The sequence below is a fragment of the Lissotriton helveticus genome, chromosome 8, assembly GCF_964261635.1.
Source record: "Lissotriton helveticus chromosome 8, aLisHel1.1, whole genome shotgun sequence".
In the NCBI taxonomy this organism is placed as follows: domain Eukaryota; kingdom Metazoa; phylum Chordata; class Amphibia; order Caudata; family Salamandridae; genus Lissotriton; species Lissotriton helveticus.
The window spans coordinates 42348125-42636482 of NC_136069.1; the positions used below are offsets into that span (position 1 = coordinate 42348125).

The 288358-nt window shown below is 49.6% G+C and overlaps 1 protein-coding gene across 1 annotated transcript; it reads right to left on the bottom strand.

The window, feature by feature from the left end:
• Positions 1-3133: 3133 nt before the first annotated feature.
• Positions 3134-203192, bottom strand: LOC144773701 (uncharacterized). The gene is given in 9 exon segments (XM_078658846.1): positions 3134-5735; positions 14038-14213; positions 50573-50658; positions 52182-52255; positions 127192-127372; positions 128590-129365; positions 161478-164294; positions 200153-200225; positions 203012-203192. Coding segments are annotated over 7 exon segments (4626 nt in total). The 5' UTR covers positions 163171-164294; positions 200153-200225; positions 203012-203192; the 3' UTR covers positions 3134-4095.
• Between the last annotated feature and the right edge of the window lie 85166 nt (positions 203193-288358).

A 288358-nucleotide genomic window follows, 5' to 3' on the forward strand; every position in this document is an offset into this window, starting at 1 on the left:
CCACGCCATTATGACGGTGAATGTGTTAGTCTGAGTTAATATTCTACAGCCCTGATTACGAGTGTAGGTGCTATTTAGCACGCCTGATAAATAAAGATACCACAAGGTACGTTATCTATTGAGTGCAATAAATACACATATTAAGAGTTTGTGGAGAATAACATGCAGCTTTTGGTGTTTAAAACACCAAAATCTACATAGTGCGGTAAATAACATGTATATTTCCACTGTTAAATTTCAGCAGGTGTGACCTGCTGAAATTTAATGAAGCTTGAGGTATTCAACACATCTGATAATTATCGGATATGTTAAATTACAACTAGTTCTTAATCAAGGCTTTATAAATGGGTTGGACTTAATCAACCCACCCATAACCCGGGTTTGAGTATCCTGGTTGATATTGGCGCTAAACCCAACACCCAAGAGTGTGGCAACATCAAGTTCAGCAGTTCGATTTGGCTTTCTCCTAGGCTCGATATAATCCCTGCAGCCCACAGCTGGCCCTTCTATTCGAGCCCCAGCGCTGTGGACACAGGCCCAACAATGCGCTATTACGCTGTCAGGTAAAGCAGGTAAATATACTCATTAGCACGTGCAGGGGGAGGACAGATGCAAATCTGCTGAGTTCAGAATCTGGTTTTGTGATATGCAGCATGAATTGGGGCTCTCAATGAGCATGCTGGAATTGTTACACCACACCTTACTTGGACACAGTAGGCCTGAGTGATAACGTGGTCCTCCCTCGTCTTTTTATAGCTGTGTTCTTGTGCGTTTTGCCTCCCATCATCAACTGGACACATCAATGTAGGCCAGCTGATGGTGGTGGGCCATGCCACTGCCCAAGAGGCCAGTGCAGTCCATCCATGAGCTCTTACAGTGCCAATTTGGCTATCACCAGCGCAGTTATCTTCTGCCGGGCCACTCGATAATGGCCCCTCCTCTGCTGAACCCACATGGAGGTGTATTGCTGCCGAATGGAGTTAGTGAAAGGTCTTCTTCACACCTTTAGACCTCACAGGTGGAATGAGCGACCGCAGCAGGACTGGCTACAAGCATCACATATTCTGCTCAGCTCTACGTCACGTCAAGTACCCTCCCTGGCCTCACGCTATTTAGGTATGCCATGGTTTGGCATTTTTCAGCGTATCAGCTATAGGATCGAGGTGGATTTAAGACACTAGCCTTAGAAGCTTAGTGCAGAGTGGGCAGCAGCTCCCTGCAACCCCCAGGCCAACCCCTTGTGCTTTGGCTATGGCTAAATAGTTTTGCCAATAACTAATCGACAAGAACACAGCATGACAAATCATATAATGCAAAGCTGCCGAGTGTTAATTGCTGCTTATGAACTTTGCTAATGGATGACTAACTGAAGATTTCCCAACTCGAATTTCACACCCCCTTCCAACATACACAAGTTACAGTCTGTGCATCAACATACATTCTGTTTTATTAATTACAAGATAAGAACTATTTAACATTTAGCTTTAGTCAAAAGCCATAATTTAGTAAATAAAAAGCCTCCTCACCATGTAATATTAGCCATATAATCCTCTTTTTAGTCAAACAAATTCAATGAAACAAAAAGAAAGTATTTGTACATTATTTTGGGCCTTCCACAGAGCCACCTTCCGGAGAGAATAAAGCTCTCCTCTGTGGCAGACAGCAAGATCTCCATACTGGACCATCATTTAGGGCATACAAATCAATGTCAACTGAGAGTAGACTGTATCAAGTTAGCATGGAAGTTCATGGTGTGAATGATGCATGCTTCATATTTATCTCAGCGTTTTTCAAACAAAGGAGAATGCTTAGGAAGTGGTATCATTTATCGACACCTTTCTGTAGTATGTTCCGCTTTTCTAAAAATAAGCTTCATGTGGGTTTGCTACAGTCTAATCTTTTGAACCTGGGATGCGCACACTGCTTCTCCTGATATTTATCAGAAATAGAAGAAATGCATGTATGTCCCGGAGACCATTCCTGTGCCCAAGTGTGCACTATAGACCGAGTGCCATGAAAGTAAACATTGCTGTTTAATAAGGGAGACATTTATTAAAATGTAATCCTTTAAGCAATATTCCCAACAAAGCAGAATGACAATATCTATGCTAAAGTGTAATCTGTACACAAAGTAGAGAAACATGTTTGAAACTGGATTATTATTTATAGATATGACAAGATTACCAACAGTAAGTGAAATCAAACATTTAAAAAAAGAAAAAATGCATTCTGAATTTTTCCCCCCATTAAATATAAATAGCAGGACACCATAAAGATGTCCAGATGAATCAATGTCATGTGGATGCTGTGTGATAGGATTTAATTGAATACACATTAGTACATGGCAGGTATTAAAATCATGGTTCTTTTTCAATAGAAACTGACAGACCTCATTATCATGACTGTTAAAAGAAAATTCAAGACTTGAAAGGTTTCTGTAAAATGGTGTCATCGGACCACTCTACGCGTCATAATGACTATAAAAAAAAGAAAAAAATACCTATAAATATACTTTTCCATTTACAAGCACGCAAATTTGCCAGATCTGAACAAAGACATAAGATCATACTTTAATAGAGGAAAATCACATAGTGGTTAATCCAGTAATATGAATGGGGTTCTGGAGGCATTTCATGGGTCTCTATGAAACATGGATTTCATCAGCAAGTGAATAGCCTCAAACCAGTCTGCAGAGCTTTACTATTGCGTTTTGTTGATTCAATATTCCAATGATAAAAATTCACCTTTATACAGACTTCACTTGCAGTTTTTAATAAACAATTGCATTTGAAAAACAATAAAACTATTCAACCCAACTGCCATAAAATGATCATGTAATATAAATATAAAAGATATAATATAAAAAATACAAGCTGAATAACATTTATGACATGACCCTACATTCCAATCTAAGGGATCTGCTCATATATACGAACCACATGGCCTTTGGCGTTGTTATTTATAACATCATCAGTACCTGGACCTTAATGTTTACATAATTCATTAAGGCCTCCACCATCCCCAGGTACATGAATGGAATAGAAAAATGTGCCCCATGGTAACAAAGTTTAAGGTTCCCAACATACCGAGTAATCATATTAAAGAGCCATCTCTTCTTACAGCATGCACAAGGCAACTTCCACAGGGGAGGGTAGTTTCAACATATTATTGTGTTTTTTCCAAAGCTAGAAAGCACAATAATTGAATCTTACCTGACAGTCACAATGTCTAGACATGGTTTCTTCATAAACCTTGTAACTCTGCAAGGTGAAAGAAGCCCTCCCATGTTTACTGTAGCCAAAATGATTTTCTTGGATGTGTTGCTGAAATGACTTTTAATTTCATAATAGCCTCCCTCTTTGGGGAGAGGATGTGGCCTAACGGCTAGGGCAGTCGACTCAATTCTGGGGAACCGGGTTTGAGTCTCGGCAACGACGCTCAACATCCTGTGATTCTGGGCAAATCACTTAACCTCTTGGGTGCCCATGACGAGCTGAGCTCGTCAGGCAGCACGGTGGCGCTGTGCTGATGACGAGCTGAGCTCATCATGACCGTTACGGAACGCCCACACAGGGATAATTCCCCTACATTTCTAGGCGTTCCATTGGAACGGGCGTGGTCATGACATCATCAGCACAGCGCCACCGTGCTGCATGACGAGCCGAGCTCGTCACGAGCACCGCAGCGATGAGCGCGGCCCCCCTCCCCCCTGCGCCGCAGGGGAATTATCCCCTTGGCGAAGAGGTTAATCCCCTCGTCCCTAACAAAAATTAATGTGTCCTCATGTAACTCAACTGGTGCTCATGGAAAGCACTGTGAAAAATTCAGGTCAAGTTCACTCTATATAAAACTCCGGGAAAAATAAACCCACATTGTATTTGATCCTTATGAATGAGTTTTCCTGTGTATATTTACCCAAGCACACATGGCTGCAAAAAAGCATGGAAGCCCTTTTTACATCCCTCCAGATGTTATTTACTCTTTCTGTGTTCACTAATTAACCACTATGCATATTAAATCATAAAAGCCATTCCCTTATTTACATCTGCAGGAGATGTCTTACGGTTTATGAACGACTGAAACAGCCTAGATATTTTAAGTTGTTTCTCCTATGTGTGATTGTTGGTGGCATTTTAGGTATGTTGAGCAAGCAAAGCCCATTCCACCTTCACTGCATTTGTATGATTTGTCTTCTGAATGCCATTGCAGAAGGATGGTTAGACCTGAAGCTCTGATTAAAGTTTCCCCCCTGTGTGTTAGATGGTGGCTCTTTGGATGCGTGGATTTACTAAAGCTTTTTCCACATTCACTGCAAGTGTATGGTTTTTCTGCTACATGCATTGTAAGATGGATGCTTAGGATTGATGCTTAAGTGAAGAAATGTCCACATTCATCCACGTGTATGGTTTTTCCTGTATGCATGCGCTGGTGGATCTTTAAAGTTGATAAATGAGCAAAGCTCATTCCACATTCACTGCATGTGTATGGTTTTTCCCCTGTGTGTGTTCGCTGGTGGCTCTTTAGAAATGTAGAGCTACTAAAGCTCTTTCCACATTCACTGCATTTGTATGGCTTTTCTCCTGTGTGCTTTCGCACATGGATGGTTAGGTGTCCAGCTTGAGTAAAGCGCTTTCCACATTCAGTGCAAATATATGGTTTTTCTCCTGTATGCCATCGCAGATGCATGGTTAGGTATGATGCTTGAGTAAAGCCCTTTCCACATTCACTGCATGTGTATGCTTTTTCTCCTGTATGCCATTGCAGATGGGTTGCTAGGTATGATGCTTGAGTAAAGCCCTTTCCACATTCAACGCATGTGTGTGGTTTTTCCCCCATGTGTGTCAGATGGTGTCTCTTTAGACTCGCAAATGTACTAAAGCTCTTTCCACATTCACTGCATGTGTATGGTTTTTCTCCTGTATGCCTGCGCAGATGGATGGTTAGGTCTGATGAGCTACTAAAGCTCTTTCCACATTCACTGCACTTGTATGGTTTTTCCCCCGTGTGTGTCAGATGGTGTTGCTTTAGTTGCTTAGCTTCCCTAAAGCTCTTTCCACATTCCCTGCATGTGTATGGTTTTTCCCCCGTGTGTGTCAGATGGTGTTGCTTTAGTTGCTTAGCTTCCCTAAAGCTCTTTCCACATTCACTACAAGTGTAAGGTGTTTCCCCTGTATGCATACGCTGGTGACTCTTTACAGTTGACAAACGAGTAAAGCTCTTTCCACATTCACTGCAAGTATAAGGTTTTTCCCCGGTGTGTGTTAGGTGGTGGCTCTTTAAATTTGCAGATTTACTAAAACTCTTTCCACATTCGCTGCAAGTGTAAGGTTTTTCTCCAATATGTGTTAGGTGGTGGCTCTTTAAATTAGCAGATGTACTAAAACTCTTTCCACATTCTTGGCATGTGTATGGCTTTTCTCCTGTATGCTGTCGCAGATGAATGGTTAGATCCAATGCTTTAGTAAAGCTCTTACCACATTCACCGCAGGTGTAAGGTTTTTCTGTGTGCATTTGTTGATGGATCTTTAGGTTTGCTGAGAGAGTAAAGCTCTTTCCATTTTCACTGCCTGTGTCTGTGTGTTCTGCTGTATGTGTTTGATATTTGCCCCACAGAGCCGATGACTCATTAAAAGCCATTTCACATTCATTAAACCTAAATAAGCTTTCTGTTTGGCTGTTAGTGGTGGCAGTGTGGGGATTAGAAGTTATTAAAACTCTTCTCTCACACACAGAACCTTTATGTTATTTCTTTCCTTTTTGTTTGTTAATGAACTCTTAGTTGTGATGGCCGATGAACCCTATTGCCATATTCAATATAACCTCATGCATTTTCCCCTGTGCATGGTTGGTGATGCTACTTCAGTAATGAGGAGAAGCCCAAGCTCGTCTTACGTTGTGTGTATGTTTTTTTCTTTGGGGTTTAGAGTCTAAGCGTCGGTTATATTTTGGCATAAATCATGTTAATGTGTTTGCTGACTGAACATTGTGGTTCCTGAATCACTAACTATATTTTAATCTTCACTAGGTTTTTGCAGTAGATATGTTCTTGCAGGACTGATAACATATGTATGATATTTCTTTCAGGAGCTGTGTTTTCAACCTGTGTTAAGAACTTTCTAAGATGTGTGCAAAGAATAAACCTCACAGCTTATCTAAATAGTCTGTTTCTTGGACAATATTTATGAAATGCACACAAAGAACAAAACTCAATACCAAGTCGTTATGCTCTAGAATAATGTTCTGCATTGCAAGTAGCCAAACACTTCTTTCTTTTAACTTTCAGATGTGTGCTTCCTGATTCACGTTTTGTATACCTATGTTTTGTATACCTCTTTCTAGGGATTGTAAGGTCCAGCCAAAACAGCGTTTATGATGGAGTAACACCATAGTATTCATATTGTCATATTAGAGAGGGGAGCACTTTTTATAACTACCTGATCCTTATCAAAGATAAAGGGTGGTATCTAGCATGTTTATATTTTGGATGTGTTCTGGCAGTGTAATTTTTGTGATTTTACTTTATTTGGATGTTTTGGGACCAGCAGCATAGATGCCCTCAGCCTCTTGAAGCCGCCGGATTGCACTTGATGTTCCTGCAGGATACGTCTGTTCATGTACGAGATTCTCTGTCTCCTACTGAGTTGTTCTATTTTGAATTACTGTTCGGCATCATTTCTGGTTCTTCTCGAGTATCAGATAGCTTTCCAGTATTGTCATGTTTTCTTCAATACTCTTCATCTTATTATAAGTTCAGGAATCTCCTCTCTGTGGATACAAAAATACCTGTAATGTCATAAACTATAAGCAGCAAAGTGTCTGAAGAAATGAAAAAAAAAATCTAACACTTGAATACATTTTAGCCACCGGTAATTACTCTAGGTTGCAATGCAGTACATCTTTTTAGCTCACTGTGCCACTATACACAATAATCATTCTTATGGAAATTGGCATTTATTGATCATGCTGCAAGAAAATAAGAACAGCCCAATTTGGGGAGAGGATGTAGCCTTACGGCTAGAGAGGTCAACCTCGAAGCTGGGGAACCATGTTCGAGTCTCGGCAACAACGCTCAACATCCTGTGATTCTGGGCAAATCACTTAATCTCCCCGTGCCTAACAAAAATTAACACGTCCATCTGTAAAGAAACTGGTGCTCATGTAAAGCGCTCGGATACCTGATATCTTCGGTATAGTTTGTGCTATATAACACTCTAAAAAACATTTTAAACAAATATGTACCAGAGTCCACATTCATTTGAATAGTAACATATGCAACACCACATAACGGTGTTGACCTCGCCCTTGGTCAGTGAGTTGTGGCTTAAGTCCTATGCCACAGGAAGACAATTGATTAATACATTTCACTTTATCAGGTTCGTAGCTTAGGAAATAAAAATGTTACAATGAAAATAAAAACACAACAGAATCATTTTCAGGACAAAAAACTAATCCTAGAGGGAAAATGAGAATAGGGTAGCATGTCAAAGTGTATGAGGTCTGTACGTTCACTGACAGAAAGAGCGGCCAAGCAATGTCTATATGATCCCATAGCGCGATTAGAGGGGCTGCCACATTTCAGTGTATTACTGCTTCTTGCTGCATGCACAGAGATTGGTCATGTGTTCAATAATGGCGGGTTAAATTAGGTTCAACACAAACAGTTTAGAGGGAGGGCAGTTCTTAGCGTTTGCAACCTTACCATAAGTAATGAAGTTCTTTTAACACTGTCCACAATCTCAAACAAACTGCTGTCAACCATATGGGGTGCCATTAGATTTCAATGCGATACATATGGTGCACAGATCAATCAGGAAGAAACCAATTCTGCTAATCAGTTCCAAGTAAGATGTGTAAGACTAACCGAGGCTGACTTGAACAAGACTTATGCACAAGTTAAAACAAATTCTGGAAGTGCCAGATTTAAAATGACACAGAGTATACTCGGCTCCCAAGTAGCTACATGAGATAGGTTTGTACCAGGTATGAAAATCCCAGAGCAGATTTGTATCCACATATTGCAGTCCAGCTCAGTGCTAGCACTCTACTGTGAGATAACAGTAAACTCATTGAAAGGTGTTTAAAGAGACAACAATTTCTGTATTTACCCTGCTAACAGGTAGGAGAAGAATAGCCAAGCACTGGTTAGACTGATCAGGCTCAGCAAGTGGCTTAAAGCTGCTGGTCACTGGAGTGTTGCTGAACAAATTCACATGCAGCACACGGGAAATGACCCTAAACTTAATGAGCACCTGGGAAGATGATACAAAATACTGTCTTAGGGGATGAATGTCTAAGAAATGTTGCCTTCCTGAAACACAACACAGCCTAATTTTATACCCGACAGTCTTTCTTTAGAGTACCCTTTTAAACAATTAGTGTAACTGATTTAGAACGAATACACTTTTTAGGCTGTAATTGATGACTTGTTGGTTTGGTTGATCACCCATACTATATTTGATGCTTGTATTTAAAAATTATGAAAACCCAATACAAAAAACAAATCTGTCAATGCACCAGAAAACGGGAGCTCGGAAATCATCAAACAATACTCAAAATACTTACAGAAATGTCTAGTACTTTAAGAGAACCGAGCACCTTCTAACTGGTGCATTCAGTGCAACTAAAACTATCAACTAGAAAATGTATTGCTAACTACAGACTTCTCTCAACCCAACCTACAACTACTCACAAAAACAGCAGCAGATAGTGAGAGAAGGAATGAATCTACAACAATGACACCACAGACACTGAGCACCATACAAGGCCAAAGGGAAGCATACTACAGTGGAATGGCAACCTGCAGACCCAGCAGCACAGACACAACCATCTCCAACCACAAACAAAACATATCCTAAAATGTATGGCCTCATGTGAGGTTCAAGATGCAAGCCTCCAAGACGTGTGGAGAGGGTGTAGCCTTACGGCTAGAGCGGTGGACCTCGAAGCTGGGGAACCGGCCTAGTGTCTCGGCAACGACGCTCAACATCCTGCGATTCTGGGCAGATCACTTAATCTCACCGTGCCTAACAAAGAAAGGAATGTGTCCATCTGTAACTAAACTGGTGCTCATGTAAAGCGCTGTGATACGCGATGTGTCGGGTCTAGCCGCGCTATATATAACTATTAAAAAAAATAAAAATAAAAAATGTGTGTGATAAATTGCAACAGCTCAGGTGGTAAGAGACAGTGCTTTAGGGTCACAATAACTTTGACCCAGAAACATAAAAATTAGAAGCAAAAATAGCAGTTTTGTAATGAGCATCGAGTGCCAGACGCTGTTTTAAGGTTAGAATGCAAGATCGCTCAACTGGGAAATAATGCAACGGCGCATTCATTATACTCTGGATTAAAATAAATTTTAATTGTTTTATGTCACACGATACAAACACTTTAAAAAACGTATTATACCCATCATGTGCTAGTCTTTGTTATGATATGCCCAGAATTTCCTGATCCTGGTCATACGGCAGTAATTATTAAGATGTGTTGTGGTTCTGAAATTCTGGACCCTACCGTTGTCCCGGTATCGAGGTCCGATACCCGTGTCCCGAAACATCAACGTACCATGACGAATTTGGTGTCGACGAACCGATAATGATTAGGACATCATTCCTATGCATTTGCGTCATGATCGAGACATGCTAACACCCCTGAACCGTAGTTTCCGTCCCGACCCCTCAGACTCCATTTTGTAAACGGTATCCATTTTGTGTCTTGCCCTCATGATAAGTCAATTAAAGATCGAGCTTGATCTCAAAGGACACGTCCACCTTCCCTGACTCCCCCCTGACCTGTCCCAACTGACTCCCTTGCCTCCAGCCAAAACCTGTTCGGGCAGCTCCTCGCCCAGTGGCCAAACACGATAGCATCAATGCACAACATACCACAAACCATTCATCGCGTACAGATCGTGTTTTCTACACACATACATACCTATCCACGCTCCCTGTTTATGGCCAGTTTTATGACTAGGAGGTGCCTTCTTTTATTGGGGTTTCACCGATATCTGATGAGAGTTCCGGGCTTGGCTGGGTAATCTATCACGAATCGGACATCTAAAATACGGGCTTGCCTACATGACTTCGCTCTTTTGTATTATTGTAGAAATATGTGTATAGCCATATCATAAACTCAAGAATTCTTGCTTGCAGCTATTATTTCTGTATATAAGGAGAAGGCTGGTTCTGTAAAAACGAACAGTCTCCTGAGAACACATGACCCGTGTTTGTCGTGCTTCTAGGACTTCTGTTACTTTGTAGCTGCCAATAAAACTTGATCTCTGACTACGACTAGAAGACTCCGTGTTTCTGTGGTCCGGAACAGGGAGAACTCAGAGGTCTTCGGGTGTTATCCCCTGGCACCAAACGGGTTCCTAAAAACCCATTACCTCAGTGTCCAAACACTGCATCAAACTGCTGGAGTGTGGAGTTATTTACACAAAAAACCCACCAAAAGGGCAAAATGCTAGTGAAATCTACCTGGCCAATAAAGAATTTCACTTTTCAAATCTACTTCCTAAATTATTTTATGTTTGAGCAAAAAAAGCATTAATAGATTTCTATTTTGTTTTACTAAAACTAGCACAAATTAAATGCTTTGCAACAATGCTCATCTGAAATATTTTGCAATAGAAAGTGGTATTATTCTTGTTTGCACAAAACATACTAACACAATATAAATGCTGTGTAATAGGTAATTTCAGGTAGCTTGGTAATCACTGTACACCAAGCAAGATGAGGCCCATTTAATGGGACAAGCTGCTCTGAAAATTATGTAATTTACAGCTCCTGTATAAACAGAGAGGGGCACTCCTTGACCATATGTGCACAGCAACCATTGTCCTTATACCCAAGGTTGGGAAGCCTGCAGACAGGTGGGACTCCTACAGGCTGATATATCTGCTTAATTCGGACAACAAATTACTGACAAACCGATTGAGAGGGGTAATCTTGGATTTGAAACACCCAGACCAGAATCAGTTTATGCCACATAGATCGATCATATTGAACATTGCCACAGCAGAAGGAATTAGGGCTCCGTTGGCAGTAGCCTCACTGGACACCAATAAGGGTTCGATTCAGTGAAATGGCCCTTCTTATTCGGCATTATGAGCAAGATGGGCTTTGGTTCCAGCTTCTTGAAATGGGGGAGGTTGCTCTATACCACTCGTACTCATAGTACGGCCCGCGACGCCTTCACTGGCGGTCCGCGGACCTTGCCTTGCAGTTTCCACTGCCGGCAGCAAACACAGAAGAAGACTGCAGGAGCATACGTAGTGAATACCTATTAATTAGTTATTCACTATGTATGCTCATGCGGCCATCTTCTGTCTTTACTGCTGGTCTCTGTGACGTCAGGGCACCTTCAGAAATTTTCCCAAAAGGCCCTTTAAAAGTCAGATGTAAGCGCTTTCCCAGCTCACTTTTAAGAGGGCGTTTTGGGAAGCTTCCTGTTTGGACAGAGACAGATACAGAGACACAGAGACAGAGACAGATAGAGACACAGAGACAGATAGAGACACAGAGACAGATAGAGATAGAGATAGAGACACAGAGACAGATAGAGATAGAGACAAAAAGACAGATAGAGATAGAGATAGAGACAAAGAGACAGATAGAGATAGAGATAGAGACACAGAGACAGATAGAGATAGAGACACAGAGACAGATAGAGATAGAGACACAGAGACAGATAGAGACACAGAGACAGCTAGAGACACAGAGACATATAGAGATAGAGACACAGAGACAGACACAGAGACAGATAGAGACACAGAGACACAGAGACAGATAGAGATAGAGATAGAGACACAGAGACAGATAGAGATAGATACACAGAGACAGGTAGAGATAGAGACACAGAGACAGATAGATATAGAGACACAGAGACCAATAGAGATAGAGACACAGAGACAGATAGAGATAGAGATAGAGACACAGAGACAGATAGAGATAGAGATAGAGACACCGAGACCGATAGAGACACAGAGACCGATAGAGGTGACAGATAGAGGCACAGAGACAGATAGAGGCGACAGATAGAGACACAGAGTCAGATAGAGACACAGAGACAGATAAAGGCGACAGTAGAGGCAGAGAGACAGGGACAGACAGAGATAGAGACAGAAAGAAACAGACAGGGACAGACAGAGATAGAGACAGAAAGAAACAGACAGGGACAGAAAGAAACAGACAGGGACAGACAGAGACAGACAGAGACAGAAAGAAACAGAGAGACAGAGAGAGGCAGAGACAGAGAGAGGCAGGGATAGAGGCAAGGACAGATAGAGGCAGGGACAGATAGAGGCAGGGACAGATAGAGGCAGACAGACAGAGAGGGAGACAGAGACGGAGAGGTAGGCAGAGAGGGAGAGGGAGACAGAGACGGAGAGGGAGACAGAGAAGGAGAGGGAGACAGAGACAGACAGAGAGGGAGACAGACAGAGAGGGAGAGGGTCAGTGTGACGCTGAGGAAGTCACAATAAAGTTTTTTGAATCCTCCATTTTTTTAATACCTGTTTTGCCGCAATGGCATCTTGTGATGACGTCATACACCGCACACCGAGCCACGGGATTAAAGGATTACCTTGACGCAGTTGAGAGAACATCCCCTTGAAGAGGAGAGTGTCGAATGGCGGGAGCTGCGATAAAACTAAGATAATAAACTCTCCCTTTGTGTCGGGAGGTTTTATAAGGATTGTGGAGTAAACTATGGAGATATAAACTTTAAATGTCTTGTTCACCGATGTGTTTGCAGATATTGCGGTGCCAGGTGGTTGGCGGCAAAATGTCACCTTAGTTCATAAGCTTGCTTGAGAAGGTATGCACGCAAATACTTTTATAACTCTTCACCAGTCAACTTGCTTTAGACAAACTTTGTAAAAATGAATATCTTTGCTGTTTTAGTGCTAATTCAAAAACAACTTCCGTTTGGACATGTGGCGCAGAGGATTTGTATTCTTGCTGTAAGCCGCCTTTTTGAAATTACAAGTGAGTGCACATGGCCTTCAACATTCTGTTGCTATTTTGTGTCTGGCCCTTTTAAAGGTTACCATTAGGTATGGTGTACATTGTGTTACTTTCGATAGAACTACAAGGTTGAAGGACACTGTCTGGTCAACATTTGTGTGTGTCGGGCACACAAGGAAACATTTAAGGTACTTTTTACTCTGAAGATAGCTGAGGTGGCAGAGTATGATTGAAATCGACATGTATATAATACAAGCACTTTGGTTTTATTTTCACAGCTCTTTTCCCCTGCTCCTGAGGAGAACCCCTTTAATTATCTGTAGGGTTTGAAACACGTAGACCTGTTTGTGTTTGGCAAATTCAAGTATTATTAATAAAGAAGGTGTCATGTTTATTTAAAAGAATAAATAATCAAAAGGATTTTAGTGCATAAACCTGAAGCTTATACTATTTTGCCATCATTTGCTGGTATTCTATCTATCCCCCTTCTATTTTTCTTTTTTATAAAATCTTTTCATCTCTTCTTTTGATTTTTTTCTACTATAACCTGTTTCTGATTTATTGTGGAAAAGTGGGCTTTTCTGTTATATTGAATCTGTGTTATATTGAATTTTGATTGATTTGGATAAATGGTTATGGATGTAATTATGTGTATAATGTAAATATTATTGTTAGGTCCTTTTGAAAATTGTTCTATTGTGTATCTAAAAATAAAAATATTCCAAGAGTAGATTTAAAATATAAAATAAAAATAGAAATCCATTTAAAATAATTTGAAAAATTATTTTCAAATCACTAGGAGTGGCACGAGTGATTGGTAGATTTGGTTGTACTAGTGATATCAGCATTGGCTCATTTGTGTTTGGATTAGCCAGAACCTTGGCCTCTACATTAAGATGAAATATATGGCGGTACGACGCATGCTGATCTGGAAGGCTACCAGGCTTGTGGAACACAACAATCTCTGCGACTCTCCAATCGCAAGGCAGACGACCCTGCTCCCTGGCTTCCTCTACTAGTCTACAAAAGCGCGGCCGCAGCTGCAGAAAATATGGTTTAAAAAATTCACCTGGGAAGCCATTCGGTCCCGGGGCCTTTCCAGGCTGCATCTCATCCAGCGACGCGCCCAGTTCCTCTTCCGAGAGCGTAAGCGGGAGATCCAGCTCTTCACTCACTGCATCAGAAAGGGCCTTAGGTGGCAGGTCATCGAGGAAGCGACCAACTACAGCTGCGGGGAGGCATTTCCTGGGGGCATAAAGGTCTGCATAGTACATGGCAAAGCTTTCAGCAATAGTGGAGGGGTCTGCCCAAAATGCCCGGCAGGGCCTGGGAGTATATAACGATTTCTGGCATAACCTAGTCAGTAAATTGCTGGACTTATCTCCCCACTGGTAAATCCTACTGTGGGTCACCAGCGACGCATACCGGGCTTCGTCTAGAAGAAGATGGGCATATTCCTGCTGCGTTAACAGGAGTTGGCGGCGACCTTGCTGATCTGCACTATCTCTACAGCGAGATTCCAATTCAAATTGCTTCGCCTCTGCCTGGACGAGGGACTCCCTATGCAATCTGTGAGGTGCTGCACAAAAAGAAATGTCTACCCCCGGTACATGGGCTTCATCGCCTCCCAAAGGCAGTCAGCCCCCTCTACTTCCCTACGTTAGATGTCAAATATTGGTCAATGGCACCTTCCAGATGATCTCTATAGTCTTCTTTCAGGAGGTTCTATGCACCGAGATGCCACCAAAACGGCTGCTGTGCCCGGCCCATACATAACGTGAGAGTGATCGACGAGTGGTCCGAGAGTCCACACGGAAGAATATCGGCGGCAATCACTCTGTTATCTATTGCCCGGGGGACAAAGATATAATCAAGGTGGGAGAAGGAGTCTTGGACGGCCGACAGGTATGTATAGCCCTGCGCCGTCCCATGTAGGCGTCGCCAAGGGTCCACCCAATCCAGACCTGCCACCAGTGAATGTAAGGACCCCAGGTCGCCAACGATCCCAGACCAGGTCTAGCACGTCACTTCAATCCCCCCACAACAGCCAGCCTATCAGGCATGTCTGTCCACAGGGTCATGAGTTTTTCCCCCCATGCCCAAAGAAAGGGGTGGGGGGGACATATACATATCCCAGTACTATGGATTCAGTCCCTACCGTCCCCTTAAGAAATAAATATCTACCCTGTGCGTCCCTCCATGTCTTCCTGTGTGTGTATGGAACCCGCCTATGGATCAGAATCGCAACTTCCCGGGACACCCTCGCAAACCCAGAGTGAAATACATGAATGAAACCAAAGCGTTGAAAGCATAGCGCCTTAGTGCCCATACGATGTGTTTCTTTCAGCATGAGGACGTCTGTATGCATTCGCTTCGCCTGTTTGAGTATAGCGCCTCACTTGATTTTGTCTAGCTCCCCCCTGACATTCCAACTCATTATTTGAAGGGTCCCAGAGGGATCCCACTTATCACCAGAAGACACCGCCATGTGAAGGTTCGAAGTACAAATGTGGTCTAGACAAGAATATGTGGTCTGGATAAGGCGACTCTGAAGCAATGTAGGCCAGTGTGATCAAACAACAAAACCCCCTTCCCCCCAAACATCCAAACAGCACCCCCCCACCCTATACCTCAAAAACAATGAAGTATCGTGAGTGGCAGACCCCAACGGGAGGTCGCCCCCCCACCCGTCAATGGATCCCTAACTTACAGCCCATTCTCAGCTAGCCCTTTCCCTGCCAACTGATGTGTTGCAGGGATATCGGCCCTCAATTGTGCTTTCCCGGTCAAGGCAAACATATCAGGGAACTATTGGAATAAAGCGCCCCCCCAAGATTATTCTGATGAGGTAGGCAATCGCTGGGCTGATGCAGCTCGGGATGAGGTGCCACACGACTGAGACTTTCACCTGGACCTGGAGCATCTGTTTCCCTTCCCCCTCTGCGTAGGTTGTTTCCGCACCATCTTTCTCGACGAGGAATCAGAGTCCCTCCGGCGCGGTGAGTGTGGGCGAAGATGCACTGTCTCAGCTGTCCATTGGAAGACCTCTTCTGGCGAGTCGAAAAAATGGGTGCGGGATCGATAGACCACCCGCAGTCTGGCTGGGTAGCGCAGGACATAGGAAAGTTTGAGCTCCCGGAGACGGGCCTTTGCTGCCATAAAAGACTGCAATCGTTGCTGGACCAGTTTAATATAGTTGGGGCAAAGTATGATACGTGCATTGTCAAACAGCAGTGGTTCCTTGGCCCTAGCCTGTTTCAGGACAGTGACCCCGGAGGTAGCCTACTCCCAAGCCACTAGGTGAGGAACCACTCCATGCCACCCTCCTCGCACCCCTCCAGGAATCCAACGATGCGAAGGTTGTTGCGCGGGCCCTCCCTTCAGCGTCTTCTACCCGGGATGCCAGCCCTCGTTGGATTGTCTCCAGGGAGGCTACTTGCTTCTGCAGGGTATCGACCACGTCTTCCACCCCAGAGACCCTCGTATCCATAATCTGTGCCACCACGTGGCGTAAATCTTGGTGTAGCAACATGGCGGCGGATCCAACCGCCCCAATCTTGGCATCCAGGGCATCTCTCGACTGGGTGATGGCGGCCATAAGGGCGGCATTGTCAGGCACGTCACTAGGCGCCCCCCCGATGCCACTGCAGAGGCCCCAGGGCCCGTGAACTTGTCTCTTGTACTTTGCTTGTACGATCCCCCACCCGGCCGGTCCCTCGTCATGGCAAGTTCGACACGTCCCTGTGGCAAAAAGTTTTGTGCCCGCCCCTTGCACAGCGTAGTCTGGATATTGTGGGACCCCAAAATGCCACTAGGGGATAGGTTGCTGCATAGCTCTGTTACGTGGATTCACCCCAATTCAAGAGGCTGGTATCCATCAGGGGGGTCCTCTCCAGTCAGTCTGGCCTGGCTGCCAATCACAGGGTTGGCAATAGGATGAGGAGAAGGGGACCTCAGGAACCCCACACAACCAAGGGCCACATATAAGGACACCACTCACTGGATCCACTCACAATCCAACAGTCCACTACAAGCGCGTTTCCCAGCCAAGAGCGCGGGGGTCCCACTATAATCCCTCAAGAGCCTCCACACAGTGTATAGATGGTGTCACTGCAGCCTTGACCGTGTACTCGGGGACCTTGTGGTGAGCTTGTGTGGCCCGACCGACCACCAAGATGAGCCGGCCGCTCCTCAAAGGAGGTATGTGTGTTGGCCAGTCCCTCGCCTGGGGCCCCAAGACAGCACAGGAGGCGTCCGGCCCAAACTCCACAGGCAGGGTTCCAAATACGACCCCACAATGCAGCTGGCCCCCAACACAGGACCTCGGGTGGCAGAGGGGAGATATGCCTGAGAGACCCCGCACCAGGCACCGGCAGGACCACAGATTCGCACCCGTATAATGGCCACCGCTCTCTCAAGTAGGTGGCAGATGACACCTCCCCCGCGGCTCGACACAGCCGCTGATCGTTGGCACATAGTTCCCAAGGGGAGGGGGTCAGCCGGAGGGCACATTCTGGTCACCAGGGAAAGCCACCCAGGGGGGCCACCACTCCTGTGATCTTCCACTGGGGCCCACGTGTGAGCCCATCTCGCCACAGGGGGAAGGGAGCGCACAGCAGGTCCTCAGACCCGGGGAAGCCACTATCACTGGCTCTTGATCAATCCCAGTGCGGAGATGTTCAGCCCCCGGCCCAGCTGCGCACACCCAAGGCGCATCCCCTCGTGACGCGATATGGCCACCGACCAACTACACTCACCGCACTTCAACGGGCGAGGGGGAGGGCAGCAATCCATGCCCGGCGGGCCCAAGGCAGGTCAGGGAGCATCCACCATGTCCCAGATGGCTCTAGGGCAATCCGCAGCACACCAGCTTTCGGCTCCGGCAAGGCCCAGCACAGTCTGGCGCTCTGGCCTCCACGTTAATTAGGCCCCCGGAGGGAACTTGTGTGGTGTCCTGTATTTCGCCCTGCGCCGCCGTAATCCACTGCTCTTGGGGGCTCAACCTCCGGTGGGCATCGCGGTCCCTTTCCGGTCAGCTCAGGTTGCCGCTCGTGCCTCTCCGGGGCCTCGGTTCATCCTCACACCGGGCCCCAGCGCTTGCCTCCGGTGATTCAGGGAGAGGGAGGCTGCCAGACCATGACTGCGCCGCTTGGTGTGCGCCGCGATCCCCCGCAAAAGGCCGGGCCTTGCTCCACTCTGCCCCGACTCGGTCGCAAAGCTGGGGGCTTGCCTGATGGAAAAGGCCGCCCGCATCACACCCTCGTTCCGGTCCAGCACCTGGTCTCCAGAGGATGGGGCCGCCGCGCAGCCACAGAGAGAGGCAGTGAGACCGGAGTTGGGTCACTGGATGCAGCTTGCTCATGCCGATTTGGCACTGCCACTGGAGTGCAGGGTTTGCCGGATTTATGCCGGATTCAGCAGGGGTGAAGGCTCGGTGGCACGGAGCCCTCGGGTCAGGCGGCCATCTTAGCCGGCGCCTAGCCATGCCGTCCCAGTATGACACCATTTAAACTGGAATGTTTCCTCTACAAAGACCAGATTACTAAATGTTCTATTATGGGCACATCTGCAGTAGACACTATGACCGTATGAACATTGAAGACTGCTACACCCCAAGTGTCAACTCAGATTAACCAAATAAGAGTGGTTGGCACTGGCTAGTAATATTTCTATCAAAAGAGAATTCTGTCCGAATTCTATATGTCAATCTTAAAAATGAAATATCAGACAGAATATTATTTCACAATAAAAGGTCTGATTAATGGGGTGCAAACACTTTCGCCATTTGAGCTCCTCACTTTTGGGGAGATTATAGTGGGTTGGGTAAATGTATGAGATGCCTCTGACAGCAAGTAGTTCAAAGTAATATTATGATTTTTTTGGGAAACTATTTTGGATTCCAGAACGAAGCAGCCTGCTGAACATTCCAAGCACAGCATCCACATAGAGACAAATGACCCCCATCTGACCATCCACTGCCTAAGTATCTGCCTGATGATCATATTGAGCACAGCATCCACAGAGACAAATGACCCCATCTGACAATCCACTGCCTAAGTATCTGCCTGATGAAAATTCCAAGCACAGCATCCACATAGAGACAAATGACCCTCAGCTGACAATCCACTGCCTAAGTATCTGCCTGATGAACATTCCGTGGTACAAAAGGAGGTGGTGATGGACGGAGCATCTGAACCAATCAAACCCTCGGAAGCTTGTTTCCGGTCCAGGGAAGACATGGCTTGGCAGTTCGGGCTGGACTGTTCCCATGAGGCACAGGGTCAGACTGATTTTCATATAGCCATGTCTGAACTGGGGTGGCAGAGTGGGCTAAAGAACGGTGATGGATTAAACCCAGATCTTTTGACTGGGTGTGAGTGTTTGATTGATTCAGATGCTCCGTCCATCACCACCCCCTTTTGTACCGCTTTTAGCCACCATAAGTGTGGCAGGGTATGCTCAGACGTGAGTCCCTTGCTCACTTTGCCACTGGATTCAAGCAAGCCGGGCTGAAGACGTCTGGAATGCCAGAAATCGGTCCTCGGAAGCTTGTTTCCGGTTCTGGGAAGACATGGCTTGGCAGTTCGGGATGGACTGTTCCCATGAGGCACAGGGTCAGACTGATTTGCATATAGCCATGTCTGAACTGGGGTGGCAGAGTGGGCTAAAGAACGGTGATTGATTAAACCCAGAACTTTTGACTGGGTGTGAGTGTCTTATTGATTCAGATGCTCCGTCCATCACCACCCCCTTTTGTACCGCTGATGAACATTCCGAGCACAGCATCCACATAGAGACAAATTACCCCAGCTGACAATCCACTGCCTAAGTATCTGCCTGATGAACATTCCAAGCTCAGCATCCACATAGAGACAAATGACCCCAGCTGACAATCCACTGCCTAAGTATCTGCCTGATGAACATTCCAAGCTCAGCATCCACATAGAGACAAATGACCCCAGCTGACAATTCACTGCCTAAGTATCTGCCTGATGAACATTCCAAGCTCAGCATCCACATAGAGACAAATGACCCCCAGCTGACAATCCACTGCCCAAGTATCTGCCTGATGAACATTCCGAGCACAGCATCCACATAGAGACAAATGACCCCAGCTGACAATCCATGCCTAAGTATCTGCCTGATGAACATTCCAAGCACAGCACCCACATAGAGACAAATGACCCTCAGCTGACATTCCACTGCCTAAGTATCTGCCTGATGAACATTCCGTGGTACAAAAGGAGGTGGTGATGGACGGAGCATCTGAACCAATCAAACACTCTGAAGCTTATTTCCGGTCCAGGGAAGACGTGGCTTGGCAGTTCGGGCTGGACTGTTCCCATGAGGCACAGGGTCAGACTGATTTTCATATAGCCATGTCTGAACTGGGGTGGCAGAGTGGGCTAAAGAACGGTGATGGATTAAACCCAGATCTTTTGACTGGGTGTGAGTGTTTGATTGATTCAGATGCTCTGTCCATCACCACCCCCTTTTGTACCGCTTTTGGCCGCCATAAGTGTGGCATGGTATGCTCACACGTGAGTCCCTTGCTCACTTTGCCACTGGATTCAAGCAAGCTGGGCTGAAGACGGCTGGAATGCCAGAAACCGGTCCTCGGAAGCTTGTTTCCGGTCCAGGAAAGACATGGCTTGGCAGTTCGGGCTGGGCTGTTCCCATGAGGCACAGGGTCAGACTGATTTGCATATAGCCATGTCTGAACTGGGGTGGCAGAGTGGGCTAAAGAACGGTGATGGATTAAACCCAGATCTTTTGACAGGGTGTGAGTGTTTGATTGATTCAGATGCTCCGTCCATCACCACCCCCTTTTGTACCGCTTTTGGCCGCCATAAGTGTGGCAGGGTATGCTCAGACGTGAGTCCCTTGCTCACTTTGCCACTGGATTCAAGCTAACGGTGGGCGGCCAGCTATGCTCCGTGCACGGAGTGCACGTAGTGCCGTCTCCTACGCATTTTGCGTAGCGGGCGTAGCCAGGCGGCACTACGCACGCTCCGCAGACGGTGCGTAGCTGGCCGCCACTCGCCTCCCTCCCGCCCTCCCTAAATACTGAAATAAAAGGATAGAAAGCTTTTAAAAACACTTACCTTGTCCGCCGCGTCCCCGGGGCTCCCTCTCGCCGTCCCTGGATTCGCGCCGCCATTTCGGATACTAATGCGCATGCGCGGGCGGCCGCGCATGCGCATTTCTCATGAGGAATGCGCATGCGCGGGCGCCCGCGCATGCGCATTAGTATCCGAATCGGAGCCCCGGGGACGCGGCAGACAAGGTAAGTGTTTTTTAACGCTTTCTATCCTTTTATTTCAGTATTTAGGGAGGGCGGGAGGGAGGCGGGCAGCGCGGAGTGGGGCTACGCGGAGTGCGCGGGTGGGCGTAGTTTTGCGCCCACTTCGCGTAGCTCCACGGAGCCCCACTCCGCACACTACGCCCAGGGTTAATTCAAGCAAGCCGGGCTGAAGACGGCTGGAATGCCAGAAACCGGTCCTCGGAAGCTTGTTCCCGGTTCTGGGAAGACATGGCTTGGCAGTTCGGGCTAGACTGTTCCCATGAGGCACAGGGTCAGACTGATTTGCATATAGCCATATCTGAACTGGGGTGGCAGAGTGGGCTAAAGAACGGTGATGGATTAAACCCAGATCTTTTGACTGGGTGTGAGTGTTTGATTGATTCAGATGCTCCGTCCATCACCACCCCCTTTTGTACAGCTGATGAACATTCCGAGCACAGCATACACATAGAGACAAATTACCCCAGCTGACAATCCACTGCCTAAGTATCTGCCTGATGAACATTCCAAGCTCAGCATCCACATAGAGACAAATGACCCCAGCTGACAATCCACTGCCTAAGTATCTGCCTGATGAACATTCCAAGCTCAGCATCCACATAGAGACAAATGACCCCAGCTGACAATCCACTGCCTAAGTATCTGCCTGATGAAAATTCCAAGCACAGCATCCACATTGAGTCAAATGACCCTCAGCTGACAATCCACTGCCTACGTATCTGCCTGATAAACATTCCAAGCACAGCACACACATAGAGACAAATGACCCTCAGCTGACAATCCACTGCCTAAGTATCTGCCTGATGAACATTCTGTGGTACAAAAGGAGGTGGTGATGGACGGAGCATCTTAACCAATCAAACACTCGGAAGCTTGTTTCCGGTCCAGGGAAGACATGGCTTGGCAGTTCGGGCTGGAATGTTCCCATGAGGCACAGGGTCAGACTGATTTTCATATAGCCATGTCTGAACTGGGGTGGCAGAGTGGGCTAAAGAACGGTGATGGATTAAACCCAGATCTTTTGACAGGGTGTGAGTGTTTGATTGACTCAGATGCTCCGTCCATCACCACCCCCTTTTGTACCGCTTTTGGCCGCCATAAGTGTGGCAGGGTATGCTCAGACGTGAGTCCCTTACTCACTTTGCCACTGGATTAAAGCAAGCCGGGCTGAAGACGTCTGGAATGCCAGAAACCGGTCTTCGGAAGCTTGTTTCCGGTTCAGGGAAGACATGGCTTGGCAGTTCGGGCTGGACTGTTCCCTTGAGGCACAGGATCAGACTGATTTGCATATAGCCATGTTTGAACTGGGGTGGCAGAGTGGGCTAAAGAACGGTGATGGATTAAACCCAGATCTTTTGACTGGGTGTGAGTGTTTGATTGATTCAGATGCTCCGTCCATCACCACCCCCTTTTGTACCGCTTTTGGCTGCCATAAGTGTGGCAGGGTATGCTCAGACGTGAGTTTCTTGCTCACTTTGCCACTGGATTCAAGCAAGCCGGGCTAAAGACGGCTGGAATGTCAGAAACCGGTCCTCGGAAGCTTGTTTCCGGTCCAGGGAAGACATGGCTTGGCAGTTCGGGCTGGACTGTTCCCATGAGGCACAGGGTCAGACTGATTTGCATATAGCCATGTCTGAACTGGGGTGGCAGAGTGGGCTAAAGAACGGTGATTGATTAAACCCAGATCTTTTGACTGGGTGTGAGTGTTTGATTGATTCAGATGATCCGTCCATCACCACCCCCTTTTGTACCGCTGATGAACATTCCGAGCACAGCATTCACATAGAGACAAATGACCCCAGCTGACAATCCACTGCCTAAGTATCTGCCTGATGAACATTCCAAGCTCAGCATCCACATAGAGACAAATGACACCAGCTGACAATCCACTGCCTAAGTATCTGCCTGATGAACATTCCAAGCTGAGCATCCACATAGAGACAAATGACCCCAGCTGACAATCCACTGCCTAAGTATCTGCCTGATGAAAATTCCAAACACAGCATCCACATAGAGTCAAAGGACCCTCAGCTGACAATCCACTGCCTAAGTATCTGCCTGATGAACATTCCAAGCTCAGCATCCACATAGAGACAAATGACCCCAGCTGATAATCCACTGCCTAAGTATCTGCCTGATGAAAATTCCAAGCACAGCACCCACATAGAGTCAAATGACCCTCAGCTGACAATCCACTGCCTAAGTATCTGCCTGATGAACATTCCAAGCTCAGCATCCACATAGAGACAAATGACCCCCAGCCGACAATCCACTGCCTAAGTATCTATCTGATGAACATTCTGAGCACAGCATCTGCATAGAGACAAATGACTCCCAGCCGACCATCCACTGCCTAAGTGTCTGCCTGATGAACATTCCAAGCTCAGCATCCACATAGAGACAAATGACCCCCAGCCGACAATCCATTGCCTAAGTATCTATCTGATGAACATTGCGAGCACAGCATCTTCATAGAGACAAATGAGCACCAGCCGACCATCCACTGCCTAAGTATCTGCCTGATGATCATATTGAGTACAGCATCCACACAGAGGCAGTGGATTGTTAGATGGGGTCATTTGTCTAAGTATCTGCCTGATGAGCATTCCGAGCACAGCATCCACAGAGACAAATGACCCCAGCTGACAATCCACTGCCTAAGTATCTGCCTGATGAACCTTCCAAGCTCAGCATCCACATAGAGACAAATGACCCCCAGCCGACAATCCACTGCCCAAGTATCTGCCTGATGAACATTCCGAGCACAGCATCCACAGAGACAAATGACCCCAGCTGACAATCCATGCCTAAGTATCTGCCCGATGAACATTCCAAGCTCAGCATCCACATAGAGACAAATGACCCCCGCTGACGATCCACTGTCTAAGTATCTGCCTGATGAAAATTCCAAGCACAGCACCCACATAGAGACAAATGACCCTCAGCTGACAATCCACTGCCTTAGTATCTGAATGATGAACATTCCAAGCACAGCACCCACATAGAGACAAATGACCCTCTACTGACAATCCACTGCCTAAGTATCTGCCTGATGAACATTCCGTGGTACAAAAGGAGGTGGTGATGGACGGAGCATCTGAACCAATCAAACACTCGGAAGCTTATTTCCGGTCCAGGGAAGACGTGGCTTGGCAGTTCGGGCTGGACTGTTCCCATGAGGCACAGGGTCAGACTGATTTGCATATAGCCATGTCTGAACTGGGGTGGCAGAGTGGGCTAAAGAACGGTGATGGATTAAACCCAGATCTTTTGACTGGGTCTGAGTGTTTGATTGATTCAGATGCTCTGTCCATCACCACCCCCTTTTGTACCGCTTTTGGCTGCCATAAGTGTGGCAGGGTATGCTCAGACGTGAGTCCCTTGCTCACTTTGCCACTGGATTCAAGCAAGCCGGGCTGAAGACGGCTGGAATGCCAGAAACCGGTCCTCGGAAGCTTGTTTCCGGTCCAGGGAAGACATGGCTTGGCAGTTCGGGTTGGACTGTTCCCATGAGGCACAGGGTCTGAATGATTTGCATATAGCCATGTCTGAACTGGGGTGGCAGAGTGGGCTAAAGAATGGTGATTGATTAAACCCAGATCTTTTGACTGGGCGTGAGTGTTTGATTGATTCAGATGCTCCGTCCATCACCACCCCCTTTTGTTCTGCTTTTGGCCGCAATGAGTGTGGCAGGGTATGCTCAGACGTGAGTCCCTTGCTCACTTTGCCTCTGGATTCAAGCAAGCTGGGCTGAAGACGGCTGGAATGCCAGAAACCGGTCCTCGGAAGCTTGTTTCCGGTCCAGGAAAGACATGGCTTGGCAGTTCGGGCTGGACTGTTCCCATGAGGCACAGGGTCAGACTGATTTGCATATAGCCATGTCTGAACTGGGGTGGCAGAGTGGGCTAAAGAACGGTGATGGATTAAACCCAGATCTTTTGACTGGGTGTGAGTGTTTGATTGATTCAGATGCTCCGTCCATCACCACCCCTTTTGTACCTCTTTTGGCCGCCATAAGTGTGGCAGGGTATGCTCAGACGTGAGTCCCATGCTCACTTTGCCACTGGTTTCAAGCAAGCAGGGCTGAAGACGGCTGGAATGCCAGAAACCGGTCCTCGGAAGCTTGTTTCCGGTCCAGGGAAGACATGGCTTGGCAGTTCGGGCTGGGCTGTTCCCATGAGGCACAGGGTCAGACTGATTTGCATATAGCCATGTCTGAACTGGGGTGGCAGAGTGCGCTAAAGAACGCTGATGGATTAAACCCAGATTTTTGACTGGGTGTGAGTGTTTGATTGATTCAGATGCTCCGTCCATCACCACCCCCTTTTGTACAGCTGATGAACATTCCGAGCACAGCATCCACATAGAGACAAATTACCCCAGCTGACAATCCACTGCCTAAGTATCTGCCTGATGAACATTCCAAGCTCAGCATCCACATAGAGACAAATGACCCCAGCTGACAATCCACTGCCTAAGTATCTGCCTGATGAACATTCCAAGTTCAGCATCCACATAGAGACAAAAGACCCCAGCTGACAATCCACTGCCTAAGTATCTGCCTGATGAAAATTCCAAGCACAGCATCCACATAGAGTCAAATGACCCTCAGCTGACAATCCACTGCCTATGTATCTGCCTGATAAACATTCCAAGCACAGCAGCCACATAGAGACAAATGACCCTCAGCTGACAATCCACTGCCTAAGTATCTGCCTGATGAACATTCTGTGGTACAAAAGGAGGTGGTGATGGACGGAGCATCTTAACCAATCAAACACTCGGAAGCTTGTTTCCGGTCCAGGGAAGACATGGCTTGGCAGTTCGGGCTGGACTGTTCCCATGAGGCACAGGGTCAGACTGATTTTCATATAGCCATGTCTGAACTGGGTTGGCAGAGTGGGCTAAAGAACGGTGATGGATTAAACCCAGATCTTTTGACAGGGTGTGAGTGTTTTATTGATTCAGATGCTCCGTCCATCACCACCCCCTTTTGTACCGCTTTTGGCCGCCATAAGTGTGGCAGGGTATGCTCAGACGTGAGTCCCATGCTCACTTTGCCACTGGATTCAAGCAAGCAGGGCTGAAGACGGCTGGAATGCCAGAAACCGGTCCTCGGAAGCTTGTTTCCAGTCCAGGGAAGACATGGCTTGGCAGTTCGGGCTGGGCTGTTCCCATGAGGCACAGGGTCAGACTGATTTGCATATAGCCATGTCTGAACTGGGGTGGCAGAGTGCGCTAAAGAACGCTGATGGATTAAACCCAGATCTTTTGACTGGATGTGAGTGTTTGATTGATTCAGATGCTCCGTCCATCACCACCCCCTTTTGTACCGCTGATGAACATTTCGAGCACAGCATCCACATAGAGACAAATGACCCCAGCTGACAATCCACTGCCTAAGTATCTGAATGATGAACATTCCAAGCTCAGCATCCACATAGAGACAAATGACCCCAGCTGACAATCCACTGCCTAAGTATCTGCCTGATGAACATTCCAAGCTCAGCATCCACATAGAGACAAATGACCCCAGCTGACAATCCACTGCCTAAGTATCTGCCTGATGAAAATTCCAAGCACAGCATCCACATAGAGTCAAAGAACCCTCAGCTGACAATCCACTGCCTAAGTATCTGCCTGATGAACATTCCAAGCTCAGCATCCACATAGAGACAAATGACCCCAGCTGACAATCCACTGCCTAAGTATCTGCCTGATGAAAATTCCAAGCACCGCACCCACATAGAGTCAAATGACCCTAAGCTGACAATCCACTGCCTAAGTATCTGCCTGATGAACATTCCAAGCTCAGCATCCACATAGAGACAAATGACCCCCAGCCGACAATCCACTGCCTAAGTATCTATCTGATGAACATTCTGAGCACAGCATCTGCATAGAGACAAATGACTCCCAGCCGACCATCCACTGCCTAAGTGTCTGCCTGATGAACATTCCAAGCTCAGCATCCACATAGAGACAAATGACCCCCAGCCGACAATCCATTGCCTAAGTATCTATCTGATGAACATTGCGAGCACAGCATCTTCATAGAGACAAATGAGCACCAGCCGCCCATCCACTGCCTAAGTATCTGCCTGATGATCATATTGAGTACAGCATCCACACAGAGGCAGTGGATTGTTAGATGGGGTCATTTGTCTAAGTATCTGCCTGATGAGCATTCCGAGCACAGCATCCACAGAGACAAATGACCCCAGCTGACAATCCACTGCCTAAGTATCTGCCTGATGAACATTCCAAGCTCAGCATCCACATAGAGACAAATGACCCCCAGCCGACAATCCACTGCCCAAGTATCTGCCTGATGAACATTCCGAGCACAGCATCCACATAGAGACAAATGACCCCAGCTGACAATCCATGCCTAAGTATCTGCCCGATGAACATTCCAAGCTCAGCATCCACATAGAGACAAATGACCCCCGCTGACGATCCACTGTCTAAGTATCTGCCTGATGAAAATTCCAAGCACAGCACCCACATAGAGACAAATGACCCTCAGCTGACAATCCACTGCCTTAGTATCTGAATGATGAACATTCCAAGCACAGCACCCACATAGAGACAAATGACCCTCAGCTGACAATCCACTGCCTAAGTATCTGCCTGATGAACATTCCGTGGTACAAAAGGAGGTGGTGATGGACGGAGCATCTGAATCAATCAAACACTCGGAAGCTTATTTCCGGTCCAGGGAAGACGTGGCTTGGCAGTTCGGGCTGGACTGTTCCCATGAGGCACAGGGTCAGACTGATTTGCATATGGCCATGTCTGAACTGGGGTGGCAGAGTGGGCTAAAGAACGATGATGGATTAAACCCAGATCTTTTGACTGGGTGTGAGTGTTTGATTGATTCAGATGCTCTGTCCATCACCACCCCCTTTTGTACCGCTTTTGGCTGCCATAAGTGTGGCAGGGTATGCTCAGACGTGAGTCCCTTGCTCACTTTGCCACTGGATTCAAGCAAGCCGGGCTGAAGACGGCTGGAATGCCAGAAACCGGTCCTCGGAAGCTTGTTTCCGGTCCAGGGAAGACATGGCTTGGCAGTTCGGGCTGGACTGTTCCCATGAGGCACAGGGTCTGAATGATTTGCATATAGCCATGTCTGAACTGGGGTGGCAGAGTGGGCTAAAGAATGGTGATTGATTAAACCCAGATCTTTTGACAGGGTGTGAGTGTTTGATTGATTCAGATGCTCCGTCCATCACCACCCCCTTTTGTACTGCTTTTGGCCGCAATGAGTGTGGCAGGGTATGCTCAGACGTGAGTCCCTTGCTCACTTTGCCTCTGGATTCAAGCAAGCTGGGCTGAAGATGGCTGGAATGCCAGAAACCGGTCCTCGGAAGCTTGTTTCCGGTCCAGGAAAGACATGGCTTGGCAGTTCGGGCTGGACTGTTCCCATGAGGCACAGGGTCAGACTGATTTGCATATAGCCATGTCTGAACTGGGGTGGCAGAGTGGGCTAAAGAACGGTGATGGATTAAACCCAGATCTTTTGACTGGGTGTGAGTGTTTGATTGATTCAGATGCTCCGTCCATCACCACCCCTTTTGTACCGCTTTTGGCCGCCATAAGTGTGGCAGGGTATGCTCAGACGTGAGTCCCATGCTCACTTTGCCACTGGATTCAAGCAAGCAGGGCTGAAGACGGCTGGAATGCCAGAAACCGGTCCTCGGAAGCTTGTTTCCGGTCCAGGGAAGACATGGCTTGGCAGTTCGGGCTGGGCTGTTCCCATGAGGCACAGGGTCAGACTGATTTGCATATAGCCATGTCTGAACTGGGGTGGCAGAGTGCGCTAAAGAACGCTGATGGATTAAACCCAGATTTTTGACTGGGTGTGAGTGTTTGATTGATTCAGATGCTCCGTCCATCACCACCCCCTTTTGTACAGCTGATGAACATTCCGAGCACAGCATCCACATAGAGACAAATTACCCCAGCTGACAATCCACTGCCTAAGTATCTGCCTGATGAACATTCCAAGCTCAGCATCCACATAGAGACAAATGACCCCAGCTGACAATCCACTGCCTAAGTATCTGCCTGATGAACATTCCAAGCTCAGCATCCACATAGAGACAAATGACCCCAGCTGACAATCCACTGCCTAAGTATCTGCCGGCCTTTGTCTCACCATAGCCAAATGGTTGAGGAAGATCCTGTGGATGTTGCCAGTGTCAACGCAAAAGACCGTAGTCAATGCCCTTATCACATCAAGGCTTGACTACGGCAACATCCTCTATCTGGGCGCAAACAAATCTGTGATCGGACGACTACAGGTAGCGCAAAACGCTGCGGTCAGACTCCTTTGCAATATTCCGAAGAACTCTGGAGTCTCGAACCATCGTCGGAATCTTCATTGGCTCAGGATAGAGAGCAGAATCCGCTTTAAGACCCTGAACTACATGTTCAGAATAAAAGCAGGAATAGCACCAAAATATCTCCAATCTCTTGCCTGCCTCTATACGCCCAAGAGAAACCTCCGGTCACAGACAGCAGCCTGTTTCTGCATACCTAGGTTTAAACGTGCAAGAACAGGTGGCAGATCTTTTGCCTATCTGGGACCCTCCCTGTGGAACTCGCTTCCCCCCGGTATCCGGAAGGAGGAAAACTACTGTAGGTTCAGAAAGCTTGTAAAGACCTGGCTGTATGAACAATAACCACTTAACAGTCACCTCCTTCTCTGTCCTCAATCTAGCTGTGTCTAGGCGCCGGGAAACCCTTTTTGGGTAGCTGTTGCGCCCTATAAATTGATAAAATAAATAAATAAAATAAATGAACATTCTGTGGTACAAAAGGAGGTGGTGATGGACGGAGCATCTTAACCAATCAAACACTCGGAAGCTTGTTTCCGGTCCAGGGAAGACATGGCTTGGCAGTTCGGGCTGGACTGTTCCCATGAGGCACAGGGTCAGACTGATTTTCATATAGCCATGTCTGAACTGGGTTGGCAGAGTGGGCTAAAGAACGGTGATGGATTAAACCCAGATCTTTTGACAGGGTGTGAGTGTTTGATTGATTCAGATGCTCCGTCCATCACCACCCCCTTTTGTACCGCTTTTGGCTGCCATAAGTGTGGCAGGGTATGCTCAGACGTGAGTCCCTTACTCACTTTGCCACTGGATTCAAGCAAGCCGGGCTGAAGACTTCTGGAATGCCAGAAACCGGTCTTCGGAAGCTTGTTTCCGGTTCAGGGAAGACATGACTTGGCAGTTCGGGCTGGACTGTTCCCATGAGGCACAGGATCAGACTGATTTGCATATAGCCATGTTTGAACTGGGGTGGCAGAGTGGGCTAAAGAACAATGATGGATTAAACCCAGATCTTTTGACTGGGTGTGAGTGTTTGATTGATTCAGATGCTCCGTCCATCACCACCCCCTTTTGTACCGCTGATGAACATTTCGAGCACAGCATCCACATAGAGACAAATGACCCCAGCTGACAATCCACTGCCTAAGTATCTGAATGATGAACATTCCAAGCTCAGCATCCACATAGAGACAAATGACCCCAGCTGACAATCCACTGCCTAAGTATCTGCCTGATGAACATTCCAAGCTCAGCATCCACATAGAGACAAATGACCCCAGCTGACAATCCACTGCCTGAGTATCTGCCTGATGAAAATTCCAAGCACAGCATCCACATAGAGTCAAAGAACCCTCAGCTGACAATCCACTGCCTAAGTATCTGCCTGATGAACATTCCAAGCTCAGCATCCACATAGAGACAAATGACCCCAGCTGACAATCCACTGCCTAAGTATCTGCCTGATGAAAATTCCAAGCACCGCACCCACATAGAGTCAAATGACCCTAAGCTGACAATCCACTGCCTAAGTATCTGCCTGATGAACATTCCAAGCTCAGCATCCACATAGAGACAAATGACCCCCAGCCGACAATCCACTGCCTAAGTATCTATCTGATGAACATTCTGAGCACAGCATCTGCATAGAGACAAATGACTCCCAGCCGACCATCCACTGCCTAAGTGTCTGCCTGATGAACATTCCAAGCTCAGCATCCACATAGAGACAAATGACCCCCAGCCGACAATCCACTGCCTAAGTATCTATCTGATGAACATTGCGAGCACAGCATCTTCATAGAGACAAATGAGCACCAGCCGACCATCCACTGCCTAAGTATCTGCCTGATGATCATATTGAGTACAGCATCCACACAGAGGCAGTGGATTGTTAGATGGGGTCATTTGTCTAAGTATCTGCCTGATGAGCATTCCGAGCACAGCATCCACAGAGACAAATGACCCCAGCTGACAATCCACTGCCTAAGTATCTGCCTGATGAACATTCCAAGCTCAGCATCCACATAGAGACAAATGACCCCCAGCCGACAATCCACTGCCCAAGTATCTGCCTGATGAACATTCCGAGCACAGCATCCACATAGAGACAAATGACCCCAGCTGACAATCCATGCCTAAGTATCTGCCCGATGAACATTCCAAGCTCAGCATCCACATAGAGACAAATGACCCCCGCTGACGATCCACTGTCTAAGTATCTGCCTGATGAAAATTCCAAGCACAGCACCCACATAGAGACAAATGACCCTCAGCTGACAATCCACTGCCTTAGTATCTGAATGATGAACATTCCAAGCACAGCACCCACATAGAGACAAATGACCCTCAGCTGACAATCCACTGCCTAAGTATCTGCCTGATGAACATTCCGTGGTACAAAAGGAGGTGGTGATGGACGGAGCATCTGAACCAATCAAACACTCGGAAGCTTATTTCCGGTCCAGGGAAGACGTGGCTTGGCAGTTCGGGCTGGACTGTTCCCATGAGGCACAGGGTCAGACTGATTTGCATATAGCCATGTCTGAACTGGGGTGGCAGAGTGGGCTAAAGAACGGTGATGGATTAAACCCAGATCTTTTGACTGGGTGTGAGTGTTTGATTGATTCAGATGCTCTGTCCATCACCACCCCCTTTTGTACCGCTTTTGGCTGCCATAAGTGTGGCAGGGTATGCTCAGACGTGAGTCCCTTGCTCACTTTGCCACTGGATTCAAGCAAGCCGGGCTGAAGACGGCTGGAATGCCAGAAACCGGTCCTCGGAAGCTTGTTTCCGGTCCAGGGAAGACATGGCTTGGCAGTTCGGGCTGGACTGTTCCCATGAGGCACAGGGTCTGACTGATTTGCATATAGCCATGTCTGAACTGGGGTGGCAGAGTGGGCTAAAGAACGGTGATGGATTAAACCCAGATCTTTTGACTGGGTGTGAGTGTTTGATTGATTCAGATGCTCCGTCCATCACCACCCCTTTTGTACCGCTTTTGGCCGCCATAAGTGTGGCAGGGTATGCTCAGACGTGAGTCCCATGCTCACTTTGCCACTGGATTCAAGCAAGCAGGGCTGAAGACGGCTGGAATGCCAGAAACCGGTCCTCGGAAGCTTGTTTCCGGTCCAGGGAAGACATGGCTTGGCAGTTCGGGCTGGGCTGTTCCCATGAGGCACAGGGTCAGACTGATTTGCATATAGCCATGTCTGAACTGGGGTGGCAGAGTGCGCTAAAGAACGCTGATGGATTAAACCCAGATTTTTGACTGGGTGTGAGTGTTTGATTGATTCAGATGCTCCGTCCATCACCACCCCCTTTTGTACAGCTGATGAACATTCCGAGCACAGCATCCACATAGAGACAAATTACCCCAGCTGACAATCCACTGCCTAAGTATCTGCCTGATGAACATTCCAAGCTCAGCATCCACATAGAGACAAATGACCCCAGCTGACAATCCACTGCCTAAGTATCTGCCTGATGAACATTCCAAGCTCAGCATCCACATAGAGACAAATGACCCCAGCTGACAATCCACTGCCTAAGTATCTGCCTGATGAAAATTCCAAGCACAGCATCCACATAGAGTCAAATGACCCTCAGCTGACAATCCACTGCCTATGTATCTGCCTGATAAACATTCCAAGCACAGCAGCCACATAGAGACAAATGACCCTCAGCTGACAATCCACTGCCTAAGTATCTGCCTGATGAACATTCTGTGGTACAAAAGGAGGTGGTGATGGACGGAGCATCTTAACCAATCAAACACTCGGAAGCTTGTTTCCGGTCCAGGGAAGACATGGCTTGGCAGTTCGGGCTGGACTGTTCCCATGAGGCACAGGGTCAGACTGATTTTCATATAGCCATGTCTGAACTGGGTTGGCAGAGTGGGCTAAAGAACGGTGATGGATTAAACCCAGATCTTTTGACAGGGTGTGAGTGTTTGATTGATTCAGATGCTCCGTCCATCACCACCCCCTTTTGTACCGCTTTTGGCCGCCATAAGTGTCGCAGGGTATGCTCAGACGTGAGTCCCTTACTCACTTTGCCACTGGATTCAAGCAAGCCGGGCTGAAGACGTCTGGAATGCCAGAAACCGGTCTTCGGAAGCTTGTTTCCGGTTCAGGGAAGACATGACTTGGCAGTTCGGGCTGGACTGTTCCCATGAGGCACAGGATCAGACTGATTTGCATATAGCCATGTTTGAACTGGGGTGGCAGAGTGGGCTAAAGAACGGTGATGGATTAAACCCAGATCTTTTGACTGGGTGTGAGTGTTTGATTGATTCAGATGCTCCGTCCATCACCACCCCCTTTTGTACCGCTTTTGGCCGCCATAAGTGTGGCAGGGTATGCTCAGACGTGAGTTTCTTGCTCACTTTGCCACTGGATTAAGCAAGCCGGGCTAAAGACGGCCGGAATGCCACAAACCGGTCCTCGGAAGCTTGTTTCCGGTCCAGGGAAGACATGGCTTGGCAGTTCGGGCAGGACTGTTCCCATGAGGCACAGGGTCAGACTGATTTGCATATAGCCATGTCTGAACTGGGGTGGCAGAGTGGGCTAAAGAACGGTGATTGATTAAACCCAGATCTTTTGACTAGGTGTGAGTGTTTGATTGATTCAGATGCTCCGTCCATCACCACCCCCTTTTGTACCGCTGATGAACATTCCGAGCACAGCATCCACATAGAGACAAATGACCCCAGCTGACAATCCACTGCCTAAGTATCTGCCTGATAAACATTTCAAGCTCAGCATCCACATAGAGACAAATGACCCCAGCTGACAATCCACTGCCTAAGTATCTGCCTGATGAAAATTCCAAGCACAGCATCCACATAGAGTCAAAGGACCCTCAGCTGACAATCCACTGCCTAAGTATGTGCCTGATGAACATTCCAAGCTCAGCATCCATATAGAGACAAATTACCCCAGCTGACAATCCACTGCCTAAGTATCTACCTGATGAAAATTCCAAGCACAGCACCCACATAGAGTCAAATGACCCTCAGCTGACAATCCACTGCCTAAGTATCTGCCTGATGAACATTCCAAGCTCAACATCCACCTAGAGACAAATGACCCCCAGCCGACAATCCACTGCCTAAGTATCTATCTGATGAACATTCCGAGCACAGCATCTGCATAGAGACAAATGACTCCCAGCCGGCCATCCACTGCCTAAGTGTCTGCCTGATGAACATTCCAAGCTCAGCATCCACATAGAGACAAATGACCCCCAGCCGACAATCCACTGCCTAAGTATCTATCTGATGAACATTCTGAGCATAGCATCTGCATAGAGACAAATGACCCCCAGCCGACCATCCACTGCCTAAGTATCTGCCTGATGATCATATTGAGTACAGCATCCACACAGAGGCAGTGGATTGTTAGATGGGGTCATTTGTCTAAGTATCTGCCTGATGAACATTCCGAGCACAGCATCCACAGAGACAAATGACCCCAGCTGACAATCCACTGTCTAAGTATCTGCCTGATGAACATTCCAAGCTCAGCATCCACATAGAGACAAATGACCCCCAGCCGACAATTCACTGCCCAAGTATCTGCCTGATGAACATTCCTAGCACAGCATCCACATAGAGACAAATGACCCCAGCTGACAATCCATGCCTAAGTATCTGTCTGATGAACATTCCAAGCTCAGAATCCACATAGAGACAAATGACCCCCGCTGACAATCCACTGTCTAAGTATCTGCCTGATGAAAATTCCAAGCACTGCACCCACATAGAGACAAATGACCCTCAGCTGACAATCCACTGCCTAAGTATCTGCCTGATGAACATTCCTTGGTACAAAAGGAGGTGGTGATGGACGGAGCATTTGAACCAATCAAACACTCGGAAGCTTGTTTCCAGTCCAGGGAAGACATGGCTTGGCAGTTCGGGCTGGACTGTTCCCATGAGGCACAGGGTCAGACTGATTTTTATATAGCCATGTCTGAACTGGGGTGGCAGAGTGGGCTAAAGAACGGTGATGGATTAAACCCACATCTTTTGACTGGGTGTGAGTGTTTGATTGATTCAGATGCTCCGTCCATCACCACCCCCTTTTGTACCGCTTTTGGCCGCCATAAGTGTGGCAGGGTATGCTCATACGTGAGTCCCTTGCTCACTTTGCCACTGGATTCAAGCAAGCTGGGCTGAAGACGGCTGGAATGCCAGAAACCGGTCCTCGGAAGCTTGTTTCCGGTCCAGGAAAGACATGGCTTGGCAGTTCGGGCTGGACTGTTCCCATGAGGCACAGGGTCACACTGATTTGCATATATACATGTCTGAACTGGGGTGGCAGAGTGGGCTAAAGAACGGTGATGGATTAAACCCAGATCTTTTGACAGGGTGTGAGTGTTTGATTGATTCAGATGCTCCGTCCATCACCACCCCCTTTTGTACCGCTTTTGGCCGCTATAAGTGTGGCAGGGTATGCTCAGACGTGAGCCCCTTGTTCACTTTGCCACTGGATTCAAGCAAGCCGGGCTGAAGACGTCTGGAATGCCAGAAACCGGTCCTCGGAAGCTTGTTTCCGGTTCAGGGAAGACATTGCTTGGCAGTTTGGGCTGGACTGTTCCCATGAGGCATAGGGTCAGACTGATTTGCATATAGCCATGTCTGAACTGGGTTGGCAGAGTGGGCTAAAGAACGGTGATGGATTAAACCCAGATCTTTTGACTGGGTGTGAGTGTTTGATTGATTCAGATGCTCCGTCCATCACCACCCCCTTTTGTACCTCTTTTGGCCGCCATAAGTGTGGCAGGGTATGCTCAGACATGAGTCCCTTGCTCACTTTTCCACTGGATTCAAGCAAGCCGGGCTAAAGACGGTTGGAATGCCAGAAACTGGTCCTCGGAAGCTTGTTTCTGGTCCAGGGAAGACATGGCTTGGCAGTTCGGGCTGGACTGTTCCCATGAGGTACAGGGTCAGACTGATTTGCATATAGCCATGTCTGAACTGGGGTGGCAGAGTGGGCTAAAGAACGGTGATTGATTAAACCCAGATCTTTTGACTGGGTGTGAGTGTTTGATTGATTCAGATGCTCCGTCCATAACCACCCCCTTTTGTATCGCTGATGAACATTCCGAGCACAGCATCCACATAGAGACAAATGACCCCAGCTGACAATCCACTGCCTAAGTATCTGCCAGATGAACATTCCAAGCTCAACATCCACATAGAGACAAATGACCCCAGCTGACAATCCACTGCCTAAGTATCTGCCTGATGAACATTCCAAGTTCAGCATCCACATAGAGACAAAAGACCCCAGCTGACAATCCACTGCCTAAGTATCTGCCTGATGAAAATTCCAAGCACAGCATCCACATAGAATCAAAGGACCCTCAGCTGACAATCCACTGCCTAAGTATCTGCCTGATGAACATTCCAAGCTCAGCATCCACATAGAGACAAATGACCCCAGCTGACAATCCACTGCCTAAGTATCTGCCTGATGAAAATTCCAAGCACAGCACCCACATAGAGTCAAATGACCCTCAGCTGACAATCCACTGCCTAAGTATCTGCCTGATGAACATTCCAAGCTCAGCATCCACATAGAGACAAATGACCCCCAGCTGACAATCCACTGCCTAAGTATCCATCTGATGAACATTCCGAGCACAGCATCTGCATAGAGACAAATGACTCCTAGCCGACCATCCACTGCCTAAGTGTCTGCCTGATGACCATTCCAAGCTAAGCATCCACATAGAGACAAATGACCCCCAGACGACAATCCACTGCCTAAGTATCTATCTGATGAACATTCCGAGCACAGCATCTGCATAGAAACAAATGACCCCCAGCCGACCATCCACTGCCTAAGTATCTGCCTGATGATCATATTGAGTACAGCATCCACACAGAGGCAGTGGATTGTTAGATGGGGTCATTTGAATAAGTATCTGCCTGATGAACATTCCGAGCACAGCATCCACAGAGACAAATGACCCCAGCTGACAATCCACTGCCTAAGTATCTGCCTGATGAACATTCCAAGCTCAGCATCCACATAGAGACAAATGACCCCCAGCCGACAATCCACTGCCCAAGTATCGGCCTGATGATCATATTGAGTACAGCATCCACACAAAGGCAGTGGATTGTTAGATGGGGTCATTTGAATAAGTATCTGCCTGATGAACATTCTGAGCACAGCATCCACAGAGACAAATGACCCCAGCTGACAATCCACTGTCTAAGTATCTGCCTGATGAAAATTCCAAGCACAGTACCCGCATAGAGACAAATGACCCTCAGCTGACAATCCACTGCCTAAGTATCTGCCTGATGAACATTCCGTGGTACAAAAGGAGGTGGTGATGGACGGAGCATCTGAACCAATCAAACATTCGGAAGCTTGTTTCCGGTCCAGGGAAAACATGGCTTGGCAGTTCGGGCTGGACTGTTCCCATGAGGCACAGGGTCAGACTGATTTGCATATAGCCATGTCTGAACTGGGGTGGCAGAGTGGGCTAAAGAACGGTGATGGATTAAACCCAGATCTTTTGACTGGGTGTGAGTGTTTGATTGATTCCGCTGTTCCGTCCATCACCACCCCCTTTTGTACCGCTTTTGGCCGCCATAAGTGTGGCAGGGTATGCTCAGACGTGAGTCCCTTGCTCACTTTGCCACTGGATTCAAGCAAGCAGGGCTGAAGACGGCTGGAATGCCAGAAACCGGTCCTCGGAAGCTTGTTTCCGGTCCAGGAAAGACATGGCTTGGCAGTTCGGGCTGGACTGTTCCCATGAGGCACAGGGTCAAAATGATTTGCATATAGCCATGTCTGAACTGGGGTGGCAGAGTGGGCTAAAGAACGGTGATGGATTAAACCCAGTTTTTTTGACTGGGTGTGAGTGTTTGATTGATTCAGATGCTCCGTCCATCACCACCCCCTTTTGTACCGCTTTTGGCCGCCATAAGTGTGGCAGGGTATGCTCAGACGTGAGTCCCTTGCTCACTTTGCCACTGGATTCAAGCAAGCCGGGCTGAAGACGGCTGGAATGCCAGAAACCAGTCCTCGGAAGCTTGTTTCCGGTCCAGGGAAGACATGGCTTGGCAGTTCGGGCTGGACTGTTCCCATGAGGCACAGGGTCAGACTGATTTGCATATAGCCATGTCTGAACTGGGATGGCAGAGTGGGCTAAAGAACGTGATTGATTATACCCAGATCTTTTGACTGGGTGTGAGTGTTTGATTGATTCAGATGCTCCGTCCATCACCACCCCCTTTTGTACCGCTTTTGGCCGCCATAAGTGTGGCAGGGTATGCTCAGACGTGAGTCCCTTGCTCACTTTGCCACTGGAGTCAAGCAAGCTGGGCTGAAGACGGTTGGAATGCCAGAAACCGGTCCTCGGAAGCTTGTTTCCGGTCCAGGAAAGACATGGCTTGGCAGTTCGGGCTGGACTGTTCCCATGAGGCACAGGGTCAGACTGATTTGCATATAGCCATGTCTGAACTGGGGTGGCAGAGTGGGCCAAAGAACGGTGATGGATTAAACCCAGATCGTTTGACAGGGTGTGAGTGTTTGATTGATTCAGATGCTCCGTCCATCACCACCCCCTTTTGTACCGCTTTTGGCCGCCATAAGTGTGACAGGGTATGCTCAGATGTGAGTCCCTTGCTCACTTTGCCACTGGATTCAAGCAAGCTGGGCTGAAGACGTCTGGAATGCCAGAAACCGGTCCTCGGAAGCTTGTTTCCGGTCCAGGGAAGACATGGCTTGGCAGTTCGGGCTGGACTGTTCCCATGAGGCACAGGGTCAGACTGATTTGCATATAGCCATGTCTGAACTGGGATGGCAGAGTGGGCTAAAGAACGTGATTGATTAAACCCAGATCTTTTGACTGGGTGTGAGTGTTTGATTGATTCAGATGCTCTGTCCATCACCACCCCCTTTTGTACCGCTTTTGGCCGCCATAAGTGTGGCAGGGTATGCTCAGACATGAGTCCCTTGCTCACTTTGCCACTGGAGTCAAGCAAGCTGGGCTGAAGACGTCTGGAATGCCAGAAACCGGTCCTCGGAAGCTTGTTTCCGGTCCAGGGAAGACATGGCTTGGCAGTTCGGGCTGGACTGTTCCCATGAGGCACAGGGTCAGACTGATTTGCATATAGCCATGTCTGAACTGGGATGGCAGAGTGGGCTAAAGAACGTGATTGATTAAACCCAGATCTTTTGACTGGGTGTGAGTGTTTGATTGATTCAGATGCTCCGTCCATCACCACCCCCTTTTGTACCGCTTTTGGCCGCCATAAGTGTGGCAGGGTATGCTCAGACGTGAGTCCCTTGCTCACTTTGCCACTGGAGTCAAGCAAGCTGGGCTGAAGACGGTTGGAATGCCAGAAACCGGTCCTCGGAAGCTTGTTTCCGGTCCAGGAAAGACATGGCTTGGCAGTTCGGGCTGGACTGTTCCCATGAGGCACAGGGTCAGACTGATTTGCATATAGCCATGTCTGAACTGGGGTGGCAGAGTGGGCCAAAGAACGGTGATGGATTAAACCCAGATCGTTTGACAGGGTGTGAGTGTTTGATTGATTCAGATGCTCCGTCCATCACCACCCCCTTTTGTACCGCTTTTGGCCGCCATAAGTGTGGCAGGGTATGCTCAGACGTGAGTCCCTTGCTCACTTTGCCACTGGATTCAAGCAAGCTGGGCTGAAGACGGCTGGAATGCCAGAAACCGGTCCTCGGAAGCTTGTTTCCGGTCCAGGAAAGACATGGCTTGGCAGTTCGGGCTGGACTGTTCCCATGAGGCACAGGGTCAAACTGATTTGCATTAAGCCATGTCTGAACTGGGGTGGCAGAGTGGGCTAAAGAACAGTGATGGATTAAACTCAGATCTTTTGACTGGGTGTGAGTGTTTGATTGATTCAGATGCTCCGTCCATCAACACCCCATTTTGTACCGCTTTTGGCCGCCATAAGTGTGGCAGGGTATGCTCAGACGTGAGTCCAATGCTCACTTTGCCACTGGATTCAAGCAAGCCGGGCTGAAGACGGCTGGAATGCCAGAAACCGGTCCTCGGAAGCTTGTTTCCGGTCCAGGGAAGACATGGCTTGGCAGTTCAGGCTGGACTGTTCCCATGAGGCACAGGATCAGACTGATTTGCATATAGCCATGTCTGAACTGGGGTGGCAGAGTGGGCTAAAGAACAGTGATGGATTAAACCCAGATCTTTTAACTGGGTGTGAGTGTTTGATTGATTCAGATGCTCTGTCCATCACCACCCCCTTTTGTACAGCTGATGAACATTCCGAGCACAGCATCCACATAGAGACAAATTACCCCAGCTGACAATCGACTGCCTAAGTATGTGCCTGATGAACATTCCAAGCTCAGCATCCACATACAGACAAATGACCCCAGCTGACAATCCACTGCCTAAGTATCTGCCTGATGAACATTCCAAGCTCAGCATCCACATAGAGACAAATGACCCCAGCTGACAATCCACTGCCTAAGTATCTGCCTGATGAAAATTCCAAGCACAGCATCCACATAGAGTCAAAAGACCCTCAGCTGACAATCCACTGCCTAAGTATCTGTCTGATGAACATTCCAAGTTCAGCATCCATATAGAGACAAATTACCCCAGCTGACAATCCACTGCCTAAGTATCTGCCTGATGAAAATTCCAAGCACAGCACCCATATAGAGTCAAATGACCCTCAGCTGACAATCCACTGCCTAAGTATCTGCCTGATGAACATTCCAAGCTCAGCATCCACATAGAGACAAATGACCCCCAGCCGACAATCCACTGCCTAAGTATCTATCTGATGAACATTCCGAGCACAGCATCTGCATAGAGACAAATGACCCCCGCTGACAATCCACTGTCTAAGTATCTGCCTGATGATCATATTGAGTACAGCATCCACACAGAGGTAGTGGTTTGTTAGATGGGGTCATTTGAATAAGTATCTGCCTGATGAACATTCCGAGCACAGCATCCACAGAGACAAATGATCCCAGCTGACAATCCACTGTCTAAGTATCTGCCTGATGAAAATTCCAAGCACAGCACCCACATAGAGACAAATGACCCTCAGCTGACAATCCACTGCCTAAGTATCTGCCTGATGAACATTCCGTGGTACAAAAGGAGGTGGTGATGGACGGAGCATCAGAACCAATCAAACACTCGGAAGCTTGTTTCCGGTCCAGGGAAGACATAGCTTGGCAGTTCGGGCTGGACTGTTCCCATGAGGCACAGGGTCAGACTGATTTGCATATAGCCATGTCTGAACTGGGATGGCAGAGTGGGCTAAAGAACGTGATTGATTAAACCCAGATCTTTTGACTGGGTGTGAGTGTTTGATTGATTCAGATGCTCCGTCCATCACCACCCCCTTTTGTACCGCTTTTGGCCGCCATAAGTGTGGCAGGGTATGCTCAGACGTGAGTCCCTTGCTCACTTTGCCACTGGAGTCAAGCAAGCTGGGCTGAAGACGGTTGGAATGCCAGAAACCGGTCCTCGGAAGCTTGTTTCCGGTCCAGGAAAGACATGGCTTGGCAGTTCGGGCTGGACTGTTCCCATGAGGCACAGGGTCAGACTGATTTGCATATAGCCATGTCTGAACTGGGGTGGCAGAGTGGGCCAAAGAACGGTGATGGATTAAACCCAGATCGTTTGACAGGGTGTGAGTGTTTGATTGATTCAGATGCTCCGTCCATCACCACCCCCTTTTGTACCGCTTTTGGCCGCCATAAGTGTGGCAGGGTATGCTCAGACGTGAGTCCCTTGCTCACTTTGCCACTGGATTCAAGCAAGCTGGGCTGAAGACGGCTGGAATGCCAGAAACCGGTCCTCGGAAGCTTGTTTCCGGTCCAGGAAAGACATGGCTTGGCGGTTCGGGCTGGACTGTTCCCATGAGGTACAGGGTCAGACTGATTTGCATTAAGCCATGTCTGAACTGGGGTGGCAGAGTGGGCTAAAGAACAGTGATGGATTAAACTCAGATCTTTTGACTGGGTGTGAGTGTTTGATTGATTCAGATGCTCCGTCCATCACCACCCCCTTTTGTACCGCTTTTGGCCGCCATAAGTGTGGCAGGGTATGCTCAGACGTGAGTCCAATGCTCACTTTGCCACTGGATTCAAGCAAGCCGGGCTGAAGACGGCTGGAATGCCAGAAACCGGTCCTCGGAAGCTTGTTTCCGGTCCAGGGAAGACATGGCTTGGCAGTTCAGGCTGGACTGTTCCCATGAGGCACAGGGTCAGACTGATTTGCATATAGCCATGTCTGAACTGGGGTGGCAGAGTGGGCTAAAGAACAGTGATGGATTAAACCCAGATCTTTTGACTGGGTGTGAGTGTTTGATTGATTCAGATGCTCCGTCCATCACCACCCCCTTTTGTACAGCTGATGAACATTCCGAGCACAGCATCCACATAGAGACAAATTACCCCAGCTGACAATCGACTGCCTAAGTATGTGCCTGATGAACATTCCAAGCTCAGCATCCACATACAGACAAATGACCCCAGCTGACAATCCACTGCCTAAGTATCTGCCTGATGAACATTCGAAGCTCAGCATCCACATAGAGACAAATGACCCCAGCTGACAATCCACTGCCTAAGTATCTGCCTGATGAAAATTCCAAGCACAGCATCCACATAGAGTCAAAAGACCCTCAGCTGACAATCCACTGCCTAAGTATCTGTCTGATGAACATTCCAAGCTCAGCATCCATATAGAGACAAATTACCCCAGCTGACAATCCACTGCCTAAGTATCTGCCTGATGAAAATTCCAAGCACAGCACCCATATAGACTCAAATGACCCTCAGCTGACAATCCACTGCCTAAGTATCTGCCTGATGAACATTCCAAGCTCAGCATCCACATAGAGACAAATGACCCCCAGCCGACAATCCACTGCCTAAGTATCTATCTGATGAACATTCCGAGCACAGCATCTACATAGAGACAAATGACCCCCGCTGACAATCCACTGTCTAAGTATCTGCCTGATGAACATATTGAGTACAGCATCCACACAGAGGTAGTGGATTGTTAGATGGGGTCATTTGAATAAGTATCTGCCTGATGAACATTCCGAGCACAGCATCCACAGAGACAAATGATCCCAGCTGACAATCCACTGTCTAAGTATCTGCCTGATGAAAATTCCAAGCACAGCACCCACATAGATACAAATGACCCTCAGCTGACAATCCACTGCCTAAGTATCTGCCTGATGAACATTCCGTGGTACAAAAGGAGGTGGTGATGGACGGAGCATCTGAACCAATCAAACACTCGGAAGCTTGTTTCCGGTCCAGGGAAGACATGGCTTGGCAGTTCGGGCTGGACTGTTCCCATGAGGCACAGGGTCAGACTGATTTGCATATAGCCATGTCTGAACTGGGGTGGCAGAGTGGGCTAAAGAACGGTGATGGATTAAACCCAGTTTTTTTGACTGGGTGTGAGTGTTTGATTGATTCAGATGCTCCGTCCATCACCACCCCCTTTTGTACCGCTTTTGGCCGCCATAAGTGTGGCAGGGTATGCTCAGACGTGAGTCCCTTGCTCACTTGCCACTGGATTCAAGCAAGCCGGGCTGAAGACGGCTGGAATGCCAGAAACCGGTCCTCGGAAGCTTGTTTCCGGTCCAGGGAGGACATGGCTTGGCAGTTCGGGCTGGACTGTTCCCATGAGGCACAGGGTCAGACTGATTTGCATATAGCCATGTCTGAACTGGGGTGGCAGAGTGGGCTAAAGAACGTGATTGATTAAACCCAGATCTTTTGACTGGGTGTGAGTGTTTGATTGATTCAGATGCTCCGTCCATCACCACCCCCTTTTGTACCGCTTTTGGCCGCCATAAGTGTGGCAGGGTATGCTCAGACGTGAGTCCCTTGCTCACTTTGCCACTGGATTCAAGCAAGCTGGGCTGAAGACGGCTGGAATGCCAGAAACCGGTCCTCGGAAGCTTGTTTCCGGTCCAGGAAAGACATGGCTTGGCAGTTCGGGCTGGACTGTTCCCATGAGGCACAGGGTCAGACTGATTTGCATATAGCCATGTCTGAACTGGGGTGGCAGAGTGGGCCAAAGAACGGTGATGGATTAAACCCAGATCGTTTGACAGGGTTTGAGTGTTTGATTGATTCAGATGCTCCGTCCATCACCACCCCCTTTTGTACCGCTTTTGGCCGCCATAAGTGTGACAGGGTATGCTCAGATGTGAGTCCCTTGCTCACTTTGCCACTGGATTCAAGCAAGCTGGGCTGAAGACGTCTGGAATGCCAGAAACCGGTCCTCGGAAGCTTGTTTCCGGTCCAGGGAAGACATGGCTTGGCAGTTCGGGCTGGACTGTTCCCATGAGGCACAGGGTCAGACTGATTTGCATATAGCCATGTCTGAACTGGGATGGCAGAGTGGGCTAAAGAACGTGATTGATTAAACCCAGATCTTTTGACTGGGTGTGAGTGTTTGATTGATTCAGATGCTCTGTCCATCACCACCCCCTTTTGTACCGCTTTTGGCCGCCATAAGTGTGGCAGGGTATGCTCAGACATGAGTCCCTTGCTCACTTTGCCACTGGAGTCAAGCAAGCTGGGCTGAAGACGTCTGGAATGCCAGAAACCGGTCCTCGGAAGCTTGTTTCCGGTCCAGGGAAGACATGGCTTGGCAGTTCGGGCTGGACTGTTCCCATGAGGCACAGGGTCAGACTGATTTGCATATAGCCATGTCTGAACTGGGATGGCAGAGTGGGCTAAAGAACGTGATTGATTAAACCCAGATCTTTTGACTGGGTGTGAGTGTTTGATTGATTCAGATGCTCCGTCCATCACCACCCCCTTTTGTACCGCTTTTGGCCGCCATAAGTGTGGCAGGGTATGCTCAGACGTGAGTCCCTTGCTCACTTTGCCACTGGAGTCAAGCAAGCTGGGCTGAAGACGGTTGGAATGCCAGAAACCGGTCCTCGGAAGCTTGTTTCCGGTCCAGGAAAGACATGGCTTGGCAGTTCGGGCTGGACTGTTCCCATGAGGCACAGGGTCAGACTGATTTGCATATAGCCATGTCTGAACTGGGGTGGCAGAGTGGGCCAAAGAACGGTGATGGATTAAACCCAGATCGTTTGACAGGGTGTGAGTGTTTGATTGATTCAGATGCTCCGTCCATCACCACCCCCTTTTGTACCGCTTTTGGCCGCCATAAGTGTGGCAGGGTATGCTCAGACGTGAGTCCCTTGCTCACTTTGCCACTGGATTCAAGCAAGCTGGGCTGAAGACGGCTGGAATGCCAGAAACCGGTCCTCGGAAGCTTGTTTCCGGTCCAGGAAAGACATGGCTTGGCAGTTCGGGCTGGACTGTTCCCATGAGGCACAGGGTCAAACTGATTTGCATTAAGCCATGTCTGAACTGGGGTGGCAGAGTGGGCTAAAGAACAGTGATGGATTAAACTCAGATCTTTTGACTGGGTGTGAGTGTTTGATTGATTCAGATGCTCCGTCCATCACCACCCCATTTTGTACCGCTTTAAGCCGCCATAAGTGTGGCAGGGTATGCTCAGACGTGAGTCCAATGCTCACTTTGCCACTGGATTCAAGCAAGCCGGGCTGAAGACGGCTGGAATGCCAGAAACCGGTCCTCGGAAGCTTGTTTCCGGTCCAGGGAAGACATGGCTTGGCAGTTCAGGCTGGACTGTTCCCATGAGGCACAGGATCAGACTGATTTGCATATAGCCATGTCTGAACTGGGGTGGCAGAGTGGGCTAAAGAACAGTGATGGATTAAACCCAGATCTTTTAACTGGGTGTGAGTGTTTGATTGATTCAGATGCTCTGTCCATCACCACCCCCTTTTGTACAGCTGATGAACATTCCGAGCACAGCATCCACATAGAGACAAATTACCCCAGCTGACAATCGACTGCCTAAGTATGTGCCTGATGAACATTCCAAGCTCAGCATCCACATACAGACAAATGACCCCAGCTGACAATCCACTGCCTAAGTATCTGCCTGATGAACATTCCAAGCTCAGCATCCACATAGAGACAAATGACCCCAGCTGACAATCCACTGCCTAAGTATCTGCCTGATGAAAATTCCAAGCACAGCATCCACATAGAGTCAAAAGACCCTCAGCTGACAATCCACTGCCTAAGTATCTGTCTGATGAACATTCCAAGTTCAGCATCCATATAGAGACAAATTACCCCAGCTGACAATCCACTGCCTAAGTATCTGCCTGATGAAAATTCCAAGCACAGCACCCATATAGAGTCAAATGACCCTCAGCTGACAATCCACTGCCTAAGTATCTGCCTGATGAACATTCCAAGCTCAGCATCCACATAGAGACAAATGACCCCCAGCCGACAATCCACTGCCTAAGTATCTATCTGATGAACATTCCGAGCACAGCATCTGCATAGAGACAAATGACCCCCGCTGACAATCCACTGTCTAAGTATCTGCCTGATGATCATATTGAGTACAGCATCCACACAGAGGTAGTGGTTTGTTAGATGGGGTCATTTGAATAAGTATCTGCCTGATGAACATTCCGAGCAAAGCATCCACAGAGACAAATGATCCCAGCTGACAATCCACTGTCTAAGTATCTGCCTGATGAAAATTCCAAGCACAGCACCCACATAGAGACAAATGACCCTCAGCTGACAATCCACTGCCTAAGTATCTGCCTGATGAACATTCCGTGGTACAAAAGGAGGTGGTGATGGACGGAGCATCAGAACCAATCAAACACTCGGAAGCTTGTTTCCGGTCCAGGGAAGACATAGCTTGGCAGTTCGGGCTGGACTGTTCCCATGAGGCACAGGGTCAGACTGATTTGCATATAGCCATGTCTGAACTGGGGTGGCAGAGTGGGCTAAAGAACGGTGATGGATTAAACCCAGATCTTTTGACTGGGTGTCAGTGTTTGATTGGTTCCGCTGCTCCGTCCATCACCACCCCCTTTTGTACCGCTTTTGGCCGCCATAAGTGTGGCAGGGTATGCTCCGACGTGAGTCCCTTGCTCACTTTGCCACTGGATTCAAGCAAGCCGGGCTGAAGACGTCTGGAATGCCAGAAACCGGTCCTCGAAAGCTTGTTTCCGGTTCAGGGAAGACATAGCTTGGCAGTTCGGGCTGGACTGTTCCCATGAGGCACAGGGTCAGACTGATTTGCATATAGCCATGTCTGTACTGGGGTGGCAGAGTGGCCTAAAGAACGGTGATGGATTAAACCCAGTTTTTTTGACTGGGTGTGAGTGTTTGATTGATTCAGATGCTCCGTCCATCACCACCCCCTTTTGTACCGCTTTTGGCCGCCATAAGTGTGGCAGGGTATGCTCAGACGTGAGTCCCTTGCTCACTTGCCACTGGATTCAAGCAAGCCGGGCTGAAGACGGCTGGAATGCCAGAAACCGGTCCTCGGAAGCTTGTTTCCGGTCCAGGGAAGACATGGCTTGGCAGTTCGGGCTGGACTGTTCCCATGAGGCACAGGGTCAGACTGATTTGCATATAGCCATGTCTGAACTGGGGTGGCAGAGTGGGCTAAAGAACGTGATTGATTAAACCCAGATCTTTTGACTGGGTGTGAGTGTTTGATTGATTCAGATGCTCCGTCCATCACCACCCCCTTTTGTACCGCTTTTGGCCGCCATAAGTGTGGCAGGGTATGCTCAGACGTGAGTCCCTTGCTCACTTTGCCACTGGATTCAAGCAAGCTGGGCTGAAGACGGCTGGAATGCCAGAAACCCGTCCTCGGAAGCTTGTTTCCGGTCCAGGAAAGACATGGCTTGGCAGTTCGGGCTGGACTGTTCCCATGAGGCACAGGGTCAGACTGATTTGCATACAGCCATGTCTGAACTGGGGTGGCAGAGTGGGCCAAAGAACGGTGATGGATTAAACCCAGATCGTTTGACAGGGTGTGAGTGTTTGATTGATTCAGATGCTCCGTCCATCACCACCCCCTTTTGTACCGCTTTTGGCCGCCATAAGTGTGGCAGGGTATGCTCAGACGTGAGTCCCTTGCTCACTTTGCCACTGGATTCAAGCAAGCCGGGCTGAAGACGTCTGGCATGCCAGAAACCGGTCCTCGGAAGCTTGTTTCCGGTTCAGGGAAGACATGGATAGGCAGTTCGGGCTGGACTGTTCCAATGAGGCACTGGGTCAGACTGATTTGCATATAGCCATGTCTGAACTGGGGTAGCAGAGTGGGCTAAAGAACGGTGATGGATTAAACCCAGATCTTTTGACTGGGTGTGAGTGTTTGATTGATTCAGATGCTCCGTCCATCACCACCCCCTTTTGTACCGCTGATGAACATTCCGAGCACAGCATCCACATAGAGACAAATGACCCCAGCTGAAAATCCACTGCCTAAGTATCTGCCTGATGAACATTCCAAGCTCAGCATCCACATAGAGACAAATGGCCCCAGCTGACAATCTACTGCCTAAGTATCTGCCTGATGAAAATTCCAAGCACAGCATCCACATAGAGTCAAAAGACCCTCAGCTGACAATCCACTGCCTAAGTATCTGTCTGATGAACATTCCAAGCTCAGCATCCATATAGAGACAAATTACCCCAGCTGACAATCCACTGTCTAAGTATCTGCCTGATGAAAATTCCAAGCACAGCACCCACATAGAGTCAAATGACCCTCAGCTGACAATCCACTGCCTAAGTATCTGCCTGATGAACATTCCAAGCTCAGCATCCACATAGAGACAAATGACCCCAGCCGACAATCCACTGCCTAAGTATCTATCTGATGAACATTCCGAGCACAGCATCTGCATAGAGACAAATGACTCCCAGCCGACCATCCACTGCCTAATTGTCTGCCTGATGAACATTCCAAGCTCAGTATCCACATAGAGACAAATGACCCCCAGCCGACAATCCACTGCCTAAGTATATATCTGATGAACATTCCGAGCACAGCATCTGCATAGAGACAAATGACCCCCAGCCGACCATCCACTGCCTAAGTATCTGCCTGATGATCATATTGAGTACAGCATCCACACAGAGGCAGTGGATTGTCAGATGGGGTCATTTGTCTTAGTATCTGCCTGATGAACATTCCGAGCTCAGCATCCACATAGAGACAAATGACCCCCAGCCGACAATCCATTGCCCAAGTATCTGCCTGATGAACTTTCCGAGCACAGCATCCACATAGGGACAAATGACCCCTCAGCTGACAATCCACTGCCTAAGTATCTGTCTGTTTCCTTGCAGACTTGGCATTGCCAGAGTGAAAGCAAAGTCCAGCACCAAACATTCTGTGGCCTGGCTGATGGAGTGTATGTGTTGTTTAAGAGACCAGACCTGGTGGTATGAAATGACTGTTGCATTAAAAAAGATGTATAGGTGCACCTCGGGTTAGGCTTTTGACATTAGGCCTCTTCTTGATTTAAGTGTGGGTTCAATATGATTTTTGGGTTTCAATATGCCTGGATAGTGAAGGAGAGCATCATATTTTTTGAGTATGGGGAGCTTATAGAGTAAAGTATGGCAATTTAGAAAATAAATAGCTTTTGTGTCCCCCAGAGGGCTTCTGAGCTGTGGAGTCATTTGTTGGCAACTAACTCTTCGACTAGCCTTGTAGAAAGAAAAGTACTCGCATGTCCAGGCAATGTAAACCATTTGTAGTGTGCTCAGGGTCTGAAATATGTAGTCATTAATCCCAATGTTAATGAAAATGTCTATATATTGGTTTCATGGTTTTTGCGTGTCAAGAGTAAAACAAACCCAAAACTAGCCTCCAGCTTGTGGATTGAACATTTGCTAGTTTTTCAACATAAGGTTTTAATTACGTCTTGCTGATAGGCTTGAGAGTGAACTATAGTGTTGTAAGTTTGGTTACAGAGAGCTAACAGACTAATGTATGATTTAGCAGTTTTAGACATTACGAAAAAATAAGCTATCGTCATCCCCAACGTGGATGGGAGTACTTACCTAAGGAGGAGGAGTCTCAACAATGCTGAAAGTAGACGAAGACTTGCATAGGAAGAAGAGAGGAAAATGTAGAACCAGCATAAAGACTGACAAACAGGGAAAGAAGGAAAAATTAGAAGACACAAAAAACAATACAGAGGGATGACACGGAGAGGAAAAACCAACAAAGGACTATAAGGTTCTCTCATTCTGGCAATCTTTGACTCCCAGACCTGGGAAGCGGAGGACAACCAACGAGGAGTGGACTCACGGAGGAGGATACCGTGCTGCACAGTGAACACGATGAGGAGCTCCGGCACATATGTCAGCCAGGAGGAATCAAAGCTGAGGAGCTCTGTTGGAGGGAAGAGCACCTACGAGGAGTCGACTCACAGAGGAGGATACCGTGCTGCACAAGGAACACAGAGGAGCTCCAGCACGGAGGACAGTCAGGAAGAATCGAAACCAAGGAGCTGCTGTTGGAGGGAGGAGGACCTTGGAGCCAAGGGGCAGACCTAGAAATACAGGTAAATGACAGAGATGGAAGCCTGCACTCCACCTGGAAACACTGTGGCCCCACCATGGTTCTGATGAGGACCAGGTGCGTGACAGAGGTAGTTCGGGGAAGGAACTGGTAGGCAAGAGTACAAGCATAGAGGCTGGTGCAGAGTCCAAGGAGAACAACCGGGGTCAAAACCATGACAATCGTGCATTTATGACCCTCAAATCTCCTGGGTTTCTTTTCTTTTAGAAGCAAGTCTTGATGGCCAAACTAAGTGCCTTATTCTTGTGATGGATAAGAAAGTGTGAAGGGCTAAGAAACATAGCAGAAGAAAGGATAAAACAGGAGAAACAAAGAGGAAGAAATTCAGGCAGACCATAGAAAGCAGAACAGGCTGGAAAAGATATAGGGCTATATGTAGGTAAATCAGATTTACCGATTCATAAATACTGAATTTTACCGATTCGGTATTCATGAATCGGTAAATCTGATGTAGGTAATTATTCGGTAACACATACCGAATCAGTAGGATTCGATATTTACCGATTCGATAATTACCGAATCGGTATTTGCCATATGGCAAATACCGATTCGGTAATTACCGAAACGGTAAAAATACCGAATTGCCAAGGGGAACAGGGTGTCACTTTGACACCCTGTTGCACCCCTGTTTCTGGCTTGTGTGCCATGTGACACACATACATGCCCTTAGGGCAGGTATGTGTACCACATGGCACAGGTGTACATGCACAGATGTGCATGTACACAGGAATTCGTTATTTACCACCCAATAGTATTGGGTGGTAAATAACGCATTTTTAAGGGCCTGTGGCACTGTTTACTGTGCCACCTACATATTGATTTACAGAATCGGTAAATTTACCGATTCGGTATTTTACCGATTCTGTAAATTTACCGAATCGGTAAATTTACCGATTCTGTAAATCAAAGGCCCCCTACATTACAAAACCCAAATACCTTTCGATAACGGCCGAAATCGGCCGTTACCGACCGGTATTTGGTCTCCTACATCTGGCCCATAGTTGGGAAGAACAGCAATAGATCCATTGGATCTCCAATAATCGAGATTTTTATTTTTTATTTGACCTGTGTTAAAATGGCACTTACCTTTAATCTGGGGACATTGGAGGTGGCGCCTCCGCCGCTCTCTGGAGCTAAGAAGGAGTCTGCAGGGCCAAATCCTAGGGAGAGTAGAAGAAAGAATCCTATTAGATCTTTACTGACTTTTCAAAGAATTTGAGCCTGTATGATGAATGGAGAACAATAAAACAGTTACTCAGAAAGCCGTGTAATTGACCTGGGTTACTGTATTTAAACAAACAAAACAGAGACCGAGAAATTTATATGCAGAGTCCCTCAGCCTCACCCTTTTCAACATGTACAAGACTCTACTCGCCAACATCACTGTCTTTTCCAACAGCGATCACACACAAGTCATCTTTTCCCTGACAGACAAAACAACCACAGCCAGAACTAACTTCTCAAACTGCATGACCATGAAAGCAGACTGGATGCAAACCAACTGCCTGCAGCTCAACTCTGACAAGACAGAAGTACTGGTCTTTGACATCAAGACCTCCCCAATGGACTCCACCTGGTGGCCATCGAAGATAGGACCAAACCCTGCACCCACAGGCCACGCAAGTAATCTAGGATCACCCTATTCAGCATGGCGGCTCAAGTCAGCGCAGTGTGCACCTAATGCTTCCACTGCCTACTCATGTTGCGAAAAAATCCTCAAATGGATGCCTCAGAACACATGGGGCAGTATTACAATAAGTGCCCTGGGGGCGCAACGGGCGTTTGCGCCCCCTTTGCGCGACCCTGGGGCAATTTGGTATCATAGAAGGTGGTGCAGACGCTTGTGTGTTCCCTTCTATAATACCGATAGAGCTGGCACACATAAAGCGTCAGCGCTACCTTCAGAGGGTGTTTCCTCATTTGCATAGTAGCTTGCCCTATGCAAATGAGAGAATTCCTTTGACTCTGCGCTTGCGGCGTATTACAGAAGCACGCGCAGAGTCAAAGGAGCCCTCAGGAGGTGCACTGAGAGTGCGCCATTTTAAAGGTGGCCACTGTCAGTGCGCCTCTTGACAGCAGCCCTCTGCAGTGGCTAGAGGGGGTCCCATTGACCCCCCAGACATCCCCCTGCAGGCGGGTGCTGTCACTGACTGCACCCGCCTGCAAGGGGAGCTCTATTCCTGTGTAAAAGTGCAGGCGGGTGCCACCTGCACTGTGAAAACATGGAGCAGCTGCTCCGTGTTCACACATGAATGCGCTGTCACAGGAGAGGAGTGAAGGGGAGAGGCTGCACAGGAGAGGAGGGAAGGGTCGAGTCTGAACGGGAGAGGTGGGAGGGGAGAGGAGGGAGGGGAGAGGCCGCACAGGAGAGGAGGGAGGGGAGAGGCTGCACAGGAGAGGTGGGAAGGGAGAGGCTGCACGGGAGAGGTGGGAGGGGAGAGGAGGGAGGGGAGAGGCCGCACAGGAGAGGAGGGAGGGGAGAGGCTGCACAGGAGAGGTGGGAGGGGAGAGGAGGGAGGGGAGAGGCCGCACAGGAGAGGAGGGAGGGGAGAGGCTGCACAGGAGAGGTGGGAAGGGAGAGGCTGCACGGGAGAGGTGGGAGGGGAGAGGCTGCACAGGAGAGGAGGGAGGGGAGAGGCCGTACAGGAGAGGTGGGAAGGGGAGAGGCTGCACGGGAGAGGTGGGAAGGGTCGAGGCTGCACAGGAGAGGTGGGAGGGGAGAGGCTGCACGGGAGGTAGAGGCTGCACAGGAGAGGTGGGAAGGGGAGAGGCTGCACAGGAGAGGTGGGAAGGGTCGAGGCTGCACAGGAGAGGGGGGAGGGGAGAGGCTGCACAGGAGAGGAGGGAGGGGAGAGGCTGCACAGGAGAGGTGGGAGGGGAGAGGCTGCACAGGAGAGGAGGGAGGGGAGAGGCTGCACAGGAGAGGTGGGAGGGGAGAGGCTGCACAGGAGAGGTGGGAGGGGAGAGGCTGCACAGGAGAGGAGGGAGGGGAGAGGCTGCACAGGAGAGGTGGGAGGGGAGAGGCCGTACAGGAGAGGTGGGAAGAGGAGAGGCTGCACAGGAGAGGTGGGAAGAGGAGAGGCTGCACAGGAGAGGTGGGAGGGGAGATGCCGCACAGGAGAGGTGGGTGGGGAGAGGCCGCACAGGAGAGGTGGGAAGAGGAGAGGCTGCACAGGAGAGGTGGGAAGAGGAGAGGCTGCACAGGAGAGGTGGGAGGGGAGAGGCCACACAGGAGAGGTGGGAGGGGAGAGGCCGCACAGGAGAGGTTAGAGGGGGAGAGGCCGCACAGGAGAGGTGGGAGGGGAGATGCCGCACAGGAGAGGTGGGAGGGGAGAGGTGGGAGATGAGATGTGAAGGGGCTGCAGGCGGGGTTGGGTCATGGCTTGAAGTGGGGAGTTGAGGTTGTCAAGAAGCGGGGAGCGGAGGGTGGACGGGAAGACTCCTACCTGCAAAGACACCTGCTCAGAGCCCTCTCTCCTTCAGCCTGGGACGGTGAAGATGACAATCTGAGGCGGGGGTGATGTTCGAGGTCAGAGGGTGAAGGTCACCGCACAGACAGAGGATCCTTCCACCCCTAAAGCTGCGTGAGCCGAGGAAGAGGCCGGAATCGACTGCATTCACTGCTGGTGCTGTCTCTGCCCTCGCTGACCTGGAAGAGAAAATCACAGGCCTGAGTGTAACTAAAAGAGAAAATAGACTAAACGTAGTCCACTAATGCCATTAACATCAGCGTGAGCGCAGAAGTGTTTCTCAGTTCCTGTTTAAAACTCTTACTTTTTAATACATACTTCTGAATGCAAAGATATGATCTGACATATGAAGTTGAAACTCTTCTACGTGTTAAAGAAATACACTTATTTGGATTTTGAAGATACTATATTCTTAGAAGCTTCAGAATCATTACACAGATGCAGTAGGGTAAGTAGACTTTATTTCCAAAGTTACAACCTGCGGAGGTCACAACACCTCATCCCCGGCCTGCTGTAAAGCCTGCCTGTTCTGGAACTTTGGACTCACGAGTGGAACATGCAACGCACTAAGCACAGTGCTCCATAATCCAGACATGAGACCAAAGCTCATTACAACACATATCATATTCTAACACGTTATTTGTTGCATGGTTTTGATGGAGCAAGGTTTCACATATATCCAAACTTGCTTGCTTGTACTCAGCTCTCTCTAAATAACCTGTAATATATTAACCAACAATATTTGCACAACAACATTTCTAGTATTTAGGGGAAATTTGCATATGTGCTTTTACTAACAGTAACTCAATTGCATTAAAATGGCCGCCGCAACAGGGGAAACCTTCTGCGCATGCGCCTGTCACATCTACGTGGCATGACATACTTCTATGCTTGGTGGGAATTCTTTGCTTCTGCGCACTAGTGACAAAATGGCCGCTTTAAATTTCACATGCTAACGCTATGCTGCTGCTTGTACTAAAACTTGTTTGTTCTGCCTAATCAATAATGCACAAGTTAAAATAAAGTAATGGGGTTAGAGTAGAGATAGGGGGTATACAGTGTAATCATTTCTTTTTGTATTCTAATGTGTCTCTTTGACTTTGCTACTAGCTCGTATTTGGGCCTGAATATCCAGAGTGTGCCCATCTTTGTCAGCCCTGCGCAAGCGCATTACGTCTCCGAAAGTGCTGACGCATTGGCACTGTACTACAGCAAAGACTCTGCTTACCCACGATGTGCCTGGGATCCTGCTCTGCTGACCTCCAGAAAGGGAGCAAGAAGACTCAAATAAATACAATGTATATAAATTGTATGACAATATTGTTGGGCGGAATAAAATCATGGGAAAATAATATTGTGGGTGGAGATTCAATCAATATGAATCAAATTGAAATGACCTCATCTTAGTATGGTGGGATGACCTCTCCTCGTCTTTCCAACCAATCACTGAAGGGGAACACATAGATTTGCAACATTTAGGGGTGGTATATTGTCCTCGAAATGGTATATCTAAGGTAGGTTTAGAAGGAGAATTTGTCCGACTTGTCCGAATAGCTTACCTGTCACTGACCCAACGACGGCTATAGGAGATCGAGAACAGAGGTGCTGGCAAAGCACTCTGTCTGAAAATTTGAGGTTATCGATTACCCAATCGAGGTACTAAATTGACTTATCCAGAGCGAGAGGGGGGTGTGAAGCTGGCGTTGCAATTTAGTAGAGGTCACCTGTCCTTAACTGCACCTGTCTGGCCCCGTGGGTGCCTGATTTGTCGGGTGCCTGGTCCTGATATTTGCCCAGCCCATGACCAGGATTGGTCATCGCATCATTCTAGGTAAATATAATCCGTGTGGGATGTCTTTGTGCTATTTCCCTTTCTCACCCTACCCAGGTACCAATCTCTTAAGGTGTTACTGTGATTTCTTGCAAACTTTACCTTTTAATAATCATATTCTTGCTCATTAAATTCATGATTTCTGTAATTTGGTCAAAGACCCACTTAAAACTTGCATAGATAAACTTTTAAACCCCCCCCACCCGAGTCTGTGGTTATTTTAGGATATGATAAATGTTTAAGTAAATACCTGTTTTATTCTAACTCCTTTTGATCCACAGGACTTAGAGCCAAGGTGGCAAGGATTGGTTAGTCATGGTTTACAGGTATAGGTCCTCAAAGGACCTCAATTTACTGACAGGAGAATAAAAGAAATTAGTTAAGCAGGATTACTAGTTCAAAGGTGTGAATGTCCATGGGCCCAGGTGAGTATGTTAAAATTGAGCTAGTGATCCCGCGCGCTCTCTATCAGTTTACATGCTAAATATTTTCAAGGCTCGGCTCGTGCGCAGGGTCAAAGAGTCAGCGCCAACCCTTGCTTGGCACGACCTGTTGATTGGTTAGCTTGCGCACCTTTAATGAATGACTACTAGTGAAATTAGTCAATGACAACTCTGCCGTAGTCCGTTCACTTGTGTTTGGAGAGATGCCTGCCCGGGTGCACAGTGTCTGTGGTCACAACAGCAGTGGCCGACTATCCAGCCTTTGCCATGTCGATGGGCCTGAGTCTGAGAGACACAGAGAGTGAAGTATGCCTGCCATTCAACGCAACAAAGCCACCACCGGCTAACAGCCAGGAAGAGATGGCCTTACGGTGAAGCAGTTTTGTGACCCTGGACTGTGCCAGACCAGAACTCAGGCTGCCTGCAATCCGCACAGTGGAAACTGTAGAAGAAAATGGTGGCGAGAGGAAAACTGATATGATTGTGACACTTCAAATACAATTACTCGTTTCACAAGTCTAGAATCGTTAATTTCACGGTCTAATGATTTCAGAATTGAAACATTTCAATTCACAAGAAAATCATTCTTATTCATTTTTTTTACTTCAAAGAGTTTATTGGGGTTTGTAAACAGAACAAAAGAGACAATGATGTGATTGTTTAGCAAGGTAAATAATAAACAGATTACATACGCTGGATTAGGTGATAGTCAATGGGCTCTACAGAAACTGAAAAGTAACTCCTACAGAATGGAAAAGCAATATCCAGAGCACAACATCTAGGACACAAGGAAGGTAAAGTAAAGAAATTAAAGAGAGGTTCGTAGAGGGGATCACGGCAGGGGATATGACCCATTGCAGTTCAGAAACAGTAGACTAACCCACAACTTCTTCAGGGCTAAGAGGGCTGAAGGGCTGGGAGGGGATAATAGCTCTCCACCGGTTGTAATACTCGGACCTGAAGGTAGAAACCGGAAGTCACTTCAGGTTTCTACCTTCAGGTCCGAGGATTCTGTCGGCGTACTCGCTGCATCCATCTGACGTTCTACCAGTTCATTCATTGATGGTACTGACCACTACACTCTCTGATGCTCTTTTCTTTGGAGTCACTCACCCTCAGCCGGGACGGATGTACAACCGGTGGAGAGATATTATCCCCTCCCAGCCCACCTGCCCTCTTAGCCCTGAAGAAGTCGTGGGTCCATTACCCTGACGAAACACGTGTTGGCTGAGTATCTGATCGACATTAAACCAAGAACAAAACGCAGCTTTGGACTACTGTGATTGTTGTGTTTTTTACATATCTGTATTCCGGATTTTCAGTATTTGTTCTGCCTCTATTTTTCACGTGTGCACAGGCACCATGTATATGTCCACTTATAGTAGTGTACAAAGAAGAACACCACTATAGAGACATAAGCTTGCACTTATATGTCCTCACTTTTAATATAATGCACCTGGGCTCAGGAGTCCTTTCTTAGGGGGTGACTGGTGTATATTAGAAATAGTGCATGGGGCATGGCCAACCGCTGAGGATAATGGCCACCGAGCGCACCCGCTCCACCATAAATCTGGCCAGTAATCCGGCTTTTTTCTGGGCAATGATCCATAGATACGTAGCCCGGGTCATCATGGGTATCGATTGAGCCATGACACCGCCGATTCCTGCTGGCGGTGCCGGGGATCGGCTTGGTGTCGCATTTAGCCCTGCAGCGGAGGAGTTCGTGGTGGCGGAGGGGCGTGAGGGCCTCGAGTGCTGACTGCGCTGAAATAGCTGATTGTGGACCTCCTTGGTGGCCTGAATATTAGAGCCTGCCCGCCGTGTCCCGGGGTTGATGGGCGCCGGCTGGGGGCTCCTGGGTGCACTTGGAGTTGGTGGCTGTGCTTCTGTTGGGGCAGCGGTGCATTGCATAGCCCAGTGGCCGATCGGGCATAAGCCCCATCCGAAACTCTTGTTGTGCAGGTGCCCGCCCGGGGACCCCGTACTTGGATGGGGAGCTGGTTCAGAGCCCCCAGGGACACATCCGGGGCGGTTTGCTGCCTGAACAGGCGGGGCAGAGGGACCGCGAGGCCCTGCGGCCGATTGGGTCTCGGCCTCTCCCGTGTTGGTGGATTATTTTATTGTTTTCTTGGTGCATCCTGGGGCCAGGGAGGGTTGGGGGGGGGGTGGCCAGTGGCTCCTCGGCACCCCAGGGCACCTGTTTGATTACTGGGATGTGGCGTCACACAACTGCGGGCCGGGCCTCTTGTGTCGCATGTGCTGGCACCCACCCCATATATCCTTGGACCAGACTGCTGGAGCTGCACCTCCCTGTGATGCTGGAGATGTGGTTGGCCGCAGCGAGGACCCGCTGTACTTCCCGCGAGTGTTTGGATCAAGCGGTGGATTAATAATTGAGGCTGGCAGTGCCACCCCCTCTCTCCTCCCCCCCGACACCTGAGGATTGGCCCCCTGAGATCCCAGACATTATTCGGCCCGGCCCTGCAGCTGTCATGGCTGGTTCTCCCCCTGGAATTGGGTGGTGGGGGGGCTCGGCATCATAATCTGCCCCCCCTCCTTTTGACTCCTCACCACTTACTCCTGCCACAAATAAATGTAAGCTCAGTGTCATACCTTTGCATAGACTACCAGCTGCACAGGAGCCCGCCGGACAAGTGCTGCTTTAACTACGTGTTTACCTGATTGGCAAAGTGGAAGTGACTGGTCCTTCCTATCTGGGTCTGGGCTCGTGTCCCTTGGCCATTCATTGAATGAACTGGGCCTGTCGGGCTGTTTAGACCTTGTGTGGTGCATGTTTAATTTCTGTGAGATCTGGCCCGTGTCCTGCGTGCTGGGGGTCACCTCTGGCATTGTCCCCTCTAGCCGTGAGTAGTTCTCCCCCTATGGTGCTGCCTGCATTGTCCCAGCCAGGAGGTGCTGTTCATTGGGGACATTGGTGAGTTGATCTGCTCCCACACTCTCCATCCTAAGTGATACCTGCGCTCACCTGTGGGCTCCCTGTTTGTCCTTGCATTTGTCTGGTGGTCACCGCCATGGTTGGATGTAATTCCAAGGCCGCGCAGGCAAAGTTGGTGAAATATGCCTGGGACAAGGGCTCTGGCGAGGTCGAGAAGGGGGGCGACGCTCCGTCTGATAGGCAACAACTTGAGGAGGGGGGCAAAGGAAACGACGCTACAGGATATCCTAACTGCCATTACCACGGTTCGCACTTCCTTGGAGTCACAGATCGACTATCTTCGGAGGTGTCCCTTATACGCACGGACATGTGCTCCATGAACACTAGACTACAGGACATGGAAGACAAGTCAAGCTCGCTGGTCACTGACACTTCTGACTTACAGCGGAGGGTGGTAGATCTTCAGACTCTCACTACGAAGTTGGAGGCGCGGCTGGACGAATATGAAGGGCGCTCCCGGTGCAATAATGTTCGCATACTGGGGGTCCCAGAGAAAGTGGAGGAGCCAGCAGCAGACTTTTTAGTCGATGACCTGGTGAGCAATCACCTGAAACCAACAAGTCTGTCCAACCTTTTTTCCTTGGAGCGGGCGCACCATGTGCCAGGTGGCAGACCGAGACTGGGGGTCCCAACCTCGGCCCATCATTACTAGGATTTTTACCTACAGGGGCAGGGACTTTATCCTCCAGGCTGCCCGAGTCTCATCCCCACTGGCATTCCAGAATAGTATGATAACTTTTTTCCGGTGTTTACCCTCAAGGTACAGCAACAACTGCAGTTCCTGGGATGTTAAATGTTCTCTCCGAGACAAAAACGTGAAATAGGCCATGTTATTCCCAGCCGAGTTAAGGGGGAATCGGAGGGGAGGGCCTGGTTTTTCACTACCCCTGAGAGGCTTAGGACTGGCTGGTGCTCAGTGGGGTGGGTGAACACTAATCGCATTCAAAAGCCAATAAGGAGGGTGCCCAGAGTGGCACTGATGGCGTGCCCCATCGAGCAGTGCTGGATAATTTGGTCTGTACTCAAACCCCTTTTTGCGTGCTGGCTCCTCCTCGGTGGCCTGTTTGTCCGGGGTGGCTGCGTCCTCCCACTTGAAGTGGCTTAAGCTGCAAGAAAAGGGGTGTGCGACTGTTTGGTATACTGGACTTCCGTCAATCAATCCTTTACATGATGCAACTGGGCCCACAGCTTCTTTACATACTATTGTTTTATCGTTGTCTTTCATACGTGGGGCGGGTGCCATGTAGGAACTGGGGTCACCAGTTCCCCGGGGGTAGCCTGGCACGAGCAGGTAGGCACCTGAAAGCTTAGGTGTTAAGTGACTACACAGCACACGCATCCACTGAGACAATAAATGCACGCACAATGAGTGAGTCCACACCAGTGTGTTTTGATTAAAACGATAAACTTTTATCTAAGATCAAGGTTCAGGAGTGGAAAATCACAGAATCAATTCTCATCAAAGCATTTCATTAGAGGGGAGTAAAGGGAGCAATTCAAGAATCAGAATAACATATCTCAACGATCATTGCATTAGGGGAAGAAAGAGAGCCTTTCATTAAAAGATTAAACATTTCATCATGTCAGGAATCAGCATGTTAATAACCAGGAGTAAAACATTTCCTGAGGTAAAGATAAACATTACATCCAGTAGGAATAAAACCTTTCATCTGGCAAGAGTCAACATTTCCTCACATAAGAATAAACATTCCTGCCATCAGAATATTATTAAGCCCGAGCATAACCTTTCATGGGGCTGGGGTAAACCATTCAATCGTTAGAAGTCATAGGGCTCCACACTTCCTCAGACCAGGGTAATGAGCTCCTTAGTCAAGAGGAGCATTTCATCAAGACTAACCACTTCATTACAGAACTGTAGGCATTTCAATCCCCAGGTCAGTAGGTCAGAATCAACATTTCGGTACCTAAATGTAAATGTATGTGTCCTGTAAAGCGCACTGCTGCCCTGAGGCATTGTGGCGCTGTAGACCGCTGGGGAACCCGTCCTGCTATCCCTGTGAGATGGTCCCTACTGGGTATCTCCAAGGTGAAACCAGGCATCCCCGGCGCTGAAGGGGCCGTTGTAGAGATAAGGCAAGCTAATGCCCAGAGTTGCCGAGTGTGATCCCTGGTTAGAGTAGGCACCGAGGCGAGAATTATCGAGTCCGCTGACCCTGGTCCACGACCCTGCCGCGTCGGGAATTGAACCCTGGTCGCGGGCCGTTCTCTGCTTCCGGGTCTGCTGCCTCTAACCAGTGAGTCACACCACTCCACCTACACTACACTAAGCAGGCGCAACATTTCTGCGCCCAAGAGTAACCCTGCTGGTAGGTAGAAGTTAGAACACTGGGGCAGGAAGAACAGTCAGTTCAGCATCGGCAGACCATCCCATAAGCATGGGGAAAATACTAACTGGGCTATATTAGCCAGGCATCTCATAAGAGCCCCTAATCAGGGTAGAATAAGAACCTCATTATTCTAGAATAAGCCATGTATCGGGGATAAACACTACATGGCGTAACTGAAGGCATTCAGGAAATGCAGCATCAACATTTCATTGACCAAGAGTAAACCGCTTATTAGACCAGCATAAAACTTCCTTAGTCCGGAAACAAACATTTCATCAGGCAAGAATGACCACCATTCCTGGGGCAAGAACAACTTTTTCCTAATCAGGGCCTGGCATTAGCCTGTAAGGAACTATCCCCCATCCAGGGGTCAACTTTTTATGAAGGCGGAAATAAACAGTGCCTGCAGTAACATGGGCATCTCATTAATACATGTGGCCTGTCACAATACCCAGTTCATTAGATAGTTGAACGCTGCATTGCTTAGCAATAAACATTTCGGGGAGGGGCTAAGGCCCTCGGGAACACTGCGTTAGGCAAGAACATATAACACTTCCTAGCTGCAGGGATCAGTAGGTCATTAAATGAGGATAATCAGTTCATTTCTCCGCCCTCAACATGCATTAGGCACTAATAAACGAGGCATCAAGCAAAGATGAGCACCTCAGTGGGCAGGGATAACCCACGCACCTGGCTAAAATGAGCATTTCATTTAATCCAAAACAACCCATGCATCAGGCTAAGGGTGAAACATCTCAACAGGCCACATCTCATTAGGCGGGAGGAAACATTTCACTAGAAATCAGGCACATTTCTCGAGGCAATAACTCACTAACTCCTTAGGTCAGGAGTAAACATTTCAGCAAGCACGGGTACCCACGTCCTTAATCAGTGCCTGGCAGTAGCTGGTATCAAACTGTTCCCCAGCTGGGGGTTAACTCCTCCAAGTCCAGGCCCCCGAATGCTCTGACAGGGCTCTGGCCTAGCTCAAGATTCCCTCTTTGGTGTACTAGGGCCAACGGGGCCTGACAACAATCTCCAGCAGGGGGGGTGGGCGGCCTCGGGCCTATTGCTGCCCCCCTCCTCCCCTCCCTCAGGTTACCTTCAGGCTTCGGCTCCTCGGGGAGCCCTTGCGGCGCTGTCCGAGAAGGGGGGTAGCTCTCACTCTCCCCTGAGCCCCTCCACTATGTCCCGCGCTGCAATGGAACCGGTCCCGGCTCCTCCGGCCTCGGGACCGGTCGGGGACACAGCGCGGGCAGCAGCAGAAGCCGGATGGGCCCGGCCTCTCTCTAGGCCTTGGTCGGCCCAAGAAGCAATCACTGGAGGATGAGGGGAGGCGCGCCCGCCTATGGCAGCGCGGCCAGAGGGGGCGTCACGGCCTCTCCTCCAATCGCTGGGCAAGGTAGGCAGGGCGCGCCCGATGACGCGGCGCCCCCGTCACGTGGTGCCGGAGCTCGTGGTCTCAGGCCTAGTGCGGCCTGACAGGATTTCGTGGCGGCCTCCTCAGGCTCCGGGGGCCGCCGCAGGGATTCGTCACTCTGGGGCTGGGCCGCGGCGGTGATTTCGCACTCACTGAGGAAGCGCCGGTGAGTCGACCAGGCTGCAGTGCTCGCCGGGGCACACACGTGGCGACAAGCGGCGCTTAGCACTTCTAGCCCCTCGGGGGTCACAGCGCTCAACGGGGCAAAAGTGCTTCAGGCAGTCCAGCGCTAGCAGGGCAGGAATAGCGCCCAGGAGCTTCATGGTGCTTCAAGGGCAGCTACAGCAGTTCTGGCCAGTCTAGCGCTCAGAGAACAGGTACAGCACTTTCAAGGGCACCACTATTCTGGCAGTTCAGATGATGCAGGTCAGGCCACACGACAGTGGCAGATCAGCAAAGGGGACCCAGGTGGCGTCAGGAAGCGCAGGGGGTGACACAGCGCCAATACCTGGTTGATCCCCAAGTAGTCTGGTGGTCTCTAGGTTTCTTCTTGGAGCTAGATAGGTTTGACGCCCTTGTGGATAGCAGTTTCTTGTTTCTTGTTTCTTGAAGGGGGGTTGAGTTGGGGGCTGCTGACAGGCTTCCTCAGCAGGTCACTGTAGATGGTCCCTGGGTTCCCCTCCCGCCGGGCCAGATCAGTGGGCTAGTCCAGGGTTCCTCACTCAACTTAGAAGGCAGCACCTAAGCCCTGTCACTCCCAGTGGCATAGGTCCCTGACTAGGCCCTACCGCCTAAATCTCCTGCGTGGGTCCCCCAGGTCAGTGATGCCCCAACTGACTGGAAAGTTTCCCTCCCTTTCTTTTTATAGGCCCAGGTCAGGTGACCACCCTCTAAGGCGGCAAAACTAGGCTCCGCCCCTATTCTAGAAGGTGCCAGGAGCTTCCCTACTCTAACTGTGGGCAGACAAGGCAGACTGGAATGGCAACAATGTTTGGAGTCCCTGCCAGCTCCTGGCAACTAGAATGCGCCCAACGAATGGGCTCAACTTGCTATCCTGGAATGTGAACGGGTTGGGGGATAAAATCAAGCGGGGCATTGTGCTCCAATTCCTGAAGCTATTATTTAAAACAACAGTGGTCCCTAAGAGAGAATGAGCAGAAAGCAATGAATACAGACCCAATCAGTGATGTATTGGTTGGACTTGTCCAGCCGGACAGTGGTTCAATGTTTAATTAGTCAACAATTCTTTAGGTAATGTGCAGACAAGGATACTGAAAGTGGGACACAAGCCTGCGTCCTACTATAGAAACATAGAGACATACAGTTGGGGAAACATTAAGGGGAGGCTCAGGCTATGCTCACGGCTTGTTTCCAAGACAAATCATCAATAGACAAACAAATCGCAAGGAACAACTCTACATAGGAGATAATAACATCACAGTGTATGTATGAGACGTTTTGTGGTGTTTCCCCAACTGTATGGCTCTATGTTTCTATAGTAGGACGCAGGCTTGTGTCCCACTTTCAGTATCCTTGTCCGCACATTACCTAAAGAATTGTTGGCTAATTAAACATTGAACCACTGTCAGGCTGGACAAGTTCAACCAATACAGCACTGATTGGGTCTGTATTCATTGATTTCTGCTCATTCTCTCTTAGGGACCACTGTTGTGTTAAATAATTGATTCCCAAGGTCCCTAGTTGACTTTAATTGGGTCACCATTGTTGTTTAAAAGAAACCTATTCCTGAAGCATCACTCCCCTGATGTTGTCTTGTTGCAGGAAACTCACCTGTTAGGAAACGCCTGCAAAGCTATGTCCAGATGGGGATTCAAATTGGTGGCGCATCCTGCTTTTGGGTCTGGCTCCGGGGCCTGGGAATACTGCTACGGAAATCATTCCCCATGATGATGGACCTTGTCCGCACAGATAGCTTGGGTAGATTTGGGCCCATTTCTGGGACCTGGAAGGGGGCTATCCTAAATCTTCTTTCAGTCTACGTACCGCTGGGCCTACGCGCCCAGGCTTTTGTGGACCTGGGAAGTCTTCTCCTGGGGCTGCCGGAGGGTCGAGTATTAATTGGTGGAGATTTTAACTCAATTGTCTCCAGCTCCCTTGTTCGCTGGCCCCAGAGGGCTTTGCCCCCCTCCTGAACGCAGATTCACGTTTTTTGGGGAGCACTGCACCTTTGAAGGAAACTGCAGCCTGTTGAACAACAGTATACATTTTATTTTGATTGCATTATGTCCTGGATAAATAATGTCCTGTCCTTACCCCACCAAATAGACAGTGTCAAGGAAATCCAACACTTGGCTAGGGGCATTTCAAACCACTATCCAATTTTGTGTCGCCTTGAGGTGGGGGAACCAACTATTGGCCGCAGAGCACCAATTGACCCCTGGTACCTTAAGAATCCTCAGGTTAGTGATAAGATCCTTGGTGACTGTTCTTTATTTTCGGGAGATTGAGGGGTCAGTTGATTCATCAGCGACATTGTGGGAGGCTTACAAGACAGTTATTCGGGGTGTGGCTCTGTCTCAAATTGCGGAACTGCGGAAGAAAATAAGTGCGGATATGACCTGCTTGGAGGGTGATATTCTTACATTGGAGGGGGCACTTAGTGGGCAGGACTCGGAGGAGTTGTGGCACGAATTGCAAATTAAAACCAAGGCATATACGGCTTTAGCTACTGAGGCTGCCTGGGCAAACCGTAGAGCGACACTCAGCAGGATTTATGACGTGGGAGACAAGGCTGTTAAATTACTGGCCTGGTTTGACCGTAGGGAAAAGGCCCACCGGGTAGGGGTTGAAATAGAAGCGGATAGTGGCCTCCGCCTCACTGCCCCGCAGGATATAGCAGACTCCTTTGGCCAGTACTACCAGACCCTCTATACATCTCAATCCTTGCAATCCAAGGAGGAGGAGGCATCCTACTTCCTGCACAACATCTCGCTACCGCTGCTTACGGAGGAGGAGCGCCTCGATTTGGATCTTGACCTTACGGAGGGGAAGGTGGAAAAAGCTATACATGACTTACGAGGAGGGAATGCCTCGATTACTAACGGCTTGCCTATTGAGTTGTTCAAACTTACGGCGGGTAAGATCGCTCCATATCTTACTAGAATGTTTCTCAAGAGCAGGGAGGCGGGAATACTGCTGGTTGACCAGAGGCGTATGACTGTTGTAGTCATTCACAAGGAGGGCAAGCCACGTAATAAATGCTCCTCCAATAGGCCAATATCCCTACTCAGTGGCGAGGCTAAGATCCTGGCGAAGGTTCTCGCCTGCTGAGTTTTATTGCCTGTTTGGTCCATCCGGACAAATTGGGATTCATGCCCGCTAGGAAAACCTCCCTCCACCTGCGCCGACTCCATGGTGTTTTGAGCCGAACCTCCACCATTTGCGAGGATGCAGTAGTGATTTGCCTCGATGCAGCTGCAGCGTTTGACCCCATCGAGTGACCCTATCTGAGTGCAGTACTCCAAAAATTAGGCCTGGGTCCTGAATGCATCCAATGGGTTTGTCTCCTGTATCAGCAGCCACTAGCCCAAATAGTGCTTAACAACAGAAATTCCTCCACTTTTGTACTCAGCAGGGGCACCAGGCAGGGTCGCCCCTTGTCCCCACTGCTTTTTGCCCTCACTCTTGAGCCTCTGGCAATGTGGGTTCGAAGGGACCGTATTGTCAGGGGGCTCAGATGGACCTCTGGTTGGGAGGACGGCATATCGGTCTATGCGGATGACATTTGAATCAATCTTGCGTCACCGACAACGTCCCTCCACAGGGTTCTGAACATCTTCAGGGCGTTCAGCAGCATTGCTGGTTATAAAATCAATTGGACCAAGTCAGTGCTGTATGTCCATAGTGGTGTGGCACCTCGACTCGCCTGGGGGCTCCAGCTTGAGGAGGCCACTGAGGGTTTTAAGTACCTTGGGATCTGGGTCTCTAGGGACCCTTCCAGGGTCCACAAACGCAATCTCTGTCCGCCCTTGCAGTGTCTCCCATCTGATGTCCAACACTGGAAATCACTCCCTCTCTCTCTCTCGGGTAGAGCGGCCCTTTTTAGGTCTCGCCTACGCAGCGCGCATGCGCTGCATGGGAAAAGGCCTATTGATTCCATTGGCTGGCAGTCACATTTCTTCCTTCCCTTGTGATGGAATTTGGTGATTATTGCTTGTTAGACGGACCGGGAGGGTCGGCCGAGGATACGGGGAGAGGTCTCCGGGGAGAGCCGTCTCCAGTGAATCGTACAGACAAGTAACTTCCCCCCCACAGACGGACACCACACGATGATAAAGTTCAACGATACTTTATAGACAATTCTTCAAGTACGGTAGAATGGTACAAGGAGGTCTGGACTCAGGGGTCCCCTCTATTCTGGTCTCTGTTTGGGAAAAGGGTAGCGGGACAGTCTTGTTACCAAAAAGATGGAAAATAGCTCTCAATCCTCGAGCTCGGTGGTGTAGATGAACGGGCCGCGGCGGAGCCAGCAGGTCCCGAGATGGATGAAGGAAGACGACGGTCCGCGGCAGAGCCAGCAGGTCCCGATGAAGGTGGTGGTTACAAACGGTCCGCGGCCACGCCAGCAGGTCCCGACGATGATGAAGGATAGGGTGGTTCCCAAAGCCGCGGCAGCGCCAGCAGGCAAGACGAGGGTGCACAAGACAGAGCTACGGCAGCGCCAGTAGTCCGTCAAGGATGAGTTCTTCTTTGCGTCTCTCGACTCCAAGATACAACTACCGTCCTGCTCTGGAGCTGCCCCAGTTATAGGGCTGGGGTGCTTTGATGTCCGGACCCTCGCACTTGGAGGTCGGGAGGTCCGGGATGAGGGGGTTCAGACACCCAGCAGGGGGGTGGAGCCAGCGCCCGGGGAGGCGATGGGCGAGCGGCACTTGGCGGGGGAGAGCCATCGACACCTCTTGCTCCTATTGACTGACCAAGTAGCCCGCTCACCTCCTGGGTGGATGTTGGTGCCGGAATGTCTGAGGCCTGGCCAGGCCCAGGGTTGAGGTCGATCGGGGGCCAGGCGGCCTCGTGGTGGAGTGTCCAAGATGGCGCCCAGGATGGGCGCGCAGGCCGGTAGTGGGTCGGCCTACGCGGTCAACAGGTTCGAGTGTAGGGGTCCCTGCGGGGACGGTGGGCGTGCAATGGTGGTGTGTGGTACTTGCGTGGCTGGTTCGGGCCTGGTTGGGCCGGGGGAGAGCGGCCCTTCATGTGGCCTGTCCAACATGCGTCCCCCCCAGCTGAAGGCGGGGAGAGTTACCCATTCTCTTGGGGACTTTTCTCGTCGAGGCGGAAGAACCGGGACAGGCCATCTGCGTTGGCGTGATCTGGCCCAGGCCGATGTTCAACTGTGAAGTCCATCCCTTGTAGGGAGATGGACCAGCGTAGTAACTTCGGGTTTTCCCCCCGCATCTGCATCAGCCACTGCAGGGGTCGGTGGTCGGTCTGTACCCGAAAGGGTGTGCCAAAAAGGTAGGGCCGGAGCTTCTTGAGGGCCCATACCACCGCGAAGGCCTCCCTCTCTATGGTGCTCCAGCGTTGTTCCCGTGGTAGGAGTCGCCGGCTGATGAAGGCCACCGGCTGATCACGGCCCTCGGTGTTCACTTGAGACAGGACTGCCCCAATGCCATGGTCGGAGGCATCCGTTTGGACGATGAACTCCCGGCTGTAGTCGGGGGCCTGGAGCACAGGGGCGGAGCACATGGCGGCTTTCAATTGTTCAAATGCAGCTTGACACTCTGGGGTCCAGTTGACTTTCTGGGGCTGATTTTTTGACGTGAGCTCTGTGAGGGGCCTCACAATAGTACCATAGTCTTTCACGAACCTTCGGTAATAGCCCGTGAGGCCCAGGAAGGCTCGTACCTCGGTCTGGGTAATGGGGGGCTGCCAGGACTGGATGGCGGCAATTTTTAGCTGCAGAGGGGCCACCAGGCCGCTTCCCACCTGGTGCCCGAGGTAGGTTACAGACCCTTGCCCAATTTGACATTTGCTGGCCTTGATCGTGAGGCCAGCTTGCTGAAGGGCGTGCAGCACTGCTCGGAGGTGGTGGAGGTGCTCGGACCACTGGTTGCTGTATACAGCGATGTCGTCTAAGTAGGCGGCGCTGAATCCTTCGAGCCCCGCCAGGACCTGATTGACGAGCCGTTGGAATGTTGCTGGGGCATTCTTCATGCCGAAGGGCATGACTGTGAAATGGTAATGGCCATCGGGAGTGGAAAAGGCAGAACGTTCTTGTGCCCGGGGTGTGAGGCCGATTTGCCAGTAGCCCGCCGTCAGGTCGAAGATACTGAGGTAGCGGGCAGCTCCCATGCGGTCGATTAGTTCATCTGCCCGGGGGATGGGATGTGCGTCTGTCCTGGTGACCGCATTCAAGCCCCGGTAGTCGACGCAGAACCGGAGTTCTGGTGTGGTGCCGGGGGCAGCTGCTTTGGGGACCAGTACTACCGGGCTGGCCCAGGGGCTGTCTGAGGGCTCGATGACCCCGAGCGTGAGCATTTTGGCTACTTCCTCCTGGATGCAGGCCCGTACCCGATCTGGCACGCGGTAGGCCCGGTGGCGGATAGGGGGGCTGTCCCCAGTGTCCACATCGTGCGTACACCAGGAAGTGACACCTGGGGTGAGGGAGAACAGGCTGGCGAATTGTGACAGGAGCACTTGGCACTCCTGGTGTTGCTCTCGGGTGAGGGCCTCTGAGAGTCGGACCCCATCTACGGAACCGTCTTTCTCCCGCGTCCGTAGGAGGTCCGGGAGGGGCTCGGAGTCCTCTTCAGCCCCATTGTCTGTGGCCATCAGGAGGCTGAGTTCTGTCCGTACAAAGTGCGGTTTCAGTCTGTTAGCGTGGAGGACCCGGAGGGGGTTCCGGGAAGATTCCAAGTCGATGAGATAGGTAGCCGGACCCTTGCGCTCGACCACTTTGAAGGGCCCTGTCCACTTGTCTTGTAGGGCGCAGGGTTCGGTGGGGGACATCACCCATACCTGTTGCCCAGGTTCAAATTCAATGGAGGAGGCATTCCGGTCATACCACCTTTTCATGTCCTCCTGACTGGCCTCTAGGTTGGCTTTTGCTAGTTCTCGGAATCGCCGGGTCTGGTTGCGGAGTGTTAGGAGGTAGCGGAAAACATCTGGTGGGTTCTTTAGAGGGGGCATCTCCCAGCCTTCCTTAACTAGGCTGAGCGGCCCGCGTACGGGGTGTCCATATAGCAGTTCAAATGGGCTGAAGCCCAGGGACTTCTGGGGAACCTCTCGATATGCGAAGAGGAGGCACGGCAGCAGCACATCCCACTGGCGACGGAGGGGCTCTTCCAACCCCCCGATCATCCCTTTGAGCGTGCGGTTGAACCGCTCAACGAGTCCGTTTCCTTGAGGGTGATAGGGGGTCGTGAACCGGTAGGTAACCCCGCACTGTTGCCAGAGAGATTTCATATATTTCGAAATAAAGTTCGTGCCTCTGTCACTGACGACCTCCCGGGGGAAGCCCACCCGGGAGAAGATCCCCATCAGAGCCCGGCCGACTACCGGGGCTGTCACAGTCCGCAGGGGAACAGCCTCCGGGTAGCGGGTGGCGTGGTCCACTAGCACCAGGATGAATCGATGGCCTTGTTTTGTGCGCGGGTCCAGGGGCCCTACGATATCGATTCCGACCCTCTCGAACGGGGTGGTGACCACGGGAAAAGGTTGCAGGGGGGCTTTCAGTTTGCGGCCGCTCTTCCCACTGGCTTGGCACGTGGGGCAAGATCGGCAATGCTGGTGTACATTGTCCCTCATTTTGGGCCAGAAGAAGTGGGTCACCAGGCGGCTATAGGTTTTGTCTTGACCCAAGTGTCCTGCCAGGGGGACATCGTGGGCCAGGTTTAGCAGAAAGTCTCTAAAACGGAGGGGTACCACCAGGACTCGACTGGCCCCCAGCTCCGCGATTCTTTGCTCACTGTACAGCAGATCATTGTCCCAGTAGACCCAGTGAGTTCCGGAGGTATCCCCTGCGCTTTGGGCTAGCGCTTGCTGGCGGAGTCCCTCGAGGGAGGGACAGGTCTTTTGTTCTTGGCGAAATTGTTCTTGCGTGGGCCCCCCCTCTTGAGGCCACTGGTCGAGGTTAGCGAGGTCTGGAGGTTGAGCTGGTTCGGGGGGGACGTCACGGTCGGTGGTTTCGGCGGGGGCGACCGGAGGCGGTGGCGCCGGCCATTCGAGTTCCTCTGGGCGGGTGTTGGCACGGGCGGTCATGGACCGGGTGGTGACGCACGCCCAGTCCGGGACGCCCAGCATCCCCAGGTGCTCTTTTCGTTCGACTGCTGCCCATGGAGAGCTTTCCAGGTCATTACCCAGGAGGCAGTCTACGGGGGCATCATCTCGGACCGTCACCTTCAACATGCCGGAGACCCCTCCCCATTCGAAGGGGACGCAGGCCATCCGACACAGACTTTCTGAGTTATCGGCTGAACGTACAGGGCAGAGAATGTTTGGTAAGTATTGTTCGGGGGTCACCAGGTGACAGCGGACGGCTGTTACACTGGCCCCAGTGTCACGAAGGGCTTCAGCCCGGCGTCCATTGATGCCCACCCATTGGCTGTACTTCTGGGTATTAGCGGGTAGGGGGACCCGCGGGACCATGTCTCTCCCCCCTAGGCAGGCGAGAGCCATGGCGGCCGGCTCCCATTCTTGGTGTTCCTGTTCATATTCTTCTTGTTCCTCTGAGATCTGTTCCTCCCCCAGAGCAGCAGCGGCTACTTGGCGGGGTCTTGGGCTCTGGTACTGGGGGCAGTTTGGGTCGTTTGCATAGTGTCCGACTCGTTGGCATCGATGGCAGGTAACATTGGCTCGATGTCCCGGTCACGCTGGGGTGCTGCCCCGGTTGGCCGGGGGGGTGGTGCTGGTAGTGGGGGTGACCGGAGCGTTGCTCCTTCCGCGTCCTTGGCCTCCACCTCCTCGGGGACGGTGCTGACCATTGTTGTTCCTGTTCTGTTCGGAGGACCCATTTCGACTCACTCTGGTGATCTCCCACCGGTCTGCTTCGGCTGCGAGCTGCCGGGGATCCGTTAACTTGCTGTCGAGGAGGTGCTGGCGAAGTTCAATGAAGCAATTGTTCGACAGATGCTCCCATACCATAAGGTTGAACAGTTGTTCGTAGGTTGTGACCTTGCTTCCTTTGATCCAGCCCTCGAAGGCTCGGCTAAAGTAATTGACATAGTCCACCCAAGTTGTACCCGGGATGCGGGTGCAGTCTCGGAACCTCTGACGGTACATTTCGGGTGTGAGGCCATAGCGGGTGAGGAGTGCAGCTTTCATATGGTCATAGGAGGTCATCTGCTGGTCCGGGAGTTGCAGCAGGGCGTCGCGGCCCTCATTGAGGAATCTCCCCCACAGACCGGCCCCCCAATCGCTTCTATCGATCCGGTGTGCAGTCATAGCGATTTCATAGGCCTTAAACCATTGCTGGATGTCGTCTTCTCGGAAGTATTCTCGAACGACATCCTTGGGGATGTGTACCTTCTTCTCTGTTGCCCCTGGAGTGTGGGGTTGCTCGGGCACCCCTGTTTCTTTATTCTGTTTGCGTAGGTCGATTTCAGCTAATTTCCGCTCATGTTCATATGCCAGTTTCTTTTCCTCGAGCTCCCTTTGTCTCTGTTTCTCCTCTCTTTCTTCTCGGAGACGCAGGTGCTCTAAGTTGATTTTCTGTTCGGCCAACTTCAGTTCAACGTCCATTTTGAGCCGGGCCATTTCCAGCTCGTGTAGTCGGGTTCTTTCTCGTTCCTGGATCTCGTCTGGCGAGAGACCCGTTCTTCGTTCTTCAGGGGCCATGGGGGTTTGTGCTGCGATGTCTTGATCGGGGGTTCCGGCAGCCCCGGTTTCTGCCCAAGATTCTAGGGCCTGCTTAAAGTCATCTTTGGTATTTAGTCCGGTGGTAGCGATACCTAATTCGATACAGAACTGTTTAAGTTCACGATGGCTGTATTCGTCCAATTTCTTCATCTGGAATTTCTCCGTTGATCCGCTGTCTTTAGTTGACATCGTGATTCGCCGTGGGGTGAGCTACTCTCTGTACGGTTTATGCGGTGATTCGGATCCCGTCGCTGGCCACCAATGTTAGACGGACCGGGAGGGTCGGCCGAGGATACGGGGAGAGGTCTCCGGGGAGAGCCGTCTCCAGTGAATCGTACAGACAAGTAACTTCCCCCCCACAGACGGACACCACACGATGATAAAGTTCAACGATACTTTATAGACAATTCTTCAAGTACGGTAGAATGGTACAAGGAGGTCTGGACTCAGGGGTCCCCTCTATTCTGGTCTCTGTTTGGGAAAAGGGTAGCGGGACAGTCTTGTTACCAAAAAGATGGAAAATAGCTCTCAATCCTCGAGCTCGGTGGTGTAGATGAACGGGCCGCGGCGGAGCCAGCAGGTCCCGAGATGGATGAAGGAAGACGACGGTCCGCGGCAGAGCCAGCAGGTCCCGATGAAGGTGGTGGTTACAAACGGTCCGCGGCCACGCCAGCAGGTCCCGACGATGATGAAGGATAGGGTGGTTCCCAAAGCCGCGGCAGCGCCAGCAGGCAAGACGAGGGTGCACAAGACAGAGCTACGGCAGCGCCAGTAGTCCGTCAAGGATGAGTTCTTCTTTGCGTCTCTCGACTCCAAGATACAACTACCGTCCTGCTCTGGAGCTGCCCCAGTTATAGGGCTGGGGTGCTTTGATGTCCGGACCCTCGCACTTGGAGGTCGGGAGGTCCGGGATGAGGGGGTTCAGACACCCAGCAGGGGGGTGGAGCCAGCGCCCGGGGAGGCGATGGGCGAGCGGCACTTGGCGGGGGAGAGCCATCGACACCTCTTGCTCCTATTGACTGACCAAGTAGCCCGCTCACCTCCTGGGTGGATGTTGGTGCCGGAATGTCTGAGGCCTGGCCAGGCCCAGGGTTGAGGTCGATCGGGGGCCAGGCGGCCTCGTGGTGGAGTGTCCAAGATGGCGCCCAGGATGGGCGCGCAGGCCGGTAGTGGGTCGGCCTACGCGGTCAACAGGTTCGAGTGTAGGGGTCCCTGCGGGGACGGTGGGCGTGCAATGGTGGTGTGTGGTACTTGCGTGGCTGGTTCGGGCCTGGTTGGGCCGGGGGAGAGCGGCCCTTCATGTGGCCTGTCCAACATTGCTATATTTACTATGCGAGACTTGGGGAGAGGAGTTGGCCTAACGCTCGACCTCGGACCTGGGGATCCGGGTTATTGTCTCGGTAATGACGAAAAAACCTCCTGTGATTCTGGGCAAATCACTTAATCTCCCCGTGCCTAAAATGAATGTGTGTCCTCATGTAACATAACTGGTGCTATATAAAGCGCTCTGATACCCGATTCGTGTCTAGTTCGCGCTATATAAAACTCTGCCCAAAAAAAAAATTGATTCGGCTTTTCAGCCAAAAACGTGCCCGCATTGAATTGCTTTCAATGGCAATGCGGGCAAGTTTGGCGATTCCCTTGCGGGAGCGAGCAGCGGCACCATATGTTAGCAAATATCGTGCTTTGCTGCTCGCTCCCGCAAGGGAAACCTGCGCAGGCCCCCTCCTCTCTCCCCTCCCCCTGCTGCCGCGCGAGTGCTTGTTTTTTTTTGCAGAAGCAGCGAGGATGGCTTTTAGGAGGATTCAGAGGCCAACATTTGGTTAGTTGGGGGGGGTGGAGGGAGAGGGGGACCCCCTGGAGATATCATGGAACATTTGTAGCCAAAATAGATTCTCATGTGAAACAAAGCAGCCAGGAGCCCACCGTTCGAGTGTAGACGTCACTGCAAGAGCTGAGCCTTCTGTGCAGTGTCACAGATGCTCAGACGAGGACACCTACATTTGGGACAATAGGGGGCACGTATGTGGCAATGCCCAACACATACCAGGAGGAGGAAAAACAGGAACCCACTAAGTGGGGGAAAAAAGCTGCTTGTCCTTGAAGAAACTGCTCCGGCAAGCACCGCCACCCACATCTTCGCTCCCTTTTCCTAGTTGCAAATACGCCCCCCCACCCCTCCACGCTGCACCTCCATCTCAAGTCTTGCATAGTAAATATAACAATAATCACCAAATTCCATCACAAGGGAAGGAAGAAATGCAACTGCCAGCCAATGGAATCTATGAACGTCACAAAGGAATGCCGCAACACCAGAGCCACATTCCTACCAGTGTGCGGAAAGCCAACCCCGAGACCATAACAGCACCCAGGGCGTGGACCCGAAGTGGGAGAGCATACCCCACGGCCCCTGCAGCATTCAACTCGGTAGAGACGGAAGTAGTTCGCTCTACACTTCACCTACCCACATGGCGAAAAGGAGGAGTGCTGAGGGCGCCTCATAGTAATGCGCTCATTTTAGTATGCGAGGCCCCTTCATGTTTCTGGCACTCCACCCAGTATGTGGAGAGACATACCCTTTGCTGGAGCGTCCACACAGAGCGGATACAGCAACAAATGCCACACAGACAACCCGCCCCGCCCCGGAACAAGAGTGCACCCAAGTGCTGGTTACTGCAGCCGCTCGACACCCTACAAGAGTTCCATCAGCAGCCCTTAGCAAATGCCCCAGGCCTCACACAGTGCGCTCACCTGGATGGTGACTACAGCTTTAACGCAGTCAGACCAAATTAGATACTACACTGCAAACATAAGTGGTATTAAAATGCGTGACAATGCATTTCAGTGCAGGGATGCGGAACACCACACTGAAATGTGTTAATGTCACGCCTGATGCGTGATACTTGGCAGGCGTGCCGGCCCGGACATCACGTGCGCTAGGCTAAAGCCTATCTTTTATTTTTATTTAATGCGATTTTATATAGCGCGAACATTACCCGAAGGTGTCAGAGCGCTTTACAAAAGAACCAGTTGCGTTACATAAGTACTTTGGATTACATGAGTTACATAAGAGATACAAACAGAAACAACTGCAACTGTACAAGTTGAAAGTCACTCAAGGAAGAGATACAAACAGATAAACTCTAAAATCACATAGGAATGGTAGTAAGTACAAAAGTCTACTACATATACTAGTGGTTAGAGTTCTATATATACAAATAGTAAATTCACACAGGATTACATTTTAACAGCAATTAGACTTGGACAATTATATAATACATATTTACATATATATTTAAGGCCGTCCAGCAAAAAGAGAAAAACGATCAGGATGAATCCTGAGGGAGAAATAGAGGTGAGACGTCGGCTTCGCTCATATTACTGAGCTAAATCCTGTGCCCCAAACACACAAAGCGGCAAATGTGGATTAGACAGGACTCTTAGAGCCGGTGTACTATCGATAGAGCCACCCCATCTGTCTATACACCCCCCGCGTTTCCACGCATGCGCATAATTATGCGCATGCGTGGAAAGCCCATGTCCTGGCTGCCTGTATTTTGAAGCTCCCCACTCTGATGGCCGTTTAGTGCGCATGCGTCTTTTTGCACGCACGCGCTTTCAAGATCCGGCGGCGAACACTCCTCCTGCTCGAGCAGCGTTAACCCCATCGCTGCCAGCCAAGGCAGAGCAGAAGGAGCCAGGCAGCGGCTGCACAGCTCTCAGACACAGGAAACTAAAGGCAGCTCAGAACGAATGAAGCATCCATTGTATTTATTAATGGCAGCCACAGCAGGTCAGCTGCACCGGGCTCAGGGAGGTGCACTGGGCTCAGGGAGAGCTCTGCCAATATCATACTATCCTGCTGACTTTCAAAGGGGCTGCTTCCATTAGGACCGGAGGATCACGGGTCAACTGGTGGCAATGGAATATTGATATAGCTTCTATGGCTGCCATCCGAGCACTCAGGATGGTTTGCAGTGGCTGCTAGGAGTCAGTGAGCTTACAGAGAGCCCCCTTTTCGGTCACAGGCTGCTCTGAAGACAGGCAGTAGCAGTAAAACACACCACTGTGTGTGTCACTACACTGTCCGAACACCGTTATCTTACTGGGACATGAGGTATGGTAACAGTTATGTATTACGCTGGTGGCCCAAGGAGCTAATGTGCCTACTCCAAGGATCTGTGTTTGCTCTCCTATACTCACATGTTCACTTGTTTGATTCCACATGAGTTTACATAGCTTTTCATCCTTCTAAGGTCGATAAAATGAGTACCATTGAACAGAGGATCTTTGACCATTCAATAGCACAACTAAACTTTTCAGTGAGCTTACAGAGAGCCCCCTTTTCGGTCACAGGCTGCTCTGAAGACAGGCACGACAACAGACAAAACGACGGGGGTGGAAATTTAGTTAGAACACCGGCTGGCCTCCCAGTCCAGCGCAGGCAGGGCAGCTCACCGGGTTCAGACCGGGGAGACGGGTGGCAGAGGGCAGCAGGGAAGCCAGGGCGACAGGGGGCAGCAGAGGGCAAGCCAGGGCGACATGGGGCAGCGGGGCAAGCCAGGGCGACAGGGGGCAGCAGGGCAAGCCAGGGCGACAGGGGGCAGCAGGGCAAGCCAGGGCGACAGGGGGCAGCAGAGGGCAAGCAAGGGCGACATGGGGCAGCAGGGAAGCCAGGGCGACAGGGGGCAGCAGGGCAAGCCAGGGCGACAGGGGGCAGCAGGGCAAGCCAGGGCGACAGGGGGCAGCAGGGCAAGCCAGGGCGACAGGGGGCAGCAGGGCAAGCCAGGGCGACAGGGGGCAGCGGAGCAAGCCACGGCGACAGGGGGCAGCAGGGAAGCCAGGGCGACAGGGGGCAGCAGGGAAGCCAGGGCGACAGGGGGCAGCAGGGCAAGCCAGGGGTCAGCAGGGAAGCCAGGGCGACAGGGGGCAGCAGGGAAGCCAGGGCGACAGGGGGCAGCATGGAAGCCAGGGCGACAGGGGGCAGCAGGGAAGCCAGGGCTACAGGGGGCAGCAGGGAAGCCAGGGCTACAGGGGGCAGCAGGGAAGCCAGGGAGACAGGGGGCAGCAGGGAAGCCAGGGCGACAGGGGGCAGCAGGGAAGCCAGGGCGACAGGGGGCAGCAGGGAAGCCAGGGCGACAGGGGGCAGCAGGGCAAGCCAGGGCGACAGGGGGCAGCAGAGGGCAAGCAGGGGCGACATGGGGCAGCAGGGAAGCCAGGGCGACAGGGGGCAGCAGGGCAAGCCAGGGCGACAGGGGGCAGCAGGGCAAGCCAGGGCGACAGGGGGCAGCAGGGCAAGCCAGGGCGACAGGGGGCAGCAGGGCAAGCCAGGGCGACAGGGGGCAGCGGAGCAAGCCACGGCGACAGGGGGCAGCAGGGAAGCCAGGGCGACAGGGGGCAGCAGGGAAGCCAGGGCGACAGGGGGCAGCAGGGAAGCCAGGGCGACAGGGGGCAGCAGGGCAAGCCAGGGGTCAGCAGGGAAGCCAGGGCGACAGGGGGCAGCAGGGAAGCCAGGGCGACAGGGGGCAGCATGGAAGCCAGGGCGACAGGGGGCAGCAGGGAAGCCAGGGCTACAGGGGGCAGCAGGGAAGCCAGGGCTACAGGGGGCAGCAGGGCGACAGGGGGCAGCAGGGCAAGCCAGGGGTCAGCAGGGAAGCCAGGGCGACAGGGGGCAGCAGGGAAGCCAGGGCGACAGGGGGCAGCAGAGGGCAAGCAGGGGCGACATGGGGCAGCAGGGAAGCCAGGGCGACAGGGGGCAGCAGGGCAAGCCAGGGCGACAGGGGGCAGCAGGGCAAGCCAGGGCGACAGGGGGCAGCAGAGGGCAAGCAGGGGCGACATGGGGCAGCAGGGAAGCCAGGGCGACAGGGGGCAGCAGGGCAAGCCAGGGCGACAGGGGGCAGCAGGGCAAGCCAGGGCGACAGGGGGCAGCAGGGCAAGCCAGGGCGACAGGGGGCAGCAGGGCAAGCCAGGGCGACAGGGGGCAGCAGGGCAAGCCAGGGCGACAGGGGGCAGCGGAGCAAGCCACGGCGACAGGGGGCAGCAGGGAAGCCAGGGCGACAGGGGGCAGCAGGGAAGCCAGGGCGACAGGGGGCAGCAGGGAAGCCAGGGCGACAGGGGGCAGCAGGGCAAGCCAGGGGTCAGCAGGGAAGCCAGGGCGACAGGGGGCAGCAGGGAAGCCAGGGCGACAGGGGGCAGCATGGAAGCCAGGGCGACAGGGGGCAGCAGGGAAGCCAGGGCTACAGGGGGCAGCAGGGAAGCCAGGGCTACAGGGGGCAGCAGGGCGACAGGGGGCAGCAGGGCAAGCCAGGGGTCAGCAGGGAAGCCAGGGCGACAGGGGGCAGCAGGGAAGCCAGGGCGACAGGGGGCAGCAGGGAAGCCAGGGCGACAGGGGGCAGCAGGGAAGCCAGGGCTACAGGGGGCAGCAGGGCAAGCCAGGGTGACAGGGGGCAGCAGGGAAGCCAGGGAGACAGGGGTCAGCAGGGAAGCCAGGGCGACAGGGGGCAGCAGGGCAAACCAGGGCGACAGGGGGCAGCAGGGAAGCCAGGGTGACAGGGGGCAGCAGGGAAGCCAGGGCGACAGTGGGCAGCAGGGCGACAGGGGGCAGCAGAGGGCAAGCCAGGGCGACAGGGGGCAGCAGGGAAGCCAGGGTGACATGCCCACCCGCCCTGCGAGGTTCTCCTCACAGAGGGCCCCACAGTGCTGGCAGGATACTCCCGCTGGGCCCCTTATGGCTCCGCATTCATCAAGGGCGCTTGGCTAGGGTGACCAGGCGTCCCGGAGTTGCCAGGACGGTCCCGGTTTTTCACCAGCTGTCCGGGCAGATTTCGAGAAATTTAGCTCATGTCCCGGTTTTTGGAGAGGGTCGACTAGAAACGGGGTTGGGGGGGTTTATGTATTACAAAGCGGGGATTGTTAGCAGTTGTTCCAAGAAACAATTTAATTCACAGGCAAGCTTCTGGGTTTAAAAACCAGCATCTTATGTATGTTCTTACTGCGAGTTTTGTCATTTTCTACCGAGGAGCGCTGTCATGCTGTGCGCTCGCTTGATGTAAAATTATACTCCTATTTTGGTGAAATGTCCTGTTTTTTTTTAATTTAAAATTCTGGTCACCCTCGGCTTGACGCGGCATACGGATGCCACAGAAAACAGGTACAAGGAGGGGGGTGGGGTGGGGGTCCGGGCCGATATATGCAGCCAGGGAAGGTATTTTTTTTTGCAGATTAATATAGCGCGAATTCTGCCCGAAGGTATCGGAGCGCTTTACACGAGCACCAGTGACGTCACACAAGGACACACTCATTATTTGGTAGGCGCGGGGAGATGAAGTGAAACGTGATTTGCCCAGAATCACACGATGCAGCTCAGCCAACGCTCCGGGGTGGGCAGCTCTGGGCGTTAGACTACATCTTCGACCCTGCCGTCCGAGGCACAGAATGCAAACGTGGTGTAGATGCCATTAGAGCCTGAATAGCGCCCCGCCCTGGCTCTCAGGCGTGCCAAGTACAAGGCACCAGAAAGGGGGAGGGGTATTGCGCCCAGGGTCAGGGCTCCCAGGAGCGCAGCCGGCTGAACATGGCAGTGTGCCGCTGAGCATGGCAGTGTGCCGCTGAGCATGGCAGTGTAACGCTGAACATGGCAGTGTGCCGCTGAGCATGGCAGTGTGCCGCTGAGCATGGCAGTGTAACGCTGAACATGGCAGTGTGCCGCTGAGCATGGCAGTGTAACGCTGAACATGGCAGTGTGCCGCTGAGCATGGCAGTGTGCCGCTGAGCATGGCAGTGTAACGCTGAACATGGCAGTGTGCCGCTGAGCATGGCAGTGTAACGCTGAACATGGCAGTGTGCTGCTGAGCATGGCAGTGTGCCGCTGAGCATGGCAGTGTAACGCTGAACATGGCAGTGTGCCGCTGAGCATGGCAGTGTGCCGCTGAGCATGGCAGTGTAACGCTGAACATGGCAGTGTGCCGCTGAGCATGGCAGTGTAACGCTGAACATGGCAGTGTGCCGCTGAGCATGGCAGTGTGCCGCTGAGCATGGCAGTGTAACGCTGAACATGGCAGTGTGCCGCTGAGCATGGCAGTGTGCTACTGACCATGGCAGTGTAACGCTGAACATGGCAGTGTGCCGCTGAGCATGGCAGTGTAATGCTGAACATGGCAGTGTGCCGCTGAGCATGGCAGTGTGCCGCTGAGCATGGCAGTGTAACGCTGAACATGGCAGTGTGCCGCTGAGCATGGCAGTGTAACGCTGAACATGGCAGTGTGCCGCTGAGCATGGCAGTGTGCCGCTGAGCATGGCAGTGTAACGCTGAACATGGCAGTGTGCCGCTGAGCATGGCAGTGTGCTGCTGACCATGGCAGTGTAACGCTGAACATGGCAGTGTGCCGCTGAGCATGGCAGTGTAACGCTGAACATGGCAGTGTGCCGCTGAGCATGGTAGTGTAACGCTGAACATGGCAGTGTGCCGCTGAACATGGCAGTGTTCCGCTGAACATGGCAGTGTGCCGCTGAGCGTGGCAGTGTGCCGCTGAACATGGCAGTGTGCTGCTGAGCATGGCAGTGTAACGCTGAGCATGGCAGTGTGCTGCTGAACATGGCAGTGTGCTGCTGCCCCACCAGCAGTGGGGGGGGGGTGACATTATTTTTTTTTGCTTGCACGAAGGTCCGTGGCTCCCACTGATTTCACCTGGTCTCGCGCACCTGCCCTGGAGGTTCCCAGCCAAGGGGTTCAGGTGCTGGGAACTTACGAACTCCTTTGCCCGAGCTTCACCTGCAGACACGGGGGAGGGGGAGGAAGGTCAATTCAGTAAAATACTTTTGGGCAGATTTACAAGCCCCTTGCGCCACTTTTGCGTTTTTTTAACAAGCGAAAAGTGGCGCCAGGGGCTTGTGAATCTGCCCCATGATTGCGAGGGGGGAAGAAAAATACAGCCCCCACCAAGTTGTTTTAGATTCACCCGTTCAAACTCGGGCTCAAGGGGGACGCAGCCTCAGCGCCTAAAACCAAGACTTACTGTGGGGGAGCGCAATGAGCCGGAAAACCTGCACATCGACACTAGAATCCCCTCAAGGAGCCCCGGGAGGGGGCCGTGGAGAACACCCCCGCCCCGTCCGTACAAACGCCACACCCAGGGCGCCCTACAGATCAGGCATGAAAAGAAACCACAGGCCACCGCCAGCCCGAGAGGCGCGATAAGAAAACGGAAAAAGAAAGCAATGCAGCCGTTTCTCTGGTTTGTAGCGCCCTGAGGCACTCATCGGCGCTATCACCCGGAGCTAGAGACGCCCAAAGCATGGAAATGACCCCAAACCGCAAAACAGCCCCAGCAGCAAAGCCCAGCGCGAGGCTCCAGCAATGGCTTCAAAAAACAAGGACCGCAACCACGTTACAGCCCACCTTTAACATAGAACAAGGCCTCTAGCGCCTCTAACACAGAACAAGGCCTCTAGCGCCTCTAACACAGAACAAGGCCTCTAGCGCCTCTAACACAGAACAAGGCCTCTAGCGCCTCTAACTCTAGCGCCTCTAACATAGAACAAGGCCTCTAGCGCCTCTAACACAGAACAAGGCCTCTAGCGCCTCTAACTCTGGCGCCTCTAACACAGAACAAGGCCTCTAGCGCCTCTAACTCTAGCGCCTCTAACATAGAACAAGGCCTCTAGCGCCTCTAACACAGAACAAGGCCTCTAGCGCCTCTAACTCTAGCGCCTCTAACACAGAACAAGGCCTCTAGCGCCTCTAACTCTAGCGCCTCTAACATAGAACAAGGCCTCTAGCGCCTCTAACACAGAACAAGGCCTCTAGCGCCTCTAACTCTAGCGCCTCTAACATAGAACAAGGCCTCTAGCGCAAACAGATCTTACAGATCCCGCGTCCAGTCTTCACAGTAACAGCTGCTCGCGGGGGGGGGGGGGGGAACAGAGGGCGGACTGGGGGGGGGGGGGTGCGCGGGGCAGGGGGCGGAGAGGACAAGTGCTGCATCGCCCGAGTTTGCTCAAATACAAAGATGGGCGGGGTCCCCAAAACGCGGGCATTGGGGCCCCGCACGAGCCGCACGAGCAGCCCCCCTCAAGGAATACGAAGTAGTTTGAGAACCCCCCACAAGGAATGTTTTAATGACCCAAAACCCACAGAAACCAAAACCGATTAATGAAACAGTTAATCAAAGGCCAACGCGAAAAGTATAAGCTGCCCCTCAGCTAGTGGCAAGTACACACCTGAACCATCACAGCTCACTGCGGCCCTAAAGCGCCCCCACTCACCTGTGGCCCCCACACACCTGTGGCCCCCACACACCCCTCAGCTCGCCCTGGACTGATCCACTCACCTGCTCCCCAGGCCCTTTAAACTCTTTAAAGCTCCCGCGCTGGGATTGGTGGGAGAGAGTCACGTGACCCCAGACCTGCTGAACCAGTTCCCCTGTGTGTTCAGGGCGGGGTCACGACGACTGCCCTTCATGTGCCCTCCTTATGCAGGAATGTGTCTCTGATGGCAGCTCCTCTGAGTGCACAGGGAGGAGACAGACACCACAGTCAGGGGAGTCACTGAGCACAGGGAGGAGACAGACACCACAGTCAGGGGAGTCACTGAGCACAGGGTGGAGACAGACATCACAGTCAGGGGAGTCACTGAGCACAGGGATGAGACAGACACCACAGTCAGGGGAGTCACTGAGAGGGTGGAGACAGACACCACAGTCAGGTGAGTCACTGAGCACAGGGTGGAGACAGACACCACAGTCAGGGGAGTCACTGAGAGGGTGGAGACAGACACCACAGTCAGGAGAGTCACTGAGCACAGGGATGAGACAGACACCACAGTCAGGGGAGTCACTGAGAGGGTGGAGACAGACACCACAGTCAGGTGAGTCACTGAGCACAGGGTGGAGACAGACACCACAGTCAGGTGAGTCACTGAGCACAGGGATGAGACAGACACCACAGTCAGGGGAGTCACTGAGAGGGTGGAGACAGACACCACAGTCAGGGGAGTCACTGAGCACAGGGTGGAGACAGACACCACAGTCAGGGGTGTCACTGAGCACAGGGATGAGACAGACACCACAGTCAGGAGAGTCACTGAGCACAGGGTGGAGACAGACACCACAGTCAGGGGTGTCACTGAGCACAGGGATGAGACAGACACCACAGTCAGGCGAGTCACTGAGCACAGGGAGGAGACAGACACCACAGTCAGGGGAGTCACTGAGCGCAGGGATGAGACAGACACCACAGTCAGGGGAGTCACTGAGCGCAGGGATGAGACAGACACCACAGTCAGGGGAGTCACTGAGCACAGGGTTGGAGACAGACACCACAGTCAGGGGAGTCACTGAGCGCAGGGTGGAGACAGACACCACAGTCAGGAGAGTCACTGAGCGCAGGGTGGAGACAGACACCACAGTCAGGGGAGTCACTGAGCACGGGATGAGACAGACACCACAGTCAGGAGAGTCACTGAGCACAGGGATGAGACAGACACCACAGTCAGGGGAGTCACTGAGCGCAGGGATGAGACAGACACCACAGTCAGGTGAGTCACTGAGCGCAGGGTGGAGACAGACACCACAGTCAGGGGAGTCACTGAGCACAGGGATGAGACAGACACCACAGTCAGGGGAGTCACTGAGCACAGGGATGAGACAGACACCACAGTCAGGGGAGTCACTGAGCACAGGGATGAGACAGACACCACAGTCAGGTGAGTCACTGAGCGCAGGGTGGAGACAGACACCACAGTCAGGGGAGTCACTGAGCACAGGGATGAGACAGACACCACAGTCAGGGGAGTCACTGAGCACAGGGATGAGACAGACACCACAGTCAGGGGAGTCACTCAGCACAGGGTTGGAGACAGACACCACAGTCAGGTGAGTCACTGAGCACAGGGTGGAGACAGACACCACAGTCGGGAGTCACTGAGCACAGGGTAGAGACAGACACCACAGTCAGGTGAGTCACTGAGCACAGGGTGGAGACAGACACCACAGTCAGGGGAGTCACTGAGCACAGGGAGGAGACAGACACCACAGTCAGGGGAGTCACTGAGCACAGGGATGAGACAGACACCACAGTCAGGGGAGTCACTGAGCGCAGGGTGGAGACAGACACCACAGTCAGGGGAGTCACTGAGCGCAGGGTGGAGACAGACACCACAGTCGGGAGTCACTGAGCACAGGGATGAGACAGACACCACAGTCAGGTGAGTCACTGAGCGCAGGGTGGAGACAGACACCACAGTCAGGGGAGTCACTCAGCACAGGGATGAGACAGACACCACAGTCGGGAGTCACTGAGCACAGGGTGGAGACAGACACCACAGTCAGGGGAGTCACTGAGCACAGGGATGAGACAGACACCACAGTCAGGGGAGTCACTCAGCACAGGGATGAGACAGACACCACAGTCGGGAGTCACTGAGCACAGGGATGAGACAGACACCACAGTCAGGTGAGTCACTGAGCACAGGGTGGAGACAGACACCACAGTCAGGGGAGTCACTGAGCACAGGGTGGAGACAGATACCACAGTCAGGGGAGTCACTGAGCACAGGGTTGGAGACAGACACCACAGTCAGGGGAGTCACTGAGCGTAGGGTTGGAGACAGACACCACAGTCAGGGGAGTCACTGAGCACAGGGTGGAGACAGACACCACAGTCAGGTGAGTCTCTGAGCACAGGGTGGAGACAGACACCACAGTCAGGAGAGTCACTGAGCCCAGGGTGGAGACAGACACCACAGTCAGGAGAGTCTTAAAGATGGGTTTGGGTTATGGGGTGCACAGTGTATTTTTCGAGTATGGTATTTTTAAATTATAGGGTTGGTTTTGAGGTGCTAGGGTATTTTTCGGGTTAATGGGGTAGGTTTAGGTTTTGGGGTGTAGGGGGTTTTATTAGGGTTCAGGGTGGGTTTTGGGTTATGGCGTTCAGGGGTATTTTTAGGGTTCAGGGACAGGTTTGGGTTTTGGGGTACAGGGGTATTTTTAGGGTTCAGGGCTAGGTTTGGGTTTTGGGATACAGGGGTATTTTTAGGGTTCAGGGCTAGGTATGGGTTTTGGGGTACAGGGGTATTTTTAGGGTTCAGGGCTAGGTTTGGGTTTTGGGGTACAGGGTATTTTTAGGGTTCAGGGCTAGGTTTGGGTTTTGGGGTACAGGGGTATTTTTAGGGTTCAGGGCTTGGTTTGGGGTTTGGGGTACAAGGGTATTTTTAGGGTTCTGGGCAAGGTTTAGGTTTTTGGGTACATGGGTATTTTTAGGGTTCAGGGCAAGGTTTGGGTTTTGGGGTACAGGGGTATTTTTAGGGTTCAGGGCAAAGTTTGGGTTTTGCGGTACAGGGGTATTTTTAGGGTTCAGGGCTAGGTATGGGTTTTGGGGTACAGGGGTATTTTTAGGGTTCAGGGCTAGGCTTGGGTTTTGGGGTACAGGGGTATTTTTAGGGTTCAGGGCTAGGATGGGTTTTGGGGTAAACAGGTATTTTTAGGGTTCAGGGCTAGGTTTGAGTTTTCGGGTAAAGGGGTATTTTAGGGTTCAGGGGGTAGGTTTGGGTTTTGGGTACAGGGGTATTTTAGGGTTCAGGGGTAGGTTTGGGTTTTGGGGTACAGGGGTATTTTTAGGTTTCAGGGGTAAGTTAGGGTTTTGTGGTACAGGGGTATTTTTAGGGTTCAGGGGTAGGTTTGGGGTTAGGGGTACAGAGGTAATTTAGGGTTCAGGGATAGGTTTGGGTTTTGGGGTACAGGGGTATTTTTAGGTTTTAGAGCTAGGTTTGGGTTTTGGGGTACAGGGGTATTTTTAGGGTTCAAGGCTAGGTTTGAGTTTTGGGGTACAGGGATATTTTTAGGGTTCAGGGCTAAGTTTTGGTTTTGGGGTACAGGGGTATTTCTAGGGTCAGGATGGGTTAGTGTTTAAGGGTGCTGGGGTATTTTAAGGAGTAAGGGTGGGTTAGGATTTTGGTGTGCTGGGGTATTTTAAGGGAGCAGGGTGGAATTCGTTTTTAGGGTGAAAAGAGTAATTTAAAACATATTATATATATATGTGTAAAACATACCTGTAAAAAATATAAATGTAAACTATATATATATTTATATACATATGCATTATTAAGTATATATATATATACACATATGTATATATATATATACATATATATATATATATATATATATATATATATATATATATATATATATATATATATATATATATATATATATATATATATGTGGTAAGTACATTTACTAAGTTTATAATTTCACCACACATGCCTTTGCGTTGTAAAGGCATGCATGGGAAAGTTATATGTGGGGTAAAAGATTGAGGAGTGATGGTACTGCGGAGTAATGGCTCATGCGTTGTAATAAATTCGCAGTCATGGTATGCGGGAATAAAATTTGCGGAATAACGTCATATATTCGGAGACAGACACCACAGTCAGGGTAGTCACTGAGCACAGGATGGAGACAGACACCACAGTCAGATGAGTCTCTGAGCACAGGGTGGAGACAGACACCACAGTCAGGAGAGTCACTGGGCACAGGGTGGAGACAGACACCACAGTCAGGGGAGTCACTGAGCACAGGGTGGAGACAGACACCACAGTCAGGGGAGTCACTGAGCACAGGGTGGAGACAGACACCACAGTCAGGTGAGTCACTGAGCGCAGGGTGGAGACAGACACCACAGTCAGGGGAGTCACTGAGCGCAGGGTGGAGACAGACACCACAGTCAGGTGAGTCACTGGGCACAGGGATTGAGACAGACACCACAGTCAGGGGAGTCACTGAGCACAGGGTGGACACAGACACCACAGTCAGGTGAGTCACTGAGCACAGGGTGGAGACAGACACCACAGTCAGGTGAGTCTCTGCGCCAACAGGGAGGGGCCTCTCGAACCACTGTCCAGGTGACACACATATGCAGATTCGGATCCATTCTAGGCTGTGCTATAAGTGATAGTAGCTCCTGTTTTTCATATCTATTCTGGTACTTGTATTTCTTATATTCCCCATTATACCAGGAGCGCCTCTGTGCACACACCAGCCTCCATGACATTTCAGGATCCTTCCTCCGAATTCTGGAGAGTATTCGACATATTTTGTGTAATGTAGCTGACTAAAAGTACCAGAATGCAACGGGAAAGGCAGGCTACAATGAACCATTCTTGCCTCCATAGGGCAACCTGTGCACTTATGAAGTTAGGATGTTTAACAGGGGGCTGTATGAAAAAAGCATTGGCATAGCCAATAGGTCCCGCTTTTGGGACCTTCTAAGTATTTAGTTATGCAGCACAATATCCTTGGTGCAACAACATTAACTGTTGCGTGGCTAAACACTTTTAAGGACGCAAAGGCGAGACCTATTGGCTATGCCAATGCTTGTTATGATGATGTTCCTTCCTTGGTTCCTTTACGTCTTGCAGAACACTCCCCATGATGTAAATTCTGCGTACTTTACAGAAGTAGACAGTCTTTTACGGGACCTTCTCTGGGAAGGTAAGCCCCTCGGATAGCCACACATAGGCTTGTGCTGGGGTGGTACGAGGGTGGTACCGCTCTGCCCAATATTAAGAGGTACTATTGGGCATCCCATCTCGCTGCAATAAACCAGTGCACGTACCGAGCGCCGGGCGATCCCGCCTTCCAGATTGACAGGTGGCTTCTTCCGGGAGGGAGCTTTGAGGGGGCATTGTATGTCCGATCGCTGAAGCCGCCTTGTCCGGGCCCACTGGCCATGGGGTACAAGTGTGGAAAGCTGCCACTAGGAGTCTGGGATGGGAGGGCCGGATCACACAGGCCACACCTCTGTGGCACAGCAAGCAATTGGGACGGTTGATCCTCTTGAAGGGTTTTGATCGCTGGGACCTCATTGGCATAACAAGAGTGGGAGACATGTGGAAGTCCGGTGACATTATTCCTTTCAGCCAGCAGCAGCAGGAATATGAGTTGGTTGATTCGGAATATAAATTTAAAAAAAATTCTCCTCGAGAGGTTGCCATTTCCTCTAGGCTTCGCTTGATTCAACTTAAGACCCTTCATTGGTCCTACTTGTCAGGTCCACTATTGATGCGGATGGGGTACAGTAGGGGCGGAGGGAGCTCCAGACGGTGGGGCAGGAAGGCACCTTTGTTCATACACTTTGGGAATGCGCCACAATTCAAAGGTACCGGGCGGCAGTGGTGGGACTCGTTGAAGAGGTGCTAGGGCAGGAGATTGATTGTAATTTTAAGCTTTTTATCCTAAATGCTTGGGGCCCTACTGACCTCAACTCCAAAGAGCGACTACGGGTAACCCTGGGATTGATGGTGGCAAATCGCTATATTGCGAGACTGTGGAGGGCCTCAACTTCGCCAACCATTGGGGATTAGAGTACGGATATGGACTGGTATAGGGTCACAGAAAGAACCATATATGTAGCAAGGGATGCCCTGCTAAGTGAACTCAGATTTGGGACAATTGGAATACCCCGTGAGCGAGGGATGAAATGGTAATACAAGATCTTAATACTCGCGGACTGTGACTTTTAGGCTGCTGTTTCCTTGCTTCTTTTCCATGTATAACCCTCCTATCCTAAGAAGCCATCGCAACTAAATGCTCTACAACTTCTTATTACCACACCTCACTATACACATATGGTGTCAAAATTGTACATACAACTAGAGGGAGACATTGATGGCACTATGCACAAAGCGCTAGAGCGCTGGAACAACAAGCTTGATACTCATCTCACAGACGAGGTATGGGCGACCCGTGGCACCATAAGCTCATATGCTCACTCCGAATGGCAACTTGCGACTGCTACACTATAATTACTTGCATCAAACATATCATACGCCTGATCGACTATATAAATGTGGGCTCAGATCGTATGCACGATGTCAACGTTGTGGAACAGATAATGCTAACTTTATACATCTTGCTGGCACTGTAATCCAATTAGCGCATATTGGGTAGAGGTTGTGCAGACGTTAAGTGAAATGGTGGGAGTTGTTATTGAACATGTTTACTGGGACTTATCACTAATGTACGAGCTGCCAAACGTACATTGTGTCTGATAGCTCTGCTACTGGCTAAGCGGAGAATTTCACTGTGCTGGGGCAGTAGGGGAGCCCCTGGGCCCAAACAGTGGCTTCAAGATATGGCCCATTGTAAAGATACCCTAAAGACTTATGAGGAAGAACTGCCGGCTGATTCCAAACCACAAGACTACTCGATGTATTTGGTTGATTATCTACAAGTAAAACAAATTGTGTAACTGTACATTGCGAAATAGAACAAATGGTATAATTGAGGGTACTGTTGTTTCCTGCAAAGTCTGGAATTACCAATATATCCGTACTGGAGTCTGTATGTTGGTTGTTAAAATGTCGGACATTGTAGGTCACTGTTAAAATGCTTATAAATAAAAAATAAAAATTAATGTTGTAGTGTCACCTTTAAAAAAGGCTAGTATAAAAAGTGGCAGGCCTTCGGACCCTTGGTATACTTCCTTCTTAAAAGAGTTCAAGTGTGGCTGCAAGAAATTGGAAAGAGTCTGGCGTTTGTACCATTCCCCTTCCATGAAATTGGAGCCTAAAAAGGCCATGAAACACTATAAATAGTCTGAGCCTTGTTTGTCCCAAAGTGTGCATTATCTGCTGCTCAGCAATCACAGGGACTAGCAGTTAAGATTTCACATTTATATGAGGAAACATTATTATATGTAACCCACAGGGATGTCCCACACTGAATATGCAGAGGCGGCTGCTTGTTTTCAAAAGTGATTGGGTGGCCAGGCAGATATTATCTATCAACTTTCAGGCACTCCAGAAATTACCTTTAGCACAACCCCAAAGCTCTCAATCATTTCTGTTATAAACAGTGTTTATAACCAGCCATGATTACGAGGTCTAGAGTTGAAGATGAAGGCAGTGCGAGCTTTCACATTGCATGGTGGTGTGTACAAATAAATGAAACAATATAAATATTTTAATAAACATACTTACTGTTAGGATCTCACTCTCTCCACGCATTCCATACAGAATGTTCCCTGCGTGGAACATATAGTTGATTCTTTTCTTGGCAGTTGCTGCCGGAGAGTTGCTGTAGCTGGACGCAGAATAAAGCTGTGGTTCAACTTACCCGTCGTGTGGACCATTCTTCTTTTCAGTGGCGACGATCGGGTCCAACTTCCAGCCTCTCCAATCCTGATGAGGATCTCTGCACCCGAACGAAGATTTCTTCGTCGAAAGTTGAAGCCGACACACCTTACTCTTCGTCAAAGGTCGAGATCGACGTCTCCTTGTAGGAGCCTTCTTCTACGCAGTCCTGCGGTATCCAATTTTCCTGTGGTACCCTCAATTCTCCCCAACTTTATAATTCAGGTACTTTTTTCTAATTCCATACGCGACTGAACCTCGCGCTGTTCTCGCGTTAACACGCGAACGTGCCTGACCTGCCTGACTGCGCTTTTGTGACAATCCAAGTTGCATACGGCGTCCATTTTAACCTGCATCCTAGCAACCAAATGCTGGCCGCGCAACGGAATCTCCACTGATGCGCACAGCGTTTCTTTGCCAATTACGAGCGAACAGTTTTTAATGCCTAAATTTCATCGCTGATGCGCACAGCTCATCACCTACCTTAAATCTTCGTTTTAACGCTGTTGGGCACAGCAATGCACTTTCTTACCTCGTGTGTGATATTAAATGGGCACATTCCTTTGCCCATTCATTAGCGCAACGTTTGAACACACTGAGCAGAGTTCCTCCTTGTTTGTTGTTGAGCACAACGACTGTATGAATACATGATCTGATCATCGTTAAATCCAACATGATTGTATAATATGTTTGGATTTCTTTTTTTGTGAAAAAAAAAGAGTTTTCTATTTAATTCCTGTTGTGTGTACTGTGGCAGCAACTCACCCACGCAATGGATCGTATTTTGGCTCCTCCTCCTTTCTTACAAACTGCTGGCACTCCCCCTATTCCGTGGGAGCAGTGGAAAGACACTTTTGAAGCGTATTTAGAAGCTATCGATGGCGATACCTTCACTGGCAAAAAGAAAAAAGCATTACTTATTTATAACCTTGGCAATGAAGGCAGAAACATATTAAAAACTTTAACTCTTGAAGTAGTCAGCATTACAGTTAGTGGTGGTGAGGCTGGAGAATCACTTCTTATTGACGATTATGCCACTTTGATCAAAACTCTAGACAAGAGATTCTCTCCTAAGAGGAACATTGTACTCGAACGCCATAGATTTCTTCAACGTGCCCAAACCCCAGGCGAATCAATTGATGATTTTGTAGCAGCACGTCGCATTTTAGCTATCAACTGCAACTACAGAGAATTCAGAGATGAAATCATACGTGATCAACTTATCGAAAGGACTTCCAACAAGAAAATTCAAGAGAATCTACTTGCTTCTGGCGATCCTGATTTAGAAACCGCCCTTACTTTAGCCAAAAGTATTGAACATTCCCAATTTTGTGTTAAGGAAATTAGTTCTTCCTCTTCATCAACAACCTCTTCTTCAACAGAAGTCAAACTCTTGAATTCTAAGCCTACTTTCAAACCCAAAACCTCTGTTTTACCTAGTGTTACTCGTTCCATTCCTTCTAACAATTCTTCCAGAAACAGACCTGCCCAGAATGAATTGATATGTTTTCGTTGTGGCAGTAGGTCACATCTAGGTTCTGCCAAATTTTGCTTTGCTCTCAATCAAACATGCTATAAATGTGGAAACAAGGGTCACTATTCCCGGATGTGCAAAGCTACCTCCACATATAAGCCTGTTCCCTCTGTAAAATACATTTCAGAAGATTCTGATGAAGAACGTTATGAACTGTTGATGCTGTCTTCGACATTGCACGAGGCCGGAGTAGTAGAACTGTCTGCTTTATCTGGCCTTCGGAAGAGGAAGTCTCCTTCTTGTTTAATAGCTGTGGGAGGGATTGTCTGCAAATTCCTTGCAGATTCTGGTTCTCCGTTTACTTTGTTGAATTTTACTGACTTTAGCAAACTTTCAAATGTACTTTTAGAACCTTCTAGTATCAAAATCTTTGCTTATAATAGCAAGCGAGTTGAGGTTTTGGGGAAATGTTCTGCTAAACTTGAATTTCATGGCGATCACATTACTTGTGTTATGTTCATAGTTAAGGATGGTACCAATTTGTTGGGGTGGGATGAACAAGGAGATTTGAACATTATTTTAGATCCCAACCATCCAAACATGGTAATATCTCGTAATGAATTGTGCGAGTTCTACTCTACAGTGTTGGGATCACCAAAAGCTCTTACTGTATCTCATGTGTCTAACACCAAGTGGGCTCTCATGTTTCCTGAATTTTTTAATGAAGAATTAGGCAAGCTCAAGGGTTTCCAACACAAGATCATTTTAAAAGAGGGTGCCATTCCTGTTGCCCATAAGGTACGGAAGGTGCCTTTGAGCTTACGAGCGGAGTTAAAGAAAGAATTAGAGCGGTTATGCGCTGCTGGTGTAATTGAACCGATAGAAGGTTCTGAGTGGCTTGCTCCCATAGTTTTAGCGAGGAAATCTGACAAATGCTTGAGGATGTGTGTTGACCTGCGTGATCTCAATGCCAACATTTGGATTGACCGGTAACCACTTCCAAACATCAACGAAATGTTAGCCACCCTCGAAGGTGCAACATTTTTCACCTCCCTCGATATTTCATCTGCTTATCATCAGATTGAGCTATGCCCTAATTCCAAGCACCTCACATCCTTTGTAACTCCGGAGGGTGCTTATCGTTACATCCGCATGCCGTTTGGTTTAGCTTCAGCCTCGGCTGTTTTTCAGAGGCTAATGAACAACCTGTTTAAAAACATTCCTGGTGTTGTCTTTTTCCAGGACGACATTCTAGTTCACGGCAAACCTGAACTTGAACATGATGAACGTGTTAAACTTCTTCTCAGCATACTAAGGTCCAGTGGGTTAACTTTGAGGGAAGATAAATGCAAATTTCTTCAAGATGGAGTAGACTATCTTGGTCACCACATTTCCCAGAATGGGGTTGAACCAAAAGTCAAAATTATTGAAGCCATTCAGAATGCTCCTGTTCCTACGAACAAGGATCAATTACGTTCATATCTCGGTTTGGTAGAGTATTACTCTAAATTTGTTAAAAATTTCTCTACCAAAACTGCTGCTATGCGTGGCCTGCTCAAGAAGAATGTCAAGTTTAATTGGGATAATGATTGTGATAGCAACTTCAATGCCATCAAACAAGAGATTATTGAAGACCGTCCTCTCAAGTTGTTCAACATCAATGACTTAAGCATTCTTTCCACCGATGCTAGCAATGTGGGTTTGGGGGCTGTCCTCGTGCAGAAAAGGAGTGATGGTCGCGAAGAAACTATTGCTTTTGCCTCCAGAACTTTGAGGGGTGCTGAGGGGATTTACTCTACTATTGAAAAGGAGGCACTAGCAATGTGGTGGGGTGTTTTGCATTTCAAGAATTTCTTGTGGGGGAACAGATTCATCTTGAGGACTGACCATAAGCCCTTGATTGACCTATTCACGACCAAAGGTGGTGAGGGCGACTCCAAGAATCTCTAAGTGGCAATTCAGATTGCAAGAATTCCAATATCAGCTTGAATATGTACCTGGGGCGAAGAATTTGGTTGCTGATTACCTATCCAGACTACCTCTCTCCGACGATGACAACTGTGTTGTGAGCGATGATTTGGGGTTGGTTTGTGCTGTTGGTTCCTTATGTGACTCTGTTGGATGTGCCCTTTCAGAATGCGAGTGGTTGGAAAGCGTTGCTTCTGATGATGACATGCAGGTAGTTATTGATCTTCTCTCCAAACCTTGGCCGTGTGAAAAAGCTTGTCCTGCCGCTATTATTCCCTATTTACGTGTCAAGGATGAGTTGTCTCTTGTTGATGGAATTTTGAGAAGAGGCGGGCTATTAGTTGTTCCAGTTTCTATTCGTGGGAAGATTCTTGGTTTAGCTCACGAAGGTCATCCAGGCATCCGGTCCATGAAACGCAGAGTGAGGCAGGATTTCTGGTAGCCGTCTGTGGACAAAGATGTTGAACATTTTGTTCATGAGTGTTGTGAATGTATTGTCAGTGATAAGTCACAAGTCACTCTTCCTCTGCCTGTTGAACCTATTGTTGTGAAAAATGTTCCCTGGTCCAAATTAGCTTTGGATATTGCCGGACCTTATGGTCTCCTTGGTTCGACTCCCAAATTTATCTTGGTGTTGATTGACTATATGACTAAGTGGCCAGAAGTAAGATTTGTCGACTCCATCAGTTCTTCTGTAGTAATTTCTTTTTGCATGATGTTTTCTCTAGGGAGGGTTTTCCTGAGGAAATAGTTTCGGATAATGGCACGCAGTTAGTTTCAGCTGAAATGTCTTTGTTTTTCAAGGAAGTTGGTATTAAGCATGTTTGCACGTCACTTTATCATCCTCGCAGCAACGGTCTGGTTGAACGTTTCAACCGTGTTGTCAAGGAACATCTTCAACTGGCTTTAGTGAACGGGTTGCAGTGGCGTCAAGCGGTTGCCGACATGTTGTGGGCTGTAAGAACTACTCCGCATGTTTCAACTGGGGTTGCTCCTTTTACTTTGCTGCGTGGTAGGATTGCTGGTACCAAGTTAAACAAGGAATAGATGTCCAGAAAAGTTGTAAGTGCTACTGAGTTAGCTAGAGTGACTGATGTCAGGGTTTCGGTTCAGAGCAAGTACAGTACCAAATCTAATGTATTGTCTTCTTGCAAGGTGAAAGTGGGGGATTGGGTGAGGATAAAGAAACCTGGGTTTCTCCGTAAAGGGGAGTCACGATTTTATTCTCCCAAGAAGGTAGCTGCTGTGAGAGATTATGTGGTGGTGTTGGAAGATAAAGAGTTTGGAGTAAGAGTATGGTTTCTATCGTTCCCAGACCCATGGTTGAGAGGGTTGGGAAGCGGTTGGGGTCAGTATTTCTCCTTCTGATTGCAAGGCGAGTGGTGTGATGCACTCAGATGGAAACCTTCCATGAAGAGAAACGTCCTCCAGAGTCAGATCTGTCCCTGCCAAATTTCAGGATTTTGTAATGAGGTAATTCCTATACCACATGGTAGATGCAATGTATGTTGAAATGCTTTCACATGATGTTTGTTTTTCTTTGCAAATGATGCGATCTATTTACTTTGTGCTTTCCTTCCTTAAGCTTCTATTCTTTTCTACTACATCTTCATTTCTCTCTACCTTTTCTTTTCTTTGTTTTCTCTGTGGAGAAAGGGAGGTGTGTTAGGATCTCTCTCTCTCCACGCATTCCATACAGAATGTTCCCTACGTGGAACATATAATTGATTCTTTTCTTGGCAGTTGCTGCCGGAGAGTTGCTGTAGCTAGACGCAGAATAAAGCTGTGGTTCAACTTACCCGTCGTGTGGACCATTCTTCTTTTCACTTACCTACTCTGGTCTCACAATCAAAGGTAAGGAGTCTTAGACGCAACTCCGATTCGATTCGCATTCGGGTCAAGTTCACGCTATATAAAACTCAGCAAAAGAAAATCCAGATGCTGCTCTCATGCTATTAACCAGCATGAGCGAAGCACCAGGATTGGTTGGAGCAGGCTGGCTCAGCACTCCTACAAGCACTGGAGGCCTGTGCCTGCTCTCTATCCAGCTGTCTAAGACAGCTTGGTTTGCAAAAGTTCACAGTATGCACGTCAGGCTGGCCGCCGCAAGACAGCCAGCCAAAATGACATGCGCACTTTACACTTTAAGTGTGCACCACTCCTCCTCCCACTTGGCTCGAGCTGGCCGGCTGGACTGAAAAATAAAAAGGTAATAAACTGCAGCTGAGAATATGCTGTGCTATACAAATGTCTTAGCTAATCATCCCCTCAGGTTTTCAATGTGTCCTAATATGGTCTGTCCAACTTCAGTCTGATGGATACTGCTGAAGTCCCACCAATAGGTGGCGCAGGGGTGATGCAGTGACCAGAGAGGTGTCATTATTCCTTCGCTTAGATCACTGAGATCCATTCTGTTTGGAACAATTAACAAAATAAAACCATTCATCTCAACCAACGACCTAAAACAAGCCACCCAAGCACTGGTGCTATCCAGACTCGACTATGGGAATGCCGTCTTCACTGGTACAACAAAATCTCACCTAGCCCCCCTCAAAACTACTCTCAACGCAGCAGCTAGAATGGTCACTGGAATCAGGAAATACGATCACATTTCACCAGCACTCAGAGAACTAAAATGGCTCCCAATTCAACTGCGAGCCAGATCCAGAACTGCCTGTCTCCCACGTAAAGCCCTGCACACAGGAAAACCTGAGTATTTGGCTGCCAAACTCAAGAGGGCTGGTCAGACAAGGAACCTCAGGAGCTCCAGCACCCTACTACTCATCCCCATGAAAACACATAAACAAAAAACTGCTGCACGGCCCTTCGCCGGAAACGCACCCAAAATCTGGAACGCCATCACAGTCGGTATCAGGACTATCCCGTCCTTCACACAATTTAAAAAACAACTTAAAGTCCATTTCCTCAACCGCTCCCTCCTGAATGGATAGCCGCCATCAAAATGCTATCCCCTGCTCGTTGTCTCTTCCTGACATTGTAGCTCTAAGACATACCTCCTCCCTGCTATATGTCCCCCAGCTGCTCCTCCCTTCCACTTAATTGGTTCAACCCCAAGACGTCGTGCACTCTATGAGGTTATCTCAGGACTCGCATAATACCTCAGTGCTGCTCAGCACACTTGGACTGACAAACTTATATGTTGAATACTGCTTATTGTATGATTCTTGCTCAAAAACTGTTGTGAAGCGCTCCGATACCCTCGGGTCAGGCTAGCGCTATATAAAACTCCTTAATAAATAATAAAAATAATAAACAAATCACCAGGATTGAATTCGGAGTGGATTCCACCTAATATGTGAAAAGCAGCTACTTTCAAACTTCACTTGATGTCTGCAATAGCTCTATAAATAATTCTCGGGTTCCGCCAAATTGGAAAAAGGCACTGATAATTTCTTTATTAAAGAAACTTTATGCAGATAAAACTTTCCTTTCCAACATTCGGCCAATATTTCTGCTGCGCTTTGCAGTTAAGAAGAATGTGAATAGGTCACGCTCCATCTTCCTGGAATGAAATTAGACCCTAGGCCCAGCACAATTTGGGTTCAGTTTAGGACACAGTACAGACAAAGGTTTGCTGTCAGTTCTAGATGATCTGTGTTCATCAGCGGATGAGGCTAGTACAGTTGTCTTTGTGCTACTGGATTTGTCTGCCGCTTTGACACGGTGCCACATGGCACACTTCTGTCCAGACTGTATGAGGCTGGTATCTGTTGGTCTTATGCTGTGTACCCTCCACCTTTTATGCCAGAATTTAAAACCCTGAACCAGCGAGTCCCCACAAGGGTCTACGCCAATTCCCACTTTGTTCAACATGCAAGTCTGTCCTTTTGGAAAATTACTTAGATCTCTTGCACTCAGCTGCATGAATTATCTAGATGATACTTGATGGAAGCCGGAGTCCCTGTTACGCTCCACTGTCATCAAATGCACAACCCGGGACTCCTCCCTCAACATTAGGCCAAGTAAGGACACCGTTTGAGATAGCCCTGCTCACCCTCTTAGTAGCTTGGCACGAGCAGCTAGGCCTATCTCCAAGGCACGAGTGTACAGTATGTGTAACCACGCCAACAGCAACCTCCTGGTGACACCACAAATGGACTCCACACAAGTTTTATAAAACGGGTATAAACTTTATATAAAAAGATATATGATCGGACCACACAATACAAAAGCCAACATATAATGCAGGGTAGTATTCGTTCCGGCTGGCTGGTAGGTTCAAATCCCAACCACCGCTATCCAAACGCTATGCTGCTCTTAGTGCTAGAATCACACATGTTGCAATTGACAAACAATAGTGCACTGTGTAACCATACAATCCTGTGTTACGCAAAGGAGAAATAATACAATGCATAATAAAACACCCTGGTACCTTGCAATGGGAGAAATAATGCAATGCGTAACGCTACAATCATGTACTTTGCAATGAAGGAATAATGTAATGTGCGCCAATACAATCATGTACTTTGCAATGAAGGAATAATGCAATGCATAGCACCACAATCATGTACTTTGCAATGAAGGAATAATGTCAGGCGCAATAAGACAGTCCAGCAGTTCGTTAGCAGCAATATTGGCAATGTGTATTACGACAATCAGCCTCTTCGATAACAGATGCTCTCAGTATGTATCTTCGATGACCTCAAGTACAGCTTCTCACTCGGGCCCCAGTACAGCCACTCCTCTGGGCCAGTACGGGCCCCAATCTGAGCCGAAGCAAAGGCTCATGCCTTCAAAAGGAATGGACAGGCCGAGAGAGTGTCCCTCCGAGCCCGCACCCCGCCCAGGTAGTGCTCCACGTTACCTGGGGGCGTGACCCCACTCTTCTCTCCTCCATCAGCGAATTGTGCCTTCCGTGTAAAACTTTCTCAATGGACCACAGCGGCTCGGCCTGGCAGCTCAGCATCTCCGGGGCTGCCAGTCTGGGCCACGACTGTTAGAAAGGTCTCAGGCATCCGCAGGGCACACATACCCCGTGCCCCTGAGATTACTTTACTCTGGGTGTACGTTCACCACAGCCCTCCGGGTCTCCTCTGGCACGAAGCCACACACACAACGCTGATGGGACTTCACGTCGACTCCGAGTCCATGTTCACCAGGCAATCCTTCCGGAGGTCTCAGTTGGCAGCAACACACACACAGCGTGCTGTAGAGATTCACTTTCTTCCGGTGCACACAATGACCAGCCGATCACCTCCACAGTCCCAGGTTGCACCAAAGCACTCACCCTGCTTCACTGAGACTTACTCCAACTCTGGTGCCCCGATATCCAGGCGCTCTTCACCAACGCCTTCGGCCGCACCACGACACCCTCACCATGTCCGAGCCTCACTTCTCCTCCCGATATCCAGGCGCTCTTCACCAATGCCTCCTGTGCACCCCAACACACACCCTGCGCATCCGAGACTCACTCCGCTTCTGATGCACACGTTGACCAGGCGCGCCTCACAAACGCTTCCTGTGCACCACAACACGTACCCTGCACGTCCGAGACTCACTAAACCTCCGATGCACCCGCTGATTAGACGCTCCTCACCAGCGCCTGCAGTGCACCACGACAGGCACCCTGCGCGTCCGAGTCTCACTTCATCTCCGATGCACACACCGACCAGGCACTCTTCACCAACACCTGCGGTGCACCACGACATGCACCCAGCGCGTCCGAGACTCGTTTCACCTGCGATGCACGCGTTGACCCGGTGCTCTTCACCAACGAGTCCTGTGCACCATGATGCACACCCAGCACGTCCAAGTCTGACTTCTCCTCCATGTGTCCAAGATCACAGGGCACACCTTCCGAGGGTCTCAAGCTCAGTATATGTTCTACCTTTTGCTTACACTGCACCCTGCCACGGGGGTTACCTGGGACCTACCACAGGGGTGACCAATGTGTACGCAATAGGGAAAGTAAGGCCTGGCAAGTGGCCCTTGTCAGGACAACATGCTAACTTAGCAAACTGCATGCAGGCCCTACAGTGCAGACCTGTGCTCCCTTCTCCGCGCACCTTTGCCTTATTAGCCCGGGCACACTCAGTGCACATCACTAGGGAATTTACTAGTAAGGCAAACAGACCAATCATGGCCAACCAATTACCATTACACTTCACACAGGGAACACTTGTACTTTGACACTGATCAGCAGTGGCAAAGTACCCAAACCATCTAAAGCAAAGGAGGTAGAGGCAGAAAGTTGGGGGTAATCACTCCAAGATATGCCAGGTCTAACAATACTCAATTAATTATTGCCATGGACCAATATGGCTCTGCCCCTGTTGAGACCTTCCATCTATTTATTTCTGCAGTTTCCATCCTGTTTGTGATACTCCAAAGTTAATATCTGACTAGCCCGAGGTGCTTTGCAATCACCACAATCAACCAATGGCGGTAAAGAGAATTGCTTGAGGATCCCTCAGCAAGGGTCACAGCCCACAGATAATGGGGTTGGGTCAGCCATATCCGACCCCAAACTGCCCCTGTGCGCCGGCATATTACAATATAGGGTCGGGAACCTCAAGTCTTCATCTTGGGATGTGAGGGTTAGCGGGTCCCATTTTATTTGGGCCATTTGTCTGCCATGATTAGTTCAGTTAGTAGTGACTGGAATGTATATAAAAAGAGCCTGGTTGGGCATTTAGGAATGTTAGTGAAAAGGTAGAGACATTTAAGCAGGGTATTTATCTTTAATAAGGTGATCTCCTATTCATCCTTTGGAGAACTGTGCCCTCACCTTCTTGGTCTCTTGGTTCCTGCTGACTGTTTGCGTGTCCCTGCTTGGAGGCGTCACCTCAGCGTCACCTCACCGCCTCGCCGGACCCGCTCCGCGGGACCCGCAGCACTGTTTGCTCAGTGACGCTGCTTGCTCCGTGTTGAAGCTTGGGAGGAGTGCGGGGCTGGTGACTGTGTCAGCGGGGCTGCGAGCACAAGACAGGGACTCCAGTGCCCAGGAGTCCCTGCGCGCCCAACCAGCTCCACCTGGGCTGCTCTCCCTGCTGGCCACGCCCCCGCCATCCGAGTGAAAGGCGGACCCCGACCACGGTTCCTTGGGAATCCTTTGGAGAACTGTGCCCTCACCTTCTTGGTCTCTTGGTTCCTGCTGACTGTTTGCGTGTCCCTGCTTGGAGGCGTCACCTCAGCGCCTCGCCGGACCCGCTCCGCGGGTCCCGCAGCGCTGTTTGCTCAGTGACGCTGCTTGCTCCGTGTTGAAGCTTGGGAGGAGTGCGGGGCTGGTGACTGTGTCAGCGGGGCTGCGAGCACAAGATAGGGACTCCAGTGCCCAGGAGTCCCTGCGCGCCCAACCAGCTCCACCTGGGCTGCTCTCCCCGCTGGCCACGCCCCCGCCATCCGAGTGAAAGGCGGACCCCGACCACGGTTCCTTGGGAATCCTTTGGAGAACTGTGCCCTCACCTTCTTGGTCTCTTGGTTCCTGCTGACTGTTTACGTGTCCCTGCTTGGAGACGTCACCTCAGCGCCTCGCCGGACCCGCTCCGCGGGTCCCGCAGCGCTGTTTGCTCAGTGACGCTGCTTGCTCCGTGTTGAAGCTTGGGAGGAGTGCGGGGCTGGTGACTGTGTCAGCGGGGCTGCAAGCACAAGACAGGGACTCCAGTGCCCAGGAGTCCCTGCGCGCCCAACCAGCTCCACCTGGGCTGCTCTCCCCGCTGGCCACGCCCACCCACCCGCCTATCATTCAATGAGATTGTTGCACTTGTTGTTTTAAGGAGACCAGTCCCACCGCTTCGTGGGAGCGCGCCGGGAGAAGCCCGGGACAAGGGCGGGACCGTCTGTGGCCGTCCGGGGCCGCTGGAGGCCGGGCCGGGCCACCCCGCTGACATCTGCATACATCTGCTAGTTAGTGGTAAATAGGTCTCCTAATCTTAAGGAATGCCGGATCACCCTAGTAACACCGCCTTGAGGACCCCACCGGGCGATGCCGGCCAATCAGTTGTTGGTCCTTTGGATAAGTTCTTCAATCGCCCCATCCAGTTGATTGATAAAGAACTATCGCTTGCTGAGAGGCGTGCAGAGCGAAGATTATCAATTGAACTTTTAAAAAACCCTGGGGATAAGCGCTCTGGACAAATCTATCCTGCTTTAGTTACACCTTTGTCTTCACTACATTTACCTGTCGTTTCCAACTTGGGTCATGATGTAACTACTAATGGGGTCAATCAGGGTACTGTGGGCGACTTGATTCCTCTCTGTGTGAGCCACACAGAGACTACAACCTGTTCAACTGAGGTGTGTGCTCCATTGACCAATCCTAAACCAGGTCTTAAAAGGAAAGGTAATAGTTTATCTAGGAAATGCCTTCCACTTAAGCCACCTTATGAACTTAGGAAAGTTAATAAAAGTATGCATTCTAGTAAGGCAGCCTCCGAAGTGAGCCATGGGAGAGAAACTATGCAAGAGGGGGCTGTTGTACCTTCTGGTAGTCCAGATCCCAGTTCTACCATCCCTATAGATACAGGGACGGCAACGGTCGATACACAGCCATGCCTGAGCAGTTTGCTCCCTGAAGTAGAACGGATGTTACGGTCCCTATTGCTTCCATTAGAGGAACGCATTATTAAGCTCACAGACCGCCTAGACCATTTCGAGCAGGCAACACTAGACAATTTTTTCTCCACCAAGGCACTGATAAAAGTACAGGCTAGGTTGGATGGTAACAGTAATTGCCAGAATACTGCTCAAGCTCCATCACATGCTAAGGTACAAAGGGAACAACCCAACTCTCCACTACCTGTAAAGACTGACAGTGTGGTGGTAAAGAGACCCCCGAAGTCGCTTAATTCGGCACCACAGGGTATTGCTGTAAATGCCCCCATTACTGTAGTACCTGCCCAGTCTGCTGTGCATCAACCGCTGCCTAGCACAAATCCTTTGGTCACTCCAGTGGTAGGAGGTGTGGAGGGCACTAAAAAGGGTACTGCTATAACATCTGCCCTACCTACTGGAAATCAACCATTAGTGAACAAATCGATACTCCGCCCTGCCTCTACTGTTTCCAGACCGTCCTTACCACCTCCGAAAAAGCCACCTCACAAGAAACCCCCCATGAACCTCACCCCAGATTCCTTCCCCTTTGTAGCAGTCCTGATAAATGTCCCACCACTTCCACCGGGACAGAGAGAAACCTTCCAGATGCTTAAAAACAAAGCCATGCACTGGTTAAGGGTGAACCGGCCTCTACCTGGGGAAGTTGATGGTCTCATATTGGGAGTGAGGCGAATAGATGGGATAGGTTCCACCACTAAAAATCTGGGGGGGGACTGTATCGTGGTTAATTTTCAAGATCCAAGGGTGGTAGGATGGCTAACGAGACAGGGCTGGTGTACGGGTAAGGGAGGAATCGGTATTGTCGACCTTACTTTCTTTTATCCACGCCCCACTAGTGTTTCAACCTCTTTGATTAACGAGTTCAATGGCCCCAGAAGTTGCCCGTGGCCAGGGATTGGTACAGTAGCCCCATACACACAGAATTATAATCATACTATTGTCCCGTTCACTACCGATTTGGGCGGGTGGCAAGATTTAGGGAGGGGATGGTGACAATCCCTTGATCGCCAGGAAAAAAATAGGAGCTTAACTACTAATAGAGTGGTTGGTATTTCTAACTGCGGAAATTCAAACTCCGCAGCAGAACTCAACCCATTGCCCACTTTAGGAGAGCATATGGATTCAGGTGACATAAGGGAACCAGGGGTAGTGCCAATTCTAACCGAGCCTACAAACGCCTGTCCTTCTGTGGGAGTCATAGACCTGGTAGATACCGTCGAGGCCGGTAGCATTCCGACTGTGACGGACCAACTTATCAGGGTTCTCAGTTGGAACGTGGCCGGTCTGGACAGGAAATTGCCCCTGCCTGACTGGAACGCTTTGGTGGAGGAATACTCTATATGTCTGTTCCAGGAAACCTGGTGCAGGGAGCCCTCTCATAAGGCGGGATATTCGTCCCACCATATACCAGCAGTACAAATTGAGAGTGGCAGAGGCCGTCCTTCGGGAGGTCTCCTTGTTTGGGTAGCCACTGCACTTAATTGTAGGGTGGACGAGCACGATACCCAATGTCCTGACCTTCTTAATATCACGTTGAAAAATCCAAAGGGCCAGGTTATCCTAAACATTTTCAACATTTACGCCCGAGGTGTGAAGGGAGGCAGAGAATCCCCCACTATAGCGCGCCTGGAGGCTTTGCTTCGATCCTCGCCACATAAGCACCGCACCTTGGTTGGAGGTGACCTCAATTGCACTTTTGAGCCCCTTGGCCCTGAAGTTTTACAGGACCAAGAGGTTGATGATAATAGGTGGGGTATACGTGCTCTAGAGCTTAGTCCAATCAAAAAATGGTCGGAAGTGGTGCTCCAGGTTAACTCTATAACAACCGAGTTTGACCTGAGGGCACTTAATGGTAGGACTAATTCTGATAAAAAGGGAGCCCACACATACAATAGGCCCGCGCATTCCTCTAGAATAGACTATCTTCTTCTTGATATCCATCTATGGAGTATGGTTAAGGATATGCTCATTATACCCTCTGTAGAAAGTGACCACAATCTTCTTTCACTTACCCTGACCAATAGGTGTTTAGACGGTTTAGGCAGCAGAACTTTGTGTTCTTCCGTCCCGGACATGTCGGTAGTTTCAAATTGCAGTCGACGGCTAAAGTGGGCCAAGCTGTCGCTCTCAGCAGAGAAACTACTTTCCATATCGCAGATCCTAGCTGCAGTCGTAGGTAACCTTGACCCTCTGGGGGGTGGGTTGGGGGATGTGTCTGCCAGATTTTGTAACCTAACCCTGGCTCTTAGTGATCTTTTTATTGTTCCAGGTAGTACAAATGGAAAGAGACCAGGTTCCCGGGCTAGACAAGGCTGGTTTAACCGTACGTGCAGAGAGGCGAAGACTCTGCTCGTTGACGCAGTTAAATCTAAATCCCAAATTAGGATTAGGGAGGCCAGAAGGTCATACTCACACTGCCAAAGAGTAGCTAAGGAAGAATGGGAAGACAACTTTTGGCAGGACCTCCTGACGGCCAGTCAAGGGAGAGAGGCCAAAAGATTTTGGGACCTGGTGGGTCCCGATGACACCTTGAGGACTTGTACTATTACTGCCAAGGCATGGTTTGACCATTTTTTGGGTCTCTATTGTGCCATTGACGGCCCACTTAATGATCATTTTATCCTTCCCCCCTATTCTTTGGATAGAGATATGGACTTTTTTTCCGCTCGTGAAGTCACGAACCTAATTAAAACCCTCACTCCACTAAAGGCAGCCGGCCCGGATGGGTTACCAGGGGATCTTCTTCGTGCTTATCCAGGTGATTGGGGGGTGTTGATTTCTGCTCTCCTAAATGCCATTATTGAGGGAGGGTCTGTCCCAGAGTCCTGGAAAGGGGCAGAGGTAGTCCCAATTTTTAAAAAGGGAAATCGTGATATACCAGGAAACTATAGGCCTATAAGCCTTATAGACTCGACCCAGAAGGTGGCGGGAAAAGCAATTTTGGGAAGGATTCTTTCTTGGGTGGATGACAACCACATACTATCCGAGATGCAGGCCGGGTTTCGCACAGGCACAGGAACAATTGAACAAGTCTTTAGACTCCTGTTACTGTATTGGAAGGTGGTGGTGCTGGGCAAAGGCAGTCTTTACTTGGCCTTTATAGACCTGAAGACTGCCTTTGACCTAGTTCCCAGGGAGGAACTTTGGAGGGTGTTGTATGGTCTTGGGATGCCCCCTTATATTGTGGACCTCCTAATGAAATTGCATAATGCCAACTATGCCCAGGTTAGATGGGGTTTGAATGGGGAGAAGACTGACAAGATCCGGGTAGAGAGGGGTGTCCGGCAGGGCTGCGTCCTAGCACCCACCCTTTTCTCGCTATACGTGAACGGGGTGGTAGACCATTTGCTTGAAGAACCAGCAGACGCCCCTACCCTCTGTGACGTTAAGATCCCAACTCTGTTGTTTGCCGACGACACCCTTCTCATCTCGAAAACACCCCAGGGCCTTCAGAAGCTCCTGAACCGGTTCCAGGATTTTTGTGTAACGAGAGGTCTTGTTATAAATGTAGAAAAAACTAAATATCTAGTCATGCATCCCCCCAGAAAACTTGGCCGCCCCCCTATCCTGAATTCTATCCCCCTTGAAAAAGTTTCTGAATTCGACTACTTGGGAATTCGGTTGAGTGATGGTATGAATTGGATGCCCCATACCAACAAAATGACACTGGTCCATAAAAGGGTGGGGGGAGCCTTGCTAAAGGAGTACAATACTTCATCGAAACACTGTGTATCTCCGATCATTGATATATACAAGGCTAGAGCAGTACCCGCATCACTTTACGGAGCGGAGTTATTGGGTCTGGGCAACAAAAAGGGTTCTCTGTCTAAAGCGGAGAACAAATTTATCAAGGATCTAATGGCAGTCCCGATGAGCACCCCGACAGTCCCGGTGCTTATGGATGCGGGCTGTAAACCAATTAAAGACCTGGCCCGCCTCCGGCCTCTCCTACTGTGGGCCCGCCTGTGGAGAGTCCCGGAATTAAAATCCTATGCAGACGGGCTGGTAGAGGTAATGCATTCGGATGGCTGGCAGAAGATTAAATGGCTCAGGGACATCAAACACCTGCTTGGGGATCTAGGCCTGGGTTCCTGCTGGTTTACTCACTCAGCTCCCCCGAAGGAGTCTCTGAAAAAAATATACTGGGATTGGGTGTCCTCAAAGCTCATGAGCAATCAGCATCACTGCAATTCCACCGCAGCATATCTGAGGATTAAAGATGTTACTGCCTTTGAACCCTTTTTGGATATTATCACCATTCCAATGGGCCGGGCCCTTTATATCAAATTCAGACTAGGAACTTTACCCCTAGCCGATCTCCTTTCCAGATGGAACTCGAATAAGCAGGTATCACGCTATTGTGCCCTTTGTCCTGATTGTTGCGAAACAGTGGCACATGTTCTCCTTGATTGCCCTGACTACGTGCGCCCAAGATCTTATTGGCTTAAACCGCTTTGTAAAGAGATGGGTATCCGCCAGCACTCGGTGGCTTTACGTATTCTACTGACCAATACTGCTCCCCCTATTGTTTGTGCTGTCTCTAAATTTTTTAAATGGGCTTGGTTGATTCGCCTAAAAAGACTGTCCTTATCGATTTAATGCTTTTTTAAACTTATTTATTCTGTTTTTATTACTTGATGTTTTTATGTACAGTCTATGATTTTTGATGTGCTGTTTTATATATTTCTGTGTAATGCTTTTAAGATATATGCATATCGAAATAAAGCTATCAACCAACCTAATCAGAGTGGAAATCTATTCCATTGATCTACTTGTTCAGTTAGGCGAATAAGGGATTCACCATAGTTCCATTTCATTACCACTTTAATTGCTGAGTGGACATGAATGCCCAGTTATTTCACTCAATCCGTGGTCCAATTAGGCAGGTATTCTTGGTGGCCTGACATCTGTTAAGGAAGCACAGTGGTTTGCTCCAGTTAATGTTCATCCCAGATATAGTAGAAAATTGTGTAATTGCTCTGATAAAAGGTTCAATTCTAGGTCAAGGACGAAGTGGGCAATATCGTATGCGTACAACGATATGACAATGCGACGCAGCCAGAAGCGGAGACCTCCTTGTGCACGGTGTCGACGGAGCATGGAGGCAACGGGTTCCATAGCAACCGCGAAAAGTGGTTAGGACAAAGGGCACCCTTGACGTGTTCCCCGTTGAATGCTTTGCTGGGAATGGCATGTAGTTAACAAGCAGAACTGCCATGAAGTGGATATATAGTAGTCCAGAAGTTCCCAACATTTCAACTCCTGAGGACCCTGATTGAGTCACACCTGGAAGCGGGGACCCCCTAGCAATTTGTATGATTTAAATTTCAAACATTTAAACAATAATACACAAAAAATACACAAACAAGTACAAACTAAACAAATACTCGAATTACTAAAGATTGAATAATATTATATTGAAAAAATATGCAACAATGTCAACATTTTAATGGGAAGGTTGGTTCTGCATGTCAGCAACTAACTTTTCAAAGTTTAGTTTTATTTCACAATGCGAAGCTCCTGCCAGAGCTGGACTGGGAACCCAAAGCAGCCCTGGTAAATTTTGTCAGACCAGCCCCAGTACGGTGCATAGCGACTGCAGCGAGAACACCTGACCACTACAAAGGGGGGCTTTGAGGCATTCGCCCCCAAGATAAATTGGAATTAAATGGTGCATTCTACAACACATTTGCCATTATATACTCAATTATATTAGCTGGTAAAGAATAGTAAATGATGTCCTTACTGTGCACGAGGATACAACAATCTTTGTTGGGGCTCTTCAATGATTCCTTTACCATCACCCTCCAACAGTGCCTCTCATCTCTCCGTAGCTCCTCTGTCACATGTATTTCATTTGTTTTATAGCGCCTCTCATACCAGAGAAGGGTGTCAGAGCACTTTACATCACACACATAAAGAGACAATAAATCATACATGTGTAAATCAGTGTACAGAAAATGTCACATAAGGCAAAGGGGACTACAAGGTGTGGTATTCACGTCATCTTATTGGCTGGCATTTTTAATGAGTGCTTGGACTGGAGAAGCACAAACGCAGGATTCAGAACATAACACCGTGGTTAGTGTTGACCTTTATAATAAGAATGTATTTCTGCCCAAATAAACCTTTTTTTAGCAGCATCAGGATAATAAAAGACTGGGAAAAAACATAATTTTTTAACTTGTACCATGCAGTTTGCATGCAGCAACTCGGATGGCAGTTCGTGGCTTACTCTGATAGATTACAATTGTAACTCATGAAGGGCACAGTAACAAAAGAGTCTGTGACAAAAGCAATAACCCACTGAGCTATGCACATAAAATACTGTTCTTTGATATGCATGGTACACGTTCTTTGCAGCAGGCATATTAACCATTTGTGCTACCTTAGATGAGTCAAATCTGCCACTAGACAAAACTCCCATCTCTCTCCAGCAAGAACATTGATCAGAGTTATTGTGAAACGTTTACACTTTTATTGTTGCCTTAAATCTGCTGGATAGACAAGAAACTTTCCAGTGCTTTTAAAATGCTGCACAAATGAAATAACAAATATGACAACACTCATGTATTTTTGTTGAGAAGCTACAGCTGGAGAAGTGCCTTCCTGCTTACCTAGGCCTTAAGATTCCCGAACACCGTTCAGCATCAAACAACAAGAGTCACAGCGCTAGGCCTTGCTGGCGACGTATGGCCAGAAGTGCATCTGGAACAGCGGCATCAAAATGCTCTGGACTGAAACACACTCACTTACACACAAGGGGACACCAGCACTGCTGTGTGAGTGTAACCCAGAGCCATATAATAAAATATGGCTGCTCGGGGGGCATGGCCAAGCACCTAACATGGTGGTCGTGTTCTGAAAACACTCCACTCCTTATCCCCCAGTCATCCTGGCAATCCGAAGGTAGGGCAACTGGAAACTTACAATGTTGCCCTGGAGTGTGTGGGGGACCCCGCGCTGATCCGAGTGAGGGGTCTCTTGCTGCTGGAGACGCTGTGGTGCCGGAGCCTTGACTGGCGGCGCGTGAGGTGAGCATGAAGGGCGGAGCAGCGAGGCCCCCTGGGTGGAGGAAAGTCAGCGCGACACTGGCGGAGACGTGACGGCCCGGCCTGTCTTGGTCGCCGTGCCCACAGGAGAGACGGGTGCAGCAGTATAGAAGGAACCGTCCGGACTGAAGAGGGGAACAACGCCTGCCTTAAAAGCTGTGGGGGGGTGAGATCCTTTGAGGCTATCGGCGGGGTGTCCCTCAGTGGATCCGGTAGACCCCGAAGGAGCTTGGTGAATCCTGCTCGGGGGGCACCTGTCGGACAGTCTGTGTCACCCAGCTGCGGGCCGCATGAGCACCCGGTGGGATTTGAGGCGAGCCGGAGCTGACTGGGTGCCCCGCGGTGCCGGCGGAGGGGATCAGAGCTGCCCTGGTGCCTCGCTCGGGACTGCGGCCGGCCTGGTGCCTGCAATGAGACTTGGTGCAGCGGGGTGCAGCTGGGCCCAGTGACAAGGCTGCTGCACCCGCATCAGCCCAGAGGAGTGCCCGCGACTCGCTGCTTTCCATGAGTGGCCAGGCCAGGTCACATTTAGCCCATTTCAGTCGGGGGGATCCCACGTTGGGCCAGAGGGGTGCTCCCCATTCCTTTCCTGCTGCCGTGGAGTTTCGGGGGTAGCCATGCTGAAAACACATGAGAGGCAACTGGGTCGGGTGCCAGGTGAAGCCCCCTAGGACTGCTGACTGCCATATGAAGAGACCTTGACCTCGTCGACAGGAGACTCCCTCCTGAATGGGTGGCCGCCATCTTGTGAAGCTCCCACCCTTTACGGTAGAGACAATACAGGGGAGATGAGGTTCGGGGGGTCGGCCTGTCCTAAGCCCCCCTCCCTGGGGTTGAAGAGGATGGAGACAAAACATGGGTTGACAGAGCACAACAGAACAAAGTGACTCCAGTGAGTCTACATTAAGTTAAACAACACTCATACAACTCCAATGATATCAGCAACAAAAGTTTTATTTTTCAGATCTTCATCAATATTAACACGTGGAAATAACACAAGAACAGCCAACACGTGTTTCGTCTTGAAAAAAAACTTTTTCAAGGCTAATAACGATAAGTTATGTCTCCAATGCGATATGATGAACTTTTTAACTTATCAGGATTGCGCTAATGCAACTACGTTCTATCACGAGTACAGTATGGTATAAGTTTCTTGAGTTTCTCTGGAATGCGGTAGAAGCCTAAGTAAAGATAACCCAGCTCTTGAAATGTCAATGTATAGGCAGAACGGGCATGTAATCCCAGTAGGTCGTCAACCCACAGTGTAGTCAGCGCGTCCCAAATTCACTGCCACAAGTGGTCATTTGTGGGCATATAGAATGCGAAAAACAGCCATTCGGAGAAAAGAGTCAGTATGCTCGCAAAGTTGAAGAAAACCGCCAAGAACAACACCTCGCATAATAATGGTGTGTTCAGGTCACTCCCAAACATGAGGAACCTGTCTGTAAAGTCACCGGTCCGAACTCTACAGCGGCAACAAAAGAGGACGGAGGTGGGCGAGCGCCGGGGAACAGTGCGGAGGCCAGTTTGGGCTTATGCTGACCCTGCCTTGTGTGACCACGTAGGGATCCATGCCTGCGGCGGGGGCGGCAAGCTGAGGCAGGGTGGTCCGGGGGCTGGTGTAGCCTAGTCCCCCCCTGGTGTTAAAGGGCACGGCAGTAGGCGGAAGCCTGGGCAACGCAGTGAGGGGAACAGTGCAGAGATCAGACGGGCCTATGCTGTCCCTGGCCTTGTGTGACCATACGGGGTTCCTTGCCTGCAGCGGGGGCGACTAGCTGAGATGGGGGGGCACGGGGTCAATCAGGGCTAGTCCCTCCTCGCTCGATCCTTCCTGTACTGGTCTAATGGGACCGCAGTAGTGTTCGAAATTGAAAGGGATGAACCCTGCTCCAGTGTGCTTCCTGAACAGCGACGTCTCTTTCATCATCTGGCTAGCCTCTGTGGTGGTGCACTACTCTGAAGAGTTGGGGGAGCAGTGGAGAAGCTTCGGAGTCCACGGATGGAAGTCACTCACATTCCGCCCCATATGCCGAGCGCTTAGCAGATAGTCATGGGGCGCCTTCTTTCCAACAGGCGCCAAGATGCTACGCCCCGGGGCCTGATCGAAGGGGCTCCCGAAGCTTCTGGAGCATACATCGGGCCAAGCCAGTCAGACATCACAACCAAGTTGGACTCGATGCTGGTGGAATATTTGGGTTGGACGCACTCCGATCACAATCCACAAATAATGCACTTGGAGTGGGAGGCCGAGTCACGCCTGGTTCCAGCTTGGCATCTACAGACGGCAGCACTGGAGGACCCGGAGTTCTGGAGCGCTCTGGAGTCTGCTTTGATTGGATACTTTGATCTTAAAGAAGACTCTGTGGACTCGGTATTGACGGAATGGGAGTTATTTAAAGTGGTGACAAAGAGGCATTGCCTTGCGCACATGTGGAGTATCCATAAACAACTTGACGGATCCGTATCCGCCATTGATCGTCAATTACTCCGGTTGGAAGCGCAAGCTATCGATCAGCCTGATAGGCAAAAGCAACTTGATGACGCCCATGCTGAGCGGGAAGCGCTATTAGAAAAACTACGATGTCATAATTTCATGGCGCATTTGGATCGGTCTCACGCTACAGCGGATAGGGTGGGCATTCTGCTGGCTTACCTAATCAGACAAGAACACCCTCAACACCCCATACAGCTCCTAGTGGACGCACTGGGCCTTAGGAGCTGTACACAGAGAGATACTCATGCAGCAATGAGAGTGCACTACACCGGGTTATATTCCGCTCTGTTGACTAGGAATGGCTCTCACATTGAGTCATTCCTCTCCACTGTGGAACTGTCCACACCGACGCTTGACCACTTGCTCACTCTGGCCCCACCCCCTGATAGTGGACAAAATTCGGGAAGCAGTGCAGTCCCTGGCATCTGAAAAGATTCCGGGACCCGATGGGCTTCCCACTGAATTTTTTAAAACTACGCAGAGACTCTGGTGCCTCGTCTGCACTCCTTGTATGCCTCGGCAATTAATGACCAGGCTTTACAACCCTCGATGTGCGCAGCTAACGTGGTTTCCCTTTTGAAGCCGGGAAAGATCCAACCTCCCCCAGATCACATAGACCGATAGCAATACTAAACGTCGACTATTAAAGTTTGGCCAAAGTTTTAGCTAACCCCGTGGTGTGCCTTATTCCGCCTTGGTCCACCCTGATCAGAACGGGTTCGTTCCTCAACGAAACACAGCTCTAAACATTCGCTGGTACACCCCCTCAAATGGCCTCGATTGGGTTGCCTGGTGTTAGACCTTGAGAAGGCATTTGATTCACTTGACTGGAATTTCCTTTTCGCCTCCCTAGCCCGGTACGGTATAGGGTCTAATTGCCTCAGTATGGTTCACCTGCTGTATGGGCATCCATCAGTCGGGGTGCGGACGGGCCGCTACTTATCAGATCCCATCCAGGTAAGGCGCGGAACTAGACAGGGATCCTCGCTGCCCCCCCTCCTTTTCGCACTGGCGGTGCAACCACTGGTGGCGCACATCCGTGCGCACGTGGACATGGGAGTTACACTGGGGGACGGGTCGCACGTTATTTCGGTAAATGAAGACGACTTATTGATGTACGTATGAGACCTCCATGACATCCCACCCTCCGTGGATCAGAATTTATCACTCTTTGCCAAGGCTTCGGGCCTGCGGGTTAATGCAGCACAATCTATTCTTTCTACAGATGACTCCTGACCCGGGGTATTCCATGGGAGGCGTGCCTATGACGTGGTGCACTGACCCCTTGGATACCTAGGTGTGCGCATATACCGGTCTAGGAAGGATCTGCTTGAGGGGAACGTAGTCAGAGCTACAACAGCTATCCAATCACAAATGAACTTCCCACTGGCAATCTCGGGCAGGGGAGCCCTTCTAAAAATGGTAGCTCTCCCTCGTCTCCTCTACTATTTCACTATCCTACCTATTATCATTTCCCTGCTCTTTTTTTGCAAATGGGAAGGGATAATAAGGGACTTTATATGGGGAACGTCCAGGCGCAGAGTATCTATGGGGAAACTTTATTTATTCACAGACCAGGGTGGGGTAACGGTGCCCAACTTTTAACACTATTACTTGGCCTCCCAGCTCCAGTGGATTGCCCGATGGCTATCATCCCAGTATCTGGCAGACACGGCCTCACTGCAACCTCCAATCCTGTACCAAACATTATTACAAATCTTTCACCCATGCACAAAGTCTAGGCCCATAGATGCGCTTCTACCCACTATAGCTTTCAAGTTTTTCCGTAGGAACCTCTCCCTCACCAGGGCTCTCATACCAGATGCCCCCGCTATCCCATTATTGGGTACAGCACAAGGTGACATAAACACCACAGCAACTGAATTGCGTCTCTGGGACACAGAAGGTGTTCAGGAACTGGGAAACCTTCACCGGGATGGTTCCCTCATTCCTTACTAGGGACTCATGTTGGAGGGAACATGTACCCGGGCAGTTCTTATTACATCGGGCGATTATAGCCTCGCTTGCTTCTAGGTGGTGTAGTGTCACTCAGGAACTGCCCATGCGGCATGATACAGTACCTACATGTGATGGGAAATGGGGGGCACGTGGCTTGTTGGTTTGCATCCTCACTCCTCCAGCACATAGAAATCAACTTCACCCCCCTGAAGTAACATTGGGAGGAGGCTCTGGGGAAAGTATTTATAGACAGGGAATGGTTTGTTGTTCGGTGTGGACCGACATCGATTCCATGCAATCAGCGCTTTAAACAAATCCAATTTTTTATATTGCAGTGGGCATACCTTGTCCCAGCCCAAATCAATAAGTGTTTTGCCAGATCAGATGCGGATTGCCCTAGGTGCTGCTTAGTGAATGCAGACATACTACATATGTTATGAGGTTGCCCCGACTTGCGTGAATACCGGGCCAAGGTGACATGTACAATAGCTACCTGCACCTCCAGAGCCATCCCCCTTCTCTGGGAGGCACACATACTGCATTTGTTTAGTAGGAGTAAGAAGCACAGAGCAGCCACCCGGTTCCTTGATCTGGGGTTTATAGTGGCTAAACGCCTAATCACCAAAGGGTGGAAGTCCCCAACGGCTCCTCACGCCATAGCCTGGCGACGCTCCTTACTTAATTGGGCCAGGGCGGAGGGGGTTGCATTAAGCCGGGATGACTTGCTTGGGATCCGTAAGGTCCCGTTGGCACACCACTGGGATGCTATGGTGTCGAGTTTGCAGGGCATGGATAATGTCATGAAGGAAGGGCCCCAAGGCCCCAAGGCAGGGAGCAAGATGGGGAGCCCCGCTCTTAGCAATTGGTAGTACACGCACAGAACTGGCCTCACATACTAACATGATTTCACTTCATAGAGTTTCTGTCGGTCTGCTCTAGCATGGCCGTCCCCCCCCCCCTTTTTTCATAGCACATATGGCAGCGGGTTCAGGCAACTATCGCATCCCTCCTTTGGTCCCTTGCCCTCATTTTGTTGTACCCTATGCCCACAGTTTGACTAAATGTTGCACCACAGCTAAGAGGGCTACGAGGTGGTCCATCGCAATGCCTGACACGATAATGCTGCAGCCATTGCAAGGACAATCCTCCAGGAACTATTACCAATAACTCATCTGACAGCGTTTCTATTAATAAACGGATTGTATGCTAAACTGTTTACCTTGTTGTTCGCCCAAAAGGCCACCGACACACTGAGTATGTTGTATGAAACTATGAAAACAAAATTAATAAAAAGATTTAAACAAAAAAAATTTAAAATAAGGCTGCTCAACCTTCAGCTTGCATCTAAGCCTGAATGGTGATTGGCCTGATTTTATTTTAGTCCCGCCACCCTAGCGCTGTCATTCACAGCTCTTGTTTGCTGTGAGGGTGCATGGGCGTTTCTTTATCCAGCAGTCGATCCCAATGGCTTCAATTATGAGAGAAGCCTCGGGTAGGTGCTCGAGACCGGGGGAACCCCTGGGAACCGCTGTAGTAGTCTAACCCAGGTGATGGTCAACCCATGCCAGGTGGACTGGGTTTGAAATAAGTATGGCCATTCTAGAGAGTCCAATACTTTGACACGTCTAACAGCACTGCAGCGGTGCTATCTGTGCATTTAGTTGGTGTAGAAGAGTAAAAACAGTACACATTTTAAAAGTGTCGGAAAACCCCAGTACGAAACCCGACTCTTTCAGCAGTACAATATTAGCCATGAGTGGGAGCAAGTGGCTGGAAATAATTTTGCCAGGATTTTATTGTTGGTGTTGATTAGGAAGATACCTTCTTTCGAATGCTTCTAGGTAAACATTAGTAAAGTGATGGGATATAAGTGTTGCTAACTCTCTGTAAAAGCCGACCTGCAAACCATCGCTGCCAGAGGCTTTACCGCTCGCCATGCTACAGACTGTGGCGTTTATTTCTTCTTCTAATTTGGGACATACTAACTATTCACTCTGGTCATTAGTGAGCGAAGCCAGCACTATCTCATTTGAATAGTTGTCTGGATTGGTTAGAGGAACTCAATTGTAGATTCAGAAGTGGAACACCGAGGAGGGTGTGCCTCCGTGGGCAAGTACTATTTATTTAATTTATTGAAAATGTTATTCAATCAATCAATCAATCAATCAGTTTGTAAAGCGCGCTACTCACCCGTGAGGGTCTCAAGGCGCTGAAGGGAGGGGGGTGCCGCTACTGCTCGAATAGCCAGGTCTTGAGGTGTTTCCTGAAGGTGAGATGGTCCTGGGTCAGTCGTAGGTGTGTGGGAAGGGAGTTCCACGTCTTGGCTGCCAGGTAGGAGAACGATCTTCCTCCGGTGGTGGTTCTGCGACTCCGAGGGACGGTGGCGAGGGCGAAGCTGGGGGAGCGTAGCTGGCGGGTGGGAGTGTAGAACGACAGGCGGTTGTTGAGGTATTCGGGCCCGTGTCGTGGAGCGCTTTGTGTGCGTGGGTGAGCAGCCTGAACGTGATCCTCTTGCTGACGGGGAGCCAGTGCAGGTTTCTCAGTTGGGCAGATATGTGGCTGTAGCGAGGGATTTCGAGGATGAGTCGTGCGGAGGCGTTCTGTATGCGTTGAAGGCGTTTCTGAAGTTTGGCTGTGGTTCCTGCGTACAGGGCGTTTCCGTAGTCCAGTCGGCTGGTGACGAGGGCCTGGGTGACCGTCTTTCTGGTTTCGGTGGGGATCCACCGGAAGATCTTTCCAAGCATGCGCAGGGTGTTGAAACATGAGGACGAGACTGCGTTGACTTGCTTGGTCATCGTGAGGGAGGAGTCCAGGATGAATCGCAGGTTGCCTGCCTGGTCCTTGGGTATCGGTGCGGTGCCCAGCGTCGTGGGCCACCAGGAGTCGTCCCAGGCGGATGGGGATTGTCCGAGGATGAGGATTTCCGTCTTGTCCGAGTTGAGCTTCAGACGGCTGAGCTTCATCCATTCTGCGACATCTTTCATTCCGTCCTGGAAGTTGGCTTTGGCGGTGAGGGGGTCTTTGGTGAGGGAGAGTATCAGTTGGGTGTCGTCGGCGTAAGAGATGATGTTGATGTTGTGTTTGCTTGCGATGGCAGCGAGGGGGCTCATGTAGATGTTGAAGAGGGTAGGGCTGAGTGAGGAGCCTTGGTGTATGTCGCAGATGATCTTGGAGGCCTCGGAGCGGAAGGGTAGGAGGCGGACTCTCTGGGTTCTGTTGGAGAGGAATGATGTGATCCAGTCTAGGGCCTTTCCTTGGATCCCAGTGTTGTAGAGGCTGGTTATTAGGGTGCGGTGGCAGATGGTGTCAAAGGCTGCCAAGAGGTCGAGGAGGATGAGGGCGGCTGTCTCTCCGTTGTTCATCAGGGTCCTGATGTCATCGGTGGCTGCTATGAGTGCGGTCTCGGTGCTGTGGTTGGCTCGGAATCCGGACTGGAATGGGTCGGCCGAGTTGTTTTCTTCGAGGAATGCTGTCAGCTGTTTGTTGACGGTCTTCTCGATGACTTTAGCCGGGAAGGGGAGGAGAGAGATGGGGCAGAAGTTCTTGAGGTCTTTGGGGTCCGCTGTTGGTTTCTTCAGTAGGGCGTTGATTTCTGTGTGTTTCCAGCTTTCAGGGAATGTGGCTGACATGAGGGAGTTGTTAATGACGTTCCGGAGGTGGGGTGCGATGATGGTGTCGGCTTTGTTGAAGATATGATGAGGGCATGGGTCGGAGGGGGAGCCTGAGTGGATGCTGTTCATGACGCGTGTGGTGTCTTCGGTGCTGATGGGGGTCCATGCGTTGAGGCTGGAGGTGGGGGTCGTTGGTTTGGTGGTTGGGGGCTGGGTCTGGGGTCCAAAGCTGTCGTGTATGTCTGTGATCTTGTGGTGAAAGAATGTGGCGAGGGAGTTGCAGAGGTCTTGTGATGGTGAGATGTCATTGTGGCTGGCGCTGGGATTGGAGAGCTCTTTGACGGTGCTAAAGAGTTCCTTGCTGTTGTGGGAGTTGTTGTCCAGCCTGAATGATGTCCTTTTGGTGCTGCGGATCATCTGGTGGTATTCGCGGGTGGCGCTCTTGAGGGCTGTCATGTTTTCTTGTGTCCGCTTGCCAGGCTTTTTCGAGGGTTCTGCATGATTTTTTGCGATTTTGAGGGCGTCTGTGAACCATGCGGTTTTTCTGTTGCTAGTCTTGCCATGGGCGAGGTCTGTGGTGATTTTGCTCCAGCATCTGCGGGGAATCCGTGGTGTCTGGTGGTGGGAGGTGGTCTTTTTGAAGGTGAAGTGGATGAGTCCGAGGTTGGCAAGGTTGTTGAGCAGGGTGGTGGTGTTGCTGTCGTTGTTTTTCTCCAGGTGGAAGTTCAGGTCCCCTAGGAGGATGTACTCTGGAGAGGCTAGGGCGTGCGGGCTGATGAAGTCGGCGATGGTCTCGCTGAATTGTGTTCGTGGGCCCGGGGGTCGGTAGATGAGGGTTCCTCTGAGGGTAGTCTGGGGGTCGGTGTGGATCTGGAAGTGTAGGTGTTCGGCGGCAGTGAGTGTGTCTTCGACATTGGTCTTGACGCTGATGGTGTTCCTGTAGATAATGGCGACACCTCCTCCCGCTTTGTTAACGCGGTCCTTACGGGTGATTTTGTAGCCGTCCGGGATCGCTATGGCAATGTCGGGGGCCGAGGAGGCGTTCATCCAGGTTTCCGTGAGGAAGGCGACGTCTGGAGCTGTTGTGTCGAGGAGTTCCCAGAGTTCGACGGCGTGTTTGTGGACGGAGTGGGTGTTGAGCAGGATGCACTTGAGGATGTTGTTGTTGTCGTTGCTGTATTTGGTGGGTGGGGTGCAGGTATGGAGGCAGGTAAATTTGCAGGCTTGGCAGGTGAGGGGTCCATGGGTGCGCTTCGGGGTGGCTTGGTAGCAGGCGGGTGGTCGTCCGGTGTGGAGTGCGTTGAGGGCGGCGGAGTCGTATCTCAGTCGGGCAGCTTGGCTTCGGCGGGGGCCAGGGGTTCTGGCGCTGGGCGCGGTCCAGGCGCGGACGGGGGCACCAGCGGCGCGTCCGCTGTGCGGCCGAGCAGTGGCCTCCATTAAGAAGGGGCGAGAAAGGGAGGAGCAAGTGGGAGGGGGAGCGGGGGTCCAATCAGGCATGGGGGGCGGGGCCGCAGGGGAGGCAGCGGCGGGAGCGGGAGGCGGGAGAAAAACGGCGGGAAAGTAGAGGCAGCAAGGAGGCAGCAAGGGTGGTGCTGGCGCGGTGGGGGAGCGACCTGGCCTGTGACCAGGGTCAAGGGTATTCTAGTGTGGTTTATTTTAACTTTGGGGCGGGGGTTATTTGGGGGTTTTGGAGGCCATAGGTATTTGATTATAAGCTTTTGGAGGAAGGTTTTTTTTTTTTGTGAAATGGTGGCGCCCCCCCACTTTCAAAGGGTACAAGCTGCCCAGCTCTCAAAGGTTGCCAGGCATCCTCAGGCCTAGAAGTAAGGGGCTGCAGCTGTGCATAGTCTTTACTAATTTTGCCACAGTTTGTCATGCTTTTGAGCCATGAAGAGTATGTGCCCCAATGTAAAGCAAGCTCCAGTTTATCAAGTAGTAGTGACACAGTGGTAAATCTGCAAGTGGAAATGGGGGATGTCATGTGTGTGACCTAGCAGTGCTATCAAGGGGTCACGCGCGACTGTGGATTCTGGCATAGTAGAGATGAGGGCGACGATAGTGATCCAGTATCAGCCTATGTGGGGGCACAACCAGATTAAATGTGCAAAGTTGGTGTCGGGGACGTGGCATTTGGGACAGTGGGTCGAGCATGTGGGAACAAACCATGCAATATTTGTGGGGGTGACGTATGCAGGATGTAGGAACTTAAAGTGTAGAAGCTTATGTTTATGATTAACAGAGATGAGTTATATTTGGAAGCAACACTAAGACCAAATTTTGTCAGAAGGTAGATACCCCAAGTCAGTACTCCAGGCCTCCCTAAGGTGCCTGGTGGAATCAGGTCAATCAATCAATCAATCCATTTCTAAAGCATGCTACATAACTGTGAGGGTCTCAAGGCATGGGGTGGGGGGTGCTACTGATCGAAGAGCCAGGTCTTAAGAAGTCTTCTGAAGGCCAGCAGGTCCTGGGTCTGTCGTAGGCTGGTGGCAAGAGTGTTCCAGGTATTGGCGGCGAGGTAGGAGAAGGATCTGCCGCCGGCGGTGGCTTTCCAGATGCAAGGAACTGTGGCGAGGGCGAGGTTGGCTGAGCGGAGGCTTCGGGTGGGGGTGTGGAAGCTGAGTCGGTTGTTGAGGTATGTGGGTCCGGTGTTGTGTAGGGCTTTGTGTGCGTGGATGAGGAGTTTGAAGGTGATACTCTTGCTGACGGGGAGTCAGTGCAGGCCTCTCAGGTGGGGTGTGATGTGGCTGCGCCGGGGGACGTCAAGAATCAGTCATGCCGAGGCGTTCTGGATTCGTTGTAGTCGTCTCAGGAGCTTGGTGGTTGTTCCTGAGTCGAGGGCGTTCCCGTAGTCGAGTCTGCTGTTTTTCTTGTGTCGGGGGGATCCATTTGAAGATCCTGCGGAGCATTCGGAGGATGTTGAAGCAGGACGCGGAGATGGCGTTGACTTGCCTGGTCATGGAGAGGGTGAAGTCGAGGATGACTCCCATGTTGCGTGCGTGGTCTGTGGGTTCCGGGGCTGTGCCTAGCAATGTGGGCCACCAAGAGTCGTCCCAGGCCGATGGGGTGGGTCCGAGAATGAGTACCTCCGTCTTGACTGAATTCAGCTTTAGTCTGCTGTCCTTCATCAAGTCGGCTACGGCCTTCATTCCTTTGTGGAGGTTGGCTTTGGTGGTGTGGGGTCTTCGGTGAGGTATATGATCAGCTGGGTGTCGTCTGCGTAGGAGATGATGTTGAGGTTGTGTTGTCGTGCGTCGTGGGCGAGCGGTGCCATGTAGTTACTGAACAGCGGTTTCAAGGCCAGGTAGGCAAGATACAGCCTAGAGAGGAGTCGATCTCCATTAGTGTCACATGTGATGAGTGTTAGTAGGGGAAAAGTGTTCTGGAGTGAGGGGATTAGGTGGGAATGTATGAGCGCAGGGTGCTAAGAAGCTGTTGCAGTACAACACGGTTCATTTAGGAGACACTCTCAGAGTGGGCGTTGTCAGCATGCACAAGGACTTGGCCAAATGGGAATTGATCTCCTGTGGTGTGCAGGTCATGGCGTCGTAAGGTGTGCCTAACAAGCGTGAGGGGATGAAGGGATTATCAGCTACAGGTAAAGCAGAAGACTAAAGGCTGCCCACTCGTAAGACACAGCGGAGCTTACGCCATGCCCAGCAAGTGGTAGACGAAGTCTGGATGTCTATAACAGATCCACAGGGAGGCTCTTCGGTAGGACAGAAGACGAGGGTGATAGATCACCAAGAGGGTCTCTCTCGGGTTTGAGATAAGGGACACAGGTGTCTGGGTAGTACCAGTGATTTGGATATTGGCATTGTGCTGTCAGATAATAAAGGTGAAAGTCTGGGTCTCCAAAGCCACCGCGTTCGTAAGCGATGTTAAGGTATCTCACCGGATACGGGGCTCCTGCCGGCCCATATTAGTCTCAGTAAGAGACTGAGGTGTGTTGAAGAAACGTTATGAAACCAGTATTAAGATATTAAGGAAGAGATACAAGAAGCGGGGGAGGACCGCCATTTTAATTATCATCACTGGTCCCGCTATGGACTGTGGAAGTTTGATCCAACGTTCCACTTGTGTCAAGAGATTGTCAATGGTCGATCCATAATTGAGCCTGAGAATTTGGTCTTTGTCTCTATGTAGGCGTATGCCTAAGTATTTGGTGGAGTCTGTGGTCCAAGTTAAAGGGAAATCAACAGCCATAAGGTGGGTGCTCTTGGTTGATGGGGAGAGCTCAGGTTTAGCCCAGTTAATGTTGAGGCCGAAAAGATCCCAAACAGGATATCACACCTTAGAGGGAGGAGGTTATCAGATGGACAATGGACAAACAGCAGTAACTCATCTGCATACAGTAGAAGTAAAAGGGGGCCATGTGCGAGTTGATGGCCACTGTGCATGTGCCGTTCCTGGAGGTGCAGCATCTTGCCTGGTCCATCTAGTGATAGGGAAGGTGCCAGCGAGGGAACCACTCACACTAAGGCATGCCACTGGGTTAGAATAAAGGGGCATAACTAGGAAAATGAAACTGCGGGGGAGACCTAGCTTTGTCAGCGTGGCTCTCAGGAAAGGCCACTCCAATGAGGCAAACGCCCGGTCAGCATTTAACAAGGTCACCACTGCAGGAGTAGTTGGGGAGAGCCTGTTTAATACAATGGATATAGACCTCAAATTGAGGGAGTTGGACCCATGGGGGGACAAAGTTGGCCTGGACAGGAGGGTTACTCTGCTCCATCAGCAGGGTCATTCTCATGGTGAGGACTTTGGCTAAAATCTTGTCTACGTTGAGGAGGGAAAGTGGGTGGTAGGTAGACCATAAGTGGGGATTCCTTCCAGGGTTCAGGAGAACGTAAGCACCACCTTGTGCATTGTGGGTGGTAGAGAGCCTGTGTCCAGGGACTCCATGTACATAGCAAAGCGCTGTGCTTGTAAGCTTTGAAAAATGCTCTAATAAGGCCATCAAGGCCTGGGGCTATGAAACTGTCCAAGGCATATATTTGCTGTATAATTTCCTCACGTTATGGGTTCAGCTAAAAGCAGTGCTGGCTATATGGAGTTCGTGGATATACCCACTCAGATGATTAGGACAGAGTTTAATGCTATCTCGGTCTGCCAGATCACAATATTCGGTCATTAGGACCGAGTGTCTATGTAACTGAGGGTGGCAGCCCAGTCGGGAGTCGGCTCGGTCAATGTCTCGAAGATCAGATTAGATCTGGGTGTATATCTTGGAGAATACCCGCATGTTTAGATATGCAGTAACCATGGATGTAGGCCTTAAAGGCTTCCCAGAGAGTCGACACCATGCCCTATTTAAAGCAAAACATTCTACAATGGCTTCATGTAGCTCAGTGCAGGAAACCTGATCATGTAGGGCATCGCTTGGGAATCTCCGCCATAGGGGACATGCAGTCTGAGAGGGACCAGAGAATGGTCAGAGTATGCAACAAATGTCTCACATCTATGGTCCAGAGCGAGGCATTGGCAGATACGAGCTAAGAGTTAAGCCATGTCCTTGGGAACGAAATAGAAGGTATAGTCCGTTGGGGAAGGGTGATGTGAGCTCTATATCTCGCTGAGAGCATAAGTGTCTACAACATGGAAAAAGATCCCCCAGGAGTGGGGTACCACTCGGTTGTGTATTGGAGGAGTCTACTAATATATTCTGAACCAGGTTGAAGTCTCCACCCATTACAATCAGATCCGCCACCGCCTGACCCATAAGTGCATGATGTCATGAAACAACTCAGGCGAATCAGTAGTAGGAGCCTAGATATTAATCAATAATGTACATTTGTCTACCAAGATGCCAGTCAGTATAATGTAACGACCCTCTGGGTCTAGGTGGCAGGTGAGGAGTGAAAAAGGGACACTTATGTAGAAGGATACAAACGCCTCTGTAATAGGCACTGGAAAACTATTGATGTGTGGCCCAGGTGGAAGCAAATGTCTAGGAGTCCATAGGTGGTAGATGAGTTTTGTGAAGGAAGGATATTTTAGCTCCATGCCGGGACAAGTATGAGAGGACCGGTATACTCTTATGCAGATTGTTAATACTGTGAATATTTCTAGTGAGGAGGGGGATGTCTGCCACCATCTCCCGGTCCGTCACTTGGCATTCAGAATAGGGGCATATGAGAATGTGTGCCATGTAAATTCCCTGGCTTTCCAGGTATGTCCAGAGATGCAGGGCCTCTTGACACAGGATCCCCAACCAGGGCCCGCTTGCTACAATACCAATGGCTGAGGTGTTGTTGATAAACAAGCCTTCCCTTGAAGGAGCAAATACAGGCTTTAAATGCCAGCAGGATAGCTCTGCGCTCCAGCAGGCTGACGTGGAGCTGAGTCTCCACTGGAGCCCAGAGTCACCGGGACTTTGACCTCCCCCATATGGTCATAGCAGCCCAGGAGTGAACCATCTGTCACTACGGTTAGTTCCGGGTAGTGAAGGGAGAGGGATCCACTGCTGATCATTTGTACTTGCTTCCGATATCTGGACCAGGTCGGAGATTCCCCTAATGCTGCTCACACTGGGACTTCATGTCGCAATGTAGAGCCCATATTTGCCAATGGGCTTGAGTTACCAGCAGGAGGCCATGAGGCCGAGCGGCCTCAGTCTAACCGAAATCCTGGCTAGAGGCTGAAACATCAGAATCATAGCCTGAATCACCTGCACTGGGTGTTCTGGAGACTAGGCCGGTTAGACTGGCATCATTGGTGTGGTTTCCTCTAACTTTTTGCCTTCTGACCTCCTGTTTTGCGGCCTTATTTTTTGTTTGTTGAGTTTTGGAGTCCGGGCGCTTTACCAGTGCTAAAGTACAATACCTTTTACCTATTCTTGAATACCGAATTGTACCGATTTGGTATTAAAGAATAAGTAAATAGTATGTAGGTAATTTTTCGGTAAATGTTACCGAATCTGTATGTGGGAGGGCAGGTCGGATATACAGACGCGTAGGCTGAATATATTGTCGAACAGCACCTTTATTATCAGGAATCAAAGTCTTAGGTTTCACAGTGGGTTCCGCAATTCCTCCTTCAGCAACTGTCTCTTCACTATTGAAAGGGTTGGCCGTGGTACTCAGAGTTGTTTCTCCCTCTTCTGCCAGATGATGTATTTCCTGGGGCGATGAGGGCTCCGTGGCGTTGGTTTACCCGGAGGTAAACGTAAACGTAAACGTGGTTACTTATATAGCGCACGTATCACCCCCGCAAAGGGGTCTCACGGCTCTTGCTTAGGGAACCCGTCCTGGTATTCCCCTGTGAGATAACCCCGGCAGCGTATCCACAAGGTGAAAGCCAGGCATCCCGCCGCGAGGGGCCGTAGTGGAGATTAAGCAAGCTATTGCCCAGAGTCGCAGAGTGTGAACCCGTGAGTCGAGTAGGCACCGGGGCGAGAATTATCGAGTCCGTGGAATTTTTAGCCCAAGACCCGCCGAGGCGGGGAATTGAACCCTGGTCCAGGACCGATCTCAGCTTCCGGGTCTGCTGCCTCTAACCCCTGAGCCACACTTCTCCACAGGTACCGAGAGGAAAAGAGAAAAGGGGCCGTCAGTTGGTCTGTTCGAAAGTAACCCTTGTTCTTACACCCGGAGGTAGTGCGCGACAGATGGAATGGTGATAGGTTGTGCACAAAGGTTCGGGATGTGAAGGTTGGTGAGAGGGAGGAGATTGGAGGAGCCAGGGAGAGAAGGTAGTAGATAGGGAATAGCCGTAGACCAAAGTACTATTTCCAAAATAGACAACCAGTGTGCCGCTTTTAATCACTGCCATTCTAGCGAGCGCAGCCTCCATGTCTCCGTTGGATCCCACTTCTGACACCACTTGTGGGAGGGCAGGTCGGATATACAGACGCGGAGGCTGAATATATTGTCGAACAGCACCTTTATTATCAGGAATCAAAGTCTTAGGTTTCACAATGGGTTCCGCAATTCCCCCCTCAGCAACTGTCTCTTCACTATTGAAAGGGTTGGCGTTGGAACTCAGAGTTGTTTCTCCCTCTTCTGCCAGATGATGTATTTCCTGGGGCGATGAGGGCTCCGTGGCGTTGGTTTACCCGGAGGTACCGAGAGGAAAAGAGAAAAGGGGCCGTCAGTTGGTCTGTTCGAAAGTAACCCTTGTTCTTACACCCGGAGGTAGTGCGCGACAGATGGAATGGTGATAGGTTGTGCACAAAGGTTCGGGATGTGAAGGTTGGTGAGAGGGAGGAGATTGGAGAAGCCAGGGAGAGAAGGTAGTAGATAGGGAATAGCCGTAGACCAAAGTACTATTTCCAAGATAGACAACCAGAGTGCCGCTTTTAATCACTGCTTTCTGACAACCTGTGAATGTGCAGTTCTTTCCCCTTAATCAATTCCACCCTCCTCCCACGACATACGCACCACCACCCACCACCCGTAACACAGAGCAATCCCAGAATGTTCCCCGGACCAGTTTACTCACCGGCCCCGCCGTAACTCTCCTGAGTCACGGCACGCTCTCCAGCCTCCTCCGGGGGACACCACCACTCCTCCGTCCAGCGGTCTTCGGCCTCCCCCGCCTCTTCCTCACGCTCAGCAACGCTGTCTTGACTCTCGGCGTTCAGCTCCGGCTCCCGGCTCCGAGATTCGGCGTCTTCCGCGTGGTCCGTCCCAGGTTCCGCCTCCTTGACGTTCTGCCACCCCTCTTCCGGTGTGGCGTCCGTTTTTACTCGTCCATTCTCTGTAGCTCCTCCTCTCGATGTTGTCCCTCGCTGTGGAAAGAGAGGAGAGACATGGATCGCCGTCCCTGGTTCCTGTGTGACGTGACTCATAGGACAGCGTCCTGTTCGTGCAGGGAAGTCTGGGTCCCGTAGTCCAACCCTACAGTGAGTTCCGCCAGGTCCCTTCTCACATCCCCTTTCCCTTGCTGTCTTGATACTAGGGTTTCTTTCTTGTGGATATCTGGACAGGAAGTCTACATTTCCTTGTTCTGACCCTTTCCGATGTTGTGTGCGGAATCTATATGGTTGTAATGCCAGGAACCACCTCAACACTCGATCGTTGTTTCCCTTGTTTCGGGCTAACCATTCTAAGGGTGCATGATCTGTGAATAAGGTGAATTCTCTTCCTTCCAAGTAATATCTCAGTGTTTCGATAGCCCATTTTACAGCCAATGCCTCTTTCTCGATGACTACATAATTTTGTTTTCTTGGGAACAATTTCCTACTGATGTACAAAATGGGCTGTTCTTGTCCTTGACGGGATACCTGAGAAAGCATCGCCCCCAACCCTTGGTCCGATGCGTCTGTCTGTAGCACAAATGGTAGGGAATAGTCAGGACTGGCTAACACTGTCTCAGACGTGAGCGACCCTTTCAGGGTGTGAAAGGCTCTCAGGATGTCTGGAGTGGGATGCTTTAAACATTCTTCTGTTTTAGATGCTTTTTGCAGGAGATTGGTGAGAGGGGATGCTATTTGAGAAAAATTAGGGATAAATCTCCGATAATACCCCAGGAGGCCTAAAAAAGCCCTAAGGTCTTTTTTTGTCTTAGGTAGGGGTATTTGGTATATGGCTGTCAGTTTAGAATCTTGGGGCCTAATCATTCCTTCACCCAGTAAGTATCCCAGATACCGCACTGTTTGTGCTGCCAAGTGACTTTTTGAGGGGTTAATTTTCAAACCATGATGTCCTAACGTTTCAATAACTTGTCTTAAGTGGTGTACGTGTTGGTCCCAGGTATCACTAAAGATGACTATGTCATCAATGTATGCACTCGCATACCTCTCATGGGACGTAGAATGCAATTCATGGCTCTCTGAAAAGTGGCTGGAGCACCATGTAACCCAAAAGGCATAACCTTGAAATGGTATAACCCATCAGGAGTGGAAAAAGCTGTTTTCTCTTTGTCTTGTGGACGTAAAGGGATTTGCCAGTACCCTTTACACAGGTCCAGGGTGCTGATGTATTTAGCTCTCCCTATTTTCTATACCATCTCATCCACCCTTGGTAATGGATAGGTATCAAATTCAGACAGTTTGTTGACTTCTCTGAAGTCGATACAGAACCGGACCGAGCCGTCCGGTTTTGGAACCAGGACAATAGGTGAGTTCCACTCACTAGAAGAGGGTTCAATGATGTCCATTTCTAACATCTTTTGGACTTCCTCACGTATGGTGTGACGACGTGCCTCTGGTATACGATAGGGCCGAAGTCGCACCCTTTTCCCTACAGGTGTTCTGATGGCATGTTCCACCAAGGTGGTTCTCCCTGGAGTTAGGGAAAACACTTCACCTAGGGGCATAAGGCCTTGGGTCAACTCTTCTTTTAAAGGGCTAGGAAGAGTGATGTCTATGCACTGGGCAAACAAGGGGGTCTCGGTCTCGGCTTGTACAGTTAGGATAGGCACAGGTCCTTCCCATTTTTTTAACAAATTGACATGATAAATTTGTGAAGTTCCCTTGGCTGCATCTAATTCTATTCGATAGGTTACTGGGGTGACCTTCTCTGTGATTTTATAGGGACCATGCCATTGGCCAAGCAATTTGTGGTCAGAGGAGGCCATCATCAATAGAACGAGGTCTCCCACCTCAAACTTTCTCTCTTTCGCTTTTTTATCATACTGGGTTTTCTGAGCGGCCTGGGCTTCTTCCAGATTACTACGGACAATAGTCCGGATCTGTCCAAGATGTGTTTTAAGAGTTGAGACATAGTCAACCAAGGGTTTGGTATTGTCTGGTTCGCTCTCCCATTTCTCTTGAGCCATGTCTAAAAAAGTACGTGGTTGATGTCCATATAACAACTCAAAAGGAGAGTATCCAGTACTTATTTGTATTTTACATCGTATAGCAAATAGGGCCAAAGGTAACATGTCCTCCCATTTCCTGGTTTCTAGCTCTAATAGTTTTTTCATGGTTGTCTTAAGGGTGGCATTGTACCTTTCCACCAACCCATCTGTCTGAGGGTGGTAGGCTGCCGTTCTGATTTGGTGTATGCCTAATTGTGTACAAACTTGTTTCATGACCTTGGATACAAAGGGGGTTCCTTGGTCAGTCAGTATTTCTTTTGGAAACCCTACTCTAGAAAATACTGTTATCATCGCTTTGGCGATATTGATAGCATCAGGTCGACGTAGGGCTATAGCTTCCGGGAAGCGTGTAGCATAATCCACCAGCACAAGTACGTATCTACACCCACTCCTAGATGGCAACAAGGGGCCTATAATGTCCATGCCTACCCTATTGAAAGATTCTTCTATTACGGGAAGTGGACGTAAAGGTGCACGGGGTGGTATGTACCTGCTATGTCTCTGACAGATAGGACATTCCCTGCAATACCTTTTGACTTGTTGATAAATACCAGGCCAATAAAACCTCTCCAAGATCTGTTTTTCTGTTTTCTCGGGCCCAAAGTGTCCTCCTAACAGATGGCTATGAGCCAAAAACATTACTTTCTCACGAAAGGGCATAGGAATTATTAGCTGTGGGGTTTGGTTAGGACTTCCTTTCCTATAAAGCATCCCATTTTTCTTAAGGAAATAGGGACCTACATGAAAGGGGTCTTCCTGGTCTAGGGCATTCGTCCACGCTTCCTGTAGTACCGGATCTTCTCTTTGCGTGGCACGAAAACTTCTGTCTGTTTCCCATGGGTTCTCTTCAAGTATAGCTGGAAGTACTGTAGGTGGTTTCCTCTTTTCTGTTCTTCTCTGTTTTCGACTTTTCCAAAGTTTTGACATTGGCCACTCGGGTTCTTCTTCTTTAGAAAAGGGAGCTTCAGCCCACCAATCTTCACCTTTGTGACTATCATGTGCTAGCATCTGAGAGAGATGTGGATAATCATTTCCCAAGATGACTTTTTCAGGCAGATTAGGTATGAGGCCTACTTTTAGGGATGTTCCCGGATCATTAACATGTTGGATCTTAACCTGCGTGGTTGGGTATTGTTTAACATCTCCGTGTACACACCGTATAGCAACCATCTCCTCACTTGCTACAACCCTTGGTTGGAAATCCTGCGGTCGAACTACACTCTGTCGACACCCAGTGTCTGCTAAGGCCAATGTGGGCTGCCCGTTGACCTTTACTGCACAGTGATATGGGGGTAGAGGTTCTCCTGATGTAGAACAGTAGTAATTCCTGGCTATCTCTATCTCCATAGGTTCCTCTTTTTGTGGACAAAACTTAGCAATGTGTCCTAGCCCCCCACAATGGAAGCACTGGGGTCCAGGATTCGGTGGTCGGAATACTGGTGTGGGTGTAACGGGTCCCGGGAAGAGAGTTACAGGTTCAGATTTTTTTGGAACAGAATTGCGGGTGGTCTATGGTTTCCCGGTCCACTGGCTCTCCATTGAGTATCCTCTCTACCCTTTTGGATCTCCTGTGCCCTGTTGTAGGCACTAGCAATCTCTACCGCGGTTTCTAAAGTCAAGTGAGGTTGTTGTCTGACCCACTTCTGGATTGGTGGGTGTAGGGAGGTCAGATACTGTTCTAAGTAGATTTTAGACATGATGATACCATCTTTATCTGTTGTAGCAGGTTTCAACCAACAGCCGGTCATGTCTTTTACCCTAAAGTACAGAGCTCGGGGTGTTTCTTGGGGTCCCTCTTTGATCTGGCGTAATTTTATCCTGTAGGATTCGTCATCCACTCCCAACCTTTCCATTATACACCGTTTAATGCCAGCGTATGGCACTGTCCCTTGTATAGTGGCTGCCTGGTATGCTGCCTGCAAATCCCCTGATAAGAGAGCACCTAGATACTGACCCCACTTATCAGCTGGCCACGCTGCAGCAGTGGCTATACGCTCAAAATTTGTAAAAAAGAAATCAGGATCTTCTCCATTGACGTATTTCTGCATGACCATAGAAGGAAGTGTAGTGGGTCCTCTTTGATTTCCCAGGATTTCAGCTAATTTGTCCATAGCAGCTCCATGTGATTGACTTTGTCCTGTTAGGGCCTTCTGTGTCTTCTCGCGGTCTTCTTCTACGACATGTAGAATTTTTTCCATCACCTTGCCCAAATGTTCCTGGTGTTCCGCCATTCTAGCGAGCGCAGCCTCCATGTCTCCGTTGGATCCCACTTCTGACACCACTTGTGGGAGGGCAGGTCGGATATACAGACGCGGAGGCTGAATATATTGTCGAACAGCACCTTTATTATCAGGAATCAAAGTCTTAGGTTTCACAATGGGTTCCGCAATTCCTCCCTCAGCAACTGTCTCTTCACTATTGAAAGGGTTGGCCGTGGAACTCAGAGTTGTTTCTCCCTCTTCTGCCAGATGATGTATTTCCTGGGGCGATGAGGGCTCCGTGGCGTTGGTTTACCCGGAGGTACCGAGAGGAAAAGAGAAAAGGGGCCGTCAGTTGGTCTGTTCGAAAGTAACCCTTGTTCTTACACCCGGAGGTAGTGCGCGACAGATGGAATGGTGATAGGTTGTGCACAAAGGTTCGGGATGTGAAGGTTGGTGAGAGGTAGGAGATTGGAGAAGCCAGGGAGAGAAGGTAGTAGATAGGGAATAGCCGTAGACCAAAGTACTATTTCCAAGATAGACAACCAGAGTGCCGCTTTTAATCACTGCTTTCTGACAACCTGTGAATGTGCAGTTCTTTCCCCTTAATCAATTCCACCCTCCTGCCACGACATACGCACCACCACCCACCACCCGTAACACAGAGCAATCCCAGAATGTTCCCCGGACCAGTTTACTCACCGGCCCCGCCGTAACTCTCCTGAGTCACGGCACGCTCTCCAGCCTCCTCCGGGGGACACCACCACTCCTCCGTCCAGCGGTCTTCGGCCTCCCCCGCCTCTTCCTCACGCTCAGCAACGCTGTCTTGACTCTCGGCGTTCAGCTCCGGCTCCCGGCTCCGAGATTCGGCGTCTTCCGCGTGGTCCGTCCCAGGTTCCGCCTCCTTGACGTTCTGCCACCCCTCTTCCGGTGTGGCGTCCGTTTTTACTCGTCCATTCTCTGTAGCTCTTCCTCTCGACGTTGTCCCTCGCTGTGGAAAGAGAGGAGAGACATGGATCGCCGTCCGTGGTTCCTGTGTGACGTGACTCATAGGACAGCGTCCTGTTCGTGCAGGGAAGTCTGGGTCCCGTAGTCCAACCCTACAGTGAGTTCCGCCAGGTCCCTTCTCACACTGTAAAATTCGGTATTTACCGAATCGGTATTTAAAGATTCGGTAATTGCCATTCATTCCTATGGGCCTGGAGGCCCATAGGAATGAATGTCAATTACCGAATCGGTAAATATCGATTCGGCAAAAGGGGGAAAACATTGAAGGGTGGCAGAGTGTCACTTTGACATCCTGTTGCACCCCTCAATTGTGTATGGGTGCACATGTTGCAGACATACATGCCCTAAGGGCATGTATGTCTGCAACATGGCACTGAAGCAATTTGCATAAAATTGCTTTTTTACATTTTTTTATTTACCACCATCTTGTGGTTGGTGGTAAATAACGAATCCTAACACGGGATAAGCACTCATTTAAGTGCTCCCTACATTAGGAATTCGGTAATTTACCAAATCGGTATTTAAGAAATCGGTAATTTACCAATTCCTTAAATTACCGATTTGAATCCTTACTTTCGGCCCCTACATCAGGAAAGCCTATTATCGGTCGGTAACGGCTGAAATTAGTTAATTTTAGCCATTACCGACCGGTAATAGCCTTCCTACATATGGCCCTTGGTGCCTTCTGCCTGTATCTGTAATACACTGGTGTGGGAGATAGCTGGCTTCCTTCATTCCCTCTAGACAGCCGGAAGAATAGGTGTGACTGGGCAGCGATCTGCATGTTGATGGGTCATCCTGAGGCAGAGGGAGAAGCGGATACTCTGCATCTGAAAGAGGTAGGCCCTGTCCGCACACAAAGGGTTGCAGACCCCCCTGTAGTGAGTCTGAGGCCAAGACAGGAAAGGCAGGATCTTGTGCACTTCAAAGCATCTCTTTGAAGTCTCCCTATTTCAAACGACCAAATGAATACAAGTACTGGACCTATGACATTTTTACTTCAGACAACTTCTGGAACGGAGGACATTCTACCAAGAAGGACTGCTGTGCTGCCACGAGTAACTGCCACTTGCTGTGACTGCTTTGCTCAGTTGGCCTGCTGCTTCTTGCCTGGGAGTGAGAAGGACTGGATCCTCTCTACATCCGACTCTCTACATCCTCCAAGGACTTAAGTGACTCCAAGGGCTTGCCTTCACTTTTGAAGTCTCAGGAACAAAGACTTCCTTTAACTTTGCTTCAACTGATGGACTCTGCCAACTGAGAGTCCAGGTTTGCCAAGAGGTGCCATCGTCGACTTTGCATCAATCGAAACAGACGCATTTCCTTCTACGTCGACACAGCACTGATGCAAGGACATCGCTGCGTGACTCTGCGATGACGCGGAACCAGCCTGTGAGGTTTGATGATGCATTGTCTTCATTGTAAGGGGTTTGAAGACAATGCAAGATTCAACTGTGAGACTTGATATCAAGGAATCACATTCATTTTTAAGGGGCTCAATAACGAAGTAGGATGCAACTGCGTGACTCGGAAAAAACGCAACATGGTTTTGCGGATGACGAAACCTCTGGAAAGGCCCTATTTTCAGCGGGACCTGCGTGGATTCTTTATCCGATCCATGCTCCATCGTGGTTGGCTTGAACTTTTGGATTTACCCTGGTCAATCGCAACCAGATGTCCCGGATGGCACTTTATGCTTTTAAGCAATATATTGCAGTTTGATCTTTAAAAAATTCATATCTCAAATTCTACGTTTTGGTCTTGTTTTACTCAGAAAAATATTCTCTATTTTCCTAAACTGCTTACGTCTTTTTGTAGTGTTTTCACTGTATTACTGCACAAAAACTTTACACATTGCCTCTTAAGTTAAGCCTACCCGCCCTGTGCCAAGTTACCAGAGTGTGAGCACCGATTAATTTTTGCTGTGTATCTGACTTACCCAGACTAGGATTCTTGCTCCTGCTTGGACAGGGTGTACATGCCAAACTGAAACTTCAATTTCTAAGAAGGCCTAAAACTGCACTGTATTCAGAACAACTCCGATTAAAAGGGGCATCTGAGCGGGAGTCTGGTGCAACATCGGCATGTTTAGGGTGAACCCCTGTAAATGCAGGCGGTTTGCCGTAGTCTGGAGGTGGGAGGCAAATTCCTGGAGTGAGCCCACTTTCAATCGCAAGTTATTGAAATAGGGAAATACTGGAACCCTCGACTTCCACATGTGTTTTGAAGTCCCAACATCACCTTGGTGAGAACCAGAGGAGCACTCAAAAGGCCAAAATGGAGCACAGAGAAACGATAATGCTCATGGCCCACCGTGAACAGCAGGTAGTGCCTGAGCAGGCAGGACGGGAATGTGGAAGTAGGTGTCCTGCAAGACCTAAACTACCATCTGGTCTCAAGGGTCTGGGGCGGACCGAACCTGCCTAAAGTGTGCATTCTGAATTTCTCCTTCTTCAGACAGAAACTGAGAGGGCACAACTCTAAATTAGGGTGGAGGCTTCCATTGTTCTTGGGCACCAGTGAGTAGCGGGAATAGAAACCACAACAAACTTCTGATGCCGGCACCCTCATGATGGCTCTTTTGGCCAAAACAGCTTGACCTTCTTGAAGGAGAAGGTAGATATGGTCCACTGTCAGCCGGTCCAAAGATGGCAGCATTGTTGGATGGTTTTGTTAAAAGACGATAGAGTAACCCCGCTGAACAATCTGAAGTACCCACTTGTCAGCTGTTATAGACCGCCAGTCAAGCAGGTGAGGTTGGATCCTGCCGCCAACTGTGTGCCCATAATGGTACGAGGGCAAACTAAAGTGGTTTGGAGGCTGCGGCTGCTAGGGGGTGTTGGTGGTGGACTGTGTAGACCCTTGGCAGTGTTTCCATGAAGACCACAAAAGAATGGGGGTGCCTCTTGGCCTTGGTAGCAAGGTGGAAATGGACGTAGCTGGTAGCCTCTACCATAGCCACAAAGGTGGCGAAAGGCAGAGAATGGGATTGGCGTGGGGCCTGGAGCGGCCCATGGACTGGCAGTGGCCCAGCTATCCTTAAAGTGCTGCAGTGCTGAATTTTCCTTTGTTGTCGAAGAGGCAGATACCATCAAAGGGCATGTCTATAAGGGATACCTGAGCATCCCCCAAAAAGCCAGTCGACCTCAGCCAGTAGTGACATCTGAGTCCCACTGATGACTCAATCACTCTGCCTAGAGAGTCAGTTGAATCCAGGCCAAAGTGATTTGGTGAAATTTGCTTGAGTTTCTGGCTGTGAGAATTGGGTCTCGCCCCAGACCATGGGGAACACGTGCAATTGAAGCCCAAACCATGTGGGTGTATCAGCCCAAAAGACATGCAGTGTTCACCAACCACAGTGCAGGACTGTCGGAAGAGAACATCCCCTTGCCAAATGTGTCCAGCCTCTAGTATTCCCTATCTGGAGGTGTGGTAGGGAACGTGCCAGGGTTGACCTTGGCTGTGGAGGAATGGACAACCCAACTCTCCGAGGTAGGGTGCTTTGTGGGGAAAGCTGGGTCCCCAGGAGTGGGCGATGACTGGCAACTATCCTATGCACTGACATCCCAGTGCAAGGCTTTGCCTAGACTCTGAGCAGGAGATTTGTGAAGGTTTCGTTAAAAGGGAGAAGAGGGTCTGAGGGGTTGATTCCCAGTTAAATCACCTCCATCAGAGGGCAGGGGGCGTGGCTTGGCACGCAATGGCAGAGGACGCACTAGGGTAGAGCTCTGATCAGGGCTCCCCTTTCCCGGGCCGCTTCTCCGACCCAGATATCCTGAGCTGTCCGAAACTGTTGGCGAGCCCCTGACTAACCCCTGCCCACCCACTGTCCAAGTTTGGGGCCAGCTGCTCACCGGGCCCCGCACCGGCACCGGCTGAAGGAACGCGGCTGCCCCAGCTGCTGCTCTCCTGGGGCGCCTGGCTACGAGAAGCCGTGGCCTTGAATGAGACTCTGGGACCGACGCTGCGGCCTACGAGACGCTCCGCGGTGGCCTGCGGCATCTGCAGGGGAGGCCCGGATATCTCCTCCCGCCTCCTACCGCTGCGCTACTGGGTGGCTTTCTCTACATCGCAGTGTTCCTCCCCCCCACCCGAGACTACGCGGACCTTGAGGTGGCACCGAGGGATTGCAGTGGAGCTCCCGGAGGACTGCATGGGGCCAGGTGCGAGACACTGCATACTGGGCTCTGACGGGGGCGGCCGTGGTGGAGGGTGTGCCGGCTGGGCTAAGACGTGGTCCGATACCCCAGAAGACACAGGGGGGACCTGTAAGTGGGGAGTGAGGTACTGTCCGAAGGCGGGGAATAACTACACACCCCAATGACGGAAAGGCGCCCCTACCCGATGCGCCGGACCTGGGAGTTGCGGCCTACCACATTCATTGCTGAACCTGTAGAGGCCGAAGGTGCGGTGCGGACAGATACCCCCCCTTGGCGCCAACACTGTATGGGCGCAACCCCCCCCACGCCACGGCTCAACACCGTCACCGGGCCTCAGCACTGGCGAAGGTGGACCCAGCGCCATGGAAACGACAAGGCCCCGCGGGCCGGGTGCGGAGAATGAGGCAGCACGACTGAAAGCCGCGGCGGACGCACTGGACCAGGTAAGCGGCGCTGCCCTCTGCCTTGGGGTCGGAACCGGGAGGACGCAGGGACATGCACTACCCGGCTGCGGAGGCTCTCGCACCTGGAGTACCGGCAGAACCAGTAGAAGCGAGGAGAGGGCTGCCTGCCCACACGAGCTACGCCGCGCTACAACTGGCCACTGGTCTATAATGCACAATACACCCGGAGGGGCCGAGACGATGCGGGGTGTCCCATGGCGGTGAGGGCCCACACTTGAAGGCACCGGACTCCCTGGGAGAGTACTGCTGGAGGCGGCGCCCGCTTGGGGATCGCTGGGCCGCTCCGGCTCCTGATCATTCTACGGCCGGGAGAGCTGGCTCATCCGTGAACACGCACTGGCAGAAGGGCCCCCCTGGAGACAAGCTTAACCCTGCGACCCCCGGCCCCTTTCGTGGACACCGCACACCTCGGGGTCAACAGAATGAGGTAATCCTTGTGGGTCAGTGGTGTGGGGTGGCCCTGCTTGGACGCTTGCTGACCGACTGCTGGGGAACGGATTGTCCATCTCAGCTGCTATGCCTCCATTCATCGCATAACCTCATCTGTGTCTCTGCGAAGTGCCCTCGCTACCTGCTCTACCTGCCTGCGCACCCGCGGGCGGACATCGAATTTGGAGCCGGCCCCACGGACGCGGTATTGCACGAACTCTATGATACCACTGCTGATACTGCCTCCCTAAGCCAGGACTGAACTTGTGAATCCTAACCCACCGAAAACCCACATACTTGCTTGCTAGTGCTGCACCTTGGGTTGGTCCTCTTGTGTGTAGGACCTGTGTAACTGCCCCGCCTGGCCCATGTCTGGGGGGGTGAAGACACAAACCGGCCCCGGAGGCACGTCGATGAAGAGAAAACTGATGAAGTCAGTGTCCAGGATGGATGCGGAACAGGTGACGCCAAAGCTGGACAATGTCCTGGCTGTCATGGAGCGGCTGGAAGAGTCCCTCCAGCAGACTCGCGCCTCCCTGGAGACCAAGATAGACGGTTTGGCGATTGACTTAACCCACCTCAAAGCCGACCATAAGAAGCTACAAGATCGCACTACGACCCTGGAGAATGTGGTGGCGGCGCTGGAACCCACGGTGAGCCAAGCAGACCAACATATCCGAGAACTGCTCAACCAGGTAGAGTTCTTGGAGGAACGCGCTGAGGATGCGGAGGGACGGGCGCGAAGGACCAACATCCGACTAGTAGGCATCCCGGAGAAATGGGAAGGGATGGATCCCACTCGGTGAGTGGAGGACTGGCTGCGAGACCTGCTGCCAGAGGGCACGTTGTCGCCTCATTTTGTGGTGGAACGCGCACACCGAGTCCCCACGAGACCCCTTCCTCCTGGATCCAACACCAGACCTCTCATCTTCCGCATCCTTAACTACAGAGATCGTGACACGATTCTGCGTGAGTCCAGGAAACTTGGCGACATCCAGATCGACAATGCCACAGTCATGTTTTTTCCCGACTATACCGTGCAGGTGCAACGGCAAAGACACTCCTTTCTGGCTGTGAAGCGACGGCTGCGACAGGCGGACCTCAAATATTCGCTACTCTTCCCCGCCAAATTACGGGTGGTTGCGCAGGACAAAACACACTTCTTCACCAGCCCTGAGGAGGTCGAGGCCTGGTTGGATGGAGGAATGGCTGAGGCGCCCAGAAGAGCGCAAGGAACCACCACGATGTCCCGTGTGCGTGGATCGAGGCGACGCCGTAGACGCAGAACGTCTACACCCCCCCCCGCACGCAGGAGGCGCCGACCCACTCTCCGCCAGCAGACCTGATTCTGCAGGAGCAACAAGATGCGCTGCACAAGGTCACGATAATCAGCAGCTCTCCGACGCCATCCTTTGCTCCAAACACTAGCCCAACCACATTTCCGAGTGACGATGAAGCAATCTACGGATTACCGGACTCCCAACGCTCTACGGAACCCCCAGATGTCACACCGCAAACGGTGGACCTTCTCGGATGAGAGAGACCTTGAAGCTTCTCCCCCCTGCAGTGGGGGGCTGGCGCGACTAGGCCGGCACTGTTGGAACTCGTCCTGAAGTGAGCGTATTGCAGCCTTGTCTGGTGTGGAGCTCCCCCGCCCCGAGGAACCGGGTGACGTCGAGACACAGTGAGTAACATTTTAGTACGCACACACATCCCTGTCCTCTGCCTCAGCGGGACCACACCACAAGATGTGTCCACATGTACACTGGTGGTCTGTGTCCCGGCCCACCCCTAGGGGTGTGAGCGCCCCTCGAGCCTACCCCACGCCCTCTGACATCGGACAGACTTTTATCCAGTGCAATGGGCGGGCGGACATCGGATGCTGCCTCTCAGCTACGGCCTTCTCCCTTTTGGCCCGGGAAAGGGCGACATTCCTTCTCAAGAACAGTATTGACATTCAGCCTTTTGTCACATCAGCCTACTAGCACCCCCTAGAACTGTATAGTTTACTTCAGCTCACTCGAGTGTTTGGACGGCGACATGTTGTGCAGCCGACCTTTTGGCATTTATTGTTATGTTGCCCTTTCCTGGTTTTATGTGTTCCCTTTCTCCCCTACCCGTATGCCTCTGACGGAGTATCTGTCGATTGTGTTAGCAGCTATGAGTGGTCTTGGAGCGGGAGTGGTTTTGCGGGACTTGGAGGGAGCTTCATCTGGAGGGCCGGGGCTGGCTGGTGATTGTGGGACTTGGACAAGTAGTGATTATGGCTGAACTCTAGATTTGCACCTGGAATGTCAGGGGCATGCACACACCGGCGAGACGATACCAAATTTACTCCTATTTGAAACGCCATAAGATCCATGTAGCACTGCTCCAGGAAACGCATTTAAACAAGACAGAAGTGCGTGCACTGCATCGCAGGTGGCGCGGGCAGCTCTATGCCACGGAATACTCCTCCTTTGCGCGCGGCACCCTCCTGTGGGTCCGGACACGCACATAGACCCTGAAGGCAGATATGTGGTGGCCCAGGGTAGGCTAGATGGGCAACAAGTGGTGTTGGCCTCCATATACTCCCCGAACACTGAGCAGGGCGGTTTCCTTGCACGCCTCTCCGCGACAATGGCGACCTGGCAAGCTGTCCCGTTGATATTGGGGGGCGACTACAATTGTATATTGGATGCGACACTGGACCGCTCTTCCCCACACCAAGCTGGCGCACCAACACACAGCGCCATGAAAGCGCTCCTCAGCTGGGCCACACAATGGGACTTACATGACGCTTGGCGGACTCGCAACCCCACGTCGAGAGTATATTCCTATTACTCTGGTGCACATGACCTACATGTACGCCTGGACAGGTTTATGGTATCCACTGAACTCCTCCCACTTGTTACTGACGCACGCTACATGGGGCGCACACATTCCGACCACAATCCGAACGTCCTGACTATCGCATGGGAACGACCGCACCCACCCATCCCCACCTGGCGACTCCAACCGGCGCTATTGCTGGATGCGGCTTTCCGCGATTCCCTTCTCACACAAACGGCCCAATGCAATTCCGACACGGCATCCTCCCCCCAGATTGAATGGGACGCTTTTAAGGCTGTGATCTGTGGGCACTGCCTAGGCACACAGGGGCACATGCAGCGACAAATAGAGGGTGCATTAACGTGGCTGGAGACCGGCTTACTCGATCGGGAACGGGACGCGGTCGGCGGCACTGACGGCCCACTAGCAGAAGCACAGACAGAACATACGCGCCTGCTAGAGCGGCTACGCAACCTTAATTACGCTGCTCACTCAGCGCGCACACACCATCTAGGTTGATAGACCTGGCAAACTGTTGGCCTGGCTAATTTCGCAGGAAGACCGTGCAGCCCCGGTGACCGCGATACATACAGACGGGAGGGGGCTGCTGTACTCACAGCGCCACATTCATGAAGCGTTCACAGTTCACTATGACGCCCTATATCGCTCCCTGCTCCGCGACCCACGACCAGACATAACGGAGTATCTTGCCCCTCTCCCGATGCCACACCTGATCATTGCGCAGCAAGACGAACTCGGGGCATTGCTAGCCCCAGAGGAACTCTGCGAGGCAATTTTTAAATGATCCAATGGCAAATCCCCCGGCCCAGACGGTTTACCGGCCGATTTTTATAAGGCCGGTTCGGACATTCTCATTCCTGAGCTCCTGAAAGTGTTCACTGCAGCCGCAGAGGATTTCTCCCTCCCTCCCACGCTAAATGAAGCCAATCTGATTTCCATACTTAAACCTGGAAGGGACGGCACGCAAATGGGCTCCTATCGCCCCCTGGCCCTCTTGAACACAGACTATAAAATACTTGCTTCCACCCTTGCCCGACGACTGGCCCCTCTGGTCCCACTCCTGGTACACCATGACCAGAATGGCTTCGTTCCAGCGCGCCACACCTCTCATAACATCCGTCGCTTGTTCCGTATACAAGAATATGCCGTCCGGCGCTGGCCACGGGCAGGGTGCCTAGTGTTGGACCTCGAGAAAGCATTTGATTCTGTTGAGTGGCCGTACCTGAGGGCGGTGATGGAAAAATACAAACTGGGAGGCTTCTATGAGACCATGGTTGACCTACTCTATCAAGGGCCCACGGTCCGAGTCCGCACTGGCGAACTGCTCTCCGAAGCCATTCGTGTGCGGAGGGGTACCAGACAGGGCTGCCCCCTGTCCCCCCTGCTGTTCTCCTTGGCCATGGAACCCCTGGCCACGATCCTCCGTACGCAAGGAGAGGAGTGGGGAATCCCGATGGCAGATGGAATCCACGTGATCTCACTGTATGCAGACGACTTGCTACTATACGTCAGGGATTTGACCAATGTCCCGAGATCTCTCAGTGACATTTTTCAAACCTTCGAGGATATGTCGGGATTGCTGGTCAACTGGTCCAAGTCGGGAGCCTATTCCTTCAGCCCAGATACGCCAGAAAGCGATATCCGCCTCGGAGGCGAGAGGCTACATTGGTACCCCACCACATTCCACTATTTGGGTATCCAGTTCAGTTCATTTGGTCTTTATTTCGAATAAAAAAATCATAAAAGACAATATACAACCATTCACAATATAAAAATCCACTGGTTATTCCCTGGTACAAATAAAGTACAATACAACATGCACATAAATTAATACTGCTAATAACCACGTTAAGCTAAAAGAACATGATACAAAGATATACATCTGGATAGAACAATCAATGCAAGGGTATACTCAGTCTCTTAGTTCGAATCAGCCAGGCCCATCCCAAAAATTTAGCAACACAAACCACCATTGTTTCTGATCTAATTACTTGTAGTTTTGTGAGTGCATCTCGGTGACCACTACAATTCAGGGATGAACATATGGGTTTTAGCCATTTGCTTCTAGGCGATCGATAAACAGGACAACCGAAGAAAAGGTGGCCAACACTTTCTTCCTGGTCAGGACACCAGAAGCATTTATTTCCTGTCTTCGTGTCCCACTTTGCAGTAAAGGAATTGACAGGCAAGGTGCCAGTACGGAACTGATGGTATAGTTTGCGGTCTAACACCTTGGAAATCAAGTCCCAGTACTGCTCGAGGGAAGGAATAACCTTATGCAATAGAAATAAACCAGTTAAATTTGCATCCAGGGATTGGGTTACTAAAATAGATTTTTTCCAGGCCCAAAAGAGCGCCTTAAACTCAGGTTTTGATGGAAAGATTGACCCCCCTGGGTTGGACCATAGCTCTGGAAGGCCCATCATGTGCAGGATGTTTTTGACTTCCCTAAGCCATGGTATTTTTTGCGCACCCCACAGTGATTTTACCTCGTCTAATTCACGAGAGAAAAGACTAAGCTCTGGGGTAGTCCAGAGACGATGCCATAGTGCCACTAAGCGATACTGCGCCATCTCGTTGATAGGTCTACAGCCGAGATCTAGTAACAAAGGTTTTATAGGTGCAGACTGCGGGAGACCTACCAGGTTCCGTAGGAACCTGTTCTGCGCAGCGGCCAAGCATGATAGATCCTTGTGGCCCCAGACTTCAGCTCCAGATAGGGTTGCAGAAATAACCTTAGCCTCATAGATCTTTAGGGCTGGAGTGATACGCTTTGTTAGGGAGTTCTTTTGTTCATGGACCAGACATCCAGCCAGCCGGTTAAATTTAAGTTTTGACGTCTCCAATTGGGGGTTCCAATTGAGTTGGTGATCAAGAGTCACACCTAGGTATGTCATGACCTTGACCTGCTCAATTAGAACACCGTTTAAGGTGACAGAGCTATTAGGGGGGTTTTCTTGCAAAAAACCATAAATTTGGTTTTATCAACATTTATTTGCAAGTCATTTGTTTTGCAAAACTCTGAGAATCTGTTCAGGGTTACCTGAAGCCCACCTCTTGTTTTTAAAAGGAGAAGGGTATCGTCTGCAAAGATTAACATGGGGTATTTAAGACCGCCCAGAGTGGGTGCGTCGGACTGTGTATTATTAAAATATTGGGCTACCTGATTAATAAACAGAAGGAACAGGGTGGGGGCCAAGACGCAGCCTTGGCGCACCCCACGTTGTACAGGGAAGCTTTTGGTCACCTGCCCCTGGCTCCCCCACCTTACCTGAGCAAAATTATCCTCATGTAAACGCTGGACTAAGCTCAATAGCTCTAATGGAAGACCCATTAATCTAAGAGCCTCCCATAGCTTCTTCCTTGGGACTAAATCAAAGGCCGAATTAAGGTCGACAAATGCGACGTATAGCACACCGCCACCCAAAAAAACCACCTTCCAAAAAAGCCGTGAAAACCGGAAGACCTGATCTATAGTGCTGGTACCAAACCTAAACCCTGCCTGCATAGGGGAAAGTATGTTGTTTGATTCGATCCAACCCTGAATTCTTACTAAAATCATCCTTGACACTATTTTCTGGATCGAATCGATCAGACTAATGGGCCGATAATTATTTGGAATGGAGCGGTCACCTTTTTTGTATACTGGCAGAATTTCCGCCCCCTTCCAAGATTTGGGGATCTCAGCCCCTGCAGCTATGTTGTTAGCCAGTAGCGTAATGTAGGGAACCCATAGGTCAGGGTTAAGCTTGAAAAGGTCTGCAGGAATAGCATCTAGGCCAGGAGCTTTACCAGACTGTACAGACTCAAGGGCATGTACAGTATCAGATTCTAGGAATGTAAGTCTGTCTCCTATTTGTGGTAGGGTACACAGTGGCGTAATTGCAGTCGTTTGGTCCTGAGCTACACTTGGGTCATTAAATTGTGCCGAAAAGAATTCCACCCAAGACTGAGCTGAGACGTGATTGTCGGGTGTTTGGGCAACTGAGTCCCTACCCCGCCTGACAATCAGCCAAAATTCAGTTAGGTTAGAGGATTCACAGGCTCTGAGGAGATCGAGCCAGTAAGAATCATCCCAGTCCCGCTTGGCTGCCCAAAGGGTATGCTTGTAGCGCTGCCTAGCTGTCCTAATATCATATATATTCCGGGCCTTAACAGCAGCTATTAAGTTGCTGTGAGCGTCTCTGCAACTCTTATTGTACCATTTTTTGTGCACCTTTGCAATAACAGACTTTGAGGGTTTGGTAAGGAGGTTTTTAAGGCCCAAAAAACACTCCTCGTGGAGATTGGGGATTATAGAATCAACGTCACCAGAGGAGGATAATGGTGGCATCCTACTCCACACACTCAGAACCTTCTCCTCAATCTTAGAAATAAGCGCTGGGTCAACTAAAACCCTGGACCATTTTACTCGCCGTCTGTTGTCGCACAGAACTACATCAGACGTTAAGCAATTAGTTCCCATGACTGGAGCACCCAAACCGGGGACCAAAATCTCAAGGGAAAGAGGATTATGATCACTCTCTGGTCGGGACTCTACCACCATATCTCGCACAATAGACCAAGATTCGATATTAATCAGTAGATAGTCGATACGGCTAGAGCTCTGACCATTGTCAAAGGTTTTAGTCCCTAAGCTGTCAGAGCGTGTGCGCCCATTAACAGCCCGAAGACCCCATTCCAGACAGAGACCCAACCAATGTAAAGCTGCCTCAGTGCCCCTAACTCCCTTGGTGATGGTTAGCGGGGGAATATTCCAGGCTGTATCCTCCTCAGAACCCACATCCTCTGCCAAGGTAAGTATGGGCTCGAAAGATGTATTCATGTCACCCGCTACAATGACAGTCTGATCGACTTTAGAGTTCTTAAAAAGTCGATCGAGGTCATTCAGGACAGTTTGTTTCCTCCCACCCTGACAGCCACGGGCATAGACATCAACTAGGAGGAAATCCGTGGTATTGGCTTTGCTCAAGATAATACATAAGAGGTCTGCACTCTCTACCAAGATTTCCTTACCATGAAAGCCCAGATTGTTTTTAATCCAGATGGTAAGGCCACCAGAGGCCCTACCCTTGGGACTCTGGATAGCAGGTTTTGAAAAATTAAGATAACCCAGTCTAAATAAGGGGACTGTTGACCATGTTTCCTGGAAAACAACAATATCATAGGAGTCAATGAAATTGACCCAATCGTCGTTGTCCAAGCGTCCCCGTAACCCTGCAATGTTCCAGGAGGCCACTCTTAGTGGATTATCCATGCCATTGGCATGGGGTGTCTGTGCCAGGCCCATTTCCTCTGACCCAGTCTTAACTAAGATATTAGTAGGATCTGAGATTGGACCTAGATTTTTAGGGGGAATTAAGCCATTACAAGGTGATGTTAAAGTAGTGGGTAAGACAATCCCCAGTGAGTGAGGAGAGTCCATAATAGGCATTCTGTCACCAGACCCCCCAAGTCAATCAACCTCCTCCAGGCAGCCAAACATGTTAGAGGTGGGTGCACCCTGCCACCAATTATGCTGGCTATGCCCATCAATCCTGTGAGTTGGCCGTCTGGCATTCTGGACAATTGACCATAAACCCTCCTTCGCGGGTTGGTGTCTTGGAGGATAGAAAAAGGTAAGAGGTCTCACAACTATTGTGGAATTAGCTTCGTAAGATGGCCATGCACAGAGATGCTGAGCTGTGTGGGGGTCTGCAAAAGATACCACAACACAGTCACCGGCTATGGACTTGTGTGTGGGGCCTATCCAAGGCACTCTCCGTACCATTAATACACTGCTTCTTTGGTGGACGGGAAGCTGTTTGTTTGAATTAAGCCAATGAATGACTTTGTTTTTCAAGGAATGATGGTTCTCCTGGGAATGCAGGTCCAATTCTGGGACGCCAGCTAATATAATAACATAGGGCCCAGCTTCCGGTGGAAGGTCAATAAACCCTCCACGAAAATTGGGACGACTAGCCTGCCGTTGTGGGTTGTTCGCAAGTTCTGGCCTTATGGCGTGGTGTGATACAGCTCGTGAGTTGGGGTTCTGCCTGTATGCTGGATTTTGCGAGGGAAGAGATTTTGGTGCGACAGAGCTAGGGGTGGGTGCAGTATGGTTTACAACAGTGGTGCGGGGCTTTGGTATGGGTTTGGGTGTTGGTAGGGTCGCAGGGATATTTTGAGGTATTTGTGGGGGTAGTAATATGGGTTCTGGTGCCTTAGTCTGAAGGGTTGGTTCGGTTTCACGTGGAAGCTTAGCTTCCATTTCCTTTAAGCTCAGGCTAGCCAGGGTGACTATAGTCCTATCCATTTCTAACAAATTGTTCTCTATACGAGAAAGCCTTAGTTCCAAGGGGGTAAGTAATTGCTTTAACGTGCCCCAAACTATTTTAAGGAATTCTTCGTCACCCCCCCTATCGTTCACAGATGCACTCAACCGACCCTCCAGTTGATTCGCTCTGTTCGTCCCTGGGGAGGCAATCAAAATATTGTCGGCCACCGGGCTATGTGAGCCAAGAGCGACTTCCCCGCCCAAAATGCTGGGATTAATTTTAGAACTATCGTCTTTCATCCCAAGAGAACCCAGAGCCCTTCTACTGTTGAAAAACTGTGATCTGGCAATTTTAGCTTTTTTCCGTGCATGTATAGACCTGGCAAGGCATTTCTTTTTATAGATTGCTGCTTTCTTGACACTGCTTGATCTCGTGGATGAATTAATTTTGGGAGGAAAGGAGGGGCCTGTCACACAAGTTAGTGGGACAGGATCCTTATTTTGTTGCACTGGAATGGGTTGGGGGTTAGGGGGAGATATTGGAGAGGTAGTAGAAGGGGCAGGATGGATAGCTGCCGTTATTAACAATGGCCGAGGACCTACTGTATGCTCGGGGGTACGGGCAGAAGCAATATTCCCCAGGGAGGATTTTTTTGTGCTGGCTAAGTGCTCAGATAACCTTCTTGCAGCTTCAAGATCCAAGGAAACCCTGTGCTGCATTTTACTAATTTCCTCGTCAATGGCCAAATTGGTTTTGATTAGGAAATCATCCAGGGTTCTGTTGGAATTGCTCGCAGCCATAAGGGTTTTACTCCGACTACCCCGTGAGCACATTATACAGGATATATAAATAACAATAAATACAAAACAATAAAACTGTATAATGCACCAACAAGGGGGGGTGGCCCAGCCCAGCCCTCTTAGTCCTCGAACGGCCTCAAACGGCCCGCTCTTTGCCCGGTCTTCGCCCCGGGCTGCGTCCCGCGCTGCGGGAGTGGTGTGACAATATATAGGAGGGCGTGTGAGGCGGGGGGCGGGGCAGCAGGGAGAGCGGACTGGAAGGTCGAAGATGGTCTTGCAGGGACTCCTGGGTACTGGAGTCCCCTGCACGCTCGCAGCCCCGCTGTCCCCACTCACCCGGTGCCCTGCTCTCAGTCCGTCAACAATTGCCCCAGTGCCTAGCGAGGCGAAGCGGCACCCGCGGAGCGGGTGCGGCGAGTTGTGAAGTGGAGTCCAGGAAATGCCGCTTCAATCCAGGTAAAACAAAGTGCCTCTGTGCTTTTGTTCGCGTCCCACAGGAGAAGAGGTGAGGGGAGTTTTTAAGACCACAGAGGGGCGGGGGGCGGGGCAGCAGGGAGAGCGGACCGGAAGGTCGAAGATGGTCTTGCAGGGACTCCTGGGTACTGGAGTCCCCTGCACGCTCGCAGCCCCGCTGTCCCCACTCACCCGGTGCCCTGCTCTCAGTCCGTCAACAATTGCCCCAGTGCCTAGCGAGGCGAAGCGACACCCGCGGAGCGGGTGCGGCGAGTTGTGAAGTGGAGTCCAGGAAATGCCGCTTCAATCCAGGTAAAACAAAGTGCCTCTGTGCTTTTGTTCGCGTCCCACAGGAGAAGAGGTGAGGGGCGTTTTTAAGACCACAGAGGGGCGGGGGGCGGGGCAGCAGGGAGAGCGGACCGGAAGGTCGAAGATGGTCTTGCAGGGACTCCTGGGTACTCGAGTCCCCTGCACGCTCGCAGCCCCACTGTCCCCACTCACCCGGTGCCCTGCTCTCAGTCCGTCAACAATTGCCCCAGTGCCTAGCGAGGCGAAGCGGCACCCGCGGAGCGGGTGCGGCCAGTTGTGAAGTGGAGTCCAGGAAATGCCGCTTCAATCCAGGTAAAACAAAGTGCCTCTGTGCTTTTGTTCGCGTCCCACAGGAGAAGAGGTGAGGGGAGTTTTTAAGACCACAGAGGGGCGGGGGGCGGGGCAGCAGGGAGAGCGGACCGGAAGGTCGAAGATGGTCTTGCAGGGACTCCTGGGTACTGGAGTCCCCTGCACGCTCGCAGCCCCGCTGTCCCCACTCACCCGGTGCCCTGCTCTCAGTCCGTCAACAATTGCCCCAGTGCCTAGCGAGGCGAAGCGACACCCGCGGAGCGGGTGCGGCGAGTTGTGAAGTGGAGTCCAGGAAATGCCGCTTCAATCCAGGTAAAACAAAGTGCCTCTGTGCTTTTGTTCGCGTCCCACAGGAGAAGAGGTGAGGGGAGTTTTTAAGACCACAGAGGGGCGGGGGGCGGGGCAGCAGGGAGAGCGGACCGGAAGGTCGAAGATGGTCTTGCAGGGACTCCTGGGTACTCGAGTCCCCTGCACGCTCGCAGCCCCACTGTCCCCACTCACCCGGTGCCCTGCTCTCAGTCCGTCAACAATTGCCCCAGTGCCTAGCGAGGCGAAGCGGCACCCGCGGAGCGGGTGCGGCCAGTTGTGAAGTGGAGTCCAGGAAATGCCGCTTCAATCCAGGTAAAACAAAGTGCCTCTGTGCTTTTGTTCGCGTCCCACAGGAGAAGAGGTGAGGGGAGTTTTTAAGACCACAGAGGGGCGGGGGGCGGGGCAGCAGGGAGAGCAGACCGGAAGGTCGAAGATGGTCTTGCAGGGACTCCTGGGTACTGGAGTCCCCTGCACGCTCGCAGCCCCGCTGTCCCCACTCACCCGGTGCCCTGCTCTCAGTCCGTCAACAATTGCCCCAGTGCCTAGCGAGGCGAAGCGGCACCCGCGGAGCGGGTGCGGCGAGTTGTGAAGTTGTGAAGTGGAGTCCAGGAAATGCCGCTTCAATCCAGGTAAAACAAAGTGCCTCTGTGCTTTTGTTCGCGTATTTGGGTATCCACATCTACCGGAACCCAACGGATGCCCTGGAAGGAAATCTGATGAGGGCGATTGCCTCCATTCGGTCCCAGATAGGCTTCTGGAAAACCCTACCTCTGAATGTGCCCAGCCGTGTGGCATTAGCTAAGATGATAGTCTTACCGAGACTATTGTACTATTTCGCCAATGTTCCAACGTATGTTCCCAACAACAAGGTATTTCGGGAACTAGAGGTTCTGCTTCAAGGACTCGTCTGGAATACGGGCGGCCCCCGCGTGGCACTGACAAAGTTGTACATGCCCACTAAATCGGGAGGCCTAGCGGTTCCCAACATGGAGCTGTAATACCTGGCGGCACAGCTGCAATGGGTGTCGGGATGGCTTTGCGGTAAGGGCTTGGGCGACACTGCCACGGATGTCACCGCCTGGACTCAGACGCAGGTTTGCACATTATTCCATCATCTGACCCAAGCCCCCTGTCCCTCTCAACTACACCTGGCGGTGGCGCGCAGGTGCTTCCTTCGATGCCTACGGCTTACCCGGGCGACGAAGCCGTATGCCCCGATACTCCCTCTGCTGGGCACTCCCGGAGCCACTGGAGCGCTGACGGAGGCCCTGCTGGCCAGCTGGTCACGGGCAGGAGTGGAAACATTGGGCGACCTCTACGCTGACGGTGCGCTGCTTTCTTTTGCGGACCTCGCCACAAGCACGGATCTCCCCGCCGGGCAATTCATATTGCATGCGTCCTTCATGCGTACACTGTCAGCCACATGGGGCGATATAACTGAGGAGTTGCCGATGCATCACTTCGTACAGTATTTGCATGTCATGGGCAACGGCTCCCACATAATACATTGGCTGGCGCAGGCCCTACTGATCCACACGCAATCTTCCACCTCACAGCTCCGGGAGAAATGGGCGACCGATAGGGGAAGGGATTGGACTGACAGGGAATGGGCGATGGTGTTGGCTGGACCAACTAACATCCTGCGCAACCCTCGCTTCAGGATCATCCAATGTTATATCTTGCACCGAGCCTATCTCATGCCCGACAAGATAAATAGGTATTTTTCGGTCACCAACACTGCCTGTCAACGCTGTTCCCTGGTAGGAGCAGATCTTCTGCATATGCTCTGGCAGTGTCCTCACATCCAAACATACTGGGACGAGGTCACAACCCTACTCACGCAGAGCACTGACGAACATGTGCCGCGAACATGGGAAGCCTGTATCCTAGGGCTCTACAAACGTACGAAGTTGAATAAGGTACCGACAAGGTTCTGGGACATGGGGCTGATCACGGCCAAACGCCTACTCACCAAACATTGGAAGGCCAATACTCCCCCACATACCCGACACTGGTGCACGTCCTTCACTAATTGGGCGTGGGCGGAAAGCACGGTACTCCTCCGGGAGGAAACTGTGGGCCTCCGGAAATTCCCCATTGTGCAGCTCTGGGACGATTTTCTCAAGTCCTTTCAACAAGCCTGTCTGGAACAGGGGATCACTTGACGTGACAAACACCAACGCTCCCTCACTGCGTGAGACGCGGCGAGAAACTGCCACACCCACTGCCTCCCACACACCTGCACGTTGCTACCTCCATGCCGACGCTAGCGCCCCTGCCTACCCACAGCACTGCACATGCTTGAAATACACCGCACTCGCTACCGCACTCTCTTCCTCCTCCAGCCCTGCCGCGTATCCCGCGCACCGCATACTGGCCATACACCCCGGAACGTGACCTTGCTGCACCCTGAGGATCTTACCCAAGCCCCCCCCCCACACACTAGCGCCACCGTCCCGCTGCCTCCCGTACCCAGACCACTGACCCTTCGCCCCGGCTGTGACACCCCTCCCCCTCTCCCCCCTGCGCACTGACGGGCGCTCTCGCTTTCTCATTTTCCTCCCTCTGCTATCCCCTCCCTGTTCTGGTTCATGTTTCTGCTTCGTTCTTGGTCACGTTCCCCGACCAGACCTCTTATTACTGATGACGAAGACATCATGCACGCTATGATCGTGTCGATGGGTTCTATGTCCATGTGGACACAACACACTTCCTTCGCAATGACATGACACAACCCCCAAGTGCATGGTCTGAGGGTAAAAACTGGGGCAGGTGTCTTCCGGAACGGGGCGGCTGGGCCTGGGCGATACTTCCCGACTCTACTAACCATGCCTACAACACCATCGTTGGCAGGTTCCGCGCACGGCCGGACACCAGACACAGCGGCCCCGACTGCGGCAGGCACTGTCTGACGCCGCTGACTAAATGAGACAACTCTCTTACCTTAGTGAGCTATACAACCACACACTTGCGAACATCATGGTGGCATCTTTACAGATTGCTTTTCAGTTCCTCTACCACCTGTCCACACAGTACCTGACAGCTGTAACTGCTAACCGCACTCCACAGTGGACATGGACTGTTACTCATATGGTACAGACGCCAGGGATTCATTGATACACCGAAAATAAAGGAAAAAATAAAAAACCCATAGACCTGCTTGTCTATTATGCTGTGAATTGTAAGATGTCTACATGTCATTATTTTACTGTGCCGCCGGCTGAAAGGCTGTGTCATCTTGACGATTTTTCCTATTATTGCCATCCTCCGCATCCGGCCCTTGAGGGTTGTAGGCCAGGAGTTATGTGAATGATATTTTGCACAATAAAGGTCTTTAAACATAAAAAAAAAGAAAAATCAGAGGGCAGCACAGATCTAAGATCTCAGCCACCCTTCTCACCACATTTGCAAAGGAAGCCCCTTTCTCCATATCCACACTAGGAAGAGAGACTAGGCCAGTTTCTGCAGGGGCGTCCAGACCACTGGCACCCGCCAGTTCCTCATACCAGTTATCTCCGGCCTCATCATGGTGGTTGGTGTAACCATAAGTATCCTCAGATCCTCCCTAATAATACTCCTTCCCATGCCTGGCAAACAATGCAGGGCCTGGTTCAGACTCGGAAGGTTAAGCTCTGGTCATTGCAGCCAGGAACAACGTCACTGGAACGGGCACCAGAGAAAGTTGTGGTCTAATGATAGGAGTCGTTCCGGATCTGAGGGCCTAAAACTGCTCCAGAGGGGCGTCCTTCCCCCAAAAAAGGTGCATGGCCTCATAAAATCTTGTAGCTGGGAGGCGGCGCTCCGATTCCAGGAAACTCAGTCAGATTTTGACAGGACCCAGATGCAGGCAATGTGTAGAAGTCGGGTCTAGAGTGAGATCTTTCCTGCACCTCGTCTGACGTTTTGGACCAGCTCCATGAAGTCCAAGGGCATTTCCAGCTCTTTGACTTTTTGGGCTTCTTGTAGGACTTACCTGACGTCTTTGAGAGCAATGATGAGTGCCTGGAATGGCTCTGTAAACTGCCCTGGGACCTTCCTCGCAATTAGGGAACGTCTTGGAGGCGACTTGTGTCAAGTGACTGGGAGTTTTAAGCTTCAAGGAACACTCCCTCAGCACCTTAGGCTTAATGGGTGGCAGTCCTCTTAACTCGTGGTCCGATCGAAGCACCAAAGGCAAATCAGTTGGAGGGGGGGTCGTAGACAGACCACAGGGCTTAAACACCAGTTTTGTGTGGGACATCTATACATACGATGGGAGAAAAAGACACAAAAAAAATCAATGTCAAAAATATTCTAAAAAAGTTGTTCAAAAGTGGACTATCGTAACTCACTCCAGATCTGCGCTTACTGGAACGGAAAGAAAAGAATGGAGACCAACGTGCTGGGGTGGCACATATATAGGCACTGCACAGTCCAGTCGACGCGGAGCAAATCAACACCACCTACTGGTATGCAGAGGTATTGCTTAAAAAGGTTCCGGATCCAGTCTGATGCCTAGGGACTTTACTAAGGTAAGGAATCTGCAGCTAGAAGTCTCTATCAGATAAGCACCTTTACATTTCATGATAGGAGCTTTATACAGGTTGTAAGGGACTGTTTTATACACTGCACTATCATTGGCGGGTGAGTATGGAAACCACGTAAGGGTGTTGTAATCTCATGTCAGTCGTGTACATACTTTGCAATCTGCTATGGCATGTTTAGTTTAGTGAATCAAATCTTAAAATGCCCAAATCATCCCTCCACCCACCCAGACCACCTCCAATTGGTCAGTGAACTATCTCAATCACCCAAGAAAGCCATATGAAAGAACTAAAAGGTGTGTAGGCCTTGAGGGGCTCCTGTCACGGCAACCTATGCCCTTTTCTGAAGACCAGTAGTTTATCTAGGTGGAAACAACTACCAAATGATTGCAGCTCAACATTATATCAAAACTATACCATTGTCTCTGCCACATGTGATCATGCACACAGTTGCAATCTTACATATTAAGACCTGTGGAAAGAGTGAAGTCAGTAAACAACACTTCTGAGTAGTTCTGGCATAGGAGATCCTTCCTACTTGGGCCATATGAAGAGCAGTGTCCCTACCACTCTAGCTTAAGAAGCGCCTGATAATGACACATGGTGGAGCACCGGGGGCGCATGTTCCACAATAAAGCCCTCTAAAAAAGGCTGGTCTGCCGATTAATTCTGCCAGTATCATATCCACAAAATGTTCTATTTTGCCCGTAGTCATGGTTTTGCGGATGCACAATGCCAGTAGATTGTTTCTTCTTGAGCCGACTTCCAAATCTTCCTTTTTTATTTTTATTTCAGCCAGTTCTTTACTACGGTTGGTTTGTTGTATGTCATGTACCGCCACTTGGCCCTCTCAGTCAGTTTTCCCTCATTCTACCATATCAATTCTCTCTGCCTGTTTGGACATTCTCACCTTTAGATGGTCCACGCTCACAGTCTTTTTTTGTTTTTTTTTTAAAAATAATTTTATTGTTTTCTTGCAAGGAAATACAGCAGTAGATAGTAACAGAATTCCGACTGTATACATAATAAGAACAAAAACATTTGCAAATTTAAGCAAAATAATTAAATCCATTCAGCAATGGGTGCCCAGATCTTCTCCCCCAGAGCTCTTCTTTTGACCCCTCTTAGCTTATAAATAGCAGACTCTAAATTATACATAAAAAGTAACTTCTCACGCCAAGTAAAGAAAGAAGGGGGATCTGAATGGATCCATTCCCTAGTAATGCATGCTCTGGCTACTGCCATACAGATAAATAAAAAGCACCTTATTGATTTAGTTCTTGAGATGCCGGATTCTAAGCCCAAAAGCACCAATTCGGCAGTTATTATAATATCACAGCTTAGAACAACCGTCAGAAAGTTTTCAATTTGTTGAAAGAAATCCCAGAGTTTAGGGCATTGAAAAAACATATGGACATCGTTAGCTGCATGTAGCCCACACCGACTACAATTCGTTCCAGTGGTCGTGCTCCACTTAACGACCTTGCTGGGGGTGTAATAGAGGTCATGTAAACACATAAAATGCTGTGATTTCATCATCCCTGTGATTAAACAATCTGAAGCTAATTTAACAGAACACAGAACATCAACCCCCGACACCCCCAGTTTGTTAGCCCATTTCAGTTGGCACTGATCCATATCATCCCCACATTCTTGAACCAGACTTAAGTACAACGAGCCAATAGGGGCCTTTTTCTGTGACAGTTCAAACAAATGAATTCTAATCATTCTGGCTGACTTAATAGCCGAAGAGCTCTGTAAGAAACTACGAATCTGAAGAAATTTGAAAAAATCACTTCTTGCCAAGGAGAAATTATTCTCTAATTCCTGAAATGAAACCATTTCACCATTCATAAATAAGTCGCCCAAATATCGTAATCCTTTCTGCTCCCACTTGTGAATAGTTAAATCACAGAAGATCACAGATGGCAAAAGACCAGGCGAAGCTACGGGAGTATAGACATTCAGTTTAGACAAGTCCAAAAGCTTCCGAACTTTTTGCCAGACTGTGAAAGCTGCCTTCAGCGTCTTATACTTTGTTTTTTTATGATAGCTGGGCTCAACAACCTTAAGGAAGCTAGTTTTCACTCTCTCTCCCATAGTCATTTCAAAGATCGATGGAGTATGGAGTTTGACAAGCGGGGATATTTACTCTGTCTCCTATTATGAGGGGGCTGATATACTGGAGTGCTGCCGCCAGGTAGTAAAACAGAAAGTAAGGGACATTCCATCCCCCACACTCTTTACTCATTTTTTTAAGGGCTTTGCGATGCCGTTTATAGCCCCAAAGGAACCTAGAGGTGGCCCTTTCTAAATTTTTAAAACAGGAAGAATGATATTCCAAAGGTATAGTGCGATATAGATACAGCACCTTTGGTAGGATCAGCATTTTCAAAATGTTGAGCCTACCATATAATGATAGGTGATGATCAAGGCGATTTAATGTAGTATTGATTTGGGCTATCATAGGATTAAGATTAAGTTCTGGTATTTTTTCAATGGGCAAAGATATTTTGATTCCCAGATATGTAACCTCAGAAATAATAGGAATATTCGGTGATGGATTATCCCCAGAGCATAAAATCTGAGTTTTCCCCAAGTTTAATTTATAGCCAGAGAATGATCCAAATTGTTTGGCAAGATCGTTTATTGCCGGAAGAACAGTCTGAACATCCGTGGTGGTAATTACAATGTCATCGGCATAAGCCAAAGCTCGGTAGTTTGTGTTGGCTAGACAGATAGGTCTAATCTTTTCCTCAGAAATAAAACGGTTAATTAAGGGGTCTATATAAAGTGCAAAAAGTAAAGGTGAACAGGGGCATCCTTGACGAGTGCCCCTAGAAATTAAAAAGGAAGGGGAAAGTTGGGCATTAATTCGAATACGGGCTTTCGGAGAGACGTACAATGTTTTTAAAGCCATTATAAAACCTGGACCAAATCCCTTTCTAGCAAGCACATCCCACAGATCCCACAGATAACCCCAGGCAACCCGTCAAAGGCTTTTTCAGCGTCTAGAAATATGAGTCCAACATTAGACCGAGTTGCCTGAGACCAATCCAGAAAAGTGATTACCCGTCGAATATGGTCAGCGGTATCGCGAGCAGGAATAAACCCATGTTGATATTTAGAAACTAAAGAAGAAATAATATTAGACAGAAGTGAGGCGAGGATTTTAGAAAAGATTTTACTGTCCGCATTTATGAGGGAGATAGGATGAAAAGATGACAGTAGCAAAGGGGGGTTGCCTTTTTTTAAGAAATACAGTAATTATGAATTCCCGCCAAGAAGCAGGGGCGCTGCCACGTTGAGCTGCTGAAAATAAGTCGGACAGTTCTGGTCTTAATATGCCTCGAAAGAGCTTAAAAAACTCTGAAGGAATAGCGTCAGGGCCAGCAGCTTTTCCGGATGCCAAGGACAACAATGACGTCTCAATCTCCTCCCAAGTAATGGGCAAGTCCAGCTTCTCCCTCTCTTGTATAGATAAAATACGCTCACAGTCAAAGGAATTTTTTCCCATCTATTATGTGCAGGCCAGTTTTCAGGTCTAGTACAAGAGATTCATTATCGGCTGTGTCCAGCTTGCCATAGAGGGCTGTAACCTCCACATCTGTGTTTTCCTGTTTCAACACACCCTTTTGCTTGTAGGACTGTTTGGATTGCTGCTGACCCATGTTTAGTTTCAGAGTATCCACTGGCTTCAGCGTCAGATCAGATGAAACTCTGCTATCCTCCAACTTCGAGGGGTGTGGTAGATGTTTTCGTGTGACTAGCAGGTTTGTGAGTGGTAGGGCTCCCAGGTCCTCAGATTCTGGTTGTAATGTTCAAATAAGCCGGTGCCCATTTGTGATCGTGGTGATCATGGAGACCCACGCCATTGTGATGGTGAATGTGCAAGTCTGTGTTAATATTCTAAGGCCTTGATTACGAGTGTAGGTGCTATTTAGCATGCTTGATACATAAAGATACCAAGAGTTACGATCGGGTGCAATAAATAACACCTATTAAGAGTTTTTGGAGAATAACATGCAGAGTTTGGTGTTTAATGCACCCAAATCCACATAGTGGGGTAAATAACATATATAATTGCAATGTTACATTCCAGCAGGTGTGATCTGCTGAAATTTAATGAAGCTTGAGGTATTTAACACATGTGATAATTATTGGATATGTTAAATAGCGTTTCACTCGTAATTCCAACTAGTGCGTAATCAAAGGTTTACAAATGAGTTGAAATTAACCTACCCACCCATAACCAGGCTTTGAGTCTCCTAGTTGATATTGGCGCTGAACCCAACACCAAAGATTCTGGCAACATGAAGTTCAGCAGTTCGATTTTGCTTTCGCCTAGGCCCGATATAATCCCTGCAGCACATAGCTGGTCCTTCTACTCGAGCCCCAGCGCTGTGGACACAGGCCCAACAATGCGCTATTACGTAGTCAGGTAAAGCAGGTAGATATACTCATTAGCACGTGCAGAGGGAGGACAGATGCATATCCGCTGAGTTCAGAATCTGGTTTTGTGATATGCAGCATGAATTGAGGCTCTCAATGAGCATGCTGGAATTGTTACGCCACACCTTACTTGGACACAGTAGGCCTGAGTGATAAAATAGTTCTCCCCCGTCTTTTTATAGCTGTGTTCTTGTGAATTTTGCCTCCCTTCATCAACTGGGCACATCAATGTAGGCCAGATGATGGTGGTGGCCATGCCACTGCCCAAGAGGCCAGTGCAGTCCATCCATGAGCTCTTACAGTGCCAATTTGGCTGTCACCGGCGCAGTTCTCTGCTGAAACCCACATGGACGTGTACTGCTGCCAATGGAGTTATCGAAAGGTCCTCTTCACACCTTTAGACCTCGCAACTGGAATGAATGAACGCAGCAGGGCTGGCTTCAGGCATCCCATATTCTGCCCAGCTCCACGGTCACGCCAAGTACCCTCCCTGGCCTCACACGATTTAGATATGACATTGTTTGGCATTTTTCAGCGTATCAGCTGTAGGATCGAGGTGGATTTTAGACTCTGGGATCAGAAGCTTAGTGCAGAGTGGGCAGCAGCTCCCTGCAACCCCTTTTGCTTTGGTTATGGCTAAATAGTTTTGCCAATAACTAATCCACGAGAATCCTGCATGAAAATCATACAATGCAAAGCTGCTGAGTATAATTTGCTGCTTATGAACTTTGCTAATGGATGAACTGACGATTTCCCAGCTCGAATTTCACACCCCCTTCCAACATACACAAGTTAGTCTGTGCATCAACATACATTCTGTTTTATTATTTACAAGACTAGGACTATTTAACGTTTAGCGTTAGTCAAAAGCCATAATTCAGTAAAAAAAATAAAAAGCCTCCTCACAATGAAATATTAGCCATATGACGTAGCTTTATAGTCGCAACAACTTCAATTAAACAAAAAAAGTATGTGTACATCATTTTGGGCCTTCCACAGAGCCACCTTCCAGAGAGAGTAAAGCTCTCCATTGGGGCAGACAGTTAGCATGATCTCCAACCCGGACCATCATTTAGGGCCTACACACCAATATCATCTGAGCACAGACTGTATCACGTTAACATGGAAGTTCATGGTGTGAATGATGCATGCTTAATATTTAGTTTAGCGTTTTTCAAAGCAAGGAGAATGCTTAGGAAGTGGTACACATTTTCTGCAGCTTTCCATCGCATGTTCAGCTTTTCTAAAAAAATAAGCTCCATTTACTTCCCCCATGTGTATGTTACAGACTAATCTTTTGAACCTGGGAACCCCACATTGCTTTTTCTGTTTTTTATCAGACATAAAAGATATGCACGCCACAGACAGAGTGCCATGAAAGTAAACATTGCTGTTTAATAATGGAGACATTTATTAACATGCAATCCTTAAAGCAACATTCCCAACAAAGCAGAATGACAATATCTATGCTAAAGTGTAATCTGTACACAAAGTTGAGAAACATGTTTGAACCTGGATTGTTATTTATAGATATGACAAGATTACCAACAGTAAATGAAATCAAACATTTTTAAAAAGATAAAAAATGCATTCTGAATTCTTTTTTTAAAAATTAAATACAAATAGTAGGACACCATAAGGATGTCCAGATGAATCAATATCACATGGGTGCTGCGTGACAGGATTTCATTGAATATACATTAGTACATTGCAGGTATTGAAATCATGGTTCTTTTTCAATGGAAACTGACAGACCTCATTATCATGACTGTTAAAAGAAAATTCAAGACTTGAAAGGTTTTTGTAAAATGGTGTCATCTGACCACTCTACACATCATAATGACTATCAAAAAAAAGAAAAAACTACATAAAAATATACTCTTCCATTTATAAGCACGTACATTTACCAGATCTGAACAATGACATAAGATCATACTTTAATAGAGGAAAATCACATAGTGGTTAATGCAGTAATAGGAATGGGGTTCTGGAGGCATTTCATGGGTCTCTATGAAACATGGATTTCATCAGCAAGTGAATAGCCTCAAACCAGTCTGCAGAGCTTTACTATTGCGTTTTGTTGATTCAATATTCCAATGATAAAAATTCACCTTTATACAGACTTCACTTGCAGTTTTTAATAAACAATTGCATTTGAAAAAACAATAAAACTATTCAACCCAACTGCCATAAAATAATCATGTAATATAAATATAAAACATATCTTATAAAAAATACAAACTGAAAAACATTTATTACATGACCCTTCATTCCAATCTAAGGAATCTGCTCATATATACAAACCACATCGCCCTTGGCGTTGTTTTTTATAACATCATCAGTACCCCATGATGAACATGTACATTGAAATATACCTGGACCTTAATGTTTACATAATTCATTAAGGCCTCCACCATCCCCAAGCACATGAATAGAATAGAAAAATGTGCCCCATGGTTACAAGGTTTAAGGTTCCCAATATACCGAGTAATCAGATTAAAGAGCCATCTCTTTTTACAGCATACACAAGGCAACTTCCACAGGGGAGGGTAGTTTCAACATGTTATTGTGTTTTTCCAAAGCTAGAAAGCACAATAATTGAATCTTACCTGACATTCACAATGTCTAGACATGGTTCCTTCATAAACCGTGTAACTCTGCAAGGTGAAAGAAACCCTCCCATGTTTACTGTAGCCAAAATTATTTTCTTGGATGTGTTGCTGAAATGAAGTATAATTTCAAAACAGCCTTCCTCTTTGGGAAGAGGATGTGGCCTAACAGCTAGGGTGGTCGACTCAAATCTGGGGAACTGGGTTTGAGTCGGCAACGACGCTCAACATCCTGTGATTCTGGGCAAATCACTTAATCTCCTCGAGACTAACATAAATGGATGTGTCTTCATGTAATACAACTGGTGCTCATGTAAAGCACTTTGATAACTGCAGGTCAAGTTCACGCTATATAAAACTCAGGGGGAAAAAACACATTGTATTTGAAGCTTATGTATGAGTTTTCCTGTGTATATTTACCCAAGCACACTTAGTTGCAAACAAGCATGGAAGCCCCTCCAGATGTTACTTCCTCTTTCTGTGTTCACTAATTAACCACTATGCATAATAAATCATAAAAGCCATTCCCTTATTTACATCTGCAGGAGGTGTCTTACGGTATGAACGACTGAAACAGCCTAGATATTTTATGTTGTTTTTCCTATGTGTGATTGCTGGTGGCATTTTAGGTATGTTGAGCTAGCAAAGCCCATTCCACCTTCACTGCATTTGTATGATTTGTCTTCTGTATGCCTTCATAGATGGATGGTTAGGACTGACCCTTTAATTGAATGGATTTACCAAACGTCTTTCAACATTCATTGCATTTGCATGTTTTTTCTTCTGAATGCCATTGCAGAAGGATGGTTAGACCTGATGCTCTGATTAAAGAATTCCCCCTGTGTGTTAGATGGTGGTTCTTTGGATGCGTGGATTTACTAAAGCTTTTTCCACATTCACTGCAAGTGTATGGTTTTTCTGCTACATGCATTGTAAGATGGATGCTTAGGATTGATGCTTAAGTGAAGAAATTTCCCCATTCATCCATGTGTACGGTTTTTCCTGTGTGCATGCGCTGGTGGATCTTTACAGTTGACAAACGAGTAAAGCTCTTTCCACATTCGCTGCAAGTGTAAGGTGTTTCCCCTGTATGTATACGCTGGTGGTTCTTTAAAGTTGATAAATGAGCAAAGCTCTTTCCACATTCACTGCATGTGTATGGTTTTTCTCCTGTATGCCTTCGCAGATGAGAGGTCAGGCCCGATGAGTGAGTAAAGCTCTTTCCACATTCACTGCATGTGTATGGTTTTTCCCCTGTGTGTGTTCGCTGGTGGTGCTTTAGAGGTGTGGAGGTACTAAAGCTCTTTCCACATTCACCACATGTGTATGGCTTTTCTCCTGTATGCTTTCGCATATGGGTGTTTAGGTGTGTTGCTTGAGTAAAGCTCTTTCCACATTCACTGCAAGTATATGGTTTTTCTCCTGTATGCTGTCGGAGATGGATGGTTAGGTCTGATGCTTGAGTAAAGCTCTTTCCACATTCATTGCATGTGTATGGTTTTACCCCTGTGTGTGTCAGATGGTGGGTCTTTAGATGCGTAGATCTAGTAAAGCTCTTTCCACATTCACTGCATGTGTATGGCTTTTCTCCTGTATGCTTTGTATGCTTTTGCATATGGGTGGTTAGGTGTCCAGCTTGCGTAAAGCTCTTTCCACATTCTCTGCATGTGTATGGTTTTTCCCCTGTGTGTGTTCGCTGGTGGCTCTTTAGAAGTGTCGAGCTACTAAAGCTCTTTCCACATTCACTGCATGTGTATGGCTTTTCTCCTGTATGCTTTCGCATATGGGTGGCTAGGTGTCCAGCTTGCGTAAAGCTCTTTCCACATTCACTGCAAGTATATGGTTTTTCTCCTGTATGCTGTCGGAGATGGATGGTTAGGCCTCTTGCTTCAGAAAAGCTCTTTCCACATTCACTGCATGTGTGTGGTTTTTCTCCTGTATGTGTTAGGTAGTGGCTCTTTAGATTTGAGGCTGTACTAAAGCTCCTTCCACATTCTTGACATGTGTATGGCTTTTCCCCTGTGTGTGTTCCATGGTGTCTCTTTAGATATATAGATCTACTAAAGCTCTTTCCACATTCGCTGCAAGTATAAGGTTTTTCTCCTGTATGTGTTAGGTGGTGGCTCTTTAAATTTGCAGATGTACTAAAACTCTTTCTACATTCTTGGCATGTGTATGGCTTATCCCCTGTGTGTGTCAGATGGTGTCTCTTTAGATATCTAGATCTACTAAAACTCTTTCCACATTCTTGGCATGTGTATGGTTTTTCTCCTGTATGCTGTCGCAGATGAATGGTTAGATCCAATGCTTTAGTAAAGCTCTTTTCACATTCACTGCATGTGTACGGTTTTACCTCTATTTGCTTTCCCTGATGGACATTTAGTTTTAATAAATCAGTAAAGTGTTTGCTACATTCCCTGCAAGGATATGCTTTTTCCCCAGTGTGTGATTGCTGATGGATCTTTAGTTTTCCTGAGAAAGTAAAGCTCTTTCCACATTCACGGGGGATGTAAGGTTTTTCTGTGTTCAGTTGATGGATCTTTAGGTTTGCTGAGAGAGTAAAGCTCTTTCCATTTTCACTGCCTGTGTCTGTATGTTCTGCTGTATGTGTTTCATATTTGCCCCACAGAGCCGATGACTCATTAAAAGTCATCTCACATTCATTACACCTAAATACGCTTTCTGTTTGGCTGTTAGTGGTGGCAGTGTAGGGATTAGAAGTTATTAAAACTCTTCTCACAAACACAGAACCTTTATGTTGTTTCTTTTGTTTTTGTTTGTTAATGAACTCTTAGTTGTAATGGCTGATGAACCCTATTGCCACATTCAATATATCCTCATGTGTTTTCCCCTGTGCATTGGTGGTGATGCTACTTCAGTAATGAGGAGAAGCCCAAGCGTGTCTTATGTTCTGTGTATGGTTTTTTCTTTGAGGTTTAGAGTCTAAGCGTCGGTTATATTTTGGAATAAATCATGTTAATGTGTTTGCTGACTGATTATTGTGGTTCCTGAATCACTAACTATATTTTAATCATCATTAGGTATTTGCAGTAGATCTGTTCTTGCAGGACTGGGAACATATGTATGATATTTCTATCAGGAGCTGTGTCCTCAACCTGCGTTAAGAACTTTCTAAGATGTGTGCAAAGAATAAACCTCACAGCTTATCTAAATAGTCTGTTTCTTGGACAATATTTATGAAATACACACAAAGAACAAAACTCAATACCAAGTCGTTATGCTCTAGAATAATGTTCTGCATTGCAAGTAGCCAAACACTTCTTTCTTTTAACTTTCAGATGTGTGCTTCCCGATTCAGGTTTTGTATACCTATGTTTTGTATACCTCTTTCTAGGGATTGTAAGGTTCAACCAAAACAGCGTTTATGATGGACTAACACCATTATATTGATATTGTCATATTAGAGAGGGGAGCACTTTTTATAACTACCTGATCATTATCTAAGATAAAGGGAGGTATCTAGCATGTTTATATTTTGGATGTGTTCTGGCAGTGTCATTTTTGTGATTTTACTTTATTTGGATGTTTTAGGACCAGCAGAATAGATGCCCTCAGCCTCTTGAAGCCTCCGGATTGCACTTGATGTTCCTGCAGGATACGACTGTTCATGTACGAGATTCTCTGTCTCCTACTGAGTTGTTCTATTTCAAATTACTGTTTGGCATCATTTCTGGTTCTTCTCGAGTATCAGATAGCTTTCCAGCATTGTCATGTTTTCTTCAATACTCATCTTATTACAAGTTCAGGAATCTCCTTCTGTGGATACAAAAATACCTGTAATGTCATAAACTATAAGCAGCAAAGTGTCTGAAGAAATGAAAAAAAAAATCTAACACTTGAATACATTTTAGCCACCGGTAATTACTCTAGGTTGCAATGCAGTACATCTTTTTAGCTCACTGTGCCACTATCCACAATAATCATTCTTACGGAAATCGTCATTCATTGATCATGCTGCAAGAAAATAAGAACAGCCCAATTTGGGGGGACGATGTAGCCTTACGGCTAGAGCGGTCAACACTAAAGCTGGGGAACCGGGTTCGAGTCTCGGCAACAACGCTCAACATCCTGCGATTCAGCGCGAATCACTAAATCTCCCCGTGCCTAACAAAAATGAATATGTCCATCTGTAACGAAACTGGTGCTCATGTAAAGCGCTCGGATACTTGATATCTTCGGGTCTAGTTTGTGCTATATAACACTCTAAAAAACATTAAAAAAAATATGTACCAGGGTCCACATTCATTTGAATAGTAACATATGCAACACCAGGGCAGTGTTCAGTGTTTGCAACCTTACCATAAGTAATTAAGTTCTTTTAACACTGTCCACAATCTCAAACAAACGGATGTTAACCATATGGGGTGCCATAAGATTTCGAGGTGATACATATGATGCACAGATCAATCAGGAAGAAACCAAATCTGCTAATCAGATCCAAGTAAGATGTGTAAGACTAACTGAGGCTGACTTGAACAAGACTTATGCACAAGTTTAAACAAGTTCTGGAAGTGCCAGATTTAAAATGACACAGAGTATACTCGGCTCCCAAGAAGCTACATGAGATAGGTTTGTACCAGGTATGGAAATCCCAGAGCTGACTTTTATCTACATATTGCAGTCCAGCTCAGTGCTAGCACTCTACTGTGAGATTACAGTAAACTCATTGAAAGGTGTTTAAAGAGACAACAATTTCTGTATTTACCCTGCCATCAGTTAGGAGACGAATAGCCAAGCACTGGTTAGACTGATCAGGCTCAGCAAGTGGCTTAAAGCTGCTGGTCACTGGAGTGTTGCTGAACAAATTCACATGCAGCACACGGGAAATGACCCTAAACGTAATGAGCACCTGGGAAGATGATACAAAATACTGTCTTAGGGGATGAATGTCTAAGAAACGTTGCCTTCCTGAAACACAACGCAGCCTACTTTTATACCCGACAGTCTTTCTTTAGAGTACCCTTTTAAACAATTAGTGTAACTGATTTAGAACTATTACACTTTTTTTAGGCTGTAATTGATGACTTGTTAGTTTGGTAGATCACCCACTCGATACTATATTTGATGCTTGTATTTAAAGATTATTAAAACACAATACAAAAAACAAAGATCTGTCAATGCACCAGAAAACGGGAGCTCGGAAATCATCAAACAATACTTAAAAATTACTTATAGAAATGTCTAGTACTTTAAGAGAACCAAGCAACTTCTATCTGGTGCATTCAGGGCAACTAAAACTATCAACTAGAAAATGTATTGCTAACTACAGACTTCTCTCAACCCAACCTACAACTACTCACAAAAACAGCAGCAGATAGTGACGGAAGGTATGAATCTATGAAACAACTAACAACAATGACATCACAGACACAGAGCACCATACAAGGCCAAAGGGAAGCATACTACAGTGGAATGGCAACCTGCAGACCCAGCAGCACAGACACAACCATCTCCAACCACAAACCAAACATATCCTAAAATGTATGGCCTCATGTGAGGTTCAAGATGCAACCCTGCAAGACGTGTGGAGAGGGTGTAGCCTTACGGTTAGAGCGGTGGACCTCGAAGCTGAGGAACCGGGTTAGAGTCTCGGCAACGACGCTCAACATCCTGCGATTCTGGGCAGATCACTTAATCTCACCGTGCCTAACAAAGAAATGAATGTTTCCATCTGTTACACGAAACTGGTGCTCATGTTAAGCACTCTGATACCCGATGTGTCGGGTCTAGTTTGCGCTTTATATAACTGTTAAAAGAAAATAAAAAAATGTGTGTGATAAATTGCAACAGTTCAGATGGTAAGAGACAGTGCTTTAGGGTCACAATAACTTTGGCCCAGAAACATAAAAAGGAAAAGCAAAAATAGCAGTACTGCAATCAGCATCGAGTGGCAGACGCTGTATTAAGGTCAGAATGCAAGATTGTTCAACTGGGAAACAATGCAACGGCACATTCATTATACTCTGGATTAAAAGACATTTTAATTGTTATATGTCACGCGATACAAACACTTTAAAAAACGTATTATACCCATCATGTGCTAGTCTTTGTTATGATATGCCCAGAATTCCCTGATCCTGGTCATACGGCAGTCATTATCAAGATGTGTCCAAACACTGCATCAAACTGCTGGAGTGTGGAGTTATTTACACAAAAAACCCACCCAAAGGGCAAAATGCTAGTGAAATCTACCTGGCCAATTAAGAATTTCACTTTTCAAATCAACTTCCTAAATTATTTTATGTTTGAGCAAAAAAAGCATTAATAGATTTCTATTTTGTTTTACTAAAACTAGCACAAATTAAATGCTTTGCAACAATGCTCAACTCAAATATTTTGTAATAGAAAGTGGTATTATTCTTGTTTGCACAAAACATACTAACACATAATATAAATGCTGTGTAATAGGTAATTTCAGGTAGCTTGGTAATCACTGTACACGAAGCAAGATGAGGCCCATTTAATCGGACAGGCTGCTCTGAAAATTATGTAATTTATAGCTCCTGTATTCAACAGAGAGGGGCACTCCTTGACCGTATGTGCACAGCAACCATTGTCCTTATACCCAAGGTTGGGAAGCCTGCAGACAGGTGGGACTCCTACAGGCTGATATGTCTGCTTAATTCGGACAACAAATAACTGGCAAACCGATTGAGAGGAGTAATCTTGGATTTCAAACACCCAGACCAGATTGAGTTTATGCCACATAGATCGATCACATTGAACATTGCCACAGCAAAAGGAATTAGGGCTCCGTTGGCAGTAGCCTCACTGGACACCTATAAGAGGTTGATTCCATGAAATGGTCCTTCTTATTCGGCATTATGAGCAAGATGGGATTTGGTTCCAGCTTCTTGAAATGGGTCAGGTTGCTCTATACCACTGGTACTCATAGTACGGCCCGCGACGCCTTCACTGGCGGTCCGCGGACCTTGCCTTGCAATTTCCACTGCCGGCAGTAAACACAGAAGAAGACTGCAGGAGCATACGTAGTGAATACCTAATAATTAGGGTTTCACTATGTATGCTCATGCAGCCATCTCCTGTGTTTACTGCTGGTCTCTGTGACGTCAGGGCACCTTCAGAAAGCTTCCCAAAAGGCCCTTTAAAAGTCAGATGTAAGCGCTTTCCCAGTTCATTTTTAAGAGAGGTTTTGGGAAGCTTCCTGTTTGGACAGAGACAGATAGAGACACAGAGACAGATAGAGATAGAGACACAGAGACAGATAGAGATAGAGACACATAGACACAGAGACAGATAGAAATAGAGATAGAGACACAGAGACTGATAGAGATAGAGACACAGAGACAGATAGAAATAGAGATAGAGACAGATAGAGATAGAGACACAGAGACAGATAGAGACACAGAGACAGATAGAGACACAGAGACACAGAGACAGATAGAGATAGAGACACAGAGACAGATAGAGATAGAGACACAGACACAGAGACAGATAGAGACACAGAGACAGATAGAGAAAAGACACAGAGACCGATAGAGACAGATAGAGATAGAGACACAGAGACAGAGACAGATAGAGACACAGAGACAGATAGAGAGAGACACAGAGACCGATAGAGACAGATAGACACAGAGACCGATAGAGACAGATAGAGAGAGACACAGAGACCGATAGAGACAGATAGAGATAGAGACACAGAGACAGATAGAGAGAGACACAGAGACCGATAGAGACAGATAGAGATAGAGACACAGAGACAGATAGATATAGACACACAGAGACAGATAGAGATAGAGACACAGAGACAGATAGAGATAGAGATAGAGACAGATAGAGATAGAGACACAGAGACAGATAGAGATAGAGACACAGAGACAGATAGAGATAGAGACAAAGAGACAGATAGAGATAGAGACCCAGAGACAGATAGAGATAGAGACAAAGAGACAGATAGAGATAGAGACACAGAGACAGATAGAGATAGAGACAAAGAGACAGATAGAGATAGAGACACAGAGACAGATAGAGACACAGAGACCGATAGAGATAGAGACACAGAGACAGATAGAGATAGAGACAAAGAGACAGATAGAGATAGAGACCCAGAGACAGATAGAGATAGAGACAAAGAGACAGATAGAGACACAGAGACAGATAGAGATAGAGACACAGAGACAGATAGAGATAGAGACAAAGAGACAGATAGAGATAGAGACCCAGAGACAGATAGAGATAGAGACAAAGAGACAGATAGAGATAGAGACACAGAGACAGATAGAGATTGAGACACAGAGACAGATAGAGATAGGGACAAAGAGACAGATAGAGATAGAGACACAGAGACGGATAGAGATAGAGACACAGAGACAGATAGAAATAGAGACACAGAGACAGATAGAGATAGAGACAAAGAGACAGATAGAGATAGAGACCCAGAGACAGATAGAGATAGAGACAAAGAGACAGATAGAGATAGAGACACAGAGACGGATAGAGATAGAGACACAGAGACAGATAGAGATAGAGACACAGAGACAGATAGAGATAGAGACACAGAGACAGATAGAGATAGAGATAGAGACACAGAGACAGATAGAGACACAGAGACAGATAGAGATAGAGACACAGAGACAGATAGATATAGAGACACAGAGACAGATAGAGATAGAGACACAGAGACAGAGACAGATAGAGATAGAGACACAGAGACAGATAGAGATACAGACACAGAGACAGATAGAAATAGAGACACAGAGACAGATAGAGATAGAGACAAAGAGACAGATAGAGATAGAGACAAAGAGACAGATAGAGATAGAGACACAGAGACGGATAGAGATAGAGACACAGAGACAGATAGAGATAGAGACACAGAGACAGATGGAGATAGAGACACAGAGACAGATAGAGATAGAGATAGAGACAGATAGAGATGGAGACACAGAGACAGATAGAGATAGAGATAGAGACAGATAGAGATAGAGACACAGAGACAGATAGAGACACAGAGACAGATAGAGATAGAGACACAGAGAGAGATAGAGATAGAGACACAGAGACAGATAGAAATAGAGACACAGAGACAGATAGAGATAGAGACACAGAGACAGATAGAGATAGAGACACAGAGACAGATATAGATAGAGACACAGAGACAGATATAGATAGAGACACAGAGACTGAGAGAGATAGAGACACAGAGGCAGATAGAGATAGAGACACAGAGACTGAGAGAGATAGAGACACTCCATAAGTTTTGCTTGTTTTGCCGTAATTTGTGCTTGTTTTCTGTGACATTGTATTTTCTGTGCTAACGTTCTTTCTCCTCCTGTTTTCGATCTGTTCCCCCCCCCATCTGTGCCGGTAGTATTGTTATTGCTGTCTACCCTTTTCCCGCCGCCCTCGCCGCTCTCCCTCCCCGCTTCCCGCCACCGCCAGTTACCCCGCCCCTTTCTCTTTTGTTCCCTCCCCGCTCCCGCCTCCCAGCTGCTCCGCCCACCCGCGCACTTGGCCTTATATGGCGACCGTGCGACGCAGGTGAGTGTGACCCACTTGTGGGACACCCCCGCGCCGCACGGCCACCAGCTGCTGCGTGTGCCCCTCTGCCCCGCTGTGCCTGACTGCCTCGCCGCCGGCCTCGCGGCCGTCTTGCGTCTCCCTTTGCGCTCTGCTCCAGCTGTTTTGCCGTAATTTGTGCTTGTTTTTGGCCGTAATTTGTGCTTGTTTTTCCATAAGTTTTGCTTGTTTTGCCGTAATTTGTGCTTGTTTTCTGTGACATTGTATTTTCTGTGCTAACGTTCTTTCTCCTCCTGTTTTCGATCTGTTCCCCCCCCCATCTGGGCCGGTAGTATTGTTATTGCTGTCTACCCTTTTCCCGCCGCCCTCGCCGCTCTCCCTCCCCGCTTCCCGCCACCGCCAGTTACCCCGCCCCTTTCTCTTTTGTTCCCTCCCCGCTCCCGCCTCCCAGCTGCTCCGCCCACCCGCGCACTTGGCCTTATATGGCGACCGTGCGACGCAGGTGAGTGTGACCCACTTGTGGGACACCCCCGCGCCGCACGGCCACCAGCTGCTGCGTGTGCCCCTCTGCCCCGCTGTGCCTGACTGCCTCGCCGCCGGCCTCGCGGCCGCCTTGCGTCTCCCTTTGCGCTCTGCTCCAGCTGTTTTGCCGTAATTTGTGCTTGTTTTTGGCCGTAATTTGTGCTTGTTTTTCCATAAGTTTTGCTTGTTTTGCCGTAATTTGTGCTTGTTTTCTGTGACATTGTATTTTCTGTGCTAACGTTCTTTCTCCTCCTGTTTTCGATCTGTTCCCCCCCCATCTGTGCCGGTAGTATTGTTATTGCTGTCTACCCTTTTCCCGCCGCCCTCGCCGCTCTCCCTCCCCGCTTCCCGCCACCGCCAGTTACCCCGCCCCTTTCTCTTTTGTTCCCTCCCCGCTCCCGCCTCCCAGCTGCTCCGCCCACCCGCGCACTTCGCCTTATATGGCGACCGTGCGAACGCACAGCGTTGACGCGCAGCGGGCGCGCCGATTGTGCGCCGAAGGCGCGCCAAAGGTAAGCCCGTCTGCGCCCGTCCGCGCCTGGACCGCGACCAGCGCCAGGACCCCTGGTCCCCACCGACGGAAGCCGACCCGACGAACCTACAACGCCGCGGACCTCCTCGCACTCAACGCCGGCCGCACCCCAGGATGTCACCAAGCCGCCCCGAAGCACACCCACGGACCCTTCAGCTGCCACGCCTGCGAGTTCACCTGCATCCGCACTCACCCTGCACCAGCACTCGCCAAGCCGAACACCAGCAGCAACCACCTCAAGTGCTTCCTGCTCAACACCCGCTCCGTCCACAGACACGCCGTAGAACTCTGGAACCTCCTCGACACCACCGCCCCTGACGTTGCCTTCCTCACCGAGACCTGGATGAACGCCTCCTCAGCCCCAGACATCGCCATCGCCATCCCGGAGGGATACAAGATCATCCGGAGGGACCGCACCGCCAACCTGACGGGAGGAGGCATTGCCATCATCCACAGAGACACCATCCGCATCACGACCAACACCGACGACACCCTAACCACCGCTGAACACCTGCACTTCCAGATCCACACTGACCCGAAGACCACCCTCAGAGGCACCCTGATCTACCGACCCCCGGGACCACGCACACGATTCAGCGAGGACATCACCGACTTCGTCAGCCCGCATGCCCTCCCCTCCGCCGACTACATCCTCCTGGGGGACCTCAACTTCCACCTGGAGAACAACAGCGACCGCAACACCATCAGCCTGCTCGACAACCTCGCCAACCTCGGACTCAAGCAACTGGTGACCACCCCCACCCACCTCGCCGGACACACACTCGATGCCGTCTTCTCATCCAGCAAAGACGTCACCTTCAGCCACGCAACAGGACTCCACTGGACGGACCACAGCTGCGTCCACTTCACCTTCAAAAGAACGACGATCCACCACCACCAGCAACAGGCTGCCCGAAGAAGCTGGAACAAGATCACAGCCGGCCAGCTCACCGCTTCCCTGAGCCAGCACCCTCCCGCCAACTCAGCGAACCCCAGCCAGGCCGCCGACAACCTCACGATGTGGATCAACAACTGCGCTGACGGACTCGCCCCTCTGAGAACCCCACCCAGCGGACCCTGCAGCAGAAAAACACCATGGGTCACCGACGAACTCAAGAGCTCCAAGAAGAACTGTCGAGCCCTCGAGAAAGTCTGGAGAAGGGAACCAACTACGGACAACATGACCACCCTCAAGAACGCCACCCGGAAACACCACCAACTGATCCGCGCCACCAAGAAAAACACATACAAGGACCGGCTGGACAACAACGCACACAACTGCAAGGAACTCTTCAACATCGTGAAAGAGCTCTCCAACCCCAACGCCGCAAACAACGACATCACCCCGTCGCAAGACCTCTGCAACTCCCTCGCGTCCTACTTCCACAACAAGATCGCGGACATACACAACAGCTTCAGCAACCAACCAACGGAAGCCACAACCGCAACAACGCCACCCACCACCACCCTCCGCACCTGGACTCCGATCAGCACCGAAGACACCATCCGCACAATGAACTCCATCCACTCCGGATCTCCGACCGACCCCTGCCCTCACCTCGTCCTCAACAAGGCCGACGCTGTCATCGCACCCCACCTGCGGGACATCATCAACACCTCCTTCGACACCACCACCTTCCCTGAGAGCTGGAAGCACGCCGAACTCAGCGCCCTTCTCAAGAAACCCACAGCAGACCCCACCGACCTCAAGAACTACCGTCCCATCTCGCTCCTCCCGTTCCCGGCCAAAGTCATCGAGAAGACCGTCAACAAACAACTGGCCGCCTTCCTCGAGACGAATGGATCCCTCGACCCCTCACAGTCTGGCTTCCGAGCGAACCACAGCACCGAGACCGCCCTCATCGCTGCCACCGATGACATACGATCTCTGATGGACAACGGAGAAACAGCGGCCCTCATCCTCCTGGACCTCTCCGCGGCTTTCGACACTGTCTGCCACCGCACCCTAGCACAGCGCCTCGGCAACATCGGAATCCAGGACAAGGCACTGGAATGGATCACCTCCTTCCTCGACGGAAGAACACAGAGAGTCCGTCTACCACCGTACAAGTCAGAGGCCACCGAAGTCATCTGCGGCGTACCCCAAGGATCCTCGCTGAGCCCAACCCTCTTCAACGTCTACATGAGCCCCCTCGCGACCATCGCACGCCAACACAACCTGAACATCATCTCCTACGCAGATGACACCCAGCTGATCCTCTCCCTGACCAACGACCCCGACGCCGCCAGAGCCAACCTGCACGAAGGGATGAGAGAGGTAGCCGAATGGATGACGACCAGCCGCCTGAAACTGAACTCAGACAAGACGGAGGTCCTCATCCTGGGCTCCTCGCCCTCCGCCTGGGACGACTCCTGGTGGCCCCCCGCCCTGGGCACCGCACCCAAACCAACGGACCACGCACGCAACCTGGGCTTCATCCTGGACTCCTCCCTCTCCATGACCAGACAAGTCAACGCCGTCTCCTCGTCATGCTTCAACATCCTGCGCATGCTACGGAAGATCTTCCGGTGGATCCCCACCGAGACGAGGAAGACGGTCACCCAGGCCCTCGTCACCAGCCGACTGGACTACGGCAACGCCCTCTACGCCGGAACCACCGCCAAGCTCCAGAAAAGACTCCAGCGGATCCAGAACGCCGCGGCCAGACTCATCCTCGACATCCCCCGACGCAGCCACATCTCCGGACACCTGAGAGACCTGCACTGGCTCCCGGTCAACAAGAGAATCACCTTCCGCCTCCTCACCCACGCGCACAAAGCCCTACACGACCAAGGCCCGAGCTACCTCAACAACCGGATCAACTTCTACACTCCCACGCGCCTCCTCAGATCAACCAGCCACGCCCTCGCCGCCGTCCCCCGCATCCGAAGAGCGACAACAGGAGGAAGGTCCTTCTCCTACCTGGCTGCCAAGACCTGGAACTCACTCCCGTCCGACCTGCGCCTGACCCAAGACCACCTCTCCTTCAGGAAGAAGCTCAAGACCTGGCTGTTCGAGCAGTAACGGCACCCCCCCCCCCCCTCCCAGCGCCTTGAGACCCTACGGGTGAGTAGTGCGCTCTATAAATGACTTGATTGATTGATTGATTGAGACAGATATAGATAGAGACACAGAGACAGATATAGATAGAGACACAGAGACAGATGGATATAGAGTCACAGAGACAGATAGAGATAGAGACACAGGGGCAGATAGAGATAGAGACACAGAGATAGAGACACAGAGACTGAGAGAGATAGAGACACAGAGACAGATAGAGATAGAGACACAGAGATAGAGACACAGAGACTGAGAGAGATAGAGACACAGAGACAGATAGAGATAGAGACACAGAGATAGAGACACAGAGACTGAGAGAGATAGAGACACAGAGACAGATAGAGATAGAGACACAGAGACAGATAGAGATAGAGACACAGAGACAGATAGAGGTAGAGATAGAGACACAGAGACAGATAGAGATAGAGACACAGAGACCAACAGAGATACAGAGACCGATAGAGACACAGAGACCGATAGAGACACAGAGACAGATAGAGACACAGAGACAGATAGAGGCGACTGATAGAGACACAGAGACAGATAGAGGCGACCGATAGAGACACAGAGACAGATAGAGGCGACAGATAGAGACACAGAGACAAGTAGAGGCAGAGAGACAGGGATAGACAGAGATAGAGACAGAAAGAAACAGACAGGGACAGACAGAGACAGAAAGAAACAGAGAGGCAGAGAAAGAGACAGAGAGAGCCAGAGACAGAGAGAGGCAGGGACAGAGGCAAGGACAGATAGAGGCAGGGACAGATAGAGGCAGGGACAGATAGAGGCAGGGACAGATAGAGGCAGGGACAGATAGAGGCAGGGACAGATAGAGGCAGACAGACAGAGAGACAGACAGATGGAGAGTCAGACAGACGGAGAGGGAGTCAGACGGAGAGGGAGACAGACGGAGAGGGAGACAGATGAAGCGGGAGACATACGGAGAGGAAAACAGACGGAGAGGGAGACAGACGGAGAGGAAGTCACAATAAAGTTTTTTGAATCCTCCATTTTTTTAATCCTGTTTTGCCGCAATGGCATCTTGTGATGACGTCATACGCCGCACACCGAGCCACGGGATTAAAGGATTACCTAGACGCAGTTGAGAGAACATCCCCTTGAAGAGGAGAGCGTCGAATGGCGGGAGCTGCGATAAAACTAAGCTAATAAACTCTCCCTTTGTGTCGGGAGGTTTTATAAGGATTGCGGAGTAAACTATGAAGATATAAACTTTAAATGTCTTGTTCACTGATGTGTTTGCAGATATTGCGGTGCCAGGTGGTTGGCGGCAAAATGTCACCTTAGTCCATAAGCTTGCTTGAGAAGGTATGCACGCAAATAATTTTATAACTCTTTACCGGTCAACTTGCTTTACACAAACTTTGTAAAAATGAATGTCTTTGCTGTTTTAGTGGTAATTAAAAAATGACTTCCGTTTGGACGTGTGGCGCAGAGGATTTGTATTCTTGCTGTAAGCCGCCTTTTTGAAATTACAAGTGAGTGCACGTGGCCTTCAATATTCTGTTGCGATTTTGTGTCTGGCCCTTTTAAAGGATATCATTAAGTATGGTGTATATTGTGTTACTTTCGATAGAATTACAAGGTTGAAGGACACTGTCTGGTCAACATTTGTGTGTGTCGGGCGCGCAAGGAAACATTTAAGGTACTTTTTACTCTGAAGATAGCTGAGGTGGCGGAGTATGATTGAAAGCGACATGTATATAATACAAGCAATTTGGTTTTATTTTCACAGCTCTTTTCCCCTGCTGCTGAGGAGAACTCCTTTAACCCCTCCCATGCTGGTGATGGAACCGCTCCGTCACCAGCCTCGGCCGCGCTGTACTGGTGACGGAGCGGTTCCGTCAAGGTCCGCTCGACGCGCCTGTGCCGCGCTGATTTCGCGCCTGCGCGGCGCGTTCTATTGAGCGGGCGGGGCCATGACGGAACCGCTCTGTCACAAGCACAGCGCGCCCGAGGCTCGTGACAGAGCGGTTCCGTCATGAGCATGGGAGCGCCGTGCGGCCCCCCTCCCCCCTAGTGTTGCGGCGGAATTGCCGCAGCAGCGAAGGGGTTCATTATCCGTAGGGTTTGAAACGCATAGACCTGTTTGTGTTTGGCAAATTTAAGTATTATTAATATATCAGGTTTATTTAAAAGAATACATAATCAAAAGGATTTTAGTACATAAACCTGTAGCTTATACTATTTTGCCATCATTTGCTGGGATTCTATCTATTCCCCTTCTATTTTTCTTTCTTATAAAAACTTTTCATCTCTTCTTTTGATTTTATTCTACTATAACCTGATTCTGATTAATTGTGGGAAAGTGGGCTTTTCTGTTATATTGAATCTGTGTTATATTAAATTTTGATTGTACTGGATAAATGTATATGGAGGTAATTATGTGTATAATGTAAATATTATTGTTAGGTCCATTTGAAAATTGTTCTATTGTGTATCTAAAAATAAAAAGATTCCAAGAGTAGATTTAAAATATAACATTTTAAAAAATCCATTTAAAATAATTTGAAAAATTCTTTTCAAATCACTATGAGTGGCACGAGTGATTGGTAGATTTGGTTGTACTAGTGGTATCAGCATTGGCTCATTTGTGTTTGGATAGCCAGAACCTTGGCCTCTACATTAAGAAGAAATATATGGCGGTACGACGCTTGCTGATCTGGAAGGCTACCAGGCTTGTGTCAAATGTAATGTAATGTAATGTAAAATGTAATGTAATGTAAAAAATTCTTATAAAGCGCGACTTACACCGGCCGGTTTCTTGGCGCTGGGGGAGAGGCACAGCGGGGAAAGGATGAATGCCTATGTGTAGATGCTACGGAAAAGGTGAGTTTTGAGGAGAGACCTAAAATGGGGGTAGGAGGGGGAAAGTCTGAGTTCCGACGGTAGTGAGTTCCAGAATGAAGGAGCCAGGAACACAACAATCTCCGCGTGTCTCCAATCGCAAGGCAGACGGCCTCCTCTACTACTCTACAAAAGTGCGGCCCCAGCTGCAGAAAATATGGTTTAAAAAATTCACCTGGGAAGCCATTCGGCCCCGGGGCCTTTCCAGGCTGCATCTCACCCAGCGCTGCGCCCAGTTCCTCTTCCGTGCGCGGGAGATCGAGCTCCTCACTCGCTGCAACAGAAAGGGCCTTAGGTGGCAGGTCATCGAGGAAGCAACCAACTACAGCTGCGGGGAGGCATTTCCTGGAGGCATAAAGGTCTGCATAGTACATGGCAAAGCTTTCAGCAATAGTGGAGGGGTCTGTGAGAGAGGACCCATCCGGGCCCAAAATGACTGGCAGGGCTTGGGAGTATATAACGACCTCGGCATAACCTAGTCAGTAAATTGCTGGGCTTATCTCCCCACTGGTAAATCCTACTGTGGGTCACTAGCAATGCCTACCGGGCTTCGTCTAGAAGAAGATGGGCATATTCCTGCTGCGTCAACAGGAGTTGGCGGCGAGCCTGCTGATCTGCATTATCTCTACAGCGAGATTCCAATTCAAATTGCTTTGCCTCCGCCTGGACGAGGGACTCCCTACGCAATCTGCGAGCTGCTGCGCAAAAAGAAATGTCTACCCCGGCGCGTGGGCTTCATCGCCTCCCAAAGGCAGTCAGCCCCTTCAACCGTCCCTACGTTAGATGTCAAACATTGGTCAATGGCACCGTCCAGATGATCTCTATAGTCTTCTCTCTGGAGGTTCTATGCAGAGAGACGCCACCAAAACGGCTGCTGTGCCCGGCCCACACATAACGTGAGAGTGGTCGGCGAGTGGTCCGAGAGTCCACACGGAAGAATATCGGCTGCAATCACTCTGTTATCTATTGCCCGGGGGACAAAGATATAATCAAGGTGGGAGAAGGAGTCATGGCCGGCCTACAGGTATGTATAGCCCTGCGCCGTCCCATGTAGGCGTCGCCAAGGGTCCACCCAATCCAGACCCGCCACCAGTAAATGTAACTTAGTATGCCGACCTGCGTCCAATAGACCCCCAGGTCGCCAACGATCCCAGACCAGGTCTAGCACGTCACTTCAACCTCCCACAACAGCCAGCCCATCAGGCATGTCTGTCCACAGGGTCATGAGTTTTCCCCCATGCCCAAAGAAAGGGGCGGGGCATATACACATTCCAGTACTATGGATTCAGTCCCTATCGTCCCCTGAAGAAATAAATACCTACCCTGCGTGTCCCTCCATGTCTTCATATGTGTGTGTATGGAACCCGCCTATGGATCAGAATCGCAACTCCCCGGGACCCCCTCGCAAACCCGGAGTGAAATACATGAATGAAACCAAAGCGTTGAAAGCATAGCGCCTTAGTGCCAATACGATGTGTTTCTTGCAGCATGAGGACGTCTGTATGCATTTGCTTCGCCTGTTTGAGTATAGCGCCTCACTTGATTTTGTCTAGCGCCCCCCTGACATTCCAACTCATTATTTGAAGGGTCCCAGAGGGATCCCGCTTATCACCAGAAGACACCGCCATGTGAAGGTTCGAATTACAAATGTGGTCTAGACAAGAATATGTGGTCTGGATAAGGCGACTCTGAAGCAATGTAGGTCAGTGCGATCAAACAACAAAACCCCCCTCCCCCCAAACATCCAAACAGCACCCCTCCACCCTATACCTCAAAAACGATGAAGTATCGTGAGTGGCAGAACCCAACGGGAGGTCGCCCCCCCCGCCTGTCAATGGATCCCCAACTTACAGCCCATTCTCAGCTAGCCCTTTCCCTGCCAACTGATGTGTTGCAGGGATATCGGCCCTCAATTGTGCTTCCCCGGTCAAGGCAAACATATCAAGGAACTATTGGAATAAAGCGCCCCCCCAAGATTAGTCTGATGAGGTAGGCAATCGCTGGGCTGATGCAGCTCGGGATGAGGTGCCACACGACTGAGACCATCATCTGGACCTGGAGCGCCTGTTCCCCTTCCCCATCTGCGTAGATTTTGTTCCGCACCATCTCGCTCGACGAAAAATCTGAATCCCTCCGGTGCGGTGCGTGTGGGCGAAGATGCACTGTCTCATCTGTCCATTGGAAGACCTCTTCCGGCGAGTTGAAAAAATGGGTGCTGGATCGATAGACCACCCACAGTCTGGCTGGGTAGCGTAGGGCATAGGAAAGTTTGAGCCGCCATAAAAGACTGCAATCGCTGCTGGACCAGTTTAATATAGTTGGGGAAAATTAGGATACGTGCATTGTCAAACAGCAGTGGTTCCTTGGCCCTAGCCTGTTTCGGGACAGTGACCCCGGAGGGAGACAACTCTCAAGCCACTAGGTGAGGAACCACTCCATGCCACCCTCCTCGCACTCCTCCTGGAATCCAACGATGCAAAGGTTGTTGCGCCGAGCCCTCCCTTCAGCGTCTTCTACCCGGGTTGCCAGCCCTCGTTGGATCGTCTCCAGTGAGGCTACTTGCTTCTGAAGGGTATCGACCACGTCTTCCACCCCAGAGAACCTCATATCCATAATCTGTGCCACCACGTTGCGTAAATCTTGGTGTAGCAACATGGCGGCGGATCCAACCGCCCCAATCTTGGCATCCAGGGCATCTCTCCACTGGGTGATGGCCGCCATAAGGGAGGCATTGTCAGGCACGTCACTAGGCGCCCCCCTCCCCCCAGACACCACTGCAGAGGCCCCAGAGCCCGTGAACTTGTCTCTTGTACTTTGCTTGGACGATCCCCCACCCGGCCGGTCCCTCGTCATGGCAAGTTCGACACGTCCCTGTGGCAAAAAGTGTTGAGCCCGCCCCTTGCACAGCGTAGTCTGGATATTGTGGGACCCTAAAATGCCACTAGGGGATAGGTTGCTGCGTAGCTCTGTTAGGTGGATTCACCCCAATGCAAGAGGCTGGTGTCCATCATGGGGGGGGTCCTCTCCAGTCAGTCTGGCCTGGCTGCCGATCACAGGGTTGGAAATAGGATGAGAAGGTGACCTCAGGAACCCCACACAACCAAGGGCCACTGATAAGGACACCACTCACCGGGTCCGCTCGCAATCCAACAGTCCACTACAAGCGCCGTTCCCAGCAGAGAGCGCAGGGGTCCAACTATAATCCCTCAAGCGCCTCCACACAGTGTACAGATGGCGTCACTGCAGCCTTGAGCATGTACTCGGGGACCTTGTGGTGAGCTCGTGTGGCCCGACCAACCACCAAGGCGAGCCGGCCGCTCCTCAGAGGAGGTATGTGTGTTGGTCAGTCCCTCACCAGGGGTCCCAAGAAAGCACAGGAGGCACCCGGCCCAAACTCCACAGGCAGGGTTCCAAATACGACCCCACAATGCAGCTGGCCCCCAACACAGGACCTCAGGTGGCAGAGGGGAGATAGGCCTGAGAGGCCCCGCACCAGGCACCGGCAGGACCACAGATTCTCGCCCGTATAATGGCCATCGCTCCCTCAAGTAGGTGGCAGATGACACCTCCCCCGCGGCTCAACACAGCCGCTGATCGTTGGCACATAGTTCCCAAAGGGAGGGGGTCAGCCGGAGGGCACACTCTGGTCACCAGGGAAAGCCACCCAGGGGGGCCACCACTCCTGCAATCTTCCACCGGGGCCCACGTGGCCTGATAGACCGCCTGTGTGAGCCCATCTGGCCACAGGGGGAAGGGAGCGCACAGCAGGACCTCACTGGCTCTTGATCAATCCCAGTGCGGCGATGTTTAGCCCCCGGCCCAGCTGCGCACACCCTAGGCGCTTCCCCTCGTGACGCGATATGGCCACCGACCAACTACACTCACCGCACTTCAACGGGCGAGGGGGAGGGCAGCAATCCATGCCCGGCGGGCCCGAGGCAGGTCCGGGAGCATCCACCATGTCCCAGATGGCTCCAGGGCAATCCGCACCGCTGAGGCAGCACACCAGCTTTCGGCTCCGGCAAGGCCCAGCACAGTCTGGCACTCTGGCCTCCGCCGCAGGCCACCTGATCCCAGCGAAGACAGGCCCGAAGCAAAATGGAAAACAAGACTTATAAGTGTGGAATATGGATATGATACCAACAAAGAAATTCATCCTTTTCTGTAGACTGGATGGGAGTATATAAAGTAATATCCTATTGGATTTATGGGTACAGCTTTTTCCCAGCACTGACGGAGTTGGTGTATGATACTATGAAATGGGATTATGGATAAAATGACAACATAGGGATCCTTCAATTATGTTTATCAATATACTGATATACTGGGGATGCAGGAGTGAAATTATCCAGGTACCTTTGTCGCCATAGATCTAACAGGTTCAGAATTTTAATATAGTCTAACATGACTCTGGACATTCACGGCTTATTCTGTTTATGAGTACGAGATGTAGAGTCTAGCTCCAGATTCATAAGAAAATGATTGAAATCTCACCCTAACCAATTTCTCTGGATGGTCAACAATATCGGAGTACTGCATCTATCATATTTAGACTGAATAAGACAGATTGCTAGAATAACGTTTTGAGACCAAGATATAGAGAGCTGGGCCTTATTTTAATATTCTTTAAGATATTTTCTCAGTTAAGGGGGAGGTGTAATGGCTGCCTTACTCAGACCTCATGCCTCTAATGTAGATTGACATTATTATTTATTTTTGGTGGTAGTGGCATGAGCGGTGCTTCTTCTTGCTAAGCCTCAGCCATTCTTGTAAATCTTTCATTGAGTCTCCTGGATTAAGACCACATTTTGAGGGTGTTGTTTAACAAATTGAGCAACAACCCGTCATGATTTTATTTTCATGGCATTTGACAAGAGAATAGGTAATCAAATAGGCGTGTTCTCTGATTTGTCATTATGAACCCATATTAATGCCAAGACTGGCTGTGTAGAGAGTGGTAGCTTTGTATCATGCATCGGGAACATTAATATCAGCATTTTCCCATTTGTAACAATTCTCTTCGCCACATTTACAGTACTTCCTGAGTGCACAACCACTGCCATCCCAACTTGTGGAAAGGTCTGCTGCCCACTCCCATCCTTAGTACACTTATCTAAACTGCAACAATTTAAACATCACCCCAACAAAAATCTGATAAAGAGCTCCACTCTGGTGTAATTCTTTCCAGTGCTCCCTCCTCTACACTACTTACAGCTGATGGGGACAGAGGTTATGTCAACCGATACCAAGTGACCCATCCCTTTTGGTGGCTCGCTATCATTTTGACCAGTGTCTTAAGAGCCAGGAGGACTCTTCTTTCAAGTACATCCACTAATCAATTCAGTTTTATTGTCAGCAAGGGGTGTACACAGTTCAGCTGTGGTCCATTTACGTCCATGACCAGTCATCTCTGGATGTGGTATGGTTAGCCTGTAATCATGTTAGGTGATCTTCCCTCTCGTCACTTCGTGGAATCTATTTTTCTCTACGCCTCTTTTCGTCTCTGTCCTGGAGTCTTCATCGACATCTAAGGCGTCATCTGTTCTAGGTAGTTATTGGGCTCTAGGGTGCAGTGAGGGTGATCACCCCACTCATCTCCAGGTTAGTCCACCATCTGGGGTGAGTTTGACACTTTTTGGTCCTCATAGTCTGGGTGCCAGAGGAGACCTGCACTCTATTACAAGCAGTGTCATTCTGCAGCCGGTGTCTTTCCTCAAACCATGTCAAGGAAACTACTGGTATTTCAAAGACATTTTGACCTGGAATATCACTTTCACTTTGACAGGGCACAGAAGCATATTTTGTAGTCCCAAGGACCTCGTTATTTTGCTTTATGTGGTTGTAGGTTTTTTGTAGAGGAGTCAAGCAGTGTCTCCCCTTTTGCTCTAGTCTTACAAAGAATAAACTCTTGGTCCCGATAGTTGGGGAATCATGCTATCACCGGCCTCGGAGGGGGCGTTGGAGGAGGCTTACTAATCATCACCCTCTACAATGTTTCTAAAGAAAGCAGGAGGAAAGATTTGAGCTCTGTCAAGAAGAGCCGGATTTTTAAGAAATCCGCTGTGTAATAAAAGTACAATGAGCTTCCCAAGAGGCAATTGAATTAATCCGGTAAGAAGAGCTTTTATTGTGGTACTTGCAGTCACAGCGTATGATCTTGAATGCCGTTTAACAGTACGGCAACTCTATTTAAGCAGCGCGTCTTCATTCAAGAAACAATACACACACGCGACTCACACACGCGGCACAGACATGCATGCACATATCGACATTCAAAGAATAACATACTGACTCGCGGCACCAACTTACATATACACTTCACGCACACTCAACACGAGACAATTCACATTCAAACCACAACAGGATGTTTATTGTTGTGAATGACGCGCCTGGATGCACGCGCGTCATTACTAACAACAACCATACACTACACACCTCCCTCCTTTTTTTTTTTTTTTTTTTTTAAGACAGAACAAAATCATTGAACCTTGAAGGAATTTTTCGACATCTTGAACTCCTCAACAATTCTTGTGAATCACAATCAGTGGAGACAGTAGATAATTCACTGTCAGTGGTAACAGTAGATAACTCAGATGACTTTGAGTCATTAACATCAATATCCAGAAATACATTGAATGAATCATCTTCATTCAAAACCGCTTTTGATGAAACATTTCCATAAAATTCCTTGCTACTATTATATTTCGAGACTCTGCTGAAATGCCACACACTACCATCAGTCACCCTAACAGCATTCTTAAACACCTCAACAACTTTAACAGGGTCAGACCACTTTGCTAACCCTTTATGTACATAACTGCCTTTCTTCAACCTCACAAGATCACCGACATGAACAGGCACACAACTCCTTGTTCTATCTCTTGATAATTCTTCCCTCATCCTTTCTTTATAAGCGTCAACTTTCCTGCGAATCTCCTCAAAATCCACTTCTGCAAAATCAATACGATTACTATCCTTATTCTTTAACCACCAAGGAACTAAATTAGTGCTGGGTTTGCGCCCTCTTAACATTTCAAAAGGAGATAGTAAAGTAATTGCATTAGGAGTAGTCCTATAAGATAATAACATGGACTGTAAAGCCTTGTTCCAGCACAATCCACCTTTGACAGCTAGTTGGATAGCTTCTTTGACAACCCTATTGAATCTTTCTATTTGACCATTGGCCTCAGGATGGAATACTGCTATCCTTCTGTGAAAAATGCCACATCTACTAAAATACTTTTCCATTTGTCTACTAACAAACTGCGGACCATTATCCGTCACTACTTCCTGGGGAATACCCTCCCTGCAGAAAATTTCATCCATAAACTGTATTATAGCATCACTAGTCACTTCCTTGACTGTTTTTATCTCTGGCCATTTTGAAAAGTAATCTATAAGTACAATACCAAAGGAATGTTGTTGTGGTAAAACACCGAATGGTCCAATAATATCTATCCCAATCTTATTCCATGGTGATGCTGGTAAACCAACAGGTTGTGGCACACTGGGTAAGGCTTTAGCCGTTTTGTCACTGTTGGTACATAAGTCACACAATTTCACCTGTTGCTCAACAAAATAGTCAATACCTGGCCACCAGAAATTATTCTTCAACCGTCTTCTAGTGACTGATATCCCAAAATGCCCAACATGAGCCAAATCTAAAAAAAAAATTCTGAGACCGAAAGGTGGAATAAATTCCTTAACAATATCCCATTTTCTATGGTTAATTCATCCTTAATCATGTGATAACTCATTAAACCACCTGTAAAATTCTTTCCTTCAGGCCAACCTCCCAACACATATTCTTTAACTTTTGTGAGTTCTAAGTCTTTGTTCATTTCCTCATTCCATGTTTCCTCTTCTACTATTGAACTTTCACCAAACACTAAATTAACATCATTATAAACATATGCTACTTCGCATTCATCTTTATCAATCACATCAGAATCTCTGCATGGTAATGGAAGCCTCGACATACAATCTGCATGAACATTCGATTTCTCAGGGATATATTCTAAGGAATATTGAAAATTTTGCAACCTTGATGATAATCTGGCTAATCTTGAAGAAAGAGTGCGTCCTCCACCAGGTGATAATATATGTACTAAAGGCTTGTGGTCAGTTTTAATGGTGAATTTCGTTCCCCATAAGAAGGATCGGAAATGTTCAGCACCCCAAACACACGCCAGAAGTTCTCTTTCAATCACCGAATAATGACGTTCAGACTCTCTCAACGTTCTTGAGGCATATGAAACAATCCATTCTTTACCCCATTCCTCTTGAATCAGTACAGCACCCAACCCACAACTACTTGCATCTACTGTCACTATACATTTCTTGCCAATTACAAATGGTTTAAGACAGGGTGCCTTGGTAATCATTGACTTCACGGCATTGAAAGTTCCAGTCATAGTTTCTGTCCATTCAAATTTTGCATTCTTCTTCAAGAGCATCCTGAAAGGTTCAATTACACTCGCATAATTTTGGATAAATTTTGCATAGAATTCAACAAGACCTAAAAATGCAACTAACTGTTCCTTGTTCTGAGGAATGGGAGCTTTGCTGATGTTTTCCAAATGTGAGTTCTTAGGTCTGATGCCATTAGCACTAATACAATGTCCAAGATATTCTACTTCATCCCTCCTAATTTTGCACTTGGACGCGCGTAATGTTAAACCCTTCTCGGCCAAGGCGTTCAATACTTTAAATAAATGCTTATCATGTTCAATTACGTCTTTTCCGAAGACTAAAATGTCATCCTGGAATGCGATTGCCCCAGTTAATCCATCCAGTGTCTCTTTCATCAGTCTTTGAAAAACTGCAGCTGCACTTGCTAACCCAAAAGGCATCCTGCAAAATCTATATAGCCCTTCAGGAGTAATAAAAGCAGTCAAATCTTTTGAGTCTTCATGCAAGACCACCTGATGATACGCACTTGCTAGATCTAAACATGAAAAAAATTTGGCATTGTTAAGAGTAGATACCATTTCGTGTAGATTGGGCAAAGGGTGTGAGTCTACACAAATTGCATTGTTCAAACTGCGCAAATCTATGCATACACGAAGATCTCCCCCAGATTTGATCGAAATCACAATGGGAGAAACCCATGGAGACGATTCGATGGGTTCTATAATGTTCTTTTTGCACATGTCATCAAGAATTTCTTTCAATTTTCCTCTGTAAGAAAGAGGCACATTCCTTACTTTATGGCGGACAGGTAAAGCATTTGCATGTACTTTTATCTGATGTTCAAATCCCTTATATTTGCCTAGAACATCACAAAATAATTTGGGAAATGCTTCTTTAATTTTTGAAGTCAAATCTTCTCCAGTTTTACTTTGTGCAGATTCATTGGATACAGAATCAATTGCATAAACTGGTGGATCAGCACTAGGATCAAGTTTCATACCTAATTGATCAGCATGTGGCCAACTCAATAATGAATCACCAGATTCCGTTATATACACCTTCCCATGTGCAGAGTAGTTTTTGAATTTCAGTTCGGCAATGAAATAACCAATGAGTTGCAATTTATGTCCCGTATATCCACTTGGTGTGACATCTGGTGGTATTATTTTGATATTAGGCCAGTTAGATTTGAACAAGACATTAGGTAGAACCGTGTACCATGAGCAAGAGTCAACAAATACTTTGGTAGAGACTCCATTAATAGTGATAAAACACGAAGGAAACTTCCTTACTTTTTGCTCTTTAGTTATACACATTATGGTATTCACATCAAATTCACAATCACTTGAATTTTCTTGTTCCTGGTCTTGCACTAAACTGACTTTCCTTGGTGCTGATCTGCAAACTTTTGAAAAATGCCCTTTTTTTCACATCTTGAACAAACTTTGTCTAAAGCTGGACACAATCTTGAGTTCCCTAAATGAAGGTTACTACCGCATCTGAAACAGTAGATATTATAAGTTCTTGCATCAGGTTTCTGCCACATATTCATCCTTTGATCAGATCTTTGCCATGTATTTGTTCTCTGATCAGGTTTCTGCCATCTATTTCTGTATTCACTTTTATACTGGTTATCATTCCTTGTGTTAGTATATTTCCCATATTTCCCTGAGTCTTTAAATTTCTCATTTTCCTTGTTTATAATTAAAATATCAGATTTACTGTTATTCTGTGAACGTATTTCATCTACAAATTTTTCTGAGTGTTCTATTGATTTTGCAATTTCAATTGCTGCATTTAAGGTCATGTCTGAAGTTGTCCATAGTCTTTGTTGTATCTTCTTGTTATTAGTACACATAAGGATCTGGTCTCTTAAAACCTGGTCATAGTTAATGTGTTCAAAATCGCAAGTGACTGCTAATGCTCTCAATGCAGATACATAGTTGTCAATAGACTCATCTGCTTGCTGTTTTCTTGAGTAGAATTTAAATCTTTCCATAACCATGTTAATCTTTTTCCCATATCTAATGGTCAATTGCCTGGTAGCAATTTGATATACATTTAAATTAGAAGTGTCGCTTAATGGAGGAAGACTTTTGAATTCTTTGAGAGCTATTCCACCAAGACAGTGCTTTAATAAAGCTAGTTTCCTTTCTGCTTCACATTCTCCTTCCTCTAAAACATCAACATATGCTAAAAACATAGGTTCCCAAATGTCCCATTCAATAGGAGGATCACCTTTGCTAGCTAAGAATAAAGGAGGAGGTTGAATCCCAGTCATGGTTAATAAAGGACAAAGATTTAAAGTGAAGAGAAATAATTATTTATAATAGAATTATTTGTGACTCACAACAGTGTGTGCGAATCACAGATGTCACTTACTGTCAATTTGTCTTTGTAAATGCTTCTCCAAACGATTATATTCCAGTTGTTGTTAATCCACAGTGAACTGAATAAATAAAGTGTTGGTTTTTTTTTTTTTTTATTTTTTTTTTTGGAAGATGATGCTCACGAAATAGCCAATGAAAAGAGCTTTTACTAATCCATTTAGTGTAATCCAATTAGAAACGTTGAAGAGTATCCAATAGGAAGTGCTGGTGTAAAAATTTTCGAGTGTAACAGCCAATGAGAACAATTTGTTGCAAAAAATGGAAAACCCTTGAAAAATGTACTCGTTGCACGTATGGAAACGTGTTCCCGATCGTCGCCAGTGTAATAAAAGTATAATGAGCTTCCCAAGAGGCAATTGAATTAATCCGGTAAGAAGAGCTTTTATTGTGGTACTTGCAGTCACAGCGTATGATCTTGAATGCCGTTTAACAGTACGGCAACTCTATTTAAGCAGCGCGTCTTCATTCAAGAAACAATACACACACGCGACTCACACACGCGGCACAGACATGCATGCACATATCGACATTCAAAGAATAACATACTGACTCGCGGCACCAACTTACATATACACTTCACGCACACTCAACACGAGACAATTCACATTCAAACCACAACAGGATGTTTATTGTTGTGAATGACGCGCGTGGATGCACGCGCGTCATTACTAACAACAACCATACACTACACGCTGATTTCAATCCCTCTGTATTTTTCACTTTATATTAGAAGCCTTTCCTGTTTAACTAAAGAAATGTTGATCTGGTTGTATTGAATACACCAAAGGAACATAAAACGAGGCCCACGTGTAGCCTGTGTCATTTATTTGATATAACTGTACTGAATACATCGAAGCAAAGCAACGCGAGACCAGTGTGTGTTCTTAACCATTTGTTTATGTAAACAAACTTAGAGAGAGATACACTGCCTCTAGTGGTATTGACAATAGTGATGATATGAAATGTATGCGTTTCTCCCCACCAGAACCATTGTCCTTATATACTCAGACATGTGCCATGGTCACTTCTCAATACAAACGTCAGGTAACATACTACTGGAACTTTGGTTTAGCGTATGTTTGCCGGAAACTATAAACTTTCTGATCTACATAGTATTTCATACAAATCAACCACAGGAGGGAGGTATTGAGTGCCTGTGCAATAAAGGTATGACACCATTTAAACTGGAATGTTTCCTCTACAAAGACCAGATTACTAAATGTTCTATTATGGGCACATCTTCAGTAGACACTATGACCGAATGAACATTGAAGACTGCTACACCCCAAGTGCCAACTCAGATTAACCAAATAAGAGTGGTTGGCACTGGCTAGTAATATTTTTAGCAAAAGAGAATTCTGTCCGAATTCTATATGTCAATCTTAAAAATGAAATATCAGACAGAATATTATTTCACAATAAAAGGTCTAATTAATGGGGTGCAAACCCTTTCGCCATTTGAGCTCCTCACTTTTGGGGAGATTATAGTGGGTTGGGTAAATGTATGAGATGCCTCTGACGGCAAGTAGTTCAAAGTAATATTATGAATTTTTTGGGAAACTATTTTGGATTCCAGACAAAGCAGCCTGCTGAACATTCCGAGCACAGCATCCACCTAGAGACAAATGACCTCCATCTGACCATCCACTACCTAAGTATCTGCCTGATGATCTTATTGAGCCCAGCATCCACAGAGACAAATGACCCCATCTGACAATCCACTGCCTAAGCATCTTCCTTGATGAATATTCCAAGCACAGCATCCACATAGAGACAAATGACCCCCAGCTCTCAATCCACTGCCTAAGTATCTGCCTGATGAAAATTCCAAGCTCATCTTCCACATAGAGACAAATGACCTCCAGATGACAATCCACTGCCCAAGTATCTGCCTGATGAACATTCCGAGCACAGCATCAACATAGAGACAAATGACCCCAGCCGACAATCCACTGCCTAAGTATCTGCCTGATGAACATTCCAAGCTCAGCATCCACATAGAGACAAATGACCCCCATCTGACCATCCACTGCCTAAGTATCTGCCTGATGATCATATTGAGCACAGCATCCACAGAGACAAATGACCCTATCTGACAATCCACTGCCTAAGTATCTGCCTCATGAAAATTCCAAGCACAGCACCCACATAGAGACAAATGACCCTCAACTGACAATCCACTGCCTAAGTATCTGCCTGATGAACATTCCGAGCTCAGCATCCACATAGAGACATATGACCCTCAGCTGACAATCCACTGCCTAAGTATCTGCCTGATGAACATTCCGAGCACAGCATCAACATAGAGACAAATGACCCCAGCTGACAATCCACTGCCTAAGTATCTGCCTGATGAATATTCCAAGCTCAGCATCCACATAGAGACAAATGACCCCCAGCCGACAATCCACTGCGGAAGTATCCATCTGATGAACATTCCGAGCACAGCATCCACATAGAGACAAATGACCCCAGCTGACAATCCATGCCTAAGTATCTGCCTGATGAACATTCCGTGGTACAAAAGGGGGTGGTGATGGACGGAGCATCTGAACCAATGAAACACTCACACCCAGTCAACAGATCTGGGTTTAATCCATCACCGTTCTTTAGCCCACTCTGCCACCCCAGTTCAGACATGGCCATATGCAAATCAGTCTGACCCTGTGCCTCATGGGAACAGTCCAGCCCGAACTGCCAAGCCATGCCTTCCCTGGACCGGAAACAAGCTTCCGGGGAGCGGTTTCTGGCATTTCAGTCGTCTTCAGCCCGGCTTGCTTGAATCCAGTGGCAAAGTGAGCAAGGGACTCACGTCTGAGCATACCCTGCCAACTTATGTAAACAAAGTGGTACAAAAGGGGGTGGTGATGGACGGAGCATCTGAACCAATCAAACACTCACACCCAGTTAACAGATCTGGGTTTAATCCATCACCGTTCTTTAGCCCACTCTGCCACCCCAGTTCAGACATGGCCATATGCAAATCAGTCTGACCCTGTGCCTCATGGGAACAGTCCAGCCCGAACTGCCAAGCCATGCCTTTCCTGGACCGGAAACAAGCTTCTGGGGACCGTTTCTGGCATTTCAGCCGTCTTCAGCCCGGCTTGCTTGAATCCAGTGGCAAAGTGAGCAAGGGACTCACGTCTGAGCATACCCTGCCAACTTATGTAAACAAAGTGGTACAAAAGGGGGTGGTGATGGACGGAGCATCTGAACCAATCAAACACTCACACCCAGTTAACAGATCTGGGTTTAATCCATCACCGTTCTTTAGCCCACTCTGCCACCCCAGTTCAGACATGGCCATATGCAAATCAGTCTGACCCTGTGCCTCATGGGAACAGTCCAGCCCGAACTGCCAAGCCATGCCTTCCCTGGACCGGAAACAAGCTTCCGGGGACCGGTTTCTGGCATTTCAGCCGCTGAGCCTTGCACAGGCCTGGTCGCCCCCACGCTCCTCCTGCTGCCTACCTGATTGTTTGCCTAGGGCGACTCAGCCGCCTCTGAGCCGCCCGCACCAGACTTTCCCGCCGCTGCCTCCCTGCGGCCCGCCCCCCCGCCAGCCCATTGGCCGCCCCGCTCCCGCCACCCAGCTGACCCTCCCTCGACGCTACCTTCTTATGTCGCCCCTGCGCTCGCGCAGCGGGTGCGCCGATTGTGCGCCGAAAGCACGCCTAAGGCAAGCCTGTCTGCGCCCGTACCCAGCGCCAGAACCCCTGGTCCCCGCAGATGCCTGCCCACCCGCCAGACGTACGACGCCGCCACACTCAACGCACTCAACACTGGCCAGATCCCTGGATGCTACCAAGCCACCCCGCGACGCACCCACGGACCCTTCCGCTGCCGATCCTGCAACTTTTCCTGCATCCGGACCTGCACCGCACCCGCCAAGCCAAGCACCAGCAGCAACCACCTGAAGTGCATCTTGCTCAACACCCGCTCCGTCCACAGACACGCCGTGGAACTCTGGAACCTGCTCGATACCACATCTCCAGACGTCGCCTTCCTCACGGAAACATGGATGAACGCCTCATCAGCGCCTGACATCGCCATCGCCATATCGGACGGATACAAGATCACCCGGAGGGACCGCGTCAACCAGACAGGAGGAGGCATCACCATCGTCCACAAAAACACCATCTGCATCACGACCAACTCCGACGACACCCTCACAGCCGCCGAACATCTCCACTTCAAGATACACACCGACCCCAAGACCACACTCAGAGGCACCCTCATCTACAGACCCCCAGGACCTCGCTCACAATTCAGCGAAGACATCGCAGACTTCATCAGCCCGCACGCCCTCTCCTCCGCTGACTACATCCTCCTAGGGGACCTCAACTTCCACCTAGAGAACAACAAGGACAGCATCACCACCACCCTGCTGGACAACCTCGCCAACCTCGAACTCAAGCAACTGGTGAACACCCCCACCCACTACGCCGGACACACTCTTGACCCCGTCTTCTCCTCCAGCAAGGACGTCTCCTTCAGCCACTCCACCTGACTCCACTGGACAGACCACAGCTGCGTCCACTTCAGCTTCAGAAGGACCACGACCCACCACAACCCGCAACAGGTTCCCCGCTGGAGCTGGAACAAGATCACCTCCAACCAGCTCTCCACATCCCTGAACCTGAATCCTCCCACCAGCTCAACGGACCCCAACCAGGCAGCCAACAACCTCACACAGTGGATCACCAACTGCGCTGACGACCTCGCACCCCTGAAAAACCATCCCAGCAGACCCGGCAGCAAGAAGGCTTCCTGGTTCAAAGATGATCTCATGAACTCCAAGAAGAACTGCCGCACCCTCGAGAAAACCTGGCGCAAAGACCCGACTACAGACAACATGACTGCCCTCAAGCACGCCACCCGCAAACACCACCAGCTGATCCACCAAGAAGACAGCATTCAAGGAATGACTAGACTACAACGCACACAACAGCAAAGAACTCTTCAGCATCGTCAAAGAGCTCTCGAACCCCAGCGCCGGGACCAACAACATCACCCCCTCGCAAGAACTCTGCGACTCACTCGCCTCGTTCTTCCACAGCAAGATCGCCGACATACAATACAGCTTCGGCACACAGCCCACGCACCCAACCACCGAACCGACGCCCCCCACCACCACCCTTCACGCCTGGACCCCGGTCAGCACCGAAGATACCATCCACACAATGAGCACCATCCATGCCAGATCACCAACAGACCCCTGCCCCCACCACGTCTTCAACAAGGCCGCCTCCGTCATCGCACCCCAACTCCGAGAAGCCATCAACTGCTCCTTCAACACCGCCACCTTCCCGGTGAGCTGGAAGCATGCCGAACTCAGCGCTCTCCTGAAGAAACCATCAGCAGACCCCACCGACCTCAAGAACTACCGCCCCATCTCGCTCCTCCCATTTCCTGCTAAAGTCATCGAGAAGACCGTCAACCGACAGCTTGCCGCCTTCCTCGAGATGAACGGATCCCTCGACCCCTCGCAGTCCGGCTTCCGAGCCAACCACAGCACCGAGACTGCCCTCATCGCAGCCATTGACGACATCCAAGCCCTGCTCGACAACGGGGAAACAGCGGCCCTCATCCTCCTGGACCTCTCCGCAGCGTTCGACACGGTCTGCCACCACACCCTAGTACAACGCTTCAGCAACATCTGAATCCAAGAAAAGGCACTGGAGTGGATCATCTCGTTCCTCGACGGAAGAACCCAGAGAGTCCGCCTGCCCCTGTTCAGATCCGAGGCCACCGAAGTCATCTGCAGCGTACCACAAGGATCATCACTCAGCCCCACCCTCTTCAACATCTACATGAGCCCCCTCGCAGCCATCGCACGCCAACACAACCTCAACATCATCTCCTACGCCGACGACACTCAGCTGATCCTCTCCCTCACCAAGGACCCAGCCACCGCCAGAACCAACCTTCACGAAGGAATGAAAGAAGTAGTCGAGTGGATGAAGAACAGCCGTTTGAAACGGTATACAACGGTTAGCACGCATTTTTTACAACGCAGTGCTGTTACCACGCTACTTTTACCACGCAAGTCGTTACAACGACTTGCGCTGGGGGGCTCTCCAGGATATTAAATAGTTTAATTTACTATCCAACTCCTTCCCTAGAGTCCACGGGGACTGGAGTTGGAATAGTAAATTAAAAAATGTACTATCCAGCGCCCCTCCACGCAAGTCGTTGTAACGACTTGCGTGGTAAAAGTAGCGTTGTAACGGTACGCGTTGTAAAAGTACGCGTGGTACCGTCATACATCCGTTTGAAACTCAACTCAGACAAGACGTAAGTCCTCATCCTAGGACCATCTTCCTCCGCCTGGGACGACTCCTGGTGGCCCCCTTCCCTGGGCAGCGCACCCAAACCAACGGACCACGCACGCAACCTGGACTTCATCCTGGACTCCTCCCTCTCGATGACCAAACAAGTCAACGCCGTCTCGTCCTCGTGCTTCAACATCCTATGCATGCTCCGGAAGATCTTCTGATGGATCCCCACCGAAACCAGGAGACGGTCACACAGGCACTCGTCACCAGCCGTCTGGACTACGGAAACACCCTCTACACCGGAACCACAGCCAAACTACAGAAGAGACTCCAACGCATCCAGAACGCCTCCGCACGACTCATCCTGGACATCCCCCGTCACAGCCACATCTCCGGACACCTGAGAGACCTGCACTGGCTCCCCGTCAACAAGAGAATCACGTTCCGACTCCTCACCCACGCACACAAGGCCCTCCACGACCTGGGCTCCAGGTACCTCAACAACCGCCTGACCTTCTACACTCCCACCCGCCAACTTCGTTCGACCAGCCACGCCCTCGCCGCCGTTCCACGCATCCGAAGAGCCACCATGGGAGGAAGATCCTTCTCCTACCTGGCAGCCAAGACATGGAACTCCCTCCCCATCCACCTCCGTCAGACCCAAGACCACCTCTCCTTCAGGAAGAAACTCAAGACCTGGCTGTTCGAGCAGTAGCAGACCCCCCTCCCCCAAGCGCCTTGAGACCCTCCGGGTGAGTAGCGCGCTATATAAATTTCTTGATTGATTGATTGATTGATTGGATTCAAGCAAGCCGGGCTGAAGACGGCTGGAATGCCAGAAACCGGTCCTCGGAAGCTTGTTTCCGGTCGAGGGAAGACATGGGTTGGCAGTTCGGGCTGGACTGTTCCCATGAGGCACAGGGTCAGACTGATTTGCATATAGCCATGTCTGAACTGGGGTGGCAGAGTGGGCTAAAGAACGGTGATGGATTAAACCCAGATCTTTTGACTGGGTGTGAGTGTTTGATTGATTCAGATGCTCCGTCCATCACCACCCCCTTTTGTACCACTTTTGGCCGCCATAAGTGAGGCAGGGTATGCTCAGACGGGAGTCCCTTGCTCACTTTGCCACTGGATTCAAGCAATCCTGGCTGAAGACGGTTGGAATGCCAGAAACCGGTCCTCGGAAGCTTTTTTCCGGTTCAGGGAAGACATGGCTTGGCAGTTCGGGCTGGACTGTTCCCATGAGGCACAGAGTCAGACTGATTTGCATATAGCCATGTCTGAACTGGGGTGGCAGAGTGGGCTAAAGAACGGTGATGGATTAAACCCTGATCTTTTGACTGGGTGTGTATGTTTGATTGATTCAGATGCTCCGTCCATTACCACCCCCTTTTGTACCACTTTGTTCGCCATAAGTTGGCAGGGTATGCTCAGACCTGAGTCCCTTGCTCACTTTGCCACTGGATTCAAGCAAGCTGGGCTGAAGACGGCTGGAATGGCAGAAACCGGTCCTCGGAAGCTTGTTTCCGGTCCAGGGAAGACATGGCTTGGCAGTTCGGGCTCCATCTGACCATCCACTACCTAAGTATCTGCCTGATGATCTTATTGAGCCCAGCATCCACAGAGACAAATGACCCCATCTGACAATCCACTGCCTAAGCATCTTCCTTGATGAATATTCCGAGCACAGCATCCACATAGAGACAAATGACCCCCAGCTCTCAATCCACTTCCTAAGTATCTGCCTGATGAAAATTCCAAGCTCTCATCCACATAGAGACAAATGACCTCCAGATGACAATCCACTGCCCAAGTATCTGCCTGATGAACATTCCGAGCACAGCATCAACATAGAGACAAATGACCCCAGCCGACAATCCACTGCCCAAGTATCTGCCTGATGAACATTCCGAGCACAGCATCAACATAGAGACAAATGACCCCAGCCGACAATCCACTGCCTAAGTATCTGCCTGATGAACATTCCAAGCTCAGCAACCACATAGAGACAAATGACCCCAGCTGACAATCCACTGCCTAAGTATCTACCTGATGAACATTTCAAGCTCAGCATCCACATAGAGACAAATGACCCCAGCTGACAATCCACTACCTAAGTATCTGCCTGATGAAAATTCCAAGCACAGCATCCACATAGAGTCAAATGACCCTCAGCTGACAATCCACTGCCTAAGTTTCTGCCTGATGAACATTCCAAGCTCAGCATCCACATAGAGACAAATTACCCCAGCTGACAATCCACTGCCTAAGTATCTGCCTGATGAAAATTTAAAGCACAGCACCCACATAGAGTCAAATGACCCTCAGCTGACAATCCACTGCCTAAGTATCTGCCTGATGAACATTCCAAGCTCAGCATCCACTTAGAGACAAATGACCCCCAGCCGACAGTCCACTGCCTAAGTATCTATCTGATGAACATTCCGAGCACAGCATCTGCATAGAGACAAATGACCCCCAGCCGACCATCCACTGCCTAAGTATCTGCCTGATGAACATTCCAAGCTCAGCATCCACATAGAGACAAATGACCCCCAGCCGACAATCCACTGCCTAAGTATTTATCTGATGAACAGTCCGAGCACAGCATCTGCATAGAGACAAATGACCCCCAGCCGACCATCCACTGCCTAAGTATCTGCCTGATGATCGTATAGAGTACAGCATCCACAGAGACAAATGACCCTAGCTGACAATCCACTGCCTAAGTATCTGCCTGATGAACATTCCAAGCTCAGCATCCAGATAGAGACAAATGACCCCCAGCCCACAATCCACTGCCTCAGTATCTGCCTGATGAACATTCTGAGCACAGCATCCACATAGGGACAAATGACCCCTCAGCTGACAATCCACTGCCTCAGTATCTGCCTGATGAACATTCTGAGCACAGCATCCACATAGGGACAAATGACCCCTCAGCTGACAATCCACTGCCTAAGTATCTGCCTGATTCCTTGCAGACTTGGCATTGCCAGAGTGAAAGCAAAGTCCAGCACCAAACATTCTGTGGCCTGGCTGATGGAGTGTACGTGTTGTTTAAGAGACCAGAAATGGTGGTATGAAATGATTATTGCATATAAAATATGTATAGGTGCAACTCGGGTTAGGCTTTTGACTTTAGGACTCTTGTTGATTTAAGTGTGGGTTCAATATGATTTTTGGGTTTCATTATGCCTTGCTAACAGGATGGATAGTGAAGCAGAGCATCATATTTTTTGAGTATGGGGAGCTGATAGAGGAAAGTATGGCAATTTAGAAAATAAATAGCTTTTGTGTACCCCGGGAGGGCTTCTGAGCTGTGGAGCAACTAACTCTTCGACTAGCCTTGCAGAAAGAAAAGTACTCACATGTCCAGGCAACGTAAACCATTTGTAGTGCGCTCAGGGTCTGAAATATGTAGTCATTAATCCCAATGTTAATGAAAATGTCTATATATTGGTTTCATGTTTTTGCGTGTCAAGAGTAAAACAAACCCAAAACTAGCCTCCAGCTTGTGGGTTGAACATGTGCTAGTTTTTCAACATGAGGTTTTAATTACGTCTTGCTAGTACGCTTGAGAGTGAACTATAGTGTTGTATTTTTGGTTACAGAGAGCTAACAGACTAATGTATGATTTAGCAGTTTTGGACATTACAAAAAAATAAGCTATTGTCATCCCCAACGTTGATGGGAGTACTTACCTAAGGAGGAGGAGTCTCAACAATGCTGAAAGTAGACGAAGACTTGCATAGGAAGAAGAGAGGAAAATGTAGAACCAGCATAAAGACTGACAAACAGGGAAAGAAGGAAAAATTAGAAGACAGAAAAAACAATACAGAGGGATGACACGGAGAGGAAAAACCAACAAAGGACTATAAGGTTCTCTCATTCTGGCAATCTTTGACCCCCAGACCTGGGAAGCGGAGGACAACCAACGAGGAGTGGACTCACGGAGGAGGATACTGTGCTGCACAGTGAACACGATGAGGAGCTCCGGCACATATGTCAGCCAGGAGGAATCAAAGCTGAGGAGCTCTGTTGGAGGGAAGACCACCAACGAGGAGTAGACTCACAGAGGAGGATAGAGGAGGATACCCTGCTGCTCAGGGAACACGATGAAGAGCTACGGCACATATGTCAGCCAGGAGGAATCAAAACTGAGGAGCTCTGTTGGAGGGAAGACCACCAACAAGGAGTCGACTCACAGAGGAGGATACCGTGCTGCACAAGGAACACAGAGGAGCTCCAGCACGGATGACAGTCAGGAAGAATCGAAACCAAGGAGCTGCTGTTGGAGGGAGGAGGACCATGGAGCCAACGGGCAGACCTAGAAATACAGGTAAATGACAGAGATGGAAGCCTGCACTCCACCTGGAAACACTGTGGCCCCACCATGGTTCTGATGAGGACCAGGTGCGTGACAGAGGTAGTTCGGTGAAGGAACTGGTAGGCAAGAGTACAAGCATAGAGGCTGGTGCGGAGTCCAAGGAGAACAACCGGGGTCAAAACCATGACAATCGTGCATTTATGACCCTCAAATCTCCTGGGTTTCTTTTCTTTTAGAAGCAAGTCTTGATGGCCAAACTAATTGCCTTATTCTTGTGATGGATAAGAAAGTGTGAAGGGCTAAGAAACATAGCAGAAGAAAGGATAAAACAGGAGAAACAAAGAGGAAGAAATTCAGGCAGACCTTAGAAAGCAGAACAGGCTGGAAAAGATATAGGGCTAGATGTAGGTAAATCAGATTTACGATTCATAAATACTGAATTTTACCGATTCGGTATTCATGAATCGGTAAATCTGATGTAGGTAATTATTCGTTCTATATGTCAAATATGAATTCCCTTTGGGCATTTATAAGTTTAGAGACACCAATTCTTTCAACTACAACAGATAAAATTCACTCAGAGACATTATAACTAAAGCAATGCACAGTATAACACAACAATTCCATAAACAGATTAGATCCAGTTTACACAATTTATTAGAAGTACAATACACAGTGATTAAGGAATATTCTGACTGCTGTGGAATATTAACCCTTATTTTGTACCTCCTTTGTAGTCATAGGAAATGTTCATGATGAATTTTTGTGAAATTCTTGTTCCTTCTGTATATTATCTGTGTTCCCAATTATTTTAATTATTTTATGATTCTATTATGTCTTTTTAAATAGTTTTTAATACATTTAATAAATCGTGTAAACTGGATCTAATCTGTTTATGGAATTGTTGTGTTATACTGTGCATTGCTTTAGTTATAATGTCTCTATGAGTGAATTTTATCTGTTGTAGTTGAAAGAATTGGTGTCTCTAAACTTATAATTGCCCAAAGGGAATTCATATTTGACATATAGTCAGCTCTGGTACCCCATCCCTTTAGTTTTGGGTCCCTCTCTCTTTTATTAGAGGTAATTATTCGGTAACAAATACCGAATCAGTAGGATTCGATATTTACCGATTCGGTAATTACCGAATCGGTATTTGCCATTGATTCCTATGGGCCTTGAAGCCCATAGGAATCAATGGCAAATACCGATTTGGTAATTACCGAAACGGTAAAAATACCGAATTTCCAAGGGGGACAGGGTGTCACTTTGACACCCTGTTGCACCCCATGTTTCTGGCTTGTGTGCCATGTGACACACATACATGCCCTTAGGGCAGGTATGTGTGCCACATGGCACAGGTGTACATGCACAGATGTGCATGTACACAGGAAGTCGTTATTTACCACCCAATAGTATTGGGTGGTAAATAACAAATTTTTAAGAGCCTGTGGCACTGTTTACTGTGCCACCTACATATTGATTTACAGAATCGGTAAATTTACCGATTCGGTATTTTACCGATTCTGTAAATTTACCGAATCGGTAAATTTACAGATTCTGTAAATTCTACATTACAAAACCCAAATACCGGTCGGTAACGGCCGAAATCGGCCGTTACCGACCGGTATTTGGTCTCCTACATCTGGCCCATAGTTGGGAAGAACAGCAATAGATCCATTGGATCTCCAATAATCGAGATTTTTATTTTTTATTTGACCTGTGTTAAAATGACACTTACCTTTAATCTGGGGACATTGGAGGTGGCGCCTCAGCCGATCTCTGGAGCTAAGAAGGAGCCTCAGGGACAAATCCTAGGGAGAGTAGAGGAAAGAATCCTATGAGATCTTTACTGACTTTTCAAAGAATTTGAGCCTGTATGATGAATGGAGAACAATAAAACAGTTACTCAGAAAGCCTTGTAATTGACCTGGGTTACTGTATTTAAACAAACAAAACGGAGACCGAGAAATTAATATGCAGAGTCCCTCAGCCTCACCCTTTTCAACATGTACAAGACACTACTCGCCAACATCACTGTCTTTTCCAACAGCGATCACACACAACTCATCTTTTCCCTGACGGACAAAACAACCACAGCCAGAACTAACTTCTCAAACTGCATGACCATGAAAGCAGACTGGATGCAAACCAACTGCCTGCAGCTCAACTCTGACAAGACAGAAGTACTGGTCTTTGACATCAAGACCTCCCCAATGGACTCTATCTGGTGGCCATCGAAGATAGGACCAAACCCTGCGCCCACAGACCACGCATGTAATCTAGGATCACCCTATTCAGCATGGCCGCTCAAGTCAAAGCAATGTGCACCTAATGCTTCCACTTCCTACTCATGTTGCGAAAAAAATCTTCAAATGGATGCCTCAGAACACATGGGGCAGTATTACAATAAGTGCCCTGGGGGCGCAACGGGCGTTTGCGCCCCTTTGCGCGACCCTGGGGCAATTTGGTATCATAGAAGGTGGTGCAGACGCTTGGGTGTTCCCTTCTATAATACCGATAGCGCTGGCACACCTAAAGTGTCAGCGCTACCTTCAGAGGGCGTTTCCTCATTTGCATAGGAGCTTGCCCTATGCAAATGAGGGAATTCCTTTGACTCTGCGCTTGCGGCGTATTACAGAAGCACGCGCAGAGTCAAAGGAGCCCTCAGGAGGTGCACTGTGCGTGCAGCATTTAAAAGGTGGCGCACTGTCAGTGCGCCTCCTGACAGCAGCCCTCTGCAGTGGCTAGAGGGGGTCCCATGGACCCCCCAGACATCCCCCTGCAGGCGGGTGCTGTCACTGACTGCACCCGCCTGCAAGGGGAGCTCTATTCCTATGTAAAAGTGCAGGCGGGTGCCACCTGCACTGTGAAAACATGGAGCAGCTGCTCCGTATTCACACATGAATGCGCTGTCACAGGAGAGGAGTGAAGGGGAGAGGCTGCACAGGAGAGGTGGGAGGAGAGGCTGCAGAGGAGAGGGGGGAGGAGAGGCTGCAGAGGAGAGGAGGGAGGGGAGAGGCTGCAGAGGAGAGGAGGGAGGGGAGAGGCTGCAGAGGAGAGGTGGGAGGGGAGAGGCTGCACGGGAGAGGTGGGAAGGGGAGAGGCCGAGGCCGCACAGGAGAGGTGGGAGGGGAGAGGCCGCACAGGAGAGGTGGGAGGGGAGAGGCCGAGGCCGCACAGGAGAGGTGGGAGGGGAGAGGCCACACAGGAGAGGTGGGAGGGGAGAGGCCGCACAGGAGAGGTGGGAGGGGAGATACCGCACAGGAGAGGTGGGAGGGGAGAGGCCGAGGCTGCACAGGAGAGGTGGGAAGGGGAGAGGCTGCACAGGAGAGGTGGGAAGGGGAGAGACTGCACAGGAGAGGTGGGAAGGGGAGAGACTGCACAGGAGAGGTGGGAGGGGAGAGGCTGCACAGGAGAGGTGGGAGGGGAGAGGCCGAGGCTGCACAGGAGAGGTGGGAAGGGGAGAGGCTGCACAGGAGAGGTGGGAAGGGGAGAGACTGCACAGGAGAGGTGGGAGGGGAGAGGCTGCACAGGAGAGGTGGGAAGGGGAGAGGCTGCACAGGAGAGGTGGGAAGGGTCGAGTCTGCACAGGAGAGGTGGGAGGGGAAGAGGCTGCACGGGAGAGGCGGGAAGGGAAGAGGCTGCAGAGGAGAGGTGGCAAGGGGAGAGGCTGCACAGGAGAGGTGGGAAGGGTCGAGTCTGCATGGGAGAGATGGGAGGGGAAGAGGCTGCACGGGAGAGGCGGGAAGGGAAGAGGCTGCAGAGGAGAGGTGGGAGGGGAGAGGTCGCACAGGAGAGGTGGGAGGGGAGAGGATGGGAGAGGCTGCACAGGAGAGGTGGGAAGGGACGAGTCTGCACGGGAGAGGTGGGAAGGGTCGAGGCTGCACGGGAGAGGTGGGAAGGGTCGAGGCTGCACAGGAGAGGTGGGAAGGGGAGAGGCCGAGGCCGCACAGGAGAGGTGGGAGGGGAGAGGCCGAGGCCGCACAGGAGAGGTGGGAGGGGAGAGGCCGCTCAGGAGAGGTGGGAGGGGAGAGGCCGCACAGGAGAGGTGGGAGGGGAGAGGCTGCACAGGAGAGGTGGGAAGGGGAGAGGCCGCACATGAGAGGTGGGTGGGGAGAGGCCGAGGCTGCACAGGAGAGGTGGGAAGGGGAGAGGCTGCACAGGAGAGGTGGGAGGGGGAGAGGCTGCACAGGAGAGGTGGGAGGGGGAGAGGCTGCACAGGGGAGGTGGGAGGGGAGAGGCCGCACAGGAGAGGTGGGAGGGGAGAGGCCGAGGCTGCACAGGAGAGGTGGGAAGGGGAGAGGCTGCACAGGAGAGGTGGGAGGGGGAGAGGCTGCACAGGAGAGGTGGAGGGGAGAGGCTGCACAGGAGAGGTTGCACAGGAGAGGTGGGAGGGGGAGAGGCTGCACAGGGGAGGTGGGAGGGGGGAGGCCGCACAGGAGAGGTGGAAGGGGAGATGCCACACAGGAGAGGTGGGAGGGGAGAGGTGGGAGATGAGATGTGAAGGGGCTGCAGGCGGGGGTTGGGACATGGCTTGAAGTGGGGAGTTGAGGTTGTCAAGAAGCGGGGAAGGGAGGGTGGACGGGAAGACTCTTACCTGCAAAGACACCTGCTCAGAGCCCTCTCTCCTTCAGCCTGGGACGGTGAAGATGACAATCTGAGGCGGGGTGATGCTCGGGGTCAGAGGGTGAAGGTCACCGCACAGACAGAGGATCCTTCCACCCCTAAAGCTGCGTGAGGCGAGGAAGAGGTCGGAATTGACTGCATTCACTGCTGGTGCTGTCTCTGCCCTCGCTGACCTGGAAGAGAAAATCACAGGCCACAGGGCTGAGTGTAACTAAAAGAGAAAATAGACTAAACTTAGTCCACTAATGCCATTAACATCAGCGTGAGCACAGAAGTGTTTCTCAGTTCCTGTTTAAAACTCTTACTTTTTAATACATACTTCTGAATGCAAAGATATGATCTGACATATGAAGTTGAAACTCTTCTACGTGTTAAAGAAATACACTTATTTGGATTTTGAAGATACCATATTCTTAGAAGCTTCAGAATCATCACACAGATGCAGTAGGGTAAGTAGACTTTATTTCCAAAGTTACAACCAGCGGAGGTCACAACATCTCCTCCCTGGCCAGCTGTAAATCCTGCCTGTTCTGGAACTTTGGACTCACAAGTGGAACATGCAACGCACTAAGTACAGTGCTCCATAATCCAGACATGAGACCAAAGCTCATTACAACACATATCATATTCTAACATGTTATTTGTTGCATGGTTTTGATGGAGCAAGGTTTCACATATATCAAAACTTGCTTGCTTGTACTCAGCTCTCTCTAAATAACCTGTAATATATTAACCAACAATATTTGCACAAACACAACAACATTTCTAGTATTTAGGGGAAACATGCATATGTGCTTTCACTAACAGTAACTCAATTGCATTAAAATGGTCGCCGCAACAGGGGAAACCTGTGCATGCGCCTGTCACATCTACGTGGCGTGACGCACTTCTATGCTTGGTGGGAATTCTTTGCTTCTGCGCACTAGTGACAAAATGGCCGCTTTAAATTTCACATGCTAACGCTATGCTGCTGCTTGTACTAAAACTTGTTTGTTCTGCCTAATCAATAATGCACAAGTTAAAATAAAGTAATGGGGTTAGAGTAGAGATGGGGGTATACAGGTAATCATTTATTTTTGTATTCTAATGTGTCTCTTTGACTTTGCTGCTAGCTCGTATTTGGGCCTGAATATCCCGAGTGTGCTCATCTTTGTCAGCCCAGCGCAAGCGCATTACGTCTCGAAAGTGCTGAAGCATTGGCACTGTACTACAGCCAAGACTCTTCTTACCCACGATGTGCCTGGGATCCTGCTCTGCTGACCACTAGAAAGGAAGCAAGAAGACCCAAATATATACAATGTATATAATTCGTATGACAATATTGTTGGGCGGAATAAAATCATGGGAAAATAATATTGTGGGTTGGGATTCAATCAATATGAATCGAATTGAAATGACCTCATCTTAGTATGGTGTGATGACCTCTCCTTGTCTTTCCAATCAATCACTGAAGGGGAGCACATAGATTTGCAACATTTAGGGGTGGTACATTGCCCTTGAATTGGTATATCTAAGGTAGGTTTATATGGAGAATTTGTCCGACTTGTCCGAATAGCTAACCTGTCACTGACCCAACGACGGCTATAGGAGATCGAGAACTGAGGTGCTGGCGGAGCACTCTGTCTGAAAATTTGAGGTTATCGATTACCCAATCAGGGTACTAAATTGACTTATCCAGAGAGAGAGGGGGGGTGTGACGCTGGCGTTGCACTTTAGTGGAGGTCACCTGTCCTGAACTGCACCTGTCTTGCCCCGTGGGCGCCTGATTTGTCGGGTGCATGGTCCGGATATTTGCCCCAGCCCGTGACCAGGATTGGTCATCGCATCATTCTAGGTAAATATAATCCGTGTGGGATGTCTTTGTGCTATTTCTCTTTCTCACCCTTCCCAGGTACCAATCTCTTAAGGTGTTACTGTGATTTCTTGCAAACTTTACCTTTTAACCCCTTCGATGCGGATGACAAAGCCAGCTCGTCATGGGCGTTAACTGCGCTACGCGCATGACGAGCTGGCTTTGTCATGTAACGCGGGATTTTTAAAAATCCAGCGCGCAGCGGGAAAACCCGCTAGCGCGCATGCGGTTAATAATCATATTCTTGCTCATTAAATTCATGATTTCTGTAATTAGGTCAAAGACTCCCTTAAAACTTGCATAGATAAACTTTTAAACTCCTCCCACCCCCCCCCCCCAGAGTCTGTGGTTATTTTAGGAGGGGATACATTTTTAAGTAAATACCTGTTTTATTCTAACTCCCTTTGATCCACAGGATGTATAGCCAAGGAGACATGGATTGGTAAGTCATGGTTTACAGGTATAGGTCCTGAAAAGACCTCAATTTACTGATAGGTGAAAAAAAGAAATCAGTTAAGCAGGATTACTAGTTCAAAGGTATGAATGTGTTATGGGCCCAGGTGAGTATGTTAAAATTGAGCTAGTGATCCCGCGCGCTCTATCAGTATACTTTTCTGGTAGCAGATAGATGGTTAGGGTTTAGTTAAGAAATAGTTAGTTAGTAGTGTAATTGATTATTGATTATGTATTATTGATTGTGTATTGATTTTGGGTTCTATTTGATTTATATGTACTAACCAATGTTTGCTCGTGTTGTTAAGTGTTGTCTTGGAAATATCCCGGGATATAGAAAGCAGTTGGCAGAATAGATGTCATACTGCTCCGAGGATACTTACCTTGAGGAAAGGTGCGGAAAGTTAGGTAAAACTTGAAGCACTAATTAGGGATTATTTTTCTGGTATAAAAGTGAGAGTGATTGGTAGCAAAGGAGTTCGCTGGTGAAACTTTGGTCTTATATCACCTAGAAAGGGTAATTTCGAAAGAGTAGCAGGTTCTTTTTGCTCAAGTGAGTGGTAGACGGAAGGTAGTTCACTCACAGTGTATGATTGGTAGACGGAATTGGGTTTACTCGCTGTAAATGAAATGATCTGTTCTTCTCTTTTTAGTCAATCAGGTACAGTAGCAAATGTTTTTATGTTGTCAAATAATGAAATATGAAATTGAAATTTAAAGAAATTGAATTGTCGTATTACCTTGCAAAGGAGGGAGTCAGCCGCGGGTGCTGAACTGACGTCATAGTGAGCCGCGCTGGGATTGGTAGAAACAGTGGGTGTGTAACCTTGAGAAAGTTGTAAAGGAGGGGTGAGTGTTGAGAGTGAAATTCACGTCACAGAAAACCCGCGCAATCATTGGTTAATGCTGCTTGTAAATTAAAATTTAATTGGTCAGAAAAAATAAAAGACACGCTGGTATTTGAGAAATATTTCTGCAAAGGTAAACAAACTAAATTGAAATTACTGAAAATAAAATAGCGGTATATGTGGCATCTAGATTCAGCATTTATAGGAAATTGTCCTGATAGAAAATATTTAGGGTTTGCTAGAGAACAACAGATTAGAGGAAGACCTTATATCATGTATGGCGAGAAAAGAAAAATTTCATTTTTCAAGAGAATCAAAAATTCTTTTAAAAAAGGACAAAGTTATTAAAACAAGAGAAGGATTATTATTCCACCACCTAATAAGCCTGCATCATACATGATGGTAGAAAGGGTCTACCACACATGTGTGTGGTTAGAGAATTGGATAGAATATACAAAACACGATGGTGTTTTAGCATTTCCAGAACATGGTACCTTTAATGGTAGAATTTTGTATAACCTAAGAAATCGCATGAATAAATTAGATCCCAGACATAGATGAACACAGTATGAAGCATTAAAGGAATGGGAGACAGAGGCATTTGAGCGAGACCGGTCCAGAAGTGACCGCAATTGGAGTACATTTTATCCCAGATTTCCTACAGAGACGAGAGACAAGCAAATGAAAAAATAGAGACAGTCTATGTTATTGGAAGGATTATATCCTGTTTTCCCCATAGAAGAACCTACGGGAAGTAAAAGTACTGACAAAAACAAACATCTAATGACTGTTGGTGGTGATTCAGATGATGATTATTTAGAGGATTTGTTAATGGAAAATCTGCCACCTTATCAAGAAGAAGGAGGAGAACATGGCGGCCGGCTGAACTCCTAGGTCGTGAGCTCCGCAATCGTTTGGCAGTAGTTCATTAAAACGGCTCAATTTAAGTAATTTAGATGCGATATTAGGGGGCTCTACTAACCGGGCAGACGCGGTCGTTTGATTCAGTGAATTCGGCTGCAGTACTACAGAGATACGCTGAGGTTATCAAAGGTCCGCAGCGGAGGAGTGCTTTGTCGGAGCTCCTGCTAGACAGCTGTGGCGGCTCCGGGTCGACATTCGACACGAGGCGGAGACTGCTAGCGAGCTCAGTGGTGGCTGGAGGTAACTACAGGGTGTTGCTGCTGTAGGAAGGCAGCTCTACGTGGAAGCTTGATCGTGAACAAGATTGAGTGAATCAGCCCAACGCAGGCTGCGCTCAAAGGCACCTGCTCAGCGGAGGGGACGGCATCGATCAAGTAAGGGCTAATTTAGGAGTTATTTGGGCAGAGGCCGCCGGCACCTTTAAACATTTACGTGGGGCTTCATTTAGAAAATGCTTTAGGGGGCCCCCTCATAAACTTTCTTATCTACCGGGGTGTTTGTATACAAAGGGTCCATAGAGACCCTTTCAGGCTCAATAGAGACAGAAAAAATCCTCTTAGAATCTTAGTCAACTTCAAACCGTATTCAATAAAAGAATATATTTTGAATAAAGCTCTGAACTCTGGTACGCTCACAAAAGATAGATACAATTACAAAATCCACTTGGATATATCTAAAGCAACGGCTGACAGACAATGGGCTTTAGAAAAATTCATGCAAGATCTCAGGGCCGAAGGAGCAACCGTTCAAATGAAGTTTCCAGCTCTCTTACGTATAATGTGGTGTAACAAAACCCTCAATATTAGAGACCTGAAAGAAGTAGAACGATTTTTGGATCGTATGAAAATAAATAGGGAAAAGTAGCACTATGAGCCTATCTGCGTTAATTAATTCCTTTATGATTGCGGATCTCAAATTGGGCAATTAGGATTGCTCAAACAGCTGTAGGGAGGGTTCTCCAGGGTGAGGGTCAGCACAAGCTTGTTTTTTTTCTTTTTTAGTGCACATTGTAGATTTCTTGGGTGGGGAGCATTGTGGAAAAAAATAAAAAAAATATTTGTCTGATATGTAAATTTTATAGCAAACAGGACTGGAGTAAAAAGCAGGAGAAAAGATGCTGAATTTAATGGGTGATTTAAAAATAGCATCATGGAATGTGAATGGGGTAAGAATGAGGGGCAGGGGACAAAAATGCTTTGAGTACCTCAAGTTGCTGAATAGTGACATAATTATATTACAAGAAACCCACCTCCTCAGAGAGGAGTGGCTTGAAGCTATAAAAGAAGAGAAATGGATTGGGGAGACTGTCTGTACAAATCAAACTTGTAACATTAAGGGGGTCTCTGTTATAATCAAAAAAATCACCCTATCTTACGTTAGTAGGACAAATTGTAGATTTAAGGGGAAGATGGGCTATAGCAAATATAAAAGTCGGAGACATGGTACTGTCTGTGGTGGGATATTACGGCCCCAACACAGATGACCCCGCTCCTCATCAATCCCTGTATGCGCAATTGCTACTACTGTCCACACCAATCATAATAGGAGGTGATTATAACATTTTGTTAGACCCCAAGAGAGACAGACACCCCCCAGGCAGAGTTTTAAACCTCTCTTGATGCAAGAATGTCTGAATAGGTTTATAGATGACTTGGGCTTAGTTGACATTTGGAAAAGGAAAGGGGACCGAATCAACAAATGTACTTATAGGAATCATAAATATGGCCACGCATCAAGAATAGATTTATTTTTGGATGATAATCTTGTAAGTAACAAAGTTAGGGGAGTTTATCATCAGCCTGCACATCTCTCCGATCACTCGATGGTTCAACTAAATATAGGGCTGCAGTTAGTGCAGGTAGACAAAAGGTGGTCTTTAGACCGAACACTCCTATTGGACCAGCAAGTTATTGATAACATAAGACTAACAACAGAAAATTACTTTAAAGAAAATGGTGAGGGCGAGACCCCCTAGCGGTAGTCTGGGATGCTTATAAAGCTGTTCTTAGAGGAACACTAATGGGTATAGCGATAGGAATAAACAAATTAAAAAGGCTTAAAGTATCACAATTAGAGGCTGACTTATTAGCGAAACGTAAACTTTAAGCTTGGAAACTTAAAACCGATTCTAATAGAAATAGAATAACAGCTATCCACAAGGGCAACAGTGGACAGATAGTAGTAGGCAGAGAAGGTATTGAAGAAGCTTTCATACTTTTTTTCCAGTCATTGTATGAGGAAGATCTATCCCCTTCACCTACAGTAGTGGATTCATATTTAAACAAATCACAACTTCTGAAGTTAGATGTAGACTCCTGTGAAATATTAAATTCAGCTATCAGCATAAAGGAGGTAATGGAGGCAATTAACAACCTGAAGAGAAGTAAGGCAGCGGGCCTGATTCTATACCTAACGAGCTCTACTTAGCTTTGAAAGATTACTTAGCCCCTATACTAACTAATCGTTTTAATACCATCTTTCTTGAGGGCCGTTCAATTCCTAAATCGTGGAATGAAGCAACGATTAGCTTGATTTTAAAACCGGGCAAAGACCCCTCTCATTGTGAATCATACAGGCCAATCTTCTAAACACAGATTACAAGATCTTTTCCCAGGTTTTAGCAAAAAGACTAGCCTCCCTTTCTGGTAAGCTTATACATGAGGACCAGAAGGGCTTCATTACAGGCAGACAGTTGTACAATCTCACCCATCAACTGATCGGAGCCATTGATATTGCAGCTCTTGAGAAGGTTCCCCTTGTGATATTCACTTTTGACGCGGCCAAAGCTTTTGACTGTGTCAACTTGTCAAACTTACAGAAAGTTATTTTATATAATAATTTAGGTCAGAAATTCTCCAGGGTAATTGAAAATATCTATTCTGCTCCTATGGGGAAAATACTTATTAATGGAAGCACATCAAATAGTTTTCAAATCAAAAGAGGTACCAGACAGGGGTATCCACTCTCCCTTCACCTTTTAAATCTATATATAGAGCCCCTGGCCAATGTGATTAGGACTACAAGAGAAATCATCCCATTTAGCTTCAATAGCTGGAACTTAAAAGTGGCAATATATACTGACGACTTGATGATTTATTCTAGCAATTTAGAGGAGTCTTTTAACATTATAGTCAGAATTTGGGGAAATCTCTGGGTATCAAATAAATCACCAAAAAAACAGAGGTTATGCATTGGAATATATCCTCCCCACAAATTGAATCCAAAAATAAAATTAAATATCTTGGGATCCAGGCCTCAAAGAACATTGAGGAAATCTCCCAGGTAAATTTGGAACTAAAAATCAAAGAGATGAGGAAACTATTAAAGTCATGGAACTGTTTATCCCTCACTTTTATCGGGAGAGCCAATGTGATAAAAATGGCTATCCTACCAAAGTTTACTTTTGTTTTTAACACAATACCTCTGGAGTTTAGCTCACACTGCATACAAAAATTACAGAGTGAAATTGATACCTTTATTTGGTCGTCCAAAAGTGCTAGGATAGCTTGAAACTAAGTTAGAAGAAACTTCGAGGAGGGATAGCAAGTCCGGATCTTACGTTGTATTATAAGGCTTTTCACTTTAAGAATATAAGGCATCTTTTTCAAGCTTATGAGTCTTATTCCGCCTATTGTAAAGCAGTAACTAATCACGATCATTGCCTTTATAAGTTTGGCCACCAAAAGTACTTAAAAAAAATCAGGTTAAAGGTGCCAGGATCAGCATTTAAATTGTGGTCAGAGATAAGGAAAGTATGGAAGTTCCCGTATTATAGGCCACAAGCACCGATATGGAATGCTCCAGGAACCCCTGAATGTCTGAAAGACTCCTTAGCACTTCCGCTGAAAAGGGCTGGTATCGTCAAATGGGGAGATCCTTTGGACAATGGTAACTTAAAATCATGGGATGAGATACTGGAAAGAACTGAGAATGAAATATCAAGGTTCATATTTTATCAGCTGATCAAAAGATCAAATTTTATGCCCTCAATATTTTGGGAACCTAGAAGGTGAATTTCAGAAAGACCCTGCGCAGAAGGAAGTCGCCAAGTGGTACTGTGACTTGGTGGAGAAGATGGAGTCCGAATAGGATATTCCAGATCGTATTTGGAAGAAGACTTTTCAGGCTCAAGACTTGCAACAACTTTGGCAAGTATCCTGCACTTAATTATGGCACAATATAATTTCTACATCTCTTTGGAAAAATCATTTGTTTACTTTACACAGATCTTACTGGACCCCTGAAAAGTTGTCACAAATGAACAATCAGATGACGAAAAAATGCCCTAAATGTGGTGAGAGGGAAGCAAACGATACCCATGTTTTACTCATGTCATCTCCTTGATACATTTTGGTACGAAATTGGTAAGATCATTGATAAAAGCTTAGAGATGACTATCAAGGTAAGCGCTTTTACGATTATCTTTGGCATTGTGGATATTGAAGAATTAAGCATAATTTTAACAACAACAAAAAAATCAGAAATCTCTCTTATTTACCTTAATACTGCTTGCTAGATGCGAGATCTGTATAAATTGGAGTCTTCCCTCTGCCTCTAGGATAGACGACTGGGTTCGATCAGTAAAAAAGTTTAGAAATATGGACAGAGCTAGAGGGGAAAGTAAGCGCACGAAGCACTGAGATCTTTGGGATAAATATAGACGGTAGGGTAGGGAGGGATGTCCAATGATTTAACCAACGCGATTACAATCTGCATGAGTTTTTTTTGGGGTGGAACAGTGTTACGCTAACTCATGGAAATTGTTGGATTAAGGCATGGTTCTCACCTATCTTTGAGGGCATCTGCTGTGAGGTCACCCTGTTGCTAAAACAACAAAGATCGCATAAATGAGGAAAAAAAAAGAAGCTCATAGGATTACTCCTAGTGCTCTGTTTTTGCAACCACCTTTAGGTCCGCAAATCGTACATGAAACTTCACTAGAAAAGGTACTACAAGAGAGAGAGAGAGACAAAAGCTTTAAACAAACAGCGTAGTGAATTAATTCAGAAAATCTCTCAATTAAATACAAATCCTGAAGCTCTGACAATACCAGTGACTATAGGTCCGGTAGGTCCCTTATATGGAGATAAGAAAGCTAGTCCTAAAACTCCCATTCTGACTACACCCATAGTGCAGCCTAGAAAAGAAACCTTAATAATTGATGATCAAGCAAGCAAGTGTGAATCAGCAATTTCTCTGATGGATTTACCCATATGCGAGCCAGTGAATGACTCGATCAGAAAAATTACTCCCCAAGGGTCAAAAGATGTACAAATTGTGACATCTTCGGGAACGAGAAATGCAACGGTAGTAAGTCCGGAGGAAATAGACAGATGGACACGAGACATAGAAAAGCCAAAATCACAGCCAAAATTATTGGACATATTCAAATTAAGGGTTGAATTAGAAGAAATGATTGCAGAAAATATAGTTTTGGACAGATTGAATACATTCAATGAAGATGGATTGTTGTTTATATGCAGAGGTATTACTCGAAATACAAAAATATATCATGAAAAATTAATGCATTTGGCTAATGAAATGGGAATTGACATTGTAAAATCAAAAGTGTTACAGAGACCATATAGAGCTGAATTTTCTGACAAATATTTAGAAAATATGAATGTGTCAGGACGTAATTTACAGATTAAAGAGTTGTTGTCATTGTTGCAAAAATTGGGTGATCTAGACAAATGGAAAGCTAGATGAAAAAAAAAAAAAAAAGAAGAGTCACAGGCAAATAAAACTACATCTGAGTATTTACTAAAAGAAGCAGAAAAAGTCGAAAGGTTGTGTCCGATGTGGGAAGTGGCAGGAGGAGGTTATGTACATGTCCCATGGTCCCGACAGGATATTCTATAATTTACCAATGAATTTCCAAACCTTAGAGAAAAACCTGTTGAATGGTATCGGCAAGTCGAAAGGTTTGTGAAAGTATTAAAAGTATTGTTGAAAGATTTAGATGGATTATTTGACATTGTTGTTCCAGCTGATTTGTGGTCAGAGTGCAAAATAACCATAGATTGGCCTAGTGACGAATACCCTAGAGACCCAAAGACAGGAGCCCCTTCAGGAGAGGTGATGAAGAAATACAATCAGGTGATAAGTTACCTAAAAGGAAAGATTCCTCCAAAAGAGACAGAGTGGACTAAAATCAACAGAACCCCCCAAAATAAAGATGAATCTGTACATGCATATTATGAACGCCTCTTGCAGGTATTTAAACCGTACAGTGGTCTAGAAAAAATTGACAATAAGGATATGACACATTTTATTTATCGTTTTGTGTCTGGACTAAAACCTGAAATTTCCCAAAAAAGAGCATAAATTGTGTTGGCAGGCAAAGCCTGTTGACGAGATTCTCAAGTATACAAAATACTGTGAGGATGAAATTGATAATAAATTAGAGGAAAAGGTAATGTGGGCTCAAGTGAAAATGACAGAGTAACAGGAACTTCAGTTAAGTCAGAAAGCAAGCAATCAGAAGAAAGGGGAAGGCCAAGGGTATGGAAGTGGAGGAAAACCTAGAGGGAAAATGAGTAGAGAAGAGGCAAAGAAAAAGTTTCCTTGTCATGGATGCGGAAAGATAGGGTATTGGAGAAACAAGTGTAAATTAATACAGAATAATAATGTCCAAAATCAAAATTTAAATCGACAGACGCAGAAGGATGTGTTAATGAGACAGGTAATACAGAATCAGTTACCTCAAGCGCCCATGCCAGATTTTGTGAGTCAACCAAAATACAGCGTGGACACCGGATTTCGGGAGGGAAGTTGTAAGAAAAATACGGTAACACCACAGTTTATTTTGCAGGACACATTTTTTTAATGACGATGAGTACTGACGGGGGGGGGAAGAGGATTGTGTACTTGGCGCATCCTTGCCGGTAGATTAATCAGGTCCTTTTATGAGGGAAAGGTAGAAGGAAATTATGTTACCTTTTTGTTGGACACTGGTGCTACCCATTCTACTGTGAGAACAGCAGACATCCCAAACCTACCCCTTTCAGGAGAAGCGATCCAAGTAGTGGGCATTTCTAATAAACAAATTAGGATCCCTGTTACAGAACCTAGGGAAGTTTGCATTGGCAACTTTAGAGAAATGCACAAGCTAGTGGTGTGTGACTCTAGTCCCGTAAATTTGTTAAGGAGAGATTTACTGTGCAAAATGAACTGCACAATCTTTTGCACACCCAGTGGTGTGAAAATACAAACCCCAGATGAAGATGGAGTGTACAAAATTATGTTAGCACAACAAGAACCAGAAGTTAAAGAGATGTGTCTAGAAGATTTACCAGGAGAATTAAAAACCTTTGTCAATCCTGATGTGTGGGATTTTACAGGAAAAGAAGTAGGCCTGATGGCAGACGTAGACTCCATTAAAATTTCAGTGAAAGAAAGTGCAATTTACCCAAACATTAGACAGTACAAGATGAGTAAAGGCAGGAGTGGCACAAGAAATACAGCGTTTGGTCGAACAAGGCATTTTAGAAGAAATAATGAACAGTACTTGTAATTCACCTATAATTGGCATAAAGAAACCAAACAAAAAGTACAGGGTGGTCCAAGACCGCCGAAAAATAAATATAATTGTTGTCTCATGCTGCCCAATTGTACCGAATCCAGCAGTAATCCTGTATCAAATACCACGGGGAGCAGGATGGTTTACTGTAATTGACTTATGCCATGCTTTCTTTTTCATTCCACTGCACCCAGACAGCAAATTTTTATTTTCGTTCAAATTTGACAAGCATGTTTACGTTTGGAATCGTGTTCCTCAGGGTTACACAGAAAGTCCTCCAATTTTAATCAGATTTTGTAAAAATGCCTTGAATCCTTGGTGCAATCAGTCCTGGTGCAGTATATCTATGACCTATTAGTGGCATCGAGAACCCGAAATGATTGCATGATCAATACCATTGCATTATTGAACCACTTGGTAAAAGGAGAACATAAAGTGCCCCCAGAAAAATTGCAGTACTGTACCACCTTAGTTAAGTATCTGGGACACCAGATAGAAAGAGGGGTCAGGCGAGTGACATCTGAAAGAATCAGGATAATTCAAAACATGAAGCTACCCCAAACCCAGAAAGAAACCAGGATGTTTCTCAGAGTTGTAGGTTACTGCAGGCAGTGGATTGTGGGATTTGCCGTACTAGCCAAACCATTGGTTCAAATGACCAAGAAAAGAGCAAGGGACCCAGTCGAATGGGATGATGAAAGCATGCTTTTCTAAAATTACGTAACAGTCTGTGTGAAGCTCCAGCACTAGGGATACCTGATTACTCAAAAGAGTTTGCACTGTTCTGTGACACAAGAGACAATTGTGCTCTCTCAGTCTTAACCCAGACCCATGGATTAATGCGACGACCTGTGGCATATTTTTCTGACACATTGGACCCAGTAGCAGCAGCATTGCCAGTTTGTTTAAAAGCGGTAGCTGCAACATGTACGAGTCTTGAGCAAAGTGAATCCATTAGAATGGGACACCCTGTAACAGTGTATGTTCCACATTCAGTTGTGATTCTGTTAACCAGACGACTTACTCAGCATTTAACACCTAGTCAGATGACTAAATACGAAAGAATTATTGTGGGTTCAGAAAACGTGACAAGTGTGAGGTGCACTGTTCTAAATCCAGCAACCTTATTGCCCGATTCCCATTTTGCAGAAGTGAGAGAAGAAGTCGAACATGATTGTATCGACTTGACTGAATTCAGTACTAAACCTAGAAAGGACATACAGGAAGTACCTTTAACCCCTTAAGTGCTGCCGTCGGCCATTGGCCGACGGCAACACTACCTCACTGGTGCTGCCGTTGGCCAATGGCCAACGCGGCCCTGCCCGTTTTGCGGAAGTGCCGCACTTCCGCAAAATCGCGGGCGCAGGAGAGAGGTTAAAAGATCCTGAGCATGAATTCTTTGTCGATGGCTCATGTATGCGCCATGAGGATGGAGGACTAAGTGCTGCTTATGCTGTGTGCACATTGGCAAATATAGTCGAAGTATCCTATTTACCAGGAGTCAAGTCTGCACAAGCAGCCAAATTGATTGCTCTAACTAAAGCATGCAACATTGGGAAAAATTGGAGAATAACCATTTACACTGATAGTCAGTATGGTTATGGGGTTGTGCATGACTATGGCCAGCTCTGGATGCAAAGAGAGCTCTTGACTTCTTTGGGAACCCCTCTAAAAAATGGACAATATGTAAAAGAATTACTTGAAGCAATTCAATTGCCAAAAGAATTGGCCTTGGTCAAATGTGCTGCTCACCAATCAGTAAAAGACAGAGTGGCAGCTGGAAATAATTATGCTGACCAAATGGCCCAACATGGTGCCAAATATAAAATGGCAATAAACAAGAAAATAGAATCATGTGGAAACAGCTGCCAACTTATGTTGTTGTGTGGTGTGAATACTTGGGAAGAAGTGAAAGACTTACAAAATGAGGCAGAACAGAAAGAAAAGGACAATTGACAGAAAATAGGGTGTCGATAGAGACCTGAAGACTGAGTGATAATCTACCTATATGGGAGTCCAGTACTACCTTACTGTATGCTTGCAGCAATGGCTAGAATGTACCATGGGGATACACACATAGGGAGAGATGCTATGGTCAGGTTATTCAGACAGGACTGGTTTATTTTGAAGTTCAGGAATGTAGCAGAGAGTCTTTGCAGGGGATTGTTGTGTTTCTATCTAGGACCTTAATTCGATATTCCCGATTTATGCCCTTATATGGTTATAACAAACAATATCCTTATAAAGGCATAAGAATCATATCCATATTTAGTAATAGCCCATGCAGTCCAAATACGGCAAGGCTACTACCATAGACTCCTAGAAAGTACAACGCGTTCTTTAAACAAACCAATCCTCCAGCAGCCCAGGAATTCCCCCTGCTTTTGTTTTGATTTAAACAAGAACTCCTGGAGTCCAGAAAGAACTGTTAGTTCTTTGTGACGTCTTATGTCCAACCTTACGTCAGACCCGGCACCTTTCAGGTATAAATATACCAATGTTGCCTTAAGCAAACACACGGTGGTTTGGAACAGAGCAGCTATCTACTTGCCCGACGCCCAGCTGATGCGAGAGCCGAAGGAAGCTGACCCTCCCTTTTGACGCACTGAGAGAGACGCTGTCTTTTCTCCTGCCGAGAAATTCCAGCTCCGGTGTTTCAAGTCATCCTTGCGGGTTGCTGGGAGATCGAGTCCTGAGAGAGAGATACAAGACCTCCTCCATTCTAGCACCAAGGTACGGAGCTGACTAAACCCTTGAGAGAATTCTTCATTCAGATTCTTGGCAAAAACCAACTTAACTGTCAGGTACACCGGGGTAGGCGTATCTTAGAAGCACCAATTGAGTACGTTAGTCAATGTTTTTATGTATGTATATATTTTATCCGTTTTAAAGTATCATATGGCTAAGAAACCATATCAATGCTTTTATAGTATTATTTCATAATACTACTTTTACTGTACGCACTTTACTTCATGATAAGTATTGCAATTGTGGCAACTCATTTCTCTTGCATGAGAAAGAAGACTGCTCAATAAATAACAACTTTTATTGAAAACGCCTGTCTCTCTATTTCTCTGCACTCTGGTGAAATTAAGCATGCACGATTGAGTGAGTGAAATAGCTGTCTATTGTTTTCACACGACTCTAGAGATATAGTCTTTATTCTGAGGGAGCAAAGTTGTCATGTTTATGCGGTTGTCAGACACTAATCCCTTCTTGTCTAAATCAGAAAGGTTAACTCTTTCCTGAACATTCGAGAACGTTTCTAGTGACCTCTGAGCTAGCTGGCAAAACTAATTAAGTCTAACATAGTCAGTAGAGACCTAGATGACCTCAGTCCTACGTCTAAACTGTTGTTTATGTTATTCCAATGCGCAGAGCCTATTGGGAATATAGGAACTACACTGCATGGCGCCCAACGTTTGGTAAGGCGATAATCTAACGCAAGACATTAGAGTAACTCAGTCGTGCTTTTCACACAGACCCCTTTTCCCGTAAAAACTCCAAAAGACGTCTGGAGTGGGTAAAAGGTTAATATCCGCTTGAACTTAGTAGGAATAGAATCCCATATATTAGTTTTTGGTTTAGTCAATGTTGAAAGATACAGTGTTCCAAAATATTGTGCACCTAATCTTTGTTTCCTTGAAACTTGATCTGCAACAAAACGTTCTATCAGTAAAATGACGGAAAGTGAAGAAGAAAGAGATAGAAATGCGTTAGCATCTCAACTGTTGTTAGATGACACAACTATCCAACAGATTGACCCGAATGCTATAATCATTCTGGTCAATATAAGAAGAACTATAACTCTTAAACTTATAGAAAATGGACTATCACCAAGAGGTGGTACAGTCATATTTGTGGTAGAGGCCCATGAATATCGGCAGACAGAGGTATTCTATTCATGGATACACTTTCCAGCAGCAAACGCTGTAACACAAGACTTCCACTATTACAAAATAGAGGAACCTCCGGATGAATACGCTCCTTTCAAGGACGTTGAAATCCCACTAACTTACCAAGAGCACATGCTCTGGTTTAAAGGCGCCCTAAAACATCAAAATCACATCACCAGGCTAGGTCCACTAGGTAGACCAGGAGCCACGTGGCCGGTTCTAGCCAGCTACACACCACATCCCGACATTAACAAAATGTCAAGCGAATAACTCTTAGTTAAACTAAAAGAATTAACAAAGGCATATAGAGAATTAGTTAAATTGGCAATGAACGATAAAACATACCTGCAGAAATTGAAAGAAACAGATACAGCAGAACAACCTTTTGAACTTGCCAGAATCATAGAAAAATCCTATGAAGAACTAGGTAGAGATAGTTTGGGTGGGAAACCAGTAAAACCCCAACTAACTGAAAATCCTGAAAAAACATTTATTAAAAATAATCTGAACACTCCAAAAAAGAGTTGGGAGGCTGATAAACAATCCACTCCCAGAGAAAAACGGTTTCAGTCCAGCGGGAGGTCTCCTCAGCGGAGAGATAGATCTCCGGACTGAGGAAACAAGTCTCCCCAGAGGGAGCCCTCTGAGAAAAGATACAACCTTAGAAATTGGGATAATTTGAGAAAACCTGACAGATATCAAGATATTGATACACGTCCCTCTCAATCTTTTCAGACTTCCTCACAGAAATCGGAAAGAAGAGGACGGTCAGAACACAAGGAAGAGCACGTCAAGTTCAAAGACAAGGAACCTGCTCATCAAAGTAAAAAATTACAATTTCCAAAGAAGAAGGTAGCCAGTATTAAAATTAAACATGCTGAGGATTCTGAGGACACAACTGAAAAACGGAGAGTGGGCCCAGACAATGCTAGACAGCGCAGCAGAAGTAACCATAGCTCGCAGATCCTGATGAATCTTCTGGAGACAGTGGACACGAATGAATACATTCAAGTGGAAACGGCAGATACCAGAGTTAGCAAACCCCATAAACTATACGAAATAACATTGCGTATAGAGGGGGACAAAACTAGGAAAGTAAGGGGTCTCTTTTGGGATAACCTTTCGAAAGGCTATGACATACTGTTAGCTGAGAAAGACTGGCCACCAGAGTTTGTCAGGGAGTGCCCTCATGGCGAAGAAATGATTATGCCTGCCTTCTCAAATCAAATTCCAACTCATAAAAAATACACATTTGCAAGAAAATGGGCAGTAGCCCAAGCCCCTGCATTATATAAGAATCATGTAGGATTGGATGAGGATTTTCCTCACCATAAAATGAAGTTAAAAAGTCAACCTACTGCACAAAGGCAGTACCCAGTTAAACAAGAAGCTAAAAAACAAGTCAGGGAGATCTTAGATCAACTTGAATACCAGGGGGTGATTGAAACATGCACCTCACAAATGAACAATCCGTTGGTTCCTGTCTCCAAGCCAGACGATTCATATCGTCTAGTTTTGGACTACAGACACTTAAACTCCTGCTGCAAAACATTTGCAGTACAAAACTCACACAGTGCAGCACTAATGAATAACATCGTGCGCAAAAAATATAAAACGACATTAGACATCTCTAATGGATTCTTTTGTCAAAACATTGCACCTGAAAGCAGGTATTTGACCGCTCTCTCAACAATGGGGTCGCATAAACTATTCTGTCGACTCCCACAGGGATTCAAGAATAGCCCAGGATTATTCTCAGCAAGGGTAACAAAGTTACTACAAATACATGATGATGAGGCATTATCTTATGTCGATGACATCTATCTCACAGATGATGACCTGGAGACTCACTTAAAAAGAGTGAACACCATAATACTTGGGTTCGCAGCTGAAGGGTACAAATTCAACTTTAAAAAGTCACGAATTGCCCATCTAACTGTCCTGTTTTTAGGATATGAACTATCAAGTGAAGGCAAAAGCCTAGCAGACAACTTCTTAGAGGAGTGTGCTGTACTCCAAGCTCCAAAATCGCTGAAGAATTTACAATCAATACTAGGTTTCCTGAATTTCGGAAGAACATACATTCTAAATTATGCAGAGAGGGTTAAACCTCTCTATGAATTAATAAAACCTGATTTCAAACCAATAAATTGGACTCAGAAACACACAGAAATTTTAAGATAATTTCAAACAGACATGTTAACTAAAACAAAACTGCAAACACGCGAAAACATACGCAACCTTGTAATTCGAGTCATCCCAGGAAGATGCGGATTCACGTACCTAACCTCTAATGAGGGAGAAACGGTACCAACAGCTTACAAATCACTCTTGTACACACAAGCTGAAATGAAATTCAGTTCTACTAGAAAAATTCTAATAGCGGTTCAAACTGCTGTAGCAAAAGAAAGAGCCCAGCCCAAGGCAAGAGAATATCTGTTTTAACATCAGAATCATCCCTTGAGGCATTAACAAGCCCACGCAATCTAAATGCGGTGGCATTAGATCCAAAATGGATACAATGGGAAAATTATCTTGCTGCAGAAGACGTGAAACACTATTTTGACCCGAAAATGAAAAAACTAGAAGATCTAGAATATGAACATGAATATCCTCTGCCAATCGAAATTCTGCCTCTCGAACAGTACACCTGTGTAATCTACATGGACAGATTTGCACAACACTACGATGTGGATAAAAAATCCTACAATGCAGCGTGCGCGATTGTTAAAGGTCGCTGGCGCTTTGGTAAATTCAGACCGATAATCACCAAAACTGAATCACTCAGAAACTGTACAGCTCAGCGAGCTGAAATAAGATCTTTAAAGATGGCGCTTGAAAATGCCAATCGCGAATTACCCACACTAATAGTGTGCGATTCGCATTGCTGCGTCAGGTCTTACAATAATGACATGCAGACATGGATCAAAAACGGTTACAAAGATGACACAGGTGCCACAATAAAGCATAAAAAGCTCTGGGAACAAGTAGTTCTTTTACAGAAAGAACTACGAAAGACTCGGGGAATTCATTGGCTAACAGACCCACAGCGCAGCGGTTCAACCGGCTTCCGTGGGTCACAAAAAAGCGTTCTAAAAAACACATAGATGGAGAAACCATGCTGGCAGTAAAAGCCTCATTAAAAGGCGATTATGCCGCATTACCTCTCAACTATCCACTCAGTAATACATACATAATTGATGCAAACTCCGTTCCTTTTGCTCAAATCCCTGGAGTGGGGAATGGAGTAATTCCAAACACGAACCGGAGGGCTTAGTTGATTCAAGAAGCACACATGGGACAAGGTCTGAGGCACCAAGAAATCTTGAAATCTGTAATAGAATTACAGTCACAATACTGGTGGCTGGGGACGTGCTTGCAAATGTACAACTTTGCAATGGACTGTCAGAACTGCAATAGAGATTGCAGTGGTGAACCTGACAAGACACCAGCCCGGATACCTTTATTAGAAAGCATCAGACTATCTATACGCAAAAATACAGAAGGAAAAAGGCGTTCCCATAATTATTAAGACTAGATTCACTTAAGATGTAGACACCAGCGCTCGGCCAGAACTGTTATAAAAGATTTGCGAGTCTTTACCGGCACATACGCAATTGGCATGCTACACTCTGACCAGGGTCCTGCGTTTAGCTCTCGGGCTTACAAGGAGTCCATGGCCAGAATGGGCATTGCATTGCGGTACTCTTCTCCCTCCCATCCTGAGGGAAATGCGGTAGAGGAAAGAAAAAACCATGTCATAAAGCAATCTATAACGGCGAGGGTATTAGGTTCGGGTGATGGGTGGGTCAAACATCTAACAAGTGTCCAACGTAGTCTTAACAATCTGCCAAGAAATTCTCTAAAACGTCTCACTCCATACGAACTATTGTGCGGCACTAGAATGCAAATCCAGGACTTAGATTGTCACACTTCAGTGGTGAAAGAAAAAGCCTTTGATATCAAAGACCGTTTGGCTGTTTTACAGGACTTAAATGAAACAAGAAGAAGTCTAAGTAACATAAAGTTAAAGCCAACGACCACTGAAGAAAAACCACCTGTCCCAGCAAGACCTGTCTGGATTCCAAAGATTGGGGATCTAGTCAGAGAAAAGATCGCGGTGAAGAAGGAATTTGGGCCTTCTTACAGAAAAGCAGTACCTGTCTTAGCTGTCAACGGAATAAGATCAGTAGTACTACCGCCAATTGCTGGTAAAAAGGAGAACAGAGTTGTATCCATCGACCTGGTAAAACCACATTCATGTGGCCAATAATAAGTAGTAGGCCCAGTGGACTCCGAAGAAATAGCAGAAGACCAAATCTTGCTACAATCCAAGAGGTTCAAACTGAGAGACTAATCACATTTGATAAACCTGCAGTGAATACAAAAGGACTATGCAACAAAGCCATGGAACTTGTGCCTCTTGAGACCCAAATTGCAACAGTTCATCAAGAAACACCTGTCTACAACGATGTAGCCTCAGACTATGCTAATGAAACAAAGAAAGATCCAAAGGCTAATGAAAATCCGTAAGCAATTCCAACAATTGACAGAACTGCATCTGGCTACTTCATCAATTTCGATGACTTTTCTGATGATCCAAGTGAACATGAAGAAACGCCAGCAACAAAAACTTTCAAAGAAAAATTGACTGAACTTTTTCACCAACTAAAAGAAAAATTTCTGATTTCACCATGGATTGAATTTTGGATTGTGTTAGGTGTACTTTTCCTCCTGCTTTGGCTCATCGTGGTTTTATGTTTGGGTAGATTTATTGATGTAAAATATAGTACAATGGACACAGCAAGTCAGAACATCAACTTGGTCCTAAAGCCTCACAGATCCTCTCACATCGAGAAAAGAGAACTGTCATCAGTGAAAAGAGAACTGTCATCAGTGAACATCACAGCCAATCCAATACCCGGTGGGGTAGCATGGGACAAAACTGATTATGTTTGGAAACTCTTACGAGAGGTAAGAACTATCCCAGAGCACTCTTGGTGCACAACAGTGCGTGGCTAGGTAGTTGATCAAGTAAGTATCAGAGATATTCCAAACGGTCTGAAATGGTATCTTTAATAGTATACTTCAGGTTGATCCAAAATGGTATCATTTCATCATATTAGCTTCATATGTTAGCGACACTTGTATGTAGACGAATTCCTTTCAATCAAATACATCTTTCTTCTTATAACAACATTGTCAGTTAAAGCCCCGATGCATTTCGTGCTACACAGCACTTCTTCAGGGGGAATGTATTTCTACAAGAAATAGATAACAAAAAACGATGTAGAACGCCGGTATGTAGGAGCACAGAACACATTGAAGATTGTAGAAATAGAGAATAGGTGAAGATGGAAACCAAGTCGAATATGGAGATAGAGTTGCACCCGTATGTGAAGAGTGTACAGGTATCCGTGGTGATTATGATAAGGTATAAACAACCAAAGGTCCCCGTTTCAAAAAGACACATTGAAAGTGCAAACAGCACGTGATTAGAAAAAAAAGTTTGCAAGGCAGAAAACTAGGAAATTGTGATAGCTGGAAATTAAAAGGAACATGCTAAAGTAATCGTGCACACAGTGAGTTGAAACCCTAAAATGATAAAAATAGAGATAAGAGAGTAGCTTACCCGTCACCGAAGTGAATCGGATATGGTGCAGAGTGTAATCGGTCCAGTGTAACCAGACGGCGACCCGCAAGACGCCGAGCATGCGCATAAGCGCTAGTAGTGAAGCAAGGTCGTGGTCATAGAAATGGGATTTCCCAGAGTGTGAGAATGCAGGAGAAAGATGGCGACGAAGCAAAAACGAAAAGAGGATTGTGAAAACGTGCGGCCCAAAAAGGACAGGCGAAACTAGTGAATGTAATGGAAAGGGTAACATGAATAAAGTTAAATGCGGAGCAAAATAAAGAGAAAAAATAAGAGATGGAAAGATATATATATATATATTAGCTCAGAGGTCCATAGATAATACGTCATAAGTACATTATTGTAAAAAAGTAAATGCGGGAAAAAGCATAATAATAAATCACAGGCATGAGAGAGATCAAGTACAATGCATGTAATGATGAACAATAATCATAAGTGACAGCTAAGTTTTATTCTGTAATTTAATCCCTTCGGTTGAAGAGCTTGTAAAAGGTATATCCAATGAAGTTCACGTTGCAATAGGTGTTTACTATTTCTTTGTGAGGTAGTTTATTAACCACTTCAAGGATGAGAAAACCAATTTGGCTAGGATTGTGGGATTGTGCAACAAAGTGTGCAGCTATACATGACTTCAAGTTCTTGCTGCGAATGTTACTGCGATATTCAGTCTTGTTTTAATTTTTCGTTCCGTTTTTCCCACATATGGGAGTCCGCACGGGCATTTTAGCATATATACAACGTTTGTTGAATCACAAGTCGCATTATCTCCATACATATACCTAATGCCAAAAATTCACAAACACCCCAAAAAAAAACCGTTCAGACCTATTGCGAGCACCTGTGACTCTATCCATGAACCCACTGGACTATACATCGATAAACATCTTCAAGCCAGTGTCAAAGCCATTTCTATGACCACGGCCTTGCTTCATTACTAGCGCTTATGCGCATGCTCGGCGTCTTCCGGGTCGCCGTCTGGTTACACCGGACCGATTACACTCTGCACCATATCCGATTCACTTCGGTGACGGGTAAGCTACTCTCTTATCTCTATTTTTATCATTTTAGAGTTTCAACTCACTGTGTGCACGATTACTTTAGCATGATCCTTTTAATTTCCAGCTATCACAATTTCCTAGTTTTCCGCCTTGCAAACTTTTTTTTCTAATCACGTGCTGTTTGCACTTTCAATGTGTCTTTTTGAAACGGGGACCTTTGGTTGTTTATACCTTATCATAATCACCACGGATACCTGTACACTCTTCACATACGGGTGCTACTCTATCTCCATATTCGACTTGGTTTCCATCTTCACCTATTCTCTATTTCTACAATCTTCAATGTGTTCTGTGCTTCTACATACCAGCGTTCTACATCGTTTTTTGTTATCTATTTCTTGTAGAAATACATTCCCCCTGAAGAAGTGCTGTGTAGCACGAAATGCATCGGGGCTTTAACTGACAATGTCGTTATAAGAAGAAAGGTGTATTTGATTGAAAGGAATTTGTCTACATACAAGTGTCGCTAACATATGAAGCTAATATGTTGAAATGATACCATTTTGGATCAACCTGAAGTATACTATTAAAGATACCATTTCAGACCGTTTGGAATATCTCTGATACTTACTTGATCAACTACCTAGCCACGCACTGTTGTGCACCAAGAGTGCTCTGGGATAGTTCTTACCTCTCATAAGACTTTCCAAACATTGACTGTATTTTGCACCTTTTCGGAACCGGAAGGTGATCTCCCCGAGCACCTATAACAATACTAACATTTTGACCAGCTGATTTATAATTCTTAAATTGGAGTGCAGCGGTTGCCACATCAATTTCCTATATTTCCCTCTGGTTCACCACCGCTTGGCACCCGTATAAAATGTCCTATGCTGATATTGCCAGTTTAACCAGCAACAAAGCGGATACTTTTGAATTCAACACGGATGACACTGATCGCATCCACTCACTGTTACAGGAGCCTGAATACATTGAATCCAGTACTGGCTCTGTTCAAGCCAACATCCAACAACTGTTATTCACAGCCAAGAGAGAGATTAACCAAAGGCTACATGCCTCAACACTAATCAAATATCATCGAGTCCAACGCATTCCCTGTGGATTGCGAATTCCCTTGAAATCCACCTTGTGCAAAAACAATCCGCGTTTCACCGAAAAGTGGTATGGAATATTAAATAAATGTTCTTTGGATCTTATATTGCTAATTGTGGAAGAATTGTCTAAACTGTTGGAAGAATTGGAAAACGAAGTTAAACAATTAAAACATGAATTAAGCACCAAACTTACACCCGACAAACTTTCTAAGTCTGTGGAAGAAGTTAATATTCAACTAGACAAATATGTCAAAGAAATAAATGAACGCAAGTTAAGAAAATTTAAGCGCGACACTGTCGACTACAAACTGGGCGAAGTGTACAATTGGGCTGAAATATACGCACCAAGGAGACAAAATCGCAGCCAGACAAATAGATCAACAGAAGGAGATTCGACATCGTCGGAAGAACCATCATGAACAGGTTCATTTAGAGGCAGACCCAGACAGCAAGGTCCCCAACAAGGAACCAAAACATCGGACCAACCGTCAACATCTAGAACAAGCAGTGTCCCCAGAAGCAACACTAACATCACTACAGACACGGATTCTTTTTTAGGGGCAGGCCTAACACCTACTGTAGACCCAGGAGGTCCCGAAGGAAACACCACCTCACTACCCCCAGCCAAATCGACCAGGAGTCACAGAATTTGATTATAAATATTTCTCAAACTCCTTTGACAATGTCTCAACAAAAAGTTCTTCAAAAGGGGATGAACTTTGTACCAATATATCGTACCAACGAATTGAATACCACCATATCGTTCTTTAAATTCATGAGAACATTACGACTAAGACATTTTTTCACTAATCTATGCGTACCTACTAACAAACAAGAAGAAAGCACACTCATGGGCTTACGTCCAAAGAGTACTTTTACGCCGCCTACAAGCCACAAAGTGTTGGATTGCTTTGAAACAGTTGTCCAACAAGATCTGCATGGGAGTTTTTTCATCTACCATATCACATCGATCTAACTTGTCTAACAATGAACGCCAGGATCTGAGACAGCTTGCCAATAACACGGATTTGAAAATCATCAAAGCTGACAAAGGTGGCGCCATAGTAGCCTTAGACACCAGCTATTATGTTGAAAATGTTGATGTTCACCTCAACAACCAAGACCTTTACATGACACTAAATTCGGATCCCACCAATGATTTCAAAGCCATTTTGGTTACCATAGTTAACAATGCAGTTCTCGCCAATACCATCACAGAAAGAGACAAAAGATTTTTAATCAAGGAATATCCACAGACTCCATACATATACCTAATGCCAAAAATTCACAAACACCCCAAAAAAAACCATTCAGACCTATTGTGAGCACCTGTGACTCTATCCATGAACCCACTGGACTATACATCGATAAACATCTTCAAGCCAGTGTCAAAGCCATGTCTACATACATCCAAGACACCACTGACTTTTTGACAAAACTCCAAGAGATCTATATTCCACCAGACCAATCCATCATTCTGACTACCATAGATGTCAGCTCACTATACACTTCGATCCCACACAACCTGGGCCTTGAAGCTTTAGAATCTACTTTGGTACAAACCAACAAACCCACCGATCTACAGATTTTCATCCTGGAACTTATGCAGTTTACTCTTCACCACAGCTATTTCAAATCTTCAAATAACCAACATTACCTACAGTTATCTGGAGTAGCCATGGGCAATTGTGCTGCTCCAGCCTACGCCAATTTGTTCATGTATTATTTTGAAAATCAACATATCTTGAAACACCAAAATTGGGAACCATTCCTTTGTTCGTACCACCGGTACATTGATGACATTTTCCTAGTTTGGAAGGGCAACGAAACACAATTGAACAGTGCCATTGAAACTCTCAACTCTATTAACGACCGCATTCAATTCACTCACACTTTCAGCAGAACTGAAATATCTTTCTTAAATGTTCAAATCAAACTTATCAATAATCAATTTGTCACATCCATATACACCAAAGAAACAGATCGCAATAACTACCTACATTACCAAAGCTTCCATCAACCGAGACTGAAACGTCACCTACCTTATTCACAACTCCTACGTGCCAAAAGAATTGCATCAACTACTGAAATATATACCCAAGACAGTCAAAAAATCATCACCAAATTTCACCAATGGGGTTACCCGACAACACTCACGAAAATTGCAGAACAACGAGCACTGACTCACAAAAGAGAAGACTTACTAAAACCTAAAAATATCTGCCAAGAAGATGACAACCGTCTTGTCTTTGTATCTAAATTTTCTACTCAATCTAAAAAAATCAAGGAGGTAATTCGCAAACACTGGCCAATGCTACAATTGGAAAAAGACTTCTATAACATTTTTGATAAACTGCCAATTTTCGCATATCAGCGTTTCAAACATATACAAACTCTTTTAAAGTTAAAACGCCCGTGCGGACTCCCATATGTGGGAAAAATGGAACGAAAAATTAAAACAAGACTCACTGAACATCGCAGTAACATTCGCACCAAGAACTTGAAGTCATGTATAGCTGCACACTTTGTTGCACAATCCCACAATCCTAGCCACATTCGTTTTCTCATCCTTGAAGTGGTTAATAAACTACCTCACAAAGAAATAGTAAACACCTATTACAACGTGAACTTCATTGGATATACCTTTTACAAGCTCTTCAACCGAAGGGATTAAATGACAGAATAGAATTTAGCTGTCACTTATGATTATTGTTCATCATTACATGCATTGTACTTGATCTCTCTCATGCCTGTGATTTATTATTATGCTTTTTCCCACATTTACTTTTTTACAATACTGTACTTATGACGTATTATCTATGGACCTCTGAGCTAATATATATATATCTTTCCATTTCTTATTTTTTCTCTTTATTTTGCTCCGCATTTAACTTTATTCATGTCACCCTTTCCATTACATTCACTAGTTTCGCCTGTCCTTTTTGGGCCGCACGTTTTCACAATCCTCTTTTCGTTTTTGGTTCGTCGCCATCTTTCTCCTGCATTCTCACACTCTGGGAAATCCCATTTCTATGACCACGACCTTGCTTCATTACTAGCGCTTATGCGCATGCTCGGCGTCTTCCGGGTCGCTGTCTGGTTACACCGGATCGATTACACTCTGCACCATATCCGATTCACTTCGGTGACAGGTAAGCTACTCTCTTATCTCTATTTTTATCATTTTAGGGTTTCAACTCACTGTGTGCACGATTACTTTAGCATGTTCCTTTTAATTTCAAGCTATCACGATTTCCTAGTTTTCCGCCTTGCAAACTTTTTTTTCTAATCACGTGCTGTTTGCACTTTCAATGTGTCTTTTTGAAACGGGGACCTTTGGTTGTTTATACCTTATCATAATCACCACGGATACCTGTACACTCTTCACATACGGGTGCAACTCTATCTCCATATTCGACTTGGTTTCCATCTTCACCTATTCTCTATTTCTACAATCTTCAATGTGTTCTGTGCTCCTACATACCGGCGTTCTACATCGTTTTTTGTTATCTATTTCTTGTAGAAATACATTCCCCCTGAAGAAGTGCTGGGTAGCACGAAATGCATCGGGGCTTTAACTGACAATGTCGTTATAAGAAGAAAGATGTATTTGATTGAAAGGAATTCGTCTACATACAAGTGTCGCTAACATATGAAGCTAATATGTTGAAATGATCCCATTTTGGATCAACCTGAAGTATACTATTAAAGATACCATTTCAGACCGTTTGGAATATCTCTGATACTTACTTGATCAACTACCTAGCCACGCACTGTTGTGCACCAAGAGTGCTCTGGGATAGTTCTTACCTCTCGTAAGACTTTCCAAACATTGACTGTATTTTGCACCTTTTCGGAACCGGAAGGTGATCTCCCCGAGCACCTATAACAATACTAACATTTTGACCAGCTGATTTATAATTCTTAAATTGGAGTGCAGCGGTTGCCACATCAATTTCCTACAAAACTGATTATGAAATCTATGGATCGATTGAGCTCTTGAAATATCTACACAGGTTTAAGGTTTCCTTAAGTGACTTTGTGACACCAAGTACTTTCTCTGATGATTGGGACTTTGAAAATATTAATAATATGATGTCAGATTTAGTAATGTCAGCTAAATTCACAGAACATGATTATTTACAGGGTTCATCAAATTATGAAGAGTTGTATTGCTATAATCATTTTGGTGATCACTATTTGCATAAATCTGCTCAACCTCGAAATGTTTTAACCAATGGGAACATTGTCTGACTCCGCCAAAAGGCAGTTCGAAAACATTTTATGAGAAATTCCAATACTTCTCAGGTTTTAACAACAGTGATCCAGAAACGTTTTTTTTTTTTTTTTTTTTTAAAGTGCAAAACATTTATTTAGCATTTCCAGGAGTACACAGCGTCTTACCAACAACCCGGAGGCCGGCCGCCATCAATGCATACAGAAAAATAAATCGTAGCAGATATGCATGAATGTGACAACATTCCAGGCCCCAGCATAATCAGAGTGGCAAATGCAGCGTCAGTACAGCGAAATCTATGAGTCTTGCATTTTTACAAGTTATACCTTAAACTAAACATGAACAGTAACATGTGCAATGTCTATCCGAACCCAAGCATGAGGGGGGGGGGAAGGGGAGGGGGGGGAAACAGGCACATCGGGCACAACAAATCCTGAGGGGCACGTGGGCAGCATAGCTACACAACTAGAAGCCAAATGCGAGGCGGGCCACAGTCTCAGAGGCAGTAGGCCGCGCGAGACTTGGGGGAGGACGTTCTGATTAAAACGGGGTGACCAGGGAGCACAAAGCAGGGGGGGTGGGGGGGGGGGGGGGGGCAGGAGCAACAAGCAGCGCACATATCATGCCAGATACATCAGCCCAGGAGTGTCAATGTGAGATCAAGAAACAACAACCGCTCAGTATCTCAATAACTCAACCTCAAGTGCTATCACCCTCTAGCGGGTTAGTTACCAAATAGCATTGTAACGGGGCCCAGATGTCAGTAGGCCTAGAAGTGGGCGGCAGTAGCTCAGAATATGTACTTAACTCCTCCTGGCAGTACACCATGTCACTCATCCAGTCCTTAAATTTTGGCGCCCTTCCTCTCCCCCATCTACAGGCCACCCTGCGTTTGGCCAGAAGCATAGCCAGCGCCACATATTTACGGTGAGCCGCCTGGAGAGGCGCAACATACCCCAGAAGTGCCACCAACGGGGATGGAGCAACCGTCATGTGTATCATTTTGGATAGTGCCGTAAACACTTGAGTCCAGTATAAGTTCACTTCAGCACACCCCCAGGCAAGGTGAAGGAAATCCGCCCCTGGAGCCCCACACCTGTCACATGTATCAGTAGGCCTAAGCTGGAACCTGTGGAGGCGCGCTGGAGTGTAATATAGCCTGTGTAGGAATTTATAATGAAGTATCCTATAACGGCTGTTAGAGGAGATGCGCTCGGTCTGTTGCAGGCAAAAATCCCATTGGGTGTCTGTGAGAGCGAAGGCCAGGTCCTGTTCCCATTTACGCCTAGCGGGCAGATCATTATAGGTGATGTTAGTCCTAACAGATTTATACAGTGTGGACACCAGTTTAATAGGGTTATCAAGAAGCAACATGTTTTGCAGGGGAGGAAGTACTGAGGGCTCGCAAGGGAAGTCAGGCGTTATGGCTTGTAACCCGTGTCTGAGTCTGACATAGTAAAACACGTCAAGAGGTGTGGGTTGTATGCTCCCGTAAAACTGATCTCTAGTCCGGAAGACACCGTCCAGATACAGGTCCCCCCATGTACTGACGTTTAGCTTCCCAAGCAGTTTTTGAAAGCCAGCCTCTTGCAGGAGCGGCAGTTTCGGGTGATAGGCTAGCGGCAGCCGTGGGGCATAAAGAAAGTCCAGGTCAAGCATAGCACCAATGGAGTGCCACGCCGTCACCGTGCTGGACACCGTGGAAGGAGTCTTATCCCTACCCTCATCCCGGGAGTAGAGGGCACCTTCAATGGGGATCGGATGGGCCAACCAGTGTTCGGCCGCTAATTGCGGCATATACCTCTGCTGGCGTATCCAGAAGTATGCATAATGGGCCTGAGCAGCTCGGTAATAAAGCTCAAAGTCAGGTATCCCGAAACCCCCCTGGGAGAATGGTCTGACTAGTATATCCCACTTGAGCCTGGGTGTCTTACCACCCCATACTAGGCGGAGCATTTCCAAACGCAGTAACCGAAAGAAATGGGATCCGGGGTGAAACGGAATGTTCATGAAGAGGTACAACAGCTGAGGGAGTATAACCATTTTAATCAATGAGGCACGACCCGCCATGGAGAGGGGGAGTGTGATCCATCTAGATATACTGTCACGCATCTTGTCCATTACAGTGCCATAATTGGCACGTATCAGCTCCTCTCTGCCTCTTTCCACATGTATGCCTAAGTATTTAAAATCTCCCGAACACCAAGCAAGAGGGAACTCCAGCTGAAACGGACTTGTCGAGGCAGTAAGGGGGAAGATACATGACTTCTTCCAGTTAATCTGGATGCCAGAAAGGGCACCAAATCGTATGAACTCCCTAAGTATGGGGTGCAGGTTATCGCTAGGGTGGCGAACATAAAGGGTAATGTCGTCCGCATACATAGAGACGAGTAACTGTCTCTGAAAACAACGCAGTGCACTGTCCCGATGCCGCTGTCTCAGTTTGGCAGCTAGTGGTTCAGTGGCTATGGCAAAAAGGAGGGGGGACAGGGGGCAGCCCTGCCTCGTCCCTCTGGAGATCGGGAAGGCTGACGACAATTTCCCATTAATGAGGACTCTGGCCTCCGGCCTGGTATACAGTAATCTAATCCAGGAGATAAACACAGGCGGGAATCCCATTCGCTCAAGAACCCTGAACACATAATTCCATTCGAGCAAATCGAACGCCTTGGTGGCGTCCAAAAAAATAGCCGCCATCGGGAGGTCTTCATGAATGGAATCATACACCGAAAAAAAAGTGCGGAGATTGTGTGACGTCGCCCTTCCAGGCACAAATCCGGCCTGATCGGGTAGTATCAGAGTCGGCAGTAGGAGGCTGATGCGCGTTGCAATCAGTTTCGCGAGAATTTTAACGTCACAATTTAGGAGGGACAACGGTCGGTAGGAATCGCAGCTCGAGGCTGGCTTCCCCGGTTTAAGCAGTGACGTAATAAGGGCAATTCTCATGGAGGCCGGTAGATGGCCCACCTCCAGCGCGTCCTCATAGACCTCCCGCAGTACCGGCGCCATGAAGTCAATGAACGTTTTGTAGAACTCAATGGGTATACCATCTAATCCAGTGGCCTTACCCGATTTCATGCCCATGATAGCCTCCCTGACCTCATCCAGCTCAAAGGGGGCGCTCAAGAACTCTCGCTGTGCATCGCTCAACCACCCTAAAGAGACATCAGTCAGATAGTCGTCTAGTGTGAGCCCGCCAGTCCCGTTAGAGGTGTACAGCGTACCGTAATGCTGCACAAATTCATTCAGGATTTGGGTAGTGTCCCTGAGAACCAATCCCTCAGCCGTTTCCAGTTCCAGTATGACCGTCGGCGATCGCATCAGTTTGACCGTCGCCGCCAGAGCTTTCCCAGGTCTCTCGCCCTCCCCATATCGCCTGGCCACCCAGTACTTGTACCTAAACTTCACCTCACGAGCAGCCTCCTCGGAGAACTCCGTTAATTTCACACGAATGGTTGCAAGGGTTGCACCATCAGGATTAGCCCTAAGGCGGCTCTCAGCACTACGCAGGTCATCTTCTATGGAGCGCAATTTAGCCAGTATACTCTTGAGTACCCCCGATCCTTTTGAAATACATAAGCCCCGGAGCGTGGCCTTAAAGGCGTCCCATATGGTCTCCACGTCCTGGACAGAGTCCTTATTTCTTTTAAAGAAATCCAGACATTCCTCTCGGAGCTCATCTTGGAACACCGAGTCCAGTAGCATAGAGGGTTGCATACGCCACGCCGTCACTGGGGGGCCTAGCTCAGAGCCGGTCAGTGTAATAAGAACAGGGGAGTGGTCGGAATACGTCCTAGGGAGGTGTGACGCGTGTGTAAGCGCCGTGTACAGTTGTGAGGTTAGGAGGAAGTAGTCAAGCCGCGCCCACGACTTGGCCTGTGCCGTAAAGTGCGTACCCTCCTGTCTCGTCCCGCAATGTGAGCGCCAGGCATCAACGAGACTGTTATCGGCAATGGTCGCACTAAGGACTTCTCGCCCATTAGTATAATGGTGTGGGGCAGGGTGCGACCTGTCCAAAGGGGGGCGCAGTGTCACGTTAAAATCTCCTCCCCACATGAGGTGCTGTGGCCCTGTCTCAACTATCGCAGCCCATAAGGATGTGAAGAAGTGCGGGTCATCTGAATTGGGCCCATAACAACATGCTAATGTCACTGACATATGCCCTAGCCTGCCCCATAACAAACAATACCTCCCCTGTGGATCAGCCCTAGAGCCCACTAGCTGAAATGGTGTGGACCTCTTAACTAGAATGGCCGTACCTCTTGCATATGAGGAGTAATTGGCGAATATCGAATGAGAGGCCCACCTATTCCCAAATGCGCATGTTTTGTTGGGCGCAAAGTGTGTTTCCTGGAGGAAAGCAATGTGGATGTTATGGCGATCTAGGTACCTCAAGATGTGCCTCCTCTTCCTATGGTCCCCCAGCCCTCGCACATTCCAAGTGACAACATTTAGGCGTGTATCAGCCATGTAGGAGGGTAAATGAACAGTAGCAACAGCAGAGAGTGGAAACAGCTAAACAATGTTCAGCAAACAATATGCCATTAGCCAATCGGCCCAGGTCAACGACACCCCACAAGATAGCAGAATGGCGCAGCACCGAAACGCCTTTGTCGATCGTGCCACCCCCCAGCCACGAATAACGCACAAACCACCCATCCCCACCCCACATCCCCCAGTTATGTCTAAGAAGCCCCCCATAGGGCAGACAATAGAGCACAGAACATCGCATGCACATGTTAAAACCAAAAACCCAACAACCATCCCGGCATTTTTCCCACCCCTTCCCCTCCCCAACAGCCTCAACAGCCAGCCGCAGCTGGAAAAAGGGCAAACATTCCTCAATACAGAACCATACAATGCTAATGTCATCAGTTATTCGAACAGATGCCGCATCTCACCTATTGCAAGGTCGACACCTCCAAGAAGTAACCCACCACCCCCCGCCCACTGAAGCCACCCCAACCAGCCAGCACCCTAGTCCCGCCCCCCACCCACAAACACAGAAAATATTCAAAACTATCCAATAAACATGAATCCAAGTAAAGGTCATTGGGGAACACCCAGTAGAGGTCATCAGAGGTGCACGTACCGCCACCCCCAGCTATCCCACTCCGCACAAGTCCACCCTTGGAGTCGCCATCCAGGGCAGAGAGGGAAGAAGGGGGTGGGGGCCTGGCATACATTACCACCTGCAGTCCAACACTCGCCCGCGGCACCCCATAGGCGGCCGCAGCCACCACCACGTTGAATGAGTCCCCGTTAGTCGGGAGGGAAGTGAAGGCAAATCAGTGAGATGCAAGAAGCGTAGCTGCAGAGAGTCAGTTGCGGCCTACTCAACGTCAGAAGCATTCAAGTCCGCAGCGACCTCAGATCTCCTGGGCCGTTTGGGCAGAGTCTTAAGGTAGTCCTCAACCTGTTGCGGGTTGAGAAAGAAGTGTTGCGTACCCTGGTGTGTAACACGCAGCTTGGCTGGGTACAGGAGAGCATAGTCAATGTTCAAGTCCCGCAGTTTCCGTTTGACGGCAAGAAACTTCCGTCGCTGTTCCTGGACTACCGGGGTAAAGTCTGGATAAATGGAGAAGGGCACGCCATCATATGTTAGGTTCTGGTTCGCTCTGGCGGCTCTGAGTGCCGCATCTCGATCCCGGTAGTTGAGTAGGCGTGCTATGATGGGCCGCGGTGGGGCTCCGGGCTTGGGTTGAGGACCAAGAGAACGATGTGCACGTTCCACAATAAATTGACTCGAGAGCGCATCCTCCCCCACCGTCGCTGTTAGCAGTTTCTCGATGTAGAGCTCCATTTTCCCGGTGTTGGTCGATTCGGGAATGCCCGTGACGCGGACGTTGTTCCGCCGGCTCCTCGCCTCCAACTCCTCGTTCTTGGCGGCAATCACCCTCAGTACATTGTCCATCCTAGCCAGGCGAGTGTCATGCGCCGCAGTCGCGTCATCAGCAGCCGAGATCCTGCGCTCCGCCTCATTTATACGTTCTTCATGCACGTCCATCTTTTGGGCTATGCCATCCATCCTAGATGTCAGCCGGTCTACCTTGTCGACCACCGTCGCGAAGCCCTGGCGCATCTCTTGCAGTATGGTGGCCATATCCGGGGTCAGTGGGGCCGACGTCGAGGCCACCGCAATCGGGCTTCTAGGCGGCGCCGTGTCCCCTGTGTGCCGCGTCGTCTTCTTCTGCGCCGCGCTGTCAAACTGCAGCTTGGGTTGGCGACTGTCAGGCTTGCCCATGTTGCCAGCAAAGTGTGTTAGCAGTGCGACTATGCGCTGTGTGCACCGCCGCCGGAGGTGAGGCGGAAAGAGAGACAGCTCTCGTACCCTATGTGGCACAGCAGTTTGTCACCCGCAGCCAGGGCGCCAGTCAATGCAGGGCGGCACAGTGATTCCCAGCGGGGCTGTTCAGAGCGCCCAGAAGTGCAGGTCAGGATGAGAGAGTTCACCAGCGCTCCAGCGCGGGAAGCACATCTAGAGGCGTAGCGCCTAGAGGGGAGGAGGCAGGCACCGCAATAGAGTCGGCCGCTCACCAGGGAACAAGCACAGGCAGTCCCCAAGGCCGTGAATGAGGCGGGAAAGCAGTCCTTCGGCCGCGCCGACCCCCCGCTGGCGCGTGTAGCCGGTCCACAATGGCGCCAAAACAATGCGCCCAGAAAGTCAATAGTGGAGCGCCTAAGAGCGTGATACTTGAGGGAGGCTTACACCGTCTCCCCTCCCGCGCAGTACTCAGTGTGCTTCACAGGCATCCCACCGCTTTTCGCTCGCCGGCAGTCCCAGCGCCACAGCCGGTCGCGTTGCCCACTCAGTGCCAGAGGCCTACCTGCCTCGTGGGGATCCCCGGGCTCGCGCACGTCCAGGCGCCGGCTGCAGGCTCCGTCTCAGCAAGGCTCGCGCAGCCGGGGGCTCCGCAGCTCGTAACTCCGGGACACAATGGAATAGCGGATCCAAACTTGCACCGATTGTGGAGAGTGGCCCGCCGCCCCTCCGTGGGGATTTTCGGGCAGGTACGTGCAGGGGAACAGGAGAAATGCAGGATAATCACGCCAGGCAGCTGGAGCCTCACGTAGGTGCGGCCATTCAGCAAGTGCGCCCTCTAGCGCCCCCAGTGATCCAGAAACGTTTTATTTCAAAATGTTAAATAGGACAGGAATGAAAACAATGTTGACAAATACTAAATTGATTTATTCTGAAAAATGTTATGAAAAAATGTCAACATTTGGTTTTGAATTTTGAAAAAACATTGAAACAATACCATCAGGGGTACAAAAGACTGGCAGGTACAAGGTTTAGAAGCATTATTTAGAGCCTGCATGATCCGAGAACAGATAATATTCCTGAATGACACCATTCAACAAACTACTTGTCTTGGCCTAGCTAAGATAAAACACTTAAACAAACTATCTGTTCCGAAGCCCATAACTGATAGTAATAGCACTACAGATGTGGAGATAGACGCATCCCATATTTTACACCAAAACATAACAAATACTGATTGGGAAAAATGGTTGATCTGGCCCACAGACACAAATAACTGTCAAGGTAGATTCCTGAACAAAACACAGGGGTTCAAACAGACCAGGCCAGACCCAAGATATTCCCAGAGACAACATCCAGGGATAGTTACAACATACAGTGTAGGAAAACTATGCCTTGAGTGGCTACAGAAATCCACACTGGCTGAAATTAAGCAACACTTGACTTTACTTAAAGAAGGTGCTGACTTGCGAGATTTCATATTGGGACCTCGCAAACAGCGTCAAAAACATTTCATAGCAGCCGGTATATACGCAGCTTACAAAGAAGCTTGGAAAGTAATGCAAATTGAAACAGCAGAAAAAATACGAGAAATTGATCGTATTAATTTGGAAAAATCCCTTTCTGTAGTGGACAATGGGTTAACGACTCTGTCCTTCAGAATACATTCACTCGACAGCATTGTATCATCTGCTATTGATATAATAGAGCAGGACTTGCTAATGTTACAACATGGCCAGTCCCAATTGCGTTCTATTGTACAGCTAGGCTGGACGTTGCAAAACCTGCGTTCAGGCTATGTGCCATGGCGTCTAATCAACATAACGTCATTATTTTCTATCTTTAACCTTACTGATAAACAAATCAGTTTGGCACAAAAAGGAGCAGACTATACGATTCTGAGCATTGAAAAACTTGAGAGATTACCATTGACAATGTCAGAGAGACCTGTCATTGAATGGATAATACACGGAACAATTACAATTCTGATAACAACTTTCCAGTTTAAGTATTGCCAAAAATATACACCAGCAGGCCTGTATGAAAGGTTGGGTAAAGGATACATCAAATCAACCTGGGATTTACCTTATACACACAAATGTTATAGTGAAGGGAAAAAAGAAGTATTCCTTAGTGGTAACAATTGTAAAAAATCACTAAGCGGTACACTTCTGTGTCAAGGTATTAACTTGCATGGAGCCTGCGAAGGGTCATCAAATAACCTTTCATGTCACATGCATGGCACTCCTGCAACACAGATTTTGCCATTTTTCAGGCAGCTTTCCAACTGCAGTTATGTTCTAATAAGTGACCACAGCTGTTGTGGCATGGTGCCAGGAAAAGCATATCTCGTAACTGTTACTTCCAGGGTCATTTGCTGTATGCAAGTATTGTATCCACACAGCAATCCAGACATGGAGGCGGCAATATGGCCTTCTTTGAATATCTCTTCTATTCGAATTGATACTTTAAGCAGAATGAAGTCTATTCTTTTACAGACAACTGTGCCTTTAACCTCGTCCAAAGAGACGTATGATCCGCAAGTTGCAAGGACAGCGGCAGAGATACATTCCCTATTATCGACAAATTGCCCCATGCATTTCATAGAAATGTTAGGTCAAATCTTAAAAATGTCTGATACCAGTGGCATTGCACATGTATTTAAGAATTTTTTTTCGGGACTGTTAGCACCCTTTGAAACAGTTCTGGGCATCTTTCCGAATTTTGTCCATTCGTTATTCGGCGGCCTGCCTCTTCTTTTGGGACTCGTAGCAGGAATTTTATTTTTGATCCTTCTGCTCCGATATGGCAAGCCAAGCCACAGACAAAACTCCAGCAACGATGGAAGAAACGATCTTAGCAATACGATACCGAGACCGAATCACTAAAGTCCTCGGATTAGCCCGGCTAAGAGATCTGAGTACTACCTGGTTTCTTTCATTCAGACCAATCTGGCAAGATTGCATCTTACCTGTGCTTTGATGTCTGCTATGCGGAGAAGAATGTGTCTTGGACGTCTGTCTTATACTACTTGTGGAGAAGTGTGGCTCACCGATTAGAGTCCTGAGGCAGAGGTCTGGCCCGGGACCAGGGTTCAATTCCCGACGCGGCGGGGTCTTGGGCTCAATGTTCACGGACTCGATAATTCTCGCCTAGGTGCCTACTCTAATCATGGGTCCCACTCTGCAACTCTGGGCAATAGCTTGCTTAATCTCCACAACGGCCCCAAAAGCGCTAGGATGCCTGGCCTCACCTAGGAGGGCTGGCCTCCCTTGCTCACTTTGCCACTGGATTCAAACAAGCCGGGCCGAAGACGGCTGGAATGTCAGAAACCGGTCCTCGGAAGCTTGTTTCCGGTCCAGGGAAGACATGGCTTGGCAGTTCGGGCTGGACTGTTCCCATGAGGCACAGGGTCAGACTGATTTGCATATAGCCATGTCTGAACTGGGGTGGCAGAGTGGGCTAAAGAACGGTGATGGATTAAAACCGGATCTTTTGACTTGGTGTGAGTGTTTGATTGATTCAGATGCTCCGTCCATCACCACCCCCTTTTGTACCGCTTTTGGCCACCATAAGAGTGGCAGGGTATGCTCTGACATGAGTCCCTTGCTCACTTTGCCACTGGATTCAAGCAAGCCGGGCTGAAGACGGCTGGAATGCCAGAAACCGGTTCTCGGAAGCTTGTTTCCGGTCCAGGGAAGACATGGCTTGGCAGTTCGGGCTGGACTGTTCCCATGAGGCACAGGGTCAGACTGATTTGCATATAGCCATGTCTGAACTGGGGTGGCAGAGTGGGCTAAAGAACGGTGATGGATTAAACCCAGATCTTTTGACTGGGTGTGAGTGTTTGATTGATTCAGATGCTCCGTCCATCACCACCCCCTTTTGTACCGCTTTTGGCCACCATAAGTGTGGCAGGGTATCCTCAGACGTGAGTCCCTTGCTCACTTTGCCACTGGATTCAAGCAAGTCGGGCTGAAGACGGCTGGAATGCCAGAAACTGGTCCTCGGAAGCTTGTTTCTGGTCCAGGGAAGACATGGCTTGGCAGTTCGGGCTGGACTGTTCCCATGAGGCACAGGGTCAGACTGATTTGCATATAGCCATGTCTGAACTGGGGTGGCAGAGTGGGCTAAAGAACGGTGATGGATTAAACTCAGATCTTTTGACTGGGTGTGAGTGTTTGATTGATTCAGATGCTCCGTCCATCACCACCCCCTTTTGTACCGCTTTTGGCCGCCATAAGTGTGGCAGGGTATGCTCAGACGTGAGTCCCTTGCTCACTTTGCCACTGGATTCAAGCAAGTCGGGCTGAAGACGGCTGGAATGCCAGAAACTGGTCCTCGGAAGCTTGTTTCTGGTCCAGGGAAGACATGGCTTGGCAGTTCGGGCTGGACTGTTCCCATGAGGCACAGGGTCAGACTGATTTGCATATAGCCTTGTCTGAATTGGGGTGGCAGAGTGGGCTAAAGAACGGTGATGGATTAAACCCAGATCTTTTGACTGTGTGTGAGTGTTTGATTGATTCTGATGCTCCGTCCATCACCACCCCCTTTTGTACCGCTTTTGGCTGCCATAAGTGTGGCAGGGTATGCTCAGATGTGAGTCCCATGCTCACTTTGCCACTGGATTAAAGCAAGCCGGGCTGAAGACGGCTGGAATGCCAGAAACCGGTCCTCGGAAGCTTGTTTCCGGTTCAGGGAAGACATGGCTTGGCAGTTCTGGCTGGACTGTTCCCATGAGGCACAGGGTCAGACTGATTTGCATATAGCCATGTCTGAACTGGGGTGGCAGAGTGGGCTAAAGAACGGTGATGGATTAAACCCAGATCTTTTGACTGGGTGTGAGTGTTTGATTGATTCAGATGCTCCGTCCATCACCACCCCCTTTTGTACCGCTTTTGGACGCCATAAGTGTGGCAGGGTATGCTCAGACGTGAGTCCCTTGCTCACTTTGCCAATGGATTCAACCAAGCCGGGCTGACGACGGCTAGAAATGCCAGAAACCGGTCCTCGGAAGCTTGATTCCGGTCCAGGGAAGACATGGCTTGGCAGTTCGGGCTGGACTGTTCCCATGAGGTACAGGGTCAGACTGATTTGCATATAGCCATGTCTGAACTGGGGTGGCAGAGTGGTTTAAAAAACGGTGATGGATTAAACCCAGATCTTTTGACTGGGTGTGAGTGTTTGATTGATTCAGATGCTCCGTCCATCACCACCCCCTTTTGTACCACTTTTGGCCGCCATAAGTGTGGCAGGGTATGCTCAGACGTGAGTCCCTTGCTCACTTTGCCACTGGATTCGAGCAAGCCGGGCTGAAGACGGCTGGAAATCCAGAAACCGGTCCTCAGAAGCTTGTTTCCGGTCCAGGGAAGACATGGCTTGGCAGTTCGGGCTGGACTGTTCCCATGAGGCACAGGGTCAGACTGATTTGCATATAGCCATGTCTGAACTGGGGTGGCAGAGTGGGCTAAAGAACTGTGATGGATTAAACCCAGATCTTTTGACTGGGCATTTGTTGGGACTTCACCACTACGATTAGGGGGTGGTGGAGTACAAGAGGAAAGTGGCACCACACAGGTACAACCTTCTGTGAGCATTGATGATGTAGAAATCGATGATGGCAATGATTCTCACATATGCACTATTTCGGCTTTTTCGAACTTGGTCGAACTTTCACCTACTGTTGTAGATCAATTTTTTGCCAGCCTTTCTGATATGATGTTCTCTCCTAACAACAAGAATAACTTTTAAATAAGCCTGGGCTTAGTAGGCGTAGTGGGGCTACGCGAAGCTACGTGAAGTGGACCAGAAACTACGTCCACCTACGCACTTCGCGTAGCCCCACTACGCGCCACCCGCCTCCCTCCCGCCCTCGCTAAATATCACCCGCCTTCCTCCCACCCTCCCTAAATACTTAAATAATGATTTTATAAACAATAAACACCACTTACCTTGTCGGCTGCGTCTCCGGGGCTCCCTCTGGTAACCGCGCCGCCATCATCGATAGTAATGCACATGCGCGGCCGCCCGCGCATGCGCATTTCTCACGAGAAATGCACATGCGGGGGCGGCCCCGCATGCGCATTACTATCCATGATGGCGGCGCGGTTACCAGAGGGAGCCCCGGAGACGCAGCCGACAAGGTAAGTGGTGTTTATTGTTTATAAAATCATTATTTAAGTATTTAGGGAGGGCGGGAGGGAGGCGGGTGGCGGGCAACTTTGCTACGCCCACGGAGTGGGCGTAGTGTTGCCTGCTACGCCTACTTCGCAAATGGCAAAGTAGGCAACACTACGCCCACTCCGTGGGCGAAGCGAAGTGCTACGCCCAGGGTTACTTTTAAAAAACAATATGCACACAGCGTTCCCTGAACTCTGAATTCGGCCTTCAGTTTTGATAAACAACACTTCCAAAATATTGACTTTTTTTGGCACATGGTACTCTGCTTAAAGTAGAACTATTCTTAGAGAACAGAGCTTCTATTTTAGGATACTAGAGACAATATTTTACCTCAGCCTCTAGCACATGTACAGTTTTGTATAAATATGTGATGAAATGGTCTCGACCTTCTTTTCTGTATTAAGAGCCATTTCATAAATGTAATTTTCGCAATTCATTCAGCTGATATATATATGCTTTTAACTGAATGATACCCCTGCTTCAAAAACGTACCATACCAATACTCATTTTCGTGTATATACCATACACCATTTCAAATGCAATATATATTTTGGGGTGGGTTGGAAAACACACATGCATCGTTATATGTTTAGTATTGCTTAGTTTTAGTAATGATGGACATAAATACGTGGATTGGGTGTTGTGTTTCTATCTAGGACCCTAATTCGATATTCCCGATTTATGCCCTTATATGGTTATAACAAACAATATCCTTATAAAGGCATAAGAATCATATCCATATTTAGTAATAGCCCATGCAGTCCAAATACGGCAAGGCTACACCCATAGACTCTTAGAAAGTACAACGCGTTCTTTAAACAAACCAAGCCTCCAGCAGCCCGGGAATTCCCCCTGCTTTTGTTTTGATTTGAACAAGAACTCCTGGAGTCCAGAAAGAACTGTTAGTTCATAGTGACGTCTTATGTCCAACCTTACGTCAAACCCGGCACCTTCCAGGTATAAATGTACCAATGTTGCCTTAAGCATACACAAGGTGGTTCTACTTGCCCGACGCCCAGCTGATGCGAGAGCCGAAGGAAGCCGACCCTCCCTTTTGACGCACTGAAAGAGACGCTGTCTTTTCTCCAGCCGAGAAATTCCAGCTCCAGTGTTTCCAGTCACCCTTGCGGGTTGCTGGGAGATCGAGTCCTGAGAGAGAGATACAAGACCTCCTCCATTCTAGAACCAAGGTACAGAGCTGACTAAACCCTTGAGAGAATTCTTGATTTAGATTCTTGGCAAAAACCAACTTAACTTAAACTGTAACTTACTTACTCCTTCCCACGTATTAGGCTTAGGTCAGGTAAAACGGGGTAGGCGTATCTTAGAAGCACCAGTTGAGTACGTTAGCCAATGTTTTTATGTATGTATATATTTTATCAGTTTTAAAGTATCATATGGCTAAGAAACCATATCAATGCTTTTACAGTATTATTTCATAATACTACTTTTACTGTACGCACTTTACTTCATGATAAGTATTGCAATTGTGACAACTCATTTCTCTTGCATGAGAAAGAAGACTGCTCAATAAATAACAACTTTTATTGAAAACGCCCGTCTCTCTATTTCTCTGCACTCTGGTGAAATTAAGCATGCACGAGCTGTCTATTGTTTTCACACGACTCTAGAGATATACTCTTTATTCTGAGGGAGCAAAGTTGTCATGTTTATGCGGTTGTCAGAAACTAATCCCTTCTTGTCTAAATCAGAAAGGTTAACTCTTTCCTGAACATTCGAGAAAGTTTCTAGTGACCTCTGAGCTAGCTGGCAAAACTAATTAAGTCTAACATAGTCAGTAGAGACCTAGATGACCTCAGTCCTACGTCTAAACTGCTGTTTATGTTATTCCAATGCGCAGAGCCTATTGGGAATATAGGAACTACACTACAAGATGTTTAACCTGTCAGCGACTTAACCCTGGGAAGAGAACTGTGGTTTGTCCGGGAAAATATGGGAAAGCAGAAGGTCCATTCATTAGGTTACTAGAAGATTTCATTCAGTTGCCTCCTTGTCGAGGACTAAAATATGTTTTGGTAATTGTCTGCCTATTTTTAAAATCGGTAGAAGCATTTCCCACCCGTAGAAACGATAGCTTAACTGTAGCCAAACTGCTTTTAAGAGAATTCATCCCACGATTCGATTTTCCAGTCACGACTGAGTCAGACCGAGGAAAACATTTTAAGAGTGAAATAATTAAAGTTATCTGTGAAACATTCAAAATTGAACAAAAACTGCACTGTGCATACCGCCCAGAGGCTTCTGGAGTGGTAGAACAATTAAATGGCACAATAAAAGCAAGATTGGGAAAGATGTGCGACTACCTAATTAGATTGGCCTGATGCTTTACCTCTTGTCCTGATGGGACTCAGAAGCATTCCTGACAAGAAGACAGGCTTGAGTCCTCATGAGAAACTCATGGGAAGGGCAATGAGGCAAGCATGTGTACCAGGACATCAGCTGTTAACTATATCTGATGATTTAGTGTTGGAGTACTGCAAAGAATTGGCTGACCTAGTGCGTTTGGGGAAGATGCTGAAGCCAGAAATTCAACTTCAGCACATGATTTGAACTCTGGAGATTGGGTAGTGATAAAAGATCACACCCAGGAATCTTGCCTAGCACCAAGGTGGGGAAAGCCACATCAAGTGATACTGGTTACCATCACAGCTGGATCCACGCCAGCCACACCAACTGGATCCATGCCAGCCACACCAAAAGGGTGCCAGAATCTGAGGCTAAAGGTTGTACAGCTGAAGGGTCTCAAGAAGTTGATCCTGAAGTAGTTGACGATGAACAACTGAGCACCAGTCAGGATGAATGGATTCCAGTAGTTAACATACCTGAATTAAGCATAAAAACAAGAAGCCAAACATATCTAGATAGTCAGACTGATAGTGAGGATGAGATAGGCATAGAAGAACATACTCAGATTACATAAAACAAAGCCAATGGTAATCGTGAGGAGGACCAGATAAGGAAAGAGCAATACACTCAGACCAACGAAACCCCCACATAACACCTTTGTCTGAGGAGGGACAGATAGGCACTAGCCAAAGAGCACAGGCAGAAGACAATCAATATTCAGCAAGACTTGTGCAGGACCAGACAGGTTTAGCAAAACGGGTTCAGGACGAAGAAAAAACTCCAGGCCCAACAAAGTCATATCCTGAATCAGGTCAGATTAGTCTAGAAGAACCCATCCAGGAAGAACAGTCAATAATAAGCCCTGGACCAAGTCAGTTAGAGAGGATACCTGACGTTGATGAAAATCAAGTTGTGCCACAACTTAAAGGAAACAAGAGAACATTTGAAGACTCAGAAAGCACAGTGCCAACTAAAAGACTCAGAAAGGGCGATCAATGGCCTGTTGGTGTTAAGAGACTGAAATATTGCCTAGTCACAATTAATGAGGAACTTGAACAGGTGGATGAAGTGACAAGAAATTGAACAATCAACCAGTAGAGGAGAAGTCCACGCCTGAAAAGACTGAATAACAAATTCAAAGGCCCTAAATGGACATATATCATCCTTGAAGATTTCGAGAATCTGGAAATCAGTGAAGAAAGTGACAAGGAATTGATTACTGATCAATATATTGAAGTGAGGCCAACTTGAGATAAATTCACAGGTGTATTTTGTGTAAAATTCTCAAAGAGGGGTTAAGCCTCCTTAGACAAAATGGCTGATAAAAGAGTTGCTGGAAAACCAAAAAGAAGTTGTATAAAGACATGCTGTAGAATATGCATATGTAGTGTAGCAATAGTGCTCATAGTATGGCTAGGACTGACAATAGCAATATTGTACATAATGGCTGTTAAGCAAAATGACACTAGTATACACGCAAAAATAGCGCATCGCAAACAAGATAGAGTAGACTTAGAGACACCAGAGGAGTTAGATTTACATCACTTTAGCAATAGAAATGAAAGAGATATGAATGTTTTCGCAAATCTATTAGTGTACTATGTGGAGACCATGCAGATTAGTGATTGTTATGCTTGTATGAAACTACCAGCTTATGTAGCTGAATGTGTTACTTACCACCATTTACCCCTGACCTATGGTATTTCCTGTAGCATATTAACTAATCTGTTTTATAGAACTGGAAGGTTACAATATTATTATTCTAATATAGATGTCATTTTCTCTGAAATCCCTATCCGTAGAAAGATTAATCCTGTCCTCAGTAGTAAAGACTCACAATTCATGGGTGATTTTTTCCTAACAATGAAATCAATAGATATAGCTGAAGCACCCAAAGACAACTTAACCTGTAGATTACACGAAGAAGAGAAAGTATTCCTGAATTTAGTAGAGAAAAGGAGACAGGATTTCCATTAAAAAAGCCACTGAACCGAAACCCCAGATACCTAAATGGGCTGAAAGGGTGGAATTTATGGCAACTGGCAAGACTCATGCTGCTATGTCACTGGATTTTGAAAAGAAAGGGAAAATCTGTATCCATAGAAAGAAAACGGAGTATATCAATGTATTCATCGGTTCCAGTGAATGTGAACACAATTTCCTCGTAATTGGGGGCTGTGGGCTAAAAGGGGGAACTGATCCAGTATTTCCGGGAATCTATTATATTTGTGGGGACAAAGCTTACTTTAAGCAGCCTGATCATTGGTATGGGAGTTGCTATTTCGGAATAGTATTCCCAAAGGTATACCATCTAAAAAGAATCACCGGAAGCATAAACACAAAAATGAATTAACACGTTATAAAAGAGCTAGTTTTGCTGACATTTTAGGTGATATATTTAGTGCATTGATACCTTCAGTGGGAGTAGTTTTGAATATTCAAAGAATCTGCAAATTATCTACAGTGGTGGATTGCTTATCAACAGACACTGCTGGAGGTTTTCTATTGATCAATACCGAATTGGTTGCGATCAGATCAATCAATGGTTTTACAAAATCGACTTGCTCTTGACATATTATTGGCAAAAGAGGGCGGAGTCTGTAGAATGTTGAAAGTGCAACATTGTTGCACTAACATACCTGATAAAAGTGTTGAAATTGGAAGGTATGTCAGGAACATTACTCATTTGGAAGAAGAACTGAAAGCACTAGACATTGAGAGATAGGGGGTACACTGTGTAATAATTTATTTTTGTATTCTAACGTGTCTTTCTTTCACTTTGCTGCTAGCTCGTATTTGGGCCTGAATATCCCGATCTTTGTCAGCCCTGCGCAAGCGCATTACGTCTCCGAAAGTGCTGAAGCATTGGCATTGAACTACAGGCAAGACTCTTCTTACCCACGATGTGCCTGGGAAACCTGCTCTGCTAACCTCTAAAAAGCAAGCAAGAAGACTCACAAAAATACAATGTATATAATTCGTATGACAATATTGTTGGGCGGAATAAAATCATGGGAAAATAATATTGTGGGTGGGGATTCAATCAATATCAATCTAATTGAAATGACCTCATCTTAGGACAAGGATACTGAAAGTGGGACACAAGCCTGCGTCCTACTAGAGAAACAGAGACATACAGTTGGGGAAACATTAAGGGGAGGCTCAGGCTATGCTCACAGTTTGTTTCCAAGACAAATCAGCAATAGACAAACAAATCGCAAGGAACAACTCTACATAGGAGATAATAACATCACAGTGTATGTATGAGAGGTTTTGTGATGTTTCCCCAACTGTATGGCTCTATGTTTCTATAGTAGGACGCAGGCTTGTGTCCCACTTTCAGTATCCTTGTCCGCACATTACCTAAAGAATTGTTGACTAATTAAACATTGAACCACTGTCAGGCTGGACAAGTTCAACCAACACAGCACTGATTGGGTCTGTATTCATTGCTTTCTGCTCATTCTCTCTTAGGGACCACTGTTGTGTTAAATAATTGATTCCCAAGGTCCCTAGTTGACTTTAATTGGGTCACCATTGTTGTTTAAAAGAAACCTATTCCTGAAGCATCACTCCCCTGATGTTGTCTTGTTGTCTCTTCCGAGCCAACCACAGCACCGAGACCGCCCTCATCGCTGCCACCGATGACATCCGAACCCTGATGGACAACGGAGAAACAGCGGCCCTCATCCTCCTAGACCTCTCCGCGGCATTCGACACTGTCTGCCACCGCACCCTAGTGCAGCGCCTCGGCAACATCGGAATCCAGGAGAAGGCACTGGAATGGATCACCTCCTTCCTCGACGGAAGAACACAGAGAGTCCGCCTACCACCGTACAAGTCAGAGGCCACCGAAGTCATCTGCGGCGTCCCCCAAGGATCCTCGCTGAGTCCCACCCTCTTCAACGTCTACATGAGCCCCCTCGCGGCCATCGCACGCAAACACAACCTCAACATAATCTCCTACGCCGACGACACCCAGCTGATCCTCTCCCTGACCAACGACCCCGCCGCCGCCAGAACCAACCTGCACGAAGGGATGAGAGATGTAGCCGAGTGGATGACGACCAGCTGCCTGAAACTGAACTCAGACAAGATGGAGGTCCTCATCCTGGGCTCCCCGCCCTCCGCCTGGGACGACTCCTGGTGGCCCCCCGCCCTGGGCTCCGCACCCAAACCGACGGACCACGCACGCAACCTGGGCTTCATCCTGGACTCCTCCCTCTCCATGACCAGACAAGTCAACGCCATCTCCTCATCATGCTTCAACATCCTACGCATGCTAAGGAAGATCTTCTGGTGGATCCCCACCGAGACCAGGAAGACCGTCACCCAGGCCCTCGTCACCAGCCGACTGGACTACGGCAACGCTCTCTACGCCGGAACCACCGCCAAGCTCCAGAAGAGACTCCAGCGGATCCAGAACGCCTCAGCCAGACTCATCCTCGACCTCCCACGAAACAGCCACATCTCCGGACATCTGAGAGACCTGCACTGGCTCCCCGTCAAGAAAAGAATCACCTTCCGTCTCCTCACCCACGCACACAAAGCCCTACATGACCAAGGCCCGAGCTACCTCAACAACCGAATCAACTTCTACGCTCCCAAGCGCCACCTCAGATCAACCAGCCACGCCCTCGCCGCCGTCCCCCGCATCCGAAGAGCAACAACAGGAGGAAGGTCCTTCTCCTACCTGGCCGCCAAGACCTGGAACTCCCTCCCGACTGACCTGCGCCTGACCCAAGACCACCTCGCCTTCAGGAAGAAGCTCAAGACCTGGCTGTTCGAGCAGTAACGGCACCCCCCCTCCTAGCGCCTTGAGACCCTACGGGTGAGTAGTGCGCTCTATAAATGTCTTGATTGATTGATTGATTGATTGCAGGAAAGTCACCTGTTAGGAAATGCCTGCAAGGCTATGTCCAGATGGGGATTCATATTGGTGGCACATCCTGCTTTTGGGACTGGCTCCGGGGCCTGGGAATACTGCTATGGAAATCATTCCCCATGATGATTGACCTTGTCCGCACAGATAGCTTGGGTAGATTTGGGCCCATTTCTGGGACCTGGAAGGGGGCTATCCTAAATCTTCTTTCAGCCTACGTACCGCTGGGCCTACGCGCCCAGGCTTTTGTGGACCTGGGAAGTCTTCTCCTGGGGCTGCCGGAGGGTCGAGTATTAATTGGTGGAGATTTTAACTCCATAGTCTCCAGCTCCCTTGTTCGCTGGCCCCAGAGGCCTTTGCCCCACCCCTCTCCCCCTGAACGCAGATTCACGTTTTTTTGGGAGCACTGGGCCTTGTAGACGTTTGAAGGAAACTGCACCCTGTTGAATGACAGCATACATTTATTTTGATGCGCATCGCAGTATGCCCCGGATAGATTATGTCCTGTCCTTACCCCACCAAATAGACAGTGTCAAGGAAATCCAACACTTGGCTAGTGGCATTTCAAACCACTACCCAATTTTGTGTCGCCTTGAGGTGGGGGAACCAACTATAAGGCCTGGGTCCGGAATACAACCAGTGGGTTTGTCTCCTGTATCAGCAGCCACTAGCACAAATAGTGGTTAACAATAGAAATTCCTCCACTTTGTACTCGGCAGGGGCACCAGGCAGGGTTGCCCCTTGTCCCCGCTGCTTTTAGCCCTCACTCTTGAGCCTCTGGCAATGTGGGTTTGAAGGGACCCTATCATCAGGGGGCTCAGATGGACCTCTGGTTGGGAGGACGGCATATAGTTATATGCGGATGACATTTTAATCTATTTTACGACACCGGCAACGTCCCTCCACACGGTTCTGAACATCTTCAGGGCGTTCAGCAGCATTGCTGGTTATAAAATCAATTGGACCAAGTTGGTGCTGTATGTCCATAGTGTTGTGGCACCTCGACTCGCCTGGGGGCTCCAGCTTGAGGAGGCCACTGATGGTTTTAAGTACCTTGGGATCTAGGTCTCTAGGGACCTTTCCATTGTCCACGAACGCAATTTCCGGCCGCCCTTGCAGCGTCTCCGATCTGATGTCCAACACTGGAGATCACTCCCTCTCTCTCCCTCTCTTGGGAAGAGAGGCCCTTTTTAGGTCTCGCCTATGCAGCGCGCATGCGCTGCATAGGAAAAATACCTATAGAAATCGATTCGGCTTTTCAGCCAAAAACGCGCACGCATTGCATTGCTTTCAATGGCAATGCGTGCACGTATGGCGATTCCCTTGCGGGAGCAAGCAGCTGCACCATATGTTAGCACTTATTGTGCTTTGATGCTCGCTCCCGCAAGGGAAACCTGCGCAGGCCCCCTCCGCCCTCCCCTCACCCTGCTGCTGCGCGAGCGCTTGTTTTTTTGCAGCAGCAGCGAGGATGGCTTTTAGGAGGATTTAGAGGCCAACATTTGGTTAGTTGGGGGGATGGAGGGAGAGGGGGACCCCCTGGAGATACCATGGCCAAAAGAGATTCTCATGCGAAACAAAGCAGCCCGGAGCCCACAGTTCGAGTGTAGATGTCACTGCTCGAGCTGAGCCTCCTGTGCAGTGTCACAGATGCTCAGACAAGGACACCTAAGTTTGGGACAACAGGGGGCACGTACATGGAAATGCCCAGCACATACCAGGAGTAGGAAAAACAGGAACACACTAAGGGGAAAAAAAAGCTGCTTGTCCTTGAAGAAACTGCTCCGGCAAGCACCGCCACCCACATCTTCGCTCCCTTTTCCTAGTTGCAAATACGCCCCCCCCCCCCGCCCACGCTGCACCTCCATCTCAAGTCTTGCATAGTAAATATAGCAATAATCACCAAATTCCATCACAAGGCAAGGAAGAAATGCGACTGCCAGCCAATGGAATCTATGAACGTCACGAAGGAATGGCGCAACACCAGAGTTACATTCCTAGTGTGCGGAATGCCAACCCAGAGACCATAACAGCACACAGGGCGTGGACACGAAGTGGGAGAGCATTTCCCACGGCCCCTGCAGCCTTCAACTGGGTAGAGAAGGAAGTAGTTCGCTCTACACTTCACCTACCCACAGGGCGAAAAGGAAGAGTGCTGAGGGCGCCTCATAGTAATGCGCTCATTTTAGTAGGTGAGGCCCCTTCATGTTTCTGTCAGTCCACACAGTATGTAGACAGACCCTTTGCTGGAGCGTTCACACAGAGCGGGTACAGCAACAAATGCCACACAGGCAACCCGCCCCGGGAGTGGAACAAGAGTGCACCCAAGTGCTGGTTACTGCAGCCGCTCGACACCCTACAACAGTTCCATCAGCAGCACTTAGCAGATGCCCCAGGCCACACACAGGGCGCTCACCTGGATGGTGACTACAGCTTTAGTGCAGTCAGATCAAATTAGATACTACACTGCAAACATAAGTGGCATTAAAATGCATGACAATGCATTTCAGTGCGGTGATGCGGAACACCACACTGATATGCGTTACAGTCACGCCTGATGCCTGATGCTTGGCAGGCCTGTATCATACGTGCTCTAGGCTAAAGCTTAACTTTACAACACCTGCTGAGAAATAGGGGTGAGACGTCGGCTTTGCTCATATTACCGTGCTAAATCCTGTACCCCCCAACACACAAAGTGGCAAATGTGGATTGGACAGGACTATTTTAGGAGCCCACTGGCCTCCCAGTCCAGCGTAGGCAGGGCAGCTCACCTGGTTCAGAATGGGGAGACGGGCGGCAGAGGGCAAGCCAGGGCAACAGGGGGCAGCAGGGCGACAGGGGGCAGCACGGCAAGCCAGGACGACAGGGGGCAGCGGGGCAAGCCACGGTGACAGGGGGCAGCGGGGCAAGCCACGGCAACAGGGGGCAAGCCACGGTAACAGGGGGCAAGCCACGGCAACAGGGGGCAGCGGGGCAAGCGAGGGCGACAGGGGGCAAGCCAGGGCGACAGGGAGCAGCAGGGAAAGCCAGGGCGACAGGTGGCAGCGGGGCAAGCCAGGGCGACAGGGGGCAGCGGGGCAAGCCAGGGCGACAGGGGGCAGCAGGGCAAGCCAGGGCGACAGGGGGCAGCAGGGCAAGCCAGGGCGACATGGAGTAGCAGGGTAAGCCAGGGTGAATGGGAGCAGCAGGGCAAGCCAGGGCGACAGGTGGCAGCGGGGCAAGCCAGGGCGACAGGGGGCAGCGGGGCAAGCCAGGGCGACAGGGGGCAGCAGGGCAAGCCAGGGCGACAGGGGGCAGCAGGGCAAGCCAGGGCGACAGGGGGCAGCAGGGCAAGCCAGGGCGACAGGGGGCAGCGGAAGCCAGAGTGACAGGGGGCAGCGGGGCAAGCCAGGGCGACAGGGGGCAGTGGGGCAAGCCAGGGCGACAGGGGGCAAGCCAGGGCGACAGGGAGCAGCAGGGAAAGCCAGGGCGACAGGGGGCAGCAGGGAAAGCCAGGGCGACAGGGGGCAGCAGGGCAAGCCAGGGCGACAGGGGGCAGCAGGGCAAGCCAGGGCGACAGGGGGCAGCAGGGCAAGCCAGGGCGACAGGGGGCAGAAGGGAAGCCAGGGCGACAGGGGGCAGAAGGGAAGCCAGGGCGACAGGGGGCAGCAGAGGGCAAGCCAGGGCGACAGGGGGCAGCAGAGGGCAAGCCAGGGCGACAGGGGGCAGCAGAGGGCAAGCCAGGGCGACAGGGGGCAGCAGGGCAAGCCAGGGCGACAGGGGGCAGCAGGGCAAGCCAGGGCGACAGCGGGCAGCAGGGAAGCCAGGGCGACAGGGGGCAGCAGGGCAAGCCAGGGCGACAGTGGGCAGCAGGGCGACAGGGGGCAGCAGAGGGCAAGCCAGAGCGACAGGGGGCAGCAGGGCAAGCCAGGGTGACATGCCCACCCGCCCTGCGAGGTTCTCCTCACAGAGGGCCCCACAGTGCTGGCCGGATACTCCCGCTGGGCCCCTTATGGTTCCGCATTCATCAAGGGGGCTTGGCTAGGGGGACCAGGCGTCCCGGATTTGCCAGGACGGTCCCGTTTCTTTTTTTACCAGCTGTCCGGGCAGATTTCAGGAAATTTAGCTCATGCCCCGGTTTTTGGAGAGGAGGGGGGTGGGGGGGTTGGGGGGGGGTTATGTTTTACAAAGCAGGGATAGTTAGCAATTGGCCCAAGAAAGCAATTAAATTCACAGGCAAGCCTCTGGGTTTAAAACCAGCCTCTTATGTAGGTTCTTACTGCCGGTTCTGTCAGTCTCTACCGAGGAGCGCTGTCATTCTAGGCGCTCGCTCGACGTACAATTATAATCCTGTTTTTGTGAAATGTTCCGGTTTCTTGCTTTAAAAGTCTGCTCTCCCTAGGCTCGCCGCGTCCCATGGATGCCACAGGAGTCCGGTGGAAGGAGGGGCCAGGGAAGGGATTGATTTTGTTTTTGCAGATTAATATAGCACGAACTCTTCCCGAAGGTATCGGAGCGCTTTACACGAGCTCCAGTGACGTCACACAAGGACACTCATTATTTGGAAGGCGCGGGGAGATGAAATTCGGCTGAGCCCACGCTTCGGGGGTGGCAGCTCTGGGCGTTAGGCCACATCCTTGACCCCGCAGTCCAAGGCCCAGAATCACACGATGCGGCTGAGCCCACGCTCCAGGGTGGCAGCTCTGGGCGTTAGGCCACATCATTGACCCCGCCGTCCGAGGCCCAGAATCACACGATGCTGCTGAGCCCACGCTCCAGGGTGGCAGCTCTGGGCGTTAGGCTACATCCTTGACCCCGAATGCAAGCGTGGTGGAGATGCCCTCAGAGTCTGGATAGCGCCCCCCCCCTGGCTCTCAGACGTGCCAAGCACTGGGTGCCGGAGAGGGGGAGGGGGATTGCGCCCAGGGCCGGGGCTCCCGGAGCGCGGCTGGCTGAACATGGCGGCGTGCTGCTGCCCCACCAGCAGTCAGGGAAGGAACAGTAGGGTTTCTTTGCTTGCACGAGGGTACGGCCTTATCCCCCCCCCCCCTCTGACCCGCCACCCCATGAGTGCACATGCTTTAGTTTATCGGTGATAAGTGAGGGGTGAACAGAAGAGACCAGAGCCCAACCACCCCCCCCCCCCCCCCCCCCCCCCCCCCCCCCCCGCCTCAGGTCAGGAAAACACTTTATTAAGAGGGGAAAAAACAGGGGGAAAAAACATAATAATTGAAGAATACACCCACTCACCTGCTGCCCCTCACACACCCCTCAGCTGGCCCTGGACTGATCCACTCACCTGCCCCACAGGCCCTTTAAACTCTTTAAAGCTCCCCCGCTGGGATTGGTGGAAGAGCGTCACGTGACACCATACCTGCTGAACCAGTTCCGCTGTGTGTTCAGGGCGGGGTCACGACGACTGCCCTTCAAGTGCCCTCCTTATGCAGGAATGTGTCTCTGATGGCAGCTCCTCTGAGTGCACAGGGATGAGACAGACACCACAGTCAGGGGAGTCACTGAGCACAGGGATGAGACAGACACCACAGTCAGGGGAGTCACTGAGCACAGGGTGGAGACAGACACCACAGTCAGGGGAGTCACTGAGCGCAGGGTGGAGACAGACACCACAGTCAGGGGAGTCACTGAGCACAGGGATGAGACAGACACAACAGTCAGGGGAGTCACTGAGCGCAGGGTGGAGACAGACACCACAGTCAGGGGAGTCTCTGAGCACAGGGATGAGACAGACACCACAGTCAGGGGAGTCTCTGAGCACAGGGTGGAGACAGACACCACAGTCAGGTGAGTCACTGAGCACAGGGTTGGAGCCGACACCACAGTCAGGTGAGTCACTGAGCACAGGGTGGAGACAGACACCACAGTCAGGAGAGTCACTGAGCACAGGGTGGAGACAGACACCACAGTCAGGGGAGTCACTGAGCACAGGGATGAGACAGACACCACAGTCAGGGGAGTCACTGAGCACAGGGATAAGACAGACACCACAGTCAGGGGAGTCACTGAGAGGGTGGAGACAGACACCACAGTCAGGTGAGTCACTGAGCACAGGGTGGAGACATACACCACAGTCAGGTGAGTCACTGAGCACAGGGTGGAGACAGACACCACAGTCAGGGGAGTCACTGAGCACAGGGTGGAGACAGACACCACAGTCAGGAGAGTCACTGAGCACAGGGTGGAGACAGACACCACAGTCAGGGGAGTCACTGAGCACAGGGATGAGACAGACACCACAGTCAGGGGAGTCACTGAGCACAGGGTGGAGACAGACACCACAGTCAGGGGAGTCACTGAGCACAGGGTGGAGACAGACACCACAGTCAGGGGAGTCACTGAGCTCAGGGATGAGACAGACACCACAGTCAGGGGAGTCACTGAGCACAGGGATGAGACAGACACCACAGTCAGGGGAGTCACTGAGCACAGGGTGGAGACAGACACCACAGTCAGGGGAGTCACTGAGCACAGGGATGAGACAGACACCACAGTCAGGGGAGTCACTGAGCACAGGGTGGAGACAGACACCACAGTCAGGGGAGTCACTGAGCACAGGGTGGAGACAGACACCACAGTCAGGGGAGTCACTGAGCTCAGGGATGAGACAGACACCACAGTCAGGAGAGTCACTGAGCGCAGGATGGAGACAGACACCACAGTCAGGTGAGTCACTGAGCACAGGGATGAGACAGACACCACAGTCAGGTGAGTCACTGAGCACAGGGTGGAGACAGACACCACAGTCAGGAGAGTCACTGAGCACAGGGTGGAGACAGACACCACAGTCAGGGGAGTCACTGAGCGTAGGGTTGGAGACAGACACCACAGTCAAGGGAGTCACTGAGCGCAGGGTGGAGACAGACACCACAGTCAGGTGAGTCACTGAGCACAGGATGGAGACAGACACCACAGTCAGGCGAGTCACTGAGCGCAGGGTGGAGACAGACACCACAGTCAGGTGAGTCACTGAGCACAGGGTGGAGACAGACACCACAGTCAGGGGAGTCACTGAGCACAGGGTGGAGACAGACACCACAGTCAGGAGAGTCACTGAGCACAGGGTGGAGACAGACACCACAGTCAGGTGAGTCACTGAGCACAGGGTGGAGACAGACACCACAGTCAGGGGAGTCACTGAGCACAGGGTGGAGACAGACACCACAGTCAGGGGAGTCACTGAGCGTAGGGTTGGAGACAGACACCACAGTCAGGAGAGTCACTGAGCACAGGGATGAGACAGACACCACAGTCAGGGGAGTCACTGAGCGCAGGGTGGAGACAGACACCACAGTCAGGAGAGTCACTGAGCACAGGGTGGAGACAGACACCACAGTCAGGGGAGTCACTGAGCACAGGGTGGAGACAGACACCACAGTCAGGGGAGTCACTGAGCACAGGGTGGAGACAGACACCACAGTCAGGGGAGTCACTGAGCTCAGGGATGAGACAGACACTACAGTCAGGTGAGTCACTAAGCACAGGAAGGAGACAGACACCACAGTCAGGGGAGTCACTGAGCTCAGGGATGACACAGACACCACAGTCAGGCGAGTCACTGAGCACAGGGTGGAGACAGACACCACAGTCAGGGGAGTCACTGAGCGTAGGGTTGGAGACAGACACCACAGTCAAGGGAGTCACTGAGCGCAGGGTGGAGACAGACACCACAGTCAGGCGAGTCACTGAGCGCAGGGATGAGACAGACACCACAGTCAGGGGAGTCACTGAGCACAGGGTGGAGAAAGACACCACAGTTAGGTGAGTCACTGAGCACAGGGTGGAGAAAGACACCACAGTCAGGTGAGTCACTGAGCACAGGGTTGGAGACAGACACCACAGTTAGGTGAGTCACTGAGCACAGGGTGGAGAAAGACACCACAGTCAGGGGAGTCACTGAGCGCAGGGTGGAGACAGACACCACAGTCAGGTGAGTCACTGAGCGCAGGGTGGAGACAGACACCACAGTTAGGTGAGTCACTGAGCACAGGGTGGAGAAAGACACCACAGTCAGGGGAGTCAGAGCACAGGGTGGAGACAGACACCACATTCAGGGGAGTCACTGAGGGCAGGGTGGAGACAGACACCACAGTCAGGCGAGTCACTGAGCGCAGGGATGAGACAGACACCACAGTTAGGTGAGTCACTGAGCACAGGGTGGAGAAAGACACCACAGTCAGGGGAGTCAGAGCACAGGGTGGAGACAGACACCACAGTCAGGTGAGTCACTGAGCGCAGGGTGGAGACAGACACCACAGTCAGGTGAGTCACTGAGCACAGGGTGGAGACAGAAACCACAGTCAGGGGAGTCACTGAGCACAGGGAGGAGACAGACACCACAGTTAGGTGAGTCACTGAGCACAGGGTGGAGAAAGACACCACAGTCAGGGGAGTCAGAGCACAGGGTGGAGACAGACACCACAGTCAGGTGAGTCACTGAGCACAGGGTGGAGACAGAAACCACAGTCAGGGGAGTCTCTGAGCACAGGGTGGAGACAGAAACCACAGTCAGGGGAGTCACTGAGCACAGGGATGGAGGCAGACACCACAGTCAGGGGAGTCACTGAGCACAGGGATGAGACAGACACCACAGTCAGGTGAGTCACTGAGCACAGGGTGGAGACAGACACCACAGTCAGGGGAGTCACTGAGCACAGGGATGAGACAGACACCACAGTCAGGGGAGTCACTGAGCACAGGGATGAGACAGACACCAAAGTCAGGTGAGTCACTGAGCGCAGGGTGGAGACAGACACCACAGTTAGGTGAGTCACTGAGCACAGGGTGGAGAAAGACACCACAGTCAGGGGAGTCAGAGCACAGGGTGGAGACAGACACCACAGTCAGGTGAGTCACTGAGCGCAGGGTGGAGACAGACACCACAGTTAGGTGAGTCACTGAGCACAGGGTGGAGAAAGACACCACAGTCAGGGGAGTCAGAGCACAGGGTGGAGACAGACACCACAGTCAGGTGAGTCCCTGAGAGGGTGGAGACAGACACCACAGTCAGGTGAGTCACTGAGCACAGGGTGGAGACAGACACCACAGTCAGGGGAGTCACTGAGCTCAGGGAAGAGACAGACACCACAGTCAGGGAAGTCACTGAGCACAGGATGGAGACAGACACCACAGTCAGGAGAGTCACTGAGCACAGGGATGAGACAGACACCACAGTCAGGTGAGTCACTGAGCACAGGGATGAGACAGACACCACAGTCAGGGGAGTCACTGAGCACAGGGATGAGACAGACACCACAGTCAGGTGAGTCCCTGAGAGGGTGGAGACAGACACCACAGTCAGGGGAGTCACTGATCACAGGGTGGAGACAGACACCACAGTCAGGGGAGTCACTGAGCACAGGGTGGAGACAGACACCACAGTCAGGGGAGTCACTGAGCTCAGGGATGAGACAGACACCACAGTCAGGTGAGTCACTGAGCACAGGGATGAGACAGACACCACAGTCAGGTGAGTCACTGAGCACAGGGATGAGACAGACACCACAGTCAGGGGAGTCACTGAGCACAGGGTGGAGGCAGACACCACACTCAGGGGAGTCACTGAGCACAGGGTGGAGACAGACACCACAGTCAGGTGAGTCCCTGAGAGGGTGGAGACAGACACCACAGTCAGGTGAGTCACTGAGCACAGGGTGGAGACAGACACCACAGTCAGGGGAGTCACTGAGCTCAGGGAAGAGACAGACACCACAGTCAGGGAAGTCACTGAGCACAGGATGGAGACAGACACCACAGTCAGGGGAGTCACTGAGCGCAGGGATGAGACAGACACCACAGTCAGATGAGACACTGAGGGCAGGGTGGAGACAGACACCACAGTCATGGGAGTCACTGAGCGCAGGGTGGAGACAGACATCACAGTCAGGGGAGTCACTGAGCACAGGGATGAGACAGACACCACAGTCAGGTGAGTCACTGAGGGTGGAGACAGACACCACAGTCAGGGGAGTCACTGAGCACAGGGTGGAGACAGACACCACAGTCAGGGGAGTCACTGAGGGTGGAGACAGACACCACAGTCAAGGGAGTCACTCAGCACAGGGTGGAGACAGACACCACAGTCAGGGGAGTCACTGAGCACAGGATGGAGACAGACACCACAGTCAGGTGAGTCACTGAGCACAGGGTGGAGACAGACACCACAGTCAGGGGAGTCACTGAGCACAGGGTGGAGACAGACACCACAGTCAGGTGAGTCACTGAGCACAGGGATGAGACAGATACCACAGTCAGGGGAGTCACTGAGCACAGGGATGAGACAGACACCACAGTCAGGGGAGTCACTGAGCACAGGGATGAGACAGACACCACAGTCAGGGGAGTCACTGAGCACAGGGTGGAGACAGACACAACAGTCAGGGGAGTCACTGAGCACAGGGTGGAGACAGACACCACAGTCAGGGGAGTCACTGAGCGCAGGGTGGAGACAGACACCACAGTCAGGGGAGTCACTGAGCTCAGGGATGAGACAGACACCACAGTCAGGTGAGTCACTGAGCACAGGGTGGAGACAGACACCACAGTCAGGGGAGTCACTGAGCTCAGGGATGAGACAGACACCACAGTCAGGTGAGTCACTGAGCACAGGGATGAGACAGACACCACAGTCAGGGGAGTCACTGAGCACAGGGATGAGACAGACACCACACTCAGGGGAGTCACTGAGCACAGGGTGGAGGCAGACACCACAGTCAGGGGAGTCACTGAGCACAGGGTTGGAGACAGACACCACAGTCAGGGGAGTCACTGAGCACAGGGTGGAGACAGACACCACAGTCAGGGGAGTCACTGAGCTCAGGGATGAGACAGACACCACAGTCAGGTGAGTCACTGAGCACAGGGTGGAGACAGACACCACAATCAGGGGAGTCACTGAGCGCAGGGATGAGACAGACACCACAGTCAGGGGAGTCACTGAGCACAGGATGGAGACAGACACCACAGTCAGGAGAGTCACTGAGCACAGGGATGAGACAGACACCACAGTCAGGTGAGTCACTGAGCACAGGGTGGAGACAGACACCACAGTCAGGGGAGTCTCTGAGCACAGTGATGAGACAGACACCACAGTCAGGGGAGTCACTGAGCACAGGGATGGAGACAGACACCACAGTCAGGAGAGTCACTGAGCGCAGGGATGAGACAGACACCACAGTCAGGAGAGTCACTGAGCACAGGGATGAGACAGAAACCACAGTCAGTAGAGTCACTGAGCACAGGGATGAGACAGACACCACAGTCAGGGGAGTCACTGAGCACAGGGATGAGACAGACACCACAGTCAGGGGAGTCACTGAGCGCAGGGATGAGACAGACACCACAGTCAGATGAGACACTGAGCACAGGATGGAGACAGACACCACAGTCAGGTGAGTCACTGAGCACAGGGTGGAGACAGACACCACAGTCAGGGGAGTCACTGAGCACAGGGTGGAGACAGACACCACAGTCAGGTGAGTCACTGAGCACAGGGATGAGACAGATACCACAGTCAGGGGAGTCACTGAGCACAGGGATGAGACAGACACCACAGTCAGGGGAGTCACTGAGCACAGGGATGAGACAGACACCACAGTCAGGGGAGTCACTGAGCACAGGGTGGAGACAGACACAACAGTCAGGGGAGTCACTGAGCACAGGGTGGAGACAGACACCACAGTCAGGGGAGTCACTGAGCGCAGGGTGGAGACAGACACCACAGTCAGGGGAGTCACTGAGCTCAGGGATGAGACAGACACCACAGTCAGGTGAGTCACTGAGCACAGGGTGGAGACAGACACCACAGTCAGGGGAGTCACTGAGCTCAGGGATGAGACAGACACCACAGTCAGGTGAGTCACTGAGCACAGGGATGAGACAGACACCACAGTCAGGGGAGTCACTGAGCACAGGGATGAGACAGACACCACACTCAGGGGAGTCACTGAGCACAGGGTGGAGGCAGACACCACAGTCAGGGGAGTCACTGAGCACAGGGTTGGAGACAGACACCACAGTCAGGGGAGTCACTGAGCACAGGGTGGAGACAGACACCACAGTCAGGGGAGTCACTGAGCTCAGGGATGAGACAGACACCACAGTCAGGTGAGTCACTGAGCACAGGGTGGAGACAGACACCACAATCAGGGGAGTCACTGAGCGCAGGGATGAGACAGACACCACAGTCAGGGGAGTCACTGAGCACAGGATGGAGACAGACACCACAGTCAGGAGAGTCACTGAGCACAGGGATGAGACAGACACCACAGTCAGGTGAGTCACTGAGCACAGGGTGGAGACAGACACCACAGTCAGGGGAGTCTCTGAGCACAGTGATGAGACAGACACCACAGTCAGGGGAGTCACTGAGCACAGGGATGGAGACAGACACCACAGTCAGGAGAGTCACTGAGCGCAGGGATGAGACAGACACCACAGTCAGGAGAGTCACTGAGCACAGGGATGAGACAGAAACCACAGTCAGTAGAGTCACTGAGCACAGGGATGAGACAGACACCACAGTCAGGGGAGTCACTGAGCACAGGGATGAGACAGACACCACAGTCAGGGGAGTCACTGAGCGCAGGGATGAGACAGACACCACAGTCAGATGAGACACTGAGGGCAGGGTGGTGACAGACACCACAGTCAGGGGAGTCACTGAGCGCAGGGTGGAGACAGACATCACAGTCAGGGGAGTCACTGAGCACAGGGATGAGACAGACACCACAGTCAGGTGAGTCACTGAGCACAGGGTGGAGACAGACACCACAGTCAGGTGAGTCAATCAGCACAGGGATGAGACAGACACCACAGTCAGGGGAGTCACTGAGCGCAGGGTGGAGACAGACACCACAGTCAGGTGAGTCACTGAGCACATGGTGGAGACAGACACCACAGTCAGGGGAGTCACTGAGCACAGGGTGGAGACAGACACCACAGTCAGGGGAGTCACTGAGCTCAGGGATGAGACAGACACCACAGTCAGGTGAGTCACTGAGCACAGGGATGAGACAGACACCACAGTCAGGAGAGTCACTGAGCGCAGGGTGGAGACAGACACCACAGTCAGGGGAGTCACTGAGCACAGGGTGGAGACAGACACCACAGTCAGGGGAGTCACTGAGCTCAGGGATGAGACAGACACCACAGTCAGGTGAGTCACTGAGCACAGGGATGAGACAGACACCACAGTCAGGTGAGTCACTGAGCACAGGGATGAGACAGACACCACAGTCAGGGGAGTCACTGAGCACAGGGTGGAGGCAGACACCACACTCAGGGGAGTCACTGAGCACAGGGTGGAGACAGACACCACAGTCAGGTGAGTCACTGAGCACAGGGTGGAGACATACACCGAAGTCAGGTGAGTCACTGAGCACAGGGTGGAGACAGACACCACAGTCAGGGGAGTCACTGAGCACAGGGATGAGACAGACACCACAGTCAGGTGAGTCCCTGAGAGGGTGGAGACAGACACCACAGTCAGGTGAGTCACTGAGCACAGGGATGAGACAGACACCACAGTCAGGGGAGTCACTGAGCACAGGGTGGAGGCAGACACCACACTCAGGGGAGTCACTGAGCACAGGGTGGAGACAGACACCACAGTCAGGTGAGTCACTGAGCACAGGGTGGAGACATACACCACAGTCAGGTGAGTCACTGAGCACAGGGATGAGACAGACACCACAGTCAGGGGAGTCACTGAGCACAGGGATGAGACAGACACCACAGTCAGGTGAGTCCCTGAGAGGGTGGAGACAGACACCACAGTCAGGGGAGTCACTGATCACAGGGTGGAGACAGACACCACAGTCAGGGGAGTCACTGAGCACAGGGTGGAGACAGACACCACATTCAGGGGAGTCACTGAGCACAGGGTGGAGACAGACACCACAGTCAGGGGAGTCACTGAGCTCAGGGATGAGACAGACACCACAGTCAGGTGAGTCACTGAGCACAGGGATGAGACAGACACCACAGTCAGGTGAGTCACTGAGCACAGGGATGAGACAGACACCACAGTCAGGGGAGTCACTGAGCACAGGGTGGAGGCAGACACCACACTCAGGGGAGTCACTGAGCACAGGGTGGAGACAGACACCACAGTCAGGTGAGTCCCTGAGAGGGTGGAGACAGACACCACAGTCAGGTGAGTCACTGAGCACAGGGTGGAGACAGACACCACAGTCAGGGGAGTCACTGAGCTCAGGGAAGAGACAGACACCACAGTCAGGGAAGTCACTGAGCACAGGATGGAGACAGACACCACAGTCAGGGGAGTCACTGAGCGCAGGGATGAGACAGACACCACAGTCAGATGAGACACTGAGGGCAGGGTGGAGACAGACACCACAGTCATGGGAGTCACTGAGCGCAGGGTGGAGACAGACATCACAGTCAGGGGAGTCACTGAGCACAGGGATGAGACAGACACCACAGTCAGGTGAGTCACTGAGGGTGGAGGCAGACACCACAGTCAGGGGAGTCACTGAGCACAGGGTGGAGACAGACACCACAGTCAGGGGAGTCACTGAGGGTGGAGACAGACACCACAGTCAAGGGAGTCACTCAGCACAGGGTGGAGACAGACACCACAGTCAGGGGAGTCACTGAGCACAGGATGGAGACAGACACCACAGTCAGGTGAGTCACTGAGCACAGGGTGGAGACAGACACCACAGTCAGGGGAGTCACTGAGCACAGGGTGGAGACAGACACCACAGTCAGGTGAGTCACTGAGCACAGGGATGAGACAGATACCACAGTCAGGGGAGTCACTGAGCACAGGGATGAGACAGACACCACAGTCAGGGGAGTCACTGAGCACAGGGATGAGACAGACACCACAGTCAGGGGAGTCACTGAGCACAGGGTGGAGACAGACACCACAGTCAGGGGAGTCACTGAGCACAGGGTGGAGACAGACACCACAGTCAGGGGAGTCACTGAGCGCAGGGTGGAGACAGACACCACAGTCAGGGGAGTCACTGAGCTCAGGGATGAGACAGACACCACAGTCAGGTGAGTCACTGAGCACAGGGTGGAGACAGACACCACAGTCAGGGGAGTCACTGAGCTCAGGGATGAGACAGACACCACAGTCAGGTGAGTCACTGAGCACAGGGATGAGACAGACACCACAGTCAGGGGAGTCACTGAGCACAGGGATGAGACAGACACCACACTCAGGGGAGTCACTGAGCACAGGATGGAGGCAGACACCACAGTCAGGGGAGTCACTGAGCACAGGGTTGGAGACAGACACCACAGTCAGGGGAGTCACTGAGCACAGGGTGGAGACAGACACCACAGTCAGGGGAGTCACTGAGCTCAGGGATGAGACAGACACCACAGTCAGGTGAGTCACTGAGCACAGGGTGGAGACAGACACCACAATCAGGGGAGTCACTGAGCGCAGGGATGAGACAGACACCACAGTCAGGGGAGTCACTGAGCACAGGATGGAGACAGACACCACAGTCAGGAGAGTCACTGAGCACAGGGATGAGACAGACACCACAGTCAGGTGAGTCACTGAGCACAGGGTGGAGACAGACACCACAGTCAGGGGAGTCTCTGAGCACAGTGATGAGACAGACACCACAGTCAGGGGAGTCACTGAGCACAGGGAGGGAGACAGACACCACAGTCAGGAGAGTCACTGAGCGCAGGGATGAGACAGACACCACAGTCAGGAGAGTCACTGAGCACAGGGATGAGACAGAAACCACAGTCAGTAGAGTCACTGAGCACAGGGATGAGACAGACACCACAGTCAGGGGAGTCACTGAGCACAGGGATGAGACAGACACCACAGTCAGGGGAGTCACTGAGCGCAGGGATGAGACAGACACCACAGTCAGATGAGACACTGAGGGCAGGGTGGTGACAGACACCACAGTCAGGGGAGTCACTGAGCGCAGGGTGGAGACAGACATCACAGTCAGGGGAGTCACTGAGCACAGGGATGAGACAGACACCACAGTCAGGTGAGTCACTGAGCACAGGGTGGAGACAGACACCACAGTCAGGTGAGTCAATCAGCACAGGGATGAGACAGACACCACAGTCAGGGGAGTCACTGAGCGCAGGGTGGAGACAGACACCACAGTCAGGTGAGTCACTGAGCACATGGTGGAGACAGACACCACAGTCAGGGGAGTCACTGAGCACAGGGTGGAGACAGACACCACAGTCAGGGGAGTCACTGAGCTCAGGGATGAGACAGACACCACAGTCAGGTGAGTCACTGAGCACAGGGATGAGACAGACACCACAGTCAGGAGAGTCACTGAGCGCAGGGTGGAGACAGACACCACAGTCAGGGGAGTCACTGAGCACAGGGTGGAGACAGACACCACAGTCAGGGGAGTCACTGAGCTCAGGGATGAGACAGACACCACAGTCAGGTGAGTCACTGAGCACAGGGATGAGACAGACACCACAGTCAGGTGAGTCACTGAGCACAGGGATGAGACAGACACCACAGTCAGGTGAGTCACTGAGCACAGGGTGGAGGCAGACACCACACTCAGGGGAGTCACTGAGCACAGGGTGGAGACAGACACCACAGTCAGGTGAGTCACTGAGCACAGGGTGGAGACATACACCGAAGTCAGGTGAGTCACTGAGCACAGGGTGGAGACAGACACCACAGTCAGGGGAGTCACTGAGCACAGGGATGAGACAGACACCACAGTCAGGTGAGTCCCTGAGAGGGTGGAGACAGACACCACAGTCAGGTGAGTCACTGAGCACAGGGATGAGACAGACACCACAGTCAGGGGAGTCACTGAGCACAGGGTGGAGGCAGACACCACACTCAGGGGAGTCACTGAGCACAGGGTGGAGACAGACACCACAGTCAGGTGAGTCACTGAGCACAGGGTGGAGACATACACCACAGTCAGGTGAGTCACTGAGCACAGGGATGAGACAGACACCACAGTCAGGGGAGTCACTGAGCACAGGGATGAGACAGACACCACAGTCAGGTGAGTCCCTGAGAGGGTGGAGACAGACACCACAGTCAGGGGAGTCACTGATCACAGGGTGGAGACAGACACCACAGTCAGATGAGACACTGAGGGCAGGGTGGTGACAGACACCACAGTCAGGGGAGTCACTGAGCGCAGGGTGGAGACAGACATCACAGTCAGGGGAGTCACTGAGCACAGGGATGAGACAGACACCACAGTCAGGTGAGTCACTGAGCACAGGGTGGAGACAGACACCACAGTCAGGTGAGTCAATCAGCACAGGGATGAGACAGACACCACAGTCAGGGGAGTCACTGAGCGCAGGGTGGAGACAGACACCACAGTCAGGTGAGTCACTGAGCACATGGTGGAGACAGACACCACAGTCAGGGGAGTCACTGAGCACAGGGTGGAGACAGACACCACAGTCAGGGGAGTCACTGAGCTCAGGGATGAGACAGACACCACAGTCAGGTGAGTCACTGAGCACAGGGATGAGACAGACACCACAGTCAGGAGAGTCACTGAGCGCAGGGTGGAGACAGACACCACAGTCAGGGGAGTCACTGAGCACAGGGTGGAGACAGACACCACAGTCAGGGGAGTCACTGAGCTCAGGGATGAGACAGACACCACAGTCAGGTGAGTCACTGAGCACAGGGATGAGACAGACACCACAGTCAGGTGAGTCACTGAGCACAGGGATGAGACAGACACCACAGTCAGGTGAGTCACTGAGCACAGGGTGGAGGCAGACACCACACTCAGGGGAGTCACTGAGCACAGGGTGGAGACAGACACCACAGTCAGGTGAGTCACTGAGCACAGGGTGGAGACATACACCGAAGTCAGGTGAGTCACTGAGCACAGGGTGGAGACAGACACCACAGTCAGGGGAGTCACTGAGCACAGGGATGAGACAGACACCACAGTCAGGTGAGTCCCTGAGAGGGTGGAGACAGACACCACAGTCAGGTGAGTCACTGAGCACAGGGATGAGACAGACACCACAGTCAGGGGAGTCACTGAGCACAGGGTGGAGGCAGACACCACACTCAGGGGAGTCACTGAGCACAGGGTGGAGACAGACACCACAGTCAGGTGAGTCACTGAGCACAGGGTGGAGACATACACCACAGTCAGGTGAGTCACTGAGCACAGGGATGAGACAGACACCACAGTCAGGGGAGTCACTGAGCACAGGGATGAGACAGACACCACAGTCAGGTGAGTCCCTGAGAGGGTGGAGACAGACACCACAGTCAGGGGAGTCACTGATCACAGGGTGGAGACAGACACCACAGTCAGGGGAGTCACTGAGCACAGGGTGGAGACAGACACCACAGTCAGGGGAGTCACTGAGCTCAGGGATGAGACAGACACCACAGTCAGGTGAGTCACTGAGCACAGGGATGAGACAGACACCACAGTCAGGTGAGTCACTGAGCACAGGGATGAGACAGACACCACAGTCAGGGGAGTCACTGAGCACAGGGTGGAGGCAGACACCACACTCAGGGGAGTCACTGAGCACAGGGTGGAGACAGACACCACAGTCAGGTGAGTCACTGAGCACAGGGTGGAGACATACACCACAGTCAGGTGAGTCACTGAGCACAGGGTGGAGACAGACACCACAGTCAGGGGAGTCACTGAGCACAGGGTGGAGACAGACACCACAGTCAGGAGAGTCACTGAGCACAGGGTGGAGACAGACACCACAGTCAGGGGAGTCACTGAGCACAGGGATGAGACAGACACCACAGTCAGGGGAGTCACTGAGCACAGGGTGGAGACAGACACCACAGTCAGGGGAGTCACTGAGCACAGGGTGGAGACAGACACCACAGTCAGGGGAGTCACTGAGCTCAGGGATGAGACAGACACCACAGTCAGGAGAGTCACTGAGCGCAGGATGGAGACAGACACCACAGTCAGGTGAGTCACTAAGCACAGGGTGGAGACAGACACCACAGTCAGGAGAGTCACTGAGCACAGGGTGGAGACAGACACCACAGTCAGGGGAGTCACTGAGCGTAGGGTTGGAGACAGACACCACAGTCAAGGGAGTCACTGAGCGCAGGGTGGAGACAGACACCACAGTCAGGTGAGTCACTGAGCACAGGATGGAGACAGACACCACAGTCAGGCGAGTCACTGAGCGCAGGGTGGAGACAGACACCACAGTCAGGTGAGCCACTGAGCACAGGGTGGAGACAGACACCACAGTCAGGGTAGTCACTGAGCACAGGGTGGAGACAGACACTACAGTCAGGGGAGTCACTGAGCACAGGGTGGAGACAGACACCACAGTCAGGAGAGTCACTGAGCTCAGGGATGAGACAGACACCACAGTCAGGTGAGTCACTGAGCACAGGGATGAGACAGACACCACAGTCAGGTGAGTCACTGAGCACAGGGATGAGACAGACACCACAGTCAGGGGAGTCACTGAGCACAGGGTGGAGGCAGACACCACACTCAGGGGAGTCACTGAGCACAGGGTGGAGACAGACACCACAGTCAGGTGAGTCACTGAGCACAGGGTGGAGACATACACCACAGTCAGGTGAGTCACTGAGCACAGGGTGGAGACAGACACCACAGTCAGGGGAGTCACTGAGCACAGGGTGGAGACAGACACCACAGTCAGGAGAGTCACTGAGCACAGGGTGGAGACAGACACCACAGTCAGGGGAGTCACTGAGCACAGGGATGAGACAGACACCACAGTCAGGGGAGTCACTGAGCACAGGGTGGAGACAGACACCACAGTCAGGGGAGTCACTGAGCACAGGGTGGAGACAGACACCACAGTCAGGGGAGTCACTGAGCTCAGGGATGAGACAGACACCACAGTCAGGAGAGTCACTGAGCGCAGGATGGAGACAGACACCACAGTCAGGTGAGTCACTAAGCACAGGGTGGAGACAGACACCACAGTCAGGAGAGTCACTGAGCACAGGGTGGAGACAGACACCACAGTCAGGGGAGTCACTGAGCGTAGGGTTGGAGACAGACACCACAGTCAAGGGAGTCACTGAGCGCAGGGTGGAGACAGACACCACAGTCAGGTGAGTCACTGAGCACAGGATGGAGACAGACACCACAGTCAGGCGAGTCACTGAGCGCAGGGTGGAGACAGACACCACAGTCAGGTGAGCCACTGAGCACAGGGTGGAGACAGACACCACAGTCAGGGTAGTCACTGAGCACAGGGTGGAGACAGACACTACAGTCAGGGGAGTCACTGAGCACAGGGTGGAGACAGACACCACAGTCAGGAGAGTCACTGAGCACAGGGTGGAGACAGACACCACAGTCAGGTGAGTCACTGAGCACAGGGTGGAGACAGACACCACAGTCAGGGGAGTCACTGAGCACAGGGTGGAGACAGACACCACAGTCAGGAGAGTCACTGAGCACAGGGTGGAGACAGACACCACAGTCAGGGGAGTCACTGAGCACAGGGTGGAGACAGACACCACAGTCAGGGGAGTCACTGAGCACAGGGTGGAGACAGACACCACAGTCAGGTGAGTCCCTGAGAGGGTGGAGACAGACACCACAGTCAGGAGAGTCACTGAGCGCAGGATGGAGACAGACACCACAGTCAGGTGAGTCACTAAGCACAGGAAGGAGACAGACACCACAGTCAGGCGAGTCACTGAGCACAGGGTGGAGACAGACACCACAGTCAGGAGAGTCACTGAGCGTAGGGTTGGAGACAGACACCACAGTCAGGGGAGTCACTGAGCGCAGGGTGGAGACAGACACCACAGTCAGGTGAGTCCCTGAGCACAGGGTTGGAGACAGACACCACAGTCAAGGGAGTCACTGAGCGCAGGGTGGAGACAGACACCACAGACAGGTGAGTCACTGAGCACAGGATGGAGACAGACACCACAGTCAGGCGAGTCACTGAGCGCAGGGTGGAGACAGACACCACAGTTAGGTGAGTCACTGAGCACAGGGTGGAGAAAGACACCACAGTCAGGGGAGTCAGAGCACAGGGTCGAGACAGACACCACAGTCAGGTGAGTCACTGAGCACAGGGATGAGACAGACACCACAGTCAGGTGAGTCACTGAGCACAGGGATGAGACAGACACCACAGTCAGGTGAGTCACTGAGCACATGGTGGAGACAGACACCACAGTCAGGGGAGTCACTGAGCACAGGGTGGAGACAGACACCACAGTCAGGTGAGTCACTGAGCACAGGGTGGAGACAGACACCACAGTCAGGTGAGTCACTGAGCACAGGGTGGAGACAGACACCACAGTCAGGGGAGTCACTGAGCACAGGGTGGAGACAGACACCACAGTCAGGAGAGTCACTGAGCACAGGGTGGAGACAGACACCACAGTCAGGGGAGTCACTGAGCACAGGGTGGAGACAGACACCACAGTCAGGGGAGTCACTGAGCACAGGGTGGAGACAGACACCACAGTCAGGGGAGTCACTGAGCACAGGGTGGAGACAGACACCACAGTCAGGAGAGTCACTGAGCACAGGGTGGAGACAGACACCACAGTCAGGGGAGTCACTGAGCACAGGGTGGAGACAGACACCACAGTCAGGGGAGTCACTGAGCACAGGGTGGAGACAGACACCACAGTCAGGTGAGTCCCTGAGAGGGTGGAGACAGACACCACAGTCAGGAGAGTCACTGAGCGCAGGATGGAGACAGACACCACAGTCAGGTGAGTCACTAAGCACAGGAAGGAGACAGACACCACAGTCAGGCGAGTCACTGAGCACAGGGTGGAGACAGACACCACAGTCAGGGGAGTCACTGAGCGTAGGGTTGGAGACAGACACCACAGTCAAGGGAGTCACTGAGCGCAGGGTGGAGACAGACACCACAGACAGGTGAGTCACTGAGCACAGGATGGAGACAGACACCACAGTCAGGCGAGTCACTGAGCGCAGGGTGGAGACAGACACCACAGTTAGGTGAGTCACTGAGCACAGGGTGGAGAAAGACACCACAGTCAGGGGAGTCAGAGCACAGGGTGGAGACAGACACCACAGTCAGGTGAGTCACTGAGCACAGGGATGAGACAGACACCACAGTCAGGTGAGTCACTGAGCACAGGGATGAGACAGACACCACAGTCAGGTGAGTCACTGAGCACATGGTGGAGACAGACACCACAGTCAGGGGAGTCACTGAGCACAGGGTGGAGACAGACACCACAGTCAGGGGAGTCACTGAGCTCAGGGATGAGACAGACACCACAGTCAGGTGAGTCACTGAGCACAGGGATGAGACAGACACCACAGTCAGGAGAGTCACTGAGCGCAGGGTGGAGACAGACACCACAGTCAGGGGAGTCACTGAGCACAGGGCTGAGACAGACACCACAGTCAGGTGAGTCACTGAGCACAGGGTGGAGACAGACACCACAGTCAGGGGAGTCACTGAGCACAGGGTGGAGACAGACACCACAGTCAGGAGAGTCACTGAGCACAGGGTGGAGACAGACACCACAGTCAGGGGAGTCACTGAGCACAGGGTGGAGACAGACACCACAGTCAGGGGAGTCACTGAGCACAGGGTGGAGACAGACACCACAGTCAGGTGAGTCCCTGAGAGGGTGGAGACAGACACCACAGTCAGGAGAGTCACTGAGCGCAGGATGGAGACAGACACCACAGTCAGGTGAGTCACTAAGCACAGGAAGGAGACAGACACCACAGTCAGGCGAGTCACTGAGCACAGGGTGGAGACAGACACCACAGTCAGGGGAGTCACTGAGCGTAGGGTTGGAGACAGACACCACAGTCAAGGGAGTCACTGAGCGCAGGGTGGAGACAGACACCACAGTCAGGCGAGTCACTGAGCGCAGGGTGGAGACAGACACCACAGTTAGGTGAGTCACTGAGCACAGGGTGGAGAAAGACACCACAGTCAGGGGAGTCAGAGCACAGGGTGGAGACAGACACCACAGTCAGGTGAGTCACTGAGCACAGGGATGAGACAGACACCACAGTCAGGTGAGTCACTGAGCACAGGGATGAGACAGACACCACAGTCAGGTGAGTCACTGAGCACATGGTGGAGACAGACACCACAGTCAGGGGAGTCACTGAGCACAGGGTGGAGACAGACACCACAGTCAGGGGAGTCACTGAGCTCAGGGATGAGACAGACACCACAGTCAGGTGAGTCACTGAGCACAGGGATGAGACAGACACCACAGTCAGGTGAGTCACTGAGCACAGGGATGAGACAGACACCACAGTCAGGTGAGTCACTGAGCACATGGTGGAGACAGACACCACAGTCAGGGGAGTCACTGAGCACAGGGTGGAGACAGACACCACAGTCAGGGGAGTCACTGAGCTCAGGGATGAGACAGACACCACAGTCAGGTGAGTCACTGAGCACAGGGATGAGACAGACACCACAGTCAGGAGAGTCACTGAGCGCAGGGTGGAGACAGACACCACAGTCGGGGAGTCACTGAGCACAGGGCTGAGACAGACACCACAGTCAGGTGAGTCACTGAGCACAGGGTGGAGACAGACACCACAGTCAGGGGAGTCACTGAGCACAGGGTGGAGACAGACACCACAGTCAGGAGAGTCACTGAGCACAGGGTGGAGACAGACACCACAGTCAGCGGAGTCACTGAGCACAGGGTGGAGACAGACACCACAGTCAGGGGAGTCACTGAGCACAGGGTGGAGACAGACACCACAGTCAGGTGAGTCCCTGAGAGGGTGGAGACAGACACCACAGTCAGGAGAGTCACTGAGCGCAGGATGGAGACAGACACCACAGTCAGGTGAGTCACTAAGCACAGGAAGGAGACAGACACCACAGTCAGGCGAGTCACTGAGCACAGGGTGGAGACAGACACCACAGTCAGGGGAGTCACTGAGCGTAGGGTTGGAGACAGACACCACAGTCAAGGGAGTCACTGAGCGCAGGGTGGAGACAGACACCACAGTCAGGCGAGTCACTGAGCGCAGGGTGGAGACAGACACCACAGTTAGGTGAGTCACTGAGCACAGGGTGGAGAAAGACACCACAGTCAGGGGAGTCAGAGCACAGGGTGGAGACAGACACCACAGTCAGGTGAGTCACTGAGCACAGGGATGAGACAGACACCACAGTCAGGTGAGTCACTGAGCACAGGGATGAGACAGACACCACAGTCAGGTGAGTCACTGAGCACATGGTGGAGACAGACACCACAGTCAGGGGAGTCACTGAGCACAGGGTGGAGACAGACACCACAGTCAGGGGAGTCACTGAGCTCAGGGATGAGACAGACACCACAGTCAGGTGAGTCACTGAGCACAGGGATGAGACAGACACCACAGTCAGGAGAGTCACTGAGCGCAGGGTGGAGACAGACACCACAGTCAGGGGAGTCACTGAGCACATGGATGAGACAGACACCACAGTCAGGTGAGTCACTGAGCACAGGGATGAGACAGACACCACAGTCAGGGGAGTCACTGAGCACAGGGTGGAGGCAGACACCACACTCAGGGGAGTCACTGAGCACAGGGTGGAGACAGACACCACAGTCAGGTGAGTCCCTGAGAGGGTGGAGACAGACACCACAGTCAGGTGAGTCACTGAGCACAGGGTGGAGACAGACACCACAGCCAGGGGAGTCACTGAGCTCAGGGAAGAGACAGACACCACAGTCAGGGAAGTCACTGAGCACAGGATGGAGACAGACACCACAGTCAGGGGAGTCACTGAGCGCAGGGATGAGACAGACACCACAGTCAGATGAGACACTGAGGGCAGGGTGGAGACAGACACCACAGTCATGGGAGTCACTGAGCGCAGGGTGGAGACAGACATCACAGTCAGGGGAGTCACTGAGCACAGGGATGAGACAGACACCACAGTCAGGTGAGTCACTGAGGGTGGAGACAGACACCACAGTCAGGTGAGTCACTGAGCACAGGGATGAGACAGACACCACAGTCAGGTGAGTCACTGAGCACAGGGTGGAGACAGACACCACAGTCAGGTGAGTCAATCAGCACAGGGATGAGACAGACACCACAGTCAGGGGAGTCACTGAGCACAGGGTGGAGACAGACACCACAGTCAGGTGAGTCACTGAGCGCAGGGTGGAGACAGACACCACAGTTAGGGGAGTCACTGAGGGTGGTGACAGACACCACGGTCAGGGGAGTCACTGAGCACAGGGATGAGACAGACACCACAGTCAGGTGAGTCACTGAGCACAGGGTGGAGACAGACACCACAGTCAGGTGAGTCACTGAGCACAGGGATGAGACAGACACCACAGTCAGGTGAGTCACTGAGCACATGGTGGAGACAGACACCACAGTCAGGGGAGTCACTGAGCACAGGGTGGAGACAGACACCACAGTCAGGGGAGTCACTGAGCTCAGGGATGAGACAGACACCACAGTCAGGTGAGTCACTGAGCACAGGGATGAGACAGACACCACAGTCAGGAGAGTCACTGAGCGCAGGGTGGAGACAGACACCACAGTCAGGGGAGTCACTGAGCACAGGGCTGAGACAGACACCACAGTCAGGTGAGTCACTGAGCACAGGGTGGAGACAGACACCACAGTCAGGGGAGTCACTGAGCACAGGGTGGAGACAGACACCACAGTCAGGAGAGTCACTGAGCACAGGGTGGAGACAGACACCACAGTCAGGGGAGTCACTGAGCACAGGGTGGAGACAGACACCACAGTCAGGGGAGTCACTGAGCACAGGGTGGAGACAGACACCACAGTCAGGTGAGTCCCTGAGAGGGTGGAGACAGACACCACAGTCAGGAGAGTCACTGAGCGCAGGATGGAGACAGACACCACAGTCAGGTGAGTCACTAAGCACAGGAAGGAGACAGACACCACAGTCAGGCGAGTCACTGAGCACAGGGTGGAGACAGACACCACAGTCAGGGGAGTCACTGAGCGTAGGGTTGGAGACAGACACCACAGTCAAGGGAGTCACTGAGCGCAGGGTGGAGACAGACACCACAGTCAGGCGAGTCACTGAGCGCAGGGTGGAGACAGACACCACAGTTAGGTGAGTCACTGAGCACAGGGTGGAGAAAGACACCACAGTCAGGGGAGTCAGAGCACAGGGTGGAGACAGACACCACAGTCAGGTGAGTCACTGAGCACAGGGATGAGACAGACACCACAGTCAGGTGAGTCACTGAGCACAGGGATGAGACAGACACCACAGTCAGGTGAGTCACTGAGCACATGGTGGAGACAGACACCACAGTCAGGGGAGTCACTGAGCACAGGGTGGAGACAGACACCACAGTCAGGGGAGTCACTGAGCTCAGGGATGAGACAGACACCACAGTCAGGTGAGTCACTGAGCACAGGGATGAGACAGACACCACAGTCAGGTGAGTCACTGAGCACAGGGATGAGACAGACACCACAGTCAGGTGAGTCACTGAGCACATGGTGGAGACAGACACCACAGTCAGGGGAGTCACTGAGCACAGGGTGGAGACAGACACCACAGTCAGGGGAGTCACTGAGCTCAGGGATGAGACAGACACCACAGTCAGGTGAGTCACTGAGCACAGGGATGAGACAGACACCACAGTCAGGAGAGTCACTGAGCGCAGGGTGGAGACAGACACCACAGTCGGGGAGTCACTGAGCACAGGGCTGAGACAGACACCACAGTCAGGTGAGTCACTGAGCACAGGGTGGAGACAGACACCACAGTCAGGGGAGTCACTGAGCACAGGGTGGAGACAGACACCACAGTCAGGAGAGTCACTGAGCACAGGGTGGAGACAGACACCACAGTCAGGGGAGTCACTGAGCACAGGGTGGAGACAGACACCACAGTCAGGGGAGTCACTGAGCACAGGGTGGAGACAGACACCACAGTCAGGTGAGTCCCTGAGAGGGTGGAGACAGACACCACAGTCAGGAGAGTCACTGAGCGCAGGATGGAGACAGACACCACAGTCAGGTGAGTCACTAAGCACAGGAAGGAGACAGACACCACAGTCAGGCGAGTCACTGAGCACAGGGTGGAGACAGACACCACAGTCAGGGGAGTCACTGAGCGTAGGGTTGGAGACAGACACCACAGTCAAGGGAGTCACTGAGCGCAGGGTGGAGACAGACACCACAGTCAGGCGAGTCACTGAGCGCAGGGTGGAGACAGACACCACAGTTAGGTGAGTCACTGAGCACAGGGTGGAGAAAGACACCACAGTCAGGGGAGTCAGAGCACAGGGTGGAGACAGACACCACAGTCAGGTGAGTCACTGAGCACAGGGATGAGACAGACACCACAGTCAGGTGAGTCACTGAGCACAGGGATGAGACAGACACCACAGTCAGGTGAGTCACTGAGCACATGGTGGAGACAGACACCACAGTCAGGGGAGTCACTGAGCACAGGGTGGAGACAGACACCACAGTCAGGGGAGTCACTGAGCTCAGGGATGAGACAGACACCACAGTCAGGTGAGTCACTGAGCACAGGGATGAGACAGACACCACAGTCAGGAGAGTCACTGAGCGCAGGGTGGAGACAGACACCACAGTCAGGGGAGTCACTGAGCACATGGATGAGACAGACACCACAGTCAGGTGAGTCACTGAGCACAGGGATGAGACAGACACCACAGTCAGGGGAGTCACTGAGCACAGGGTGGAGGCAGACACCACACTCAGGGGAGTCACTGAGCACAGGGTGGAGACAGACACCACAGTCAGGTGAGTCCCTGAGAGGGTGGAGACAGACACCACAGTCAGGTGAGTCACTGAGCACAGGGTGGAGACAGACACCACAGCCAGGGGAGTCACTGAGCTCAGGGAAGAGACAGACACCACAGTCAGGGAAGTCACTGAGCACAGGATGGAGACAGACACCACAGTCAGGGGAGTCACTGAGCGCAGGGATGAGACAGACACCACAGTCAGATGAGACACTGAGGGCAGGGTGGAGACAGACACCACAGTCATGGGAGTCACTGAGCGCAGGGTGGAGACAGACATCACAGTCAGGGGAGTCACTGAGCACAGGGATGAGACAGACACCACAGTCAGGTGAGTCACTGAGGGTGGAGACAGACACCACAGTCAGGTGAGTCACTGAGCACAGGGATGAGACAGACACCACAGTCAGGTGAGTCACTGAGCACAGGGTGGAGACAGACACCACAGTCAGGTGAGTCAATCAGCACAGGGATGAGACAGACACCACAGTCAGGGGAGTCACTGAGCACAGGGTGGAGACAGACACCACAGTCAGGTGAGTCACTGAGCGCAGGGTGGAGACAGACACCACAGTTAGGGGAGTCACTGAGGGTGGTGACAGACACCACGGTCAGGGGAGTCACTGAGCACAGGGATGAGACAGACACCACAGTCAGGTGAGTCACTGAGCACAGGGTGGAGACAGACACCACAGTCAGGTGAGTCAATCAGCACAGGGATGAGACAGACACCACAGTCAGGGGAGTCACTGAGCACAGGGTGGAGACAGACACCACAGTCAGGTGAGTCACTGAGCGCATGGTGGAGACAGACACCACAGTCAGGGGAGTCACTGAGCACAGGGTGGAGACAGACACCACAGTCAGGGGAGTCACTGAGCACAGGGATGAGACAGACACCACAGTCAGGGGAGTCACTGAGCGCAGGGATGAGACAGACACCACAGTCAGATGAGACACTGAGGGCAGGGTGGAGACAGACACCACAGTCAGGTGAGTCACTGAGCACAGGGATGAGACAGACACCACAGTCAGGTGAGTCACTGAGCACAGGGTGGAGACAGACACCACAGTCAGGGGAGCCACTGAGCGCAGGGTGGAGACAGACATCACAGTCAGGTGAGTCACTGAGCACAGGGTGGAGACAGACACCACAGTCAGGGGAGTCACTGAGCACAGGGTGGAGACAGACACCACAGTCAGGGGAGCCACTGAGCGCAGGGTGGAGACAGACATCACAGTCAGGGGAGTCACTGAGCTCAGGGATGAGACAGACACCACAGTCAGGTGAGTCACTGAGCACAGGGATGAGACAGACACCACAGTCAGGAGAGTCACTGAGCGCAGGGTGGAGACAGACACCACAGTCAGGGGAGTCACTGAGCGAAGGGATGAGACAGACACCACAGTCAGGTGAGTCACTGAGCACAGGGTGGAGACAGACACCACAGTCAGGGGAGTCACTGAGGGTGGTGACAGACACCACAGTCAGGGGAGTCACTGAGCACAGGGATGAGACAGACACCACAGTCAGGTGAGTCACTGAGCACAGGGTGGAGACAGACACCACAGTCAGGTGAGTCAATCAGCGCAGGGATGAGACAGACACCACAGTCAGGGGAGTCACTGAGCACAGGGTGGAGACAGACACCACAGTCAGGTGAGTCACTGAGCGCATGGTGGAGACAGACACCACAGTCAGGGGAGTCACTGAGCACAGGGTGGAGACAGACACCACAGTCAGGGGAGTCACTGAGCACAGGGATGAGACAGACACCACAGTCAGGGGAGTCACTGAGCGCAGGGATGAGACAGACACCACAGTCAGATGAGACACTGAGGGCAGGGTGGAGACAGACACCACAGTCAGGTGAGTCACTGAGCACAGGGATGAGACAGACACCACAGTCAGGTGAGTCACTGAGCACAGGGTGGAGACAGACACCACAGTCAGGGGAGCCACTGAGCGCAGGGTGGAGACAGACATCACAGTCAGGTGAGTCACTGAGCACAGGGTGGAGACAGACACCACAGTCAGGGGAGTCACTGAGCACAGGGTGGAGACAGACACCACAGTCAGGGGAGCCACTGAGCGCAGGGTGGAGACAGACATCACAGTCAGGTGAGTCACTGAGCACAGGGATGAGACGGACACCACAGTCAGGGGAGTCACTGAGCACAGGGATGAGACAGACACCACAGTCAGATGAGACACTGAGGGCAGGGTGTAGACAGACACCACAGTCAGGGGAGTCACTGAGCGCAGGGTGGAGACAGACATCACAGTCTGGGGAGTCACTGAGCACAGGGATGAGACAGACACCACAGTCAGGTGAGTCACTGAGCACAGGGTGGAGACAGACACCACAGTAGGTGAGTCACTGAGCGCAGGGTTGGAGCCGACACCTCAGTCAGGTGAGTCACTGAGCACAGGGTGGAGACAGACACCACAGTCAGGTGAGTCACTGAGCACAGGGTGGAGACAGACACCACAGTCAGGGGAGTCACTGAGCACAGGGTGGAGACAGACACCACAGTCAGGGGAGCCACTGAGCGCAGGGTGGAGACAGACATCACAGTCAGGTGAGTCACTGAGCACAGGGATGAGACGGACACCACAGTCAGGGGAGTCACTGAGCACAGGGATGAGACAGACACCACAGTCAGATGAGACACTGAGGGCAGGGTGTAGACAGACACCACAGTCAGGGGAGTCACTGAGCGCAGGGTGGAGACAGACATCACAGTCTGGGGAGTCACTGAGCACAGGGATGAGACAGACACCACAGTCAGGTGAGTCACTGAGCACAGGGTGGAGACAGACACCACAGTAGGTGAGTCACTGAGCGCAGGGTTGGAGCCGACACCTCAGTCAGGTGAGTCACTGAGCACAGGGTGGAGACAGACACCACAGTCAGGTGAGTCACTGAGCACAGGGTGGAGACAGACACCACAGTCAGGGGAGTCACTGAGCACAGGGATAAGACAGACACCACAGTCAGGGGAGTCACTGAGAGGGTGGAGACAGACACCACAGTCGGGTGAGTCACTGAGCACAGGGTGGAGACAGACACCACAGTCAGGGGAGTCACTGAGCACAGGGTGGAGACAGACACCACAGTCAGGAGAGTCACTGAGCACAGGGTGGAGACAGACACCACAGTCAGGGGAGTCACTGAGCACAGGGATGAGACAGACACCACAGTCAGGGGAGTCACTGAGCACAGGGTGGAGACAGACACCACAGTCAGGGGAGTCACTGAGCACAGGGTGGAGACAGACACCACAGTCAGGGGAGTCACTGAGCACAGGGTGGAGACAGACACCACAGTCAGGAGAGTCACTGAGCGCAGGATGGAGACAGACACCACAGTCAGGTGAGTCACTAAGCACAGGGTGGAGACAGACACCACAGTCAGGAGAGTCACTGAGCACAGGGTGGAGACAGACACCACAGTCAGGGGAGTCACTGAGCGTAGGGTTGGAGACAGACACCACAGTCAAGGGAGTTACTGAGCGCAGGGTGGAGACAGACATCACAGTCAGGTGAGTCACTGAGCACAGGGATGAGACAGACACAACAGTGAGGTGAGTCACTGAGGGCAGGGAGGAGACAGACACCACAGTCAGGTGAGTCACTGAGGGCAGGGAGGAGACAGACACCACAGTCAGGGGAGTCACTGAGCACAGGGTGGAGACAGAAACCACAGTCAGGGGAGTCTCTGAGCACAGGGTGGAGACAGAAACCACAGTCAGGGGAGTCACTGAGCACAGGGATGGAGGCAGACACCACAGTCAGGGGAGTCACTGAGCACAGGGATGAGACAGACACCACAGTCAGGTGAGTCACTGAGCACAGGGTGGAGACAGACACCACAGTCAGGGGAGTCACTGAGCACAGGGATGAGACAGACACCACAGTCAGGGGAGTCACTGAGCACAGGGATGAGACAGACACCAAAGTCAGGTGAGTCACTGAGCGCAGGGTGGAGACAGACACCACAGTTAGGTGAGTCACTGAGCACAGGGTGGAGAAAGACACCACAGTCAGGGGAGTCAGAGCACAGGGTGGAGACAGACACCACAGTCAGGTGAGTCACTGAGCGCAGGGTGGAGACAGACACCACAGTTAGGTGAGTCACTGAGCACAGGGTGGAGAAAGACACCACAGTCAGGGGAGTCAGAGCACAGGGTGGAGACAGACACCACAGTCAGGTGAGTCCCTGAGAGGGTGGAGACAGACACCACAGTCAGGTGAGTCACTGAGCACAGGGTGGAGACAGACACCACAGTCAGGGGAGTCACTGAGCTCAGGGAAGAGACAGACACCACAGTCAGGGAAGTCACTGAGCACAGGATGGAGACAGACACCACAGTCAGGAGAGTCACTGAGCACAGGGATGAGACAGACACCACAGTCAGGTGAGTCACTGAGCACAGGGATGAGACAGACACCACAGTCAGGGGAGTCACTGAGCACAGGGATGAGACAGACACCACAGTCAGGTGAGTCCCTGAGAGGGTGGAGACAGACACCACAGTCAGGGGAGTCACTGATCACAGGGTGGAGACAGACACCACAGTCAGGGGAGTCACTGAGCACAGGGTGGAGACAGACACCACAGTCAGGGGAGTCACTGAGCTCAGGGATGAGACAGACACCACAGTCAGGTGAGTCACTGAGCACAGGGATGAGACAGACACCACAGTCAGGTGAGTCACTGAGCACAGGGATGAGACAGACACCACAGTCAGGGGAGTCACTGAGCACAGGGTGGAGGCAGACACCACACTCAGGGGAGTCACTGAGCACAGGGTGGAGACAGACACCACAGTCAGGTGAGTCCCTGAGAGGGTGGAGACAGACACCACAGTCAGGTGAGTCACTGAGCACAGGGTGGAGACAGACACCACAGTCAGGGGAGTCACTGAGCTCAGGGAAGAGACAGACACCACAGTCAGGGAAGTCACTGAGCACAGGATGGAGACAGACACCACAGTCAGGGGAGTCACTGAGCGCAGGGATGAGACAGACACCACAGTCAGATGAGACACTGAGGGCAGGGTGGAGACAGACACCACAGTCATGGGAGTCACTGAGCGCAGGGTGGAGACAGACATCACAGTCAGGGGAGTCACTGAGCACAGGGATGAGACAGACACCACAGTCAGGTGAGTCACTGAGGGTGGAGACAGACACCACAGTCAGGGGAGTCACTGAGCACAGGGTGGAGACAGACACCACAGTCAGGGGAGTCACTGAGGGTGGAGACAGACACCACAGTCAAGGGAGTCACTCAGCACAGGGTGGAGACAGACACCACAGTCAGGGGAGTCACTGAGCACAGGATGGAGACAGACACCACAGTCAGGTGAGTCACAGAGCACAGGGTGGAGACAGACACCACAGTCAGGGGAGTCACTGAGCACAGGGTGGAGACAGACACCACAGTCAGGTGAGTCACTGAGCACAGGGATGAGACAGATACCACAGTCAGGGGAGTCACTGAGCACAGGGATGAGACAGACACCACAGTCAGGGGAGTCACTGAGCACAGGGATGAGACAGACACCACAGTCAGGGGAGTCACTGAGCACAGGGTGGAGACAGACACAACAGTCAGGGGAGTCACTGAGCACATGGTGGAGACAGACACCACAGTCAGGGGAGTCACTGAGCGCAGTGTGGAGACAGACACCACAGTCAGGGGAGTCACTGAGCTCAGGGATGAGACAGACACCACAGTCAGGTGAGTCACTGAGCACAGGGTGGAGACAGACACCACAGTCAGGGGAGTCACTGAGCTCAGGGATGAGACAGACACCACAGTCAGGTGAGTCACTGAGCACAGGGATGAGACAGACACCACAGTCAGGGGAGTCACTGAGCACAGGGATGAGACAGACACCACACTCAGGGGAGTCACTGAGCACAGGGTGGAGGCAGACACCACAGTCAGGGGAGTCACTGAGCACAGGGTTGGAGACAGACACCACAGTCAGGGGAGTCACTGAGCACAGGGTGGAGACAGACACCACAGTCAGGGGAGTCACTGAGCTCAGGGATGAGACAGACACCACAGTCAGGTGAGTCACTGAGCACAGGGTGGAGACAGACACCACAATCAGGGGAGTCACTGAGCGCAGGGATGAGACAGACACCACAGTCAGGGGAGTCACTGAGCACAGGATGGAGACAGACACCACAGTCAGGAGAGTCACTGAGCACAGGGATGAGACAGACACCACAGTCAGGTGAGTCACTGAGCACAGGGTGGAGACAGACACCACAGTCAGGGGAGTCTCTGAGCACAGTGATGAGACAGACACCACAGTCAGGGGAGTCACTGAGCACAGGGATGGAGACAGACACCACAGTCAGGAGAGTCACTGAGCGCAGGGATGAGACAGACACCACAGTCAGGAGAGTCACTGAGCACAGGGATGAGACAGAAACCACAGTCAGTAGAGTCACTGAGCACAGGGATGAGACAGACACCACAGTCAGGGGAGTCACTGAGCACAGGGATGAGACAGACACCACAGTCAGGGGAGTCACTGAGCGCAGGGATGAGACAGACACCACAGTCAGATGAGACACTGAGGGCAGGGTGGTGACAGACACCACAGTCAGGGGAGTCACTGAGCGCAGGGTGGAGACAGACATCACAGTCAGGGGAGTCACTGAGCACAGGGATGAGACAGACACCACAGTCAGGTGAGTCACTGAGCACAGGGTGGAGACAGACACCACAGTCAGGTGAGTCAATCAGCACAGGGATGAGACAGACACCACAGTCAGGGGAGTCACTGAGCGCAGGGTGGAGACAGACACCACAGTCAGGTGAGTCACTGAGCACATGGTGGAGACAGACACCACAGTCAGGGGAGTCACTGAGCACAGGGTGGAGACAGACACCACAGTCAGGGGAGTCACTGAGCTCAGGGATGAGACAGACACCACAGTCAGGTGAGTCACTGAGCACAGGGATGAGACAGACACCACAGTCAGGAGAGTCACTGAGCGCAGGGTGGAGACAGACACCACAGTCAGGGGAGTCACTGAGCACAGGGTGGAGACAGACACCACAGTCAGGGGAGTCACTGAGCTCAGGGATGAGACAGACACCACAGTCAGGTGAGTCACTGAGCACAGGGATGAGACAGACACCACAGTCAGGTGAGTCACTGAGCACAGGGATGAGACAGACACCACAGTCAGGGGAGTCACTGAGCACAGGGTGGAGGCAGACACCACACTCAGGGGAGTCACTGAGCACAGGGTGGAGACAGACACCACAGTCAGGTGAGTCACTGAGCACAGGGTGGAGACATACACCGAAGTCAGGTGAGTCACTGAGCACAGGGTGGAGACAGACACCACAGTCAGGGGAGTCACTGAGCACAGGGATGAGACAGACACCACAGTCAGGTGAGTCCCTGAGAGGGTGGAGACAGACACCACAGTCAGGTGAGTCACTGAGCACAGGGATGAGACAGACACCACAGTCAGGGGAGTCACTGAGCACAGGGTGGAGGCAGACACCACACTCAGGGGAGTCACTGAGCACAGGGTGGAGACAGACACCACAGTCAGGTGAGTCACTGAGCACAGGGTGGAGACATACACCACAGTCAGGTGAGTCACTGAGCACAGGGATGAGACAGACACCACAGTCAGGGGAGTCACTGAGCACAGGGATGAGACAGACACCACAGTCAGGTGAGTCCCTGAGAGGGTGGAGACAGACACCACAGTCAGGGGAGTCACTGATCACAGGGTGGAGACAGACACCACAGTCAGGGGAGTCACTGAGCACAGGGTGGAGACAGACACCACAGTCAGGGGAGTCACTGAGCACAGGGTGGAGACAGACACCACAGTCAGGGGAGTCACTGAGCTCAGGGATGAGACAGACACCACAGTCAGGTGAGTCACTGAGCACAGGGATGAGACAGACACCACAGTCAGGTGAGTCACTGAGCACAGGGATGAGACAGACACCACAGTCAGGGGAGTCACTGAGCACAGGGTGGAGGCAGACACCACACTCAGGGGAGTCACTGAGCACAGGGTGGAGACAGACACCACAGTCAGGTGAGTCCCTGAGAGGGTGGAGACAGACACCACAGTCAGGTGAGTCACTGAGCACAGGGTGGAGACAGACACCACAGTCAGGGGAGTCACTGAGCTCAGGGAAGAGACAGACACCACAGTCAGGGAAGTCACTGAGCACAGGATGGAGACAGACACCACAGTCAGGGGAGTCACTGAGCGCAGGGATGAGACAGACACCACAGTCAGATGAGACACTGAGGGCAGGGTGGAGACAGACACCACAGTCATGGGAGTCACTGAGCGCAGGGTGGAGACAGACATCACAGTCAGGGGAGTCACTGAGCACAGGGATGAGACAGACACCACAGTCAGGTGAGTCACTGAGGGTGGAGGCAGACACCACAGTCAGGGGAGTCACTGAGCACAGGGTGGAGACAGACACCACAGTCAGGGGAGTCACTGAGGGTGGAGACAGACACCACAGTCAAGGGAGTCACTCAGCACAGGGTGGAGACAGACACCACAGTCAGGGGAGTCACTGAGCACAGGATGGAGACAGACACCACAGTCAGGTGAGTCACTGAGCACAGGGTGGAGACAGACACCACAGTCAGGGGAGTCACTGAGCACAGGGTGGAGACAGACACCACAGTCAGGTGAGTCACTGAGCACAGGGATGAGACAGATACCACAGTCAGGGGAGTCACTGAGCACAGGGATGAGACAGACACCACAGTCAGGGGAGTCACTGAGCACAGGGATGAGACAGACACCACAGTCAGGGGAGTCACTGAGCACAGGGTGGAGACAGACACCACAGTCAGGGGAGTCACTGAGCACAGGGTGGAGACAGACACCACAGTCAGGGGAGTCACTGAGCGCAGGGTGGAGACAGACACCACAGTCAGGGGAGTCACTGAGCTCAGGGATGAGACAGACACCACAGTCAGGTGAGTCACTGAGCACAGGGTGGAGACAGACACCACAGTCAGGGGAGTCACTGAGCTCAGGGATGAGACAGACACCACAGTCAGGTGAGTCACTGAGCACAGGGATGAGACAGACACCACAGTCAGGGGAGTCACTGAGCACAGGGATGAGACAGACACCACACTCAGGGGAGTCACTGAGCACAGGATGGAGGCAGACACCACAGTCAGGGGAGTCACTGAGCACAGGGTTGGAGACAGACACCACAGTCAGGGGAGTCACTGAGCACAGGGTGGAGACAGACACCACAGTCAGGGGAGTCACTGAGCTCAGGGATGAGACAGACACCACAGTCAGGTGAGTCACTGAGCACAGGGTGGAGACAGACACCACAATCAGGGGAGTCACTGAGCGCAGGGATGAGACAGACACCACAGTCAGGGGAGTCACTGAGCACAGGATGGAGACAGACACCACAGTCAGGAGAGTCACTGAGCACAGGGATGAGACAGACACCACAGTCAGGTGAGTCACTGAGCACAGGGTGGAGACAGACACCACAGTCAGGGGAGTCTCTGAGCACAGTGATGAGACAGACACCACAGTCAGGGGAGTCACTGAGCACAGGGAGGGAGACAGACACCACAGTCAGGAGAGTCACTGAGCGCAGGGATGAGACAGACACCACAGTCAGGAGAGTCACTGAGCACAGGGATGAGACAGAAACCACAGTCAGTAGAGTCACTGAGCACAGGGATGAGACAGACACCACAGTCAGGGGAGTCACTGAGCACAGGGATGAGACAGACACCACAGTCAGGGGAGTCACTGAGCGCAGGGATGAGACAGACACCACAGTCAGATGAGACACTGAGGGCAGGGTGGTGACAGACACCACAGTCAGGGGAGTCACTGAGCGCAGGGTGGAGACAGACATCACAGTCAGGGGAGTCACTGAGCACAGGGATGAGACAGACACCACAGTCAGGTGAGTCACTGAGCACAGGGTGGAGACAGACACCACAGTCAGGTGAGTCAATCAGCACAGGGATGAGACAGACACCACAGTCAGGGGAGTCACTGAGCGCAGGGTGGAGACAGACACCACAGTCAGGTGAGTCACTGAGCACATGGTGGAGACAGACACCACAGTCAGGGGAGTCACTCAGCACAGGGTGTAGACAGACACCACAGTCAGGGGAGTCACTGAGCTCAGGGATGAGACAGACACCACAGTCAGGTGAGTCACTGAGCACAGGGATGAGACAGACACCACAGTCAGGAGAGTCACTGAGCGCAGGGTGGAGACAGACACCACAGTCAGGGGAGTCACTGAGCACAGGGTGGAGACAGACACCACAGTCAGGGGAGTCACTGAGCTCAGGGATGAGACAGACACCACAGTCAGGTGAGTCACTGAGCACAGGGATGAGACAGACA